Consider the following 231550-nt stretch of genomic DNA (forward strand, 5'->3'; position numbering starts at 1 on the left):
AAATAACAGTATTTAGTTGCCCTTAGAGTATTACAGTTTATCCTAATGTTCATTAAGAGTCTCTCTTGCTAGAGGCAGCATGGTATAGGAATAAGCATGTTCCTGGGGGTGGAGTAGCTCCTGGAAGTATGTGGTTGGTGGGGAGAACATTATTTGGCTTTTATTATCAGCTCTGTCACTAATTAGTAATGTTATTTAAGCTGAGTCATTTAACCTCTCATTTCCATCTAGGAACGGGAGAGAGTACCTTCTATCCAAAGAATAGAGATCCACCAAAGCAGAAACCCAGTCAAAATCACTTACCACACACATCAACAGCCTGTTTCTTTCAAAGTTCATGGATGGGACTTAGATGGCACATATGATCCACAATCTAATGAATCACTTAAGAGTTTTTAAAACTCTTAAGAATTAATGATTGCATGTGTAGAATGGTATGATCTCTTAATGTTGGGTTAATTTCTTTTTTTCCGTTAATTAAAAAAAAAAAAAAAGAGAAGGGATAATTGGAGATGAAGGGATACAGACTGTACAACGGGACTGGATATAAAAACTCAGAAATGGACAGCACAATACTACCCAATTGTAATGCAATTATGTTAAAACACTGAATGAAGCTGCATGTGAGGTATAGGTTTTTTGTTTTTGTTTTTTTTGTTTTTTTTTCTTTCTATTATTGTTTTAATTCTTATTCTGTTGTCTTTTTATTTCTTTTTCTAAATCGATGCAAATGTACTAAGAAATGATGAATATGCAACTATGTGATGTTATTAAGAATTACTGATTGTACATGTAGATTGGAATGATTTCTAATTGTTTTGTTAATTCTTTTTTTAATTAATAAAAAAAAAATTAAAAAAAAAAAAATAAGCTGGTAGAAAATGAGAGATTTCTCGATCAAAATAAAATCACTCTCAAAATTCAAATTTGTATTCAATAAAGTCAAATGAATGGGCTAGTCACATATGTTGTGAAACCTTCTTTTGATAATTCAGAAAAAACCTAGTTGAAAAAACACATGTAAATCAGTAATCAACTATTTTGAAAGTAGTTGCTTATTTTTTTTATTTTAAAGCTTTTCTTATTGTATAGTATAACATATTTACAAAGCAAAGAAATAAAAAAGCAATAGTTTTCAAAGCACTCCTCAAAAAGCAGTCAAAACACAGATCCCAGAGTTTGTCATGGCCTACCACACGATCCTCTCATATTTTTCCTTCTAGCTGCCCCAGAATATAGGAGGCTAGAGGGCTTAAATATTTTTTATTATCACAATCAACTTTTTTTGTGAACAATAACATATATACAAAAAAGCTGTAACACAGTACCACAGTTAGCTGTAGAACTTTGACATGGGTTACAATTTCACAATTTTAGGTTTTTACTTCTAGTTGCTCTAAAATACTGGAGACTAAATATATCAATTTAATGATTCACCATTCATATTCCTTTGTTAAGTCCTATCTTCTATGTATAATTCCACCATCACCTTTGATCTTTCCATACCTCTCAATGGGGTTGTTTGGGCCATTCTAAATTTTTGATATCGGAAGGGTCTGTCACCAATATGGGGTAGGGAGATGGAACTATCCAATGTTCCGGAGAGGCTGGGCTAGGCACCAGGACTTATCTAGACCAGGGACCCATCTGGAGGTCGTAGGTTTCTGGCAAGTTACTCTAGTGCCTGGAACCCTTGTAGAATCTTATACATTGTCCTAGGTGTTCTTTAGGATTGGCTGGAATGGCCCTGGTTGGGGGTTGGCAGGTTATGATATGTAGCAGGCAGGTCGACCTGAAGCTTGTATAACGGCAACCTCCAGTGTACCCTCTCAACTCTATTTGAACTCTGCCACTGACACTTTACTAATTATACTTCTTTTCCTCCATTTGGTCAGGATGGAATTGTTGATTCCATGGTGCCAGGTCTGGATTCACCCCTGGGAATCCTCTCCCACGTCTCCAGGGAGACTTTCACCCCTGGATGTCATGTCCCATGTGGTGGGGAGGGCAATGATTTCACTTCCACAGTTGGGTTTAGTGAGATTGAGGCTACATCAGAGCAACAACAGAGGTCCTCCAGAAGTAACTCTTAGGCATGCCTATAGGTAGTCTAAGCTTCTATGCTACCTACACAAGCTTCACAAGAGTAAGCCTCATGATGGAGGGCATGGCCTATTGATTTGGGTGTTCCTAAAGGTTGACACAGTATCAGGGGATTCCCTGATGGATTAATATTTCCATAGTTGGGCCATGGTAGCTCAGCAGGCAGCATTCTTGCCGGCCATGCCAAAGACCCGGGTTCGATTCCTGGTGCCTGCCCATGCAAAAAAAAAAAAAAAAAAAAAGTATATATATATATATATATCCAGTCTTTTTCTCCTCCCTCAAGGGTCTTTGCCAATACTTTTTGATAATCTGGTTAATATACTCTAAGATGTTTGAGGCATTACAATAATCCATACAGGATTATAAGACCTCTTTCTCATTCTGTGCTCTCTGTGTTTCAGTTGTTCAAATGAGCTAAACAGATAGGTTGAATTAGATTATGCACTACAGAAAATTTCAGTTCCAGACCAAAGAAACGTTTCTTCCGTTGGTCTCAAAGAGTATGTGTAGTTCTAAAATATAGACACTGAATTACCCCTATGCTCTGAATTGCTTTAACCCCAACTTGTTCGGCTTCGTTCTTATCTCTAAATATCAGGTTATATATATAAAACAGCCTCTCAAAATCCAGAAATAATAATCACCACTCCAAACTTAATGTGTCTGCTCTAAAACTTTATACTCTAGGCCCGTTTCTTAAAAGCATTTTCTAAAGGTGACCATACCATTGTTGTTTTTTTTTGTTTCTGCCTTACTTTGTCTCAGCAAATGTCCCACATGTTCATTCACATCGTTGCATGGCTCACGACATTGTTCCTTTCTGGAGGTGCACAGCCTTTGTTCATAAGTATACACCATCATTTGCCATTCTACTTCTCTGTCAGCGCATCCTTCAGCTACCTGCCTTCACTGGGCATCATGTAGAGGGCCCAAAGTCCACGGTCTAACAAAATTCTCAATTTTAGATAATTTCATTGTTCTCAAGAGACAGAAAACAAATGGACATACCCTCACCAAATAGGAGATCTAAACCTCCTCTGAACTCTTTCTTGTCCCTCACCCAATTATTTTCCTCTGCTGTTGCTGCGGTAGTACTGATGGTTTCCTTTTGAACATAGCTCATAGCATGCAATAGCAGTTTTCCCCCTGTACCCTGGACTTAAACACTCTTTATACAAGAATTATATCTTTGGAGTAATTCGTATAAGAACTCATTCATATTTCTAGTGTGAGTCAGTGGGACACATAGGTCTATACAACACCTTTCAATCTTGTTCATCTTCAATATGGTAATATTACTTATAGACCCACTAGAGAATCACCTTTGCTCCTATCTATTCCCTAACATTAGAGTTCAATCTCATTAGCTAATGGTTCTCTATCTTCTATGAATCTCTTAAGTCTTCTGTATTCTGTATTATAAGTTTCTGATTTTACCTTTATGCTGGTCATAAAAGGGGGATCATACAGTATCTGCCCTTTGCATTTGGCTAATTTCGCTCATCATTATGTCCTCAAGGCTCATCCATCCTGTCACGTGCTTCAGGACGTCATTTATTCTTACTGTTACATAATATTCCATCATATGTATATGCCACATTTTGTTGATCCACTCACCTGTTGATGGGCTTTTGATTTGTTTCTATCTTTTGGAGACTGTGAATAATGCTGCTATGAACATTGGTGTGTGAATGACTGTGTCACTGCTTTCAGCTCTTCTGGGTATATACCAAGTAGTGCTATTGCTGGGTCACAGGGCAGCTCGATATTTAGTTTCCTAAGGAACCGCCAAACAGTCTTCCATAGTGGCTGCGCCATTTACATTCCCACCAGCAGTGCATAAGTGCCCCAGTTTCTCCACATCCTCTCCAACATTTATAATTTCCTGATTGTTTAATAGCAGCCATGCTTATGGGTGTGAGGTGGTATCTCATTATAGTCCCGATCTGCATTTCCCTTATAGCCAGTGAAAATGAGCACCTCTTCATGTGCTTTTGAGCCATCTGCTCTTCAGAAAAATGCCTATTCATATCTTTTGCCCAGTTTGTAATTGGATTGTTCTTTTGTTGTTGAGTTGTATACACAGGAAATCAAAGCTTTGTCTGATATGTGATTTCCAAATATTTTCTCCCATTGGGTTGGCCACTTTTTCACTTTTTGACAGTGTTTTGAGGTGTAGAAGCATTTGATTTTGAGGAGTTCCCATTTATCTATTTTTTCTTTTGTTGCTTGTGCTTTGGGTGTAAAGTTTAGGAAGCTACCTCCTATTACTAGGTCTTGGAAGATGTGTCCCTACATTTTCTTCTAGAAGCTTTATTGTGCTAGTTCTTATATTTAGCTGTTTGATCCACTTTGAGTTAATTTTTGTATAGGGTATAAGATAGGGGTTCTCTTTCATTCTCTTGGCTATTGATATGCAGTTCTTCCATGCCCAATTATTGAAGATTATTTTGTCCCAGTTCAGAGGATTTGGGGGCCTTGTCAAAAATCAGTGACCATAGATTTGGTGGTCTATTTCTGCACTCTCAATTTGATTCCATTGGTCAATGCTTCTGTCTTTGTGCCAGTACCATGCTGTTTTGAACACTGAGGTTTTATAACAGGTTTTAAGGTCCGAGAGTGTTAATCTACCCACTTCATTCTTTTTTTTAATCTTCCCACTTCGTTCTTCTTTTTTAGGATGCTTTTAGCCATTCGCGGTCTCTTTCCCTTCCAGATAAATTTGTTAGTTAGCTTTTCCAAATCTTCAAAGTACGTTGTTGGAATTTTGATTGGTACTGTATTGAATCTGTAGATCAATTTGGGGAGAATTGACATCTTAACTGTATTTAGCCTTCCTATCCATGAACAGGGAATGTCTTTCCACCTATTTAGAACTCCTTTGATTTCTTTGAGCAATGTTATGTAGTTTTCTGTACACAAGTCCTTTACATTGCTAGTTAAGTTCATTCCTAAGTATCTGATTCTTTTAGTTGCTGTTTTGAATGGAATTTTTTCCTTAATTCACTCCTCAGCTAGTGCATTGCTTGTGTATAGAAATGTTACTGATTTTTGCACATTAATTTTATATTTTGCTACTTTGTTGAATTTATTAGCTCAAGTAACTTTGCTGTAGACTTCTCAGGATCTTTGAATCATATCATCTGCAAATAATGAGTTTTACTTCTTCCTTTCCAATTTGGATGCCTTTTATTTCTTTGTTCTGCCTGACTGCTCTAGCTAGAATGTCTAGCACACTGTTGAATAATAGTGGTGACAATGGGCATCCCTGTCTTGTACCTGATCTTAGGGGGAAGGCTTTCAGTCTCTCTCCATTGAGTACAATGCTGGCTATCGGTTTTTTCAAGTATTCCCTTTATCATATCGAGGTAGCTATCTTTGATTTGTATCTTTTGGAGTGTTTTTATCAGAAAAAGATGCTGAATTTTGTAGAACACTTTTTCGGCATTGAGATGATCATGTTATCTTTCCCTTTTGATTTGTTAATGTGCTGTATTACATTAATTGATTTTCTTGTTTTGAACCATCCTTGCATTTCTGGTATAAATCTCACTTGGTCATGGTGTATAATTCTTTTAATATGTTGTTGGATTCTATTTGCTAATATTTTATTGAGACTTCTTGCACCTAAGTTCATTAGGGAGATTGGCCTGTAGTTTTCCTTTCTTATAGCATCTTTACCCAGTTTTAGTATTAAAATGATATTAGCATCATAAAATGATTTAGGTAGAGTTACTTTTTCCTCCATCTTTTGGAAAAGTTTGGGCAGGACTGGTGTTAGTTCTTTCTGGAATGTTTGATAAAATGCCCCTGTGAAGCCATTTGGCCCTGGGCTTTTCTTTGTAGGAAGATTTCTGATGACTGATTGAATCTCTTTACTTGTGATTGGTTTGTTGAGATCTTCTATTTCTTCCTGAGTCAGTATAGATTGTTTGTGTGTCTCCAGGAATTTGCCCATTTCATCCACATTGTCTAGTTTATTGGTGTATAGTTGTTCACAGTATAACCTTATGATTTCTTTTATTTCTTCAGAGTCTGTGGTAATGCACCCCTTTTCATTTCTGATTTTATTTGCATCCTCTCTCTTTTTTTGTCAGTCTTGCTAGTGGCCCATCAGTTTTATTGATTTTCTCAAAGAACCAAGTTTTGGTTTTATTGGGATTCTTTCTATTGTTCTTTTGTTCTCCCATTCATTTATCTCTGGTTTAATCTTGTTATTTCTCTTCTCCTATTTGCTTTGGGATTAGTTTGTTGTTCTTTCTCAAGTTCCTCCAGGTTTGCTGTTAAGACCTCAATTTTTGCTCTTTGTTTTTTAATATAGGCAATTAAAGCAATAAATTTACCTCTCAGCACAGCCTTTGCCACATCCCATAAGTTCTGATAAGTTGTATTCTCATTTTCATTCATCTCCAGATAGCTGCTGATTTCTCTAGCAATTTCTTCTTTGACCCACTGGTTGTTTAAGAATGTGTTATTTAATCTCGTTATATTTGCAAATGTTCTCATTCTTTGGTGGTTATTGAGATCCAGCTTCATCCCATTGTGATCAGAGAAAGTGCTTTGAATAATTTCAATAGTTTTAAATTTATAAAGACCTGTTTTGTGCTCCAGCATATGATCTATCAGAAGAATGTTCAATGAACACTAGAGAAGAATGTATAACCTGTGCTCTGGGGTGCAATGACCTATATATGTCTGTTAGGTCTAATTCACTGATTAAGTTATTTAGCTTCTCTATTTCCTTGTTGATCTTCTGTCTGGTTGTTCTATCCATAGAGGAGAGTGGTGTATTGAAGTCTCCTACTATTATTGTTGAAATATCTATCAGTCCCTTCAGTTTTGCCAATGTCTTTCTCATGTACTTTGGAGCTCCTTGATTGGGAACATAAACATTTATGATTGTTATATCTTCTTGGTGAATTGACCCTTTAATTAGTATATAGTGTCCTTCTTTGTCTCTTATGGTATCTTTACATTTAAAGACTATTTTGTCCAATATTAGCATAGCTACTCCTGCTTTCTTTTGGTTACAACTTGCATGGAAGATCTTTTTCCATCCTTTCACTTTCAAGCTTTTGTATCTTTGTGTCTAAGATGAGTCTCTTGTAAGCAGCACATAGCTGGATTATATTTCTTAATCCATTCTGCCAATCTGTATCTTTTAATTGGTAAGTTTAGTCCATTAACATTCAAAGTTATTATAGAAAAGGTGTTATCTTTTTAATTTTATTTGTCAGATCTATAAATTCTTTTCCTCTTACTCTTTGTATTCTTCAAATCACCCTTTGAAGGTGAATTTGGTACTCTTCAATTCTGTGCCCTTCCTCCAGACCAGACCTCCCTCTCCTATCTTTTTTTTTTCAGTTGGCAGAACTTCCTTTTAGTATTTCTTATAAGGCCAGTCTCTTGTTGACAAATTCTTTTAGGACTTCTTTGACAGTGAAAGCTTTAATCTCTCCCTCAATTTTAAAGGACAATTTGGCTGGGTACAGAATTTTTGGCTGGAAGTCTTTCTCTTTCAGGATCTTGAATATATCATACCACCGCCTCCTTGCCTCCGGGGTGCTAGTTGAACACAGTCTTGATTGCCCTTGTATGTAGTATTGTTTTTCTCTTGCTGCTTTCAGGATTTTCTGCTTCTCTTCAACATTTGACAGACTGATTAGTATGTGCCTTGGGGAAGGCCTATTTGGATTTATTCTGTTTGGAGTTCTCTGGGTTTCTTTGACTTGTGTATTTATGTCCTTTACGAGGGTTGGGAAGTTTTCCCCCGTTATATCCTCAACTACTTTTCTTAGCCCTGTACTCCTCTCTTCTCCTTCTGGGACACCAATGTTTCTTATATTTGTGCGCTTTGTTTTGACTATCATTTACCTGAGTTCCCATTCAATTTTTCCCATCTTTTTTGCCATTTGTTGTTTTGAGTCTTTGAGGTCAGTTATTCCTGTCCTCTATTACTTATTCTTTCTTCTGTCTCTTCAAATCTGGTGTTGTGTGCTTCTAGTATGTTTTTTATTTGGTCAACCAAGTCTTTAATCTCGTGATATCTGCTATTTTTCTATTTATTCTTTCAAATTCCTCTTTGTGCTCTTCTACTGTCTTCCTGATCTCCTTTATGTCACTTGCTATCCCACTTATTTTATTAAGTAGAGTTGTAAAAACATCTTTGATTAGTTGTTCCAATGTCTGTGTCTCCTCAGGTGTTTTAATGTGGTCATTAGGCAGGGCTATATCTGTCTGTATTGTGATATGGTTAGTGATCTTCTGTCTTCATCGCATGTAGATATCTTGATTGATTTACTTTGGGAGCTGATTTCTTTCAGTAGTCTAAGGCCTTGTGATTGAGGGATGGCTGTATAGCAGGAAGTAGGGCACTGGGTGGAGCACTCAGTAAGGTGATTTGTTTCAGGGCAGGTGTGGGCGTAGGTTGGGGATGTAACGCTGGTGCTTGTGAATGTGGGCGACCAACAGCCAGGGACAATGTAGCTGTGCAGGTGGACTGGTCTGGGGGATGTAATTCTGGTATGTGCTGGTCTATGGCACAGGGCCCTTTGCACACATGCGTACAGGTGTGGCAGCAGATCAACATTACACCTTTATGGACTGGGGGCAGATGTGACCTGGCTGTGCAGGTTGGTACTTTCTCGGAGCTGGGAAGTGAGGCTGAGGGCTGTGTGCATGCGCGGTTCTAGGACTGCTGTAATATGCAATTCCCAGAGCTGAATGATGTGATTTGGGGCACGTGCCCCTGTGTGGGCCTGGGAGTGCCATAAATGGATGCGCTGAGCTCAGGGAGGGCAGGGTGAGGCTGTGTGACACTATGGGTGGGGGTGGGGTGGGGATAGCCTAGGTATGGAGGTTAGTACCTGCAACCTTTATACGGTGGTAATAGCCTGCAGGGAACAGGGAGGGGGAGGTAGTGCTTGGGAAGGGTTTAGGAGAGGTGGGTTGGGCTGCACTTGGAGTGGGGGTGTGGGGCAGGTATGTGTGCTGGGGGCTGCTGGGGTGGGGGTGGCTGGAGCATGGGGAATGGGAGTGGGTGAGGGGAGTCAGCTATGTGGGATGTGGGGTGAGTCGCCAGTCATGGGGCTGCGCTGGTATGGGCAGCCTGCCCAAGGGACGCAGCCTGGCTTACTTCCTAGTTCCCTGTACCTGTGTGTGAACTCTCGTGGGCTCCACCATTCCGTGCCTCCAGGCCAGGCTAGGCTCCAGCTTTCTGCCTCTCAGTTCCTTGGCCTCTGCAACCAGGGCTGTCACATGCGGTGCAGAAGGCTCTCCCAGGTCAGCCATACTCCGGAATTGCTGCCTCAGTCACATTCCTGTCCCTTCTCTAACTTTTCCATGGAGCAGGGCTAATCTCAAGCTGCTCTAGTTGGCCATCTTCCCAGAAGTCTCCTAGTTGCTTATTTTTAAAATGCAAACAGACTATTTGGTAATGTCCACAAACTAATGAAAATAATGGTTCACATACATTGTTAACGGAAATATACTATCATTCTTATCCCCAAGATCAAATTCAGTATATCCTATATGTAAAAAAAAAGATACCACCAACCCCTACAACAACAACAAAAAACAAACCATATTGTCAAGCAAAATATTTTTAATTAGTTGGCTGATCATAAATAAATCGACAAAAAAGATTTAACAGAATTACAAAGAGTTTTGTGTTCCTTTTGTGGACTCAATTCATAATGCACATTAGTCAATCTCATTCTCTAACTGTGACAAAAAGAGTTGTCATCCAACAATGCAGCACAGTTTAAGCAATTCATATTCTGTAGTTACATTTTTACATTTTCTTTACAAATGTAGCATTTATGTACATTATATATATTTTTCTATAGTTCATGTACTGAAACTCTACTGTTTTTACAGGGAAAATGTTGAATTCATTTAATGAATACGAATCATTCCTTGTTAAAAAGTAATTCATATAAACAATTAACATGGTGCCACTGCCTTTTGGCATCTCTGGTCAGATTCAAATCCAGAAATGTTTTATTAAATAGAAGAAAAAAGAATTTATCTAATTTTATATTATGACGTATCATTCCACATAGCTACATTTATTTGCCGACTTGCAATGAATAGAACACTGTACTGCTGCACTACGGGAAATGTGTATAAACCAATTCAAACGATACGTGGTGAAATAGCATCATCATAACCACTAACATAGGCTGAAAAGAATCTCAAAATTCTTTCTTTCTCTTTTACCTTTCGCCAAAGTCTCAGTCTGTATTACATTTTGATGATAACAAATGCCTTCCCATTAAATTTCCTTTGTGCCTCTCTGACAGATTATGCTATACCTCAGTTAAAGACCTTTTTCTTCTTATTAATCAATTTATTCCACTTCACTTACAAATCTGTTGCTGAACATGAAGTAAAAACTCATAGTAAGAGAATGCAGCTTCTGTCCGGTCTTCAATCAAATGTTGAAAAAATTCTGTTTTGGCAGGACTCTCATCTCTAGCAAAGAGAAAAATGCATATTATTAAAAAGCTAAGAATTATACATTAAGAAAGTTCTAACACACAGGGACTTAAAGAAAATGCAACACAGAGGGTATTAATTAATTAATAACATTCTACCACAAGAATATATTTTGTTATCATTTAAAGTCTGCTTTGAAGACATGCAATTTTCACAGAGATTGCACAAGAAAAGACAATTTCATTGTTAAGTTACAGAAGTACTTACTTCACCACATGAAGAATTGGGCTTAATGGTCTGCTGTCTCTAAGCCAAGTTATAAAAGATCTGGCTCTTTCTGATGAAAGTGTATCAAGCTCTGGAAGATGTGTCTAGTAAAAGTAATAGAATTAGAAAATTGTTTCCTTTCTCATAGAAATCATGAAATCATGATTCCCACTAACACCAACCAACTGCTAGTACTATATCAGTTCCAAGAGCAACAACCAATAAAAGAAATTTAATCTGTTCGCAAATCTGTTAATATTTGCACAAGTCAATAAAACACAATGATTGGTATGTCACTGGTATACGTGCCTTTATGTTTTTTCTAAAGGATTCAAACGGAAGGAAGCTATGTGTAAGTTTCAAATTCACCTAACAATTACATATTATACCCTAGTCTAATAATAGCTATTCTGAGAGAATTTCATGTTTCCTTTAGTTCTTTAATTTTAAGGAAAAGGAATTTTAAAGAACAATGTGACTGTATAAATCTATTCAGAGCATTTGAGGATTTTTCATTTTTCATTCCACAGTTTTACTGGTCTTAATTACTGCTAACATAGAACACTAAATCCTGATCTTTTCAGTATTGACATTTGGAACAACTTTACTCCCCATTTCTTAGATTTCAAAATCAAAGGCATATAATATCATTGTCAAAATTATTCTTTTCTAATACTAGGATAAATTTTAGTCTTATATTAATATGAGGAGAAACAAAATAAATCCGCTCATAGCTAAATATACACATTTATAAAATCTAGGTATTAAGAGTTCAATAATTAAGAGAGAGAAACAACTTAAGAAATCATTCAGTCATATACCTTGCCTAAAATTACACATAAAATTAGCAGCAGAAGCACACCAAAACTCTTAACTTCCATCTGAAATTTTTATTACATCAAGCTGTTTTACTTTGGGCTGAAAATTAATTCCCTTTCTCCATTCAAGGCTATGACTTCTTTATAAAATCTTGATAGAAGACAGATATCCTTATTATTTAAGTAAAGCTTATCTAAATAATATATCTGAAATATTCTTCAACTGCATCCCACTATTTCAATTACCAAAGGGAAAAAGTAATGAGTGTAAAAGATTTTAGTTTACTTTATAAAGTGGACATTTATATGCTTACGAAGTATAAAGTTTCATTTGCTTGCCCTCTGCTGACTAATGGGTGAAGTTCAATCTGTTAACTACTAATATAGGTAAACAGCTTTCGTGAATCTAAACGAATAGGATATTATTTCAAAACAGTTATCTTAGTACCTCTGTGTGATGATGAGAACTATAGTAAAAAGAAACAAATAGGAAAAGTGGCTATGGAATTTCTGTTACCTTAATCTCTATTATTTCAAGGAAAGCACTAGTGCCATTAATATAATACACTCTGATATGATGCTGGAGAAAATGACCTCTTGTTAGCACTAAAATTAAATATGTCTAAGTTATATATCAAAATCTTTAGCCCTCTCTTTCAAATCAGATAGTGGTGATCTACTTGATAGAGGGGAAATCAAGAACATGGTTACATTTCTTCAAATGTGCTTGCCATAATCCTTTTCTTTATTAATAAGAAATGATAGGTTAGGGTACTGCAATTAAGTGGCTTAAAAGCTGAGTATTATCAGTCTCTTATCTTTAAGCTTGTTCTCTTTCAATATATATTTCTCTGACCTAAAATGGTCACTAGTAAGCAAATACAGTACATTACAAATGATACGCAAGGTTGTTTTTAAAAGACAAAAAAGTATATATATATTTTTCTACACAAAAAAACAAATGCCATATAACAATCACAGTCTATTACTATGTCATAGAGTATGTAATTTTACTTTTGACAGAAACCGCCAAATTACTATCCAAAGAGGGTACACTAGCGTGTATTCCAATGAGTAGAATATAACAATAGTGCCTATTGTCCTACATAATCTGCATTATTTATCTATCTGCAAACTTTAAAATCATTGCAAATCTGGTAAATGACAAAGATGCTATGCTATTATTCTATTTTGTTTTCCTAGTTGATTGAGGCTGAACATCACTTCATATGCCCACCATGTATTTTCCCTCTATGAATCATGTGTTCAAATTCTTTGCCCATTTTCATTTCTTCTTTTTCTGGGCGGAGAAGGGATGATGTATATTGTTTTTACTCATAGATTTAAAAGAGTATTTGTACACTAGAGAAATTAGCCCTTTTTACAGACATATGAATTAGAAATAATTTTCCCATTTTGTTTATGCCTTCTGGCTTTAATCAATTTTTTTAATTTTTATGCTCTCAGATTTTTCCATCATTGATTTATTTCATGCTTATGAAGGTCATTTGCATTTTAACATTAAAAAAAACATACATATTCACAAATGCTCTGATAACTTGCCTGCTTTCCTTTCTTGTTTAAATGTTTGATCTCTTTGAAAGTTATTTTAATTTAAGATAAATCTTGCTTTATTTTTCCCCTAATGACTAATCAGTGTCCCCAAGATATTTTTCTAATATACCATTATTTACACAATAATTTGAGGTGCAATATTTATTATATTCTAATTTTCACAAATTAGATCCATTTCTGGACTCTATTTTCATTCCACTGATCTGTTTTATTGTGCCAATATCATAATGTTTAAATAACTATAATAACTACAGTTTTTTTTTGCATGGGCAGGTACCGACAATCAAACCTAGGTCACCAGCATGGCAGGCAAGAATTCTTCCACTAAGCCACCATCACACTGTCCTAAATAACTATAGTTTTAAAATAAGATTTACTATTTTATTTAGTAGAACTTTTTTCCAATAATGCTTTTCCCGTTTGCTGACATTATTCTCCCTTCTCAGATATTTCCTTATTATCCTTACTTATTGATTCTTAGAGATGAACTCTGGGGTTAACTTGTCAAATTTGAAAAAAAAAACCCTCACAAAAGTCAAACAAACATAAAACACTGAATGAAGCTGAATGTGAGAATGATAGAGGGAGGAGGATTGAGGGCACAAATGAAATCAGAAAGAAAGACAGATGATTAAAGACTGAGATAGTATAATCTAGGAATGCCTAGAGTGTATAATGATAGTGACTAAATGTACAAATTTAAAAAATGTTTTTGCATGAGGTAAAAAAAAAGTCAAATAACAGACTATGATAGGAATTACATGAATTTATATTCATTTCAAGAGAACTGTCATATTTACAATATCTGAAAATAAGGTAGGTCTCTTCCATTAATTAAATACACAGAACTGCTTTCAGAATCATACTTCTCTAGTAGTGATTAGCACAAGTCCAGTAAAGGCCAACTGAAAAAATTATGTTTATTATAAGCAAAATAATTTAATTCAAAAGTTAAAAGTTGTTGTAAAGTAGTTTGGCAGTTCATCAAAGAGTTGAGGATAGACTTTGCATATGACCCAAAAGTTTTACTCCCAGGTATAGGACCAAGAGAAATAAAAACACATGTTCAAATGGTAGCCCATGACAAACTCTGGGATCTGTTCTGTAACTACTTGGTGAAGTGTGTTTTGAAAATTATTGCTCTTTTTTCTTTGCTTTGTATATGTTATATTATACAATAAAAAAGTTAAGAAAATTTATATGTAAATGGATAGGGACATGCATGGTGAATGCGCAGTGGATGGAATATGTATTCAAATTTCAAGACTCACATAATAAAGATTTACAACTTAAAAAAAGAAAAAAGATACATGTTCATATAAGAACTTTTACAGAAACATTCATAAGAGCAGTGTTTATACTAGCCAAGAAGTGGAAACAAACCAAATGTTCATCAACTAATGAATGGATAAACAAAATGTGGTATATCCACACAATGGAATATTATTCAGCTAGAAAAAGAAATGAAGCATTGATAAATGCTACAAAATGGATGAATCTTGAAAACATTATCCTGAGTCAAAGAAATGTATAGGAGAAATCCAGAATAGGCAATAATACTACAGAGACAGAAAGTAGATTACTGATTGCTACAAGATGGGGGAAGGTAGAACTGAGAATGACTGCTAACAAGTAGAGTTTCATTTTGGGTTGATGGAAATGTTCTGGAATTATATAGTGGTGATGGCTGAACAATATTGTGGATATTGGTGTCCTAAAAACCACTGGATTGTACACTTTAAAACAGCGAATTTCATATGAATTTTCTCTCAACAAAAACATTAAAATCCACTTACCATTTTCTGTGGTATTGATACAAAATTAGGGTAGCCAAGGACATCCTCTATGAAGTTATTGTCACAGCATTTTCCAATCCAAATGTAAAAAACCTAAAAACAAAAAACGACAAAATATTTAAACTCCTTAATCAGTCTAAGAAAACCCACTATAGCTAATGTTCTCAATGTTAATATACAAAAAAGTGTAAAGTATGCTATGTCAAATAAAGTAGGAATCAACACAGAAGTAAAAAGGAAACTGACATAATCAGTACACTGTCAAAATTTACATCCAGGATTCTAGAGTGGTTCATGTCTTCTTTTCTTAAATCTTAAGGCTTCACATAAAATTTTACTTTTTCCTATACTCTTTTCCCAACGGGAGTGTAATTCTTTAATCAGGATAACTGACTCACTAAATTTTCTGTCCACTATTTCAATTACTGTCCCTGTATTTTAACTCATGGGTTTCCTCCTGCTCTGTTGCTATTCAAATCCTTTTCCTACTCATAAAGGTATTATTTGTAACTCTTTTGGCCATTCTGACATCCTTCACCGCCTCTGCCCAGTGGCTTGTAAACTCCTATCATTTATGGATACTAATGCTTTCTGGCAATGCACGATGTATGTTGAAGTAGATAAACTTTTGAGGTCCCTTTGAATTCTATGATTTTAGATAGTAAAGTTCTTAATGACAGGAATTATCTCTTTACCTTTGCATTAAGTACACAAAATCCATGATAAAAAAAAAATTCATTAATCTATGATTATAAAATGATGCCCAATTGGAAAAGTCTAAAATAAACTGACTTTGTGTTCCAGTTACCAATTTATTGACTCTCATCTCCTAATCTGCCTTTTAAGCTCTGTGATAAGAGAGCTGGACCCTGTGTTTCTCCTTTGCCAGCTAACAGTGTTAAATTTTATCAGTGGAGAGTGCTTACAGAGCCACAGTCCATAAGGAAAGCACCTTCTCTTGTCAACTTTTCTGCAGACAATTTTTGAAGAGGTGGCTGAGGTACAACCCTGTCATTAACATGTATTGCACCCTGAAAAGAGAAAAGATAGAATGTGAATGAACTTCTGCTGCTATCATTACCGTTTGGAAGATAATGACCACAAGATCTTTTTGAAATGCTGAAAGTGATACCTAACAATTTTCCAGAATGCAAAAGATTATTAATATATTACTACCTTGATGTCGAATCAAGACACTCAAATATATTCAAATAAAAAAAGTAACCACATCATGAATATTTAAAAAGAACTGTCAGATTCACCTTTTGGGGCCAGGATATGTTAAAAGTTTGACTGCTAAATCTTATATACAACAAGCTATATTTTCATATTTCTCTGATAGCATAATGCAAAAAAGAGTCTAAAAAGTATAGTTTTAACACAAGGAAAAAGAGAAGGTACTATACATTTGCATATTCAAATTACAGTCTGATCACATCATAAACAGTAAATATCTATAAAATATAAATGGAAATGTCTACTCTACAACTTAGCTTTGTAATAAATATTATAAGCAACCCAAAAGATGAATTCCTTTCCATTTAAAACTGTTTTTCAAGACTCTATAACTACAGATTGTATATGATAGTCCCACCATCCAATCAGATCCATAGCTAATGTCTTTAATATATTACACTACTATAGGGAAAAAAGGATGGACAATTTTATTGAAAATATAGTACCATCTTAGCTATAGAATCAAAATATTCAAATGTATTCAAATTTAAAAATTATAAATGCAGTAAAGCAAGTCATACCTCATCTGTCAATCTGTCTATCCTGTATAAGTTGGGATGAATCATTTTCATTAGATGAACAAGTGGCTGAGACTTAATCTGACACATTGCATACACACGATCATCCAGGCGTGTGCTTGTACCAGTTCTAAAGGCTTTCTACAAGATAAAGAAAATACAGTTTTTCAACTAAAACAAAAATATAGTGAAAAAATATTTTAGGGAGGGCGACAGTGGCTCAGCAGGCAGAGTTCTCGCCTGCCATGCTGGAGACCCGGTTTCAATTTCCAGTGCCTCCCTATGGAAAAAATTTTTTTTAAATATATACCATTAATCACAGCATGGCCCTCAAAGTCAGACATACCTGGATTAATTCCCAGTTCTGAGATTCAGTAAGTACTTACTGAATTCAGTAAGTATGTAAGTATGCTCAGTAAGACACTGAGCAAATTACTTAGTTTTTCTAAGTGATGTTCATTAAAAAACAAGGAAAATAATGCCTTTTTAAGATGTTGTCAAGATTAAATAAGATGGAATGTATATGACACCACTTATGGTGCCTGAGACTATAAGACGTCCAATAAATATTAGATCTTTTCTTTAGAGTCTCTTTCAGGAAATACATATTAAGGGTGCTAAAAGCACACCATTATTCAAATTTTTCACATGTATCAAACAAAAGGTTTTACAAGAGTCATCATGTATCTCTGTACTTCATTTTCCACTGATCTTTTCTTATCATTAAAAATTCTTCAAATGGTACATTGTATAACCCTATAGTTAAGTATTTAAAAAAATCTAAAAATTACATTTTCCTTCAGCTATCTGAGAGTTAAAAAAAAAAAAAAACCCAAAAACTTTATTAAATAGTGCTTAGAGAACTACCTGTTTGAGGAGCGCCAAAACATAGAGAGGAAATAACTTCAGGGAATTGGGTGCTATCAATGCAGAGTGCTGTAAATTTGAGACTGTTGAACCATATGCAGATAATGAATCCACCACGGCATTCACTAAGGCATCTCTAGCATCTGACAGACTTGATGAAACCGACCGATCCACAGCTGAAAAGCAACCAAAAGACATTTAACCATTAGACAATTAACCATTTTTGTAAATACAAAAAATTTCAATGCATTATTTAGGAAACAAAAATTTGTTTGTTTTTTTTTTTGGAGAGAAAAATACATTTCACCTTCTTTCTCATTTTGAAGTGTTTGCTGATTATATATGTTTTCTTAACTAAATCTGTCAATTATAGTACGTCTAGAACTTTTGGGACTTTTTTTTAATCTCTCAAATCTAAAAACAGTGAGTATTGTTATTAGAGAATGTATATCATCCATCTACTTCTGGAAAACTCCTGGTGATGTTATTACTCAAACTGAAGTAACAGGTATAAATTAACATTTTTTCTACATAACTGATATAAGTTCCTCAATCTGAGGTTCCTCTTCTGATACTTTAAAACCTTCTTTGTCAAATCATTCCCAGATTAAAATAAATAAAAAGGCAAACTGAGTATAGGTTTTCACTAAAATTTGAGAGCGTGAGAGATCAGTGTGAAACTTATTTAAGTATATATTTCCTAAAATAGAATTTATATATATGCTTGATTTAAAAAAATAAAACTGTATTGAAGTACAGTTGTGGTGTAACTGACTTGAAATCTATATAAAATTAGACTTAAAATTTGGGTAAACAGTTCTCCCCAAAATAAGTAACAATGGTTGTTATTCTAGAGGACTACATAGGAAATAGCAAAGCTCATTTCATGTTTTAATTAATCTAAAAGACAAATTCATTTAAAAGCAAAACAAAATTAAAAATTCCATATTGTTTTAATTCCCCAAAAGATTTTTAAAATTTGTATACAGTAAAATGAACTCTTGGTTTCTAGTTCCATGGTGGCTATGTGTTACATGCATAGCAATGTAGTTGCTACCACAATCAAAATACAGAAAGTTCTATCACTCAAAAAAAAAAAAATTCCCTTGTGCCACACACTTTGGGTAAAACCCTTGTTCAGCCCTCAAACCCTGACACTGATCTATTTTCTATCCCTACAATTTTTCCCTTTCCAGAATGTCATATAAATAGAATCATATGTATTTATTTAGTCTTCTGGGTCTAGTTTCTTGCACTTAGCATAATGCCTTTGAGAGTCAACCAAGTTTGTATATGTATCAACAATTGATTCCTTTTTATTGCTGAGTTGGTTCATACATTCAGCAGTTGAAGGACATTTAGGTTGCTACTAGTTTTTAGTGATTATGATCTCTGAAAGATTTTTAAACTAAAGAATTAACAAGAAATATTAAATCCAATTCATACACTGCAGCAAAGGAAAACATAAAACATACATTTTAAATAAGGGATTTCTAAGGGAAAAATTCACCCTAAGACTCACTTCTTAGAATAGAAAAATACATTTCACCTGTTCTTTTTTACTTACCCATGTTTGCTAGAAGGCAAATGGCTGCTTGCACATCGACTCCTGCATAAACATCTGCTAATGAACTTACCACTGGCAAACATAGTGTATGCACTCTAATTCTCCGCTCACCTAAACAAAATGATAAATAAAATTACATTGCAAAATACATTAGACGAAGAAAAGAGTAAAATGAACAGGTCAAAATTTTATTCACTTTATTGTTTTGACCAGGTTAACAGGATTTTGAGCTATAACAACAAAATTTTAAAACGTACAGCTTTAAAAAAAAATTAAACTCTCTCTCAATCTGGAGAGACCATGACCATATATTTTGTTTCTTATTGAACATTTGGTGTTTTTAGAAATGTTACTGATTCCAAATTATATCCAATAGAGTAAAATATCATAAAATTTAGACCATCTAATAACAAATGTGGACTTCAATAACTATGCAGAATTTTTTATTTTGATGGGCAAGAAATAATGCTAAGGATGGTACAGCTGGATTTAATATAAGTTGTTTACCAGAAAAATTTGCTCCCAGGAAAATAAGTTTCCCCCAAATCAAAAAGATATTATTTTATTATTTACAGATTCACAATGAGAGCCAAAACAAGCTAACAAAAAACCCACAAAGAAAGAAAAATAAAAGAACATATATTTGATTAACTTCATTACTTTGCAAATTCCATTACTTCTCCTCACTCCACTAAAGAGCAACTGAAAGGAGGGGAGAATTACTGCTGCAAGCCATATTTAATTTCTGTTAACATTACCTTTGCTTGATGTATATAACAGGGCTGTCTGAAAGCACACTAAGGAAGTATCTGTTAAACTTTCTTCAATTGACAGCTGTACTGCAAACCCAGCATCAGGATTGATGTTGGCAAGGGACAACAAATCAGTGGAACGAACAAAGAAGTTTCCATGAAAGGTGTGCATTGAAAGGCCTGTGAAAGAGAAAACTTGATTACAAAAGATGAAGTAACAGTAGCATCTTAACCTCAGGCTAATGGGTACCTTCTAAAGTAAAAGATGTCTCTGATTTGAATCAAAAGTAACCCGACTGGGAGTACTTACTGGAAGTAGGGTTAGAGTTAAGGGTAAAGATACTAAAACACTAATTTTAAAAAACAGTGCAAGCTGTAGGTAAGTGAGACTACATATTTAACTTGTATTGGTAAGTAGCTAATCTCACCAATCTTGTCTAATCATATGTGATCTGGAGTCAGACATATAACAAATGCACAAAATTAAGCAAATGAAGGTTACTGTAAAACTCATTTGAGTTTTTAAAACAAAAGAATCACTTATGCATTCACCTAAACTGAAGAAATGCAACTTGAAGACCATTTAAATTATACAGAGGCAAATTTTATTTGATAATTCTAATTTAAAATCTTCCATATTCTCCTAATTCTCTTTCTAAAATTACTCTGAAAATAGGATTTCTTTCCAGATCTTCCTGAATTCCTAAAGCAAAACATTACATTTGCTCCTAATTTAAGTTATATAAAAGATTGGGCAATACTTCAATAATTACAAAAGAGTATGGCTAACTGGATCAAAGAGCAAATCCTCATGATGAACATTTATCATCATAGGTAGTCAAAATATGAATGTTCATTAATTTTGACATAAGTAAATAAGGTAAAGCACACTTTTTAATTTCATACCTTTAGTACATCTTATTCTCATAACAGCTTCAAATCCAATTTTTCTTGTGAGATATCGTTTTAGGTCTTTTTGTAACTTTTCTGCTTGTGAAGGATTGTGGGTATAGTGGAAAGACGGGTAATAATAGATGCACCCTGCAGAATACTTGGACATGCAAGCTTGAGAGAGAAAGTTTTAAAAGTATTAGCTACAGAAACAATAATCGCCTTTTACTTCATATAGTAGTATAGATCCTATTCCTATGAAGAAATCTAAGTCATAATGAGAAAACCTAAGCTGTCAGAATAAGATAAAATATGTAAATCTGAGAAAACAGAAACATTTATAAAATATAACTTATATGGTAAAGTTTACTTTTGAGCAAAATTTGAAGGGAATCTTTTTGCAGAAACAAAATAGTAATAGCATTTTATGTTAGTACAGTGCTTAAAAGTTTACTAATAATTTTCACAGATATTTATTTAATTCACATGCCTTTTCCCTAAAATATAGAGAACTTTGAAGATTTTTATTTAATTATTAAAAACATTTATGTAAACAGATAAAAAAATGCTATTTCCTTACCTAAGGAAGCAAGATCAGAATACTGTGAACTTAAAAGGAACAAATCCACTGCAGTCTGCTGCCCTGAGCAATCTAAAGCAAGTTTCTTATAAAAATCAGTTGCAGGGCCAAGATGTTGTATAACCTAAATCAAAAGATCACAAAGTAAAAGTCAGAAACCTTTAATTATATACATATTTCTATCTGTTTCTAATAATAATTAGGAAGAAGATATCTTCTGTTCTCCTGACAGACTAATGAGTTTTAAAAATGACAACCCAGTTGGTACACAAATCTAATAATAATAATAATAATAATAATACCACCTAACATAAAACTGTTATTAGGTGCTACATTGCTCGACATGATTTATATATATGTATCAACTAATTTAATACTCATAGTAATCCATATCTCCTAGGAGTTTTAAAATCTCCATTCTACAGATGAGGAGAAACTGAGGCACAGAAGAATTACGTAACATTCTTAATTCTGAGCAGTCTGGCTCCAGAGTGAGTGTGGTTAACCATGATTATATACTGCTTCATAACATTACGAGAGGGTAACAGATTAAGGAAGGTTTTTCCTAATGATGAGGAAACTTGAGCTGAGAAGGTGCACTGTTGTCTGAAAGATGCACAAATTACAGAACCAGACTCCAAATTCTTAATCACTAATGCTATATCATATAACAAAATGGTTTAACTCTCAATTATATTGTATGAGGATTATATTAGAGTTTACTCAGATATGAAAGAATATGTAAACCAGAAGTAATTTTTAAGTTTTGAGTCCCAGCCAGGTAGAGAATACTAGTGAAAATTAAAATTAGAAAAAAAAATTATATCAAGGAATTCAGAACATATTTAACAGCTTACTCTGTTCAAAACACCTCAGATTACAAAAGAAACTATAATGGAACAAAGAGCTGAATACTAGCTGCACTTGTTTAATGAGTTTTAAAAAATAATTGCCCTAATTTACTTTAAAACTAGTTTCCTTTTCAAAAGGAATTAAAAAATACAATTTTTATAAAAACTGATAGATGGTGTCATTTTTCTCTAGCAAAGTGGTAAAAAACAAAAAAAGCAACAATACTTAACGGTGCTGGAGGATGAGAGTCTCTAAGAGTGCAAGTTGATAAAAAACAAAACTAAACAAAGTAAAACACATTAATAACTTAAAGTTTATGCCCTTTGACCCAGTAATTTCAATTCTAGGAATGTGTTCCATGGACAAACTGAAGATTTATGAGACCATAAAATCTGTTTAATTTACACTCATAACTAATTTTAACGGTATTTTCTCAAACATAATTGGAGGCAAACAGAACCCATGTACAAAACAACAACCAACTGACTGACTTATTGTTTGAAAAAGGGGATAAAAATACCCTGACCAAACCTTCAAGTAAGACCCAAGTGATGTTCAGCTTCACATTCTTTTTTCAAATAGTGAAAATCATAGATACAACTTAACTATTCAATGACCAAATACACTTGATTAAATACAGCACTTTTATATTTACTCAAGGACACTAGTTTTTAGAGAATTTTTAGGGACATAAGAAAATTTTGCTCACAATACATTCTTCAATGAAAAAAGGGAGATTAAAAAAGTGTATAAATATATGATGCCCAATTACGCTTATCTTTGTGTTTGCACAATTAAATACTAGTATCTTGACCATGAGATTACTGATGATTTATATTTTCTCTACTTTTCAAGTTTTATACAATGATCTGTATTACCTTTGTAATTACAAAGTTTGTAAGAATAACATTTAAAAATGTTTACATAGCATGCAATTTTGCTTATCTTAGACACACAGGTATTTATAAGGATATTGTTATGGACATATTAAATTATAAGATCTCAGATTTAGCAAATATTGTTACTTGTGTAATAGAAAGGAGCCCGGGAGCCAGGAATTCAAGTCGCATTTTTACCAATAAAATAGTTATTTAACTTTTGGCAAGACATTTTAACCAGTTTCCTGGTTAAACTATAAAACGAAAGGGTTAGAATAAATGATTTCTAAGTTTCAAAGACTTGCAAACAAAGTAATAAAAAGTACATACTTTGGATGATTAAATGGTATGTGAACATATAGTATATATCAACAAAAAATGTAAAAAAAAGGCACTGCAAACTCAAAAACAAAAAGGTGATTTGAGTCAAACTATCTTATCAGCTTTTAGAAACTATTAATTAAATAGAAAAGTAGAATGATGAACAAATAATTACAGCATCTATAGAGGTAGAAAATACTACCTTGAATATAAGGGGGAAAGTAAATACAAAATAAATACCTTTGTACTCGATCTCTGATTAGGATCTTCTCTGGACTGCAGAAGTCCTGCACCCAAGGAAGGTAACTGTGTCTGAAATACAGACACACGGCCACCTGTTGGAGACATTAATTTAAAGGCAGCCTGAAGCGCAGGACCAAGGGCACTGTGTGTTTCTCTCGTATGGATGAACATATTTGGTAATGCATTCAATAAGTCTTTTATAAGCTGGGAAAACAAAGATTAAAAATTGAATTACTGAGAAGGTAAGGCAATATTTTTCTTTAAAACATTCCAGAGTATAGTACATGCACCTGCAGATCATTTTGGGGGATTATGAAATGATCAGTCAATAGATATGCTACTTATGTTGTCTTTTGTTTGCATTAAGAATTACAATATTAATATGCCAAGTAAACTAACATTAAACATTTTAGTAGGCAATGAAATAACAGCAATATTTTGATACTTTAGAAAAAAATCAATCTCACCTCTTTACTTTCATACAGATTCACAAGTAAGCTATCCGGTGTAGGCAGGAAAACCTCTATGGGAAAATATATATTTTAATCAACAAAACAATTCAAAAGAGTGTAATAAGTTAGAAAATCTTAGTTCCTATCAGGTCACACATGTAATGCATATACATATATATATATATACTCTCTTAATATTACAGATACATATGTGTGTGTGTATGTGTGCGTCTGTGTGCGTACAGGTACAAACAGGAATAAAAATTTAGAATCACAAATTTTCTAGGACAGTTATTTAAAAATGAATATGAGAGTATACAAATGATCCTTATGGTATATGACAATATGTATACTACAATAAAGTAGGCCCAATTTCAAAGTCTGTGGGTAGAAAGATTTTTACTTTGCTCTATGCTTACCATCTATGTCAGACACAATCAACATTTGAGGTTGTGATAATCCTTCTTGTAAATTGTAGAAATGAATAGTGCTATCAAAAGTCATAAATCCTATTCTAGTTCGTGAATCTCCAGGGAGCCTAAAGATAAAAATGATGATTTTAAGTTCCAAGTGCTTAATAATATATTTATTTAAAAAAACAATGAAATAATAAACCAAGCTTAAGGATAACTAAACATGTTTTTTTTTTATAGGGGGTAGAAAATTATTCCTACCAAAACCAACATATAATAGAGAAAAACACAGATGAAGCATTCCATTTTCAGATGAAACAGCTGACAAGTTTAAAATTTATTCTTCAGAAAACTGAACTTATTTCAGTATTTAAATAAGAATTAACCAAAATTAAAAATTAAGTGATTAAAGAAACAATTAGAGATTTCTTGCTAACTTTGCTTTGAAACACACTTTCCAAATGAAAAGTTACTCATATTTTCAATTCCAATATTTAAATAATAGTATAAATTGTCTGGGCCTTTAAAGGGAAGAACATCAAATGAGGACTTTCTGAGAAAAATTTTGATATAATGCAAATCAGATTTTAATTTGTAAAATTTAAATAAAAAACATTTAAGAACATCAAAAAATATCACCTATTGCCAATCTTTTAAAATTGTCTAGTGCCAGAACTGTTTTAAAAAATCAGTGCCTCAGAATAGAAGAATAAAATATTTCATTTCATTGATAACAATGAGATGACGAAAAGTTGTCCTTAATAACGTCCCTTATTAACGACAAGATGAATGCTTCACATTTTATGAGTACAAATTTGAGTACCACCAACTATATTAACTTCAGCTACATAACTTATTTTTTTTTTTAATGCCTATAAAATGAACATTGTAGGATGCAAAAATAGAGTAAGTACCAAAGTTTAGGCACTGTGACTGGGCTGCTCTGACTGGCAGCTCAGATTAGGCTGCTCCAAAATTCCCCAAGCTAGGTCACAAAGCACCTTGGAGAACAGAATGCAACAAGTTACATGGATATTCAGCTTACCAATAAAGGTCAAGATTTATATTGTTTCCACAGATTATTTCTCATTTCTTTGAGATTTCTAAGGCCACTGAGTATAGGGGCATTTATTATTGGCAGAGTAGAGACCACTGGCCTTCTCTAAACTCAAACTACACAGGATTGAACTAGAGTTGCTATGGCATCAAATTCTTCTTTCTTAAAGATATTTCCAGAGCCCTTTACAAAAACATGTCATTTATTGTTGCTATCCTATCATCACCTTTATATTTTTAACTTTGCTAATGCTTTTATCTCCTGTTGTATTCAAATATAAACATTTATAAAAAAACATTTTCCATTCTCAATTTTGTCCTTTTGGTTTTGTGTTCTTTGCAAATGGTTACTCATGTTTGTGTAACTTTCAGAGTGGCTCCTCTTGTGAGGCAAGCTAACTCCTGACAATCTCAAAAACCACTTCTCTGCAGAGTGGCTTTCCATTGACACTGCTAATGCTTCTGCAGTTAGTAGTTGTGACTAAAATAAGGGCAAATACTTCAACTAAGGATAAAAATATGAAAACTATATCACTAAAAGAAACTAAAAGCAAATCATCCATTATCTCTGAATGTTTTATATATCTTGAACATCTTAATGTTAGTTTTATTCATAGCCTAACATAAGCGATATGTAGATTATGGTGAATACAACTAGCATTCAATAGAGCAAGACTCTCAAACTCAAATGGGAGATGAGGGAGAACCTTCCAGAATCACCTGGAGTACTTCTGATAATCTACCGATACATAACCATCTCCACAGCTCTACATATCTCTACACATGCCAAGAACCACTGTAGTAACGAACCACTCTTTTTTTTAAATTGTATTGTTATAAAATATATAAAACATAAAAATGCTGTTTTAATCATTTAGGTGTACAATTCAGTAGTGTTAACCATTCTTACTGACAATCTTAAGTCATATCTTTTGAGGGTGTTGGAGTAAAAAAAGAAATGTACAAACAACTTCATTTTCCAGAGATATGGAAGGTTCATTTTTAAAACTAGTTAAGAACTTCCTTCGTGACTAAAATTGGTAGACACAAAGACAGGAATTAGATCCAGGTTTAAGCAAACCATCTACCCATCTGATACGCTATTTCCATTTCCACACTAGAGCTCATTACTAATGCGCCAAAATGAAAAGCTCCCTTCCTGTCTTCCTGAAATACTCAAGACCAAACTAATTTCTTTCTTCCCATTAAAACTAGTTTATATGAAAAAAATTCCTTGCTCAAGCATAAATTACAGTTAGATTTCTAATCCAGATTCTGATGCTTGAGTGACTGTGTCCAAGTCAAGCTTTTTGGGCCCCAGTAGCCAGATCTGCCAAATCAGAGGGATAGTTAGGGGTAATCTAAGTGTCATACTAAATAGTAAAACATAGTATTTTATGATTCCGATACCAAGACATTAATGATAAAATATTCCAAGTAGCAGGATCCTTATTATATAGCAGATAGGAAGTACTCTTTTGGTTGAAAGATCAATATAATCAATTAATCAAAACCAATCCCGTAGCTTGCTAATAAACACTTCACATTTATAAACTGTATACATACACACACATATTATGAGTAAAAAAAATACCTACTTGTCTAGATTTTCTAATAGTGACTGGCATAAAATTGTCAAATATCCAGCTTCCACTGCATTATAAGACACATCTAAAACAAACAAGTAAACTGCGGGCTGAGGAGGACGAAGCTGAAAGGAATAAAAATAATGTAGTTTATTTAGTAGACATAATTTTTTTAGTATGTTCTATTTGTTCTTTTTATGTCTAGTAGTTAATATTATAATTAGATATTTACTGAGTATATAAAAAATACAGAAGTAGGGTTGATGTTTTGTAAGATCTTACATGCTAGTGAAAATGGCACTCCTTTCTTTAACTTTTTTCCTTGTTAAACTGGTTGCGGACTACACCTGGTGTGCTGGTTTGAAAGATGTGTGTCCCCTAGAAAAGTCATGTTTTAATCCAAATCCCATTTTGTAAAGGCAGCCGTTTCTTCTAATCCCTATTCAGCACTGTATGTTTGAAACTGTAATTAGATCATCTCCTGGGGAGGTGATGTAATCAAGAGTGGTTATTAAACTGGATTAGGTGATGACATGTCTCCACCCAGTCGGGTGGGTCCGATTAGTTTCTGAGGTCCTATAAAAGAGGAAACATTTTGGAGACAAGAGATTCAGAGAGAGCAGAGCAGAACAACATAGCCACGAGAAGCAGAGTCCACCAGCCAGTGACCTCTGGAGATGAAGAAGGAAAATGCCTCCCAGGGAGCTTCGTGAAACAGGAAGCCAGGAGAAGCTAGCAGATGATGTTGTGTTCTCCGTGTGCCCTTCCAGATGAAAGAGGAACCCTGACCATGTTTACTATGTGCCTTTCCAGATGAGAGAGAAACTCTGACTGTGTTCACCATGTGCCCTCCCACTTAAGAGAAAAACCCTGAACTTCATCAGCCTTCTTGAACCAAGGTATCTTTCCCTGGATGCCTTAAATTGGAAATTTCTACAGACTTGTTTTAATTGGGACATTTTCTCAGCCTTAGAACTGTAAACTAGCAACTTATTAAATTCCCCTTTTTAAGAGCCATTCTGTTTCTGGTATATTGCATTCTGGCAGCTAGCAAACTAGAACACATGGTAAGACAGTTATTATACAGTAATAGTTAAATAAGTAGACTAAATGTTTGTCTCATAAAGACTGGTGACTAAAGTATCTTTTAAGCAAAAATTAGGCTTGCTGATCATGTAGTACTGTGAGCTCTATATCCCTTCCCTACTCTCGGAAACATTTTTTTTTCCTATTTATATATTTTTAAACAAATTTTAAATCTGACAATCTGCCATGAGTACCAACTATTGGGTCAAGTACCCAAATCAAAAGGGCAACAAATTACAGATGCTAATTCTAATCACACAACATTACTAACATTTATTGGTGATATTATACATTCTTCTAGGATATCCAAATAATCTTTAGAAAAAGTTTTCTATTTAAGTATAAACTTTGAGCATAATTTATTTTTTAAAATTCATACTATAGATAACTTCAAAATATGGACAAGAATTCACTTAACAACAAATTAAAATGACCATTACAATTGTATCCATGACTAATTTTCACACTGACTAGTTACCATGTAATCTGAAGAAGCAATGAATTCCACAGTTGAATTCTGGACTTCTGGTCGTTTATGAGGTTCTCCATAAGATCGGGTTAGGGGGTTATACATAAATTCTTCAGGAACTACATGAAAATTAGGAATGCAGAACAAATTTAATAACACAATTTGTAGCTAAACATATATACATATATACCTAAAAATACAAAACCCTACCATCAACATTTATATGAGGTTTACCAAGAATTCTGTGTACACATAATGGTAAAAATAAACCCCTAAAGTCTTCTTTGAAAAACAGATCAGAAAGTTAAAAAAATTATTTTCTGAAATCAGGTGAGAAACAAGGACATAGGCAACCTTGCTTCTTAGGCTTGAGTCCTACTTATTATATTACATCGCATGGACAAAAATCAGACAGAGAAAAGCATATTTGAAAGCATTTATAATTTGGGTACCTAAGAAATGAGTAAAGGGGATGAGAGAGACAAATAAATGAATCAAATAAACAAATAGAAGATAATCCTAACTTGTCAGGGACAAGCATAATTAGCTTACATGACCTCACCTGGGTGATCATCACTGCTTTTTTTTTTTACTTTGCCCTTCTTTTCACTCTCTTCATTGTCAGTTAACCCATGACCAGCCAAAATGAAGTGTTCCTAGCCTATATTATCTCCATTAAAAAAAGTTGCTTTTAAAGTAATAAGGAGAGAAATCAGGTAATAATAAAAATGCCAGAAAATGTTTAAAATAATATTAAAACACAAAATTTAAGAATCTGAAACTCACCATCATTAACTCTATAGCACAAATTGCATTTCCATCTACGTTGATCAATGAAGGATACAAAAGGGTTGATATATGTTCGACAAGATCGGCACCTCACAATGGTATTTGACGTTATCACTGGTAATTGCTAGGAAGTAAAATAAAGATGTTGAAGCACAAAAAAGCATCCCAGACAAAACACAACACACAAGCCTCTGCTCCACATACAGAACAGAAACGTTTTTTGTGTGGTTTGCAATGAAAGCATTTAATAATATCCAGTGATAGCAGCTAAAATAAAATTTTCCCCCTCTCTTATCACAAACCATCAGATACTACTAAAATAGTCAAACTAAATACAATAAAAGTTACTGTGGACAAGAAAAGCCTGGTTGATCAAGAAAATATAAATCAGAGCTCACCTGCTAGATTCAAAAATTAACAGTGAGAAAGAAAAAGATACCATTATATAGTATAAACTGTTTTCGACTTGATTAGACCGTACCCATTTCTAGACCCTCAGGTACCACTCATTAGATGGTCCGAACCATACTGAGGGAAATTGAGGCAGAAAGAAACCAAACAGAATGTAACTTGAAATAAATATATATATATATATTTTATGCATAGTTTGGAAAAAGAGCCTTATATTCAATATGGACAATTTAGAAAGTCTGAAAAAACATTAAGAAATCACATCTCATATTATTCTATCTCCCCTGAGTTAAATCCCTATTAATATTTTAGTATTTTTCCTTTTGGCTTTTAACTGTCCACACATAAATATGCATTTATTTGTGTTTAATTTTTTTGACCTATACTATTTTTATTACACAAGTAACTACTTATCATTTGTGAAAATTCAGGAACTACAGTTAAGTGAAAAGGAGAAAATGAAAAATTAACCTCAATTCTACATCCCAGAGGAAGCCACTGTTAACAGTGTAGCATATATACTTCCAGAGTGTATCATGTATAGAATCTTTATTTAGAGAAAAACTCTCACCTATTTATATGGGAAATTAAATACCTTGGTTGAGAGATAAAAGTTGTAATAATATTGTAGATGATCAAATAGTATTTACTGAGTGAAAAAATTCATATTACTTCTCACATAGTTTAATTATTTTATTTTCTGTTTGCTTTGCTATTCTCTATATATCCTAGTAGGAAAGTAAGCTCTATGAAAAAGTTGATTGACCTTCATATTCTCAGCATCTAGCTTGCTAGGTAAGTTGATAAATATTTGTTGGATGAATGAGAGTTAAAGGAACTCAGTAGTAATAGGAGGGGTAGAAAACCACAGTAATAAAAATGTGTGAAGGGAATTGCAACTTATCAAGTACAAATAAAATGTACCTGGATAAAATAATCTCTGATTATTTATTTTAAATTAATTTAATTAATTTAAACAAATTTTATTTATTTATAAATGTATATATTATTTATTTTAAAAATTAAGTAGACCAAATGTTTTCCTCATAAAGACTGGTGACTAAAGTATCTTTTAAGAAAAAATTATGCTTGCTAATTATGTAGTACTGTGGATACTGTACTTCCATGAAATTCAAAGCACTTCCATGAAATACCAAAAAGATATGCAAAAGTTTAACAAACTATACAGTAAGCTAAACAGACCATGAAAAAAAAACAGGAAGAAATGTTTTAATTCAACAGATTTGAACAGTTTGGACCTTCCCTATTAATAAAAAGGTTATTTGTTTAATACAACAAGAAACAATTATATAGTTTTCCTGCCTGATTGGACATCACTATTGGTGTTTATTTTATGTTTAGTAAAGGACTCTTAAGTTTATCTATTATCCAATGGGCTTTCTAACTTCCAAAACTGCTAATCTTTCAAAATCACATCTTGTGCAATTTTTTCTACTGTACCCAAGGGAATCAGTCCCCAAACTGTGCTCACTTCCTAAGTACATCATAGAATTTGATAAATTACATATATTAATTATCCTGTATTGTGATTTTGTTTTTACATCTCTGTCCCTTGATAGGTAAGAACTTCTTGGGATGAAAGTTGTGTCTCTATTATCAGTGCTTGCTTCAGTGCTCAGAAAATGTTCGCTAAATAAATGATTATTTCTAACTTTAAATAAAAGGAAGATGAAAGAAAATTCAAATAAAACATGCGATCTAAGTACCTTACACGTAACTACATAAGTTAGCACCCACAAAAATTTTAAAATGTGTTACTTTACCGTTAGGTCTCTGAAGGGATGTAGCAATAATCCTAAAGGAAGTTTAGCTTTATTCAGTAAAGCTTGTGTCTGTGGAATACTTGTCAAAGTACAACGAAAAGAACTGCAAAAAAAAAAACAATATGGGGTATCATTAGCTATCAGAAAAGAAAATACTGAAGTAAATATGAGTTGTAGGTATTAAGAACACTTAAGGGCATAAGTGAAAATCATTCAGGTATGTATTTTACCCTAACCAGGAAGATCCTATTTACTTAAATAGGAATATATGCCACATATGTCAAAAGACCTAAATTAAGGACTCAACACTTTCATGGCAAAAAAATATAATACATTCAGGAAAACATATACTTTTTAATATATGTATGAATAGGAAGAAAAAAGCATTAATGAAAAGGGAGTAGAAAATACGAGTGATCTGTCATACCTTACTGCCCCTTTTTCACCTATTGAACTCCTACTTTTAATATGAGGCTCATCAAAGTCATTGTTTCTTTATTTATACTTATCAAGTATAAATAAAATGTACCTGGATAAAAAAATCTGATTATTTATTTTAAATTAATTTAAATAAGTTTACATTTATTTATGTAATAAGTTTATTTATTTATGAAATAAATTACAGGAAGAAAGAATGATTTCTTCCTCTATGCTACTATCAATTACAGCCTGACTTGCTTTAGTTGGTTGGGTACCGTGTTTGTCTTCTCCACTTGAAACCAGAGGTCATACTGTCTTCAGGTCACCTTAGCACTGTTCCTCTCACAGAGAAAGTGCTCATAGTTTTTGTATTAAGTTTGAAATTAAGGTCAGTACACAAAGAATCAACAAAGGACCAGCCAAAAAGGTAAGGAGAAGTGTCACAGAAACCAGAAAAGGAATTTTAAGAAGAGTGGTTAATATTAAGGGGACATATTCAGATTCTATGCAATTATAAAAAAAAAATACGGTAATAAGGAATTTCCTGTCAACTTCTGAGAATTTCTGTAGAGTACTGGGCACTGAAATTTTATCCCAGAGGGCAGTGATTGGGCACTAAAGAAGTGAAAGTAGTAAGAACAAAACCACTGCTACTATAACCACTATCATCATCTACTGAGCATTTACTATGTATACTGGTATCTTATAATAAAATACACGGCACATTTTCTATTCTCTTGCACCCCATATCCAATCCAATAATAAAACCTGCTGGCTCTACCTCTAGAATCCAACCATTTTTTACTACCTTCATCACTCCCACTATTACCTCTTACTCAGACTACTGCATTGGCTTCTAAATTGGTGCTTTAATATTCTGTACATAACTCCTTACATGGTTGCCATAATGGTCTTAAAACATGTTACTCCTCTGTTCAAGCCTTTACCATCACCCTCAAAGTAACTTGAGACCCTTTACAATAGCCTATAAGGCCTGACACAACACAGCCCTTGCCTATAGCTCTGAACTCATCTCCTACGACTCTTTCCCTCATTTTGCTCTATTTTCTTCAAGCTTGTTATTGTTCGTTGAACACACCAAGCTTGTTTTGCTTCAGAACCTCTGACTCTGCTGTTCACGCAGCTCAGTACACTTTTCCCAGTCACATGACTTGCTCTCACTTTACATTCAAATCTCTACTCAAATAGGAAAATCTGTACTGATAATTAAAAATAATTAGTCTCTACCCTCTTTACCATTTCCAACTCTGATTTATTTTTCTTCTTAGTAATATTCCGCTATTACATTAAATATTTATTGGTTTGACTGTTCATAGAATGTCTCCCTAATAAAATACATATTTCATGAGATCAGAGACTTCGTTTTGTTTACTGCTCTATCCCCAATAGCTAGAATGGGTGCCCAGCACTTAATTTAGAAGGCATTCAGCAAATATTTATTTAATGAACGGTTTATCTTATATGTTGGCACTATTATTTGTTTTACAGTTAACAATACGCAGACTTTGAGAGTTTAATTAAATTACATATAGTCTCACAGCTACATATTAGTGGAAGCATGATAAAAACGTACAAGTGTCCAACTTTAAAGCTTGTAATCCTGCTTACTTTGCTTTGTTATTCTGATTTCACAAAAATGGCATAACTGGGTAGAAGCATACATGCCATTGCCCTACCAACAGGATCTCATTTATGTAAATAAATATACTATATTCATCTATCAAGGGGATGTACTTTCCAAGTATACGCTGCTATCAGGTCAGTAAGTCATACCTTGTGGTATGACCTGATAGCAGCGTATACTTGGAAAGACGGGTAGCTGTTTTCAACCTATAATTCATGATGTCTATAGTTTTATGGAAATGATCCAGTGCTTTAGTACTGATGGGGGTAGTGACAGATGTGTAGAAAAAGAGGGTGAACCCTTAAAATGGTGCCATTTTCTGTCTTCTTTATGAGATTTTGGTTAAAAAAAAAAAAGACCATAGTTTCTTTTAAAAAAAAAAAGACTGGAAAATTATTGCCTGAAGGAAAGGAAAATCCTGGCTCTAAAGAGGAATACAAACTCTTCTAATACAAGGAAGTGACCGTGTTGTTCTGTGAGTCAAAGGTTACTCTGAGAAGAGGTTCCAGGAACAGGAATCTAAAACGCATCTGGGCCCAGAGGAATAGCCTGTTCTTAGGGGACAGAAATAAAGAAAATGGTCAAGAACATATATTGTGAAGGCAATCTGAGGTAAGTACAAGAGCTTTCCCACTCAGCGGGTCACCAGATGCAGCTAGTAGCTAAACTTTTCCATGAGGCAAGGAAATACTCAATAAAGGAAATCACAAATCTAAATCCAGGATGGATAAATAGGCCTGGGGGTTAATGGTCCTCACATTTTATATTGGGTGAAAAAAAAATTTTCAGAGATTTAACCATTTATCTAAACCTACTTTTAGGATTATGTAAGTGAGGTTTGTGTCCTTGTCAAACAAAGACTAAAGGTGGGAATATAATTTTAAAGATTCTACATTATTTAAAAGACACCAGAAGTTATTACCGGTGAAAAGTGAGGAAAAATTTATGAAAAGAAAAATACAGTTGGATTTGTGATACAGAAACCCTCCATTCAAACAAAAAGATCTTTCCTTGAATTACTTGGTGGGACAATGGGATTGTATGGAGGTAGAGATCTGGACAGAAACAAATTACTTAAATTGAATTTTACATCTAGAATTTCTATATAAATTAGAAAAGTTCTCATTAACAAAGTTTCAAGTCAGGGAATTAATACCATTCTACTTTTAACATTTGTGAAAGTCATACAATTTAAAGTGTATTACTTAGGAAAGACTATAAAATAAATACCTACTCTGGGCTACAGTTTAATTTTCTGAGGTCCAAATTCAAGTTAGGTACAGGAGCCCAAACAGGAGTCATTGGTAAAATATTCCTTTCCTGAGTGAGGTTTACAGGTCTCAGGCTTTCTGGTTGTGGAGAACTCTGAAGACTCAATCCTCCTAGACTGGAGGACAGCTGGTTCATACCAGGATACTGCTGAGAGAGCATTCCAAAAAAAAAAAAAGCAAAACAAAAAAAGAACATTATAACAAACATAAATAAAATTTCTTATATTATATATAGGATTTCAACATATGGGAAAAAGCAAGAAGAAAATTTAAATCTTGGTAGAACAACAATATGGGAGTTCAATTTAAATCTCATTATCAAGCTTAAGCCTCAAAACAAAATTTTAGCAACAATGCTTTTGAACATCAAGAATTTGGTTTCCCTGAAATTCAGTTCATATCAGAAAAGGAGTGTAAATGCGTAACTGAGTTTTTTCAATTAGCAATTTCAAGAATAATGAGAAAATGTCCAATGAGTTTTACTCTGCTTATTTTTTCCAGCGTTCCTATTTTATATTTTAGTATTATTATGAATTCATGGCTTTCTGGAAACTCAAAATGATTTAATGAATTACAATCACTATTTTCACGCCTAAACTACCCAATCTCTGGTCAGTAGATGCCCCTGTGAGCTGGCTCTGCTGTCCTTTAAATATGACCCTATTAGCCTTTGTTGGGGCTTCCTTGCTTTCTGGCATAACATTGTTGTACTCTTCCTGATGTAGATCCAGATTTTATCCAAAAAGGAAACTTGGCTCCTTTTACATAGGAATGGTAAATAAAAGACCATAAACACTACGACTTGCCACTGTATCTGTCACTACTTTTAGATTTTTATACTGGGTAGCAATAGAAAATATACACTTTTAAATAAAGGTGAAAAATAATGAGTTTGTGTTGCTATTTCCAATTCAAACTTCAAATTGACAGCAATTAAACTTAACTTCTTTGATTTTAGACTAGTATCTCCCGTCTTTTGCTGAAAACCATGGTTTCTAATGTTAACAGCAATACTCTGTAGGTTTTTTACTGTTGTTTGTTTTTTTAAAGTAGACTCAATATTTGTCTGGAGGGCATCAGGAGAGAGGAAGACACAGGCTGGAGTATATGAGGAAAGTACTGTGGTCACAGGGAACTTTTAAAAATTGTTGTATATTACATTATGCATTAATTATATGTGATTATATATATGTAAAACATAAATATATGCCATTTTAACCATTTTTAAGCATACATTTCAGTGGTTTTAATTACTTTAATAATACTGGGTACCGTCGCCACCTTCCATTACCAAAACTTTTTCATAACCCAAAACAGAAACTATTTATTTACCTTGTAAGCAATAACTCTTTATTCTCCCCTCTTTCCCCAACCCCTCGTAACCTAAATTTACTCTGTCTCGGTGAACTGCTTTATTCTAGGTATTTCACACGTGGAATCATACAATATTTGTCCTTTTGTGTCTGACAATGCTTTCAAGGTTCATTCATGTTTCAGCATGTATCAGAACTTAATTCCTTTTTATTGCTGAATAGTATTTCATTGTATGGATATATCACATTTTGCTTATCTACTCATCTGTCAGTGGACACTTGGATTGTTTCTGCCTTTGGTTATTGTGACTTATGCTACTGTGAATTCACATTGGTGTACAGGTATCTGAGTGCCTGCTTTCAAATCTTTGGGGTATATAACCTAAAAAGTAGAACTGACAACTTTTATGATATTTTGTTTAACTTTCTGAGGAATTACCAAACTGTTTTTCAGTACAGCAGCTGTACCATTTTACATCCCACTAGCGACATGTGAGGGTTTCAATTTCTCCACATCCTTGCCAACACTTGTTATTTTCCATTTTAAAAATAACTTTAATCCTAGTAGGTGAAGTGATATCTTATTGCAGTTTATTTGCATTTCCCAAATGGCTAATGATGCTGAGTACTTTACATGTGCTTGTTGGCCATTTGTGTATCTTCTTTGGAAAAATGCCCATTCATGTCTATGGCCCATTTTTAAATTGAGTTGCTTGTTTTTATTGTTGAGTCACAGAAGATCTTTATACATTTTGGATACTGAACACTTATCATGTATATAAGATTTGAAATTATTTTTTCTCATTCTATAGGCTGTCTTTATACTTTCTTGATAATATACTTGAAACACAAAAGTTTTTAACTTTGATAAAGTCAAATTTATCTATTTTTTTCTTCTTCTGTTTGTGTTTATGGGGTCACATCTAAGAATCCATTGCCTAATAGAAGATCCTGAAGCTTTTCCCCTAGGTTTTCTTCTAAGAGTTTGATTATTTTATCTTATAATTAGGTAACTATTCTATTTTGAGTTAATTTTTGTATATAATATATGGTTGGGTCCAATTTAATTCTTTTCATGTGGATATTCAATTTTCCCAGCATCCAAGAGACTATTCTTTCCCCATTGTATGTACTTGGCAAACTTGTCAAAGTCAAATGCGATACATATGTGGGTTTATATACAAAGTCTCAATTTTGGTTTATATACAAAGTCTCAATTTTATTCCATTGGTCGCTGTCTTTATTCCAGAATCACACTAATTTATTACCGTAGCTTTGTATTAAGTTTTGAAATTGGGAAGTGTGAGTCCTCCAATTTTGCAGTTCTTTTCTTCTTAGATTATATTTCACTGTGAGTATGCAAAATATTTTGTTAATATTAAATAAACAATTCTGTATTCTGTTTCAGGATGTAGCCAACTTGACAAACAGGTTCCTCTGTTTTTATTTGTTTTTAATTTTTAGGTATTGCTTTTATCTTTTTGACTTAATAATGTATTTATTTTTAGTAAACATAACACTTACATAATTCTAATGTCAAAACTTTAAAAGTACATTTAGAGATAGCTCACTTCACTCCAGATTCCTCTATGTAGAGTTAACCATTTTTATTAGCTTTTGGTCCTTCATTATTTCTATTTACAAATATAAACTAATATAGGCAGTATTTTAAATATGGCCTTTTTTCTCCCATTAAAAAAATGTCCTGGAGAGAAATCTGTATTTATATATAGAGATCTTCATTCCTTTTCTACCTAATACTCCATTATGTAGATGTATTGAAGAATTCCAGTTAATAAATGTAAAAGGAGTGGGAAATTCAGGAAAGTCACTATTTTACAGACCATATTGAAGTAAATGATTCAGGTAACACTCATCAACAGATGATAAAGCCACAAAGTGAAAGCTTAATAAGGAACTTCAAAATAAAGGGATCACCATCTGAACCCACTAGTCAATGTGACTAGAACCACTAAAAGTGAGACAATCATATAGTATTATGAAGTACTCAGCACCAAAATATACCATATTCTAGCCTAAGCAAAAAAATAAATGAAGTAATAAGCCTGAATATAAATATAACTCAAGTCATTAGATCAAATTTCCAGTCCATAGAAAACATAATAGAAGAACAAGTTAAATGATAACTCAAGGAAGCAATTACCCAAACTCAGAATGGTGGGATATTCTATAGCACAACTGATTCAGTTTCTCAACAAATACAAATCATGAAAAAGGGCAGGGGGGTTAAATTAAAAGGGAATTAAGAGACATAAGCAAATGAAATTAGTAGACCATATTTGGATCCTGATTTGAACAAACCAACTGTCAAAGGCATTTCTGAAAGCATCAGAGAAATGTGAACATATTGAAATTTTTTTTTTACATAGGCAGGCACCAGAAATCGAACCTGGTTCTCGGGCATGGCAGGTGAGAACTATGCCACTGAGCCATGGTTGCTCGCCCTAGACTGAATTTTAAAGATCTTTAGAAATTATTATTCATTTTGCTGGATAATGTTTTGTGGTTATGTAAGAAATTTCTGTCAGAGACTAACTTAAAATCCTAAGCAGAGGCGTGCATGTATAGTTCAGTGGGAGAATGCTCACCTTTCATGCGGAAGACCAGGGTTCGATTCTCGGACCATGCACCACCCCATCCCCCCAAAAAGAAAAGCAAAATCCTAAACAAGAAGGGGAAATGGTATATGAAACAAGTATGGCAAAATGTGAGCAGTAGTTGAAGCTGATAATGTTAAGGGAAAAAAACTGTACAACAACATTCTCTGAGTTTTCAGTAGAACTGTACATAGACTGAATGTACTGTATGGATCAATAGCAGTATGTAATAGAAAGATCCCAAGTAGAACCATGTTCGTAAGAATTTAGGATATAAATGAAGGTGGAACATTTCATTAGTGAGAAAAGATCAATTATTTAATAAATGGCTTGAACTATGGGCTAACCATTTCTGTGGAAAATGAGATTTCTGATTTACATTATATACCAAAATAAAACTTTGATTGACTAAAGATACAAAATTGAAAAGACAACTGAAAAACACACAGCTGTAATATTTTCCTAATCTCAGATTTGGGAAGACCTTTTAAAGGATACAAACAAAGGTAAAACCAACAAATAAATGATAAAGTGATCACATAAAACTTAAATATTCCTCCAATGTTCAAAAAATAACACCAAAATTAAAAATCAATGCCAACCTGGGGAAAATTTGTTACATTAGGCAAAAAGTTAATATACTTACTACAGATAGCTTTTACAAATCAGAAACAAAATAAAAATCAACACCTTAACAAAAAATGGTAAAAGGATATAAACAGAGATTTCAGTAAAGAAACACAGATTATTAATAATTATGGAAAAAATAAAATGCCATTATTTTTGCCTATAAAAGTCATAAAGATTTTCAGAAGAATGATTCTTGCTGTTCTTCACAATATGGACACTTTTGCTGGGAGTATGCATTGGTATACTATTTCCCCATACCTGATCAATTACTGCCTGCTTGATCTCTCTACTTGGATGTCTACTGGACATTTTACTCTAACATGGCCAACTGAATTCCCATTCCCAGACCTGTTTCATCCTCTGTCTACCTAGTTGCTCTACCAGAATTATCCTTGATGCCCTCCACATTTATCCAACACCAAGTCAAAATCTCTTATCCATTTGCTTTTCAGTACGTCCACTGACAGAGCCTTAGTACAGGCACAATCATCTATTTCTTGGATTATGGCGAACCTTCAAGTTGTCTTCCTGCTTCCATTTTTGTCTTTTCAAATACCGGCATCTCTAATTCATTCTTTCCACAGCAGCTGAAACGATCCTCTGAACATGTAAATGAGATATCATTTCTAATACATAAAATCTCCAATTTCTTCTCTTAGCACTTGGGGTAAAATCCAAACTTTTGACTATGGTCCTTGCCTAGCTCTCTGATCTCGGCCCTATTATTTTTCCCACTGTTAAGTGAATTTTAGCCACATTTTATTCCTGGAACATGTTGAAACTGCTCCTGCACTACATCTTTGCACTTACGTTCCCTCAGTCTGAAATGTTCTACATCTAGATTTTTCATGCCTGGCTTTTTCTTGTCATTCAAATGTTAATTCAAATATAACTTCTACAATGAGAGCTTCCCTGATTCTACATTCCATATCTCTCACCCCAGCAATTTCTTCACCTTACCTAATTTCCTTCATAACAACACTTTTAACTATTTGAAAATATCACATGAATTCACTTATTGTCCTGTGGACCCTGCCTTCTCACAAAAATTTAAGCTTCCTGAGAACAGGAACTTTCTTTTGTTCACTCAGCCTCTTGTATCCTCAGTGCCCAGAACAGTGCTGGTTCACAGTATGAACACAGTGAACACAGTACATACATACTGAATGAGTAAGTAGAAAGGAATTCAAAAGCCTTACAAATTGGGTGCTTTGATTCAGTAATTCTACTTGTGACATTTCATCTAAGGAGATAAGACAAATGAACAAAGGTACATACATATACAGGGATGTTGATCCTTTTATAACCAATCATGGTAAACTGGTTGAAACACCATATAACTTCCAAACTGATAAAGAAATATATAGTAATTTGGGAAGACTTTCTCACATACTGTTAAAGGAATAAAAAAATTTCCAAAACAATAACCAAATGTATCAATTTCTTTTGTTCGTTTAAACAAGTCATTTGGATGAGCAGCTTCTTTACTTTTTCCCTCTGAAGCACAGAGAGAAGCCTGGAAAGATAATCTCAAGTGTTGCTTTGGTCATAACCTCATTGTGGGAATATGGGTTGATACTTTTTTCTTTTTGATATTCTGCATTTTCTATAATTGACGATGCTCCAAGTTTGTTTGTTTTAAAGCTATACAGTATGTATATCTGTGTTTTCATTTTCAGACATCAGCTTTTTCCTATTATGTAAACCTCAAAAAACAAAATTTTAAGTCCCCTCAACAACCATTAGACTTCCCATTACTTAATAAAGATCATCCAAAATTAATGAATACAAAGAAACCCTCATGCGGGATTAAACTAAGTGTTTAATAAGATTTTAACTAAGTGTTAATTAAGATTTAAAAGCATTTCAATTTTATTATAGAAGGCTGCTTAAAAACAGCTCTTGATAATGTAAATCTTATATGAAAATTCATAAACTTTTTTGCATGTGCAAATATGTGAGAAATCAAATACAGGTCTTAGCTATGTGCTTATATTGCTCACTGCCCCTGGTGCATTAGTGTTCAAAACACTACTTTAAATTCAGATTAGACAAAAACAAATCACTGCTTTGTAATCCTCCTTCGAGGGATATATATCAAACCTAACTTTGATTTACTACTGCAAATGTCCCTACTAGTTAGAGAAAATAAAATGCTTAATTCTGGACTGCAAGGTTTTTTGCATTCTTATTCAAGATGAACTACTGCATCCTCTGATCTTGGACAGGTGAGCTTATTTATCTGGGTCCCAATTTCCTCAGTAATAAAAGGAAAGAAACTGACAGTCTAATACAAAAATTTAGAATTCCAATATTCACAAGGATATAAGTAACTGGAACTCTCAGACACACTGCTAGGGGGAGGTACAAATTGGAGTATCTACTTTGGAAAACCATTTGACAATAACAGCTGAAGATGAACATATGGAAAGCCAAGGACCCAGCAATTCCACTCCAACATGTATACATTCACTAAAATATGTATACAGAATGTTCACAGTAGCACTATTCATAGCTGTCCAAAAATGGAAATGTACCCAAATGTCCATCAATAGAACCAACCAGTATATTCACATAATGGAGTACTGTCTAACAATGAGAATGAATGAACTACAACACACTAAGCATAAAGTTGAGCAAAAGAGTCCAGACACAAGAGTGCATACAGTATAGTTCCACTTACATAAAGATTATAAACAGGCAACACTCATCCATTGTATTAGAAATCAGGATAGCGGTTACTCTTGTTTGGGTGGTTAGTGACTAGAAGAGGTATGAGACAGGCTTCTGGCTGCTAATTAAATGAGTGGGTATAATTTGTAGAAATCTATCAAGTTGTATGCTGCTAATTAGCATGTTTTTAAATAATATTTATATATTATTTATTAATACATTACACATAATAAAATGTTAAAAAATATGAAAAGGTGGGAGTGGATGAACTCATAGTGTGCTTCTAATTATTTTGGTTTTATGTTACATATTTTAACTGTGGTTAATAACCTACATTATTGTTTAGTTTGTCACTGTCTTCTTTATCCAAACTCCTCTGGATCCTTGCTTTAGGTCTAGGGTATAAACAGGACGGTGATGGCAGAAGAATAAAATAAGGTTACATAAAAAACCTAGCCTACTGAATATTAATTTTTGCTTTTATTCCCAAAGACAAGTTCTTAATTTTTCCAAAACAATCTCTTAAATCAAATGGGAAAAGAACAATCCTTGCAGTTTTTCTATGTTAGGGATCAGCAAACTTCTTCTGTAAAGGCTCAGAGAGTAAACATTTTAAAGCTTTGAAATCCACATGGTCTCTTTCGCAATTACTCAACGACATCATTATCGTACAAAAGCACCTATAGACAATACATGAAAGAATGGGCGCAGCTGTATTCCAATAAAACTTTGTTTTCAAAAACAGACGCATGCCAGATCTGGCACAAGGACTGCAGCTTGTGAACCTCAGTCTTACGTCATTATGGAAGACCACATACTATTTTAAAACAAAATTTGTGTTTTCTCCTTGACCAACTAGATTACAAATATTCTTTCTTTGAACTTGATTTTCTTCTCATTAAAATGCAGAAATAAATCCTACTATGACCTCAAATGGGAATTTACCTAAAGTATAAAAAGAGCCAGAAAAGATTAACTTACAGTGTTTTGTCTCGACCAGTGGAGTCATTAAGAACATGACAGGCAGGGAATCTATACGAACCAACCACATTATTCCAGTGTTGTTTTCTTCCTCCCCCCATAACTCCAACAGTAAATTCCAGAAACAAATGACTCTCTTATTTCCCTCCAGTTTTCATTTTTAGCCCACTATAAGATGAAATTTCTTTAAGGATTGTCTAATGGGACTATATTTTCTTATATTTTATTTTCTCTCAGTAAATATCAACTTAAAATATTGTTCTCTTGGGAGGGCCATGCTGGCTCAGCAGGCAGAATTCTTGCCTGCCATGCTGGAGACCTGGGTTCAATTCCTGGTGCCTGCCATGTTAAAGAAAAAAAAAAAAGAAAAAAAAAATATATACACATATAGTTCTCTATTATTAAACTGATAGAGTAATGAGACAGTTCATTACTAGTAGCTGATCATGTACTCAGGAGAATTTATGTGTGTGGAGGCTTGCACCACAGTTATACATCATAGAGATTTCTTCAAGTTAAAGATTGGGACAAAAATTCCAAACCACATTTACACCATGTTATTTCTGAGTAGAAAGTACAAGGAAGAAAATAAAAATCACTCCTAATATGCTGACCCACATTAATCTTTTTAAAAATTTGGTATCTGTATTTTATTTTCTATTTCTCTGCATGTGAATAAAAAATTATATTTATGTTTGATCCAGGCTTACCTTTATTTGTACCTATGATCTATCTGAATTAACAGGAATTTGTTAGAATTGATAATAGCTCGCAATTTTTCAAAATGCAATTTCTTTTACACAGCTGAATACATACTTGAGCATACTGTTGGAATCCAGAATACGCTGGGTTATGGGGCTGTACTCCAGAATTAAGTGGTGGTGTAGCATTCTGATAACCAGGTTGAAGAGCTGGATAACCATAGCCAAAAGGTTTAGCCACTTTTGCAGGCTGAGGAGCAGCAGGAACAGGAGCTGGAGCAGGAGCTGGAGCTGGAGCAGGATCAGGCTCAGGGACAGGGTCAGGGGCAGGACTGCTGGCTGATGAAGAAAGCATATCTAACAAAAGGAAAAACAAAATGCTGACAACTGATAACCAGGATTCAACGAATATTGACTCCTTGGGTGAGGCACATCCCCTTTTACTTTTTCAAGTTTTTATTAATAAAAATTTTTAAACACACAACAGTAGAGAGAATAGAATAATGAACCCCCACATAACTATCATTCAGCTTCAATAATTATCATATTGCTAATCTTGTTTTACATGTTGTTTCTCCCCACACCCCTTTTGTTTACAGGAGCATTTATAAGAAAGTCCCATATATAGTATGATTTCATTGACAAATAATTCAGTTGATATTTCTAACAAATAAGAACTTTAAATACACATATATATATATTTATATGTATGTGAGTGTAGGTAAGACAGCTTTTCTTTTATTTTCTTAGCAGGAATAGGGCTAAGAAGCAGAAATCAAAGCAAAGCAGTACAATAAAAAGAGTGTCAACTACTCATTTCTCTAACTTGTCTTTTTTTTTTTTTTTTTTTTTTTTTTTTTTAAAGACAGAGAGAAGGAAGGAAGGATAGAAGGAAGGAAGGAAGGAAGAAAGGGAAACATTTTCTTGTTTTTTTTATTGTATTCTGTTTCTCCGTTTTTGTTACATGGGTTGGGGCCGGGAATCGAACCGAGGTCCTCCGGCATAGCAGGCAAGCACCTTGCCCGCTGAGCCACCGCGGCCCGCCCTCTAACTTGTCTTTTATCTGATCTTGCCAGGACTTGAAAATGTCAGTAGAGGGGATATGCGCACCGCCTCCTAGAAGCCTGCATTGTTTGGCAGAGGCAAAACTGTGAGTTAAGTACAAAAGATAATACCTAGACCTGTGTCCAGCTCTTAAAACAATGTCTGGTATAGTCATGCAAACTAAAATTCTTGAGTAAAAGAATGTTCTTTTATTTAAATTTAAAACAAAAACTAATATTAGATTAAAATTGTGAAAAAAATGTACAAAATTGAAACTTCACAAGAACAAAAAAAAAACTGTAAAAATTACACATAGCCATATATAATATGATTAATATTTTGGTATACTGACTTCTAGTCTTATTTAAAGTAAAATCTATAATGTATGTACTTTTTAAAACTTACTTCTTTCATATAAAAATACCATAATACACCAGCAACAAGACTGCAAATGTATGTTCTTAAAAGCATCTGGCTTAACACAATTTATCTTTTTTAAGTTCCTTGAGGAATCACATCTTTCTACTGACTTCAGTGGCTTTAATTTCTCAAGACACATTCTCCTATACATTCTGCTATCTATCATCTTGCACTGTTTAGTCAAGTGTCAGACTTTAGTGATCTGGAAACCTCCCAGACTTTTAAAAGTAAAAGAACAAGAGTTTCAATTCAGTGCAATAATGTTTAAAAGTTTGTCCATCTCATGGTGATGGGAACATACAACAGTAATTCACAAAATAAATTAAAAATTGGGGTTACAAACATGGAGGGCTACATCTTCTCCCTTTCCTCAGAAAAGGGATAACATTTCATATGCCTCTATAGTTCTAAGCTTTATTCTAAAATCTGATACAGCATAAATCTTCAATAATTGTTTGCTTATTGAACAAAACTTATTATTCATTTAATGTTATTACTATACACATTAATACCTTTCCTTAATTTTGGTCAAGTATAAGTGGCTAGAAAATTTGCCTAAACTCACTAAAATAGTAAGTACAGTAATAAGATTAAAAATTGTTGAAAAGAGACTAACAAACCAAGGTCTGACTCCAAAGCCATGACTTTTCAAGACTGGATAATTTCACTTTAGGTAAGTGTAGAGCTCATGAAAAGACTAAGGTTTTCCACTGACACAGTATAGGGACAGTGAGATAGTATATTTTGTTCAGTATAGCACACTCCAACTTCAATTAAGCTCCATCCTATTTTTACTGTAACTATTAGCACACTAAAAAAAAAAAATAAAGAAAAAGGCAAAATTACTTGTTCCATTAGGTCTAAAGTTTTGAGTCATTAAAAAAAGATAGAAGATGTGGTGTCAGTGACAGGATTGGAGAATAATGAAAATCACAGTACAAGATATTTTAATGAAATAACTATTAATTATAAAAGCTAGTTCTGTACTTTTTTCTCTTTTAACATTATCCATTACTACTATTCCCTTAAATAAAAACTAAAATAAACTGTTTCCAGACATGGCTGATGCCTCCAAAACCTATCCTCCAAATTGGCTAATGTATTTTTCTGGTGGAGGCAGCAAGGAGCTAGAGGAGAAATTGAGTCAAAAAAATATTTATTTATATTAAAAAGCTAGTTGCAAGAAATTCAAGGACTTAAGCATAACAAGAGAAAGAGGAAGTTTATTTAAACAGTAATAAAAAAAGGAGAAAGAAGAGGAGAATTATTCTCTATCAATTTCTTTAAGAAAAAGGAAAAAAGATACAGCAATATAGCAAAAAATCAGGCCTCCGAGAAACAGTATTCAGAGTGGTTATAAGACACTTAACATTATTAAATAAAGACTAAGAAATATTAAGAAAATGTCCCTTTTTTTCTGATGAATTTATAGCTTGTTACACAAATGCCAAGTGCTAATAGTAGGGTAAAAAGTTTATATAAAAAATAGAGATACTATTAATTACATATTTTCATAATTGGCAGTAATCGATGGTTATAAATTTTTAAATGAATGAATTTGAAAAACAAACACAAAGTAATAAATTACCTGGATAGCTGCCTCCTTCTAGGGCATCATAACTGTTGGGCATTGGAGAGGCGCTGCTCGTGGTAGAAGAACTGTCAACACCTAAAAGAAAACCATAATATTTACTAAGATTAAATGACAATGTATCTTAGAGCTTCCTTTTACAATTTTGAAACAAAGATGCTTTGCCAAATTAGGAAAATTCCTGACCTGAGTAAAAGAATAAAAATGACTGATGTTCAAAGATATCTGAAAACTCACATATGATTTCTATTAGTAAGAATAGGAATGCTAGTTGGAAGAATACGGAGCTGATAAGGGGAATAAAATTCCACTTAAATATATGTAATGGTACCTTAGCAAAGAATAGATATCAAACTATTAAAAGTACTTGAAACCACAAATATACATTTTAGATTATTGTATCTAACATATTTCAATGTTAGACTTTAAGATATTTCCATTTGAATGACTTTCATAAATTATAATACAGCACAGCTTATGAAACATTCAAAACAAGGAGTTAATAGCTTGGGTCACTACCTAAGGTATCACTAAGCTTTTCTGTGGCTTAGTTTATTCCATAGATATTCAACAGATGAATAAAGTGAGGAATAGAAAGTACTACCTGCCATATTATATAAGGCAATATAAATGAAAAACACTAATAAATATGTGGTAGAATGCTTATTAGAATTTAAATCATGTGTTCATTTAAAACCTACAGGATTAATATGAAAGTTCAGTGATTTATGACAAAATTTGGCAACACGTCACCTAGATAACAGAACATATGTTTCATTCATTCACTTCATCATTCTATGTTGAGTCACAATCATTTTAATTATATATGCTAGACTGTATGAATAAAACTGAAAATGCACAAGGTCCCTCTTTTATTTTACAAGTCTTAGTTTTTTTCATGATCACACAAAATTCAATGTTAGGGAGATCTTCCCTGGATCATGACACCAATACTATAATTGGGGTTTAAACTACATTTTAGGTTAATTTTCAACTGTGATATATAAAGAAAAGGTGTACATAGTATCTTTCACTGAATAATTTTGGGTACCAATGAAAATTAGTTACACTGATTTAGGGCATAATAACTAAAAGCTATACACACAGGAATATTCCATTTTCAGCAAATAACAAGACTTGGAGACAAAGAACTGTACTAACATTAAACTCTGTCGCTGAATTTTCTCTTCTACAAAATGAGAACAGAAAAAAATGCCCTATGTATGCCTTTGATGTTCTTATGAGGCTTAAATGAGAGTGTATATGAAGCAACTTGTTCAGTATGAGGGCTATAAAAATAAATAGGGAAATACTAATATTTACTAAGTGCATTCATGCAACAAATAGAAAACTGGCTGCTTGTACATGCCCTTACACTTAATATGGAAAGTTTGCTATTATTTGTTGAGGATTTTTGCATGTATATTCATAAGAAATACTGGTCTGTAATTTTCTTTTCTTGTGATATCTTTATCTGGCTTTGGTATGAGGTGATGCTGGCTTTGTAGAATATGAATAAGTAGAATGCTCCACCCTTTTAAATTTTTTTGAAGAGTCTGAGCAAAACTGGAGTTAAGTCTTCTTAGAATGAAGCCATTTGGTCCCGGACATTTTTCTGTTGGGAGGTTTTCGATGACTAATTCACTCTCTTTGCTAGTAATTGTTTTGGTGAGATCTTCTATTTCTTCTTGAGTCAATGTAGGTAGTTTGTGTGTTTCTAAAAATTTGGCCATTTTATCTAGATTATCTCATCTATTAGCACACAGTCGTTCATAGTATAAAATGAACATAGTATATTTTATTCATAGTAATAATCATAGTCCTTTTTCTTTTAGCAGAGTTGGTCTCCTTTTCATTTCTGATTTTTGTTACTTGCATCCTCTTTTTGTGTCAGTCTAGCTAAAGGTTTGCCAATTTTATTGATCTCTCTCTCTCTCTCTCTTTTTTTTTTTTTTACATGGGCAGGCACCAGAGACCCAAGAACACAGGTCTCCATCATGGCAGGTGAGAATTCTTCATTGAGCCACAATCACATCACCCCAATCTTATTAATCTTTTGAAAGAACCAACTTTCAGTTTTGTTGATTCTCTCCATTTAATTTTGTTCATTTTCTATTTCATTTATCTCCACACTAATCTATGCTATTTCCTCCCTTCTCTTTGCTTTCGGTTTGCTCTTCTTTTTCTAGTTATTTGTTCTGACATTAGGTTTCTGACTTGAACTCTTCTTTTTAATGTAAACATTGGAGCTATAAATTTACCACTCAGCTCTGTATTTGCTGCATCCCATAAGTTTTGGTGTGTTGTATTTCCATTGTCATTCACCTGAAGATATTTCCTAATTACATTTTTGATTTCCTGTTATGTTGCTTAAATTTCAACATTAACGTTTGTGAATTTTCCATTTCTCCCTTTGCTATTGATTTCTAGCCTCATTCAGTTGTGGATGGAGAATATATTTCAATTCCAATATTTCTGAATACATTGAATCTTGTTTTCTGACTTAGCATATGGTCTATCCTGGAGAATGATCCATGTATGCTTGAGAAGAGTGTATATTTTTTTGCTGTTGGATTATGTGTTCTGTATGTCTGTTAGGTGTAGTTCAAATCTTGTATTTCCTTACTGACCTTCTGAGGAGATTTTCTATCCATTACTGAAACTAGCATATCAAAAGTCTCCTACTATTAATTAATGTAAAACCATCAATTTCTTCCTTCAAATCTGCCAGTATTTGCTGCAAAATATATTTTATAATTATTAGATCTTCTTGTTGAATTGTTCCCTTTATCAGTACATAATGACTGTCTTTGTCCCTCATAACTGTTTTTGACTTAAAGTCTATTTTATTAGATATATGTATTACTACCCCAGCCCTCTTTTGGTTAATACTTGCATGGTATATTTTCTCTATCCCTTCACTTTCAACCTTCTTATATCTCTTATTTTAAGGTAAGTCTCTTGCAGACAGCATATACTTTGGCCATGATTTATTTTATCCTTCCTGCCAATCTCTGCCTTGTGACTGGAGAGTTTAATTCATTTACATTTAAAGTCACTACTGAAAATGTAGACCTGTCTTCTGTAGTTGCAATTTAGTAATGCAATGTTGCTATTTAGCCTTTGTATGTATTATTAATTTTGCCCCTTTTTCTCCCTCAATTCTTCTATTAATGCTTACTTTTATACTTATTTGATTTTTTGTGTTGTACCATATTGAGAGCCTCTTCCTTTTTAGCTGGATATATTTTTTCACCTATTTTCCTTGTGGTTACAATGGGGTTAAAATTTAACATCCTACATAAATAGTAATCATATTTGGAATGATACCAAGTTGACTTCAATACATGTTCATATATTTTTCCTAAACCTGTTCCCCTAACTTTTATTTTTGTACTTGTTACCATTTGTATCTTTTACAGTATTTGTCCCAAATCATAGATTCATCATTTTCACACATTTGCATTTTAGCATCTGGAGGACATAAAGAAGTGGAGCTACAGATCAAAAACAATATACTACAATAATATTGGCATTTATAATTACCCAAATGGTATGTTTACTGCAGGTCTTTATTTCTTTATGCTGCTTTGAACCACTGTGAGTGTCCTTTCCTTTTGGGCTGAAGAACTCCCTTTAGCATTGCTTATAAGAGAGGTTTACTAGTGATAAACTCCTTTTATTTTTATTTAGCTGGGAATGTCTTAATCTCTCCCTTAATTTTTAAAGAAAGTCTTACCAAATATAAAATTCTTGGTTGGCAGTTGTTTTCTTTCAGTACTTTATGTATTTCAACCTGTTGCCTTTTTGTCTCCATGGTTTCTGATGAGAAATCAGCACTCAGTCTCATTGGGACTCCCTTGTAGGTACACACCACTTTTCTCGTGCAGCTTTTAGCATTTTCTCCTTGTTCTTTGCATTTAATAATGTGATCAATATATGATGCGGTGTATTTTTCTTCATGTGTATCCTGTTTGTTGTTCTCTTGGCCTCTTGGATGCGCATAACTATACCCTTTGCTAAGTCTGGGAAACTGTCATTATTTATTTGACTATTCCTTCCTCCCCTTTTCCTATTTCTTCTCCTTCTGGAACTCCCACAAGGCATATACTGGCACACCTGATGGTGTACTAGAGGTGTCTTAGGCTATTTTCATTTCTTTTTTCTTTCTGCTTATCAGCCTGACTCATATCAAGTACCTTGTCTTCAAGATCACCGATTCTTCTACTAGTACCAATATACTCTTGAAAAACTTGCCTAGGTATTTTTAATTTCAGTTGTGTTCTTCAGCTCCAGTAGTTCTGTTTCGTTCCTTTTAAAAATTTCTATTGCTTTACTAAGATTCTCATATTGTTCATTTATTGTTTTCCTAATAACCCTTTAGTTCTCTGTTTTTTCCCTCATCTCCCTGAATATTTTTAGGAACATTTTTTAAAATACTTTGTTTAGTGTGTCCATATTCTCATCTTCTTTGTTTGTGGTTTCTGGATTTTTATTCTCTTCCTTTGGATGGGTCATTATTTCCTGTATCTTTGTCTTGTATTCTTGATGCACACTGTACATTTTAACATTTCAAAATGTTAACTCTGAGATTTATTCCCTGAGATATCTGGTTTTCTTTTTTTTTTTTTTTTGTAAACCAGATGATGTTAAGACAAGGATTTTTTTTGAGCATCAGCCTTCCTATCAGGAAGGTCTGCCCAAGGTGAATGCAGTGTGTAGGGTTTTCCCTGTCTTTCCGCCTGTGTCTTTTCCTGGGCTTCTGTTTGTTACTTGTTTTGGAGTTCCTCTGTTTACAGGAGTTTAATTGTACCCCTGTTTCCCAGTAGGCAGACCTCCCTCTCCTAGGTGCTTGAAGCCAACAGGTTTTGTCTGAGACTACCAGCCTTGATAATTTTTATACTCCTTTCATTGTCTCAAGCTGCTTTTGCATGGAGAGCAGATTCTGGGAGGAGGGGCATGCCAGAGAGGACCTTCCCAAGTTAATCTTTTCAAGCCAAAACAAGGCCAGGGAAATAAACACAGGGCACAGACAGCTCCAAAGTGTTCTAGAAAGGGGATAAAGAGGGGTGCCAAGAGCTTCCTCCATGGCTCCCAAAAGCTGATCATTCTTGGCTTGCCAAGCAAATGCAGCCCTTCAACTAACTGTCCTCCACACCTCTGAAAAAGTGTGGAATTTTAAAATTTCCTCTGCCCTGGCCTTTTTCTAGGGCAGGTTGAAACAATGGCTGCCCTCAGAGCTGGTCCCCTAGCAATATACATTTGCTAATCAAAAGTCATGATCAATGATTTGCCATGCCCATCCCTAGTCTTAGAAAGAAGACTGTTATGTCACTTTCTGTCACTGAGCTAGCCAGGGGCTGGGCCCCATGGATGCCTGCCACAAGAGTGGGAGATGGGCATCCATACCTACCACATGGGGAGAGCAATTTACTGTCCTTTATTGTACTTTATGACCCTCTTCCTTCTGCTCTTCCCTGGATGTTGTGGTATTCTTCTGGCCTCCAAGGTTTAAAAATAGTTGTTTCAGCGTGTTTAATAGTTGTTTGGTAAAAGAACTGAATCCTGGTGCTGGCTACTCTACCCTCTTCAGCATTTTTCTTTTTATTCCTTATATTTATAAATTTATAACTAAAGAAGAATGCTGATACTCAAGATCAAAAGTTATGAAGTATGTATATCATTAAAAAACAATATATCAAAGTCCAAACATCTGGTTCGGCATCTGGGGACGCTTATAGCTCTCACTGACCAGCCCAGCTTCTTTCAAAATGTCTACCGTTCATGAAATTCTGTGCAAACTCAGCTTGGAGGGTGATCACTCTACACCCCCAAGTACATCTGGGTGGGTCAAAGCATATACCAATTTTGATACTGAATACAAGAACAAAGGTGTGGATGAGGTCACCATCATCAACATCTTGACCAACTGCAGCAATGAAAACAGAAAGGACATTGCCTAAGCTTACCAGAGGATCAAAAAAAAGGAACTTCCATCAGCACTGAAGTCAGATCTGGTCACCTGGAGTAGGTAATTTTGGGCCTATTGAAAATACCTGCTCAGTATGATGCTTCTGAGCTCAAAGCCTCCAGGAAGGGTCTGGGAACTGATGAGATCATCTCCTCAAGGGCCAACCAGGAGCTGGAGGAAATTAAGAGTCTACAAGGAGATATTCAAGACTGACCTGGAGAAGGACATTGTTTCCAACACATCTGGTAACTTCCACAAACTGATGGTTGCCCTCGCAAAGGGTAAACGAGCAGAGGACGGCTCTGTCATTGATTATGAACTGACTGACCAAGATGCCCAGGATCTCTCTGATGCTGGAATGAAGTGGAAAGGAACTGATATTCCCAAGTGGATCAGCGTCATGACTGAGCAGAGCGTGTGCCTCCTCCAGAAAGTTTTTGAAAGATACAAGAGCGACAGCCCTTATGACATGCTGGAGGGCATCAAGAAGGGGTCAAAGGCGACCTGGAAAATGCCTTTCTGAACCTGATCCAGCGTATTCAGAACAAGTGCCTGTATTCTGCTGATCGGCTGTATGATGCCATGAAGGGCAAGGGGATGCGTAACAAGGTCCTGATTAGGATCATGGTCTCTCACAGTGAAATGGACATACTGAAAATTAGGTCTGAATCAAGAGAAAGCACAGCAAGTCCCTGCAGTATTACATCCAGCAAGACACCGAGGACGACTCCCAGAAAGCACTGCTGTACCTGTATGGGGGCGTGACTGAAGCCTGAGACGGCACAAGCACCTAGATGCGGTGCTCCCTATGCTTCTAGCTAACAGTTCTAGAAAATCAGCTTGTGACTAACAGTCCCTTGTGCTCTTCCCAGTAAGGAGGACATCAGCGTTGTTCTCCCTCTACCTTATTTTAGTTGCCTAAGCACTGCCTGGCTTTCCTGTCGAGTCTCTCCTTTTAGCCAAAGAAATGAACATTCCAAGGAGTTGGAAGTAAAATCTATGATGCGAAACAGACTGTTGTGTATTGTGTCATAAACAGATGAATAAACTGAATTTTTACTTTAGAAACAAACAAACAAAAATCCAAAATCCTTGGGGTGCAAGGGTAGTTTAATGGTAGAATTCTCACCTGCCATGCAGGAGACCTGGGTTTGATTCCTGGCCTATGCACTTCCACCCTCCAAAAAATTCAACAAATGGTGCTGCAATAACAGGACAGTCACATGGAAAAAGAATGAAATGTGACCCCCACTATACAGCATATAAAAAAAGAAATACAAACATCCATGAATGGATGAATAGCAAAACAAAATGCAGTATAGCCACTCAAGGGAATATTATTCAACCATGAAAAAAGAATGAAATACTTGCTACAACATGGATGAACTCCTAATCATTACACTCAGTGAAAGAAGACAGACACAAAAGGCCAAATACTGTTATGATTACATTTATATAAAAATATCCAGAATAGGTAAATCCACAGGGACAGAACTCAGATTGATGGCTGCTAGACACTGGAGAAAGAGGGGGTAATGGGAGTGACTCCCTAATGGGCATGGGGTTTTCTTTTGGGATAATGAAGATGTTTTTTAAAATGTTTTGGAACTAGACAGAAGCGGTACTTGCAAAATTCTGTGAATGTACTAAATCCCACTAAATTGTTCAGTTTAAAATGATTAATTTTGTTATATGAATTTGACTTCAAATTACTATAAAATACATCAAAGCAACAATAAAAGTTACAAATCCAAAGCAACCACTAATAATAAAAAAAAGTTTTAAACTTTGCTAAAACATACTGTTCAGGTTAATATATTCTAATTTGATCATGTTATCACTGTCAACACAAATCAGAATGTGATTTTTAAGAACTGGTTATGTTATGAAATCATAAGTTGATATTCAGCATATACATAAAAAAATACCTACACTAATTCATCCAGCATTTAGAGAATAAGGTCTAAATACCTTCCATTGCTGTTCAGAAAACTTCATAGTTGGACTTCAACTTGTGTTTTTCTCCCACATCTCTCACCTGTCCTGTACTGTGCTCCTTCTTTTACCTATGATGTGGCTATACCAAACTTCTCACTCTTTACCCAGTATACTATCTTTTCTTGTGTTTATGCATTGCATGTGTTGGTCCTTTAACCTAGATTTCCTTCCGCCACATGGCAAATTCCTACTAATCCTTCAAATTTTAAGTCCTCTGTGAAAACTTTCCTATATGTCCAAGGAAATAATTTCCTCTCCTGTTTAGGAACATTTTCTCAACCCTGAATTACTTCACTTTTCAAGGTGTGTTGTATCTAATTTCCCTATTATATTATGAGTATTTGGAGGACAGAAATTCTACTTCTGTATTGATCTTTGAGTCCATGATACCAAGAAAATGCTATTTTAGGCATACAATCTGAGAGGTGATAGTGCTTTCGGTATACAAGCTGGCTTCAGTTGAATGAACAGCTTTAGTACTTGTCCCCATTATTCAACCATAGATAGCTCCAGCTTGACTCAATCACTTCACATTGCAATTAATGATAATATTCTGAGACCAAATGGGGGATGAGTATGAATAGAGAATCTAGTGAAGGATTTTCCCTCATTCTTTTACTGGCTCCATATCAAAACTTGAGAGAAAAAAAGGAGGTTGGGGGAGAAGAGCCAGCGCTGAAATCTGAGGAAGAAAGGAGGATAGACCAAAAGAAACCTGTTTATAGCAAATTTTCTTCTCTATATAACTAGTTGAAGAGAGCGGCTAAAGTCACTTCTAACACCAATAAACATTCTTTCTTGGTAACCATTTATTTTTTATGTCTCCCCTTCTTACATCCCTCCCTTTATTAAAGATTTCATACAATGAATACATGACAAAATCATTATAAGATTAGTTGGACTGACAACATTGACCTACTGTTATTCATAAATTGAAAAAAGTTTAGAATATAGCTGAAGCCTGAGACTTGATTTTTCTAGCAAAGAAGATACACTAAACACTTGACTGGGAAACCAGGTAATCCTGTGCAATAAAAACTGCAAGTCAATAGAATCAGAAGACAAACTGCTTGGATTATAATTCTAGTTCTATTATTTATCAGCCTGTAACCTTGGGAAAATTATTTCATTTCTCTGAGCCTTAGCTTTCCTCAGGTGTAAACTGACAACAGCCTAATATTCTGTAGGTCAGAATATTACTGTAAAAATTAAATGAGTTAATACATGTAAAGCATTGGTAATACTTTGGCATATAGTAAGTGCTCAATAAGGCTTAGATATTATTATTGTAATTATTACTATAGCTATTATTTATTATGAACCAACCAAATATAAGGCAATGTGTAAGAGATTAAGTAATTTTATTTAATGTTTCCCACTCTCTAAGGTTTTACAGAGAAGGAGACAGAGTCTCAGAAAGGATAGGCTATCCAAAATTACATACTTCCTAAGTGGTATGAACCCAGCATATCTGAGCCAAAACTCATTACACCATTAATTATGCGTCAATATGAACTTCATCAGTTTGAGCTGATTTACATTTGTAGTCTGAAGGCAAGGGTGTTGGATACAATAACCTCTCAAACTCTTTTTAATCGAAATCATGTTTAAGAAAGATAGGTTTCAAAGGGAGAGATGTTTATTTGGTGCAAAATTTATACTTTGGGTAGCACATTACCTAATTTAACTTGCATGGTCAGTTTAGTTGAACACCGTAAGTACATGGAATCTTGAATAGGGCATGAGATTTTGATGGTTTGTCCAGGTTAGTATGATGCTCCACTATATCCCAGAGTAATTTGGGCAGTGAATAAAGAACTATTTGCAAAGCCCCCTTGGAGGACTGGGGAGAAACGAGACAATACTCAATTTCACCATTTGGAGAACTTCTGATATTCTCACAAGCAGTGCGGACATTAAAATCAATATGCTAAGCCCTCAATCTTGGGGTTCGCCCCTTTGAAACTTATTCCTGCAAAGGATAGGCTAAGTCTACTTAAAATTAGGCCTAAGAGTTACCCCCAGAGAACCTCTTTTGTTGCTCAGATGTGGCCTCTTTCTCTAAGCCAACTCAGCAGGTGAACTCACTATCCTACCCCCTACATGGGACATGACTCCCAAGGGTGTTAATCTCCCTGGAAACAGAGGACGGAACTCCTGGGATGAGCAGGGACCTGGATCAAGGGATTGAGAAAGTCTTCTTGACTAAAAGGGGGAAGAGAGAAATGAGACAAAGTTCCAGTGGCTGAGAGATTTCAAACAGAGTTGAGAGGTTATCCTGAAGTTATTCTTACTCATATACAGACATCTCTTTTTAGTTTATGCTGTATTGGAGTGGGTGGAGGGAACCACCCGAAATTGTTGAGCTGTGTTCCAGTAGCCTTGATTCTTGTAGACAACTGTATAAAGATATAACTTCTATAATGTGATTGTGTGATTGTGAAAACCTTGTGTCTGTTGCTCCTTTTATTCAGGGTATGGACAGATGAGTAAAAATATATATATATGGATAAAAAATAAATAAATAGGAGGGATAAGGGGTAAAATAAACTGGGTAGATGGAAATACTAATGGTTAATGAGAGGAAGGGGTAAGGGGTATCAAATGTATGAATTTTTTCTTTTTATTTCTTTTTCTGGAGTTATGCAAATGTTCTAAAAATGATCATGGTGATGAATACAAAACTTTGTGATGATATTGTGAGCCACTGATTGTACACCATATATGGACTGTATATTTGTGAAGATTTGTCAATAAAAATATTTAAAAGAAAGAAAGAGAGAGAGAGAAAGAAAGAAAGATGGGTCTCAGTAACATCCACAGGTGATTTTCTCCAAACTCCCTGAACATCAAAATTAATATAGTTCCTTCTTTTTTATTTTTAAATCAAGCTTACAAATGGGGCAATTATTAAATAATTTGTTTTTAAATTGATTATTTGGAACTCAGTATATACTTTTTCAGAGAAATAATGAATAAACTGGTACATGTTATCCCAAGTTGGTTTATAGGTATTTATAAAATCCATAATTCATATTATGAATTAACTACTACTCATTTGCAATGGAAGTAGGAAAAAATGCTTTTATAAATATGTAGCATTTCAGTTAAGTGACCTGGTGGTAGCCTAGACATCTACTCACAATTTGAACACTATTTCTAGTTAAAGTACATTTGAATTATAACCATGGTCATGGGTGCCAAACCTCCTTCCATTCTAGCTCCAACACTGTCACTCCTTGTGCTGTACAGAAAGGTGGAGATTCCAGCTATAGCAATTATACATAGAGGATGTGTTGCAAGACGGATGTTAGATAACAGGTATTACCTGCAAAGACGTTACCCCATTTGCTTTTTCTTTCTTTCTTTTTTTTCCATGGGCAGGTACCAGGAATCAAGCCTGGGTCTCTGGCATGGCAGGCAAGAACTCTACCACTGAGCCACTGTGGCCCACCCCTATTTTCTTTTTAATGGATATAAATACCCAAAACTTTCAAACGAATTATTTTCTTAATGGCAGGACTCTGTTATCCTTCCTATACAACCTCCACAGACCCAAGACATGCATTAAATTTATAAAATAACAGCATGACAAATAAAAGGGAAAGATGGGTTTGAACCCTTTTAAGAATTCTCTTTGGAAGTTAGAACTAAGCAGGTTAATACAACACTGTCTTGTTATCTACAGGAACAGACTTAACTTTTCTAAGGTCAAAATACAACATTACTTTTTAAAATATCCAAACAACTTATAAATATATCATTATCTTGGATGTGGTACCAGGCTGTTGTGAAAAATCAAACAAAAATTGACCAGCACCTTAAAAATATGAAAAATCAAAAAGCTTTTTCCAACATCACTCCCAAAATACAGCTTCAGACTGTCACATTACCACAGGCATGGGAGAAAGGCTTCCATTGCCCTCTAGCCTCTTTCCAATCTAAAAATTCCCTAGAGATAGGGCTATTTGGAGTAGCTATAGCAGGTGACAGAACTTTACCTGACAGTATCTTCCAGGGACTATGGTTGAACACACCTTGAAGTGGGAATTAATCTTTGTTTTTTTCCCTCCACTTTATTTCACGTCTCAATTTTTATTTCACTTTCACTCCCATTTTCAAGTTAGTACTCCAAACAATACAAGCATTATGGTATTTATCTGAAGTACTGCACCTAACTCTAACAAAATGTCTAATTCTAACACTCACCACTGAAGGAGTGAATACTTGTGATTTAATAAGATTAAACAGAAGAGAAGAATTTAAGATACAGTCATTTATGGGGACCTGATAGACTGGATAGTTGCACAAGTTTTATTAAGTTTTATGTTTTTTACAACAATTCTGAACTTTTAGATGCTTCAAGCAAAAGACTGTCCTACTACACAATCATATTTTAGTTTTCACATGAGTAAGTAAAATTTTTAAAAATTTTAAATAATGAAATTTTAATAAGGAAGCTTATTGGTAGCCTATAATTAAAAATATCATTAGGTGGTTGGATACACAATTAGAATTAAAATCAAAGTTTTTTCAAAAAGTTTAAAAAACATATTTTTACACTTATTGCTAGACAGACTTACTTGTCAAGTAAGTCATAGCTTTAATAAATGAAAAGTTAAAATAAGTGAATAGCTACTTGATAGTTCCTCTAAAACTATGTAGAGGATTAGTACTAATTTTTAAACCTGATATCACTGCTCAATAAATATTTTTGAAATTGGAGAACAATCCCACATAAAGTAAAGATACAAAAGTCTTAAGCATATAGGCAATGAATACCTGCAAAATGTTTAAAAAAAGAGAGTTCCAAATACCTACTTTGCAGAGATACTTATAAGTAATCCCTGTACCGATTTGAGGCAGTCACTTTCTTTTACCTTTTTATATATGAAAAAGTTATTGTAACTCAGCAAGTTTAAAACAATAAAAATAAAATCCATTTTAAAGCTAGGTTTTCTTTCCATTCTTTTTCATTCCCTTTACTTTGTCATTTTCATTTGCAGTCAATAAAAATATGATTTATTTTTACAAACTGAATCAATAACATGAAGATTCTAGTAAAAATGTCAGTTGGACAGTCTTATTACTTTGCTGTATAGTCAAAAGGGCACAGAGGAATACAACATGTAAGTAATACTGTGGTGACTATTATCATGTATGCTTTACCTCCTGTTTCACATCCTAAATGATGATTTTCTCCTCCTAATTACGATTAACACTGGAGGGGATGAAGAATAGAAAATATAAAAGTTGTAGCCTTTTTAAAATCATAAACTTTGTGAACTTATCTCTTTTACTTCACTGTATAACCTATGATAACCTGAGATCAACAACACATATAAAACTAAAGATTTTGTGGACAGGGTAAAAAGCAATAAACCTAGCTATTTTTGAAAGAAGAGAATAGGAGTAATTTAGCATTTGGGATCAAATTTTGTATGTGAAATTGGATTCTATAGAGGAAATCATTATATATGGCAAAGGGAGCCATGCTAGAGTATATATACCTGTTGTTTTCTACTAAGTTAAAATGTGGTAAAATGATCTGGACAGAAAAATTTGGGTGATATAATTCTTTCTGCTGGCCATGAAAAAAGCATAAAGGTTAATTTTCATTTCAGTACTCTTTCTAATGTTTAAAGGATAGTTTTATCGTACAATGAAATTATGTATGTTTAACTGTATAGCTAAATTATCCACATGTTAAAGATATCAAATAGAATGAAGAAGGCACATTTTAGCAAGGAACTTAAAATAAAGCAAATTTATGAATTTCACATTATAGGAAGAAAATGATTCACCACATTAGAAATTATTTTTTCACAATACAATTAATAAACATTTGGGAAATTTGGGGAACATAAATAAGGTTCTCTCCCTTTACTTGCCAGCTTATTAAATTGGAGAGCTCAGGAAAAAAGATTAAATTTGTAGAACAGTACTGAAAATATTCCCACTTACTAATTAGAGGCAAGATGGTTAGTACTACAAAATTCCCAAAAATTTCCTTAGGAAACCAAATTAGTCTGAAAATGGAAGGTACTAAAAGAACAGGTGAATAAGTTACCTACAAATAATGAAAGATCAGAGCTCTTTTCTTGGGAGGAGACATCCTCCCTGTAAGTTCCCCTATCCCATGCAGCAATCATCTGTGATTTCATCAGCTAACAAATATTACTAACTGAATACCTACTAAGTGCCAAACATGGTTCTAATTACTGGAGCACCGGAAATAGAACTGATCCTTAAAAGAGTAAATAATTTTAATCACAGCAAAACAAAACTGATTAAGCAGCAATGCTGCAGCTCTCTACTGAAGTTAATAGTAAGTCATAAGACTTCATCATGACATTAGCCCTGAATGAAGAAAAAGACATGTACAACATATATGATCAATTATTTTACCAGCACCTTACTGCCATTAAATACACCACTTTCAATTTAGATATTTAAAACTTAGGTGACTAGTAGCTAACTTAAATTCATTAAGAATGGAGAACCGAAGAAAGTATTTTTATGTGCACTTTTAAATTAACTGCATTAGTATTTATCTCTATAATGCAATTAGGAAATATTTTTGAAATATAAAAAAAATAAAGCTACACAATGCCTATGCCTTAGAAATTTTTCTTTTTCCTTTTGACACAGGAATAGTATCACCATTAATCAAAACAGAAACAAATCAAAGATTTGTTTTCTTTGGGCTCATTTTTCTTCTAATTCATAGTGTGTTTCTCTCACTAGGAGTTGAAGATTCCTTCCTTTTCCTACTTTTCTGCAGACAAATAGACCTGAACTTGAATCCCCACTCAGCCATTTAGTAGTCGTGTGATTTTTAACAAGTGTTACTTAACCTATTTGGGCCACAGGTATCTATAAAATGGAAGCGATTATGTCTGACATGCACGTTGTTGTGAAGGTTAAATTGACATAAGGATGCAATCTTAATATTAGTAATGACAGCTAACCTCTTTCAGTACTTACCATTTGCCAGGTACCACTCTTAAGCTCTTACAAAGAAAACTGTCCATCCTCAAAACAACCATTTGAAATTGTTACTATTATTATTCCTATATTACAGATTTGTAAATTGAGCCTCAATGAGTTTAAGAAACTTGCCTAAGGTCACAAAGTTATTAAGTGACAAAGTTAGAATTTGAATCTAGAAAAAGTGACACAAAAGCCAAAAAAAATATTAGCTCTTTAGTGCTGGGACTGGAATAAAGTCATTCCTCAAAATGTAAGGTTTTATAAAAGTCTAAATGTTAAGTGTCCAAGAACTCAAGGCATTTTTAATCTGTAATATATTTATGAAAAAAAAAATCTGTTAAATAAGACAAGGAGAAAGGCAAAAAGCCCATAAAAGCTAAATCTTTTTGATCTCTCAATTTTTTTCCAATTTAAGCAAATGGAATTTTCAACAATTTCACCTATTTATAAGCAGGACAAAAACAGAAGTAATTTATCCCAATAAAAACACCATACAAGGGTGGGCCATGGTGGCTCAGCAGGCAGAGATCTTGCCTGTCATGCTGGAGACCCGGGTTAGATTCCCAGTGCCTACCCGTGCAAAAAAAAAAACACAAAAAACTACTATACAAAATGACATACGTTTGAAATCTGCAAACTAAGGCCCATGAGACAGAAGAGTGAGATGTGCCTAGGATCTGAATAATATATACATTAAAAAAAACATTTAGGACCTAGGAGCAACGACCTATCAATAACAATAAGTACACACTACAATCAGATATTCACTACTAGAATAACCAGGGATCCTTAGAGAAATGACTAATTCTAGGATTGTAATAGGATATGTACAAGATGAATTAGGAACATCATTTTGCAGTCCTAAAGTATCTAAAAGCAAATGTTCAAAAGCTCACGGGACATTTTAAAACGATACCAGGACCAATTTGAAGGAGTTGCCACTGGCCTAGTCCAGGACAAGATGACATCAAAATAAATGATGACAGTAATGAAACATAACCCATGGGATAAAATAAGAATTCATGAGTTAATATGGCGCTAAAGAAATCACTGGAGAAGGGAAAGCTCCTCCTTACAATAAAATATCGAGTCATAAAAGGAATATTGGAGTTAAAAAATCATCAATGAATGCTAAAATTAATGGGTAAAAAGTCTGGTAAAGGACAGAACATTTTCATATTCTCAAAGAATCTCTCCACAAATTACTTATAAATTTTAAAAGGGGAAAACAGTAAGTTTACAGTGGAGAAATTTGGCAGATATCACCTTAAGCATATGATCAAAGTTAATACCAATATTGGAACAAACTGACACTGTACCTGGAATATGATACACTAAGAACACAAGATTACTTCAGTGTTAATCCTGCCAGAAATGCATTATCTGAATCTAATCATGAGAAAACATCAAATAAAGCCAAACTGAGGGACATTCTACAAAATAACCGACCTATCCCCTTCAAAAATGTCAAAGTCAAGACAAAGAAAGACTAGAGAATTGTTCCAGATTAAATGAGTCTAAAGAAACACACCAGCTAAATGTAATGCATGATCCTGGGTCATATTCTGGACCAGGAAAATAGCTGTAATAGTTCTTAATAAAACAATTGTTGAGATTTGAATCAGACTGTTTAACAGATTTACTATATCAATATTCAATTTCCTGATCACTATATTGTCCTTATTCTTAGGAAATATACACTGACGTATTTAGTGGTAAAACTCATGATGTTTCCAACTTAATTTCAAATAGTATAGAAAAAATACATATATAGATTAAGAAAATTATAAAGCAAGTGAGGTAAAAATGGTTTATCTGGATAAAGGATATATAGGAGGTTCGTTTACTCTTATAACTTTTCTATAAATTTGAAATTATATTAAAACTAAAAGTTACAAAAATTTTCAGAACGAAAGGTATTTACATAAGAACAATTATATCTCATCTAGCACCTTCTTCTCCCTCCAGGCTTCTCAAATCATGCATAAGGATTTAAATATGAAAACATACACAGTTAATAGAAACTTTGGTTACATGGATTGTTTGTAGAGGGAATCCTTCCACTCAGTGATAAAGATAACAGGACATTCATGGTCACATACAGTAACTATCATCACTTATTGATTCAGTCTTAAACCACTAGAATTAATACAGGAACTAAACTGCTTATTTTTCTCCAATATACTATCTATCAAAGGCAGAAAAAGATATTACTTAGGTTGTAACAGACAACCAGATACACAAATTCTTCAACTAGCAAGATATGAACTACTACTTCATGAAGCAGGAATGTAACTACAAATTCTGAGCCTTCTAAGTTTATGACATGAAAGGCACAAATCACGTCATAGAAACACTGTTCTATTCCTCTATCACTATTATAAAATCTATGTTTTGATTAGACTAAAGTAGCATGCAAAGCAGAAAATCTTCCTAAAAAGGTGCTAGAGCAATCATCAATTCAGCCCAAGGCTTCAGTCAGGACTCATTCTTTTGCATATAACACGAAGGAAATGTATTTCTGAAACAGAAAGCACTCTTCCGTCATGAAAGATGCGTTCCATTATTTATGAAATGGTAAAGATGTCCAAAGGAGAATAACAAACAAATGAAACACTTCTTTTCAAGTGACCCAACCTTCTAAAACCCAAATCAATTAAGTTCATTGTGCTAAATCTATAAAGACACTTTTTTAAAAGACTAAGACTTTGAAAATGAAAACTTGAGTAGGAAAAGATCAAGAGCTGATGTAAAGCTAAAGCAGACCTGCTTCCTCATCCTCCTCCTCCTCTTCCTCATCATCGGAAGTTGATGACAAGGGAGTTGGTGCAGAGCTAGCTTGATTATTAACATATTCACCAAACTGCATGCCTGTAAAGTGGAAAGCACAAACACAAGAGTCAAACCAACAGGAAAGACGAGAAATAAAATTTTGACATTGCATTAAAAGTGAGAAAGAATTCTGACATTCCAAAGAACATCCCAGCATGCATATTAATATTAGCAAATGTATAATTAAAACTGGAACAGTTAGAGAATCTCTGCCAAGCAGTTTAGTAAAAGCAGCTTTATTATGAACTAACAGGTTTAAGTGTGAAAAACGTACCAAGTGGTACACAAATTATATTTAGGAAACTGCAGTGATATTCTCTGAACATTTTTCTACGCTCTACACATGTTACCTTCTTTGACCTTAGGGCCTTTGTGGTATACTTCCATTGGGACTGGGCATTCTTGGTGGTCAGTGATCATTTCTACCGAACTTAATTTGTACAGCATACAACACACATACAGATACTTGGTACCTTCCTTCTGCTAATGCCACCTTGATGGTAACTCAGGTCCCATAACGGAAAAAGAATGACAGTTAAAGAAAAGAACTGTATTCAACATAGTTCTCTGTACACAGTAGATGCTCAAAAAGAAAAAAAAAAAGAGAGACATTAACTATGGCTCTTCAAATATGATAAATACAAAAAACTGAATTTTCTGAGAGAGTATGTTATTTCAGCTTTCACCTATTGCCTGATGTGTGTCTGAAGAAGGTAAATGGGACTTGCTCTCTTGCAGGATAAGCCAATTGAGGGTAGATCTTTGGAAAATGCACAACTGGTAAACTGTATAATACTTTCCTTAAAAAAAAAGATGTTTTCATTATTTAATTAATCTGGCAAAATCAAGATTAAAAAATAAAAATTCACAAGGGTCATAAATGGAAAGTAAATTTTAATTAAAAATGAAAACATTTTATTAAGCAAAATAAACATCCTTATAAGAAAAAATCTTATAGTTCTACTTTGAAAAAAAGAAAAAAAAAATCCCAATAACATAGTAGAGATTTTCAAGAGCATTTCATAATATTGGAAGGACTATGAAGCCTGTCTCATCAAAATTGCATGGTAGTACTCTGATGCTCTCTTTCTGTTTTTCAGGTGACCTTTTAAATTAACACTAATAAATATAATTTATCTCTATAGTAAGAAAAAAGTATGGGAGAACATAATTTGAGCATAGAAGAAACAAAAATTAAACCGTAGATTAGTGAAGGTTTGAACTTCCCACCATGACTAAAGGAGTCAAGGAAAAATACACCAGCTTTGCTAAAACATTATTTAACATAGATAAAACAGCAGCTATCACAAATTCATCTAAGAAAGTAAAAATCACTGTAAAATAAATTCAGGCAATACAAAAAAATTTATATCTTGAAAGACTAAATTCAGAGAGGCATGTTCCTCTATAACAGCCTAGTTAAAATGAAAGTGTGACTAATTTAGAGCTTAAGTAAAATTATATTAAGAAGTTTATGATTAAATATAGGTTGACAGAAAAAGGTTTTATGGGAAAGGAACTCTTCTTCAACTTAAGGACTCCTTAAAAAGTGAAGTACTTTCTCAACATACAATTAGCATTGCATTTTAAATGTATACATATGTATATACAATAAGAAGAAACAAAAAGAGATTCCAGAGATTAGAGTTATGGCTAGAAAGAGGCTGAGAGCCACATCATTCCCTCTAAGAAATGCGAATGGTGAGAGTTTGAAAGACTACTCTTTCTTCATATCCTTCAGATAACATATAGCAGAATATGATAAACTCTCCCAGCTTATACTCTGGAGGTCACTCTCATATAAGCTTCAGTTAGACATTGGTACCTATCATAACTTGCTAAAACCCCAACCAAAACCATTACAGTCAATCCTAAAGAACACCTAGGGCAATATATAAGATCCTACAAAGGTTCTACGCATTAGGGTAACTTTCCAGAAATCTACAACCTCCAGATAGGTCCCTGGATCAGTTAAGTCCTGAAACCTAAAGGGGCCAGCCTCTCAGAACATCTGTAGTTCCATCTTCCTACCCCATGTTACTGACAGCCCCTTCCAACATGAAAAAGAATGACCATAGCTCAAATATCCCTAAAGGGTGGGGGAAAGATCAAAGATGATGGTGGAGTTATACAGAGAAGGTAGGGTTTAACAAATGAGTATGACTGCTGAATCATTATACTGACATTTCTTTTAGTCTCCAGTATCTCAGAATAGCTAGAAGTAAAAGCTTAAAATTGTGGAATTGTAAGCCATACCAAACTCTGAAATCCATTCTACAACTAATTGTTGCATTGTGCTTTGAAATTTATTATTTTTTTGTATGTATGTTATTTCTCGCAAAAAAGAAAGAAAAAAGTTGATTGTGAAGATAAAAAATATGTATTCTTTCTAGCTTCCAGTGTTCTAAAGCAGCCAGAAGGAAAACTCTGAGATGATGGTATGGCAGCCCATGACAAACTCTGGGATCTGTCCTGTAATTACTTGTTGAAGAATGCTTTGAAAATTATTGCTATTTTCTATCTTTGCTTTGTAAATATGTTAAATTACACAGTGTAAAAAGTTTAAAAAAATAGGAAAACAACAACAACAAAAAAAACCCAGCCTAAAATCCACTGTAGAAATGCACATGGAGTAACTCCTATCACCACTACAAAATGGAGACGGAATGCTATATCCTAATTTATTCTGTCTTAACAAAGCTTTCAAATATGAATCACTTAAATCAAGAAGCAAGAAACTCTTCACAGAAAATAATTTATCATCATAAGAACTCTGTCATTTACAGGGCCCCAATATTTTAAAAAAGACGTTCAGTTTAATTCCTAGTATTACAGTACCTTCAGGCAAAATTCTAGATGACAATATCCTTGGGGATGCTCAATAAAAGGTATCTTCACTGTTCCCTAGATACAGCTACATTGGTAATAAACACAACTAGTCTTTAGGGAACAAATCCCTTGTGAAGGTTAGCTTTTTTAAATTCAAGAGAGTTCAGACTTTTGAGAACTGTAATCTTTCCTGGGCTTCAAACTAGGTACATATATAGAAGACTTTCCAGGGGTTCCCATACAAAAGGGTTTTTAAGGCAATTTCCAGATCTTCAACTTTCATGAGTATTCTATTTTCTAAAACTCATCAACCTAAGAAAACACCTGTGTTAATAACAACCTTTCCCTCATTTTACAAAGGAAACAACATAACCTTTAACTTATTCTAAATCTTACTACGACACACTACCCAAAGGTGCCTTCCACCCGAACAAAAAATACAAAAACAAAAAAAACTTAGGTGCCAAACAAAGGGGAAAGTCCTATTTCTTTAAATGATTAATCAAGACAACTTAACTCTATAGGCCTTTCTTTTTTCTTGCTAATCTATGTTTCAGCTAAAGTTGTGGAAAATAGAATTGACTCTCATTGGAATATTCTTAATTCTGAAATGTTGAAAAGTAAGGTGGTGGGAGTATGGATAAATTTACTTCATCATTTTGCTTTTATGAAGACCCTAACCATTCCATCAAAGAAGCCATTTATTTTGCAAGAAAGTCCCATAAGAACAATGCACAAACAGTAAGAAATTTTGAAAAGAAAAGCTGTATGATATAACAGATAAAAGTGGGGATTGTAGGTTTAACTCAAAGTTCTACATTTAACTTTCTTCGTTTATGTCATCCGTAAAATGGGAATAATAGCTACCTCAAATGGTTGCTGTACCAAGTGATTAATATATTCTAAATACCTAGAATGGTGCCTATATATAAAGGTTAGTTATTTATTACTGTTGAACTCTAAAACACGGGTGTTTGTGTTTAAAATTTAAAACAATTTTCAGCTATTCTTAATACTCATCCCTGGGGTGGGTGCTTAGTAAGAAAAAAAGGACTTTCCAGTCTTAGCAATGCTAATTCTTTTTAAAACAAACAGAATATTTTTTGGACTGCCAATGCTTTTCTAGATACATTGGATAACACTCATAGATAAAAATTCTACATACTATCAGACTGTGTGTGAGATGCTGAATAAAGTACTTACAACCTATTTTATCATATCATGAAATATTTATAATAATTAGTCAATCCTACTTTATATATACTATAAAATATTTAATACTTTCTACCTCCTATTAACAAAAATACATTTGCTAGCAGTGGACTTACCTATTAGTACTTAGGCATATATATTTTTCCTTGTTAATTAAATAAATAGGAAAACTTTTATCATGGTGTCTGATTCTGATTTTATGCTTGATTCTTACTTAAATATAAAAAAAAGTACTAAATACCAGAATTCAATACATGTAGTATATATAATGTTTACTGTAGGAATCTGATGCATTTCAAGATAATGTGAGCTTCATAAATAGTATAATATTAGGTACACATTACATAGCTTTACTTCAAATTAAGTAATAACAATTAGTATATTGACTCATTGGCCAGATTTTTTTTAACCTATTATAATAATGAACGAATTATAGCTATGACCTTTAAGTTTAACTGCTTTTAATAATGTGCCTTACAAGATGTATGCTATAATTTATTTCTAATTGCTTGAACTGAAAAATTAGTCAGACTTTTTTTCTGACCAAATGTGAAATCTTGCCCCCTGGTTTGAAAATAACTACTTCCTCTGACAAATAGGTTCAACAGAGATAATACAGAATAAAATTACCTAAACGGTGGCTTGAAGTTTTTGATAAAAATAAAAGGATGTGATGATTATACTGGTAAAGGTATCATAAAATTAACAATAGTTTGAACAACCTGATAAGGTAAAATGAACACTGGGTTTGGAGGCAGAAGTTCAGTACCTTCTTGGCACATTTCCTAGAGAGTTTCTATGACTCTGGGTAAGACACCTAACCTAACTTATCTAAGCTCAATTTCCTCATTTATAAAAGGAAGATGAGATATATATATATGCCTGCCTCACGTAATGATCAGGTGAGATGATAAATGTTCAAGTATTTGTAAATCATAAACTGCTAATAATAAAGTGATGTTACCGACTAGCTAGAACCCGGAAAACATTAAAAGCTGGAAAATAAATCTAATAAGCAACAACAAAAATTTCTGACATATAAAATTAAAGGTCTTTAAATACACACACACACACACATACAACAACAATACTTGCGTAAAACTCTTCCATTACCATTCTTATAAATTTTATCTGAACAGTTTCTCAACATTTATATCTATGGAAATATAAACTAGGAATAAAATTAACCTAATCATATCTCATCCTAAAAATAAATCATAATCCCAGATCTACAAAGCAATGAGATGAGAGGGAAATGAGTCCATTCAGCTTACTGAAAGATGCACTTCCAATAAAAATGTACTTTCCATATAAATAATAGCAAAATTCATTACATATGTATGTTGTCTTGGCCAACTGTATACTAATAATAACTGTAATGATAACTTCAACCAAAAGGAAAAAATATTAATGCTTAGAAATGTATGGTCATAGAAAATAAAACAAATTTAACATTTTCAAATTATTTGGTGCTGTGGCAGAGAATTATGTTAGTGTGATAAACGGTTTCTAGTTTAAGAACATGTTATATTATTACTTACATTCAGAGAGTAGGGATAGGTCTTCAAGAAAAAAAAAAAGGCAAAACATAAACTTTCCAAATGTTAAAGAAGGCCTTATTTGTCATTTAAAAAAAGGGTGATGGCTGGGGTATAATTCCACTGGATACATTTGAAAAATAAACGCTACATCCTTGTTTTAAAAGTAAACATATGTAATATGTTGAAAAATATAACTGTAACTATTTAAACTTTTGATGAAAAATTTTGGTTGGCAATCTAAAAAATGTCCAAGGAATTATACAGTTTTTTCAAATGTATTTTAAGGGACTCAAAGCAAAAAACTTGAAGCTTCCCATTTACAAAGTACCAGTAAAAAATGCCAAGTTTTCAGAGAACAACTAAGAGAGGGTATACCTACAGGGAGATGAAAAAAAGACTGATCTTTTTGATGCATTAATCGCATTAATATTTTAGTAGTCCTATCATATGCTTTGCAAGTTGTACACAGCACAGCTCCAAGAGGCATCATTCTCATAAACTACAGCTTGAACGATCATATATGATAACTCTGACACATAAACATTTGTTTTATGTACTCCAGATCTATTCAAAGGCAAGGGGGCCACTAAGAACCAAACTCCTTCTTAAGAAACAGGAACAATAACAGCTACAATTCAAATATTTCCAATATTATCTTTTCTGGTATTTCCACAAGGAGCTTATCTTTGGTAAATCTAGACTTTATTCTAGCCAACAACAACAAGAAAAATACAGTGTCATTTTTATACAAAGAGCACAAGATTGTAAGGTTTGAGCTAAAAATCTCACTATGGTTAAAATGGGAAATTTTAGGTTATATATATATATATGCTTCTAGACTGAAAAATTCTTAAACCATAGAACTGTACAACACAGTGAATCCTAATATAAACTAGGGACTTCAGTCAATTATAAAATGATGATAATATTGTTTCATTAATTGTAAAAAAAGCACCACACTAATGAAAAGTGTTAACAGGGAAAACTGTGTGTGGGGACATATGGGAACTTGGTACTTTCTGCATGATTTTTCTGTGGTAAACTAACTCAAATATTTAAAAAATCTTTCTATATTCTACATATTAACTTGTGATCTTGGGTGAGTTACTTAATTATAGTGAACCTCAATGTTCTCAGCTGTAAAATCTGTAAAATATCTCCCTCATAGGATCAATATGGGGATTAAGTGAGATAATGAATATAATCTGGCATATTGTAAATGCTAATAAATGGCAGCTTCTTCTGTTTTCAAAATCTATTTTATTAGTAAGATTTTAGTGGGAAGGTAGTTTAGGAAATGATATTTATAATAAGACGGTAGGATGGTATTTAAAGCAAGAAGTCAAAAACAAAATGTGACAGGAAGAAAGAAATTAGGAGGGACAATGTAAAGAAAAATTAAAAGAAGCAAGCTATTTAAGAAATGGAAGGCAGTCATGGATATAGAAGAAAGACAGGAAAAGATACCATTCATTTAGTCAGGGCTTCGACCTACCCTTAAATTTCTTGTATTCATGATAAACAATACTGTCCTACCAACCCTTCACTTTGAAAGCAAATATTTATAAGGAACTAGATTCTATTCCCACTAAATTCACTGACATATTAGAAATCACTGTGCATTCCCTGGTGTGCAGTTGATTTTTCTATAAAACCAAATAAGGGAACTTAAAATATATAAAAATATATAATGTGATCAACAGATAGAAAGGCCTCTGTTAACAAAATAAAATTTACAACAAATATATCAGGCTAATAATTTATGGTGTTTTTTCCTTTTCTGACTATAAGAACACATGAGAAGGAGTTCATACTTAAGATTGGGAGCTGTCACTACATAATAGTACCTAAATATTATTTATGATTGCTCTGGAAAAAAACCTGATGATTCCTAAAAACAGTACTGACCAAATGAAAAAATGCAGTAGCTTAACATAGTATAGTAGATTAATCAATAGTTTATGGATTTTAGCCAGGCAAAAATAACCAAGAATACCACCAAAAGAAAAGTCAACACATTGGGAAACAGAGTCAAAACAACATATCTTTGATTATTTGTCATTTATTTAACACATGAAGAGCTTTAAAAAACAAATACACTATATAGATGTCAATGTTGCAAGAGTATAGGTAACAATTTTGTTCTCATCCCTACCCATCCCCCATATTTGGTCAAAGACTACTTTCTATTAATATTAACTACAAACCCAGTAAACATCTAACAAAGGATATGGCAATCCACTAAAGGAGGAAATTTGGGTTGTTTTATTTTATAACAAAATAAACTGATCTTTAAAACACAGGAAATAAATATCCCATGATAGAGGTTTGAATTAATAAATACACTGATGCAACAGATTAGCCTTAAATGACTAATAAGACTATGCAGATTTATGAAGACTGGCTATGTACAGTTATATATCTTATAATCTAATGTAAAAGCAAAATACACAATGGTATCTAAACTATGGTTGCAAGTATGTAAAATACAGTCATAAACAGAGATTGGAAGTTAATATAAAAAGGAAAACAAGTATGTTTGGATTGGGATTATAAATGACATTTTTCCTATTTCATAATTATGGCTATACAGTTTGACTTAAATTTTTGGTTATTTGAATATATAGTAAAGTGAATTTCTCAAATACCTTTGTGTTGCATAAGCTCTGATGGCTGTTTAACTGAGGCCACAGGCTCAGCTGGGTGATGTGTAGCAGGAGACATTCTTGTTGACACAGCTCCTGACAAAACAGTGGATACTACTGGGCTGGAGTTGGGAGGCTGAACATTTTGCATAACAGGACAGGCTAAGGATTCTGCAACAGAATACAAGAAACTATTTCAACTACACCAACAAACTTTAGCTATATTAAAAGAGAGTTGCTAAGGAAAATATTTTATTTGAAGTTCTTGAAGAAATTTTAGTAATACCAATTCACATTGAGCTAACATATTTAGAAAATGAGGTGGTTTATAAAAATGACTTTTCAAAAACTGAAAACAATTCACTCATAATGACAACTTTCCTAATATTTTCATGAACTCTCTTACCTTCTTCAACACATGAAACCAAAACAGTTTTTCAGTTAATAACTGATCATCACTACTATTAAAATCAATTATTATATTATTCAACAGTGTCTGAGGTAAGAAGATGAATACAGGTCATTTGTTTCTGCAATGATGTGGTCCCTAGATTCCATAAATATATCTCGAATCAGCTCAGATCACATTTTGCATTGTAAACTGTCATTTGACATTTGCTATTTCACACATGAAGTAACCCTGACTATACAGCAAGTTGACCTTCTGGAATAAGGTTCTGTGATAAGGTTCTGGGCTTCTGTGATAGTTCATAAGGTTAACTCCAGGGAGAGAAAGCTTCCCCAAAGTTGAACTACTGAATAAATAGTAGGATATAAAAACAAAAAAAAATAAAATTAGATCAGAGTAAAAATAATCTTAAAAAATAAATAAAATTGGATCAGAGTAACACACATCATAATTTACCTATTTACTGCAAAACAATATCCAGCATACATATGCTTGAAAAATGGTTCAACTTTCAGTAGACCAAGATGGTGGAGTGAGATGTTCTAGGGATCAATTCTCGTCAGCATATTTCAGCAACTAGCAAAAACTGGCAGAGCTACTTTTCTCAGAGCACCAGAAAGACTTAAAGTTTGCAGAAATAGAGAGTACATCAAGTAAAGAAAAGACAAATTAATCAATAGTTTATGGATTGATAAACATCATGGTACCATAACTGGCTCCCCACATACTCTCACTGGTTAGGTATGGAGCCAGCTTGTGCTCTCAATACAGGTCCCTGGTCCTATGAGGGAGAAGAGTAGCCCCTATGAGCACACTGGTGTACATATATGTCTGTGCCAATCTATCTGGTAGCATTCAGAAAAACAAAACCAGAACACTTGTCTCTGGCTCATCATCCCAGAGCTTTCCCAATACCCAGAAGTAGCTTGTGTGCAAACAGCTAATCAGTGTAAGGCCCAGTACAAAACAATCAAATTGTACTTGTCTAGGACAAAGGAGTATGGCTATAAGATACACAACACGGCAACCGAGAACGGGCAGGAAAGACTATTTCATAGGGAGAAGAGGGAAATTTTAGATCCCTGTAAACACAGGAATTCCTAAGCCTAAGAGAAGATGAATGTTCAGAAAATACTGAAGAGGACCCTATACTTTGACTTTGGCTGTTCCCCAGATTCACTGGTAGGAGAGCTAAGTTCTAAAGGAGAGGATCAGTCAACACAGAGAAAATTTGCAAAGACTGTGAAAGGTGTTTCTGCATTTGTTTGTTTTTAGTTTCTGACAATCAAGGAAAACTATTGAATCAATAGTTGGATACCAACATAAAGAAGTGAAAGGTTAGGGACTGAATTTCAGAGCTAACAAATTAAAATTCTAAAAAGCATAGTGTAAAACAAAATATTACAAGGATGGCAGTTTGGAGGGTGTTATGTTCTCCAGAAAAGGCCACGTTCTTTTAATCCATTAAAAGATTAAGTGAACCTGTGGGAAATTTGGTGAGGCAAAATAAGTTACAAACAAAAGAGAAAATACCGTATGATCTCATTTAGAAAATACTGGGGCCTCGACTGTAAGCTCTTAGAGCAGTCACATTTAGTGCAGAGTGGTAACATTTCTGGATATTGTTTTATACATGTATAACCTGGCATTTAGAGATAAGAATGAAGCCAATCTGGTCAGGATTAAGATAATTCAGAATACAGGGGTAAGAAAGACATTGCCTATATTTTAGAACGTCACCTACTCTGAGACAAAGGAAGAAAGTTTTATTATGCCCAGAACCTAGGTTTTCTGTAGCACATAATCTAACTCAACCTGTCTGGAAAGATCATTTAAACAATCCAAACAAAGAAAGCCCAGAATAAGAACGAGAGCCTTTAATTCTGTATAACAATGCAATGCCTGGATAAATCCCAGCGTACATTAAGCAGATAATCAAAAAGTATTGACAATGTCCCTTGAGAGATGGGAGAAAAATTACGGAACTATTAAACTTTATCACCAGGGAAACCCCAGATATGGTGCCAAGAATTAGGGACATCCAAATCAACAGGCCAAGCCCTTAATCTTACGGCTTGCTCCTTGGCTATAGGTATGCCTCAGAGTCACCTCTGGAGGACTTCTTGTTGCTAAATGTGGCTTCTCTCTAAGTCCAACTCTGCAAGTGAAACCATTACCCTCTCCCCTATGTGGGACCTGACATCCAGGGATGAAAGTCTCCCTGGTGGCATGGGAGATGACCCCCAGGGATGAGTCTGGCCCTGGCACCATGGGATCAACAATGCAATCCTGACAAAAAGGGAGAAAAGAAGCGTAACAAATAAGGTATCAGTGGCTAGAGTAGTTCAGAGTAGAGAGGCTACGCTGGAAGTACTCTTATATATGCTTCAGTTTGACAGTGGTACCTATCATAACTTGCCAAACCCTAACCAAAACCATTCGAGCCAATCCTAAAGAACACCTAGGGCAATAGATAAGATTCTACAAAGGTTCTATGTACTAGGGTAACTCCCCAAAACCTATAACCGCCAGGTGGGTCCCCGGACCAGATAAGTCCTGAAATACAGAGGGGTCAATCCTTCCAGAACATCAACTAGTTCCATCTCCCTATCCCATATTATAGACAGCTCCTTCCAACAGGAAAAAGTCAGGATGGGTATAGCCCAAATATCCCTAAAAAGCGGGAGAAAGATCAAAGATGACAGTGGAGTTACACAGAGAAGGTCAAGTTTAACAAGTGTGTATGAATGCTAAACCATTGTACTGATATTTCTTTTAGCCTCCAGTACCGCAGGACAGCTGGAAATAAAAACTTAAAATTGTGGAATTCTAACCCATACCAAACTCTGAAATCTATTCTACTATTTCTATTTCAAAGTTCTGTGCTTTGAAATTTATTGCTTTTATGTATATATGTTCTTTAAAGAGGAGGAGTATAACAGAGAAGATAGGATTTAACAAATGAGTATGACTGTTGAATTATCATACTGATATTTCTGTTGGTCTCCAGTTTCTTGGAGCAGCTAGAGGAAAAAACGAAAAATCATAGAACTGTAATCCATATGAAACTTTAAAATCTGTTCTACAACTGGTTGTTAAATATACTTGGAAATTTATTGCTTTTTTGCATATGTTATATTTCACAATAAAAAAACATTAAAAAAAAAGCATAGTGGACAACAAAAAATTACAAGTATGGTAGCTTAGAGTCTGTTATGTACCCCAAAAAGCCCATACTCTTTTTTTATTTTTTATTTTTTTTATTAATTAACAGAAAAAAAAGAAAATAACCCAACATTTAGAAATCATACCATTCTACATATGCATCCAGTAATTCTTAACATCATCACATAGATGCATGATCGTTTCTTAGTACATTTGCATCGGTTTAGAAGTACTAGCAATACAACAGAAAAAGATATAGAATGTTAATATAGAGAAAAAAAATAAAAGTAATAATAACAGTAAAAAAAAAAACAAAAAACAAAAACCTATAGCTCAGATGCAGCTTCTTTCAGTGTTTTAACATGATTATTTTACAATTAGGTATTATTGTGCTGTCCATTTTTGAGTTTTTGTATCTAATCCTGTTGCACAGTCTGTATCCCTTCAGCTCCAATTACCCATTATCTTACCCTGTTTCTAACTCCTGCTGGACTCTGTTACCAATGACATATTCCAAGTTTATTCTCGAATGTCGGTTCACATCAGTGGGCCCGTACACTATTTGTCTTTTAGTTTTTGGCTAGACTCACTCAGCATAATGCTCTCTAGGTCCATCCATGTTATTACATGCTTCATAAGTTTATCCTGTCATAAAGCTGCATAATATTCCATCGTATGTATATAACACAGTTTGTTTAGCCACTCTTCTGTTGATGGACATTTTGGCTGTTTCCATCTCTTTGCAATTGTAAATAACGCTGCTATAAACATTGGTGTGCAAATGTCCGTTTGCGTTTTGCCCTTAAGACCTTTGAGTAGATTCCCAGCAATGGTATTACTGGGTCGTATGGCAATTCTATATTCAGCTTTTTGAGGAACCACCAAACTGCATTCCACAGTGGTTGCACCATTTGACATTCCCACCAACAGTGGATAAGTGTGCCTCTTTCTCCGCATCCTCTCCAGCACTTGTCATTTCCTGTTTTGTTGATAATGGCCATTCTGGTGGGTGTGAGATGATATCTCATTGTGGTTTTGATTTGCATTTCTCTAATGGCCAGGGACATTGAGCATCTCTTCATGTGCCTTTTGACCATTTGTATTTCCTCTTCTGATAGGTGTCTGTTCAAGTCTTTTTCCCATTTTGTAATTGGGTTGGCTGTCTTTTTGTTGTGAGTTGAACAATCTATTTATAAATTCTGTATACTAGACCTTTATCTGATATGTCAATTCCAAATATTGTCTCCCATTGTGAAGGCTGTCTTTCTACTTTCTTGATGAAGTTCTTTGATGCACAAGTGTTTAATTTTGAGGAGCTCCCATTTATTTCTTTCCTTCTTCAGTGCTCTTGCTTTAGGTTTAAGGTCCATAAAACCGCTTCCAATTGTAAGTTTCATAAGATATCCCCTACATTTTCCTCTAACTGTTTTATGGTCTTAGACCTAATGTTTAGATCTTTGATCCATTTTGAGTTAACTTTTCTATAGGGTGAGAGATATAGGTCTTCTTTCATTCTTTTGCATATGGATATCCAGTTCTCTAGGCACCATTTATTGAAGAGACTGTTCTGTCCCAGGTGAGTTGGCTTGACTGCCTTATCAAAGATCAAATGTCCATAAATGAGAGGGTCTATATCTGAGCACTCTATTCGATTCCATTGGTCGATATATCTATCTTTATGCCAATACCATGCTGTTTTGACCACTGTGGCTTCATAATATGCCTTAAAGTCCGGCAGAGTGAGACCTCCAGCTTCGTTATTTTTCCTCAAGATACTTTTAGCAATTCGGGGCACCCTGGCCTTCCAGATAAATTTGCTTATTGGTTTTTCTATTTCTGAAAAATAAGTTGTTGGGATTTTGATTGGTATTGCATTGAATCTGTAAATCAATTTACGTAGGATTGACATCTTAACTATATTTAGTCTTCCAATCCATGAACACGGTATGCCCTTCCATCTGTTTAGGTCTTCTGTGATTTCTTTTAACAGTTTTTTGTAGTTTTCTTTATATATGTTTTTTGTCGCTTTAGTTAAATTTATTCCTAGGTATTTCATTCTTTTAGTTGCAATTGTAAATGGGATTTGTTTCTTGATTTCCCCCTCAGCTTGTTCATTACTAGTGTGTAGAAATGCTACAGATTTTTGAATGTTGATCTTGTAACCTGCTACTTTGCTGTACTCATTTATTAACTCTAGTAGTTTTGTTCTGGATTTTTCCGGGTTTTCAACGTATAATATATCGTCTGCAAACAGTGATAGTTTTACTTCTCCCTTTCCAATTTTGATGCCTTGTATTTCTTTTTCTTGTCTAATTGCTCTGGCTAGAACTTCCAACACGATGTTGAATAATAGTGGTGATAATGGACACCACTTGTCCATTGTCTTGTTCCTGATCTTAGGGGGAAAGTTTTCAATTTTTCCCCATTGAGGATGATATTAGCTGTGGGTTTTTCATATATTCCCTCTATTATTTTAAGGAAGTTCCCTTGTATTCCTATCTTTTAAAGTGTTTTCAACAGGAAAGGATGCTGAATCTTGTCAAATGCCTTCTCTGCATCAATTGAGATGATCATGTGATTTTTCTGCTTTGATTTGTTGATAAGGTGTATTACATTAATTGATTTTCTTATGTTGAACCATCCTTGCATACCTGGGATGAATCCTACTTGGTCATGATGTATAATTCTTTTAATGTGTTGTTGGATTCGATTTGCTAGAATTTTGTTGAGGATTTTTTTTTTTTTTTTTTTTTTTTTTTTTTAAAGGAAGGAAAGACAGAGAAGGAAGGAAGGATAGAAGGGAGGAAGAACGGGAAACATTTTTAAACATTTTCTTGTTTTATTATATTTTGTTTGTTTTGCTTGTTTTTTACATGGGCTGGGGCCGGGAATCGAACCGGGGTCCTCCGGCACGGCAGGCAAGCACTCTTGTCCGCTGAGCCACCGCGGCCCGCCCCTGTTGAGGATTTTTGCATCTATATTCATTAGAGAGATTGGTCTGTAGTTTTCTTTTTTTGTAATATCTTTGCCTGGTTTTGGTATGAGGGTGATGTTGGCTTCATAGAATGAATTAGGTAGCTTTCCCTCCGCTTCGATTTTTTTGAAGAGTTTGAGGAGAGTTGGTACTAATTCTTCCTGGAATGTTTGATAAAATTCACATGTGAAGCCATCTGGTCCTGGACTTTTCTTTTTTGGAAGCTTTTGAATGACTGATTCAATTGCTTTACTTGTGATTGGTTTGTTGAGGTCATCTATGTCTTCTTGAGTCAAAGTTGGTTGTTCATGTCTTTCCAGGAACCCGTCCATTTCATCTAAATTGTTGTATTTATTAGCGTAAACTTGTTCATAGTATCCTGTTATTACCTTCTTTATTTCTGTGAGGTCAGTAGTTATGTCTCCTCTTCCATTTCTGATCTTATTTATTTGCATCCTCTCTCTTCTTTTTTTGGTCAATCTTGCTAAGGGCCCATCAATCTTATTGATTTTCTCATAGAACCAACTTCTGGTCTTATTGATTTTCTCTATTGTTTTCATGTTTTCAATTTCATTTATTTCTGTTCTAATCTTTGTTATTTCTTTCCTTTTGCTTGCTTTGGGATTAGTTTGCTTTTCTTTCTCCAGTTCTTCCAAGTGGACAGTTAATTCCTGCATTTTTGCCTTTTCTTCTTTTCTGATATAGGCATTTAGGGCAATAAATTTCCCTCTTAGCACTGCCTTTGCTGCGTCCCATAAGTTTTGATATGTTGTATTTTTATTTTCATTCGCCTCGAGATATTTACTAATTCCTCTTGCAATTTCTTCTTTGACCCACTTGTTCTTTAAGAGTGTGTTGTTGAGCCTCCACGTATTTGTGAATTTTCTGGCACTCCACCTATTATTGATTTCCAACTTCATTTCTTTATGATCCGAGAAAGTGCTGTGTATAATTTCAATCTTTTTAAATTTGTAAAGACTTGCTTTGTGACCCAGCATATGGTGTATCTTTGAGAATGATCCATGAGCACTTGAGAGAAAGGTGTATCTTGCTGTTGTGGGATGTAATGTCCTATAAATGTCTGTTAAGTTTAGCTCATTAATAGTAATATTCAGAGTCTCTATTTCTTTATTGATCCTCTGTCTAGATGTTCTGTTCATTGATGAGAGTGGTGAATTGAAGTCTCCAACTATTATGGTATATGAGTCTATTTCCCTTTTCAGTGTTTACAGTGTATTCCTCATGTATTTTGGGGCATACTGGTTCGGTGCATAAATATTTATGATTGTTATGCCTTCTTGTTTAACTGTTCCTTTTATTAGTAGATAGTGTCCTTCCTTGTCTCTTTTAACTGTTTTACACGTGAAGTCTAATTTGTGGGATATTAGTATAGCTACTCCTGCTCTTTTCTCGTTGTTATTTGCATGAAATATCTTTTCCCAACCTTTCACTTTCAACCTATGTTTATCTTTGGGTCCAAGATGTGTTTCCTGTAGACAGCATATAGAAGGATCCTGTTTTTTAATCCATTCTGCCAGTCTATGCCTTTTTATTGGGGAATTCAGTCCATTCACATTTAGTGTTATTACTGTTTGGATAATATTTTCCTCTAACATTTTGCCTTTTGTATTATATATATATCATATCTGATTTTCCTTCTTTCTACACTCTTCTCCATACCTCTCTCTTCTGTCTAGTGCTCCCTTTAGTATTTCTTGCAGAGCTGGTCTCTTGGTCACAAATTCTCTCAGTGACTTTTTGTCTGAGAATGTTTTAATTTCTCCCTCATTTTGATGAGCAATTTTGCTGGATATAGAATTCTTGGTTGGCAGTTTTTCTCTTTTAGTAATTTAAATATATCATCCCACTGTCTTCTAGCTTCCATGGTTTCTGCTGAGAAATCTACACATAGTCTTATTGGGTTTCCCTTGTATGTGATGGATTGTTTTTCTCTTGCTGCTTTCAAGATCCTCTCTTTCTCTTTGACCTCTGACATTCTAACTAGTAAGTGTCTTGGAGAACACCTATTTGGGTCTAATCTCTTTGGGGTGCGCTGCACTTCTTGGATCTGTAATTTTAGGTCTTTCATAAGAGTTGGGAAATTTTCAGTGATAATTTCTTCCATTAGTTTTTCTCCTCCTTTTCCCTTCTCTTCTCCTCCTGGGACACCCACAACACGTATATTTGTGCAGTTCATATTGTCCTTGAGTTCCCTGATACCCTGTTCAAATTTTTCCATTCTTTTCCCGATAGTTTCTGTTTCTTTTTGGAATTCAGATGTTCCATCCTCCAAATCACTAATTCTATCTTCTGTCTCTTTAAATCTATCATTGTAGGTATCCATTGTTTTTTCCATGTTTTCTACTTTGTCCTTCACTTCCATAAGTTCTGTGATTTGTTTTTTCAGTTTTTCTATTTCTTCTTTTTGTTCTGCCCATGTCTTCTTCATGTCCTGCCTCAATTTATCGATTTCGTTTTTGAAGAGGTTTTCCTTTTCTGTTCATATATTCAGCATTAGTTGTCTCAGCTCCTGTATCTCATTTGAACTATTGGTTTGTTCCTTTGACTGGGCCATATTTTCAATCTTCTGAGCGTGGTCCGTTATCTTCTGCTGGCGTCTGGGCATTTAGTCAGATTTCCCTGGGTGTTGGACCCAACAGTTTGGAGGATTTTTCTGTGAAATCTCTGGGTTCTGTTTTTCTTTTCGTGCCCAGTAGGTGGCGCTCGTGGCACACGTTTGTTTCACGTGTTTGGAAGGCATTCCCAGCGGTCACCGTTCTCCGAGGCCTGGGGATTTCCGATCCAATTTTCTCAGTTGGTAGGGGAGGCTGCGCGTGGTGGGGGCACCAGCCGCCGCGGCTTGAGGGGACACTGTGGCTCCTTTATTAGTGCCCCTATTGGTGCTTGGTTGGACCCAGTCCCTGCGACTGTCGGAAATTCCCTCCTCTCCCTGGAGGGGTGTCGGTCGCCGGTCGCTGTGGTCAAGGGAACTCACCACCGGACCAAGAAGCCGCCCACGGGGGAGGGGCGTCGGTCGCCGGCCGCTGCGGCCTGGGGAACTCGCCACCGGACCAGGAAGCCGCCCGTGGGGGAGGGGCGCCGGTTGCCGGCCACCGTGGCTTGGGTAGCCCTCTGATCTGAGACTCGTAGCCGGTCCAGGAAGCCGTCCGCCAAAGAGTGGCGCCGGCCGCCGCGGCTTGGGAAACTTGCCTCTCCGAGACTCTCAGCCGGCCCGGGAAGGAGGGAGGGAGGAGCTCCGGCCGCCAGCTGCCGCGGCTCGGGGGACTGCGCGCCACTCGGGGATCTCACCGCAGCAGAGTCTCGCAGTCAGTCTAAGCAGTAAAGACTGGGGTACGCTGTGTGTCCATTCCCTCCTGTGGCCCTGGGAGCTGTTCTGCACTGTTTCTGTTCACCTAGTAGTTGCTCTGGAGGAGAAACTAAGACGCGCGTACCTAACTAAGCCACCATCTTGGCCCCGCCTCCTAGTTCCCCATACTGTTTTAATCCATTCCTCTGGATGCAGACCTATTATGAGTAGGACCTTTTGATTAGATTATTTCCACCGAGATGTAACTCACCCCATTCAAAGAGAGTCTTAATCTGCTCGCTAGAGTCCTTTATGAGAACAAAACACACATACAAGCTGAGATGAAAATCTGAGAAGCACAAAGAAAAGGAAACAGAAACTGAAAAAAGAGGCCACAGACAGAGAGGCCAGAGGCTAAAGCAACAAAACCCAGAGGAAAGGACCAGCAGATGTTGCCATATGCCTGGAAACATGACACAGAAGTCCAGATTTCCAGCAGTCTTTTTTCAGAGGAGATAACATTCTGATGATGCCTATGGACATTTTCACAACCTTAAACTGTAAATATATAAGTTAATAAATCCCCATTGTTAAAAGCCATTCCACTTTTCTTATATTGTATTCTGGTAGCTTTAGCAAACCAAAATATAAGGTAAACAAACAAACAGGAAATGAAGGCCCATTGAAGGAACAAGAAAAACACAAGAAACTATCTCCAAAGAAAATAGTACACTGGACATTCCAAAGACAGTTTTAAAATGTTCTTAAATACACTCAAAGAATTAAAGGTAAACATGGAAAAAGAAGTAAAGAATATCAGGAAAATAATATATATACAAAATGAGAATTCAAATTTAAAAAAAGAAGTCATAAAAAGGAGCCAGACAGAAATGCCACAGATCTTTATTGTCATTAAATTCACCATAACTGAGGACTTTCGGAGAAGATGGCGGCTTTGTAAGACATGTGGGTCTTAGTTCCTCCTCCAGAACAGCTACTAGGGAAGGAGAAACGGTACAGAACAGCTCCCGGAGCCACGACAGAGACCAAGAAGACAGCATACCCCATTCTGGAACTGTTGACTGGCTGGGAGAACCCGCTGTGGTGAGATCACCGAGGGGCACAAGCTTCCCTGGGCTGGGGAGGCAGACGGCCAGAGTTCCTTTCTCCCTTCTTCCCGGGATGGCTGGGAGAATTGGACAGGCAATCCCCTCAAGTCGTGGCGGCTGGCAACCCCCCCCAATACGCGGCCACCCGTACCATCTGGGAGAATTGGATCGGAGATCCCCCAAGACGCGGAGACCAGCAACCGGGGTCCGTTCCAAACACGTGGCTTCCCGGTCCGGCTGGGAATGGTGGATAGGCACTCCCCCAAGCCGCGGCGGCCGGCGCCTCCCCCGCCATGTTTGGTGCCCCAGGCCGGCTGGGAAATTTGGACAGACGCTCCCCTAAACCACGGAGGCCGGCGCCCCTCCACGACGCGCGGATTCCCGGGCCGGCTGGGAGATTCGGATTGGCACTCCCCCAAGCCGCTTCGGCTGGCGACCCTCCCCTACAGCGAGAGTTTTCCAAAGTTAAAGGAGCCACATCATCTTTTGCTGGTGGGACCCGCAGACAGATGAGTGCCACCTACTGGACAGGATAAGAAAAACAGGGCGCAGAGATTTCACAGAAAAATCTTTCAACCTACTGGGTCCCAACCTAGGGAAATCTGATTAAATGCCCAGACGCCAGCAGAAGATAACGGATCACGCTCGGAAAATTGAAGACATGACCCAGTCAAAGGAACAAACCAATAGTTCAAATGAGATACAGGAGCTGAGACAACTAATGGTGAATATACGAACAGAAATGGAAAACCTCTTCAAAAACGAAATCGATAAATTGAGGCAGGACATGAAGAAGACATGGGCAGAACAAAAAGAAGAAATAGAAAAACTGAAAAAACAAATCACAGAACTTATGGGAGTGAAGGACAAAGTAGAAAAGATGGAAAAAACAATGGATACCTACAATGATTGATTTAAAGAGACAGAAGGTAGAATTAGTGATTTGGAGGATGGAACATCTGAATTCCAAAAAGAAAGAGAAACTATAGGGAAAAGAATGGAAAAATTTGAAGAGGGGATCAGGGAACTGAATGACAATATGAAGCACACAAATATACGTGTTCTGGGTGTCCCAGAAGGAGAAGAGAAGGGAAAAGGAGGAGAAAAACTAATGGAAGAAATTATCACTGAAAATTTCCCAACTCTTATGAAAGACCTAAAATTACAGATCCAAGAAGTGCAGCTCACCCCAAAGAGAATAGACCCAAATAGGCGTTCTCCAAGATACTTACTAGTTAGAATGTCAGAGGTCAAAGAGAAAGAGAGGATCTTGAAAGCAGTAAGAGAAAAACAATCCATCACATACAAGGGAAACCCAATAAGACTATGTGTAGATTTCTCAGCAGAAACCATGGAAGCTAGAAGACAGTGGGATGATATATTTAAATTACTAAAAGAGAAAAACTGCCAACCAAGAATTCTATATCCAGCAAAACTGCACATCAAAATGAGGGAGAAATTAAAACATTCTCAGACAAAAAGTCACTGAGAGAATTTGTGACCAAGAGACCAGCTCTGCAAGAAATACTAAAGGGAGCACTAGACAGAAGAGAGAGGTATGGAGAAGAGTGTAGAAAGAAGGAAAATCAGATATGATATATATATAATACAAAAGGCAAAATGTTAGAGGAAAATATTATCCAAACAGTAATAACACTAAATGTGAATGGACTGAATTCCCCAATAAAAAGGCATAGACTGGCAGAATGGATTAAAAAACAGGATCCTTCTATATGCTGTCTACAGGAAACACATCTTGGACCCAAAGATAAACATAGGTTGAAAGTGAAAGGTTGGGAAAAGATATTTCATGCAAATAACAACGAGAAAAGAGCAGGAGTAGCTATACTAATATCCCACAAATTAGACTTCACGTGTAAAACAGTTAAAAGAGACAAGGAAGGACACTATCTACTAATAAAAGGAACAATTAAACAAGAAGACATAACAATCATAAATATTTATGCACTGAACCAGAATGCCACAAAATACATGAGGAATACAGTACAAACGCTGAAAAGGGAAATAGACACATATACCATAATAGTTGGAGACTTCAATTCACCACTCTCATCAATGGACAGAACATCTAGACAGAGGATCAATAAAGAAATAGAGAATCTGAATATTACTATAAACCAGCTAGACTTAACAGACATTTATAGGACATTACATCCCACAACAGCAGGATACACCTTTCTCTCAAGTGCTCATGGATCATTCTGAAAGATAGACCATATGTTGGGTCACAAAGCAAGTCTTAACAAATTTAAAAAGGTTGAAATCATACACAACACTTTCTCAGATCATAAAGGAATGAAGTTGGAAATCAATAATAGGTGAAGTGCCAGAAAAGTCACAAATACGTGGAGGCCGAACAACACACTCTTAAACGAGTGGGTCAAGGAAGAAATTGTAAGAGAAATTAGTAAATATCTCGAGGCGAATGAAAACGAAAACACAACATATCAAAAGCTATGGGACGCAGCAAAGGCAGTGCTAAGAGGGAAATTTATTGCCCTAAATGCCTATATCAGAAAACAAGAAAAGGTAAAAATGCAGGAATTAACTGTCCACTTGGAAGAACTTGAGAAAGAACAGCAAACTAATCCCAAAGCAAGCAAAAGGAAAGAAATAACAAAGATTAGAGCACAAATAAATGAAATTGAAAACATGAAAACAATAGAGAAAATCAATAAGACCAGAAGTTGGTTCTATGAGAAAATCAATAAGATTGATGGGCCCTTAGCAAGACTGAGAAAAAGAAGAAGAGAGAGGATGCAAATAAATAAGATCAGAAATGGAAGAGGAGACATAACCACTGACCTCACAGAAATAAAGGAGGTAATAACAGGATACTATGAACAACTTTTCGCTAATAAATACAACAATTTAGATGAAATGGACGGGTTCCTGGAAAGACATGAACAACCAACTTTGACTCAAGAAGACATAGATGACCTCAACAAACCAATCACAAGTACAGAAATTGAATCAGTCATTCAAAAGCTTCCTAAAAAGAAAAGTCCAGGACCAGATGGCTTCACATGTGAATTTTATCAAACATTCCAGGAAGAATTAGTACCAACTCTCCTCAAACTCTTCAAAAAAATCGAAGCGGAGGGAAAGCTACCTAATTCATTCTATGAAGCCAACATCACCCTCATACCAAAACCAGGCAAAGATATTACAAAAAAAGAAAACTACAGACCAATCTCTCTAATGAATATAGATGCAAAAATCCTCAACAAAATTCTAGCAAATCGAATCCAACAACACATTAAAAGAATTATACATCATGACCAAGTAGGATTCATCCCAGGTATGCAAGGATGGTTCAACATAAGAAAATCAATTAATGTAATACACCTTATCAACAAATCAAAGCAGAAAAATCACATGATCATCTCAATTGATGCAGAGAAGGCATTTGACAAGATTCAGCATCCTTTCCTGTTGAAAACACTTTAAAAGATAGGAATACAAGGGAACTTCCTTAAAATAATAGAGGGAATATATGAAAAACCCACAGCTAATATCATCCTCAATGGGGAAAAATTGAAAACTTTCCCCCTAAGATCAGGAACAAGACAAGGATGTCCATTATCACCACTATTATTCAACATCGTGTTGGAAGTTCTAGCCAGAGCAATTAGACAAGAAAAAGAAATACAAGGCATCAAAATTGGAAAGGGAGAAGTAAAACTATCACTGTTTGCAGACGATATGATATTATACGTTGAAAACCCGGAAAAATCCAGAACAAAACTACTAGAGTTAATAAATGAGTACAGCAAAGTAGCAGGTTACAAGATCAACATTCAAAAATCTGTAGCATTTCTACACACTAGTAATGAACAAGCTGAGGGGGAAATCAAGAAACGAATCCCATTTACAATTGCAACTAAAAGAATGAAATACCTAGGAATAAATTTAACTAAAGCGACAAAAAACATATATAAAGAAAACTACAAAAAACTGTTAAAAGAAATCACAGAAGACCTAAACAGATGGAAGGGCATACCGTGTTCATGGATTGGAAGACTAAATATAGTTAAGATGTCAATCCTACGTAAATTGATTTACAGATTCAATGCAATACCAATCAAAATCCCAACAACTTATTTTTCAGAAATAGAAAAACCAATAAGCAAATTTATCTGGAAGGCCAGGGTGCCCCGAATTGCTAAAAGTATCTTGAGGAAAAATAACGAAGCTGGAGGTCTCACTCTGCCGGACTTTAAGGCATATTATGAAGCCACAGTGGTCAAAACAGCATGGTATTGGCATAAAGATAGATATATCGACCAATGGAATCGAATAGAGTGCTCAGATATAGACCCTCTCATCTATGGACATTTGATCTTTGATAAGGCAGTCAAGCCAACTCACCTGGGACAGAGCAGTCTCTTCAATAAATGGTGCCTAGAGAACTGGATATCCATATGCAAAAGAATGAAAGAAGACCTATATCTCACACCCTATACAAAAGTTAACTCAAAATGAATTAAAGATCTAAACATTAGGTCTAAGACCATAAAACAATTAGAGGAAAATGTAGGGAGATATCTTATGAAACTTACAATTGGAAGCGGTTTTATGGACCTTAAACCTAAAGCAAGAGCACTATAGAAAGAAATAAATAAATGGGAGCTCCTCAAAATTAAACACTATTGTGCATCAAAGAACTTCATCAAGAAAGTAAAAAGACAGCCTACACAATGGGAGACAATATTTGGAAACGACATATCAGATAAAGGTCTAGTATCCAGAATTTATAAAGAGATTGTTCAACTCAACAACAAAAAGACAGCCAACCCAATTACAAAATGGGAAAAAGACTTGAACAGACACCTCTCAGAAGAGGAAATACAAATGGCCAAAAGGCACATGAAGAGATGTTCAATGTCCCTGGCCATTAGAGAAATGCAAATCAAAACCACAATGAGATATCATCTCATACCCACCAGAATGGCCATTATCAACAAAACAGGAAATGACAAGTGCTGGAGAGGATGCGGACAAAGAGGCACACTTATCCACTGTTGGTGGGAATGTCAAATGGTGCAACCACTGTGGAAGGCAGTTTGGCGGTTCCTCAAAAAGCTGAATATAGAATTGCCATACGACCCAGCAATAGCATTGCTAGGTATCTACTCAAAAGACTTAAGGGCAAAGACACAAATGGATATTTGCACACCAATGTTTATAGCAGAATTATTTACAATTGCAAAGAGATGGAAACAGCCAAAATGTCCATCAACAGACGAGTGGCTAAACAAACTGTGTTATATACATACGATGGAATATTATGCAGCTTTAAGACAGAATAAACTTATGAAGCAGTAATAACATGGATGCACCTAGAGAACATTACGCTGAGTGAGTCTAGCCAAAAACTAAAGGATAAATACTGTATGGTCCCACGGATGTGAATCGAAATTCGAGAATAAACTTGGAATATGTCATTGGTAAAAGAGACCATCAGGAGTTAGAAACAGGGTAAGATAATGGGTAATTGGAGCTGAAGGGATACAGAGTGTGCAACAGGACTAGATACAAAAACTCAAAAATGGACAGCACAATAATAACTAATTGTAACGTAATTATGTTAAAACACTGAATGAAGCTGCATCTGAGCTATAGTTTTTTGTTTGTTTGTCTTTTTTTATTATTTTTTTCTCTATATTAACATTCTATATCTTTTTCTGTTGTTTGCTAGTTCTTTTCCTAAATCGATGCAAATGTACTAAGAAATGATGATCATGCATCTATGTGATGATGTTAAGAATTACTGATTGCATATGTAGAATGGAATGATTTCTAAATGTTGTGTTAATTTCTTTTTTTTCTTTAATTAATAAAAAAAAATCACAATAACTGAGTAAAAAATTCCCTAGAGGGGTTCAACGTCAGATGGAAGATGGCAAAAGAATCAGTAAACTTGAAGATAAGGCAATTGAAAGTATTCAGGCAGAGGAACCAAAAGAAAAAAGAATGCAGAAAAGTAAACAGAGCTTAAGGACCTATGGGACACCATCAAGAGTACTAACACATTATACAAATCTCAGAAGGAAAAGAAAGAGAGAAAGGGGCAGAGGAATATTCTAAGAAATAAGGTCAGAAAGTTCCCAAATTTAATGACAAACATGAATATACATATCTGAGAACCCCTTTTGTTGCTCAGATATGGCCTCTCTCTCCCAGCCAACACAACAAGCAAACTCATTGTCCTCCCCGTCTCTATGTGGGACATGTCTCCCAGGGGTGTGGACCTTCCTGGCAATGTGGGACAGAAATCCTAGAATGATCTGGGACTCAGCATCAAGGGATTGAGAAAACCCTCTTGACCAAAAGGGGGAAGAGCAAAATGAGACAAAATAAACTGTCAATGGTTAACAGATTACAAACAGAGTCAAGAGGTTATCCTGGAGGTTATTCTTACAGATTAAATAGATATCACCTTGTAGTTAGGATGTAATGGAGAGGCTGGAGGGAAGTTCCTGAAAATGTAGAGCTGTGTTCGAGTAGCCATATTTCTTGAGATGATTGTATAATGATAAAGCTTTTACAATGTGACTATGTGATTGTGAAAACCTTGTGTCTGATGCTCCTTTTACCTTACTGACAGACGAGTAAAATATACAGAATAAAAATAAATAATAGGGGGAACAAATGTTAAAATAAATTTAGTAGAGTTAGATGCTAGTGATTGATCAATGAAAGGGAGGGGGTAAGGGGTATGGTGTGTATGAAATTTTTTCTGCTTTCTTTTTATTTCTTTTGCTGAATTGAAACAAATGTTCTACGAAATGATCAAGATGATGAATATACAACTATGTGATATTGTGAATTATTGATTATATATGTAGAACAGAATGATCATGCTTGTGTTTGTTATATTTTTAAAAAATTAATCAATAAAAAAATTAATCAGTATGTAAGTGTACATAACAAAGCTGAGTGTATGGTTGAAAGAGGAAGCTAGGGTTGTGTATGTCAGAAGGAAAGCTAGAGAATAAAAACTGAGACTGTATAACATAGAGAAAGCTAGAGTGAACAATGAAGATAGTTAAACTAAACAAATACAAGAAAGTTCTTATATGAATTAGAACATATTTCATATACAAGGCGTTAATAATATAGTGTTATATGAAAAAATATATAATTAATACAACATAAGGTCTATAGCTAACGATAACATGTTCTTTCATTAACTGTAACTAAGGCATTATACCATAGGTAAATGTCAGTAATAGGGGGATAGAAGGGATATGGATTTTTTTTTCCAGAAGAAATGAGAAGGTTCTTATGTTGACTGTGGTGATGAATGCACAACTATGTTATTATACCAAGAGCCATTCTTGCACTCTTAGGATGGACTGTATGATGTATAAATAAAATGGTTTAAATAAAAAAATAAATAAAATCATTCAGTGTAATTCACCAAATACCAGAATAAAGGGATAAAACATGATTACAGTAATAGATTTTGAATATAGGAAGGAAATGATGGCAGCTTCTACCTAACTGCCAGCAAGGAAATGAGGCCCTCAGTTCAAGAGACTTACTAAAAGTGAATCCTGCCAAGAACCATGTGAATTAGGTAAAAGAGGATCCTTCCCCATTAAGTCTTCAGATAAAGCTACAGCCTCAAAAATGAGATGTCCAGATTCCTGATCCACAGAAATTGTTAGATAATAAATGTTTGTTTTAAGCTAGTAAGGGTAATTTGTTGTACAACAACAGACATCTAATATCCCACTCTCAACATACTAGAAATAGAAAATAAGTACTTTAACTTGATTAAAAAACAATGAAGGTATCCAAGGAAAGCCTACTGCTCACAGTATGCTCAAAAATCCATTCTTTCCACTTACATTCAATATTATACTGGAGGTCATAGCTAGTGTAATGAGATAAGAAAAGAAGCAGAGGAAATCCAGATAGGAAAAGAAGAAGTAAAACTGTATTTGTTCAGCTGCAGTGTACATGATCATGTGCATAGAAAATTCTTAAGAATTTCTATGTGTAGATTAAGAATCTACAAAAAGCTACACAAGACAACTAGAGAGAATTTAACAAGATCTCCTAAAACAATGTTAATATTCAAAATACCAACCATATTTTTATTACCTGGTAACAAATGATTGGAAACAAAAATTAAAAGAGTAATACCACCAAAACACAAGAACTGTATAGGGAAATATTTAATAAAAAATGTCTACACAGGAAGAACGCATGCTGAGGGAGTCAATCTTCCATAAGCACCAATAAATGAATGAATTTGCATTTTAATTATGGATATAGTTTCTGTGTTTTAGCATTTCAATTAGATTATTATTAGGTAAGGTGATCTACCTCTAACACTGGAAACAACAAATCATAGCTTACAGAAATTAATAAGTGGAAAGATTTTAAATGTTCATGAAATAGAAGATCCAATACTACTGAAATATCAATTCTCCACTAAATTCCTCAATAGATCTGGTGTAATCTGTCCTAGTTGGCAAGCTGCCAGTATGCAATATACCAGAAATGGAACTTTTAAAAAGGGGGAATGTTGCAAGTTTATATGTTCTAAGGCTGTGAAAATGTCCAAAATAAAGCAAGGGTATAGAAATGGCCAATCTAAGGCATTCAGGTAACAATATCTTGGTTCAAGAAGGCCGATGATGTTCAGGGTTTTTCTCTCAACTAGACAGGCACATGGCAAACATGGTGACGTCTGCTAGCTTTCTTTTCAAGGCTTCCTGTTTCATGAAGCTCCCCTGGAGGCGTTTTCTGCCTTCATCTCCAAAGGTCTCTGGCTGTGTGGGCTCTTGTGGCTCCTCAGCTTTCTTCAAAATGGTTCCCTCTTCAAGGACTCCAGTAAGCAACCTTACTTTGAATGGGTGGAGACACATCTCCATGAAACCACCTAAACAAAAGTTACCACCCACAATAGGGTGAATCACATCTCCATGGATATTCAAAAAGCTCCCACTCAGCAATATTAAATGAGGATTAAAGGACATGGCTTTTCTGGGGTATACCACAAATTCAAACTAGCACACAATCTCAATCAAAATCCAAGGAGGCTTTTTTTTGGTAGCAATTGAAAAGTGAAATATAAAATTTCTATTTAAGTGCAAAGTACACAGAAATGCCAAAAACAATTTTGAAAGAGCACAGAGTTCAAAGACAACTTCAAGACTTAGGGTCACCAAGATGACTGAGTGAGATATTCTAGGGTTCTGTCCCATGATAGAATTTTTTGAACAACACACAAAAACTGGTAGAATCATCTGTCTTAGAACTTGGAAAATAGTAATAGGCTGCAGTAACTGTGCAATTGTCAAATCAAGAAAATGGCAACTTAAAAATCATAGAAAACTGGATTGTCTTTACTGGCCCTTCCCCCAAGCCCCTTCCTGGTTCAGTGCAGAATCAGCCCATGTTCCCAGTACAAGTCTAGTGCCCTAGTTCCAGAAAAGTCAGAATAACTCTTATGGGCATATTATGGGGGAGGGGGTAAATATATATATCTGTACCAATACTTCTGGAAGCTGTCTGAAGGACTGATCCAAGAAGCTCATCCAGGACTTACTCTGGATATAAAAGTAGCTCTCAGGGCAGGTAAAATATTGTAAGAAAACAATCACACCACAGATGCCTAGGGCAAAAGATTACAGGCTTAAGATATACAACAAAGCAAGTAGCCTGGGAGGAGACATTGCAAATGTGCAAATATCCTGGTGGAAGAGGGCATATGGAGTTTCCAGGTAAACAGAAGAATTCTAAAGCTCCCTTCCCCTTGCCCTTAATACAAGCTTAAAGAGGCAACACTTCCAGGACTAAATCAGAGTGTTAACAGTTAATGTATTAACATTAAACTACTAAAATGTTTCATGTGCAAAAAACATGCAATGAGTCAGGAAATGATCCACTCAAAGGAAAAACATAATGTATCAGAAATCATCTGGGAGGAAGCCCAGAATTTAGGGATATGAGACAAAGACTTTAAATAAATGGCCTTAAATAGGCTAAATGAGCTATAGAAAACTTTGACAAAACAACTAAAGGAAATCATGGAAAACAATACATGAACAAATTAAGAATTCAAAGAGATAAAAACCACAAAAAGGAAGCAGAAAGAGTATCAAAGCTGAAAAGCACAACAATTTAAAATAAAAGTTTTCCTAGAAGGATTCAACAACAGATCAGAGCCAGCAAGGAAAGATTCATGAACTCAAAAATTTAATACAGTTGAAATTATACAGTGTGAGAAGCAGAAATAAAAAAGAATAAAGTGAACAGACTCTAAAATAGATAAAAATAAATATATAATACATACATTCTGGTCATCCCCGAAAGAGAAGTTTGAGAGAAAAGGGCAGAAAAAATGTTTGAAGAAATAATGGCTGAAAAGTTCCCCAATTTAAAGAAAAACATGAATATAAACATCCAAGAAGCTCTATGAATTCCAAACAGGATACATCCAAAGAGCTCTACACCAGACACATTGTACCCAAACTGCTGAATGCCAAAGACAAAGACGATCCTGAAAGAAGCAAGAAAGAAGTAACAAATCATGTACGAGAATATATCAATAAGATTAAGTGCTGATTTCTCATCAGTAACTCTAGAGACAAGAAAGTACTGAATGGCATATTTAAAGTACTGAAAGGAAAAAAACTGCAAACCAAGAATTCTATATTCAGTAAAACTGTTCTTTAAAAATGAGGGTGAGATGAAGGTATTTGTAGATGAACAAGAGCTGAGGGGATTCTACAACACTAGATCTGACCTATGGGAAACAGTTGAATGAAGAAATAAAGATCTCTGGTTTAGGTAACTACATGGGTAAATATAAAGCCACTATGATGATATTTTGGGTTTCTAACTCCACTTTTTAATTCTTTCAGGTTCTAAAATGCAAATGTATAAAAAGTTGTGCTAAATCTATGGTTTGGGACACACAATGTGTAAAGACAATCTCTGATTAAACAACATAAAAGAGGGGAGGGACACTGTGATAATATAATTAGGGATAAATATGAGCAAGGATGCAAAGGACTGGTAGATGGCAGACTACTAAACATTGCTGAAAGAAATTAAAGACATAAATAAATGGAAGTTCATTCCCTGTTCATGGTCTGTATTATTCTATTTTGTATATTGTTATCTTTCATCAGATTTGGGAAACTTGGGGCCATCACTTCTTTAAATATTTTTTCTGGTCCTTTTTCCCTCCTCTCTGCTTCTTCTGGCTCTCTTATAATACGTATATTGGTATGCCTGATGGTGCCCTGTAAGTCTTTTAGGCTCTGCTCACTTTTTTTCATATTGTTTTCTGTCAGTTCCTCAGCCTGAATAATTTCAATTGTCTCATCTTCGAGTTCACTGATTCTTTCTTTTACAAGCTCCAATTGGATATTGTACTCCTCTAGGGAATTTTTATTTCGGTCATTTTGGACTTCAACTCCAACATTTCTGGTTTGTTTCCTTTTTGTAACTTTTATCTGTTTTGAAGTTCTCATTTTGTTCATATACTGTTTTTCTAGTTTTCTTTAGCTCTTTGTCTAGGTTTTCCTTTAGTTCATTGACTCTACTTAAGATAATTCATCTAAAATCTTTGATTAGTAATTCTAAAAACTGGGCTTCCTTCAGGACAGTTCTGTTGAGTTCTTTTTTTTTCTGTAACTGGGCCACACTTTCCCATCTCATATATTTTGTTATTTTTTTGTTGTTGTTGAGAACTACACTTTTGAGTACTAACTATGTTGTGGTCACTCTGGAAATCTGGTTCTACCACACCTCAGTCTGCCAGAAGAAGAAAAAAAGAAAGACAGAAAAAGAGAAAAAAAGGGGGGAGGAGAGAAAGAAAAAAATAAAAGAGCTCACAAACAATCAAAACACCCACAAAATGTTTTTTAAAAAGTGCACTGTCTTTCCAAGTCTCTCAGTATTTGCCAATGAGAAGCTGGAACTGCTTCAACAGAGGCCCAAACCAAGGTGAGGCATTAGTCTTACCAAGAAATAACTTCACACAAAAAAGATAACAATAAAAATTTAAAAAATGAAATAACACCAATCAAAACATTCTGATGGATTCTAGTGGTAACCAGAACCCTTACTGCCTAGACTTAAAATAAGCTTCTGGGATGGTCCCTCAGGAATCTGCCAGATCAAAACAAACAAACAAACAGGAAAGAGAAAGAGAGAAAACCAACCCCCCCCCCCCCCCACACACACACACACACAAGTTGCAATGGTTCTTTATATCCCAGTGCATGCTGGTGGGAGGCAGTATGGTAGTTTGGAACTGTATGTACCCCAAAAATCACGTTCTTAAGGTTAATTTATTCCTGTGCATGTAGAACCATTATAAGTGGGATGAGGTACTTAAGGTGTGACCCACCTCATTCAGGGTGGGTCTTAATTCTCTTACTGGAGTACTTTATAAGAGAATGAAATTTAGATAGCAAGAAAGCCATGGAAACAACAAGCTAAAAGCGATGAAAATGTGGAGAGAAGGGAGAGACCAGCAGACACCACTATGTGTCTTGCCATGTGACAGAGTAATCATTTGATGATGCCTTCATTTGGACATTTTCATGCCCCAAAGCTTGGAAGCTAATAAATTTCCATTGTTTAAAAGCCCACCCATTATATATCTGCTTTCAGTAGCTTGACAAACTAAAACAGGAAGGAAGCCTTCCACTGCCCAGATGATCCATGGATCCCCCAGACCAACCTCTACCTCCTACCCCACCTTTTGGAGGACAGGATTTCCTTTGTTCCATCCAGATACTCCCATCATCTGGTCTGTATTTCCATAGCTTCCACAGTATCCACAGGTTCTGCCAGGAGAGGAGTGATGGAGGCTGCTATCACCAGAACTGATTTTACTTACAAGAACTGAGTTCTCAGCAGTGTCTCCATTCATCATGCATTCCCACGGTTTTCTAAATGTCCAATCAGGTTCTAGGGCTACCACTAGTTGAGTCCCATTTCTTTTTCCAGCTCTTTCATTTTTCTGGTAGAGGGAACAATCTGTAAAACTTCTTACTCTACCATTTTATATTCTTTTTGCTTTTAAATAGTTTACCACACATGTAAGTATCTCTAAACAGTACATTTGCCTATTTTTATGCTTTATAACAATGGCAGTCTAAATGTATTCTTCTATCATTTCCTATGTTACATTTCTAGGATTCATTCCTGTCAATGAGTGCAACTTTATTTCATCATTTTCATTGCTGTTTGGTATTTCATTGGAAGAATATAACTTTTTCATCTTTTCTACTATTAGTGGACTCTTGGGTTGTTTCCAGCATTTTGCTTTCACAGTGCTGTTATGAATATTTGTAAATATGTCCTTGGTGCAGATGTGCAAGTTTCTTTAGGTCAGAGTTTCTCAACAGATGTGCCAAGGTTCAAATGGGTACAGGTTTGCAGCAAGGGATACCGAATCTCCTTAGCCCTGTGGGAAATGATGTCTTTAGCCTAGAGCAGCCTAGTTCCTTTAGCCCAGCAACCTATACAATCATTATCATTTCCTTTAAGTGGTGTACACCTAAAACAGGTTGGGAAATGGCTCTAGGGCCTTCCTATTCAAAGTGTTAGTCTACAGACTAGCAGTACCCCTGTAGCAACTTGTTAGAAATGTAGGTTGTTAGGGCAGACCATACCAGACCTGGTGAATCAGAATCTGCATTTTAACAAGTTCCAAGGTGACTTACAAACATAAAGTTTGAGAAAGATTCTCTAGGGTATAGAGAAGTAGCAGAAGTGTTTTAGAGTGTGGTTTTCTTCAATTTTGCAAATATCAATTTTTCCTAAAATATTGAACCTCCTGCCAACAGTGTCTAAGAGTTTTGTGTTACTTCACTTCTTTGCCATCCCTGGTATTATCAGAGTTTAAGATTTTTATAAAACTGTTTAAGGATATAAAAAAGTATCGCATTCTAGTATTAACTTGTACTTTCCTGATTATTAATGTGGTTGAAGATATTTTCATTTAAACATCTGTGAAATGCCTGTTTAGGCATTTTTCCCTTGTGTTATTAGTTTTTTCCCTATTAATTTATGTATGTTATTTACATATTCCAGATATACATTGTGCCACTTCGAGGATATTATGTACCCCAGAAAAGCTGTGTTTTTTAATCCTCATTCAATATTGCTGGGTGGGATCTTTTTTATTGTATCTGTGGAGATGTGACCCACCGAATTATGGGTGGTAACTTCTGAGTAGGTGGTTTCCATGGAGATATGTCTCCACCCATTCAAGGTGGGGTTGCTTACTGGAGCTCTTTAAGAAGGAATCATTTTGGAAAAACCTTTAGAGCCCACAGAACCCACACATCCAGAGACCTTTGGAGATGCATAAAGAAAACACCGCCCAGGGAAGACACTGGAGAAGCCTGGAGAGAATGCTAGCAGACATCCTCATATGCCTTTACAGCTGAGGGAGAAATCCTGAATGTCAATGGCCTTTTTGACTCAAGGTATCTTTCCCTGGATGTCTCAGTTTGGACATTTTTACAGACTTGCCTTAATTTGGACATTTTTGTCTTATAACTATAAACTTGCAACTTACTAAATTCTCCTTTAAAGAACCATGCCATTTCTGGTATATTGCATTCTGGCAGCTTTTACAAAATAAAACATATACTGAAAATACTTTTTCCTCCCAGTTCACAGCTTGCCTTTTTGATGAAGAGAAATTCTTAATTATAAAGTAGTCAGGTTTATCACTCTTGTACTTTATGGCTAGGATTGTGTTGCCTTTAAGAAATCCCTCTGTATTCCAGGGTTCCAAAGATGTTTCCCCTAATTTCTTAAAAAATTTTAGCCTTTTCGTATTTAAATATTTATTTTACCTGCAAGATATTTGGTACATGGAAAATGCATCCTCCAAATTGTAGCTAAAATATCACTTCCTCAGGAAAAACTACCTTAATCTTCATTACAAACAGGGCAAACACACCTAGAGTATCCTCTCCAAGTACCACATGTATCTCTTCTTCATAATACTGAAGTAATAATAGCAATTTTGAATTCACTTGTGTTTATTTGGATAATGCTTGCTTCAAGAAGTGGACTGCAAACTTCATGAGGGATTTACGTTAGAGGGATTTACATTACAGGCATACCTCATTTTATTGCACTTCACATAATTGCATGTTTTACAAGTGAAGGTTTGCAGAAGCCCTACATCAAGCTAGTCTATCAGAGCCATTTTTCCAACAGCATGTGCTCGTGTCATGTGTCTGTCACATTTTAATTACGGCATTACATTATTTTTTTAGACATAATTCTAGTGTACACTTCATAGACTACAGTATAGTGTAAACATAACTTTTATATGTACTGGGAAACCTAAAAATTCTTGTGATTTGCTTTAATGCAGTGGTCTGGAACTGAACCTGCAATATCTATGAGGTGTGCCTTAGGCATATCATCACCCAGAAATAAGAGATGTAATAATAACTCATTAGTGACCATTCATATCTACTGTCATGTATACAGTAGACAATTATACAAGGATATCGTTGATTATTAATTTAAACAAGTAGATTTTACATGCATCTTTTTAATAAAACTGTACATAGTAAACAGCATTACTCAGACACCACTATTTTTTAATATGGTATCAATACATTATTTTTACTAAGCAAGAACTATTCAAAATAATAATTTTTTTCTGGCAAAATTCCAAATCTTGCAAAAGGATTTATTTTCGAATATTTAAAATTATGTGCTTTTCAAAACAAAGGGATAATTAAAAAAATATATTAAGAAAATGATTTAAATGACTCCACAGTGGTCCAGTACTCATCTTGCTACCACAGATGCTACTATTTTCTCCCAGTCATGCACTCAACCAACCTCACCTTGAACTAAAAAAGAATTTCTGTACTATGAGAGGTCTACCTACAGTGATATTTAAGAAATTTTAAACGACCTAACAAAACGACTGTTTTTAAACATTAGTCAAATTTCACCCAGAGTTAACAACCAAACAGCACTCAAAAGCAAGCATACTACAGGCATATTTTTAAATAGAATAATAAAAAATTCTAGTGTTGAACTACAATATATTAACATGCTTCCTAAAACAAAGAGGCAAATGAGATGACATTTAAAAGACCCTTTTATGGTATGTTCCTAAATATTAACACATCAACTGCCTAAAAATAACAGTGTGCATTTATCAATTTACTAAACTCGCTTAATTCCAGATTATGAATTAATATGGAATTAAGGTTTGGTTCTCCAACCCTTTACAAATTACTTAAGGACATAGAGCTATATCCGAAAATAAAGCTGATGTAATAACCAAGTAATAAAAAAATACAATGATTCTTATCAATTACTCAAAGATTGAATTTCATATAAAACTATGCTTTACACTGAAAAATAACTCTCATATAACATACAAGATAATTTAAGAATGTCCAAAGAAATGCTAAATTGCTTGTCTTTCCAGAATATTAAAGCCAATATTTCTGCGGTAGTTTGAAGCTATATGTATCTTAGAAAAACATGTTCTTAAATCTAATCCATTCCTGTGGGTGTGAACCCAGTATAAGCAAGACATTTCCATGAGGTAATTTCAGTTAAGATGGACCAACCCAAACAGGACGATACTAATCCTATTATTGGACTTTTTATAAACGGAATGAAATTCAAAGAGAAAGGCACAGGAAACAAGAAGCTGAATATGAATGGAAACTGGAAGAGAAGGGGAGACCAGGAGAGGCAGTGGTATGCCTTACCAGGTGACAAGCTAAAGAGAAGAACTGCAGGCAGCCAGCCGAAGAATGCAGCACTCTTCGGGAAGATAGCACTACCTTGATGAGGCCTTGATTTGGACTTTTTCCCAGTCTCAAACTGTGAGCAAATAAATTCCCATTGCTTAACCTGACCCATTTCAGGGTATTTGCTTGAGCAGACAAGGAAATAAAACAATTCTCTTGATTCCTAAATCTTGTACTGAGGTGTCTCAAGGCCTGCAATAAACTCAGAATTCCAAGGGATATTTTAAATTTTCATGAGAAATACAGTGATAGCTGTCAAAGACCACCTCTGAACTATTATTACTAAGTTGTATGGACCTAACTACTTATAAAAGTTGTTAGGCACTACTTTTAGTCTAGGGGCACCATGAAAAAAATACTGAGATACATCAACTGAGAAAGTTTGGGAACTTTAGAATACTTAACTTTTAAGTAGGGCTTAAAAGTAATATCTTTATTTCTTTTAAAATGGTGAAAACCAATTACCATATTAATTTAAGATTATTTAATTTGTCAACCTCTGAAACTACAATTAAAAAGTAATTTATCAATCCATTGTAGGTTGAATTGTGTCTCAAAAATATATGTTAAAGTCCTAATCCCCATTAACTGTGAATGAGCTCTTATTTTGAAACAAGATCTATGCTGATATAATCAAGTTAAGACGAGTCATACTAGATTAGGGTGGGCCCTAAAACCAATATGACTGGTGATATATTACAAGTCACGTCCATGGAAATTTGGACAAGGAGATGGAGACATATGGGGAAAATGGTTATGCAAAAATGGAGGCTTCCAGAAGCCAAGGAACTCTTGGGGCCACCAGAAGCTGAAAAAGTAAGGAGGAAACCTTCTTTCCTAGAGCCTTCTTTGGGAGCATGGCCTTAACACACCTTCATTTCAGACTCTAGCCTCCAGAACTGTGAGACACTAAATTTCTCCTGTTTTAAGCCAACCAGTTTCTAGCAATTTGTTATAGAAGCCTGAGGAAATAAATACACAAACCAAAGGCAAAAAGTTAAATCATAATCTTTTTCTTCTAAATGCCAATTTTCCTATATACTTAACAAGAAGTTCTAATACAGAACTAGAATGTAAAGGATGGAAATACATGTCACTTCTCTATCAAAAGAATCAATTCCTATAATTACACAAATAGAAGGTAATTTTATAATTACTCTCACTTGTATTAAAAATTTTTTTTTAATGATAAGCTCTTTCCAATTAAGTGTCCTGTTCAGTAGTCAAATGACCTCATTTATCCCCTGTCCTACATCTCAGTATAAATTGGTTCCAATCCAGGATCCCATTTGCATCTCAAATATAAGATAGGAATTGCCTGTATGTCCTCTTTTTTGTCACGGAAGTTTACAAAATGTTAAATCAAAGGTACCTTAAGAAAGCTGATCTCTAAAAGATTAGTTGAAAGAAGAGAGAAAAAAATCACGATTTCTAGGAAACAGTGGGCCCTGGTTCTGAAAGGGTACACTAGACAGACACAGGAAAAACTGAACTCCAGGCTAAACTCTGTCTTTAACATTAATGCCCATAAGCAACCAACCTGGGAAGAATTACAGGTGAAACAGCTCTGAATAGTAAGCATCACTTCAGATTAAGTTAGAAATACAGATTCCCAAGACTACCCCTGGAGATTTTAGCTCAGATTTTATCTGAGGCTGAAAAATCAAAATCTTGTGCAACTGACTGATTCTGGTGCCTAGACAAATTGGGAACTGTGACACTTTGTTGAGTCACTCAAGAACCAGTCAATACAAACTACCTTCTTTCTAGACTGCCTCTACTATGAAAACTACAAAGTTAAGCATTCATTTTCCAGTCTACCATGAAGCTAAGGGTGGCCTTTTAAAATAGCTACCTAACAGTAAATATCATCGTTAAGTAATGATACTTAAAAGGAAGTCTGTGAATGCCATCACTCTATCCCCTTTTCTCTCCCTTCCTCCTGCTTTTAAATCTAACTTGATGCTTACAGGTAGAAGTTACCTTATTTCTACAAACCAACATGCTAAGGATAGTAGAATGGAAAGAAAGAAAAATACTAAAGACATCTGGAACCACTGCATCCACCCAGACTTCTCGTTAAGTGAGAAAAACACCCTCTTTTTTGCTTAAACTACTAGTTGCTTATAGCTGAAAGCATTTCTAAATGGTGAGTGATCAAGGAGATGACCCCAAATGTACGGTTCAGATCCAATATTCTCAAGTTCTAATTTAAAATAATTTAATTGTCCAGGGAAGGGTACCACTACACAGCATCCTTGAGACATAACTATTTAGACCATGACATACAATTTAAAGGCATCATTATAATGCCCCTCCCATTTTTAAAAACTAATTTCTATTCTTTATACACATTTTCAGAGAAAATCTGTTAAGTTCAAGTTTAAAGTTGAATTAAAATTAACACAGCCTACTAAGATCTCCACATTAAAAATACAACATACTTGACATACATTTGAAGTAATAAATTTAAACACATCTTGGTTTAGAAAGATCAGAAAGACTACATGTATCTTCCTAAACCTTTCCCATTCTTCACAGTATCTTACTAATTTGGGAATGAGAAAACATTAGCTTTAATATGTTGGATACATATTTTCTGTGAAAGTCATTAACAGGGGCTAACTGAGGGAAACCTTGTGGTGTTGTAGGCTATCACCTTTCCTACATAGTAAGTGAGGCTCTGACTGGGAAAATAACTCTGTCCAAGGGTGAATTAATGTAAAAGTTAACGTAGAGATCAACAAAGCAATCCCCATACAGATCCTTCAATTTCATACTATATCTAACTCACATTAAAGACAACTATAAACAGAGGCATAAAACACATCAATAAATATTGACTGAGATCCCAATCAAGGCAAAGAAACAGGTTAGACAAGGCAGATGATGGGGTAGCTAGTTGTAAATAGGTTGGAGGGAAAGATTCAGACAGAGTGCAAAATACTACAATAAAGTAAATAAAACTGCAAAGGTGAGCTAATTTACACTTTTCCTATTAGGCAGAGATTTAAACCTTCATGTAAATAGTAACTAACAGGAAATGTACAAATTTTCAACCAGGCTTGGTTGAATTTTTCATTCAACCTACCAGTATTTGTTGGATTGTTGCTGGCTGTCACCAGGGATCCGGTGTGGTTTTGGACAGGATTGTCTTGGGTTGACAGCAGGCCTGGAGCTGACCAAGACAGAGTATTGTATCCTGAAAGACTCTGCTGCTGGTGGTGATGTTGTGATGGTGGAGGTGGAAGTGGCGATGGATGGCTGATAGCTGTGTTTTGACCAGAAAATGAATGATCTTTAATTGGTCTGACAGTCGAAGCATTCTGAGATGTAAACATTTGCCCATATGGATCACCAGCAGGCAGAGAGGGATATGAAACACTAGCTTGTGCAGCATTAGAAATAGTTGACATAGCATAATGAGCACAAGTAGAGGGAAATCCCTGAGAAGCAACAGAAGAGTACATGGCTGGACTATTGTAGTGATTCACAAAAGAGGAGTATGGCTGGGAGGCACTGGTATGCAAATGGGATGCTGAAGATGCAGCACCTTGGAAAGATTCCGGAGCGGATCCCATATTATGAGAGGCAGGAGGAGGAACCCTGCCGTACATTTGCTGTGCTCCTGGTTGTTGGTTCACTGTGCTAGTAGTCACCACATTCTGTGTTGGTACTGTATAGAGACCAGAGTAGTAATCATCGTGCTGGCTATCTAATGACAATGAGGTCATTTTCCCAGGTCCTTTAGGGTAATGTCCTGAGGGAGCAATATAGTTTTGAGGATGAAATCCATACCCAGATGGGACCTGCATTTGATTCTGTGCTGGACCTGAAAAAGAAAGAACAAACATACAGTGATTAGTTAGGAGATAACTAAAAAATATGTTGTAACTAAATGGCCATAAAAGAAACACCACACCTCTCTCCAGCCAACACAACAAGCAAACTCACCACCCTCCCCCTACGTGGGAAATGACTCCCAGGGGTGTGGACTTTCCTGGCAACGTGGGACAGAAATCCTAGAATGAGCTGAGACTCAGCATCAAGGGACTGAGAAAACCCTGAGACTTAGCATCAAGGGATTGAGAAAACCTTCTCGACCAAAAGGGGGAAGAGTGAAATTAGACAAAATAAAGCATCAATGGCTGAGAGATTCCAAACAGGGTCGGGAGGTTATCCTGGAGGTTATTCTCACGCATTAAATAGATATCCCCTTGTTAGTCAAGATGTAACGGAGAGGCTGGAGGGAACCGTCTGAAAATGTAGAGCTGTGTTCCATCTTGAAGATGACTATATAATGATAGAGCTTTCACAATGTGACTGTGTGACTGTGAAAACCTTGTTTCTCTGCTCCTTTTATCTACCTTATCAACAGATGAGTAAAACATATGGAATAAAAATAAATAATAGGGGGAACAAATGTTAAAATAAATTTAGTCTGAAATGCTAGTGATTAATGAAAGGGAGGGGTAAGGGGTATGGTATGTGTAAATTTTTTTTCTGTTTTCTTTTTATTTCTTTTTCTGAATTGATGCAAATGTCCCAAGAAATGATGATGATGATGAATATGCAACTATGTGATGATATTGTGAATTACTGATTATATATGTAGAACGGAATGATCAAAAGTTAAGAATGTTTGCGTTTGGTGTTTTTTTGGTATTTTTAAAAAAATTTAAAAATTAATAAAAAAATAAATAAAATTAAAAAATACAAAAAAAAAAAAAAACTTGAGAAAGAACTGGCAAAAAAGAAATACCACAGAGGGGATAAAACAGAATCATGGAGTAACTTTTAAGCATAGTTCCCATCTAAATGTTGACCCCATTAATTTTCTTTATAATCCCAACTTGCTACAAAAGATACATACCATTATAGACCCACGGGGGTAGCTAGCCTCCAAAATAGTCTCAAATGATCCCCACCTCTTAGTAGTCCCTCTTGTGTAGTTCCCTTCCACAATGTACTAATGTTCTGTGTGACTGCCAGCATATGACAAAGGTGATGGTATATTACTTCCAAGATCAGGTTATAAAAGACTGTGGCAACAGTCTTGGACTCAGACTTTCTCTCTTTCTCCCAGATCACTCAATCTGGGGGAAGCAAAGTGCCCTGTTGTACAGAGCTCTATGGAGAAGCTCATATGGTGATTAACTGAACTCTATGTCAACAGCCAGCAAAAAACTGAGGCCTGCCAACAACCTGAAAGCAGATCCTACAAGGCCAGTCAGGTCTTGAGATGACTATAGCTCTGGATCCAAGCTTGCCTATACTCTCATAAGAGACCCTAAGCCAGAACCACCCAGCTAGGCTGCTCCCAAATTCCTCCTCAGAAACTGTGAGATAAATATTTATTTTTAACTTACTAAGTTTTGAGGTATTTTATTATATAGTAATAGAAAACTAATATGCTCACATAGAAGAAAATCAGTTTTTTATTAGTTTTTTTAATGTGATAAGATAACAATGTACTATTGTAAATAATAATAATAATAATAATAAAACAAAAAATCCAAACAGCAAAGAACATAAAGTAAGTCCCTCTAACTCCCTGGTAGCTGAGCTCGAACTTCCCAGATATAACCACAGTCAATGCTTTCCTGTGCATCCCTTGTACGCAGACCTATATACATGTAATGCATATATAAGCTTATACATAAAAAAACAAACAAACCCAAAAAACCCAAGCAAGATGATACTACAGTTCTTCTACTGACTGTTTTTTAACTTATATTCTGGATATCATTATGTTTCTATAAGTATATGTCTATGCATCATATGCAAATGTATAAATTCTCATCTTAAAAAAAAACTATGTAATACTTCACTGACTACACCTATCTTGATGACTATTTCAGGGGGTGAATTAACATATTTATAAAGTTAACCTCTGTGACGAATCTGTAGGATAAGTTCCTAGAAGTGAAACAGGTTCAAAGGTTTGTGCTTTTGACCATTATTATCAAATAGCTCTCCAGAAAGATCTATCAATGTCTACCCTTCATTAATGATGCTTAAAAATGCCTCATCTTTCCAACATTACTACACAGTTTAATCTTTATTGAACTGATAAGTGAGAAAATTACAGTATTTAACTTTGATGCTGAACTTTTTCAAATGTTTATTAGCCATTGGTGTCTTTCTCAATTACATGCTTTTTTTCCTAGAGAGTTGTACTTTCCTTAATGATGAATAAATATTCTTATATACTAAGAAAATTAGCCCTATTTTATAATTATGCTTTGCAAATATTTTCCACAGACTATTATTTGTCTTTTGACTTTATTCATGCTGTTTTTTGCTATAGTTTCTTGATCATTATGTAGTAAAATCTTTCTCTTATGCTTGATAGATTTTTGAGTCATATTTAGGTTTCCCATTTCAAGGATATAAAACTATTTACTCATATTTTCTTCTAATCATTTATGCTTCCATTTTATATATTTATCTTTGATCATTACAGAATATGTCTTTATTATTAAATATTAAAATTAACATCAATCTTAATATTAATTTTATCACTACAAATATTAATAACATACTATGTACCACTCACTGCTTTAAATACATATGTTAACTTCTTAAATCTTCCTCTAAATCCTTTGAAATAAATGATCTGTTGCCCCTGGCTACACTAATACCTAGCTTTACTTTTTTAATTCATCAAACAGCCAATCGCCCAAACCACAGGATTCTAGTCTTAGTTTCAATTACCTTGCTTTGGATTTGAGGCAAATGTCAAAGAACCTACTGTCTAGTTTTCTAAAGGAAACAGCATCTGTGCCATACCTCAAATGATAAGAAAAAAAAAAATTCATAAGCAGCTTCAAGTTCATTGACACAAGTATACAAAAGTAACTGCCACTCCATTTCCTGCCATAACAATGTATAAATGTATTTCTCTATAAAAGAAATATGAACTAAGTATATATTTCCTTGCTGTGTTTTCAATTTCTATTAAATAATGTAGTGGAATCTTATATTTTTTGTGTCAGGTAAATACATATTCTATGACAGATACAATGACAACTCACACAAGCTGTAAGAGAAAATACTACCAACACTTCTATAATTCCAATGGATATACAGAGAACTGAAACTCAAATAACACTTTTTTATTAAATGTTATAATTCACTTTTCCAACAGGATAATATTTTATGACAAGGTAATAGCTCAACTGAAAGAATTTATTTACTTATAGAAAAGTATGCTTATCAGGAATCCTTCATTAATAAAACAAAAATGCAAACATTCTCCTCTTCCTTATTAAAATGCATAAAAAGATAGATTTGTTACCCTTCATTAAAGTCTCAGAAAAATCTAAACTGATAAAATTTATCAATCGAGAAAACAGCCAAGTCAGACTTGGATAAACCTATTTAAATATCTTTTCACTTAATGATTAATTTAGCTTATCCATGCTATGTGATCTGAAGACAGGGAAATAAGCATCATTATATCCAAGCTACAGAAATGTCATTCTTCCAAAAATAACAAAAACACTGTATGTGCTGAAAATTATCAGAGGTGAATTACCCACCAGAGGTAGCTATTTATTTCCCTGTCCATCAAGGAAAACAAAAATACTTTCTTAGGGACGGGGGAAAGAACACCTAATTACATGTCAATGTTTATTGTTTCTTATGCTATCCTCATGTATGAAAAAGTACCTGAAAAGAATGAAAAGTAATCAAAGAATGATAAACCAGGGTCCCTTCGAAAGCAAAACGTTTCAAATATTTTAAATCATTATTTAAAAAGCCTGTACTAAAAATAGTAACAGTAAACATAAGGATTGGTTTAGGTAGAAAGAAAATGCCACCTAGAACAAGATAAGAATATGAAAATTAATATTAAAGTATCATTTCTTCTGCTTATGCCAAAAACTGAACCTGGCAAATATTATAAATACATAATTTAAGCATACCCATCTTTTTTTTTTTTTTACAGTCTGTAGAGCAAATTATGGGTATCTTATTAGTGTTACCATTTTTACTTACCTATATTTCCCAAAAAATTCCTCAATAACTGGCAGTTTTAAAATATTGTCCACAAATTCTCTGATACTCCTCTGATTAAAGGATGGGGCTTATGTCCCCTTGCCTTGAAAATGAACAGGCTTATAACAGCCTTCCAAAAAAGCTGTTTTCCAAAAAGGAATGCAAAAGTGAAGTTGTGTGACTTACAAGGCTCTGTCATAGACAATTCAGCTTCTGTCTTATTTGATGGAACACTTGCAGGTGAAGCCCTGAGCAGTTTGCAAGAAATCCAATTATCCCAAGGTTACCAATCCGCAATGAAGCTAAACTACATGGAGAGTTCACATGTAGGCACTCTGGTCAAAAGTCCTAGTCTTTCAGTTCTCCAAGCCAAGGTGCCAGATACATGAGAAACTGAGACTTCCAGATCATTTTGATCTCTAGCCACTGAGTCATTGCCAATCTTTGAATCTTCCCAACCAAAGCTTTAGACATCACACAGCAGAAATAAGCCATCCCCATTGTGTCCTGTCTGAATTCCTGATGCACAGAATCTGTGAGCATAAAAAAAAAATGATTCCTTTAAACCACTAAACTTTGGGGCAATTCATTATGTTGCAATAGCAATTGGAACAGCAACTAGTTAACTATTTTTAAAAATTTACAACCCAGATTCTACCTGAAATGCATGCATCCTTACTTAACATAAAAATGCATTATATTTTTAAAAATCTAGTCACAGTTTGTTACAAAAAATATTATTTTCAAATATGTGAAACATACTATATGTGCCTTTAAGTATATATTTATGTATGTATACACAAACAGATACAAATAATGCACTAAGTTGTCTTTTTATATTTGAGAAATAGTTTGCTCCTAGAATATAATATTTATTTGAGGACTGTATACCTTAACTGAAATATGGGGAAAAAAACAGAAAAGAATGAAAAAAAAAAAAGGCTGAAAACCAGGTCTATCATGAGATGTGAAAACAACTGAAATCATAAACGTGCTACACACCTGCACTATCCATTCAATATGGCAGCCACTAGCCACCTGCGGCGACTGAGCACTTGAAATGCGCATAGCTAGTCCAAACAGAAGTGCTGTAAGCATAAAATATAAAACAGATTTCAAAGAAATGGAATGAAAACAGAATCAGTAATTTTTAATACTAATACATGTTGAAATACAAATGTTTGAAAATATTGGGGCAATTAGGTAAGTTAAAATTATTTCCACTTATCTATTTTTTTATGTGATTACTAGAAAATTTAAAATTACATATGTGGTTTACATTCTATTTCTACAGAACAGCACTGCTATAGACATACCACCACCAAGAGAAAAGGGGAATTAATGGCAGTATACAGAGAACGCTTTCATTCTAGGCATGGAAAAATGGATAGACAGATAGATAGATAGGGCATTGGTAGAAATAATAATTACAAAAACATTTCAAAATACTGCTGAGTTTCATTAATGCTACTGATTTCTAAAATCAGGCTTCCTAGCATAATTTAGATGCAGATTTTTCTTTGCTTTCCTGAACTTTTTAGTTCTTCACTTCTAAATCTGTGGAATGACAGTCTAGGAAGAGTGGATTTTTAAAGGAAAAAAAAAAAAGACTGAATTTTCTTGCCGATTTTAGCATATACAGGCTGGATTTTTTTTTTTTAACAGCCATTTCCCCAAAGGAATGTGTCTTGCTTATTGATATTTGCTATGTTTTATTCATTGGAATAGTTCTTATTTTCTATGTGTTTCAAAAGCCTGTGAGAAATACAGAATTTGATAAACTTTTTGGAAGTAGGAAAGCCCCCGATTTTTTATTCTTTGAGTCATGCCTACCTTTGCTATGGAGAAACTGCCTCTGGAAAAACTATGACAGTTTTGATTCTTGCTAGTGTGATTTAAAACTTAACAAAAGGTGTTAAGAGTTTTCTGATATATGATCACAAAACAATTGTAAAGACTACTGTTTTTACCATTGAAATTTAAATTGTGATAGAGGTTTTAAATGTCTAGGGTGCTACTGCTGCTTTTCTTGAAATGCTAAATTTTTTAAAGTAGTTTTTTCATGTTTAATTTCAAAATTTATGAAAAAAACAACAAAACAGCCAAAATCCGAGAAACAAATAGCCAGAGTAAAACTGTTGTGCCTTATATTTTTCTTTGATTTTTGTCTTGGCAACTATTTAAAGAAAAATAATTTTTTAAAAAAAATCTAGATTTGTTCTACCACATTCAGAGTATATGGAGAATTTAGGGTCCCTCTTTTTATCTCATATGACTTCCGTTAACATTTTCTATGTCTTATTCTGAAACTGAGTTTCAAACTAGAATGCCTTTGAGGCCATATGCTTTCATAGAGGTCCTTTGACTTACATAATACAACATTTGTAATAACTTTTATTTCGGTAATATTCAGATTCCGAACCATAGCCCATAAGAAGGAATGTGATTTTAATATTGGTCTTTGTTGATGTGCTCAAGTGTCTGCTATTTTTTTTCCCATTAAATCATAGCCATATGGTAAAATTTCTATTTTATTATGGTTCTCTTTTACTGATGGACATGCTGTGGGTGTTTCTTGGAATGGCCAATTTCTATTAAAATAGTTTTGGAAGAAAAATTTTTAAAAAGGCACTCACTCCTGCGGTATTCTTCTTGAAAATTCACAGCTCTGCCTAATTATGAGAAAACATTAGCAAAACCAAAGTGAAGGTCATTTTAGAAATGCCCACCTAGTACTCCTCAACTGTAAAGGTCATGAAAAACAAGAAAAAGCTAAGTAACTGTCACAAAGCAGAGAAGACTAAGAAGACAAAACTATTGCAATATGGTATCCTGGATAAGATCCTTGAAACAGAAAAAGATACCAGCAGGTACACCGGTAAAGTAAAAATAAATCTTTTTTTTTTTTAAAAAAAAAATAAATTAATTGTATTTCACAAATATTAATTTCTTAGTTTTGATAAATTTACTGTGACTCTGTAAGATGATAACATTAGTGGAAGCTGAGTGAAGGATATATGGGAACACTGTACTATCCTGAAGCTCTTCTGTAAATCAAAAATTACTTCAAAGTAAAATGTTCTTATAATATCAGTAAAAAGAAGTGCTGATAATGACCTAATAAATTGACCGTATAACACAATGTTTCAGAAAAATAACTACACTAAATATAAATAACAGATGATTCTCTGTTGGAGACTGAATTAGGTACTCATTAAACAGTTTTAATCCATCTTCCTGTGGGTGTGAAGCCACTTGTAAATAGGACCTCTGAAGATGCTATTATCAGTTAAGGTGTGGACTCATTTGTGAATGGTATCTTCAAAGAACCTACTAGGTATGGCCAAATTGAATTAACATGTGTCTTATTCTAATTTCCTGAAGTCTTATGAAGAGAAGTCAGAGAAAGCCACAGGAGAAACCCAAGACAGAACTCACCATGTGAAGGACAACTAGCATCACCAAAACACTACCAAACTAGGAGAAAGCATGCCCTTGCCAACAAGATGATTTAAGACTCCTGGCCTTCAAGACTATGACAGACTACAGGTTTCTATAAGACAACACACTGAATGGTTATTTGTCATAAAAGGTCTGGCAAACTAAGACATTTTCCTAAAGTGCAAATCTGATAATGCTACTCCTTGATTAAAGACTTCTAATGGTTTTCTTGTCATAAGGAAAAAGTTCAAATTCTTTAACATGGCCTATAAGACTGTGATAGGTCAAATAACCATCCTCTCCACAAAGAGGTCCATGCCCTAATCCCAGGACCTGTGAATGCATTACATTACACGGCAAAGTAGAAGAATTAAGGTAGCAGATGGAACTGTTACTGATCAGCTGGCCTTAAAATAGAGAAGATACCCCAGATTATCTGAGTCAGTCCAATGTAATCACAAGGGTCCTTAAAAGTAGAAGAGGGAGACAGAAGTGTGAGAGGGAAAAGTGACTAGAGAAAAAAACTCAAAAAGGTGCAATGTTGCTGGCTTAGAAGATGGAGAAAGAGGACCATGAGCCAAGGATTGTGGGCTGCCTCCAGAAGTTAAAACAAATATGTATTCACCCCTAGAGCCTTCAGAAGAGAAGCCAGCCCTGCCAACACTTTAATTTTAGCCCAGTGAGACATACGTTGGACTTGTAATCACAGATAATAAACTGGTGTTTATTTAAGCCACTAGTACCACCAGTATGTGATAATTTATTATGGCAGTAAATAGAAAACTAATACAAAGTGTTAGTTCTGATCTGACCCATGTTACCTCTCTGGCTTCATCACTCACTACTCCTTCACACAAGATTTTGAACAGGTATATCTTAGTACATCCTTCACACGAGTTGGTAAATCTGACTAAGAAATAAAGTTTAATTTTGCTACAACTAAGGATGACTGGTATTACGGTAAAGTCAAATGGAATGTTGAGTTCCGACTTGGTGACAGGCAGTACAACTTGCTACCAAGTAAGACTGTATGTTAGAAAGTAAAACTATCCTTTTTCACAGGTGACATGATCCTTTATATAGAAAAACCCAAAGAACCCACAAAAAATGTCAATAGAACTACTAAATGAATTCAGCAAAGTTGCAGGGTACAAGATAAACATCCAAAATTTAATTGGGTTTCTATACACCAGTAATGAATAATCAGGTAAATCAAGAAAACAATTCCATTTACAATAGAATCTAAAGGAATAAAATACCTAGGAACTAATTTAACCAAGAAGGTGAAAGATGTGTACACTGAAAACTACAAAACACTTCTGAAAAAAAAGATGAAGGAATGAATAAATGGAAAGACATCTTATGTTCATGGATCGTAAGATAGAGTATTGTTATGATGTCCGTAATACCTAAAGCAATCTACAAATTCAATGCAATCCACACAAGAACTCCAGCGCAATCCAGTACAACTCAGCTCAGAGCTCAGAGCCTAGAGCCCAGAACCAACAGAGACCTAGATATTTGGAGATGCAGAAAGGAATCACCCTGCGAAAAGCTGTTTAAACCCAGGAGCTGAGAGGGAAGCCCAGCAAATGTTGCCATGTGACAGCGAAAGCTAAAGTTCTTCTTTTCCACTGAAGAACTGTAAATTTGTAACTAAATAAATCCCTTTTATAAATGGCAGTCCACTTCTAGTATATCTCAGCAGCCTTAGCAAACTAACACTATAAAATTCTTATAACAAAACACAGGGAAATATCATCAGAACTTTGTATCAGGCAATGGAGTCTCAGATTTTATACCAAAAACATGAACAACAACACAAAAATGAATTTCTTCAAAATTAAAAACTTTTTTGTATCAAATCACGTTATCAAGAAAGTGAAAAGATAACCTACAGAATGGAAGAAAAGATTTAGAAATCAAATTTCTTTCTCATCCCCACACCTAACTCTCACTATTGTTCAGCTCTTAGCTCAGTTCTTCTTCTAGAACACATTCTCTAGCCTTCCAAAATGAATATTAAATGACCTGCCTAATGTTGCATCCATAGTATCTTGGAACCCAGTGATAATACTTTTCACATGGAACTGTAATTGTCTAATTATAAACTCTATAAGTAAAGAAATTGGGTCTATTTTGCTCTCAGTTCCATTTATCACTAAAGTTTATTAGCATAGTGCCTGGCTCATGGAAACCATTGCTATATTATAAAACAATGGAGATGAGTAGGAATCACTGAATAATCTGATATTAGGCATTTTCCTTGTCACAACGTATCAACGAGGAACACTAATACTTAAAAATAAAGAACACAAAACTTTATGAGCTTTCACTATGTAAAGTAACTTATATGCAAATTCAAAGATAAACATATAAGTTTGAATTTTTTCCTTTCATATGTTACCCTTTTTACTCTGTAGTGGTTCAAATATGTGAACAGTATTCAAAAGGAAATGAAGAACCTACTGTAGTTCATTCTATCTCCTACGTTTTAATAACGGTACTTAAAAAAAATCTTATCAGATGACATAGTTTCCTGGTTGCTAAGACAAATACCATACAAGGGGTTGGCGTCACAGCACAATTTATTGGCTAGAAGTACAAATTTGAGGCACCAGCAAGGCAACGCTTTCTCCTTTAAGACTGTGGCATTCTGGGGCTGGCTGTCAATGATCCTTGGGTCCTTGGCTATTCTGTGCCATGGCAATGCATATGGTAATGCCCTCCCTTTCTCTTCTGGGTTCAAATGACTTCCAGCTTCTTTAACTCCACATGGCTTTCTTTTCACAAAGCCTCCAGTAGAAGGATTAACATCATTCAGCTGGGCCACACCTTTAACTAAAAATAAAGTTTTCAATAGGTCCTATTTACAATGGGTCCATTCACCCACAGGAATGGATTAAGATTAGGAATATCTTCTTCCTTGGATACATAATTCAAACTACCATAGCCTGCCCTCTAGATCCCCAAAAGATATGTTCTTCCTATATGCAAAATATACTGATTCCATCACAACATCCCAAAAGCCTTAAGTCATTTCATAAAAAAGCTAAGTCCAAAATCTGGTAAAAGTCAGTTATGGATGTGGTCTGTTTTGGGGAAAAATACCCCTCTATCTGTAGACCTGTAAAACCCAGACAAAAAGTTATCTGTGTCCAATATATAATGGCAGCACAGACATAGGATGGATATTCCCACTACAGAAGGAAGGAAAACAGAGGTCATGGGTCCCAAGCAAGTCCAAAACCTAACAAGGCAAACTTAATCAGATTTCAAGGTCTGTGAATCATTTCCAGATTGATGCTTTGTCTTTAGGGCCTGCTGCAGTGACAGTCCACCCTTTCCAAGGCTTGCACAGAGGCCATACTCTCCCTGAACACTGGGTATAGAGACCAGATCTCCAAGTCTCTGGAAGGTGACCAGCTCTCTGCAAATGCCAAGCACAGACCCCACAATTTCTGAGCGTTGGGCTCATAGCACTCTTCCTAATACTGGCCTACCTCCTCCAAGTACCAGGGCAGATGGCATTCCCCATCCTAGTACAGGGGTGGACCCACACTTTCCACACATGAATGACCCTACCCTCTTGGCCCTAAGAGATCTTTTTAGTCCAACCTCTGCTTCCATAGTTCTGCCCTTGAAGGTATGTTGGGGCTGTTTTTCCTTCAATTTGTTTCTTTTCTGTCCCATTTAGTCCAGGTTGAGAGTGCTTCTAGTCATACAAATTTTGCAAAAACTTTGTCTGCTTTGTATATAGTTCAAGGAGGCCCAAACCATTAATAAAAACTTTTCACAGATCCTTCTTGGATGACTGCATTTCCAATCCTGACTTCCACTAAAATGACCAACTAGAAAAAAGTTCAGGCAAATCTCTCTAGCAAAAGATTGTTCACTTAAACTTTGACATGGAGCCCTGTCCTCTGGGGATTCACTTCTGTGTTAGTTAGATTCAGTTGTCAACTTGGCCAGGTGAGCATGTCTAGTCTTGTTGCTGCGGACATAAGCCAATGGTACGTGAACCTCATCTGTTGCCAATTACATCTGCAGTCGGCTAGGAGGCGTGTCTGCTGCAATGAATGACGTTTGACTTAATTGGCTGGTGCTTAAATGAGAGAGCTCAACGTAGCACAGCCTAAGCAGCTCGGCATTCCTCATCTCAGCACTAGCAGCTCAGCCCAGGCCTTTGGAGATGCAGAAAGAAGTCACCCCGGGGAAAGTTGCTGGAACCCAGGGGCCTGGAGAGAAGACCAGCAGAGACCATCTTGTGCCTTCCACGTAAGAAAGAATCTCAGTGGAAAGTTAGATGCCTTTCCTCTGAAGAACCAACAAAATAAATCCCATTTTATTAAAAGCCAATCTGTCTCTGGTGTGTTGCATTCCAGCAGCTAGCAAACTAGAACAACTTCCAAGAAGCTCAGGGAGGTCCCCAATAGAGCTGCCTCTGGCCCTAGTCTCAGTGTACAATATCTGGATAGGCTGAGAATATTTAAAACCTTCAATTTCTGGTTTCTTTATGCTTAAGAGTTTAACTCTCAGCTTACCTCTTTTCTCTCACATTTTACTATAAGCTGCAAGGAGAAAGCAGGTTGCTCCATCCACACCACTTAGAAAGCCCCTCAGCTAAATATACAAATTCTGCCTTTCACCTGACATTAGAACACAAGTTTATCAAGCTGTGTGCCACTTTATAACAAAGATTGCTTTTCCTCCAGTTTCATTAACACATTCATCATTTTCTTCTAAGGCCTCAAAAGAAATACCATTAACATACATATTTCTACAACAGTCTCTTCAAAACAATTCAGGCTTTTTCTATCAACCAACCCACAATTCTTTCAGTCTCTACCCATTATCCAATCCCAAAGCCATTTTTAAGTATTTGTAATAATGCCTCACTTTCTGGTATCAAAAACTGTCCTAGTTTCCCAGCTGTTAGGACAAATACAACACATTGGGTTAGCCTGATAAAGGGAATTTATTGGCTCACAGTTCTTAGGCTAAGAGAAGTCCAAAACTGAGGCATCACCAAAGTGATGCTTTTTCCCTTAAGATGGTGGTGTTTAGGGACTGGATGCTGGTGACCCTTGTGTTCTGGGCTTTTCTGTCACATGGCAACACACATGGTGATAATCTCTCCTTTCTATTACAGGTGATGACTGTCTGATGACTCTAAACTTCTTCATCTCCAAATGGCTTTCTCTTCATGAAGGTTCCAGTAATAAGATTAAGGCCCAACCTCATTCAGTCGGCTGCACCTTAACTAAAAATAGCATCTTCAAAGGATTCTATTAACAATGGATTCATACCTACAAGAATGGATTAAGAGTAAGAACATGCCCCACCCAACCTGGGGGCAAATAATTCAACCCACCATACTAGGTGCGTTAGTTTCCTACTCCTACTGTAACAACTTAGCACAAACATATTGACTTAAAACAACACCAATTTATTCTCTTACACTCTGGAGGTCAGAAGTTTGTTTTACTTGTCTAAAATCAAGGTGTCAACAGTAAGTCTAGTTCATTTTAGAGGCTCTGAGGGAAAAATCCATTTCTTCGACTTTTTCAATTTCTAGGGGCCACCTATATTCTTTGGCTTGTGTCCCCTTCCTCCATGTTCGAAGCACATTACTTCAATATAAGCTTCTATTGTAACAGTAGCCTAAACTTCTGTTATATTGTTTTATGCCCTGACTCTGACTCTCCACCTGGCTAATCCAGAATAATCTCCCTATCTCAGGATCCTTAATTTAATCACACCTGCAAAGTTCTTTTAAACATATAAGGCAACATTCACAGCTTCCAGGGATTAGCATTTGGACATATTTCAGGGCCTTTATTCTGCCTACTACACTAGGTGTCAATGGCAGGTTTTCACACAACTATACCATGAACTCCATTTGACTGAAAGCAACTTGAAAATACCACCGATTTTAAGATATACTCCTTCAGAGATAAAAAGGTAAAAAAAAAAAAAAGGTGCCTTAGAACCAATGAAATTAATTACTGTATCTAGGAAATAGCCTGTAACACACTGTCTTACAAATAAACATCAACAAATCATCACTGAAAACAGAAAAATTCTGTTACATGTAACTTCTAAAAGAATTCTACATTCCTAGCTTCAAGTAAGATATGTTTGACTAAAAGAGGGACTATGATTGCTCAAACACGCTAATCTACCCTTGGTACCAATCTGCCATGAGAAATAAAGATTTTTAACAAGTCGTCTGTATACCTTTCCAAAGGAGCTGTTTAGCTGGTCAGTCTGATTGTCACTGTCAAGTACCAGCTACATACAGCCTTTGATTTTTTATAAGTATCATATGCCCCCCTCAGCAAAATATATTATCACAAGATCCATCCAAAGGATACACCCACTTCAGTGATAAATCCTTTCAAAGGAGAACTGATTCTTTTCCCGCTTTAAACAAATCTGACATGAAAATCAAAATTTACAAAACAAATATTTTATAGAACATTTAGTCACTTTACAAAAAAAATGTAATCATAGGATCCTTTACATAAATAAATTTACTTAGGGCACATGAAATATAATTTGGTTTGGAAAATTTCAAAGCTTTCTGTTTTCCTTTATCTCACTCTCACACTCCTCTAATTCATGACCAATGCAACCACAGTATTTAAAAAAAATACTCCTTAACACACAATCCTCAGTCGCTCCCTATCTCTCCAAATAAAGTCTAAACTTCTTAGGCTAATTTACAAGAACTTCTATAAACAGCCCTAACATATCTTTGGAAACTATTCTTTTATGAGTGCCCACTCAAAGTACACTTTTTATTCCTTGTCTTTGATTCATGAGTTCTTACCTGCCCATTCAAAGTCTACCCATTATTTCAGATCTAGCTGAAGCTTTACTTCAGCTCTTTCTTAATTTTCCCCTATTCAACCAAAAAGAAACTTTCTCTTTTCAGAACTCTTAATACCTTTCTCAGAGAACTTACCAAAGAAATATGTATTCATTGCCTACATTCCTTTTCTCCTTTACTAGAGTGCAGAAAGCACTCATGTTTGCACACATTCCCCCCAGAGTACCTGTCACTATACAAACAGGAGCTAAGCATGATACCTGCTAAGAACTGCGAATTAAATTCATACACAAATGTCAGGATTACATATCTAGTGTGTAAAATAAGGTTCATGTATTTTAAGATCAAAATAGGTGGTGTAGGAGATAATGGTAGGAACAAAGTTCTTAAGATATAGGGAATGGAATTCTGTACCCAAATAATCTAGATTCATCTGAAATAGGGCAAGGATAATAAGCAGGAATGTTGATAGATTTGGTGATGGTAAGAGTAATCATAAATTCTCTTCAGACTGCTTTTTAATTTCTTTGAAAGTAAGGTCATTGGTGGAAAGGTAAAGAGAGGGCAAGGATGTTGAGGCATGAGGAAAAAGAACAAGATGTGAAAGAGCAGGGAAATACAGAAGACTGCTAATTGGTGTGTAGGGCCCACTTGAGAGCTATCACAAACGTAAAGTAAAGGAAAACCTCAAGGAAAATAAACAAACCATCAAAATAGGATTACTCCAACATATACAACCATTTCATAGAGGGAAAAAACATTAAAAAGGTTACTGACCATGGTATAAATGTACAAGGCTGACAAATAAGTAATAATAAAAATATAGCAAAACACAAAATACAGCAGGACACACAAAAAAGGTTAGAAAAGTTACAATTTCCACTACAACACAATTATAGTTGAGAAAGGGAAAAAAATTCAAAAAGAGAAAGAACAAAAAAATAGCAGAATGTCTCTAATGCTATAAATCCTAAATTTTCCACAAGATAACATGATCATTTTCACATAACAGAGAACCATCATTTTTACTATCAAGAGTATTTGTTCCATTTTTTTCCTAAATTGAGTTTCAATGCTTTTTTTTAAAAGTCTTCATTATCTTAACAAGAACATCACAGTTAGCAAAATACAAGCTCCTCTACTCTACTGAGATAAACTCATACTAACTTGGAGAGGCAGAATTGGGATCCAAGAATGTAATTCATTCATTAATGAAGTACTAGGAAGCAGGTCTACTTTTCTAATCCCTCTCCCTACATTCCCTTGCTTCCCCCCAATTCCTCTTACAAGTGGCTTTCTACACGCAATTCTAGAAAACTGGAAACCAATTAAATCCATCTTCCAGCAAGCTGAAGTAGACAGTCTATTACAGGAAATCGTTCATGTATGGATTTATAGAAGGGAAGACTGGGCAGTATAAGAAAAATATTAAAGAGACTAAAATAGTGATTGAACCTTAAATGCAATGGGTGGGGGTGGGGGTAGGGGGCAAGGGGAAGGAATGGAGCAGCTTGTACAGAGATTCCTGTCAGTGGCCAGTCTTCAAAAGCAATAATGAATGCAACACAAGTTCTTTACTCATGGAGCACCTACTATGTGTTGCCACAGGGAATATCTTGAAGAAAACCAATGCTGTCTCTCATCAGAGAGAACTTATAGCCTGAAGGCAATAGAATGAAAGGGTCTCTCACTTGCTAAGCACCTACTTGTGCAAAGTACTTTAAAAATATTACTCCATTTAATGTAATCCTCCAATAATCCTATAATAAAAGTACTATTATCCCCTACAAGTTCAGAGTTGCTTAATTTTCTCCACCAAACCTAGTCTGTATCAAAACCTGCATCTTTTTTACTAGCCCACACCTTTGGGATGATTATGAGTGTACCCAGCCTATAGAAAACAGTGGCTTCCCCAGGACTGAATAATAACGTGAAATGCTCTAATATACAGAGCTGACTGTGAAGATGCCCTCATTTCTAGGAAAGTCAGTGAAAACTGGCACAAAATCTGTTCTATTTCAATGCCTATATCATAAATACATCAAGGTTTACAGACGAATTAGAAATACGCTGTTAGCTGAAACAGTATAATCAGCGGCAATGAATGTGGTTTACAAAAATTATTACCATGTACTCTCAGAAACCTGAGGTGAGGGAGATGGGGGAGAAGAATGAAAAGATACTGCAAATATCTGAAGCAATGCTTACAGCAATAAAAAACCATATACAAAAATTAAAGCAAAATTGATCATGGACTTTAATATAAGACTCTTACGAGACCACATCGGAGCAAAGCTTCATGAACTGGGACTTGGCAATGGATGACACCAAAAGCACAAACAAAAGAAAAATAGAAATATCAGACTTCATCAAAATTAAAATTTTTGTTTATCAAAGGACATTATCAAAAAAAGTAAAAAGACAACCTACAGAATGGGAGAAAATAGTTGCAAATCATGTATCTGAAAAGAGCTTAATATCCAGAATATATAAAGAACTTCTACAATTGAACAACAAAAAAATAAACAACTAGATTAAAAAATGGGCAAAGGACTTGAACAGATGTTTTCTCAAAGAGGATACATAACTGGCCAATAAGCATATGAAAAGATAATATCATTAGCTGCTAGGGAAATGCAAACCAAAATATGAGATACCACTTCACACCACAAGGATTGTGTCATGGTCAGGTTCATGTGTCAACTTGGCCAGAAGGTGGTACCTGTTTGTCCAGCTGGGCAAGTGCTGGCCTGTCTTTTGTATGAGGACATTTCATAGAATTAAATCATGATCACATTGGCTACATTCATAGTTGATTCCATTTGTAATCAGCCAAAGGGAATGTCTTCTTTAATAAGTGATGCTTAATCTATTCACTGGAAGCCTTTTAAGGAGAATTCAGAAGAGACAGGTTCTCTTCCTGCTTCGGCTGGCAAGCCTCTCCTGTGGAGTTCATCCATACCCTCTATCAGAATCATCAGCTTCACAGCCTGCCCTGCAGATTCTGGACTCTACATTCCCACAGTTATGTGAGACATTTATAAATTTTATATTTACGAATATTTTCTGTTGGTTCTGTTTCTCTAGAGAATCCTAATTAATACAGATGGCTACTATTTAAAAAAATGGAAAATAAGTGTTAGAGAGGTTGCAAAAAACTGGAACTCTAAGGGTACGCTGGTGGAAGGTAAAATGGCGGAGCCACGGTGGAAAGCAATATGGCAGTTCTTCAAAAAGTAAATACAGAATTACCACATGACCTGGCAATTTAAGGCTTAGGTATATATCTAAAGAAAGTAAGAACAGGGTTTTAAAGAGATATTTGTACACCAGTGTTCACAGCAGAACTATTCACAATGGACAAAAGGTAGAAACAACCCAAGCGTTCATCAACAAGTGTTCATTAATAAAATGTATAAACAAAATGTGATACATATATACAATGGAATATCACGCAGCTATGAGAAGGAGTGATGTTCTGAGAATACTGCAGCACGGAACAACCTTGAAAACATTACACTCAGTGAAATAAGCAGGACATATAAGGACAAATATAGCATGACGTCACTTACATGCAATATCTAGAAATAGCAAATTTGAAGACAGAGGTTACCAGGGGATGGAGGAAGAGAGGGAGAGTTTTTGCTTGGTGGGTTTAGAATGTTTATAAATAAAAATTCATTTTTACAAAACACTTTTAAAAGATAACTTTCCTCTCCCCTATATGGGACATGACAACCAGGAGTGTGAGTCTCCCTGGCAATGCGGGACATAACTCCCAGGGATGAGCCTGACCCTGGCACTGTGGGATTGACAATGTCTTCTTGACCAAAAGGAGGAAAAGAAATGTAACAAAATAAGGTATCAGTGGATAAGGTGGTTCAAATAGAGTCGAGAGACTATTCTGGAGGCTACTCTAATACAAGCTTCAGCTAGATACTGCTAATTGCCATGGTTTGCCAAACTTAACCAACAATATTCCTATTAATCCTAAGGAATACAAAGGCTCTATCTGAAATCCTACAAAAATGCATGCACTAAGTTTATTCTTCAGAAACCTAAAACCTTCAGGTGATTCTGGGCCAAATAAGTCCTTAAACCCTAAGGCCCCAGCATCTTCAAAAACATCAACTGGCTTTATCCCCCTACCTCATATTGTTGATACCCCTTTTTCAACATAAAGAAAGTTAGAATGGGCATAACCCAAATAAGTAAAGATCGGAAGAAGGAGCAAAGGAGAAGGAGGAGTTATAACAGAGAAGTTAGGATTTAACAAATGAGTATGACTACTGAATCATTACATTGATGTATCTTTTTAGTCTCCAGTGTCTTGGAGCAGCTAAAAAGAAAAACCTGAAATTGTGGAATTGAAATCTATACTAAACTTCGAAGTCTGTTCTGTAACAAGTTGTTAAAATGTACTCTGAAATTTATTGATTTTTTTTTGAATATGTCATATTTCACAATAAAAAAAGATCCCTTTAAATTCAAGTCAACTGGGAACAATTTTGGAGTTACACCATCATTACAAGGCTATCCAATCAATTCTCTTTTGTCTGAGAACAGCTTTGGAAGGAATTTCAAAAGGCACAATAAAAGCAAAAGTTGAAAAATATTCAACAAATATTTCATATGCAAACACAAATAAATTTAAAAGTTCCTTCTGCTGCTCAATGTAAACCTCAAGTGCAGAAATACAATTCTGAGGAAGGAAATCTAGGAGAAAGATTTCACAGACTCAAATAAGTCATTTTCAAATAACTGGGAAAAAGCGTAACAGCAATTAAAATTAGAAAACAAGTAAAGGTGCTAATGAAGTCTCAAATTTTCTGCCTCTATTCCCTTCCTTACTCAAACATGTCAAAGTCCCTAAAAACAAACTTCTTAGAGTATGCTAAAAGAAAGAGATCTAGACTCAGAAATAAGGGGACTGAATCGGACTTTATTTAACAAATGTTTAATGAATACTTATAACTTGCCAGGCATTGTTCTGGACCCTGAATACCACAGTGAACAAGAGACAAAGCAGCAACCCTCAAGAAGCTGACATTGGAACTGGTGAAAAACCAAGCCACTTAACCTTTCTGAATCTTGATTTCATCTGTAAAATCAGGCAACTGGACTTGATGATTTTCAGACTGTGCTCCAAAATTAACTGGGCCTCTACCTCTATTTTAACCTTAACTATTCTGCTTTTTTTCCTGATTTACCCAGCAGGGCTCTATATACATTTTTTTTGGAAAAACAAATCTGATTTTTAAAAAATTTCGTGACCAAAGAACTAAGTGATCTCTAAGGTACCATTCCAGTTTTACAATTCTGTCATCTGTAATGTTTCATACTCATGGTTCTGACCTATTTCTTTTTCACCATGTCTGGAATTCCAGAGATAGATTAAAAGGCAACCTAGCTTACACAGGACTAAAGAATAAAGCAGAAACCCAAATCACTGCTTTAATCTTTAGCTACAGATGTAGCCAATACTGTGTAGCAAAAATCAGTTTTTCTAAAATTAGCAAATGAAAAAAAAGAGACTTTATCTTGTTTCTTTTTCGCTACTTAAACCACTTCTCTCCACAAAAACAACAAAACTGTCTGTAGTTCTTTATCTTTATTTCCAAATTTCTTACCATAACATTTAAGGCCTGAGACCTGGCCCCTTTTCATTCTTCCTTTCCACTTCAATGCCTTGGCTTTCCCTACCCAGCACCTTCTGTGCCTCTTCACTGCTTGCAGTTTCTAAACATGCCTTGCAATCTTACTTTTCCAGATTCAGGCAGTAATCAGTGCTTAGAGATGGATTTCTCTCCCATCCCAACTAGTTAAATCCCTCAAGGCCAAAACCAACTTAAATGTCAACAAAATGCAGGTCAGGTTGGAAGAAAGGATTCTATCACTCTTATCCATCACTTGAGTACCCAACATATAAGCATGCAGTAAATGTTGCTGAAATGAACTGATTATATACTGCAACTTTAAAGGAAAGTAATGAAACAGTAGAAATCAAGCATCATCTCTATTTGATTTTAAAATGCGTGACTTGATCTGTTCTTAAAGATTTAATGTCCTCATTATACAACTGGCTAAGCAAATATTCTAATGTTCCTTGAACAGTCACAAAATTTATAAGGCCAAAATAAATATTTGAAATTATAAAAACTGTTCAGCAAGACAAATCATACTCAGATAATCAAGGAAAGACCACAATCCTTGAATCACTGTTAACATGGGTTTACAATGGAATAAAAGACTTGGGATCTCTACTGACAGAGTGTTTGATTTCTTCACACACAGAACTGTTTTAAAAACAAAGCATGTAAAACTGACAAGAATGGCTGATCCAAAGAATATAAAGGCTAGGCCATCACCTTTGATTTATGAACAAATTCGACCACTGAGTCTCAGAATAAATGATAAACTTCATGCATGAAAAATATCAGATGTAAAACTTAGATGCTGCCCTAAGTCTTGTAAATTTTTATTAGTAAATAAGATAAAATAGGCCAGTCAGACGACAACCATTTACAGAGTACCAGTGGTTTTACTATCTTACACAGGGCATCCATATTTTTCTAAGGCATTCGGTTAACTACTTTTCAGAGTTCTCATCTGATATACTACCAAGTCTGTAACGAGAGCACCCTTCCCCCCACCTACCGCCACCCCGGTTTGCTCAGATCCATGAGCATTCCAAATCGCAAGATTAGGGAATGGATATCCCAGAGATGATCATTTTTCAGCCGAAACTCCTCCATACTAAAAGCCTCCGACCTCAGCATGAAAAGCGGCTTTCACAGTTGCACTGGTTGCTTGCCGGCGTGGAGGCCTTGACTCAAAGAAAGGCCAACTCGGGCACATTGTTGTATTTTCTGAAACTGAAACTGGGAAAAACACCCAGATCTAAAAGTATTCGTTTAAATCCTTTTGACACCTGCTCTCTTTCAAGCAAACTGCAAACCCTTAAGCAGCAGCCCCAACAACAGTGACACACCTTGAGGCCGAATTGGGTCAGGGTTACAGTTACACGTACGTTGCATATTTACAACCTTTTGTCTACAAACTTGAGCGCTAACTTAGTTCCCTCGAGGGCAGCGTGCTCGCTAGGCAAAAAATCAAAGCAATTTCCCTAAGACAGGAAGAATGCGATCCATCCTGCTCAAAGCGCACACCAGAGCACGCACCCTGCAGTCCCAGCTCCTCTCCTGCTCTCTCAGCAGAGGGGTCGCCCGGGGGTAACCTTCCAGCGAGCAAGCTGCAGAACAGGGATTTTACGCGGTTTGTCGGCTCGGCGGGTTCTACCGCTCGTACTCTCCGCCACACTTTCGGGCCTGGAGTCACATTACATAAACATCCCCGGCCCGGGTTTCCCAGGAGGGTCCCCGCCCCCAGGCCCAGGGCGCCCCTCCCCTCGCGCGCCCCGCACCGCCCCTCCCCCGCATCCGCCGGGGCCCGCCGTCTCCGCACCGCGCCCGCCGGGCCGCCCGGGCCCACCGCCCCGCCCCGATCTGGCCGCGCAGGCCGCCCCGCTGGCGCTAGGCCCCGCCGGCCGCCTCGGCCGCCCGTCTCACCGTTCTGTTGGTACGTTGCTGGGCCAGGGCCCGCGGGCGCGGCGACTCCTGCGGCAGCGACTCCGCCGAGCTTGGGCAGGATCCGGCCAGCGCCCGGGTGAGAGGACCCGGCGGGGGCCGACATGACGGCGCTGCTGGCGGCGGCGGCGGCGGCTCCGCTTGGGGGAGGTAGGCGGAGGGAAGGGAAGGCGGGGCCGGAGAGGCGAGAGGAAGAGGAAGGAACGCGCCTGGCGTCACCGAGGGAGTGACCCGGGACAGGGGCTGGGTGCGGGCGCTCGCCGGCGGCGGCCGCGGGAATCCTGGCCCGCCCCGCGCCGTCCCGCGCCGTCCCGCGCCCCTCGCCCCCCGCCTCCCGCTTCGGATCGCCCCCCGCACGCGTGGGCCTGGCGCCGCCGCAGCGCCCCCTGCAGCCCGGAGCAGGGAGGGTCCAGGCCCCAAGCGGGCCCGGGTCTGCAGCCGCTGTGCGTGTCCCCGCGTCGGCTGCCCCTTCCCGGGAGGGGCCGAAGTCCCTTTGGGGCGGGAAGAATGCTTCTTAAAAAGGAGAGGGTATCCGGTGTCCCGCTCCCACCTGGGGCAGAGGCTGGTACAGCCACGGGGGACCGAGGGGCGCGGCACTGCTGGGAGGGGGATTCGAGGACTGTGGGTGAGGTACGGAACCCTGGACAGCCGCGGCCCGGACTCACCCGCACACCCTTCATCCCTCTCTCGAACAGCAATGTTCCTTTGTGTTTTTGTTTTTAATCTAGAATTTTGTTTTCCTTAATATTAATTCCAACAGAAATACGGTACTCAGAGTCTCTAGGGAGTATGCAATTCCTCAGCAAAGGAAAACATTTCCCTTGTAAAAAAAAGCATGAACCTCAGTAAGAATTGCACTATTCAGAACTTCTTCAGGGACTTGGGTATCTGTGGAAGGGGCCTGGGAAAATGGAGTAGGAGAAAGCTAGAAGACTGTCTTCCTCGAGACTTTTGCAAGGGTTGGCCCGTCATGTTGATGCTCAGAGGAGGAGCTCTAGCACCCAGAATTCAGCTCACTTTGTCTACATCAGTGATTTCTTTGAATCTCCCTGGCCAGTCCCAGCGTGTTAACTGGCAAACCCTGGACTATTACTCAAGCGGTTTTTACATCCTGAAATCCTGATTCTGCTCCCGTCACTCTGTATTGGAAATGAAATTGCTCAGAAATATTGAATTCAGAATGACATCTGGCGTGATGTGATTTCTGGAGCGATAAAGAATCTAATTAACTGAAATATTTTACAAAGCCTAAAGTGTATTGTAGTTCTGGAATAATGCAAAGCTTTCGTTGTTGCCGTGAATTAATGATACTTGGTGCTTCGATGTACCAAATGAACTACACATAGGATTTCAGTAGTTGGGTTTGTACCTTTGAATTCAAGGATTTTCAACAATACCTCATGCTCCAGATACACAGAAGAGGCAAATATTTTTCCTCAGAATTTCCAGCTTTTCCCCACACCCCTCTCCCCACATGAGCAGTGGTTCACACTACTTCATCAAAGAGATTGCACAGTTACAGATTCCAGCACTTCCTAGGAGTGTTTTGAAAAAATGGCTTAGAAGAAAAAAAGCTTAGGTTAAGGGAAAACATTATGGGGGTAAGGAACATATTACGCAATCGTCTTTCTGCCCCTGGAACATAGCCTGTTGGGTGTAAGATGTCCTTCCTTCTTTTTTTTTTTTCTTTTCTTTTTTTTTTTATGTCATCAGAATCTGGGAATGAACCATATGATGTCCATTTTAATCAGAAGTATATGGCATGAAGGTGAACGTTTTCTCTTTGGAGAGAATTGGGACCCAGGAACTGGAATAATAGATCTTCCCCACTGCTTCTCCTTGTCTACACCTCACCATAGTATTTTTCTAGTATATTTATAAGAATATTTTGCATTAGAGTAGCTATAACCTCCATGAAAATGTTATATTCATTCTATTGCTTTAAGTTTCATCACTGCTGTCTTGAAGAAAAGGATGAAGGACTGATTGAATTACTATGTACTGTGTGCTAGGTATGGTGCTAGATACTTTAGATACACTTTTCATTTAATCCTTACAAAGTCCCTGTGGAATATTTTTATCCCCATTTTATGCATGAGGAAACTAAGGTTTATAGAGTGTAGATAATCTTAGTAAAAATCATGATCCTTTAATTCCCAGAACCAGAGATCAAACCAAGGTTTTATTTAGCTCCAAAACTTTTGCTCTTTTCACAGCTATGAGTCAATTTACATCTTTTATAAAGCTGTGCTAATTATGATTTACTATTTTGCTTCTCGAAGGATTTTCAATTTTACATATTTAAAATTTGTTCCAGTTTTCTTTAGAATAATGGATTTCAAAGTATTAGGCCCCACCGGAGATTTGCAGAATCTGAAATTGTAGAGATAGAGGCCTGAAATCTGTTTTAAAAGCCATCCAGGTGATTCTGAAGCTCACTAAAGTTTGAGAACAGTTACTTTTTAATAGCGAAGTTAGGCTGAATTGGTTCATTCTTTTTATTTTTGGGATATGATGGCCTTTTCCTTCAAGACAGCTCTCCAATCTTTGAACCCTTTAAAGTGATATTTTATAAATCTGCAGTTACAGTGCTGCAAATGCCAAATAGAATAGTTCCTGTGACAACTCTGACTGATTGCCTGAAGTACAGTGTTGAGGCAGACACTGAGGCCAAGTCTGTGTTCAGTGGGAGTGTTGTAACTGAAATTAATCTCTGTCACATATGCAGAAAAGAAATTTTTGATGAATGTCAAATTGTGATATATGTGTCCCTACTTGTCATCCTTAACTTGGGACTCATTCTCCATAGCAGCAGTTACAGGACCCTGGAGAAACTAAACACCTAGCTCTCTCTCCTGAAATTATGGCCCAATTCTTTCTCAAGGATAGCCTGTCTTCCCATCTTCTGCTGCCAGGTTTTTTTGTTCTAGTTTTCAAATCACATTTGAACTTTGTAGAACACCTTTTGTCTTTCAGTGTTTATCTTCATTTGCCAGGACTGCTGTAACAAATAGTTTGGCATAAACAGCAGGAATGTATTGCCTCACTGTTTTGGAGGTTACACATCCAACATAAAGGAATTGGCAGGGCTTATTTTGTGTAGTGTTCCAGCACCTCTCCTTGTGTCTGCCCTTCTGGTCCTCTGGTTTCCACTCACTTCTGACTTCTCTTCCATGTCCAGTTTCTTTTGCATTTAAATACTTCTGCCATATTGGATGAAAGCCTGCCCTCCTTGCATTTGGCTACGCCTTAATAATAGCATCTTTAAAGGGCCTGTTTACAAATAGTTCACATCATAGGACCAGAGTTTAGGACTTGAACATGTCCTTTGTGGGGGATGTTTTCTTTTATTGATTTTTCTACAGGCTTGCTGTACTATTTTTTCTCCTATTCTTTGTGAATCAGTTTCTTCTTTTCATTATGGCATTACAATTTGAGTTCTGCCACTCATATATGAAAAAATACTTTCACTGATCTTTATATTATTTGATCACAAGAATACTTCACTTATGTTGATGTCACTTATCTATCATTTAAGCCTCAACTGTCTAGGACACAGATAAGATTCTAAAAGAAAAAAGCTTGTGATTATTGGGAAAATAATTGCTGCATAGTCAACCTATGCACAAAAGCAAATGCCCTTACAGGAAATTCTTTCAAGTTCTTACTTAGAATCTTTGGCTATTATTTTAATCACATTGTACTTTCTAAAAGATTTATTTATTAGTTATGTAGCCTATGGCTGACTGGGAAAAATGAATCACAAGAGATGGGAAGGAAAATCTGTTAATATAGGCATGTTCAGAGCAGCAGTCGGTTTTAGTTAACAGAATAAGTACAAGAAAAGTAAGAAAACTGGAAAAAGGAAAGAAAAATGCACAGCAGTCTGAGGTAATTAGTTAAACTGAACAACACTATGTATTCTACTGGGTATATGATAAACAAACCCCACAAGTGTCTGCCATCTGAGAATTTATAATCTGGTATCCTGAATGGAATGGAATGAAGGGAACTATAATTTACTGAACATCTAATTGATAGCTTGATATAGTTTGATAGCTTTCTAGGATATTACTATATACCAGGCCCGAGATAGATATTCATTGCTTTGGCCATCCGTTACAAAGAACATTTGTGCTCTGCATGCTATTTCAGAAGACAGGGGGGATATACAACCCATTTTTAGAACTTTGGAAACTCTCACAAAAGAAACAGTTTAGATTCCAAATCTTTACTTTTAATACGTTCCAGTATTTACAAGTCCAGAGTAGATAGAGTTTACACTCATAGGCCATAAAACACCAAACAGATAGGTAAACCAGTCCTTTGAAGCTTTAAAACTTGGAATATTAGACAAGATACCATTTATGGGAGCTTATTTGAGCAGTTTAAAATTCATGCATTGAGCGGCATCCAAACTGCACTAGGAAAGGAGATCCACAACCAAAAGTGGTTTATCACCAGGTATTGCTTTTCTACAGTACTGTAGGGTATTTTCTAGTGTTCCATTTTCTCTGGAATCCCCTGCAAGTCACTGTTTGCCTTCTGGAAAATACTTTCTTGGAAAGGGGTTCCTCCTGGCAATGCCCAATGCTGATGGCTGTTTATTTTACCTAACTAGGCTAAGCTTGCTCTTCTCCTTTTTGCTGATAGAAGTTTTGAAGTGGTACGTTCAATAGGCACATGAATCCTTTTAGGACCTTGTTAAAAATGCCGATTCTGATTCAGTAGGTCTGGGATAGCCTGAGAATCTGCATCTCTCGCAAGCTCCCAGTGATGCTGAGGCTGCTGGTCAGTAGACCACACTTTGAACAGGAAGATTCTGAAAGGGCATCATCTCATTTATAAAATCCATTGAGGAAGGTGTTTCAGGTGGTAAAGCTGCTGGGATGCAATATACCAGAAATGGATTGGCTTTTACAAAGGGGATTTATTAGTTTAAAAAATTTACAGTTCTAAGGCCATGAAAATGTCCCAATTACAGCATCAACGGTACGATACCTTGTCTGAAGAAAGGCTGCTGACATCTGGTTCCTCTGTCAGATAGCTGGCATCTGCTCATCCTTTGCTCCTGGGTTTAGTTGTTTTCAACTCCTGGTTCCAGAGTCTTCCTTTCTGAGGTTCTGTGGTCCTCTCTTACCATCTTTTGGCTTTTCTCTCTGTAAACTTTCTCTTGGCTTTTTCTGTCCTTTATCCTCTCATAAAGGACTCTAGTAAAAAGGATTAAGACCCATCTTGAATGGGGTGGGTCACATCTAATTGAAATAACCTAAACAAAAGGTCCCACCGGCAGCAAGTCTGCCCCCACAGGGATGGATTAAAAGAACATGGCCTTTTTCTGGGATACATAACAGCTTCAAACCAGCACAGAAGGATATGCCCCTTCTTGATGCTCCTATAGGAACACCTTAGTAGCTGCAGTGTGTTCACACCCACTGCCATTCATGTTGATTATGTACAGATTAAAATGGGCTTATGTTTTCCTAGTGTTCTACGGCAGCATGCTTTCTTAGGCCTTTCGGATACCAAACAATCTCCTAGTCTTCTGAATTTAAATTTGTTTAATGGGTGCCTGATGTTGACACTGGTCTTCTTGCCAGACATTCAACAGTGTTTCCGTTTTGTCAATTACTTTTCCTCTTCCTGATTATTGTATGTTGTATAAAAACTGGCATTTTTGCAGATGGCATGATTCACTGTTTGCCCTTCACAATTTTTCCCACTTTCAAATGGTTTATCACTGTATATTTGTCTTTTTCTTATGAGTTTCTGTTTTAAAATCTCTGCTCATTATCTTCTTCAAATCATTCTTCATACAAGTATCTTAAAAATTCTGACTGCTCTCCCACTGGCATAAATGTTGGGGATAATATCTGTAAACAGATTTGTTTACAGATTTGTTTAAAAAACCTAAACACATAATAGGCCCAAAATAATAATAATAATAAGATCTGGATCAGAGCTTCCCAACCAATGTGCCAGGGCACACCAAGGAACTGGGATGCATTAAATGTGCTAAGATAGTTTCCCTCAGACCTGGGGACAGCTGAAGGGATCCTGGACAGTGCTCAGAACTAGTTTCCTCTGGCTTTAAGAACCCTCCTCCATTTACCCCATAAAAATTCACTTGTTTTCTAGCTGAGCCATGATGTGAAAAGGGCTTGGAAGTGCTACCCTAGACTAAAATCACTCTCCACAATCTTCAGTGTCATCTGCTAGAAGTAGGCAGTGTTGATACACTTTTTCTCCAGGCAGGAGATTTATTTTTGAAAATTTGTAAGTAAAAGATCATAAGAAGTAGGGTATCTGTATTGCAGAAGATTTGGTTAAAATAAACTTTTACTTGTGGAAGTATAAAATTTAATCACACAGAAAAACAATTCTCTCTTTGAAAAATGCCAGATAAGAGACATGTTAAATGTAGTAATTCAATTAAAGAGCCCAAACTTTTTAAAGAAGAGTATTGACACCTAGAATACTGCTATAATGGCAAGGCATTTTAGAAAGTTATTATTTGAGAAATGTTAAGGAATTGGGGAATTTGGACTAAAGAAGAGAGGGCCATGGGAAAGTGGTAAATTTCCAAAATGCTGGAAAGTTGTCTACAAAACAGTAGCTTAGTCCATTGCTTCAAGCAGCAGAACAAGGACAGAGAAGTCCGAGTGTATCACTAAGGAAGCGAGAGCTGCATCACAGGATATGTTCAACCGTAGCACGCAAGCACTTCTACTGGGAACACTGGAAAAGGTGTTCCCATTTGGGAGGGAAAGTTTGGCTACATGTTCTCTAAGTTTTCTCTCAGTTCCAGGCTCCAAAACCTGTAATTCTAATTGCCATTTTGATTTCATTTTGTTTGAGATTTTCAGTAATTACAAACACTTGTATTAGTACCTTTGAAATTTTAAAGAGTATATTTAATTTTTCTTCAGTATAATATAAATGTCCTTCCTGTGCATCCTTCCTTTCTTCTATATAATATTCAAGGATTGAAGTACATTTTCTTTATTTTGTTGAATCACAATCTTTTTCAGAAAGATTTTTTTTTTACATTAGCTTTCTTCTTCACAAATGAGATTAGAAATCAAATATCAGGGGTGCAAGGATAGTTCAGTGGTAGAATTCTCACCTGCTATGAGGGAGATGTGGGTTCGATTCCCAGCCCATGCACTTCCCGAACAAGCAAACAAAAAAACCAAATAAACAAAAATTCAACAAATGATGCTGCAATAAGGGGGTACTCACATGGAAAAAGAATGAAATGTGACCCCTACGATACAGCATCCAAAAAAAAAAAAAAAAAAAAAGGAAGAAAAAAAATCAAATAGAGTCCTGTATGAAGCTGCTATGAAATGGACCAAAACATGTCCTCATCATACTCTAGCAAACTTAGGTAATATTATAAGATTTGAGCTACAGAAAACTCATGATGGTAGAAGGTTATTTTAAACAGAAATTCTTCCCATGAGATTTTCTTCTTTTAAGTCTAAAAAAGTGGGGAATTTTATACCCCAGAAATTCTCCATGAGAAAACTTCTCATGAGAAAATAATTCAGAAAGACAAAAATATACATTTTAGGACATGCGGCATGCATCTTGCCAAGAAGAGAAGTGGGAGGCCTTTAGCTATTCTCTAGGTGTGGCTGGGGGGCAGGGGCCACAAGAACTCATGGTTTCTCACTTACACCATGTGGGAAAAAAGTAATGAACAGAGTAGACACAAAACTGTGAGAGAGCAGCATGAAAGGACTGGTGGATGCAAAGAGGAATCCACTTAGCAAAATAAAGTAAAAATTTGAGGCAAAAATGATAATCGTTGCCATTTTTGAATGTGCCTGACGTTCTTTAGTTACTTTATGATTTCAAAAAAAAAGTATACATTTAAAAAAATCATTCTGTAGATGAGAAATTTGAAACTCAAATTAAGAAACTCCCCCAAGGTCACATGTTATTATAATACCCCATAATTCAGTTAAGTGGGTTGAGAAATGGAGGCAGTCATCAAAGAAGAAAAGAAGTTAGCCTGAAAGACTTGGGAATCAGGGTGCTCATGGGCACAGGATATGGGAGCTGATGTCTCTTAACAAGATTCTCTCTTGCATGCTTAGTTGGATATGGAAAAGTGTAAGAGATTTCAAGCATGCTGAGGAAAGCTGCTTTCCATTCCTCCTTCAGCCAAGCAGCTGTAAGCAGATTACTGAGAACCTTTTAGAAATAGCTTACAAAAGTACCCAGGAATATTTTGTTTCATTAAAAAGAACCATAAAATGCAATCTAGTTAGATTACTAAAATATACTTGTCAGTTACCCGTCATTTACAATTTTGAGCCAATATCTTTTTGTGTGTGTGTGTGTAATATAGCATATATGCAAAGCAAAGAAAGAAAACAGCAATCGTTTCCAAAGCACTCTTGAACAAGTAGTTACAGAACAGATCCCAGCGTCTGTCGTGGACTACCAACCATCATCTCAGATTTTCCTTCTAGCTGTTCCAGAACGTTGGAGGCTAGAACAAATAAATATTTTTGTATCATCACACTCGACTTTTTTTTTCTTTTGTAAAAAATAACATATACAAAAAAGCGATATGATTTCAAAGCACATTGCGACAATTAGTTGCAGAGAAGATTTCAGAGTTTGGTATGGGTTACAATTCAACAGTTTTAGGTTTTTACTTCTAGCTGCTCTAAGATCCTGGAGACTAAAAGAAATATCAATATAATTATTCAGTAATCATACTCATTTGTTAAACCTTACCTTCTCTATATAACTCCACCACCATCTTTGATCTCTCTTCCACTCTTTAGGGATATTTGGGCTATGCCAATTCTAATGTTTTCATGTCAGGAGGGGCTGTCAATAATATGGGGTAGGGAGATGGAACTATCTGATGTTCTGGAGAGACTGGCCCCTCTAGGTTTCAGGACTTATTTGGTCCAGGGACCCATCTGGAGGCTGTAGGTTTCTGGAAAGTTAACCTAGTTCATGGAACCTTTGTAGAATCTTATATATTGCCTTAGGTTTCCTTAGGATTGGCTGGAATGGTTTTGGTTGGGATTTGGCAGGTTATGATAAGTAGCAATGTCTAACTGAATCTTCCATAAGAGTGACCTCCAGAGTAGCTGCTCGACTCCATCTGAACTCTCTCGGCCACTGATACCATATTTGTTACAGTCATTCCCCCTTTTGGTCAGGATGGCATTGTTGATCCCATGGTGTCAGGGCCAGACTCATCCCTGGGAGTCATCTCCCATGCTGCCAGGAAGACTTTCACCCCTGGATGTCATGTCCCATGTAGTGGGAAGGGCAATTATTTCATTTACAGAATTGGGCTTAGAGAGTGTGAAGCCACATCTAAGCAACAAAAGAGGTCCTTCAGAAGTAACTCTTAGGCATACCTATAGGTAGGCTAAGCTTCTCCGCTACAGACACAAGTTTCACAAGAGCAAACCTCAAGACCAAGGGCTTGGCTTATTGATTTGGGTGTCTCTAATGCTTGACACAGAATCAGGGATTTTGCTGGTGGTAAAGTTTAATAGTTTCATATTTTTTCTCCCATCTCTCAAGGAACTTTCCCAATACTTTTTTGATTATCCGCTTAATATATTCTAAGATGTATCCAGGCGTTATGTTAAGCTGTACAGGATTAAAGGCCCTCATTCTTATTCTGGACTCCATGTGTTTGGTTGTTTAAATGAGCTATCCAGACAGGTTGAGTTAGATTATGTGCTACAGAAAATTTAGGTTTTGAGCAAAATTTACCTTTCTTCCTTTGGTCTCAAAGAGTAGGTGAGGTTGTAAAATATAGACAGTGTCTTCCTTACCCTTGTGTTCTGCATTACCTTAACCTGACTTGATCGACTTTGTTCTTATCTCTAAATACCAGGTTATACATATATAAAACAGTCTCTCAAAATTTAGAAATGATAATTACCACTCTGAACTCAAAGCGACTGCTATAAGATCTTACAATCTAGGCCCCTGTTTTCTTATAAGCATTTTCTAAAGGAGACCATACAATAGTTGCTTTTTTGTTTCTGGCTTATTTTGCCTCATCAAATGTCCTGTAGATTCATTCACAATGTTACATGCCTCACAACTTCATTCCTTTTTGCAGCAGCACAATATATGATCTTATGTACACACCATCATTTGCCAATCCACTTCTTAGTCAGTGCATCCTTCAGCCACCTGCATTCATTAGGCATCGTGTATAATGCCCAAAGTCCACAGCCCATCAGCACTTTCAATTTTAGGTAATTTCATTGTTCCCAAGAGAAAGATAACCAATAAACACCTCACCAAATAGGAAATCTAAACCTCCCCTTAACTCTTGTCTGTGGTGTTGCTTGGTACTGCTGATGTTTTTCTATTAAACATAGCCCATAGCAGGCAATAGCAGTTTGCCAATCTCTTTTTGAGTCTCTGAAATGCGACAGTCCCCTTCCGCTTAGCAATTAGTTTTATAAAACAGAACAGAAAGCCTCAACCTCCCTTCTGCCTTCACTCATTTTTCTTGTCCGTGGTGGATATCAGTGAGCTTCCAGTGCCATCTGGCGGACCCTATGTGATGTACACACTTGAGGCAACTGCATTGAGAGGTGTATGATTAATGAGGAGTGTTTGGCATTCAGGAAATTAATATGAAAGGAATACATGGGAGCATAAACACTAAATGGATGAAAGTTGATTTCAAGGCAACTAAAGAGGGTAACACTTTTTAAGTGGTAGATTATAGACTAGGATCATATGGAACCACAGTAATTAAAATGTTCTTTCACCAATTCTGATGGAATCCTTCAACTCCACACTCCAAACATAAAAAGCTTCATAAACAATTCCAGTGCCATAGACCAATATAGATAAAGCTGTTTGTCTAAGGGGCAGAAGTTCTATATCTATTTCCATTTCTATTTCTGTAATTCCACTTCTCCTACACCTATAATTAAAGAGTTAAGATCTATTCCTTTCTGATAAGATTGTCCTATTTGTAAATGGGACATCTTATAGGTATAACACATCCTTAAAGTGTTTGGGGAAAGTATGTGGCAGAGGAAAAGCAGTCAGTTGTGCTGGTCACCGGGGAATTCAGCACACCACATTTCAGCACGTGGTCAGGTTTCACCATGTGGTTAGGTCGGGCCATGAGACCAGTTCTGGTCAATGAATTATGAGTTAAGATTTTTAACATTCATATGATTCTGAGCAAGTAGTTAACACTTGAAAACAAGGCAGCAGAATGTATCATAATTTTTAGTAATTTTTATAGGTTAATTTCTTGTGTCATTTCTCCATTAGTGAAACAAATGACCCAGTAAATATACAGCCTGGTCAGTGTCATCCTCTCCTACAATAAATATATAAGTGGCATGAGATATGATAAAATATAATGATTTTGTTTCTTTTAACTTTTTTATTGTATAATATAACTTATATACAAAGCAAAGAAAGAAAAAAGCAATAAGTTTCAAAACACTCTTCAACAAGTAGTTACAGAACAGATCCCAGAGTTTGTCATGGGCAACCATTCCATCATCTCAGATTTTTCCTTTTAGCTGCTCCTGAACATTGGAGGCTAGAAGAAAAATATATATTTTTTAATCATCACAGTTGACTTTTTTTTCTTTTTTGTAAAAAATAACATATATACAAAAAAAGCAATAAATTTCAAAGCACATTGCAACAATTAGTTGTAGAACAGAATTCAGGGTTTGGTATGGGTTACAATTCCACAATTTTAAGTTTTTACTTCTAAGATACTGGAGACTAGAAGAAATGTCCGTATAATGATTCAGCAATCATACTTACTTGTTAAACCCTACCTTCTCTGTATAACTCCACCATCACCATTGATCTTTCTCCCACTGTTTAGGGATACTTTGGCTATGCCCATTCTAACTCTTTCTTGTTGAAAGGGGCTGTTGATAATATGGGATAGGGGAATGGAACTACTTGATGTTCTGAAGAGACAGACCCCTCTAGGTTTCAGGTCTTATCTGGTCCAGGGACCCATCTGAAGGATACATCAGTTACCCTAGTGGATGAAACCTTTGTAGAATCTTATATATTGCCCTAGGTGTTCCTGAGGATTGGCTGGAATGGTTTTGGTTGGGGTTTGGGAGGTTATGATAGGTAGCAATGTCTAACTGAATCTTGCATAAGAGTGACCTCCAGAGTAGCCTCTTGACTCTATTTGAACTCTCTCAGCCACTGATATCATATTTTTTGCACTTCCTTTCCCCTTTTTGGTAGGATGGCATTGTTGATCCCTGGGAATCATCTCCCACACTGCCAGGGAGACTTTCACCCCGGGATGTCATGTCCCATGTAGTGGGGAGGGCAATTATTTCACTTACAGAATTGGGCTTAGAGAGTGTGAAGCCACATCTGAGCAACAAAAGAGGTCCTTCAGAAGTAACTCTTAGGTATACCTATAGGTAGGCTAAGCTTCTCCACTACATACATTAGCTTCACAAGAGCAAACCTCAAGATCAAGGGCTTGGCCTATTGATTTCGGTGTCTCTGATGTTTGACACAGTATCAGGGAATTCCCTGATGGTAAAATTTAATAGTTTCATATTTTTTCTCCCATTCCTCAAGGGACTTTGTTAATACTTTTTGATTATCTGCTTAATATACTCTGGGGTTTATCCGGTGAATTTAATTTTTAACACTTACTGGAACATATTTAGCCTAATAAATAAGTGCTGCCTTTAAAAAGTCAGTTTAAATAATGAAATGCTTATTTCATCAATGTGGTGCTCAAAACACTCCAGAAATCGAAAGCCTTTGCTTTCTGGCTATCCTGGACCAATTGAAAAGGCACTACAAAACAAGGCGGGAGTTGCATAAGGAGTCATTACCGCGTGAGTGGTGGTATCTGGTTTGATTAGAGAGATGTTCTAGGCCCTTTGTATCTACCAAGTCACATCAAACTTGACCCTCTCCTACCTGCATTGGATTGTTGACTATTGAAATTTAGGACTAACCCTACAGTTAGTTCTGTAGGCTCCCTCCCAGACTTGGTTTCCTGCCTATAAGCTCTGACCTGGGTGGCTCAGTGTGGTGGATAATTTACTAGATTATTTCTGTCTAGTACCGTTTAATATCCTTTTCTCTTTACCTCTAATTCCTCCCCTGTCTATAGCTGCAGGGATAGCTTTTAGCCATGTTTCCGATTTGTGACCATACAGTTGATTGGACTAGGAGCAGGCACTTGACTCAGACTCGGTAAATCAGAGTCCCTTCACTCTCAATTTGGGTTTGAGAATAAAATAATCCAATCTCAGTTTGGAATCTCTTTTGAATGGGAGAACTGTAAATTCAGGGGCTTTAGGGAGCTATCCTCAGCCTTAGGGAATTCTTATCAACAGCATTTCCCTTCTTGCTATCAAGGAAGAAAAGGAAGGGAAGGTTGAAGGATTGAATGAAAGTCCACAGTGAGTAGGAGGACTGAAGCAGAGAGGATGTGCAGAGAGGAATGAAACAGAACCCTCCTATCAGCGTGTAAGGACCTATTCCAGCCCATTCCAGAGATTCAGCTGCAAGCCTACCCTGTATTCTTAGAGTAAAAAACTCTCCTCTTTTCTCTCTAAGCTAATTTGATAGAGTTCTGTTTCTTGCAGTCAAATGAGTTTAAACCAATACCCTAAGGTTCTTGCATGCCTCCTAGCAAAGTTATGGAAGGAAGTTAGTCAACCACAAAATCAGTTTATCTACATTATCACCTTTTATGAATTTGTTGACATTTAATATAGTAGCTATATAGCAAATGTTTACTATGTGCATTATATAGTGTTTGTTAGTCAAGGAACGCAAAAATTGGTTAAAGCTTATAGCTTCTTTGGGAGGGGAACCAACATATAGAACTAGTAATAGGTAATAAATTATGTGAAGGGTAGGTGAAGTGCTTTGCAACAGAGAAATTAGGAACATGGAGATAAGACTCTTTTTTTAGGTTGTGTTTTTTGTTTGTTTGTTTGCTTTTACCAATTTTTGAAATGCTGATGACATTCTGGGAAGTAAATTATGGTGGGAGATAAAATACTGAACATCATAATCCCTTACAAGTAAGCACAAATGTATATGGAAGCCCGAGAACCACCTAACTGTGTGATGAGGGGACTTGAGAAGGCATCCAAAAGACAAAATATTTAGGTTGATATTGAAAGATCTAAAGACTAAATAAAATCCAATGAAGAGGGGCTAGAAGAATATAATTTAAGTAAAGGAAACAGCAAATACAGAAGACTGGTATTGAGACAGTTCTCTCAGCAACATTAGATGTGCAACTGTCAGATTTTATTACTTTTCACTCTTGTTTTTCCTCCAGCCTATCTGGTTCCTTCTCAGTCTTCTTGCTACTGGATTATCTTATCTTCCCTTTCCTTCTCTTCTCTTTCCTCTCTCTCTCTTGCTTGGATTAATCCATTTATGTGGTTTTAAGTAACAAAGCTAATCAGTGGTCGGTGATTCCTGTTGACCAGTTGAGACCCGTACCCTCCAACAACTTTCTTTGCCACCCAGTGGTGAGCTCCTCCCATCAATCAGCTGGAACTTGCATCTTCCAGCAAGTTCCACTGTCACCAACAGGGTGAATGTTACTGTAGCAGTCACACTTCTAAGAAATCTGGATCTCAGCCTTGGTAGGAGAGATGCCTTTCTAATTTTCTAAATTTCCTTCCTTGTTCACTCTCCATTGACCCTAGAGGTAGTAGCTTCTTTCTGCAGTTGTTATTTCTATACCCCTTAAAGTCCTCTTTTATCCCTTTTAGTAGCTAACCATATTTTATTGTTTAACAGTTCTTTATATTAAATATTTCAATTCACAGAACTGGAACAGTTTTGGTCTTCTGAATGGATCCTAGCTTATAAAGTAAGAGAGAGGAAGGATTCAAGAATAGAAAGCACAGAAAGTATAAGCCACGAATTAAAAATTAAATAATTTAACTTTATGAAAATTAATATCTTCTGTTGGTGTGAAAGACACCATTAAGAAAATGAAAAGTTAAGGCAGCCCAGTAGAAAATATTTGCAGCACATTTTCTGACAAAGGACTTGTATACAGAATAAATAAAGAACTCTTTTCTTACCTTTATTTTATGTTTATTTTTTAAAAATTTATTTATTAATTTAAAAAATTAAGAAACCAAATAAACTATCAACTTATATAATCAGTAATTCACAATATCATCACATAGTTGCATATTCATCATTTCTTAGAACATTTGCATTAATTCAGAAAAAGAAATAAAAAGACAATAGAAAAAGAAATAAAATGAACACAGGAAAGAACAAAAAAAAAGATTATACCTACCATACCCCTTACCCCTCACTTTCATTAATCACTAGCATTTCAAACTAAATTTATTTTAGCATTTGTTCCCCCTATTATTTATTTTTATTCCATATGTTTTACTCATTTGTTGACAGGGTAGATAAAAGGAAAAATAAAGAACTCTTACATCTCAAAAATAAGAAGACAAATGATCCAATTAAAAATGGGTAAAAGATCTGAGTAGACCCTTCGAACAGTAAATGCATGAGTGGCCAATATAAGAAAAGATGCTCAGCACCATTTAGTAATGAGCAAAATGTCATTTAAATCACAATGAGATATCCTTTTAATACCCAACAAAATAATCCAGTTAATAAGATTGATAATTCCAAATATTGGTAAGGATGTGGAACAACAGATATTCTCATGATGCTAGTGGGAATTTAAAATAATAAAACCACTTTGGATAATATGGTGCTTATAAACTTAAACATACTTGTATCATAATACCCACCAAACTCACATCTAGGGTATTTACCCAAGAGATATGAAAATATGGTCCATGTAAAGACTTGAACACAAATATTCAGATCAACTCTATAATAGTCCAAATCTGGAAACAACTCAGATGGCCACTGTGGTAGTTAGGTTCAGGTGTCAACTTGGCCAGGTGATGGTGACTAGTTCTGTTGCTGTGGATTTGAATCATTAGCTTGTGAAACTCATCTATTTCTGATTACATCTGCAGTCTCTAAGGGGAGTGCCTTCCTCAATGAGTGATGTTGAATTTAATTCATTGAAAGCTTTAAAGAGAGAGCTCAATGCAGCACAGCACGGCAGCTTAGCATACCTCATCTAAGCACTTGCAGCTCTGCCCAGACCTTTGGAGATGCAGAAAGGAATCACCCTGGGAAAAACTGTTGGAACCCAGAAGCCTGGAGAGAAGGCCAGCAGAGATCGCCCTGTGCCTTCCCATGTTGAGAACCTCAGATGAATGTAAGCTGCCTTTACTTTAAAGAACTACATGTTTTTAACTAAATCCCCTTTTATTAAAAGCCATTCAGTCTCTGGTGTGTTGCATTCTGGCAGCTTTGGCAGACTAGAACAGCCATCAACAAGTGAGTGGATAAATAAATTGTGACATATCCATACTGTGGACTATTGCTAAGCTATAAAAAAGGAAGGAATTATTGAACATGTATGAATCTCAGAAAGTTATGCCTAGCAAAATAAACTCAAGAAGGTAGGAACTGTATGGTTCCATTTACATAGAATTCTGGAGCAAGCAAAACTGAAGGTAAAAAGATGGAGTATAAAGTGGCACAAGGGAACTGTTCGGGGTGATGGAAATGTTCTATGTCATGATTTTGGTGGGGATTTCATGGGTCTATATATTTGTCAAACCTCATTGAATTGTAATCTTAAAACGGGTTCATGTTATTGTATGTAGATTATTTCTCAGTATGGTTTTTTATTAAATCAAAGAATATGCCATAATCTTCACATTTCACCTAAGTGTTAATAAAAATCTTTAAATGAAAAAAAGTTTTTGACATATATTTGAGAATGTAAAGTACTGGAATCACTATCACTGTCTGTTTAGATAAAATTAGTGAATGTTTATATACAAGTTCTTATAAAATTCCACTTGAACATATATTTACTTTATATCTTGGCCTCATAAGGTCAAATTTGTATGTACAATGCTTTACTAAAAAGGCCAAATAACTTTCCAACATGGAAAGTTTTGTCTTAATAGTTCCAAGGCTTTTGATTTGTAACCTTGAGATTATGAATACCTATCATAAGAAACTACATTTGTTAAAATATTTTTTTTTCTAAAAACCTGTTTGTTCACTTGGAGTTGTAAACTGTGTCTTCTCAACCAATTTGTGACTGTTAACATGTTTACCAAAACCTTCCTGATCTGGTTTTAATTAACTGAGCCAGTAAAACACTGAGTAGAACTTTTTAAAAGAATAAGCATATCTAAACATATTTCTCCTTGTTAAAAATATTTAAACTAGTTATATTTTTAAAAAACACTCAGAGATTACCTTTTTTTGTCTTGTCTATAGTCTTATTGTATTTATATTCATTCTTTTTTTAAACTTTTAAAATTGTATAGTATAACACATATACAAAGCAAATAAATTAAAAAAGCAATAGTTTTCAAAGCACTCTTCAACAAATAGTTACAGGACAGATCCTAGAGTTTGTCATGGGCTACCATACAATCCTCTCAGAGTTTTCCTTCTAGCTGCTCCAGAATATAGGAGGGTAGAAGGCTTAAATTTTTTTTTATCACCAAAATCGACTTTTGTCCTTTCTTTTTTTGTGAAAAATAACATGTATACAAAACAATAAATTTCAAAGCACAGCACCACAATTAGTTGTAGAACATATTTCAGAGTTTAACATGGGTTACAATTCCACAATTTTAGGCTTTTACTTCTAGCTGCTCTAAGATATTGGAGACTGTTGTAGTTTGCTAGCTGCTGGAATGCAATATACCAGAAACAGAATGGCTTTTAAAAGGGGGAATTTAATAAGTTGCTAGTTTATAGTTCTAAGGCTCAGAAAATGTCCAATTAAAGTAAGTCTATAGAAATGTCCAATCAAAGGCATCCAGGAAAAGATACCTTGGTTCAAGAAGGCCGATGAAGTTCAGGGTCTCTCTCAAGTGAGAAGGCACATGGCCAGCAGGAAAGGCATGTGGTGAACACTGCATCATCTGCTAGCTTTCTCTCCTGCTTCCCTTCATGAAGCTCCCCGGAAGGCATTTTTCTTCTTCATTTTCAAAGGTCGCTGGCTGGTGGACTTTGCTTCTCGTGGCTATGTCATTCTGTTCTGTTGTCTCTGAATTGCCCTCTCCAAAATGTTTCCTCTTTTATAGGACTCCAGAAACTTATCAAGATCCACCCAAATGGGTGGAGACATGTCGTCACCTAATCCAGTTTAACAACCGCTCTTGATTGAGTCACATCTCCAGGGAGATTATCTAATTGCAGATTCAAACATACAGTACTGAATAGGAATTAGAAGAAACGGCTGCCTTTACAAAATGGGATTAGGATTAAAACATGGTTTTTCGATGGTGCGTACATCCTTTCAAACCAGCATGGAGACTAAAAGATATCAATTTAATGACTCAGCAATCATATTCATTTGTTAAATCCTGCCTTCACTGTATAACTACACCATCACCTTTGACATTTTCATCCCTCTCTTTAGGGGTGTTTGGGCCATGGCCATTCCAACTTTCTCATGTTGGAAGGGTCTATCACCAATATGGGGTAGGGAGATGAAAATATCATGTTCTGGAGAGTCTGGGCCCACTAGGTTTTAGGACCCATCTGGTCCAGGGGCACATCTGAAGGTTGTAGGCCTCTGCAAAGTTACTCTAGTGCATGGAACCCTTGAGAAATCTTATCTATTGCCCTAGGTGTTCTTTAGGATTGGCTGGAATGGTCCTGGTTGGGATTTGGCATGTTATACGATATGTAGCAATGTCTAACCGAAGCTTGCATAAGAGCAACCTCCAGAGTAACCTCTCGATTCTATTTGAAATTCTCTGCCACTGATACTTATTACAATAGTAACTAATAAGACAATAGTTTTGTTGTATTTATGTTTATTCTTAAAAAGCAGATTTTTCATTTTAGTTGTTGTCTTGGTTAGGGACAGGTGTCAACTTGGCCAAGTTGTGGTACCTGTTCATCTGATTGGGCAAGCGCTGGCCTGTCTGTTGCAATGAGGACATTTCATAGGATTAGGTCATGATCACGTCAGCTACATCCACAGCTGATTCCATTTGTATCAGCCAAAGGGGAGTGTCTTCTGCAATTAGTGATGCTAAATCCAATCATGGGAAGCCTTTTAAGGAGGACTCAGAGGAGACAGGTTCCATTCCTGCTTTGGCTGGTGAGCCTCTCCTGTGGAGTTCATCCAGGCCATCCATTGGAGTCATCAGCTTCGCAGCCTGCCCTGTGGATTTTGGACTCTGCATTCCTACAGTCACGTGAGACACTTTCATAAATTTTATATTTGCAAGTGTTCCCTGTTGATTCTGTTTCTCTAGAGAACCCTAACTAATACAGTTGTTTTAAAATTAAAAATATGGAATCATACTGCATGGGGCTTACTTTCCTCAGTATGTGTTGGGGATTAAATTATGTACTCAGAAAACCATGTTCTTAATCTTAATGCATTCCTGTGGATGTGAATCTATTGAATAGATCCTTCTGATTAGGTTTTTTTAAAGTGTGGCCAACTGAATCATGATCCTATTAACTAGAGGAAAAGGCCTCAGAGAGAAAACTATGGGGAACAGCTAGAAGCTGGAAGTCAGTGGAACTCAGAAGAGAAAGAAGTAGCTACCATGTGCATTTCCATGTTATGGAAAAGCCAGGGAACCCCAGAGATTGCCAGCCAGGCAGAAGATACTGACCCTAGGAGGAAGCAAGCCTTCTAGCCTCTGAGACCATGAGCCAATAAATTCCTGTTGCTTTGCCAACATACTGTCTGGTATTTGTTTTAACAACTGGGAACTAAAACACTATATTTCTAAAATTTATCCATATTGATACATGTCATTACAGTTCATGTGTTTTTACTGTATGATATTGTACTGTATGTGAAAGTACATTAGTTTTTTCATCCCTTCTCTCCTTGATGAACATATTAATTGTCTGCAGATTTTTTTGCTACTATAAATAGTTTTTCACACATATGCTGTTGCAATCTACAAAATACCCTCACAATAACAATCAGACCAGTACCGGCTTGACCAGACAACTGGACACTATAACTTAGCCAAGCTGATGCATGAAGTTAGCCATCACGAGGCCCCTCCTTTTCTGTCACTGAGATAGTCCTTGCTGAAATTCCATCCTCCTTTTCTTGTTAGGTCAGTCTCATTGTATTTCCAACATCTGGTATGGTTTAGCGGGACTCTTGCCTGGAAATAGAAATCCTTTCCAGGCCATGATATAAATTTCTAATAAAAGCAAATGAATGAATATGTAGCAAGAAACATTTCACAAGGAAGTTGCCCTGGAAGTAGTTTGTTGTAGTAAAAAAAAAAAAAGGTAAAAAAGGACATTTGCCTGTTATTTAATCCCAGTAGCCTGATCACTACTGCCCCATCAGGACTTTCCATCCCATTGTGCGGTTTGCTGTTCCAGGGCTCAGCGGGCTGTGTGGACCACAGCACGGACATTGGCACTTGTTATCCAGCAAGTGCAAACAGCTGGGTTTCTTGCAGTTCATCCAGTGCCAAGATATTATTCCTCAGAAGACTTTTTAACTGCTTTTGCAGTTAGTAACATCAGTGACTGGGAAATCAAACATTTTATCTAGTGGTTTGTTAACATAATGCTATTTTCCAGATGTTCTTTAGGGCTTTTCTCAGGTGTTGATTTGTGGTGGCGTTGATATTTTCTTTCTATAGCATTTTATGATTTTGAGCAGTGACATTTAATTTAGTTTTGGGGAATGTCTTTTCCAAATTCTTTGTTTCAGATGACACACAGTTATTTTGTGTCTTGTGTTAATCCCTCAAACCATAAGACTTGTCCTAATTGTGGACATGACCAGACAAAAGAAGCTTTTGAAAAACTGCTACACCAGACTTTCACTTCTATCAGAGCCTTCAGATACACTAATAGATTATAAATCCATGAAATTTTAGTGTCAAATGGGATTATTTACTCTGATCCCCATTTTATTCACAAAACATGAGTGGAACTCAAAGACGTTAAGTGATTTTTGCCCTGGGCTACACAGCTAGTTACTAGTAAAAGCAGAACTAGGATTCCTAGACACAAGGGAGAGAACACTTTTTTTTCCCATGCTTCTCAGCTGTAGGCGTGTGAATTGACTTGCCCTCATTAGCCAAAGGATTCATTCAATTGGCAAAGAAGTCTCTTGACAGCATTTTGAAGAGGCATGACAAATTCCTGCTTCTAGTTTACAGGAATCATCCCTCTTGCCCAGTGCCTCCTCTGTCTGTATGGCCCACTGCCAGCCCTCTCTTCTTACAGGATTAGAAGACTCCCCATGCAAAGCCACTTTGCCAGGAGCTGTTTCCATGTCTCCACTCTCCAATCCCTTTCTCCCCACAAGCTCTCTCCTACCACACAAATCCACCAGGGACTTTTGAAGCTTTGCATAGTCTGTTTCTCTATCCATACTGAAAGAGAGAGGGAGAGAATCAAGTTTGGTATGCTGTGAAACAGAAAAGTTTCGAGTTTGACAGCAGTTTATAAATAACTCAGGGTAGATGTTGCCGACAATGCAAAGTATATATGGGAAACACCGTTTTTAAAAATGTATTCTTTGAAAATGAAAGATGATAGTATTCAGACCAAACCCCCAAAAGCTTTACAGAAATTCTCATAAAACAGTAGGTAGGCTTACATTACATTACCCAAATTTTAAACTCTGGATCTGGCCCGAAAACATCACCTGCTTTAGGTCTTCAGATAGACACGTAAGAGCTGTAGAATAATACAATTGACCAGCAAAACACTTGAAGATTTGGTTGTAATCTATAGACTGTCAACTTGGGAGTAACTGGTAAAGTAATTTGTGGTTTATTTTTGTCTGTTTTAATTGATGATATTCCTCTGCAGCTAGGTTTACAAGAGAAATTGAAGCACAGCTGCTGCATTGTAAATCCACAAAGTGAAATGAACAGTGTCCAGTGGATAACAATAAGGGCCCCAGAATAGCTCCTCTAGCAATCCTTGTTGTTTCCTTTGCTGGAAACCTTTTCTTGTGTGTTCAATGATGATTCATGCAAATACAGCGTTGAGGGCATGGGACGTTGTGGCAGAAAGGAGGCCATAGCATGTCCTCGGGAATTGAACCAAAGGAGTCAACAGGAGTAAATAAGGCCTAGAATATGAACTTCAAAATCTGAATCAAAACTCATCCCGATGGGAGTGCAAGGGTAGTTCAGTGGTAGAAGTCACGCCTGCCATGTGGGAGACCCGGGTTCAGTTCCCAGCCTGTGCACTTCCCAGACAAACAAACAAAAACAGCAAAACAAACAAACAAACAAACAAATTCAACAAATGGTGCTTGCAATAAGAGGATACTCACATGGAAAAAGAATGAAATGTGACTTCCGCCATACAGCATACAAAAAAAAAAAATCCCGAACACACCTGATTAATCCTATTTGATTATGTTATGTCTTTTATTATTTGTCATCCTTTCTGCATCAAAGTATTTAGATTTGTTGATACCATGGTCCTTTAACAACTACCAATCCAGAGCACATTTAGGGTTAGTAGACTGCAACTGTCCAGTCTGGCATCACCACTAAAGTACTTCTCTCCCCCTGCCAGGTGAGGCCAGACTTCATGTTTGCAAGGACTTACTGCCCTGAAATGGCTCACTTATCAGCTCTATCCCCTCCACATTCCATTCTCTTGCTTTTAGGCTTTCAATGTTGATGGCTTCTGTTGTCTGGTCCTCACTCTTCTCTTTCAGCATTAGGTTTAATATAGCCTCTCTTGGCTTTTGAGTTTGCTTTTCCTGCCAGCCACATTTACATCTGTCCTCTTTGACTTGAAGCATTCATGGAGAGTCTGAGGACAGCAGTGCCCTTCCAAGCTTGGCTTCACCCTCAGAATTTACCAAATCATATCTTGCCCCATGGGGCAGCCTTGCCACTGGCCTGTCCTGTTTCCATGGATGAAGCCCCGACACTGTTTAAGAAGTGATGATATTGAGTAGCATATTTGAAAAGATATTTTCTATTCAAGATGGTTGAAATAAAGAGCTTGGGTGTTTCAAGAGGGAATAAAAAGGTAGGTAAACTCACTTATTCAGATTATTCAGCTATACAAAAAAAATCATCCCGCAAGTGTTCAATAGGAATACAATTTGATGCTATCAACATGTTACTTTATTAAAATGTTCTGTATTCATTTGGTACATATTTTCTCTACCTATTAAACTTAGTTTCTTGAGGGCAGAGACTGAGCTTTTATTCCTCATATTTTCCTGGCCGAATAGGCACACAATTTTTTTCACAAATGATGAACTAACAAATCGCAAAGGAGGGTCTACGTGTCAGGAAGTGTTAGCTATTGATTTATGTACAAATCTCACAACCCATGTAGAAGACAATTCCTGTGGATTGTAGACCTGGTAAATCTCACCGTGTGCACATTATTCCCTCCACCTCTGACCTCAACCCCCAAACACTGACATTTTCATTCAGGTGAAATTCCATTAAAATAAGTATCCATTAATAACTTTATCAAGAGAAGCAACAAAAGGGTCTTCAGTCCATGAAAAACTGATGTGTGTGTGTGTGTGTGTGTGTGTGTGTGTGTGTGTGTGTGTGTGTGGTGGAGGGTTTGTGGCACAAGGCTGTGGAAAAATGAGACTGACAATATCAAGGAAATATAATGTTTAGCCTAAGGGGATCTGTGGGAAGAGGGGTGCTGCTGACAGCTATTTACCGATTTCTGCTTGCATTACTTAGTGACTTCGGAAGGAATATAGGTGGGACCTTAGCCATAGTTTACCTCTCTCTCTCTCCAGCACCCTGTTCTCATTATCTCTATTCTAGCTCAAATCTTCATCGTCTCAGGCCTGGATTATTCTTAACACCTTCCTAATTTATTTTTTTGCCTCTCGTTCGTTCTCCTGCCTCTAATCCATCAGATACGTCGTTGTCAGAGGAAATCTAGCTAGCGCACAGAGCTGATTGTGTCCATTCCTTAGTCATGAGATTTCACTCACTCATTTACGTAAAGTATCTCTATTCCTTGGTTTGGCATTCATGTTAATCCCCAATCTATCTCTAATCTATCTTTCCTGCTGATCTCTCCATACTCACTTCTGCACATCATCTTCCAGCTAAAGGGGAGCACTCACTGCTCCTCCCAAATCTCCCCAAGCACTTCCGCCTCTAGTCTTTTCCTTGGCTGACTATCTCATGTATTTAAATCTTTCTCATCTCTCAAAGCCCCGTTTAAAAGCAGCTCTATGAAAGAAATCTTTCCCGCAACTCCCTGCAGAAGTGTCATCTGCCACCTCCTTTCCCCCCCTCATATCGTGTTTTTATATTTCTTGCGATACCTACCACCTTTTACGTTTTGTCATTCTTATATGTGTACCTGAACTGAACGGTTGAGTGATGTTAACTCAGCCAAGGTTTTAATCCTAGCTTTTAGCATTTATGTGAACTTGGTAATTAACCTTCTCTTAAGTCTTAGATTCTTCATTGGTAAAACGCTGAAGTTAGGGCGGCTACAGTGGCTCAGCGGCAGTTCTTGCCTGCCATGCCGGAGACCGGATTCGATTCCCGGTGCCTGCCCATGTGGGGAAAAAAAAGAAAAAGAAAAAAAAGTTTAAAATTCTGAAGGTAATCATTCCTGCCTCATAGATTTTTTTGTGAAGAGTAAATCAAATTTAATGAATATAACACATTAGCCCTAGTACTAGCACATAATAAAGGCTCAAAAATTACACATTATTGTTATTATTTTATTGTCTTAATTTCCCTTCTAGACTCCAAAACAAGCCGATTTCATACTTTGAAAAATAGATTCTTTCTGATAAGCACAAAATGTCCGCTAGGTGTCGCTGTTGCACACTAAATTAACCAAAAAGGGGCAAAGAAATACAAAGTAATAATTCGCTCCACAAATTAATCACCATGGTTGTGTAAGCAGTTATTATTGGGAAGACATGCCAGAAAATAAATGGTACTTAACCCATCTCCATATATTTATGAAATTGCCATTTTAAATTTTCGTTACATATATGGAAAGAAAAATATCTTAGGAAAAAAGCTTAAAAGTCAATACTTTTATTTTTTGTTAAAACAACCAAAAGGAATATATAAAAACAGGAACTTTAGGGAATTAAAAAATTCAAAGATAAAGTGTTCTTTATCTTTGAACCTGTTCTCACAGGTTCTAGAGTGTGCTATGCTTTTAACAACATTGGAAAGCTGTTGGTTACCATATCAATTATTCATCTGGGAATTTGGGAAATTCTGTAGCAGTCAAACCAAGTCTTAAAAGAAAGAGAAAGCCTTCCTTTTGATTCTGGTTCAAAATTCAACCCCTATTCATTTTATTTCCAGGCTTATAGACTAGAAATAGTTGCCAAAATGTCAAGCATAAACTGTAAATTTTATGAGCCATACTTTCATTTACCTTTAAGGACTGAGGCATTGAAAGTGCTTTGAAGTCGTTGGTTACCACGATACTCAAGACTCAAGTTCCAGCAGACTAGGACGCAATCGGCTCTTGCTTCCTACGAGTTCAGTCATTGCAGTTGTTGCATGAAAGCAAAGTGCAGCGATGTGGAATATTTCTCCTCTAATGTTAGTTTCCATTCTATGCAGCCTGTGGGAAGTGGAATTACCCAACGTGTAGACTCCGCACCTTTTTTCGTACTCGGCAAGAAAACCGCAATGCTGCACTGCTACTTCCCTCTTATGGAACAAATTTGCAAGGTCTGTGGCAGTGATTCATAGTTCAGGAAAGACACACCTTCCAACAGCAAAGATGAAGAAAGAAGGATATTATATGTTTAGTCTTTGCTATTTTTACCCTTCTGGTTTTCAGTTAAATTGTGACTTACAATCGTTTGGTTTTGATGACCCATTAATTTTCCAAACAGAAGCTCCATTTGAGTCAAAGACTCCTTTTTTCTTACTTAAAAGAAAATGGACCTATATGGTCTCATACTTGCCCGGTGATGTTCTGTCATTTTGCTCATGCTGAACGTCTATCTGGTAGATCTGGACACACACGGAATAGAAATTTAGAGTTTCAAATGAATAGGTGAATAATGGTTAGTGTTTTCATTCGAAATGAACAAATGAAAAGACAAACTACATTTTTTTTCCCCCTCGCCCTAGTTTATAATATGCAGTAAAAATTATTATTATACTTAGGACGCATTTTTAAGAATGAAGCTGACGTTTATGGTTCTAAAATATTCAAATCTTCTGGTTATGTCATATGGCAGGACCTCGTGCTATATAAAAACGTTTATTTATTTATGCATATATTTCATTGGTATCTGCCTCTTCCACTGGACTACAAATGTCACAAGGACTGTTTTCTGTAAAAAATGTGTATACAAAAAGGTGCTTAAAATTTTTGTAGGATGAATTAGAAAATGACTATATATAGATATTGCTGAATTAAACATATTAAATTACAGCCAGTATTGTTTGGTTATGTCCTGCAGATTCAAGCTTAGTTTAAACATGTTTTGTGAACTGGTGAGTCAGCTAGAATTCCTGAGACTGAGTGCCAAAGTCCTTTGGTAGTAGAAGCATTTAAGATGCTAAGGAACTTACCATTTTGGTTATTTCCTGGATTTTCCAGGTCCTTAATACCTCTTTCAAAAAATAGTTGTCAGCACCTTGCTTCTTGACTCTGCTATTTGATAACAATAAACTGAATACTCGGATAACAAACTCTGTGGTTTCATCCCTCACTTCCAGTCACACTAGATATGCCAGGTAGTATAACACCAAGTGATTTAATTAATGCCAATAAGTACTTATTATACACTTTCTTGTGCTAGGCTCTTAATGTTCTATGCACGCCATAACATTTTACTCCCCGATAATGCTGATCTCTCTACCATGAATGCTTTTCCCTTCCTTCTTCACTTGTGTAACTACTACTCATTCTTTAAAACTCATGTCAGCCAACACCTGCTCCCTAATGTGTTTCCTGAACCACCAGTCATGGTGTGCATAAAGCCATGGCTTTACTACAGAACTTAATACATTTTATTTACATTCTCTGCTTATGTTTCCATATCCCCCACAAGGCTGTGAGCTCCTCAAAGAAAAGCGACTGAAAGGAATATGAAGAGAACTACCTTCTATTTCCATTAGCACATAAACTGATCTACCTGTATCTGTACCCAAATATTATTTCTTATCTCTTATTACCATGGACAGACTGCCACTGATTCCATCTACAAAGGGGGCTGAATCCCATCTCCTTTTGCCTATTCAATGACTTTTGTTCCTGTAATTTCCCTTCCCATTCCCAGCCTTGCATCATCAGTTTCTCGCTCTAATTGAATTACTCTCCCCCGTATACAAATATGTTGTTATAGTTCTGAACTGAAAACAAAACAAAAACAAACTCACTGACTCTCTACTTCTCCTTCAGATATCATCCCTTTTCTTCTGCTTCTTAAGAACAAAACTCCTTAAAAGAGTTTTCTACACTCAGTGCCCCATTTTCTCACTCCTCATTTTTCCTTATGCTCATGCAATCAGTTTTTTACCCCTACCACTCATCTAAAACCTCTCTTGTCAAGGTTACCAGAGACCTCTGTTTTGGCAAATTCAGTGATTTCTTTTTATTAGAGAAGTTGTGTGTTTACAGAACAATCATGAATAAAGTACAGGATTCTCATATACCACCCACCACCAACGCTTGCATTGGTGTGGAAAATTTGTTACAATTGGTGACAACACTTTTTTTAAACATAATTCTACTATTTTTTAACGTAGTTACATTTGCCACAATTGATGAGACATTATTAAAGTAGTGCTATAACTATTGTCAATAGTTTGTGTATAGGTATTTTTCCCCATATTCCTGAACTATTATTATTAGTTTTAATGCATGTCTTTATTTTATTGCTCATCTACCCAACACTGGCTAAAAGGAGAGTCTGTCGTAAAGTTTTTACAGTCACATGGTCACATGATAAAAGCTATATAGTGATACAATCATTATCGAAGATCAAGGCTACTGGATTACAATTCAGCAATTTTGGGTATTTCCTTCTGGCTATTCCAATACACTAGACGCTAAAAAGAAACATCCACATAAAGATTCAGTAGTCATAATCATTTGCTAAGTCCTAATTTCTCAGTTACACCTCCTCCCTCTCATTTGATCTTTCTCTCAGTCTTCAGGGATATCTGGCCAATGACCATTTTAAATTCTTTGTGCTGGAAAGGGGTATTCATGTTATGAGGTAGAGGAATGCAACTGGTTTATGTTCTGTGAGAGACTGGTTTTGGGGGCTTATCAAGTATAAGAACATCTAAAGGGCTTAAGTTTCTGAAAAAAAAAAAAACTTACTAAGGAAAACATTTAAGAGTCTTAGATAGAGCCCAGAGTTTTCTTTAGAGTTTTCAGAAATACAGTTGGTTGGGGCTTGGCATACTGTGGCTATTTGTAGTATCTGGGTGAATTTAGTATAAGAGTAACCTCAGAATGACCTCTTGATTCTATTTGAGATCTCTTAACCACTGAAACCTTATGTTACATTTCTCCTCTCCTTTTTGGTCAAGAAAACATTGTCAATCCCATGATGCCAGGGCCAGGCTCATCCCTAGGAGTCATGTCCCACGTTGCCAGAAATACTTACACCCCTGGGAGTCATGTCCCATATATAGGGGAGAGTAGTGAGTTTATTTGCAGAATTGGTGTAGGGAGAGAGGCCACATCTGAGCAACAAAAGAGGTTCTCTGGGGGTGACTCTTAGGCATAATTATAAATAAACTTAGGTTCACCGTTGCAGAAATAAGTTCCATAAGGGCAGGCCTCAAGATCAAGGGCTTGGCTTATTAAATTGAGAGTTCCTAATGCTTAAGAGAATATTAGGAATTCCCTAGGTTGAGAAGTGTAATAGTTCCACATTTTTTTCTCCAGTACCTCAAGGGACTTTTTAAATACATTTTTATTCTCTGCCTAAGATACTCTGGAATGTATCAGGGTCAGTGATTAAACTTTTTTCAGTGATTAATTTTTATTCCTCAGCTTACTTGTGGTTTAATTTCCTTACTTCATTTATGTGTTTTCCTTTGTATTTGACATAGTTTCTCACTCCTTCCTCAAGATTCATTGATATTGTCACATGAACCAGAACCTCATTCTTTTTTATGGTTGAATAATATTCCATTATTATATATAACACATTTTGTTTATCCATTCATCAGTTGATGGACATTTAGCATTACTTTCATCTTTTGGCAATTGTGAATAATGCAGCTGTGACCATCAGTGTGCTAATATCTGTTTGAGTCCTGATTTCTGTTCTTTGGGGTATGTACCAAGAAGTGGGATTACTAGGTCATATGGTAATGGTGGTTTTATACTTGGCCTTCTGGGAACCACTAAACCGTTTTCCACAGCATTCACACCATTTTACATTTCCACCAGCAGTGAATGAGTGTTCCTATTTCTCCACACCCTCTTCAACACTTATATTCCAATTTCTTAATAGCAGCTAATCCTAATGGGTGTGAAATGATATCTCATTGTGGTTTTGATTGTGGTTTTGATTTGCATTTCCCTGGTGGCTAATGATGTTGAACATCTTTTCATGTACTTTCTGGCCATTTGTATGTCTTCTTTGGAGAGATATCTATTTTTTTTGTCTAATGTTTTCTAAACGCGAGGCTCTATTTAAAATAATGGCAAACAAAAATGAACATACAGAAAAGTTTCTATCCTCATGGAATTTATTTCCCTTTTCTTTTGTTGGACACTTATCCTTTTTCTGACTTCTAAATGAGGTAGGGATCTAAGACTTGGTCCTTAAATCTCTTCTGTTCTCCTTCAGTGATCTCATTTAGTTCCATGGCTTTGAAGATATCAAGATGATAGATTCAAATTTATATTCACAATCTTGATCACTTCCCTGAATTCTAATCTCATATACCTTACTATTTACTCAACATTATCACTTGAAGTCTGTAGTGGGCTGAATGATGGACTCCAAAAAGATATGCCTACATTTTAATTCCTGGAACCTGAGAATATCACCTTATTTGGAAAAAATGGGCTCTGCAGATGTAATTAATCTATTGATATGAGGAGATTTTCCTGGATTATCCGGGTGGACTCCTAATGATGAATATCCTTATAAGAGACACACAGAGGAGAAGACAGGCACAGAGGAGAAGTCTATGTAAAGACAGAAGTGGAGCTTAGCAGCTACAAGCTAAGCAATGCCCAAGAATAACAAGAGCCACCCAAAACTGGAAGAGGCAAGGAATGGATTCTTCTCTGTAGGCTTTGGAGGGTGTGTGGCCCTGCTGGTACCTTGATTTTTGCCTTTGGCCTCCAGAACTGCAAGAGAATAAATTTCTGTTGTTTCAAGATCCCAAGTTTATAGTAATTTGTTACAGCAGTTGCAGGAAACTAAACAATGTCTAATAGGCATCACAAAGGTAATATCCAAAGTAGGAGTTTTTGTTCTGTGTGGTCCCCTTGCTCCCAGTGTGCCTCTCCTACAATAGCGCCTTTTAAATTTGTCATCCTAGTAAATATGCTACCCTTCACGACTTTGAAGATTTTATTCCATTGATTTAAAATATATATTTTTATTGAGAAATCTTCATATACTTATGGTCCATCCATACTATACAACCAAAAGCTCACAATATCATCATGTAGTTGTGTATTCATCACCATGATCATTTTTAGAACATTTGCATCATTCCAGAAAAAGAAATAAAAAGAAAAAAGAAAAATACTCATTCATCACATATACCTTACCCCTCCCTCTCATTGACCACTAGTATTTCATTCTACCCATTTTTTTTTTTTACCCTTTATCCTCCCTATTATTTATTTATCTATTTTTTAATCCTTGTTTTTTTACTCATCTGTCCATGCCCTGGAAAAAAGGAGCATCAGACACAAGGTTTTCACAATCACATGGTTCCATTGTAAAATTATATTTTTATATCATTATACAACCATCTTCAAGAATCAAGGCTACTGGAACACAGCTCAACAGTTTCAGGTACTTCCCTCTAGCCACTCTAATACATCATAAACTAAAAAGGGGATATCTACATAATGCAGAGGAATAACCTCCAGGATAACCTCTCCACTCTGTATGAAATCTCTAAGTCACTGAAAACTCATTTTGTCTCATTTCTCTCTTCACCCTTTTGGTCAAGAAGTCTTTCTCGGTCCCATGATGCTGGGTCCTGGTTCATCCCGGGAGTTCTGTCCCATGTTGCCAGGGGAATTTACACCCTTGGGAGTCATGTCCCACATAGGGGAAGAACAGTGGTCTCATCTGCTGAGTTGGCTTAAAGGAGAAGCAACACCAAGCAATAAAAGAAGTTCTCTGGGATGACTATTAGGCATAATTATAAGTAGGTTTAGCTTCTCCTTTGCAGGAATAAGTTTCATAGCATCGAATCCCAGGATCAAGTGCTCAGCCTATTGAATTGGTGGTCCCCACTGCTTGAGAGAATACCAGGAATTCCCCAAATGGGGAAGTTGAATATTTCCTCCTTTCTCCCCAGTCCCCCAAGGGGGCTTTGCAAGTACTTTTTTATTCTCTATTCAGATTACTCTGGGATATATCAGGGCATCACACTAACCTGTACAAACCACCAGGATCTCATGTCCTACTCAAGATTCCATGTAATTATGGTGTTCAAATAAACTGATCATACAGGTTAAATTAGATAATTGCTACCCAAAATATAACTTTTGCACCAAGTAAACATCTCCTCTTTTGGTCTCACACAGAAGTGTAAAGTTTTAAAATATGGACCATATTATCCTTTACCCTGTATTCTGATTTACCTTAGACTTACCCAAATCAGTTTCACTCCTATATCTAGTTGAAATCTGATCACTTTTTCAACTTTATAAATAGTTGCTGTATGGGGTAATGCTGACTTTAATAGCTTCCGTGCTCTAATTCCGAGTCTTAGGTGTCACATGCATACCCGAAATTTCAGGGAACAGCCAGGTTATACTCAAATAGCTCAGAATCTCAGAATTTAGAAATATCAGTTACAGCTCCTGAATATATGCAACTGCTGTAAGAATTTATAATCTAGGACCCTTTGCAATAGACCCCAACCTGATAATCCATGCTCTCAACTTCAATTCTCTGTGTTTATACGTTATATTTAGTCCATATGAGTGAGGCATGATAATATTTGTCTTTTTGCTTCTGCCATTTCATTCAACATACTGTCCTTAAGGTTCATTCACCTAACTGCATGCCTCACAACTTCATTTCTTCTTGCTGTTGCTCAGTGATCCATCATATATATACACCACAGTTCCCCTTTACTTCCCTCAGTCGTACCCTTAAGCCATGTCCATTCATTGTGAATCGTGAACATACCACCATAAACACCAGTGTGCAAATGTCCATTTACATCCCCACTCTCGGTTTCTCCAGATATATATATATACCTAGCCATGGGGTTTCAGGATCACATGGCAACCCCACCCCTAGCCTCCTGTGGAACCACCACACTGCCCTCTGGAGTCTCTCTACCAACAGTGAATAGGTACACCTCTTTCTTTACATTTTCTCTAGCCCTTGTGTCTCTCTGTTCATTTTTAAACGGTTTTATTCACATACCATACAATCCAACCTAAGTAAATAGGCATGTCTTTGCCACCATAATCTATATGAAGACATTTCCTTTTCTCCTGCAAAGAACAAAGAATTCCTACCCTTCTCCCAAACCCCACTCTTATTAACAATTAGTTTTGGTATAATGCCTTTCTTACATTCAGTGGAAGCATATTACAATGTTATTGTTGATCATAGACCCTAGCTGGCATTGATTGTACTTTTTCCTGTATCCCATCACGTTTTCAACACCTTGCAATGCTGACATTTGTTTGTTATATATAAACAATGTTTATATATTGTTTTTATATTTGTACATTTACATGAAAAAATGTTTTTATATTTGTACATTTAATCGTCATCACTGTCCACTCTAGCACTCTAAAATATACCGTCTCAGTCTTTATCCTCATATTTCCTTCTGATTTCATATGTGGCCCCAGTATCAAATTTCCCTCAACCAAAATGGCCAAAAGGCACATGAAGAGATGCTCAATGTCCCTGGCCATTAGAGAAATGCAAATCAAAACCACAATGAGATATCATCTCACACCCACCAGAATGGCCATTACCAACAAAACAAAAAATCACAAGTGCTGGAGAGGATGTGGAGAAAAAGGCACACTTATCCACTGTTGGTAGGAATGTCAAATGGTGCAACCACTGTGGAAGGCAGTTTGGCGGTTCCTCAAAAAGCTGAATATAGAATTGCCATACCACCCAGCAATACCATTGCTAGGTATCTACTCAGAGGACTTAAGGGCAAAGACACAAACAGACATTTGCACACCAATGTTTATAGCAGCATTATTTACAATTGCAAAGAGATGGAAACAGCCAAAATTTCCATCAACAGACGAGTGGCTAAACAAACTGTGGTATATACATATGATGGAATATTATGCAGCTTTAAGACAGAATAAACTTATGAAGCATGTAATAACATGGATGGACCTAGAGAACATTATGCTGAGTGAGACTAGCCAAAAACTAAAGGACAAATACTGTATGGTCCCACTGATGTGAACCAACATTCGAGAATGAACTTGGAATATGTCATTGGTAACAGAGACCATCAGGAGTTAGAAATAGGGTAAGATAATGGGTAATTGGAGCTGAAGGGATACAGACTGTGCAACAGGACTGAATACAAAAACTCAAAAATGAACAGCACAATACTACCTAATTGTAATGTAATTATGTTAAAACACTGACTGAAGCTGCATCTGAGCTATAATTTTTTGTTTGTTTGTTTGTTTTTGTTTTTTTATATATTTTTTTATTTTTTATTTTTATTTTTTTCTCTATATTATCATTTTACTTCTTTTTCTGTTGTCTTGCTATTTCTCCTTCTAAATCGATGCAAATGTACTAAGAAATGATGATCATACATCTATGTGATGATATTAAGAATCACTGATTGCATATGTAGAATGGAATGATTTCTAAATGTTATTAGTTAATTTTTTAATAAAAAAAAATTTCCCTCAACCATACTCACATTCAGTTTTATTCAGTGTACTTATATTATTGTGCTGCTATCAGATAGCATTGTGCTACAGGCAGTCCTGTTGTACAATCTGTATTCTTTCAGCACCAATTCCCCAATCTGTACCCTATTTCTACCTCCTGATAACCTCTATTCTTAACTTTAACTCTCAAAGTTCACTCATTAATGTTAGTTCATATTTGTGAGACCACACAGTAATTGCCCTTTTGTTTCTGGGTCATTTCACTCAGCATAATGTCCTCAAGTTTCATCCATGTAGTTACATGCTTCATGACTTTATTCTGTCTTACAGCTGTGTAGTAGTCCATTGTATATATATACCACAGTTTATTTAGCTACTTGTTCATTGATGGACATTTGGGCTGTTTGGCAATCATAATAATGTGGCTGTAAACATTGGTGTGCAAATGTCCCTTTGTGTCCTTGTCTTCAGTTCCTCTGAATATATACCTAGAAATGGGGTTGCTAGATCATATGGCAATTCTATGCTTAGCTTCCCGAGGACCCGCCAAACTGCCTTCCACAGCGGTTATACCATTTTACATTCCCACCAACAATGAATAAGTGTGCCTCTTTCTCCACATCCTCTCCAGCACTTGTTTTTTTGTTTTTTGATAATGGCCACTCTGGTGGGTGTGAGATGGTATCTCATTGTGGTTTTGATTTGTATTTCCCTAATAGCCAGTGAAGTTGAGCATCTTTTCATGTACCGTTTAGCCATTTGTATTTCTTCTTCTGAAAAGTGTCTGTTCATGTCTTTTGCCCATTTTTTAATTAGGTTATTTGTCTTTTTTGTTGTTGAGTTGAAGAATCTCTTTATATATTCTGGATACTAAGCCCTTATCTGATGGTTTTCAAATATTGCCTCCCATTGCGTAGGTTGCCTTTTTTAGTTCCCTGATAAACTTCTGATGTACAAAAGTGTTTAAGTTTGAGGATATCTCATTTGTTTACTCCTTTGTTTCATTGCTATAGATTTGGGTATAAGGTCTAGGAAACCACCTCCTGTATACAAGATGTATAAGATAGTTCCCTACATTTTCTTCTAAAAGTTTTATGGTTTTAACTCTAATGTTTAGGTCTTTGATTCATTTTGAGTTCGTTTTTGTGTATGTGTGAGATATGGATCCTCTTTCATTCTTTTGCATATGTAAATCCAGTTCTCCAACACCATTTATTGAAGAGGCTGGCTGTGTCCCAGGTTGTTTAGCTTGATTGCCTTATCAAAGATCAATTGTTCATAGATGAGAGGGTCTATTTCTGAACACTCAATTAGATTCCATTGGTCAATATGTCTATCTTTATGCCAGTACCATGCTGTTTTGACCACTGTAGCTTTGTAATATGCTTTTAAAGTCAGGTAGTGTGAGACCTCCCACTTCATTTTTCTTTCCCAAGATATTTTTAGCTATTCAGGGCACCCTGCCCTTCCAAATAAATTTGGTTATTGGTTTTCTATTTCTGTAAACTAAGTTGTTTGGATTTTAATTGGTATTGCATTGAATCTATAAATCAATTTAGGTAGAATTTCATCTTAACATCAAATTGTACACTTTAAATATGTACAGTTTATTGCATATCATTTGTATCTCAACAAAATTGTTACAAACTTTACAAGCCCAGAATTGGGAGGGAAAACAAAGGAGCTACAATACACAGAGAAACTCTCCCATTCACACATGTAACTTTGGCAAAAGTCAACAGTATGTACCCAGCAAGGGAAAAAGAAAGGGGAGGATGCTGTCAAGGGGTTTCCCTAACCTTTTACCTGCCTGACTTTGAGAATCAGCTTTTAGTGAGGAATCTCATTTGGTGACTGGTCCAAGTTGGAAGGTCCCTGAGCCCTCCCTGCTGGGGCCACTATCTGGATTTTGTGGTCAAAGACCACCATGAGGAGACATCATGTGTTAGGATTTTCCACTTACATACAGGCAAATCTGGCTTTATGAAAACCTTCATGAAAACCTCAACCCTCTATGATCAAGCTCCAGGGACCTATAATTCTTTCCCACAGCAGGGACCCTTGAATCTGGAACTCTACAAATTTTGTTGTAGAAGAACTACAATTAGCTCAAATAAGTAAATTTATACTAGCCATAATCCCATCATATGCAAATAGAATTGTTAGCATTTTATTGTGGTCCATACACTGAAGGACTATGCAACTTTATAGAAAAGAAGGAAAGACAATTAGATTCCTACCTAGCAATACCTAAAGCACTCCTCAAATTTCAGTTAGGAGAAATAAGAAACTTATATAATGTATAATATCTCATTTTTTTTAAAGCATAGATGAATGGATGCACAGATTAATGGATAGTTACCTGGACTGATAACAAATTGCAAAGAATGGAATGAGGGAAGGAGAAGAAAGACCTTAGAAAGAGAACTTTCATTTTCATTCACATACATTTATTTTGCTTCTGTTTTTTTTAATTTTTTACATCACATATGTGTTATTCAAAATTTTCAAAAAAAGGCAAATGAAAACTGAAAAAATACTATTAACTCATAGGCGAAAGGCTAATTTCCTTAATATAAAAGTTCCAAAAAAGTGAGCAAAGGATATTAACAGGTAGCTCATAAAATAAGAAAGTATAACTGGACTAGGAAAAGATTCTCAACCTCACTCATACTAAGAGAAATTTAAATTAAAATAGTGACACTATTTTTCCACCCATGAATTGGCAAAGATCCAAAAATTTGGGAAAATAGGTACTTTCCCCACAAATTAGGGATATGGATTGACATAACTGCTTAAAAAGAATAATTTGAGAATATGATTTAATTGCTACATCCTTCAACCCAACAATTCTACCTTTAGACATTTTTTTCTATATACTTGCATAAATGCTCAATGACCTATGTTCAAGGTTACTTATTGAAGCTTTGTTTGTAACAGTTGAAGATTGGCAGCAGCCACAGGAGATTGATTAAATAATTACCGTTTGACTGTTAGAGTACTGTGCATCCATAAAAAAGCATGAGAAAGCTCTTTATATGTAGAAATGGAATTCTCTCCTCTGAAGTGAAAGAAGCAGAGGGCGGAACAATGTCTATAGTTTGCTACTTTGGGATTAAAAATAAGTCTCTAAATGTAATTTAAAACAACTTACCTAGAATGCTTGGAAGGACACACAAAAAAACTGGTAACAAAGGTTGCCTCTGGGGAGTGGCTGGAAAAAAAGGATTAGGAGTAAGTCTTTTTTCTACCTATCTTTTATAAGACTTGACTTGTGAATTATTTGAATATATTTCCAACATTTTTTTAAAGACCTTGATTACTGCCCCAGTTTTAGCTCACAAACATATCTGTTAGGGCCTTCGGTTCTCTGCTCCTCCTCTCCCTCTTCTTCCTCCTCCTTCTCTTCTTCCAGTTCCTGTTCTTTTATTCCTTTCCCCAGCATTTAAAAAAAAATGTATTTTTCAACCCAACATTTCTGGGTGTTTTGCAGCAGAAAGTTTTTCAGATTGCATAGTACATAATAATCATGTAAATTGAAACCCTTATTATTTTTAAATATATTTCTTGAATTGGAAGCTGAGTAAACAGGTCTGAAGAATATGCACTTTGGAAGCCTAGTGCCAAATTTACATTTTCACCTGCAGTTAATGGAAGTGTCCCTTTGCTCGAATCTCCTCATCACTTGTACTATCTACCATTTTTTAAAATGCCTTTTTAGTGGGCTAAACTCATATCTCATTATTTCGATTTGCACTTTTAAAATTTTAAATGAGTTTGAACATTTTTTCACAGTATATTTATATATAAGTTGTTATATATAAATTTTGTATATAATTTTATATTTAATTTTATTATTTATATTATATATAATTATATATATTTTATATATGTAAAATTTTTATATATAAATTTTTTCACATTTTTAATTACACAAGTAATATATGGATTGCATTCAAGTGATTGATAAATGATTCAAATGAAATAGAAATATAAAAACAGATGCATTATATGGCAGTTATGAATAATGCTGCTAAGAACATTAGTGCACAAATATTTGTTTGACTCTCTGCTGTCAATTCTTTTTGGTATATACCTAGAAATGGGATTGCCAGGTCATGTGGTAATTCTATACTTACCTTCAACTTCAAACTGTCTTCTACAGTGGCTGCACCATTTTACATTCCCACCAACAATGAAGGAGTGTTCCTATTTCTCTACATCCTCTCCAATACTCATTTTCCTTTTTAAAACAATAGTAGCTTTTCAGGTGAGTTGTGAAATGGTGTCTCATTGTGAATTTGATTTGCATTTCCAAAAGGCTGATGATTTTGAGCATCTTTTCATGTGATTTTAGGCCTTTTTTATCTTCTTTGGAGAAATGTCTATTCATGTTGTTTTAGTTTCCTAGGTGGCTTAAAGCAATATACCATGAAATGGTTTTAAGTTTAAACAAGGGGGATTCATAAGCTTAAAACTTTATGGTTTGAAGACCATGAAAATGTCCAAATCAAGGTGTCATCAAGGTGATGCTTTCTCCTGAAGACCAGCTGCTGACGACCCTTGGCTTCTCTGCCACAGGGCAAGGCATATGGCGGTGTCCGCTGATCTCTCTCTTCTCTTCCAGGGTTCATTACTTTTGGCTTCTTGCTTCTGTGGCTTTCTCTTTGTCTGAATTTCATTCTCTGATAAAGGACTCCAGTAAGAGAATTAAGAATCATTCTCAATGAAGTGGGGGACACCTTAACTGAAGTAGTTGTAAAAGGTCCTTCTTACAATGGGTAAGAAGGACCCACAGGAATTCTTACCCACAGAAATGGGTTAAATTTAAGAAATGTCTTTCTAGGGTGCATGCAGCTTCAAGGCACCACACAGGTCTTTTGACCATTTTAAACTTGGATTGTCAAATTCAAGGATTTCTTTATACATTTTGGATATTAAACCCTTATCAGACATGTGGTTTCCAAATATTTTCTCCCATTCTGTAGGTTGCCTCTTTACCTTCAGGATGAAATCCTTTGATCCACAAAAGTTTTAAATTTTGATGAAGTCCTATTTATCTATTTTTCCTTTTATTGCTTATGTTTTTGGTGTAAAGTTTAAGAAACCACTTTTAAGGTCCTAAGGATGCTTCCCTATGTTTCTTTCTAGAAGTTTTATAGTTTTGGCTCTTATATTTAGGCCTTTGATCCATTTTCAGTTAATTTTTGCATATGGTCTGATGGAGAGGTCCACCTTCATTCATTTGCATATAGAATCCGAGTTTTTCCAGCACTGTTTATGCAGACTATTCTTTCCCAATCTAGTGGACTTAGCGCTCTTGTCAAAAATCAATTGACAATAGATGTGAAGTTTGATTTCTGAACTCTTAATTTGATTCCGTTGATCTATATGTCTGTCCTTGTGTCAGTACTATGCTGTTTTTTTTTCTTCTGATTTTCAACAGTGAAGAGTTTTATTACATGTAGCATTAGGTAATTTTTAAAAAATTTTTTAAACATAACATACAAACATGAACATTCTTACCATATGATCATTCCATTCTTAGTATATAAACAATAACTCACAGTATCATCACATAGTTGTATATTCATCTCCACGATCACCTCTCAGAACATTTGCATCAATCCAGAAAAAGAAATAATAAAAAAGAAAAAAATTCATACATACCATACCCCCTCCCCCCTCCCCGATCACTAGCATTTCAATCTACTACATTTATTTTAACATTTGTTCCCATTTTTTTAGGTAATATTTTTTAAAGTCAATAAATTTTTATTTAAGGTATTCCACATGTTAAGCTTCATTTCTCTGCTCATCAGAATCACCTTAGTCCCTCTGAAGCTTGAGCCAAGATTTATCTTCAAAATACCCTTTCAAAAGGAATCCCAGCTGTTGTCAGTCAGCCTTGTCACAATTCTTTTAGTTGTCCTTCTTTTCATCTCCACTCAGGTATGAACATACCAATATATGAGAAATTCCCAACTTCAGAATCGGAATTGGTAGATCTGCAAGGTTCTCAATCTCAGACAACCTCTTAGCATGAGTATGTATCTTATTCACTCTTAAAGGTTACCACACCTGAAGTAGAGACCTGTGGGATATACCCATACTAAAAGTCAAAAAAGTTAACTATTCTTTCATACCTTCTTCAATGCTTTGTCTTGTAATTTCTTCCCACAGATTTAACAAACAGCTCTGTGAGTAAAGCAAAACCACATAGTTATTCTTTGAGGTGTTTTCAGTGATGTGGGTCTACAGAAAAAACCGATCAAGAGAGATCTTAATTACCATGCTGTCTTGATTTCTGTAGCTTTGTAATAAGTTTTAAAATTGGGAAGTGTGAGTCCTCCCCCTTCATTCTTTTTCAGGTTGGTTTTGGTTATTAAGGGCCCCTTATCCTTCCATTTCTGCAAAGAATGCTATTGGAATTTTGATTGGGATTGCATTGAATCTGTCTACTGCTTTATGGTAGAATTAACATCTTAATATTCAGTCTGCCAATCTATGAATATGGAATATCTTTCTATTTATTTAGGTCTTTGATTTTTTTAGCAATGTATTTTTAGTTTTCTGTATTTACATCTTTGGTTAAATTTATTCGTAGATTTATCATTCTTTTAGTTACTATTGTAAATGACATTTTTCTTTATTTCCCCTTCAGTTGATAGAAGCACTACTGATTTTTGCATGTTGATCTTGTACTCTGTCACTTTGTTGAATTTGTTTATTAACTTTAGCAGCTTTGTTGTGCATTTTTTGGAATTTTATATATATAAGAACTTGTCTCTGAAAATAGTGCAATGACCTTTTCAAATTGAATGACTTATATTTTTCTTACCTAACTGTTCTGATTAAAACTTCCAGTACAATTTTGAATAACAGTGGTTTCAGTGGGCATGCCTGTCTTTTTTTCCTAATCTTAGAAAGAAAGCTTTCTTTGTGGAAAGTTTTTTGATTACCAATTGGATCTCTTTACTTGTTCTTTGTCTGTTGAGCTCTTTTATTTGTTCTTGAGTTAGTGTAAGTAGTTTACATTTCTAGGAATTTGTCCGTTTCATCTAGGTTATCTAATTTGTTGAAGTATAGTTATTTATAGCATCTTTTTGTGATATTTTTTATTTCTGTGGGGTCTGTCTAATGTCCCACGTTTTCATTTCTGGTTTCAGTTATTTATATCCTCTCTCTTTTATTCTTTGTCTGTCTAGTAGGTTTGTAGATTTTATTAATCTTTTCAAAAAACCAACTTTTGGTGTCCTTGATTCTCTCTGTTTTTTATTCTGTATTTCTATCCATTAATAAAAGTGGCATATCGAAGTCTGCTCCTACTAATGTAGACCCATCTATTTCTCCCTTCAATCTGTCAATATTTGCATCATATGTGGGGGCTCTGCCATTAAATGCATATATATATTTACAATTGTTATGTTTTCTTTTCGAATTGACCCCTTTACCAGCATACAGTGACCTTTTTGTCCCTCATAATGGTTTTTGACTTACAGTATAATTTATCTGATATTTGTATAACCATCACAGCTCCCTTTTGTTTACTATTTACATGGTATATTTTTTCTATCCTCTCACTTTCAGCCCATTTGTGTCTCTTAATTTAAGATGAGTCTCCTGTAACTCCATATGGCTGTCACACTTCTATCCTTTCTGCTAATCTTTGCCTTTCGACTGGAGGGTTTAATCCCAGTGACATGCATGGGAACTACTGATAATGCTAGCTTTCCTTCTGTTCTTTTGCTACATGGTCTTTGTAAGCCTTATACCATTTTTGTCCCTCAATTCTTCCATTAATGACTACCTCTATTTTCATATTTATTTGCTTTCTTTCTATTGTACCCCTTTGAGTCCCTTCTCGTTTCTTTCTTTATATATTTCTCATATTTTTTTCTGGTTACTGTAAGTTTAAAATTTAACAAACTGAATCTATAACAATCACTTTTGATTTGACACTCACTTAACCCAATGGCATATACATACACTGTTTCTATACCCATCTGTTCCCTCACCTTTTTGTTGTAGTTCTTGCAAATTATATCTTAATATATTTTATTTCCCAAAGCAGAGATTTATCATTACTTTATATGCATTTGCACTTTAGATGCTGTAAGAAGTAAAAGTGGAATTGCACACCAGGAAGTACAATACAATAATACTGGAATTTATAATTATCCATATGGTTACCTTTACCTGAGATCTATTTTTCTATGCTGCTTTGATCCACTGTATAGTGTCCTATCTTTTCAGTCTGAAGAACTCCCTTTCGCCTTGCCTTTAAATCTGATTCAGCGGTGTTAAATTCCTTTTGTTTGTCTGGGAATGTCTTAATCTCTGCCTCATTTTAAAAATAAAGTCTGGTTAGATATAAAATTATTGGTTGGTGTGGCAGTTTGAATCAGTTGTGTACCCCAGTTAATGCCATATCCTTTAATCTTTACTCAGTAATGCTGAGTGGAATCTTTTTTATTGTTTCCATGGCGATATGACCCACTCAATTGTGGGTGGTAACTTTTGATTAGATGGTCTCCATAGAGCTGTTTCAAGGTAGGGTTGCTTACAGGAGCCCTTTAAGAGGAAACCATTTTGGAAAAAGCCCTAAAGCCCACATAGCCAGAGACGTTTGGAGATGAAGAAGGAAAATGCCCTCAGGGGAGCTTCATGAAACAAGATGCCAAACCAGGAGAGAAAACTAGCAGACTTCGCCATGTGTCCTTCCAGCTGTGCGAGAAACCCCGAACTTCTTTGGCCTCTCTTGAGTGAAGATAACCTCTTGTTGGTGCCTTGATTTGGACATTTTCATAGCCTTGCCTTCATTTAGACATTTTCATGGCCTTAGAACTGTAAATTTGCTACTTAATAAATTCCCCTTTTGAAAGCACTTCTGTTTCTGGTGTATCTCCTTCTGGCAACTTGCAAACTAGAACAGTTGGTAATTGTTTTCTTTCAGCACTTTCAATATTTCTTCCTCTTGCCTTCTTGTGTCCATGGTTTCTCATAAACAGTTGGCACTTAATCTTATTGGGGCTCCCGCATATATAACATGTTGATTTTTTCTGGCATCTTTCGGAACTCTCCTTGTCTTTGGGCTTTCAGAGCTTGACTACTGTGTGCCCAGATATAATTTCCCTGGAGTTTATCTTGTTTAGGGTTTGTTGGGTTCTTGAATGTACATATTTGTGTCTTTCATTACATTTTGGAAGTTTTCTACCTTTATTTGTTTGAATACTCCTTCTGCCCTATTTTTTCTTTCTTCTCGTTCTGGGGCTCCTATAATACCTCGATTGGTATGTTTGACGGTGTCTCACAGGTCTCTTAGGTTCTGTTACTATTTTACGTTTCTTTTTCTTGCTGCTACTTAGGTTGAATTTTTTTCAATTGTCTTGTCCTTGAGTTTACTGATTCTTTCTTCTGCTAGCTCCAATTTGTTGTTGAAAACCTCTAGAAAATTTTTCATTTCAGTTGTAGTCTTTAAGTGCAATATTTCTATTTGGTTCCTTTTAAAAGTTTCTTTCTCTTTGTTGAGATTCTCATATTGCTTATTCATTATTTTCCTGACATCCTTTCATTCTTTCTCTATGTCTTCCTTTATTTCTTTGAACATATTGAGGATTCTTTAAAGTCTTTATCTGCTATGTCCAATGTCTGGTCTTCTTCATTTATGGTTTCTGGATTTATATCTTTTTCCTTTGGATGGGCCATCATTTCCTGTTTCTTTGTTTTACTTATAAGCTTTTGTTGCAAAATGTTCATTTTAATATTTTAAAGTGTTAACTCTAAATTTTAGTCCCTGTGCTGCCTCTTCCTTAAGTGTGGCTCCAGCTAGGGATATGACAGAGATTTCCTTGAGTGTCAGAAGCTAACAAAACAAACAGGCCAATGCAAAAACAAAAACTTCCTTTCACAGTCTTTGAAAATTGGCTCTGCATTGGCTTCTCCTCTCCTTCAGAGTTTCACCTGCCTATGAAGATCAAGCCCGAGACAAATGTGAACTGCAGGGTTCTCGCCTGTCTTTTCTGAACCTGTGTCTTGTCTTTGGCTTGCCTTTGTTTATGGGTTTAGGAGTTCCCTTGTTTACAGGAATATAAATACTCCTTCTATTCCCTGTGAAATAGACTTTTCCCCTCTCCATATTGCTTTATTGTAAGACTTAAAGTAGGTAATCCCTTGTTCAAGGCTGTTTAATTGTTTCTGATACTGCTTTAGCTGTTTGCAAGCTGTTCCTGCCTAAAGGGCAAGTTCTGGGAGGGCAAGGCCAAGATGAATGTCCAGGTTCAATCCTTCAGGTTGCCAATTTACATATAGGCACTGTATTATGCTCCAGAGGCTGCTCTGCTCCCTCTGGAACAGGGTTAGGGATCCACAGTGGGAGTGTGGGCTGGCCACACACTGTGCTGAGTAGGGAGTGAGGCAGAAGCCAGCAAGTGTGCCAGGAACTTCTCTGACTGCTTTCAAAACCACGTTTTCTTGATTCAGCATTCATCCAGTTACTGCAACACTTTTACTGTTTTCCAGAGATTGAAGGAAGATAGCTCTGTCAGCTTTTGCTGATTTTTAAAAGGTTCTGTGGGGAAATAGTACCTGGAGTATCCTATGCTGCCATGTTGCTCAACTGGCTAAAGTTAATAAAATTTTAAAGCAACCATTTACTAAAAATCTACTCATTTCTCTATTGATTTAAAAAGCACTTATCAAATTCCAGTTCCCTATATATTCTTGGATATGTGTCTGGATTTAGAGTATTTCATTCACCTATCGTTCTAGTATTTGGTTGGAATACATTGTTTAGTTATTGTTGCTTTTATTTCCCCCTTTTCTATTCCATATTTTCATTTGCTAAAGCTGCCAGAATGCAACACACCAGAGATGGATAAGCTTTTTTTTTTTGATGGATAAGCTTTTAATAAGGGGAATTATTTAGTTACAAATCTATAGTTCTTCAGAGGAAAGGCAGCTGGCTTTCCTCTGTCACATGGGAAGGCCCTCCCGGTTTCTGGGTCCCAGTGGCTTTCAGAGTTATTCCTTTCTGCATTTCCAAACGTCTGGGTCTAAGCTCCAAGTGCTGAGATGAGGTATGCTGAGCTGCTTAGGCCGTGCTGTTTTTTTTTTTTTTTTTTTTAAACATGGGCAGGCACCGGGAATCGAACCCGAGTCCTCTGGCATAGCAGGCAAGCATTCTTGCCTGCTGAGCCACCGTGGCCCACCCGGCTGTGCTGTTTTGAGCACTCTTCTGACTTCTCTCTTTTAAGCCTCCAGCTAATTAAATTAAATGTCATTCATTGCAGAAGGCACTCCCCTTAGCCAACTGCAGATGCAATCAGCCATAGATGAATTTCACATTCTGATGATTTAAGTCCACAGCAACAGAACTGTGCACCATCACCTGGCCAAATTGACACCTGACCCTAACTACTACATATGGTATATAAATTTGGAATTGAAGTTTTGAAGGAATTGCACTATGTGCACAAGTGAATTTGAGAGAATTGGTATTTTACATTAAGCATTCTCATCTAAGAACAAAGTAGTTAACTCCATTTATTTAGGACTTCATATTCCCCAGTAAAATTTTGTATTTTTATTCATGTCAGCACTACAAACATATTTCTTGTTAATTTTATTCCAAGGTATTTGGAATTTACAGCCCCTTCCACAGTGATTAGATTACATTATTGTGTTCTTTTGCTTTTGGGTCATATTATATCACTCCGCATTTCTGCAGCTCCCAGGAGTAGTACCCCTGGTTTTAGAATAGTTGACATGAGCTTTGAGTGCCATGTATCTGATGTATATTATTTATTCTTTTTATGCTTTAATGCACCCACCTCTTATTCTCCTTTTATGGCCTGTAGATAGTTTACAGAAACCCACTATTAAACCAAGAACCAGATTCTTCAGTGGTTCTCCTTTATTTAGGTAAAAAGCTAATGTTTTAGTGCCACCCTGTAGAAAGCACACCACTTGTGCTTCTAATCACAAATATCTGTTTGGATATTTGATTCTAGACACTTCCTTCTTTCCTCACAGGGCTTAAAAACACCCTGGGCCTCCTGAACAACTCGAGAAAAGTGTCAATTGCTTATTTCCATTTGAACCCAAATAGTATTCCTATATTTATTAAGTATATATATGATATCATAGATCAAATAAAAGACCCTGGTTCTGAATCAGAAAATTTTATATATATAAAAAAAAGAAAATAATAACCCTTTTCTATTGAGAGCTCTCAATGCTGTGCACTTTCAAAGTGTTTTATTAGATTTATTTCATTCGATCCTAACCATAACTTTAGGAATCAGGTGCTATTAAAATCCTTGTTTTACAGATGTGGAAACTGAGGCCTAAAGAGGTTAAGTAAGTTGCTAAGTAACTGTGATTTAAGAGCTCCCATGTTAAATACCATGCCATACTGTTTTCCAAAAGAGACATCTAATTGTCTAACACAAGGGGATGGAAAAGAAAGAAGAGAAATGAAAATCATGTTTGCATTGGCTGTCTATAAATAAGAGGCAAAAACTAATTTTTATTGTTATCCACATAGAAACAATACAGTAAAATTATGTTCAGAGTTTGATTTATAAAGATGATTCAGGGAAACATCTTGATTTTGAGTTGCTTTTGAGAAAAACAGTAAGGCTATTTCATATTTTCAAAATCAAACACAATTTTCCATTTCTTTTTTGTGTAAACAAACCATAATGAAATAAGATGAAAATTCAAATGAATAAAGACTAAGATTTCTGTGAAAACCTCATGATACAGAACTTACTCAAATTAAGAATATCTACAAGTATTAATTTTTTTAACATGGGCAGGCATTGGGATACAAGAATTAATTTTAAGGTATTTCTTATATACTAGAATAGCCTATATAATGATTTGAAATATTACTCTGGGAAAGAAAGATGAGCTTTAACATAGTTAACTTTTAAACTATGAAATTTAACTACATAGTTAAACAGCCAGTGTGGAACATGGGAAAAACTGGTGATGGCCATCAACCCATATTGATCTGCATTCCTGAACAATTGATTTGACTATGCCTTAACTTGCATAGATTCCACATGTGCTTTTGCAGTAAAAAATTCCACAATCTCATGGTTTTGCTCTGAGGACTGTTCTATAATGGGTTGTCTACAATATAACAGTGTGTGTACTGCATGCTTTCTTTTTAAACTTACGTACACATTAAAGTTATCCATCTTAGGTCTCAAAACTTTTGTTATTTTCTCAGGATCAGAAAATCTAGGTTTTTCTAGGTCAAATTGTATTTTACTGCCTTCGAGATTTTTTTTATCGCCAGACTTTTTTTTTTTCCAGTTAGTATAAAACATTTACATAGGACACAATTCTTTAAGAAAAATGTGAAAGTTCTTTCTAGAGGTAGAAGTCATTTAATACTTTTTTCACAAAATTATCCTCAAGATAATTCAAGATATCCTTAGAGAATGTTTTAAAAATTTCCTGAATTTGGTTTGTACAAAGACATTTGCAGCAACAGATAAATAAAATGAATAAAACATTTTAGGCAATTTTAAAATAGCCTCAATTTTAAAATAAGTAAAACAAAACCCACTAGTGAGTGAAATGCAGAGGTTAGAGCTGAAATTTTCATGATTATTACTCTACTTTGATCACATTTATATGATGGGATGTTAGGGTGAAATTACTGGTATCTCATAGAGATATAGATAGTAAGTAAAATAAAATAGCCACCTGCATTAAGCATTGCTGAGAAAAACCCATTTCAGAGAAAGGATTTTCCAGAAGAAAAAAACAGATCTTCTGAGGATTTCTAAGAAAAGGGAACAATGGAATGCACCTTACATGACTACAGATAAGCAATACCTGGTGAAAAAACAGTTTCAGCCCAGGAGAAATAGCTTATCAGAATGGACATACCATACTAGTCATTGTTTATCTATTTCCCACTTTGTAAGAAAAAGTCTAAAATTAGTATCAGCCATTCAGAACATATCCTCACTTGCTTCTGCATTGCCCTATATCAGCTCCCCTTTCCAATTCCTTGTGGAGCTCCGTATCACTTTTGGTTTGGCACTGTCCAATTCAAAAATCATTTGTTGCTCAGGTAGACTTTAACAAAAAATTTAAAATACTGCAGTGTATCTTTGACAACGTCAACATCTCAATAAGTTTAATAGATTTCTTTTGGTTACGTGACAAAGATCCAACTCAAATGTGTTTAAATATGAAGCTGAATTTAATTGCTTGCTGAACCTGAGAAATGATTGAACAAACAAAACTGGGGTCTGGGCCTCAAGAACAGGTGGAACCAGGACTGCATGTACTGCCAGCATCTCTGTCTCTTTCTTTGCAAGTCAGCTTCCTTCTCTTTCGCTGTAGACCAGCTTCTTCCAAATGGCAGAAGCACAGTCACTGACAACTCCCTAAATTTTCCAGCTTTAACCACTGTACCAGACACTATCTTAGCCCTGGCTATATCCCCTCAGCCAACCCTGAGGTCCCCTGCAGTTGAAGAATAGTTCCTTATGTGCCCCAGGTTCATACCTCAAACTTCCGCATCTTTCTACCTGAGGATCTGCTTTTGGGGGAACTCAAAACAATCATCAAAGAGGAACTGTTTTGGGCTCTCTCTGTGATCCTGTGCAAAAGTCCTAGGGAAGTTCCTAGACTGGTCCATCTTGAATCAAGTGCCTTCAAATCAACCATAGCACAGAGGCCGGGTCATGCAAGGGCATGGTAGCTATCATATAGCTAGAATAGGGGATAAAGTGTTATTGGAACATATGGATGTAATTGGTGTATCAGAGATGAATTCTTCAAACTCAATTTTTCTTTAGAATAATAATATTATTCAAAGGTGACCTCCAGCCAAAACTTCTATACAATGACTGGATATTTACTATATCACAGAAATTTGTATCTGAATGAGCTAGAGATTATTTAGTACATTTTACAGAACAAGAAATTCAGATTTAGGAAATCTGACCTTGAGAGTTTAAGAAATTTGACTACGATAGTCAGTGGAAAGTCAAGATTAGCTACCCATCACCCAGATTCCTGGCTCAATGTTCTTTTCTATTCTGCCCCAAGTGACCCAAACTATGCTAAGGTATTGGTGGGTGTTTCAGTTTGCTGAAGCTGCTAGAATGCAATATACCAAAAATGAGTTGTTTTTTTATCAAATGGGGATTTATTAGGTTACAAATTACAATTCTAAGGCCATGAAAATATCCAAATTAAGGCATCCAGAGAAAGAAACCTTGATTCTGAAGAAAGGCTGATGGCATCAAGGGTTCCTCTATCACATAGAAAGGCATGTGGTGATATCTGCAGGTCCTTCTCTCCAAAATGTCTCCGGCCTCTGTATGTCCTTCCCTTGGGGCATTTCTGTCTCTGAGCTCTCTCCAAAATGTCACTGCCTTTTTATCCTCTCATAAAAGACTCCAGTAAAGGCAATTAAGACCCACCTTGAATTGAGTAGGTTACACCTCCTTGAAACAACCTAATCAAAAGATCCCACTCAACTTTTTGGGTCAGTTCCCACAGAAATGGATTAGAAGAACATGGTTTTTCTGGGGCACATAACGGTTTCAAACCAGCATGGTGGGTTATCTGATTTTCAATGTATTTGATAGATCTCATTATCAAACAAGTGAAACTTTGTCAGGAAAGTTCTCTCTTTAAGGGCTACTACCTAAAAAAGCATTACTAAAATTAAACAAATACTCTACATCTCAAAACACTGATTCCACTAACAGAAATATCTCCATAGCTAAGTGAGCAGCTATTTTCCTACATTAATTTCTGATATTTAGGTTTTCCTGTTTTAGCTACTGTTCTCTCTTTTTTTGTATGCTGTATGGTGGGGTCACATTTCATTATTTTTCCATTTGTCAGTATCCCATTATTGCAGCACCATTTGTTGAATTTTTTGTTTGTTTTTACTGGTTTCGTTTGCTTGTTTCTGGGAGGTGCATGGGCAGGAAATTGAACCCGGGTCTCCCACACGGCAGGTGAGAATTCTACCATTGAACTACCCTCACACCCCCCATATTGTTCTTAGTATGATAAGGAGCTCTCCACTTATAAGGAAAGTGCTCCAATGGAATGCAGGCCCATTCCTCTCATAAGCGAAAGTACAAGTGGAATACACAGCTCTCCCTTCAATGGGCGAAGTGGTTGAAAAGCTCTGTGGCATAATGGAAAGTGCACAGGCTTTAGAAGAGTCAAATGTGGCTTTAAATTTTGTATCAGTGAATACAAGGAGTGTAGCTTGGACAAGTAGCTTTTCTGAGCTTCAGATTCCTCATTGGTATAAAAGGAGTAATAATGTTAATTATTGACTATCTCTGGTGCTGATGAGAACCTACTTTACAGGATAACAGATAATATATGAATAATGTCTGACAAGGTATAAGTGCTCCATCAATGGTAGTGATTGTTTTCAATTAGGTAATTGCTGCAAATCTTGTCCAGATCTTGTTGGACGCATCATGGCAGGATGAGAAAGTGATCGTACCACCTAGTGCTAAAAATAGTTCAACAGCCCACACAACCAGCCTTTTACACTTTCCACCAGGTTTGGAGCTAGAACTGCATTAGTATTACCCTCCTCTGTCCCACCAAGCCGAACCAAACCAACACACACACACACACAAATGAAATAACTTCTTTTACTCTTTGAAACTGCCCCAATTTTAATTTTCTTCAGTTTTCACTGGAAAAACAATGCTTGGGGATGAGAGGAAAGTCTCTTCATAGCAAAACTTGTTCTCTACTTTCCGTGGGGTGCAACTGTTGTATTTATGCATCCTGCTCCTTTCTTCATTGAAAATGTAACCTATGAAGCTAGGCATAGTAAACAGATTTCTTGAGATTTAAAATAATCTGTTTTTTTTGTTTTTCTACTAGTTTTCTCATCTTGAAAGCAAATGGGTAATAAAAATTTTATAGTCTTTCATAGGAATAGTTCTTCCTGGATTAAAGTTCATAATGTCAAGTTAGGCATGAATTACAAAGCTCTAGAAATGGGACCTGTCATAGAGACTGCAACTCAATCAGGTGACAACAATACTGCAAATGTGAAGCTCTGGTGCAGCCTGAACAAGGTGCTCGACCTTCCAGTCTGATGAGAACCCTTCCGGTTCTCCCTTCCCATTAAACAGAAAGCTATCCATCAAGTCAGCAATTATGTGTATAAATCAGCTGCTTTTGGCGCTAACGTTTTTCTTGGGAAACTGTTTGAAAAACAAATTTCCTGGTACCTGAAGACCATGGAACTGTAACTTGGGACAAACAGGGGAGGCCACCAGTCCATTTCCAGTTGAAGCTGGCATTCCCTCTATAGTCTCTCTAGAGACGTAGTTCCTCTGCTTCTCACCTAGAGATGGCCAGCCGGCCTCTGTTTTTCATTCAAAAATGATAAGATAAGTCATTCTAAGGAAAAAAGTGAATTTCTATATTTTGGACTTCCCAGTCCTTTCCACTTCACTTTAATCATTGTCCTCCAAGAACAGAAAATATGAGATTAAAGTGAACCAAAACACCGTCTTAAAAAAATATGCGGTACGTGATTGAAAGATAGAACACATGGCTTTTTTCTCCTCTTGTTTTTGCCTTAATTTTTATTTACCCTAATGGCAAATGCATATATGTACATGTATACATACAGCTACATATATGTCAGCATAAAGTATATATATACAGCATTGTATTTCCACAATTCCTAGTTCATCTACTTATCTACACTTCATTTCAGATTACCTCAAATTATTTTTTAAAATATTAAATGTGGTGGTGAGACTGCCTGGGTAATGAGGCCTGGCCATTTTACAAACAGCAGTTATGCACTAGACACAACAGCATCTCTAGTGTTCCAGGTGTGATCTGGGGTCTCCAGCAGGGAGCTCTCAACCATGAGCTGCAGTGAGGTTCACTGCCCTCGTGTCTTTATTTCAGCAGATGAAGGGAAATCTATAACAGTTGAAAACAGAACCAACTATGATAAAAAAAAAAAAAGCACAAGTAGACTTTTGTGGTATGTTGCAAGCTTTATTTCTTGGTTGTCTTATGTGGTAGCAAATTTTCTTTTCTGCTTGCCTTTTAATCTGTCCCTCGAGAGACCCTTTGATTATCAGTCCTGGACTTATATTGAGCCTTCCAGCCAAAGCCTACCACACATGTTGGGCTGCAGTTTCCGCCAGTGCCTCATTTTACGCAGGGATGGTGTGTGAGGCAGAGGAATGATTGTGGCGAGCCAGGAAGGAACAGCTGTGTGTCACATAGTAAACTGGGACGGCTGCAGATCAAGGCCAAGTGGGAACACATGGCCGGCAGCAGGGACAGAGCAGAGCTGCTGAAAATTAAATCCTTCCTCCCAGTTCCTGACCCTATCAAATCACAACACAGGGCTTATTCTTGCGAAGCTACAGTTCCAAATTTGTATTTTACTCCACAGATTTGCTTCTGATTTTACTCATGGTAACCAAAGGAAGGCCTAAAAAAGCAGAGAGAGCAATATTTCAGGAGTTTGAATGCAAAAAGTCTCCACTGAAACCTCATTTTTGCTAGTAGGCACTCACCACAATTCATTCAATTCAATTGTGTTTTCCACAGCTTGGGTCTCCTGGTGCCTGTCTTTAGAATGAATGATCTTAGGCCATCTATTAGCGGGTATTGAGCCTACCTTATAGAGTTACTGTTTATTATATACCGGTGGGTCATAAAAATGAAAGATTAAGGTCACTGTATGTTTGCTTGCTGTTGGAGATGACATTGAAAAAACAAACTTGGTGGCTGTGGAGATGAAATGTTTAGTGGTCCCTGAGCACCAGTGCCACCAGGGTCACCTGTTTACTGACTTTCAGGGCTCAAGGAGCTGTAGCAATTAATACTTGCTTAGGGTAGTTCACCTACTGAGCAGTGCGATTCTACTTACCACCCAAGCTTTACTGATGATCCTTTATCTGCCAAATACTTTACCAGGTACTTTGGAGAATTAGAAAGGAAGTAGAAGATACAGTCCTCTCTTCTTGGAGAATTTACAATTAATGAGAGAACTAGAGAAAACACAAGCTAGCAAGTAGATAATTACAAATATACCATACTAAACAAAACACAAATCTGCTCTGTTCTTTATAGTGTACTGAGTATCCTTAATAATGGATGGGGTATATTCCTTTTCCAAGGTCACTAGTAACATACTATTGGGTGTTCAAGACAGGAAAGTTTTCTTAGTATCTTTTCTCTCTCATCTTAACAGTAGATAGTCTATACAGCATTATATTTCCACAATTCCTAGTTCATAAAGTATGTGATGCAGGTTTGACTGAGAAGTAGAGTAATGCTTCAAGTATTAGAAGTGGTGCTTGAATTTGACAAAGTAGCTAGTTCCACCATGCAGTGAACATGCTCTACTTTAGAACCCAATGGCCAGAATCACAGGTATGGGATTCTGAGGAGAAATGTTGTGATTCCATGGATTCAAGCTAGGCTTGTCAATTTAGTTAATTCATTAAGGAAAATGTATTGAATTTCAACTACCCTCCCAACGCTGTGCTAGATGTTGGGGACTTAAGGATAAATAACAAAGAGGCCGTTCTCTCAATGGGCTTATACTGTGGGTATACATGAGGGGAAAAGTCTGGGTGCAATGCAAGTAAGTAGAAAATTGAACTAGGGTATAGAAAATGCCATAATGACTTTTATTTTCTGGTTTTGGATTTTGTAGTGGGGTACAGGAAGTTGGTAGCTGTACTGCTCTTGAACTTTCTGGGGGAGGAGGACTGTGAGTGTGATGGCTCTGTTACTAGGTATGGTTGTTGAGAGCCAAAGAATCAGGGAATGCAATGGAGTTGTGCTTTCTCCTGGAATTCTGAACTTCTGAGGACAGTGAGATCATCAGGCATGACCATTAGGTGGAAGGTCTAAAATAACCACTGCTGAGGCCTGCCCATATCCTGTCTGCTTGCCATCGTAGTACGCTACCATGGCTGACTTCTGAAGGCCTGAAGGTTTTCTCTGGCAGCCTGGGCAGGCTGGATATGCCAGACAATGAATGCCCCCTTGCCTGTTCCCCAGTCCCACCAGTAACAGATGGGAATTAGTATATAAATATCTGTTTCTTCTCTCCTCTGGTGGGGTAACTCTGAGACCTGATGCACAGGGTTCTACAGAGTGAGTAATCTGTTACCCAGAGTGATGACTGGCTTGAAAACACCTCTTTATTGGCTGTTTTTCCTTCCCTGTCTCATTTTTCCACTGTCCTACTGGGATCACACCCAGATAAACTGCTTGCTCTTAAAACCTTGTCTCAGGATCTGCTCTGGGGAGACCCAAATGGTCTTTGCAAACAATTGTTCACCTATATCCTGGCTGAAAACTAACTCTGCTGAGATGCTGGTAATTGGTGGAAGTTTTTAGGTGATCCTAGATTGTAGTAAAGTTAGTCTATATTAACCCATCCCCCTACCCCCTTATTCAACCAACTTATTTTTTCTTTCCTCTGCTGGACCCAAATATTCTGCAGATGAGTGTCTGTAGATGAATGTTCATGTTTTGAGGGCTTGCCCACAGACTCCTGCTGAGCAAAGCAGATTTCAAAAAATTTTACACGCAACTGGCCAAGACCTTATCATATAATCTTGTCTTCTAGGCTACTAATATAAATAGATCTGGAGTGGGCCAGCTTATGAGTTGGGCTTAATGATTCACTCATAAAACACAAATTGGGAATCAACTATGTCTCAAGCACTATACTAGGCACTCTGTAAAAAGCAGTGAACAAGGTAGATCTAAACTGGTTTGCTATTAGGAGTTTGAGTGCAGAGCTTATAGAGATGGCAAGCAGCAAATGGTGGCAGAAACTGGGAAGAATACACTGGATATAGCACACAGAAGGAAGGCGGTATTAGAAGCCATGGAAGGGAGAGAAGCTATGAGAAGATAGGTGAGGCCATGTAGTAGTGAAAAGAGAAGCTAAGAGATGCAGAAGCAGCAAGGAGAGTGGCAAAATCACGGCAATATCAGAATTCTGGAACTGGAACCCCACACATCTGTTGATGAGACAGCAGCAAGGCAACATGGCTGTAAAACCTGCATGGGATTCCAGAAGAATGCCTGGGTCCCCAACTCCATCCCTCCCTCTGAGAGCTGGTGCTGCTATAGGTGGTGATTTCTGTGTCTTTGGGGTTTGAGACCCAGCTTCCTATTTCCTGTTTTGTTTTACAGCAAACCTTCAATAATTAAACAAAACTGTGAGTGAATACTTTTCATTTTAAAGCTGATTAACACAGGTCTTAAAGATGTGATCATGGAATCCAGTTCTCTCTTTTGACAGATAAGGAAACTGAGGCTCAAAGAAGCAGTGATTTTTCTGTTGAAGTGAAATGTTGACTCCAAAATTCATAGCATTTCAGATTTGTCAAACACTAGCAACCTCAATTGTTGGGAAGAGACTTAAAATAAGGTAGAAGCAATGTAAACTTGCCTTATATAGAGCTTCCAAATATTATTAAGCTCATGAAAATTCTGTATGTCCTTATCAGTGCCATCCTCAAATCTTCCTATTTATGTTTTCTTTTCTTTTTTTTCTTGAACAACTCCCCATCTCCTTAAACTAGTAGGATAAGCATCACCTGGGAGTTTGTTAGAAATGTAAATTCTGGGTCCCACCTCAAAGCCTACCAAATCAGGAACCTCTGGACACCCAGCAATATGTTTTATTTATGTATTTATTTTTTGCATGGGCTGGCACCAGGAATTGAACCTGGGTCTCCAGCATGGCAGGCGAGAATTCTGCTACTGAGCCTCCAGAGCTGCAATGTTTTAATAAGCCTACCAGGTTATTCAAATGATATGCTAAAGCTTAGGAATGACAGCTTTAAGCTTAAAAGGAAAAAAAAAAATCTAAATCCACTAACAGAAAAATTCAGTGTTCCTGTAGATTCCCGTGAAAAAGTTTTTAAAAGAAGAGACAGTATGTTCTTTTGAAAATTAATCCCTCTGATGCTACTTAGGCCTATTTTTGCTATTATTGATGATGATCGTGTATATGTATGTGTGTGTGTATTTCAAATCCAGTGGTGCATGAGTTAAGTGTTTAAAAGCCAGCTCTGCAGAAAAAAATAAAAAGACCTAATGTATAGCCTTTGCCAATATCTGTGGCATGAATGCTCCCACCATGGCTGATTTTCAAGTACTGACATAGCATGACATTTAAGAATCAAGCCTTATAATTAAATGTTTGCTGAGTTAATTGTGACAGAGTAAACTAAGAATACAGGTTCAGAATTTTATATCTTGGGTAAAGAACATTTAGTTTAGATGATAATTTTAATTAACATCTGTTACCACTCTTCCTAGATATTAGTGATATTCACAAAAGTAACAAGAAAAGAAAAATTAAATTAGGCTTATATTTACTTAGAGTACACTCTTTAAGATAATACTATAAATTACATACTGGGACAAATCAGGCTGTTTAAATACAAACCATTTTCAACATAGCCCTTTATGGTAATAAAATACATTGCAAATCAATTTTATTGTTCCTCTCTGCACCCTCTAGAGGTAATAGATATGATTTCCCTATTTTTACAGATGAAGAAAACGAAGCACAAAGAGATCTTCAAACTTTCACACAGTATATTAATAGAAAAACTGGGACTGGGACTTGAGTCCTGGAATTTCCCAGCTGTAGTTTACTAGTTCATGTTTTCAGAAATGTGGATAATTTAAAATGAGATTTTAATTGGCCTTTGATGCTTTCCATTGGCCCAATGTACCAGACCCGAGGCTCATGATGATGCTTGCAGCGTGCCTTTCCTTGTCAGCCTGACCTGCCCAAAGTGCCTACTGAGAGAGTCCCTTGGACAATCATGTTTTCTACCATATTCCTCAAATCCTCCATCCCTCAAACCACTGTAGCAGGATTAAAAGTGGCCAATCAATAGGTTGGCCATTGGCCTAAATAAAGCAGGACAATTGCTCCTTCTCTCTAGAATTTGAAATAACAAAGGCTGGGAGTTAACTGTCATGACATGAAAATATATTGGAAAGGTCCCAAGGTGGAGTGTATAGGCTAAAGTTATGAGGTAGCAGAAATTACTAGTAAAGAGAAAGTTTGACTTGGAGATCAGATAAGGAAGCAAATAGGTAGAGAAAGGAAAATAAATGTTTCTGAAAAAAAATTCACATCTTGGGAAAAGGGCAATGCAACAAATGGGAGAGGGGGAGAGATGGAAAGAGCAGCCAGCGCCTAAGGCTGCCAGGTGACGGGCAGCTTTCCAGCTTCTGTCCGTGTATATGTGCTAGTTGTGCTGCATGTGACAGGAACTCTGCGTTAGTAACTTAGCCCAAAGGGACTTTGTAGCCCTCATACATGAAGTCTGGAGGCAGGCGGTTCAGAGAAGTAGCCCCACAACCTCAACTTACGAGGCTCCTCTAGTTTTCTGCGTCTCTATCCTTCCGTATGTGGTTTTTATCCTCACTTTTCCATTTCATAGTCTCCAGCCTCACATCCATTCCCATGCCAGAAGAAGAAGAAAATGATAAAGAGAAATGGGTCCTCCACAAATACACGGACATCAGGAATACAAAACGTACCCAGAAGACTTTTACTTTTGTCTCATTGACCTGAACCATGACATGGACTCTTGGCAGCAAGAAGGGTATGGAATGCAGTTGTTCGTAATGTAGCATACTGGTGCCCAGGACAAAACTGGGAGTCCAATTAAGAAGGAAGAAAGGGAGACTTGGGTAAGCAATTAGCAGTGTCTGCCACTGCAGCCTTATACTTAGACCCCCTCTGCTTGGTTAACTTGTGTGACTCTTAGTTCTTGAACCAAATTAGCACGAACATGGAGTTAAGAGGTTCTTGGCTAGTCCAGAAGAATGCATTTTGGTTATCAGCAGCCATAACTCCACTGCCTCCCACTTTAAGTAAATATAGCTGTACTGTTCAGAAGCATGCTATCTTATTTGAAAGTACTTAGAAAAAAATATTAAGTGCTAATAAGAAATGTGAATTTGTTAAAAAGTCATGCCAAACTAACTGTATGACATTAAAAATGTTTTTTTATTGAATTAGACAGAAAATGTAGGGAAATGCTGTATATCTGGAGTATCTTGGTTTTAGCAAGGGATTTATAAACTCTCTTGTCATTGCAAAACAATAAATGGGGAAATTTGACTGGGAAGTAAAGTTGTTTGAATATAAACCTAGTTAAACATATTTACACAGTGTGTTGACAAATAGATTGTTAACTTGACACTTAAGAAGTCTTTAGAGGTGACCCAATAGACTCTGCCCTTGACTTTGTCCTATTCAACATTTCAGGTGGTGATGAGGAAGAAAAGAGAGAAGTTCACTAACCCTAACTTGGTGGCAAGGTGTAGGGCTCTTAGGAACTAATAGCTTGGGTGTGGTTAATCCGTCCCCCTTTGCCCTTTCCCCATTCATTCTAGGCACTTGGGAGTACTGCAGACCTTCCAAACCTGATGCGGTCCCCAGCCCTGGACTGTCCCACCCTGCTATTCTCCTTCTCCGTGTGCTTCAGGTTGGGGTGAGGATCAGGGTCGAGCTGGGTCAGAGTCCATCCTGGCGTCTTCATGTTGAAATCTCCCAGGAAACTCACAATTCTTCTTTTCCAAGATTGATATCTGGGGACTGTCACTCACTGGGTCCACCAAGGAGCCAGAGCAGATGCTTGAGGGACAGATGCAGATACTGGGAGGCTCTAGATTTAGGGTACAGGGATGTAGCAAGAAGGGGGCTGATGTCTCTGTGAACCAAGGTTTCTTTTCCAAGTTGCAGAAAATCCCCACTCTGAATACAATCTCACAGACAACATCTGTGAGAACTTCCAGTGTGATTGTGATTTTCACCAGCCATGTTCAGCTGCATTAGCTTGGGGTCAAAAGGATTAACTGATGACCAAACAGACCCTTAATACTGGCATCCAACCATACAAACATGCCTGGTTAACTAGGATTCTTCATTGTTGGATTCTGCTGACTGACGAGTTCACACATTCTCTCACTCTGAATCCTTAACACTTCCTCCCTTATCCTCTCAGTTGATGCTCTTGAGTTCTGCTTACTGAAGGTCAGAAAAGGACTTCTCCGCCTTCCTCCTATTCTCATCTACCCACCCTTCACCATCTGCACCCACATATACTACCGTCTTGCTTACATCATTTACCTAAAACACATACCTCTATGAACCTGAATCCAGCCCTCTTGCTTCCACAGAGACATTGTTCCACCAGTGTTCCCCTTCTCCTAGAACATGAATTGTTCCCTCTCTGTTCTCGAATTCCCACCAGTACTGGAGCATGCTACAATTATTCTGTGAATTATGCAAGCCCTGTGTGACTTGGAGAATTGTTCCTCTTGCTCCTTTTCTGTGGTTCTTTCCCTGACCTTGGAGGATTTCTTCCTCACAGACATGTGCTACTGAGTCAATCCTCAGTTGAAGTCCCTCTCAAAGGGTCCCTTGCAGATCTCCAATGTTTTTTCTCAGTGCAGCTCTCTCCTCTCAGGTATCCTGCTCTGTGAATTCTTATACTGCCTCACTGTATCTTCAACTCTGTCTCTTCACTCAGGAAGAACTCTGAGTTCTTTTGGTTTGCCCCTCCCTATGTTGGGACCAGGATACTCCCTCCAGGGACATGCTGGGCAATCACAGGGTAGGTCTCATTTGTTTTCCTTCTCCCTCCATTCATTGTCTAGTGCTACCAGTTCTCTAATATCTGAAAAACATTGTTTTGTATATATCCTTCAGCATTTAAGGTGGGAAGTTAATCCATTCTGTAGTAGATCATCATAGTTGGAATTGGAGGCCCTCCATTCTCTCCCCTTCTATGTTTTTTTTTTTTTTTGCGATTTTAAAAATTGAGCTATAATTCACACAGCATGAAACTCACCATTTAAAAGTGTGCAAGTGAGTGGTTTTTAGTATAGTCATAATGATGTGGTGTTATCACCACTATCTAATTCCAGAACATTTCCATCACCTCCAAAAGAAACTCTATACTTGTTTTAAGTCCCTCCCAATTGTCTCCTCCCATCATCTCTTGGCAACCACTAATCTACTCTCTATGCATTTGCCTAGTCTGGACATTTAATATAAATGGAATCATAAAATATGTGACCTTTTGTGTCTGGCTTATTTTACTTAGTGTAATATTTTAAGGTTCATCCATGTTGTATCAGAATTTCATTCCTTCTTATGGCTGAATAATATCCCGTTGTATATATACACCACATTTTGTTTATCCATTCATCTGTTGATGGGTACTTGGGTTGTTTCTGCATTTTGGCTGTAGTGAATAATACTGCTGTGAGCATTCATATACACTTGTTGTGTGAACGTGTGCTTTTTGGTTCTCTTGGGTATAATAGGAATAGAATTACTGTGTCATATGGCCAGCTTGTGTTTAACTTTTTGAGGAATTATCAAAGCATTTCCATAGCAACTGCACCATTTTACATTCCTACTAACAATGTATGGGTGAGGGTTCCTATTTTTCTAGGTCCTTGATGACTTTATTTTTCTTTTTAAATAGCAATCCACAAAGGTATTTCGTTGTGGGTTTTTTTTGCATGGGGAAGCATCAGGAATCAAACCCAGGTCTCTGGCATGGCTGGTGAGAACTCTGCCTGCTAAGCCACCATGGGCCACCCCATTGTGGTTTTGATTCATATTTCCCTAATGATGAATGTTGTGCTTACTGGCCATTTGTATATCTTCTTTGGAGAAATGTCTATTTGATGCTTTGTTCAACTTTTAATTAGATTGTATCTTATTTATTTATTTATTTATTTATTTATTTATTTATTTATTTATTTTACATGGGCAGGCACTGGGAAGTGAACCCATGTCTCTGGCATGGCAGGCGAGAACTCTGCCTGCTGAGCCACCATAGCCTGCCCAGGATTGTCTTTTTATTGTTGAACTGTAAGGGTTCTTTATATATTCTGGCTACTATCCTTCTCAGATATATAATTTAAAACTATTTTTCCATTCTTTGCACTGTCTTTTAATTTTCTTTTTTTTAAAATATTTTTATTATCAAACCTTAACAAACATACAAACATTCTTGACATACAAACATTCTATACATGGTGTGCAATCAATGGTTCACAGTATCATCAATAGTTGTGTATTCATCACTATGATGATTTTTCTAAACATTTGCATCACTCTGAAAAAGAAATTAAAAAAAAAAGAAAAAACTCATACATACCATGCTCCTTACTCTTCCCTCTCACTGACCACTGCTCAATTTATTATTTCAATCTACTCAATTTATTTTAACCTTTGTTCCACCTATTATTTGTTTATTTTTTATCCATATTTTTTTACTCATCTGTTCACATACTAGATAAAAGGAGCATCAGACACAAGGTTTTCACAATCACATAGTCACATTATAAAAGCTTTATCATTAGACAATCATCTTCAAGAAACATGGCTACAGGAACACAGCTCTACAGTTTCAGGTACTTCCCTCTAGCCACTCCAGTGCATCATAAACTTAAATGGGGATGTTTATATAATGCATAAGAATAACCTCCAGGATAACCTCTCAACTTTGTTTGAAATCTCTCAGCCATTGACACTTTATTTTGCCTCATTTCTCTCTTCCCCCTTTTGGTCAAGAAGATTTTCTCAATCCCGTAATGCTGAGTCCTGGCTCATCCCAGGATTTCTGTCCCATGTATCCAGGGAGATTTACACCCCTGGGAGTTATGTCCCAGGGAGGGGAAGGGCAGTGAGTTCACTTGCTATGTCAGCTTAGAGAGAGGCCACATCTGAGTAACAAAAGAAGTTCTCTGGGAATGACTCTTAGGCCTAATTATAAGTAGGCTTAGCCTAGCCTTTGCAAGAATAAGTTTCATAAGAGTGAAACCCAAGATTGAGGTGTTGGCCTATTGATTTGGTTGTCCTGACTGCTTGCAAGAATATCGGAAATTCTCCAAATGGAGAAGCTGAATATTTTCCTCTTTCTCCCCATTTCCTCAAGGGGACTTAGTAAATATTTCTTGATTCACTGTCCAGATCACTCTGGGATTTATTCGGGTATCACACTAATCTGGACAAACCATCAAAACCTCATGCCCTAGTCAAGATTCCATGTACTTAAGGTGTTCAACTGAACTAACCACACAAGTTAAATTAGGAAATGCACTAGGCAAAATATAAATTTTGCACCAAATAAACATCTCTCCCCTTAGTCTCACACAGAAGTTAGAATTTTAAAATCTGCTTGATACCATCCTTTACCCAGTCTTCTAATACATCTTAGTCCCATCTGATCAGCTTCATTCATATCTCTACTCAACACCTGATCACTATTTCAACCTTTTAAACAGTTCCTGTATGGAGTACTGCTGACTTTCATAACTTCAGAGCTCTAACTCTGAGTCTCAGGGGTCACATAAATACCTGAAGTTTCTGAGAAAGACCATGTTATATACAAACAGCTCGGTATCTGAGAATTTAGAATGAATAGTTACACCTCCTGAATATATGTGGCTGCTGTAAGAGCTTATAATCTAGGACATTTCCAATATACCCCAACCTGATATCCCATACTCTCAACTTTAGTTCACCGAATTTTTATATTATAGTTAGTCCATATGATTGAGGCATGATGATATTTGTATTTTTGTTCCTGACATTTCGTTCTACATTCAGCTCTTAAGTTTCATTCATCTAGTATGTCTCACAACTTCATTCCTTATTGTGGCCGCTCAGTAGCCCATTGTAGGTATACACCATAGTTTCCCCTTCCATTCCTCATTCCTTGTACCTTTAGGCGACCTCCATTCATTGTGGATCACCAGTGTGCAAATGTCCATTTTTGTCCCCACACTCAACTCTTCCAGGAATATACTGAGGAGCGGAGTTTCAGGATCATGTGGTAAACCAACTAGCCTCTTGTGGAACCACCACACTGCCCACCAAGGGGCTGCACATCTCATTTCCCTACCAACAGTGAATAGGTACATCTCTTTCTCCACATTTTCTCTAGCACTTGTTTCTCTGTGTTCATTTTTAAATAGTTTTAGTCACACATCATACAATCCAGCTTAAGTGTATAGACATGCCTTCACCACCATACTCTATCTGAAGATATTTCCTTTTCTTCCACGAGGAATCCATACCCCTTTCCCAATACCTGCTGCCTGTTGACATTTAGTTTTGGCATAATGCCTTTGTTACATTCTTTGGAAGTATATGTTATATATACTATATACTATAGTCAGTGTTGCCACCGACTATAGACCTTAGCTTGCATTGATTGTACTTTTCCCCATATACTATCTATTTTCAACACCCTGCAATACTGCCACTCTTTTGTTCCTCCTTATGCAAAAACATTTTTAATTTGTACATTTAATCACCATCATTGTATACTCTAGGCATTCCTAAATTATACCATCTCAGTCTTTAACGTCTATTGTTCCTTCTGGTTTCATATGTGCCCCCAGCCCTTCTCCATCTATCATTCTCACATTCAGCTTTTTTCACTATACTTATATTATTATGCAACAATCAGATAGTATTGTGCTATCCATTTCTGAATTTTTATAATCTGTCCTGTTTCACAATCTGTATTTCTTCAGGACCAATTACCCAATCTCTACCCTATTTCTATTGCCTCTGTTCTTAACTGAAATTCACTCATTAATGTTAGCTCATACAAGTGAGACCATACAGTATTTGTCTTTTATTTATGGCTAATTTCACTCAGCATAATGTCTTCAAGATCCTTCCATGTTTTTACATGCTTCATGACATTTTTATGTCTTGTAGCTACATAACATTCCATCATATATAAATACTACAGCTTGTTTAACCACTCATCCATTGATGGACATTTGGGCTGTTTCCATTTCTTGGGAATAATAAGAAGTACTGCCATAAATACTGTATGGTGTGTACTGGTTTAAAAGGATGTATTCCCCCTAGAAAAGCCATGTTTTAATCAAAATGTCATTTTGTAAAGATAGAATAATCTCTATTCAATACTGTATGTTTGAAACTGTAATCAGACCATCTCCCTGGATGATGATTCAGTCAAGAGTGGTTGTTAAGCTGGATTAGGTGACAACACATCTCCACCCATTTGGGTGGGTCTTGATTGTTTTATTGGAGTCCTATAGAAGAGGAAATGTTTTGGAGAATGAGAGAGCAGAGAATGCTGCAGCACCACGAAGCAGAGTCCACCAGCCAGAGACCTTTGGAGATGAAGAAGGAAAATGCCTCCCGGGGAGCTTCATGAAACCAGAAGCCAGGAGAGAAGGTAGCAGATGACACCGTGTTTGCCATGTGCCCTTCCAGCCGAGAAAGAAGCCTTGACTGTGTTCGCCATGTGCCTTCTCACTTGAGAGAGAAGCCCTGAACTTCATCGGCCTTCTTGAACCAAGGTATCTTTCCCTGGATGGATGCCTTAGATTGGACATTTCTATAGACTTGTTTTAATTGGGACATTTTCTTGGCCTTAGTAAACTAGCAATTCATTAAATTCCCCCTTTTAAAAGCCATTCTGTTTCTGGTATATTGCATTCCGGCAGCTAGCAAACTAAAACAGTGTGCAAATGTCCATTTGTGTCCTTACCCTCATGTCCTCTGAATAAATATCTAGCAATGGGATTGTTGGACCATATGGCTATTTTATACTTAGCTTCCTGAGGAACTGCCAAACTGCTTTCCACAGTGATGCACCATTTTACATTCCTACCAAAAGTGTGCCTCTTTCTCCACATCCTCTCCAGCACTTGTTATTTTCTGTTTTTTTTTTTTTTTTTTTTTTGATAATGGCCATTCTAGTGAATGTGAGTGATATCTCATTGTGGTTTTGATTTCCATTTCCCTAGTAGCCAGTGAAGTTGAACATCTTTTCATGTGCCATTTAGCCATTTGTATTTTCTTTTCCTCGAAGTGTCTTTTCATGTCTTTTTGCCTATTTTTTAATTGAGTACTTTGTCTTTTTGTTGTTGAGTTGAAGAATCTCTTTATATTTTCTGGACACTAAATCTTTAACTGATATGTGGTTTCCAAATATTGTCTTCCATTGCATAAGCTGCCTTTTTACTTTCTTGACAAAGTTCTTTGATGCACAAAAGTGTTTAATTTTGAGGAGTTCCCATTTATCTATTTCTTCAATGCTCGTGCTTTGGGTGTTAGGTCTAGGAAACCACCTCCTATTATAAGATTTATAAGATATTTCCCTACATTTTCTTCTACACATTTTATGGTCTTAGTTCTAATGTTTAGGTCTTTGATCCATTTTGAGTTACTTTTTGTATAAGGTGTGAGATATGGATCCTCTTTCATACTTTTGCACCATTTCTTGAAAAGGCTGCTCTGTCCCAGGTGAACTGGCTTGACCGCCTTATCAAAGATCAATTGTCCATAGATGACAGGATCTATATCTGAGCACTCTATTCAATTCTTTTGTCAGTATATCTTTCTTTATGCCGGTATTGACCTCAGAACCTTTGCGATATGCCTTAAAGTCAGGTAGTGTGAGACTTAACACTTTATTTTTCTTTTTCAAGATATTTTTGCTATTTGGGGCACTCTGCCCTTCCAAATAAATTTGATTATTGGTTTTTCTATTTCTGCAAAGTACGTTTTTGGGATTTTAATTGAATCTATAAATCAATTTAGGTAGAATTGACATCTTAACTATATTTAGTCTTCCAATCTATAAACACAGTATGCTGTTCCATTTATTTAGGTCTTCCTTGATTTCTTTTGGTAATTTCTTGTAGTTTTCTGTGTATAGGTCTTTTGTATTCTCAGTTAAATTTATTCCTAAATGCTTTACTCTTTTGATTGCAATTGTAAATGAATTTTTTTTCTTGATTTCCTCCAGATTATTCATTACTAGTGTATAGAAACGCTACTTGTTTTGGGTGGTGTTGATCTTGTATGCTTTCCCTTTGCTGTACTCATTTATTAGGTCTGGTAGCTTTGCTGTGGATTTTTTGATGTATAGTATCATATCATTTGCAAACAGTGAGCATTTTACTTCTTCCTTTCCAATTTTGTTGCCTTGTATTTCTTTTTCTTCTCTAATTGTTCTGGCTAGAACTTCCAGCACAATGTTGAATAACGGTGGTGCCAGTGGATATTCTTGTCTTGTTCCTGATCTTCAGGGTAAAGCTTTCAGTCTTTCCCCCATTGAGGATGATGTTGGCTGTGGGTTTTTCATATATTCCCTTTATCATGTTGAGGAAGTTTCCTTTTATTCCTATCCTTTGAAGTGTTTTCTTCAAGAAAGGACGTTGAATTTTGTCAAATGCCTTTTCTTCATCAATCAAGATGATCATATGGTTTTTCTGCCTTATTTATTTATTTTTATTAATTAACGGAAAAAAAGAAATTAACCCAACATTTAGAAATCATACCATTCTACATATGCAATCAGTAATTCTTAACATCATCACATAGATGCATGATCATCATTTCTTAGTACATTTGCATCGGTTTAGAAGAACTAGCAATATAACTGAAAAAGATATAGAATGTTAATGTAGAGAAAAAAAATAAAAGTAATAATAATAGTAAAAAAAAAAACCTATAGCTCAGATGCAGCTTCATTCAGTGTTTTAACATGATTACTTTACAATTAGGTATTATTGTGCTGTCCATTTTTTAGTTTTTGTATCTAGTCCTGTTGCACAGTCTGTATCCCTTCAGCTCCAATTACCCATTATCTTACCCTGTTTCTAACTCCTGCTGGACTCTGTTATAATGACATATTCCAAGTTTATTCTCGAATGTCGGTTCACATCAGTGGGACCATACAGTATTTGTCCTTTAGTTTTTGGCTAGACTCACTCAGCATAATGTTCTCTAGGTCCATCCATGTTATTACATGCTTCATAAGTTTATCCTGTCTTAAAGCTGCATAATATTCCATCATATGTATATACCACAGTTTGTTTAGCCACTCGTCTGTTGATGGACATTTTGGCTGTTTCCATCTCTTTGCAATTGTAAATAACGCTGCTATAAACATTGGTGTGCAAATGTCCGTTTGTGTCTTTGCCCTTAAGTCCTTTGAGTAGATACCCAGCAATGGTATTGCTGGGTCATATGGCAATTCTATATTCAGTTTTTTGAGGAACCGCCAAACTGCCTTCCACAGTGGTTGCACCATTTGACATTCCCACCAACAGTGGATAAGTGTGCCTCTTTCTCCGCATCCTCTCCAGCACTTGTCATTTTCTGTTTTGTTGATAATGGCCATTCTGGTGGGTGTGAGAAGATATCTCATTGTGTTTTTTTTTGTGTGTGTTTATTTTTTTAACATTTTTTTTATTAATTAAAAAAAGAAAAGAAATTAACACAACATTTAGAAATCATTCCATTCTACATATGCACTCAGTAATTCTTAGTATCATCACATAGGTGTATGATCATCATTTCTTAGTACATTTGCATCGATTTAGGAAAAGAACTAGCAAAACAGCAGAAAAAGATATAGAATGTTAATATAGAGAAGAAAATTACAATAATAATAATAATAAATATATATATAAAAAGGAAAAAGAAAAAAACAAAAACAAAAGATACAAACAAACAAACAAACAAAAAACTATAGTTCAGGTGCAACAGGACTAGATACAAAAACTCAAAAATGGACAGCACAATAATACCTCATTGTGGTTTTGATTTGCCTTTCTCTAATGGCCAGGGACATTGAGCATCTCTTCATGTGCCTTTTGGCCATTTGAATTTCCTCTTCTGATAGGTGTCTGTTCAAGTCTTTTTCCCATTTTGTAATTGGGTTGGCTGTCTTTTTGTTGTTGAGTTGAACAATCTCTTTATAAATTCTGGACACTACACCTTTATCTGATATGTCATTTCCAAATATTGTCTCCCATTGTGTAGGCTGTCTTTCTACTTTCTTGATGAAGTTCTTTGATGCACAAAAGTGTTTAATTTTGAGGAGCTCCCATTTATTTATTTCCTTCTTCAGTGCTCTTGCTTTAGGTTTAAGGTCCATAAAACCGCCTCGAATTGTAAGTTTCATAAGATATCTCCCTACATTTTCCTCTAACTGTTTTATGGTTTTAGACCTAATGTTTAGATCTTTGATCCATTTTGAGTTAACTTTTGTATAGGGTGTGAGATAATGGGTCTTCTTTCATTCTTTTGCATATGGATATCCAGTTCTCTAGGTACCATTTATTGAAGAGACTGTTCTGTCCCAGGTGAGTTGGCTTGACTGCCTTATCAAAGATCAAATGTCCATAGATGAGAGGGTCTATATCTGAGCACTCTATTCGATTCCATTGGTCGATATATCTATCTTTATGCCAATACCATGCTGTTTTGACCACTGTGGCTTCATAATATGCCTTAAAGTCAGGCAGCTTGAGACCTCCAGCTTCGTTTTTTTTCCTCAAGATGTTTTTAGCAATTCGGGGCACCCTGCCCTTCCAGATAAATTTGCTTATTGGTTTTTCCATTTCTGAAAAATAAGTTGTTGGGATTTTGATTGGTATTGCATTGAATCTGTAAATCAATTTAGGTAGGATTGACATCTTAACTATATTTAGTCTTCCAATCCATGAACACGGTATGCCCTTCCATCTATTTAGGTCTTCTGTGATTTCTTTTAACAGTTTTTTGTAGTTTTCTTTATATATGTTTTTTGTCTCTTTAGTTAAATTTATTCCTAGGTATTTCATTCTTTTAGTTGCAATTGTAAATGGGATTCGTTTCTTGATTTCCCCCTCAGCTTGTTCATTACTAGTGTATAGAAATGCTACAGATTTTTTAATGTTGATCTTGTAATCTGCTACTTTGCTGTACTCATTTATTAGCTCTAGTAGTTTTGTTGTGGATTTTTCCAGGTTTTCGACGTATAGTATCATATCGTCTGCAAACAGTGATAGTTTTACTTCTTCCTTTCCAATTTTGATGCCTTGTATTTCTTTTTCTTGTCTAATTGCTCTGGCTAGAACCTCCAACACAATGTTGAATAATAGTGGTGATAGTGGATATCCTTGTCTTGTTCCTGATCCTAGGGGCACAGTTTTCAATTTTTCCCCATTGAGGATGATATTAGCTGTGGGTTTTTCATATATTCCCTCTATCATTTTAAGGAAGTTCCCTTGTATTCCTGTCTTTTGAAGTGTTTTCAACAGGAAAGGATGTTGAATGTTGTCAAATGCCTTCTCTGCATCAATTGAGATGATCATGTGATTTTTCTGCTTTGATTTGTTGATATGGTGTATTACATTAATTGATTTTCTTATGTTGAACCGTCCTTACATACCTGGGATGAATCCTACTAGGTCATGATGTATAATTCTTTTAATGTGTTGTTGGATATGATTTGCTAGAATTTTGTTGAGGATTTTTGCATCTATATTCATTAGAGAGATTGGTCTGTAGTTTTCTTTTTTTGTAATATCTTTGCCTGGTTTAGGTATGAGGGTGATGTTGGCTTCATAGAATGAATTAGGTAGTTTTCCCTCCACTTCGATTTTTTTGAAGAGTTTGAGGAGAGTTGGTACTAATTCTTTCTGGAATGTTTGATAGAATTCACATGTGAAGCCGTCTGGCCCTGGACTTTTCTTTTTAGGAAGCTTTTGAATGACTGATTCAATTCCTTTACTTGTGATTGGTTTGTTGAGGTCATCTATGTCTTCTTGAGTCAAAGTTGGTTGTTCATGTCTTTCCAGGAACCCGTCCATTTCATCTAAATTGTTGTATTTATTAGCGTAAAGTTGTTCATAGTATCCTGTTATTACCTCCTTTATTTCTGTGAGGTCAGTAGTTATGTCTCCTCTTCCATTTCTGATCTTATTTATTTGCATCCTCTCTCTTCTTCTTTTTGTCGATCTTGCTAAGGGCCCATCAATCTTATTGATTTTCTCATAGAACCAACTTCTGGTCTTATTGATTTTCTCTATTGTTTTCATGTTTTCAATTTCATTTATTCTGCTCTAATCTTTGTTATTTCTTTCCTTTTGCTTGCTTTGGGATTAGTTTGCTGTTCTTTCTCCAGTTCTTCCAAGTGGACAGTTAATTCCTGCATTTTTGCCTTTTCTTCTTTTCTGATATAGGCATTTAGGGCAATATATTTCCCTCTTAGCACTGCCTTTGCTGCCTCCCATAAGTTTTGATATGTTGTGTTTTCATTTTCATTCGCCTCGAGGTATTTACTAATTTCTCTTGCAATTTCTTCTTTGACCCACTTGTTGTTTAAGAGTGTGTTGTTGAGCCTCCACGTATTTGTGAATTTTCTGACACTCCGCCTATTATTGATTTCCAGCTTCATTCCTTTATGATCCGAGAAAGTGTTGTGTATGATTTCAATCTTTTTAAATTTGTTAAGACTTGCTTTGTGACCCAGCATATGGTCTATCTTTGAGAATGATCCATGAGCACTTGAGAAAAAGGTGTATCCTGCTGTTGTGGGATGTAATGTCCTATAAATGTCTGTTAAGTCTAGCTCATTTATAGTAATATTCAAATTCTCTTTCTTTATTGATCCTCTGTCTAGATGTTCTGTCCATTGATGAGAGTGGGGAATTGAAGTCTCCAACTATTATGGTATATGAGTCTATTTCCCTTTTCAGTGTTTGCAGTGTATCCCTCACGTATTTTGGGGCATTCTGTTTCGGTGCGTAAATATTTATGATTGTTATGTCTTCTTGTTTAATTGTTCCTTTTATTAGTATATAGTGTCCTTCTTTGTCTCTTTTAACTGTTTTACATTTGAAGTCTAATTTGTTGGATATTAGTATAGCCACTCCTGCTCTTTTCTGGTCGTTATGTGCATGAAATATCTTTTCCCAACCTTTCACTTTCAACCTATGTTTATCTTTGGGTCTAAGATGTGTTTCCTGTAGACAGCATATAGAAGGATCCTGTTTTTTAATCCATTCTGCCAGTCTATGCCTTTTTATTGTGGAATTCAGTCCATTAACATTTAGTGTTATTACTGTTTGGATAATATTTTCCTCTAACATTTTGCGTTTTGTATTATATATATCATATCTGATTTTCCTTCTTTCTACACTCTTCTCCATACCTCTCTCTTCTGTCTTTTCGTATCTGAATCTAGTGCTCCCTTTAGTATTTCTTGCAGAGCTGGTCTCTTGGTCACAAATTCTCTCAGTGACTTTTTGTCTGAGAATGTTTTAATTTCTCCCTCATTTTTGAAGGACAATTTTCCTGGATATAGGAGTCTTGGTTGGCAGTTTTTCTCTTTTAGTAATTTAAATATATCATCCCACTGTATTCTAGCTTCCATGGTTTCTGCTGAGAAATCTACACATAGTCTTATTGGGTTTCCCTTGTATGTGATGGATTGTTTTTCTCTTGCTGCTTTCAAGATCCTCTCTTTCTCTTTGACCTCTGACATTCTAACTAGTAAGTGTCTTGGAAAACGCCTATTTGGGTCTAATCTCTTTGGGGTGCACTGCACTTCTTGGATCTGTAATTTTAGGTCTTTCATAAGAGTTGGGAAATTTTCAGTGATAATTTCTTCCATTAGTTTTTCTCCTCCTTTTCCCTTCTCTTCTCCTTCTGGGACACCCACAACACGTATATTTGTGCGGTTCATATTGTCCTTGAGTTCCCTGATACCCTGTTCCAATTTTTCCATTCTTTTCCCGATAGTTTCTGTTTCTTTTTGGAATTCAGATGTTCCATCCTCCAAATCACTAATTCTATCTTCTGTCTCTTTAAATCTATCATTGTAGGTATCCATTATTTTTTCCATCTTTTCTGCTTTATCCTTCACTTCCATAAGTTCTGTGATTTGTTTTTTCAGTTTTTCTATTTCTTCTTTTTGTTCAGCCCATGTCTTCTTCATGTCCTCCCTCAGTTTATCATTTTCGTTTTTGAAGAGGTTTTCCATTTCTGTTCATACATTCAGCATTAGTTGTCTCAGCTCCTGTCTCATTTTAACTATTGGTTTGTACCTTTGACTGGACCATATTTTCAATCTTCTGAGCGTGGTCCATTATCTTCTGCTGGCATCTGGGCATTTAGTCGGATTTCCCTGTGTGTTGGACCGAACAGGTTGTAAGATTTTTCTGTGAAATCTCTGGGTTCTGTTTTTCTTTTCGTGCCCAGTAGGTGACGCTCGTGGCACACGTTTGTCTCACGTGTTTGGAAGGGATCCCCCCGGTCGCCGTTCTCTGCGGCCTGGGGATTTCCGATCCAATTCTCTCAGTTGGTCCGGGGTGTTGTGCATGGTGGGGGCGCCAGCCGCTGCGGCTTGAGGGGACCCTGTGGCTCCTTTATTAATGCCCCTATTGGTGTTTGGTTGGACCCAGTCCCTGCCACTCTCGGAAATTCCCTCCTCTCCCTGGAGAGGTGCCGGTTGCCAGCCGCCGTGGCCTGGGGAACTCGCCACCCGACCAGGAAGCCACCCGTGGGGGAGGGGCACCGGTTGCCGGCCACCGCGGCCTGGGGAACTCGCCACCGGACCAGGAAGCCACCCATGGGAGAGGGCCGCCGGTCGCCGGCTGCTGCGACCTGGGGAACTCGCCACCGGACCAGGAAGCTGCCCGCGGGGGAGGGGCGCTGGTTGCCGGCCACCGTGGCTTGGGTAGCCCTCTAATCCAAGACTTGTAGCTGGTCCAGGAAGCCGCCCGCAAAAGAGGGGTGCCGGCTGCAGCGGCTTGGGAAACTTGCCTCTCTGAGACTCTCAGCTGGCCCGGGAAGGAGGGATGGAGGAGCTCCGGCTGCCAGTTGCCGCAGCTCGGGGAGCTGCGCCCCGCTTGGGGATCTTACTGCAGCAGATTCTCGCAGTCAGTCTAGCCAGTCAAGACTGGGGTACGCTGTGTGTCCATTCCCTGCCGTGGCCCTGGGAGCTGTTCTGCACTGTTTCTGTTCACCTAGTAGTTGCTCTGGAGGAGGAACCAAGACGCGCGCACCTTACTAAGCCACCATCATGGTCCTGCCCCCCTTATTTTTTGATATGGTGTATTGCATTAATTATTTTCTTATGTTGAACCATCTTGCATACCTGGAATAAATCTCACTTGGTCATGGTATATAATTCTTCTAGTGTACTGCTGGATTCTATTTGCAAGAATTTTGTTGAAAATTTTTGCATCTATATTCATTAGAAAGATTGGTCTGTAACTTTCTTTTCTTATAGTAACTTTGTCTGGCTTTGGTATGAGAGTGATGCTGACTTTGTAGAATGAGATAGGTAGGCTTCCCTCTTCTCCAGTTTTTTGAAGAGTTTGAGCAGCATTGGTAATAATTCTTGAATGCTTGGTAGAATTCACATGTGATGCCATCTGGTCCTGGACTCTTTTTGGGGGGGTGCTCCTCAGTGACTGATTCAATCTCTTTACATGTGGCTTGTTTGGTGAGGTTGCCTATTTATTCTTGAGTCTATGATGCTGTTCATGCCTTTCTAGGAAGTTGTCCATTTCATCTACGTTGTCTAGTTTCTTTGCCTAAAGTTGTTCATAGTATCCTCTCATTACCTTCTTTAGTTCTGTAGGGTCAGTGGTTATGGCCCCTCTTCCATTTCTGATTTTATTTATTTGCATTATCTCGCTTTTTCTTTTTGTCAGCCTTGCAAAGTGTGCATTATTTTTATTGATTTTCTTAAAGGACCAACTTTGAGTTTTGTTGATTTTCTCGATTGTTTTCATGTTCTCAATTTCATTTATTTCTGCTCTAATCTTCGTTATTTCTTTCCTTTTGCTTGATTTAGAGTTAGTTTGCTGTCCTTTCTCTAGTTCTTCCAAGTAAACAGTTATTCCTTAGTTTTCATTTTTTCTTCTTTTTTGGTATAGGCATTTAAGGTAATAAATTTCCCTCTAGCACTGCCTTTGCTGCATCCTAAAATTTTGATATATTGTGTTTTCATTTTAATTTACCTCAGGATATTTACTGACTTCTCTTGTCATTTCTTCCTTGACCGACTGGTTGTTTAGCCTCCATATATTTGTGAATTTTCTGACCCTCTGCCTGTTATTGATTACCAACTTCATTCCTTTATTATCTGATTATGTTTGTATTATTTCAATTTTTAAAAATTTATTGAGATTTGCTTTGTGACCCAGCATATGGTCTATCCTTGAGAATGATCCGTGTGCACTTGAGAAAAAGGTATGTCTTATTGTTGTGGGGATAGCTATATATATCTGTGAAGTCTAGTTAACTTATTGTATTATTCACGTTCTCTGTTCTTTTATTTATCCTCTGTCTAGATGTTCTATCCATTGATGAAAGCAGGGAATTGAAGTCTCCAACTATTATGGTAGATGTGTCTATTTCTCCCTTCACTGTTTTCAGTGTTTGCCTCACGTATTTTGGAGCACTTTGGCTTAGTGCATAAATATTTATGATCATTATGTCTTGTTTTTGAGTTGTTCCTTTTATTAATACATAGTGTCTTTATTTGTCTCTTTTAATTGTTTTACATTTGAAGTCTAATTTGTCAGATATTAGACTTTTCTGATTATTGTTTCCAGCCTCTCACTTTCAGCCTATTTTTGTTCTTAGGTCTAAAATGAGTCTCCTGTAGACAGCATGTAGATGGGTCCTGTTTTTAAGTCCATTCTGCCTGTGTCTTTTGATTGAGGAGTTTAATCCATTAACATTTAGTATTATTATGTAAAGGCAATGCTTTCTTTGACCATTTTGCCTTTTGGATTTTATATACCATATCTATTTTTTTTCTCTTTTTATGTTTACTGATTATCTTCATTTCTACACTCTTCTCCACACCTCTCTCTCCTCCCTTTTCCTATCTGTCTGTAATGTTCCCTTTAATATCTCTTGCATAGATGGTCTCTTGGTCACAAATTCTTTCTCAGTGGTTGTCTGAAAATGTTTTAATTTTCCCCTCATGTTTGAAGGACAATTTTGCTGGATATAGAATTCTTGGTTGGCAGTTTTTCTCTTTTAGAATCCTAAATATATCATACCACTGGCTTCTCACCTCCATGGTTTCTGCAGAAATCCACACATACTCTTATTGGGCTTCCCTTGGATATGATGGATTGCTTTACTCTTGCTACTTTCAAAATTCTCTCTTTCTCTTTGACATCTGACAGTCTGATTAGTAAGTATCTTAGAGTATGTCTACTTGGATCTATTCTGTTTGGGGTATGCTGCACTTCTTGGATCTGAATTTTATGTCTTTCATAAGAGATGGGAAATTTTCAGTGATAATTTCCTCTCTTAGTCTTTCTCCTCCTTTTCCCTTCTCTCTTCTTTCTGGGATACCCATGACATATATTCATGTGCGTCATGTTGTCATTCAATTCCCTGAGGACATGACCCTATTTTTCCATTCTTTTCCCTTTTTTTATTGGATTCTGGATGTCCAGTCCTCTAGTTCACTCATCCTTTCTTCTGCCTCTTCAAATCTCTCATTGTAGGTTTCCATTGTTTTTTTCATCTCTTCTACTGTGCCTTTCATTCCCATAAGTTCTGTGATTTGTTTTTCCATACTTCTGATTTCTTCTTTTTTTTTCACTCAATGCCTTCTTTATATCCTCCCTCAACTCATTGATTTGATTTTAATGAGATTTTCCATGTCTGTTCAAACATCCTGAATTAGTTTTTTCAACTCCTACATCTCATTTGAATTGTTGGTTCATTTCTTTGACTGGGCCATAGCTTCAATTTTCCTAATATGACTCATTATTTTTTGCTGGCATCTAGGCATTTGGTTTCCTTAAGTAGTTTATTCTGGAGATTGTTTTCACTCTTTTACCTAGGATTTTCTTGCTGGATGGCTTTGTTCTCTATCTGTTCTTTGACATTCAGTTCAGCTTATTCTAGACCTCTAGCATAGGTTCTGTTTAACTGATCAGAATTTTTCAGTTTTTTTTTTTTTCTGTTTTTGTCCCTACCTTTTGGAGACTTTTTTTAGGAGGCTCTACTCAGATATTATAGATCCCAGTCAGATTTTCCCAGACCATACTGACCTCCTCTCAGGAGGAAAGTGTGGCCTACATCAATTTTCCCTGAGGGTGAAACCTAGCAGCTGACAGGCTTTCCTATGAAATCTCTAGACTCTATGTTTTTCCTATCCTGCCCAGTATGTGGTGCTTGTCTGCATGTGGCTCACCACCAGTGGAAAGTGATGTGGTACCTTTAACTTCAGCAGATTTTCCCTGCTGGGAGCATGATGGAGACAGAGGTTAGGTTGTAGGTTGGTATTAATTGCTTCAGTTTTCCAGACTCTGCTGTTGAAATTCCTTGAGGGAGGGATTACACCTATCTGGGCCCCACCCCTGTCCTGGGGAAGGCACAGCCTCCAGGGAATTAACTCCTTTCACCTGACAAGTCACTTCATCTCTCAGACAAGCTTAATTCCTCCCTTGTGTGGGGTAGTTGGATCCTGAGAAGCCTTGCAGTTCTATCTAATGAGCTGTTTAGTAGAAACAAAGCAAAAAAAAATCCTGTTCAGAGCAGGATCCCGGTTCCTCAGGTTTGTTAATCAAGAGCTTAAGTTGGTAAATTGCTCTATCTCTCTCCAGGATCTATGTGCCCCCCCCCCTTTTAGGTTCCAGTCCTTTTCTAGTATTTTGTGCTATCCAACTCAAAAAACCCTCTATTTTTGGATGCATGGGTGGTTCAATGGTAGAATGCTTGCCTTCCACTCAGGATACCCAAGTTTGATTCCTGGGCCATGCACCCAAAAAAGAAAAACAAACAAACAAAAACTCTGGTTTTTTTTTTTTCCCCATCAGCTTTGCCCCTCTCTGCTGGGGCAAAAACTCGTAGTACCTTTAGTTCTTATTCCAGGTTTATGTGAGCTGGGGTTGTATTGTCAGTAATCAGAATTTGTTAATTAATTCTGTAATTGGAGCTTGCTTGAGCTAAGCCCTTGTTGCTAGTAAAGTCTGTTTTCTTTCTTCTCAGGGAACCAGGCTGCTGTGCTTATGGGGGAGAAACACTGGCCTCCACAGCTTAGGGAACTTACAGTTCTGTGTGGGATCGCAGCTGGTCCAGCTTGTGCAGACTGGTGTATGCTGTGTGTCTGGTCACTGATATTCCCCCAGCAGTTGTTCTGTACTGTTCCTGGCTATTTACTAGCTGCCCTGGAGGATGCACTAAATTCCATACCTCACTAAGCCTCTGTCATGGTCAGGTTCATATGTCAACTTGGCCAAGTGGTGGTACCTGTTTGTCTGGTTGAGCAAGGGCTGGTCTGTCTGTTGTGATGAGGACATTTCATAGAATTAAATCATGATCATGTCAGCTATATCCACAGCTGATTCCATTTTTAATCAGGCAAAGGGGAGTGTCTTCTGCAATGAGTGATTCTTAATCTAATCACTGGAAGCCTTTTAAGGAGGATTCAGGAGAGACAGGTTCTCTTCCTGCTTTGGCTGGCGAGCCTCTCCTGTGGAGTTTGTCCAGACCTTCCATCGGAATCGTTGGCTTCACAGTCTGCCCTGTGGATTATGGACTCTGCATTCCTGTGGTCACATGAGACACTTTTATAAATTTTATATTTGCGAGTGTTCCCTGTTGATTCTGTTTCTTTAGAGAACACTAATACAGCCCCCATCTTGCCCCTCTATCTCCCATCTTTTAATTTTCTTGATAGTGTCCTTTGAGGCATAATTTTTTTTCATTTTATGAAGCCTAATTTATCTATTTTTTTTCTTTTTTTTTGCTCATGCTTTTAGTGTGATATCTTAAAAACCATTGTTTATTCTATGGTCATAAAGATTTGCACCCATGTTTCTGTTATGGGTTGAATTGTGTTTCCCAAAGACATTTTAAGTCCTAACTCTGATGTGCTGATTTGGAATTGTTGGGTACTCCAGAAAAAGCCATTTTCTTTAATCCTGATTCAATATTGTAGGATGGGATCTTTTTGACTAAGTTCTTTCCATGGAGATGTGTCTACACCCATTTAAGGTGGTTTGTTTACTGGAATCCTATAAGAGGGAGCCATTTTTGAAAAAGCTGTAGAGCTCACATGATGTGCTGGTTTCAATTTATTATGTGTCCCAGAAAAGCCATGTCCTTTAATCCTCATTCAATATTGCTGGATGGGATCTTTCTGATTTTATTCCATGGAGGTGTGACCCACCCATTATGGGTGGTAACTTTGGATATGGTGGTGTTCATGGAGAAAAACCATTCAAGGTAGGGATGCTTACTGGAGCCCTTTAAGAGGGAACCATTCTGGAAAAAGCTTTAGAGCCACCAGAACCGACAGAGCTAACAGAACATATGGAGCTCCAGGGAAGCTGTTGAAGAAGTCTGGAGAAAAAGCAAGCAGATGTTTCTATGTGCCTTTACAACTGAGAGAGAAACCCTGAACCCCACTGACCTTCTTGAACCAAGGTATCTTTCTCTGGATGTCTTAATTTGGATATTTTTATACCTTACATTAATTTGGACATTTTCATGGCCTTAGAACTGTAAACTTCCAACTTAATAAGTTACCCTTTTTAAAAGCCATTCATTTCTAGTATATCACATTTTGGAAACTTGCAAACTAGAATGCACAGATAGAGACATTTGGAGATGCAGAAAGAAACTGCCCTTGGGGAAGCCATTTGAAAAGAGATGCCAGGAGAGAAAACTAGCAGACTTCACCTTGTGCCTTCCCAGCTGACAGAAAAAATCCAAATGTCATCAGCCCTTTCTTGAGTCAAGGTGTCTTTCTCTGGATGCATTAGTTTGGACATTTTTATGTCCTTGGTACTGTAAACTTGTAATTTAATAAATTCTCTTTATAAAAGCCACTCATTTCTGGTATATTGCATTTCCAATAGATTAACAAACTAAAACACCCTGGTTCTGTTAATATGACCTTATCAAAAGATAAGATCTTTGATGATGTTCTTAGTTAAATAAGGCCAACTGGATTAGGATGGACCCTAATATAATATGACTGGTATCTTTATAAGAAGAGGAGAGGAGACACAGAGACACAACTGAGAATGCCAGTAAGATGGATACAAGAAAGGAGGTCATATGGAGATATAGGCAGAGATGCATCTACAAGGCTTGGAATGCCAAAGATTGCTGGCAAAATCCAGAAGCTAGAAGAGTAGAGGAAAGATTCTCCTCTACAGGTTTTGGCTGGAGCATGGCTTGGCTGAGACTTTGAATTTGGACTTTGAACCTCCAGAACTATGAGGCAATAAATTTCTGTTATTTTAAGACATCCAGTTTGTGGTACTTTGTTACAGCAGTTCTAAGAAACTAAGAATTTTAATCTAAGAAGTTTTATAGTTTTAGATCTTACATTTGGGTCTTCAGTCCATTTTGAATAAATTCTTTTATATGATATGAGGTAAGGGCCTACCTTTATTCTTTTGCATATGGATATTTAGCTCTCCCAGCACCATTTGTTGAGAAAACTATTCTCTCCCTATGAATGGTCTTGGCACACTTCTCAAAAATTAATTGACCAGTCTTCCAGGAAGATGGCTGACTAGAGCAGCTTGAGATTAGCCCTGCTCCATGGAAAAGTTAGAGAAGGGACAAAAGGGCAACTGAGGCAGCAATTTGGGAGTGCGGCTGACCTGGGAAAATCTCTGCACCACATGTGGCAGCCCTGGTTGCAGAGGCCGAGGAACTGAGAGGCAGATGGCTGGAGGCTGGTGTGGAGGCGCTGAGTGGCAGAGCCCACAGGAGTTCACAATGGATACACAGGATTAGGAAGTAAGCTGGGTTGCGTTCCTTGGGCAGGCTACCCTCACCAGCACAGCCCCGTGACCGGTGACACACCAAGCACCTGAACCCCCTGACCCGCTCCCATTCCCCGTGCTCCAAGTGCGCCCACCTCACCAGCCCCCAGTACATGTAAATACCCCCCAAACCCACCCCAAATGCAGCCCATCCCATCTCTCCTACATGCCTCCCAAGCACTACATCCCCCACCCTGTTCCGTGCAGGCTATTACTAGCGCATAAAGATTGCAGGCACTAACTTCCATACCTAGGCCACCCATGCACTGCGCCGACCCCCCTCCCCCATAGTGGCACACAGCTTCACTCTGCCTTTCCTGAGTTCAGCACATACCTTTACAGCACTCCTTGGCCCACACATGCACACAGGTTCCCAGTCAAGTCATTCAGCTCTGGGAACTGCACATTACAGCAGTCTAAGAATCGCACATGCACACAGCCCTCAACCTCACTTCCCAGCTCTGAGAAAATGCCAACCTGCGCAGCTGGTTCACATCTGCTCCCAATCCACAACGGCATAACACCAACCTACTGCCACAGTCTACACATGCACACAAAGGGCCCTGTGCCTTAGATCACTGTACACCAGAGTTATGTCTCCCAGACTGCTGCACCTGGACAGCTATATCCTCCCTGGCCACTGGGTGCCATGTTCATAAGCACCAGCATAACATCCCCAATCTGTGCCCACGCCTGCCCTGAAACAAATCAGCATACTGAATGGTCCACCCCATGCTCTGCTCCCTGCTCTACAGCCACCTGCAAACACAAAGCCTTACACTACTGAAAGAAATCAACTCCCAAAGTAAAGTAAATCAATCAAGGTATCTACATACAATGAAGACAGCAGACGATCACTAAGCATATCAATGCAGACAAATATAGCCCTGCCTAATGACCAGATAAAACACCTGAGGAGACACAGACATTGGAACAACTAATCAAAAATGTTCATACAACTCCACTTAATAAAATAAGCAGGATAGCAAATGACATAAAGGAGATCAGGAAGACAGTAGGAGAGCACGAAGAGGAATTTGAAAGAATTAATAAAAAAATAGCAGAAATAACAGAAATTAAAGACTCTGCTGACCAAATAAAAAGCATACTAGAGGCACACAACACCAGATTTGAAGAGACAGAAGAAGAGTAAATGATTTAGAGGACAGGATAATTGACTTTGAAGACTCAAAACAGCAAATGGCAAAAAAGATGGGAAAAATTGAATGGGAACTCAGGGAAATGATAGACAAAACAAAGTGCACAAATATAAGAATCACTGGTGTCCCAGAAGGAGAAGAGAGGAGTAAAGAGCTAGGAAAAGTAGTTGAGGATATAATGGGGAAAAACTTCCCAACCCTCATAAAGTACATAAATATACAAATCAAAGAAACCCAAAGAACTCCAAACAGAATAAATCCAAATAGGCCTTCCCCAAGGCACATACTAATCAGTCTGTCAAATGTTGAAGAGAAGCAGAAAATCCTGAAAGCAGCAAGAGAAAAGCAATCTACCACATACAAGGTAAATCAAATAAGACTGAATTCAGACTACTCAACTAGCACCCTGGAGGTGAGAAGGCAGTGATATGATATATTCAAGATCCAGAAAGAGAAAGACTTCCAGCCAAGAATTCTGTACCCAGCCAAATTGTCCTTTAAAATTGAGGGAGAGATGAAAGCTTCCACAAACAAAGATGCTCTGAAAGAATTTGTCAGCAAGAGATCGGCCCTATAAGAAATAGTAAAAGAAGTTCCGCCAGCTGGAAAAAAAAAAAAAGATAGGAGAGGGAGGTCTAGAGGAGGGCACAGAATTGAAGAGTACCACTAACAGTAATTTAAAGAATGCAAAGAGAAAAGGGGGAAAGAATATATAGATCTGACAAATATAATAAAAAAAGATAACACCTTTTCTGTAATAACTTTGAATGTTAATGGACTAAACTTACCAGTTAAAAGATAAAGATTGGCAGAATGGATTAAGAAACATAATCCAGCTATATGCTGCTTACAAGAGACTCATCTTAGACACAAGGATACAAATGATTGAAAGTGAATGGATGGTAAAAGATCTTCCATGCAAGTTGTAACCAAAAGAAAGCAGGAGTAGCTATACTAATATCAGACAAAATAGTCTTTAAATATAAAGACATCCTAAGAGACAAAGAAGTACACTATATACTAATTAAAGGTTCAGTTCACCAAGAAGATATATCAATCATAAATGTTTATGCTCCCAATCAAGGAGCTCCAAAGTACATGAGACAGACATTGGCAAAACTGGAGAGAGTGATAGATGTTTCAACAATAATAGGAGACTTCAAAACACCACTCTCCTCTATAGATAGAACAACAAAACAGAAGATCAACAAGGAAGTATAGAAATTAAATAACTTGATCAATGAATTAGACCTAACAAGTATATATATAGGTCATTGCACCCCAAAGCAGAAGGTTATAAGTTCTTCTCTACTGCTCATGGAACATTCTCCAGGATAGAGCATATGCTGCAGCACAAAACAGGACTTTATAAATTTAAAAATGTTGAAATTATTCAAAGCACTCTCTCTAATCACAATGGGATAAAGCTGGATCTCAATAACCATCAAAGAATGAGAACATTCACAAATATATGGAGGTTAAATAACACACTCTTAAACACCAGTGGGTCAAAGAAGAAATTGCTAGAGAAATCAGCAGCTATCTGGAGATGAATGAAAATGAGAACACAACTTATCAGAACTTATGGGATGTGGCAAAAGCAGTGCTGAGAAGGAAATTTATTGCCTTAAATGCCTATATTAAAAAACAAGAAAAAGAAAAGATTGAGGACTTAACAGCAAACCTGGAGGAACTTGAGAATGAACAGCAAACTAACCCCAAAGCAAATAGAAGAAGAGAAATAACAAAGATTGAAGCAGAGATAAATGAATGGGAGAACAAAAGAGCAATAGAAAGAATCAGTAAAACCAAAAGTTGGTTCTTTGAGAATATCAATAAAATTGATGGGCCACAAGCAAGACTGACAAAGAATAAAAGGGAGAGGATGCAAACAAGCAAAATCAGAAATAAGAAGGGATGCGTTACAACAGACCCTGAAGGAATAAAAGAAACCATAGAGGATACTATAAACAACTATATGCCAACAAACTAGTCAACTTGGATGAAATGGACAAATTCCTGGAGATGCAAAAACAAGCTACATTGACTCAGGAAGAAATAGAAGATCTCAATAGACCAATCACAAGTAAAGAGATTCAATCAGTCATCAAAAATCTTCCTACAAAGAAAAGCCCAAGCCCAAGAGAGTGACATCTATCACTCTCTCCAGTTTTGCCAATGTCTGTCTCATGTATTTTGGAGCTCCTTGATTGGGAGCATAAACATTTATGATTGATATATCTTCTTGGTGAACTGAACCTTTAATTAGTATATAGTGTACTTCTTTGTCTCTTAGGATGTCTTTATATTTAAAGACTATTTTGTCTGATATTAGTATAGCTACTCCTGCTTTCTTTTGGTTACAACTTGCATGGAAGATCTTTTACCATCCCTTCACTTTCAATCATTTGTATCCTTGTGTCTAAGATGAGTCTCTTGTAAGCAGCATATAGCTGGATTATGTTTCTTAATCCATTCTGCCAATCTTTATCTTTTAACTGGTAAGTTTAGTCCATTAACATTCAAAGTTATTACAGAAAAGGTGTTATCTTTTTTTATTTTATTTGTCAGATTCTTCACAGGAGAATTTTATCAAGTATTCCAGAAAGAAGTAAGACCAATCTGGCTCACACTTTTTAAAAAATTGATGAAAAAGGAACTCAACCTAACTCATTTTATAAAGCTAATATCATTTTAATACCAAACCAGGTAAAGATGCTATAAGAAAGGAAAGCTACAGGCCAATCTCCCTAATGAACATAGATGCAAAAGTTCTCAGTAAAATATCAACAAATCGAATCCAACAATGCATTAAAAGAATTATACACCATGAACAAGTGGAGTTTATACCAGGAGGTAAGGATTTTTCAACACAAAAAAATCAAATAATGTAATACAGCATATTAACAAATCAAAAGGGGAAAATCACATGATCATCTTAAGTGATGCTGAAAAAGCATTTGACAAAATTCAGCATCCTTTTCTGATAAAAACACTCCAAGAGATAAGAATCAAAAGTAACTACCTCAGGGGGAAGTGCCAAGATGGTGGCTTAGCAAGGTGTGTGATTTAGTTTGTTTGTCCTCCAGAACAGCTACTAAATAACCAGTAACAGTACAGAACAGCTCCTGAGGCCACGTCAGTGGCTGGACACACAGCGTACCCCAGTCTGGACCAGATGGACCGGCTACGAGCTCCCCCAGAACTGAGAGTTCCTCAAGTTGTGGTGGCTGCCACCCCTCCCTCACAGGTTGCTTCCCAGAGGGGAAAGGAGAGAGACTTTACCAGAGCAGGGGCTGAGCCCAGCCAAACACCAATTGTGGAATTAATAAACAAATTCTGACAACTAAAAATAGGCCCCCCAACTCAGGTGAAACTGGTCAAAACAGAGGTCTCTCATTTTTGCCCTGGTGCCGAGGGGGCAGGGCTGACAGAAAAAGAAAAAAAAAGAAACAGAGGTTTTTGTGGCTATGTTTCTATGGAGGTTTGACTGACTTTGGATACAGTGGCAGGGCTCCTCAGACTGCAACTGTCGCAGGCATAGGTAGAAACAAGCTCGTTTCAGGGCTTTTCTTGAGCCTGTGCCTTCCCCAGGGGAGGGGCGAGGCCCAACTCAGGTAGAATTCTTCCCTCAGGGAATTCAGACACCAGAGCTTGGTAATTTGAAGCCATTAAAACCAGCCTAGAACCTCTCCTCTGTCTCCACCATGCCCCCCACAGGGAGAGTTTGCCAAAGTTAAGGGTACCACATTTATCGTATGCCAGTGGGACCTGCAGGCAGACAAGAGCCACATACTGTACAGGATAAGAAAAACAGAGTCCAGAGACTTCACAGGAAAGTCTTTCAACATGTTGGGTCTCACCCTCAGGGAAAACTGAGACAGGTGACTCTTTCCTCCTGACAGGAGGCCAGTTTGTCTGGGAAAATCCAGCTAGGGTCTATAATACCTAAGTAGACCCTCCTAAGGGTGGGAGGGAAAGGCACCCTACAGGTAGGGCAAGAAACAAGAAAACAAGAACTGAAAAATTCTCCTCTATTAAACAAAACCTAAGCTAGTGGTCCAGAAAAAGCTGAAATGAAAGTCAAAGAACAGATAGACAGCAAATTCATCCAGCAAGAAAATCCTAGATAAAAGAAGTGAAAACAATCTCCAGAATAAACTAAGTAATTAAATGCCTATGCACTGGCAAAAAATAACAAATCACACTAGGAAAATTGAAGACATGGCCCAAATCATCAATTCGAATGAGATGCAGGAGTTGAAACAATTAATTCAGAATATACGAACAGACATGGAAAATCTCATCAAAAATCAAATCACTCAATTGAAGGAGGATATAAAGAAGGCGAGGAATGAACAAAAAGAAGAAATCGAAAGTCTGAAAAATCAAATCACAGAATGAAAGGCATAGTAGAAGAGATGAAAAAAACAATGGAAACCTACAATGTTAGATTTTGAAGGGCAGGAGATAGGATTAGTGAACTGCAGGACAGAACATATGTAATCCGACAGGCAAAAGAAAATATAGGGAAAAATATGGAAAAATATGAGCAGGGACTCAGGGAATTGAATAACAATATAAAGTGCATGAATATACGTGTTGCGGGTGTCCCAGAAGGAGAACAGAAGGGAAAAGGAAGAGAAACACTAATGGAGGAAATTATCACTGAAAATTTCCCAACTCTTATGCCATGAAAGAGTTAAAATTACAGATCCAAGAAGTGCAGCAAACCCCAAAGAAAATAGATCCAAATAGACGTACTCCAAGACACTTAGTAATCAGAATGTCAGAGGTCAAAGAGAAACAGAGAATCTTGAAAGCAGCAAGAGAAAAGCAATCCATCACATACAAGGGAAGCCCAATAAGACTATGCATAGATTTCTCAACAAAAACCGTGGAGGCGAGAAGACAGTGGGATGATATATTTAGATCACTAAAAGAGAAAACTACCAACAAAAAATTCTATATCCAGCAAAATTGTCCTTCAAAATGAGGGAGAAATTAAAACATTTCAGACAAAAAAATCACTGGGAGAATTTGTGACCAAGAGACCAGCTCTGGAAGAAATACTAAAGGGAGCACTAGAGACAGGTACTAAAAGATAGGACAGAGAGGTGGGAGAACAGTGTAGAAATGAAGACTACAAGTAAAGGTAAAAAGAAGGAAAATTAGATATGACATATAAAATCCCAAAGGCAAAATGGTAGAAGAAAGTACTACCCATACAGTAATAACACTAAATGTTAATGGATTAAACTCCCCAATCAAAAGACATAGACTGGCAGAATGGATTAAAAAACAGGACCCAGGGCAGGCCACGGTGGCTCAGCAGGCAAGAATGCTTGCCTGCCATGCCAGAGGACCCGGGTTCGATTCCTGGTGCCTGCCCATGTAAAAAAAAAAAAAAAAAACAGGACCCATCTACATGCTGTCTACAGGAAACACATCTTAGATTCAAGGATAAACATAGGTTGAAAGTGAAAGTTTGGGAAAAGGTATTTTATGCAAATAACAAACAGAAAAGAGCAGGAGTAGCTACACTAATATCCAACAAATTAGATTTCAAGTGTAAAACAGTTAAAAGAGACAAAGAAGGACACTATGTGTTAATAAAAGGAGCAATTCAACAAGAAGACATAACAGTCATAAATGTTTATGCACTGAGCCAGAATGCTCCAAAATACATGCAGAAAACACTGAAAAGAGAAATAGGCACATCTACTATAATAGTTGGAGACTTCAATTCCATACTCTCATCAATGGACAGAACATTTAGACAGAGGATCAATAAAGAAATTGTATTTGAATAATACAATAAATGTGCTAGACTTAACAGACATTTATAGAACATTACACCCCACAACAGCAGAATACACCTTTTTCTCAAGTGCTCGTGGATCATTCTCAAGGATAGACCATATGCTGGGTCACAAAGCAAATCTCAATAAACTTAAAAAGATTGAAATCATACAAAACACTTTCTCAGATCATAAAGGAATTAAGTTGGAAATAAATAATAGGCAGAGTGCCAGAAAATTCACAAATATTTGGAGGTTCACCAACACCCTCTTAAACAACCAGTGGGTCAAGGAATAAATTAGAAGAGAAATCAGTAAATATCTCAAGGCAAACTGAAATGAAAACACAACATATCAAAACTAATGGGATACAGGAAAGGCAGTGCTAAGAAGGAAATTATTGCCCTAAATACCTATATCAAAAAAACAAGAAAGGGCAAAAATCGAGAAATTAAGTGTCCATTTGGAAGAAGTAGAGAGAGAACAGCAAACTAACCCCAAAACAAGCAAAAGGAAAGGAATAATGAAGATTAGAGCAGAAATAAGTGAAATTGAGAACATAAAAACAATTGAGAAAATCAACAAAACCAGAAGCTGGTTCTATGAGAAAATCAATAAGATTGATGGACCCTTAGCAAGATTGACAAAACGAAGAAGAGAGAGGATGCAAATAAATAATATCAGAAATGGAAGAAGAGACATAACCACTGACACCACAGAAATAAAGGAAGTAATGATAGGATACTATGAACAACTTTATGCTAATAAATGCAACAATATAGATGAAATGGATAACTTTCTAGAAAGGCATGAACAACCAACTTTGACTCAAGAAGAAATAGACAACCTCAAAAAACCAATCACAAGTAAAGAAACTGAATCAGTCATTAAGAAGCTCCCCAGAAAGTCCAGGACCAGATGGCTTCACTTGTTAATTCTACCAAACATTCCAGAAAGAATTAGTACCAATACTGCTCAAACTCTTCAAAGAAATTGAAGAGAAGGGAAAGCTACCTAACTCATTCTATGAAACCAACATCACCCTTATACCATGCCAGACAAAGATACTACAAAAAAAGAAAACTACAGACCAATCTCTCTAATGAATATAGATGCAAAAATGCTCAACCAAATTCTAGCAAATCAAATCCAGCAATGCATTAAAAGAATTATACATCATGACCAAGTAGGGTTCATCCCAGGTATGCAAGGATGGTTCCACATAAGAAAATTAATTAATGTAATACACCATATCAACAAATCAAAGCAGAAAACCCACATGATCATCTTGATTTATGCAGAAAAGGCATTGGGAAAAATTCAACATCCTTTCCTGTTGAAAACACTTAAAGGATAGAATAGAAGGGAACTTCCTCAAAATGATAAAGGGAATATATGAAAAACCCACAGCTAACAACATCCTCAATGGAGAAAAATGAGAACTTCCCCATAAGATCAGGAACACGACAAGGATGTCCACTATCACCACTGTTATTCAACATTGTGTTGGAAGTTCTAGCCAGAGCATTTAGACAAGAAAAAGAAATACAAGGCATCAAAATTGGAAAAGAAGAAGTAAAACTATCACTGTTTGCAGATGGTATGATACTGTATGTCAAAAATCCTGAAAAATCCACAGCAAAAATACTAGAGCTAATAAATGAGTACAGCGAAGTGGCAGGTTACAAGATCAACACTCAAAAATCTGTTGTGTTTCTATGCACTAGTAATGAACAATCTAAGGGGGAAATTAAGAAAAAAATTCCACTTACTATTGCAACCAAAAGAATGAAATATTTAGGAATAAATTTAACTAAAGAGACAAAAGACCTATACAAAGAAAACTACAAGAAATTGTCAAAAGAAATCACAGAAGACCTAAATAAATGGAAAGGCATACTGTGTTCATGGATTGGAAGACTAAATATAGTTAAGATGTCAATTCTACTTAAATTGATTTACAGATTCAATGCAATACCAATTAAAATTCCAAAAACTTACTTTTCAGAAATAGAAAAACCAATAACCAAATTTATCTGGAAGGGCAGGGTGCCCGGAATAGCTAAAAGTATCCTGAGAAAAAAAAATGAAATTGAAAGTCTCACACTACCTGACTTTACGGTGTATTATGAAGCTACAGTGGTCAAAACAGCATGGTACTGGCATAAAGATAGATATATTGACCAATGGAATGGAATAGAGTATTCAGATAGACCCTCTCATCTATGGACAATTGATCTTTGATAAGGTAGTCACGCCAACTCACCTGGGACAGAACAGTCTCTTCAATAAATGGTGCCTAGAGAACTGGATATCTATATGCAAAAGAATGAAAGAGGACCCATATCTCACACCCTATACAAAAGTTAACTCAAAATGAATAAAAAACCTAAACATTAGATCTAAGACCATAAAACTGTTAGAAGAAAATGTAGGGAAATATCTTATAAATCTTATACCAGGAGGCAGTATTCTAGACTTTACACCCAAAGCAAGAACATTTAAGACACAGATAAATAAATGGGAACTCCTCAAAATTAAACACTTTTGTACATCAAAGAACTTCGTCAAGAAAGTAAAAAGACAGCCTACACAATGGGAGACAATATTTGGAAGCGACATATCAGATAAAGGTCTAGTTTCAGAATTTATAAAGAGATTTTTTAACTCAACAACAAAAACCAGCCAACCCAATTATAAAATGGGCAAAAGACTTGAACAGACACTTCTCAGAAGAGGAAATACAAATGGCCAAAAGGGACATGAAGAGATGATCAACTTCCCTGGCTATTAGAGAAATGCAAAGCAAAACCACAATGAGATATCATCTCACACTCACCAAAATGGTCATTATCGATAAAACAGAAAACGACAAGTGCTGGAGAGGATGTGGAGAAAGAGGCTTACTTATCCACTGTTGGTGGGGATGTCAAATGGTACAACCGCTGTAGAAGGCAGTTTGTTGGTTCCTCAAAAAGCTAAATACAGAATTGTCATATGACCCAGAAATACCATTGCTAGGTATCTACCCAGAGGACATGAGGGCCAGGACACAAACGGACATTTGCATACCAATGTTTATAGAGTCTTATTTACAACTGCAAAGACATGAAAATAGCCAAAATGTCCATCAACAGAAGAGTGGCTAAGCAAACTGTGGTATGTACATATGATGGAATATTATGCAGCTGTAAGACAGAATAAAATTATGAAGTATGTAACAACATGGATGGACCTTAAGGACATTATGCTGAGTGAGATTAGCCAGAAACAAAAGGACAAATACTGTATGGTCTCACTGATATGAACTGACATTAGTGAATAAACTTGGAGAATTTCGTTGATAACAGAGACCATCAGGAGATAGAAATAAGGTAAGAAATTGGGTAATTGGAGCTGAAGGGATACAAACTGTGCAAGAGAACCTAATGTAAAAACTCAGAAATGGACAGCACAATACTACCTAACTGTAATACAATTATGTTAAAACACTGAATGAAGCTGAATGTGAGAAAGATAGAGGGAGGAGGGCTGGGGACACAAATGAAATCAGAAAGAAAGATAGACGATAAAGACCGAGATGGTATAATCTAGGAATGCCTAGAGTGTATAATGATAGTGACTAAATGTACAAATTTTAAAAATGTTTTGCATGAGGAAGAACAAAGGAATGTCATTACTGCAGAGTGCTGAAAATAGATGGTAATTAATATTTTAAAATTTCAACTTATGTGTGAGACTAAAGCAAAAAAATGTTTATCTGGTACAATATTTATATTTTGACTAGTGCATTTTCTAATATAACTTATGTAGACGTCTTAATTGAGCACCATAAGTACATGAAACCTTGAGTAGGACATGAGATTTTGTGGGTTTGTCCAGAGTGATGCCCCGATAAATCCAAGAGTGATTTGAACAGTGAATAAAAAAGTATTTGCAAAATCACCTTCAGGGAATGGTAAGAAAGGGGGAAAATTCAACTTCCCCAGGTTGAATTCTTGATATTCTCACAAGCAGTGTGGACAACAAAAGTTATAGGCTGAGCCCCAGTCTTGGGTTTTGTTTATATGAAATTAACCCCAAAAAGGATAGGTCAAACCTGCTTAAAATTAGGCCTAAGAGTCACCCCCAAGAGAACCTTTGTAGTTGCTCAGATGTGGCCTCTCTCTCCAGCCAACACAATGAGCAAACTTGCCACCCTCCCTTTTCTACGTGGGACATGACTACCAGGGATGTGGACCCTCCTGGCAACGTGGGACAGAAATCCTAGAACGAGCTGAGACTCAGCATCAATGGATTGGAAAAAAACCCTAGAATGAACTGAGACTCTGCGTCAAGAGATTGAGAAAACCTTCTCGACCAAAAGGGGAAAGAGTGAAATGAGACAAAATAAAGTGTCAGTGGCTGAGAGATTCCAAACAGAATGAGAGGTTACCTTGGAGGTTATTCTCATGCATTAAGTGGATATCACCTTGTTAGTCAAGATGTAATGGAGAGGCTAGAGGGAACTGCCTGAAAATGTAGAACTGTGTTCCGGTAGCCATGTTTTTTGAAGATGATTGTATAATGATATAGCTTTCACAATGTGACTGTGTGAGTGTGAAAACCTTGTGTCTTATGCTCCTTTTATCTACATTGTCAACAGACGAGTAGAACATATGGAATAAAAATAAATAATAGGGTGAACAAATGTTAAAATAAATTTAGTTTGAAATGCTAGTGGTCAATGAAAGGGAAGGGTAAGGGGTATGGCATGTATAAATTTTTTTTCTGTTTTCTTTTTATTTCTTTTTCTGGATTGATGCAAATGTTCCAAGAAATGATCATGATAATGAATATGAAACTACGTTATAATATTGTGAATTACTGATTATATATGTAGAATGGAATGATCAAAAGTTAAGAATGTTTGCATTTTCCTTTGGTGTTTTTTTTTGATATTTAAAAAAAAAAGTAACTACCTTGTTATGATAAAGGGAATATGTAAAAAACCAATAGCTAGCATTGTACTCGATGGAGACAGACTGAAAGCCTTCCCCCTAAGATCAGGAAAAAGACAAGGATGCCTACTGTCACCACTATTATTCAACATTGTGCTATAAGTTCTAGCTAGAGCAATCAGGCAGAACAAAGAAATAAAAGCCATACAAATTGTAAAGAAAGAAGTAAAACTCTTATTTGCAGAGGATATGATCCTGTATTTGGAAGATCCTGAGAAATCTACAGCAAAGTTACTTGAGCTAATAAACAAATTCAGCAAGCTAGTGATATATAAAATTAATGTGCAAAAATCAGTAACATTTCTATACACAAGCCATGAGCTAGCTGAGGAGTCAATTAAGGAAAAAAATTCATTCAATGTAGCAACTAAAAGAATCAAATATTTAGGAATGTGCTTAACTAGGGATGTAAAGAACTTGTACATGGAAAAATATATAACATTGCTAAAAGAAATCAAAGGAGACCTAAACAGGTGGAAAGACATTCTCTGCTCATGGATAGGAAGGCAAAATATAGTTAAGATGTCAGTTCTCCCCAAATTGATCTACAGATTCAACACAGTACCAATCAAAATTCCAACAACTTACTTTGAAGATTTGGAAAAGCTAACTACCAAATTCATCTGGAAGAGAAAGAGACCCCAAATAGCTAAAAGCATCCTAAAAAAGAAGAACAATGTGGGAGGATTGACATTCCCTGGCTTTAAAACTTATTATAAAGCCACAGTAGTCAAAACAGCATGATACTGGCACAAAGACAGAAGCATTGCCCAGTGGAATCAAATCAAGAGTGCAGAAATAGACCACCAAATCTGTGGTCAACTGATTTTTGACAAGGTCCCCAAATCCTCTGAACTGGGACAAAATAGTCTTTTCAATAATTGGGCCTGGAAGAACTGGATATCAACAGTCAAGAGAATGAAAGAGGTCTCATATCTTACATCCTACCAATAATTAACTCAAAGTGGATCAAACAGCTAAATATAAGAACTAGCACCATGAAACTTCTAGAAGAAAATGTAGGGAAACATCTTCAAGACATAGTGATAGGAAGTGGCTTCCTAAACTTTACACCCAAAGCACAAGCAACAAAAGAAAAAACAGATAATTGGGAACTCCTCAAAATCAAATGCTTCTTCACTGCAAAAGACTTTGTCAAAAAGGTAAGAGGCAGCCAACTGAATGAGAGAAAATATTTGGAAATTACATATCAGACAAAGGTTTGATTTCCTGTATATACAAAGAAATCATACAACTCAACAACAAAAGAATGAACAATCCATTTATAAAATGGGCTAATTTTCTGAAGAGCAAATAAAGATGGCTCAAAAGCACATAAAGAGGTGCTCATTGTCGCTGACTATAAGGGAAATGCAGATTAAGACTACAATGAGATACCACCTCACACCTGTAAGAATGGCTGCTATTAAACAATCAGGAAACTATAAATGTTGGTGAGGATGTGAAGTAACTGGGACATTTATGCAGTGCTGGAGGGAATCTATAATGTGCAACCACTATGGAAGACTGTTTGATGGTTCCTTAGTGTCATGGTCAGGTTTATGTGTCAACTTGGCCAAGTGGTGGTACCTATTTGTCTGGTTGGGCAAGTGCTAACCTGTCTGTTGCTATGAGGACACTTCATAGAATTAAATCATGAGCATGTCAGCTGCATCCACAGCTGATTCCATTTGCAGTCAGCCAAGGGGATTGTCTTCTGCAATGAGTGATGCTTAATCTAATCACTGGAAGGCTTTTAAGGATTCAGAAGAAACAGACTCCTTTTCCTGCTTTGGCTGGTGAGCCTCTCCTGTGGAATTTGTCCAGACCCTCCATCAGAGTCATCAGTTTCACAGGCTGCCCTACAGATTTTGGACTGTACATTCCATGCTTACATGAGACACTTTTATAAATTTTATATTTATGAATATTTCCTGTTGCTTCTGCTTCTCTAGAGAAGCCTAATACAACTTGGTACCAGGAGTGGTTCTTAAGAAACAGAATCTTAAAAATGGGTTTTTATGAATGGTTTTCTACTCTGACTGGACTCAGAGACACTAAGGACTCTGGATTCCCATAATTAGAATGACATTGCCAGTCCATGGAGTGAGTTGGCAAAAGAGATAGTCAAAATATCACCATTTGATTCTCCTAATGCTTAGCTTGTATGAAGCCAGGCTCTGGGGGATAATGTTTTTGACACCTTTACAGAGTTTTGTGGAAATAGGAGGCATAGAGATGTTGGCTGATTGTTGTTAGATACACTGGATACATTAATGAGTGAAAGGAATGGGTTTAAGACTTCAAACAAGAAGCTTATGTGGCGTCTGATAGATGTAGATGTTTCCGTGAGTGTCCTGAAGGAAAGTCTTATTTCCTGTAGCCATAGACTTGAGATCTCTGAAAATTAGACTCAGATCTTATTGTTAGAGTATCTGCTTTACAATGTAAACTGAAATCTCAATCTTACATGGTGTCTGCTGTTAAAGTGAGGGTATTGATTGGAAAGGAGCGGGACCCAGAAAAATGGGATGGCAACATATGGATTGGTAATGATGTTGGTGGTGAGGTTGAAACCCTAGTCATGCTGAGTCTTCTCTAGATTACCCTGTAATAGTCTTCCCTGAAGACAGAGCCACCCATCTCCAGCCTGCCTTGAGGAGTTGGCCACCCAACCTCCTCCTGAAGGGATTAGCCCTAGAGTGATTAATCCTGTTTCACCAGATGAAACTGCAAATGAATGCCCTGAAACAAATGGCTTGGAAGATATTTCTAATTCTTTTCATGACCCACCTTCACCACCCTTCATTTCTTCCAGACCTATAACTAGACTGAAGTCCCAACAGGCCCCTAAAAGTGAGGTACAAAGTATTATACATGAGGAGGTATGTTATACTCCAAAAGAACTGTGTGAGTTTTCCAATTTATATAGACAGAAATCAGGGGAATATGTGTGGCAATGGATTTTAAGGTGGGATAATGGTGGGAGGAATACAAGGGTGGATCAGACTGAATTTATTGATATGGGCCCACTTAGCAGAGATTCTGCATTCAAAGTTATAGCTCGAGGGGTTAGAAAAGGCATGAACAGTTTGAATGGTTGGTTGAAATATGGATCAAAAGGTTGCTGACATTACCTGAGGTTGAAATGCTAGAGCTTCCTAGTATAATGTAGATGAGGGGATCCAGAGGCTTAGAGAGATTGGGATGTTAGAGTGGATTTATCGTGCAAAGCCTGCTCTTACACCCCAGGAATGTCTGGAGGATGCACCTTTTACCAGAACAGTGAGAAATAAATTTGTGATACTAGCACCATCATCTCTGAAGAATTCTGTACTTACACTTCTCTGTAGGTCAGATATTATCATGGGCACTGCTATCACTGAGCTGGAATCCTTAAACACAATCGGGATGACCGGATCCCAAGTTGGCAGAAGCCAGGTGGCAGCACTTAACTGCCAAAGACAGGGTGGATGTGGCTATTATAATAGACAGCAAATTCAAAGCAGTAGTCAAAATAATCTGACTCTCAGAGATTTGTGGCATTGGCTAGTAAATCATGGGGTACCTAGAAATACAATAGATGGGCAGTCTACTAAATTCTTGTTTGAGCTGTATAAACCAAAAAGTGAACAGAAGTCTAACCTGAATTACAAAAACAGAGTCATGGCCTCTTAATCAATTTCCAGACTTGAGACAGTTTACAGGCCCTTGAATGAAGGGGAGGCCAGGTCCCTTTGGGGGAGAACTCTGTTACACTACCACAAATTTATATTGTTACTCTTTCTCCGAGCCTTCCCTAAGGAGAACAATGCCCTTTTACCAGGGTAACTGTGCATTGGGGAAAAGGAAATGATCAGATATACTGGGGATTATTAGACACTGGTTCAAAAGTGAAATTAATTCCAGGGGACCCAAAACATCACTCGTGTCCACCAGTCAGAGTAGGGGCTTATGGAGGCCAGGTGATCAATGTAGTTTTAGCTCACATCCATCTCACAGTGGGTCCAATGGGCCCCCGGACCCACTGTAGTTATTTCCCCAGTTCCGGAATGTATAATTGGAATAGACATATTGAGCAACTGGCAGAATCCCCATGTTGGCTCTCTAACTCATGGAGTGAGGGCCGTTATGGTGGGAAAGGCCAAGTGGAAGCCAGTAGAACTGCCCCTACCTACCAAAATAGTAAATCAGAAGCAAACCAGATTCCTGGAGGGATTGCAGAGATTACTGCCACTCTTAAGGACTGGAAGAATGCAGGGGTGGTGGTTACCACCATGTCCCCCTTCAACTCTACTATTTGGCCTGTGCAGAAAACAGATGGGTCTTGGAGGATGACAGGGGATTATCATAAGCTCAACCAGGTGGTACCTCTAATTGCAGTTGCTGTTCTGAATGTGGTTGAGCAAATCAATACATTATCCGATACCTGGTATGCAGCTATTGATCTGACAGGTGCTTTTTTTCACAATAGCTGTTAGTAAGGACCACCAGAAAGAGTTTACTTTCAACTGGCAAAGTCAGCAATATACTTTCACTGTCCTATCTCAGGGGTATATCAACTCTTCAGCCCTATGTCATAATCTTGTCCACAGGGACCTTGATCATTTCTCCTTCCCACAAGATATCATACTGGTCCATTATATTGATGATATCATGTTGAGTGGAGCTAGTGAGCAAAAACGAGCAATTACTCTAGACTTACTGGTAAGGCATTTGCATGTCAGAGGATGGGAGATAAATCTAACAAAAATACAAGGGCCTTCCACCTCAGTGAAATTTCTAGGTGTCCAGTGGTGTGGGGCATGTCGAGATATCCCTTTTAAGGTGCAGGATAAGTTGCTGCATCTGGCCCATCCTACAACCAAAAAAGAGGCAAAATGCCTAGTTGGTCTCTTTGGATTTTGGTGACAACATGTTCCTCATTTGGATGTGCTACTCTGGCCCACTTGTTTTGTGACCAGAAAAGCTGCTAATTTTGATTGGAGACCTGAACAAAGGAGGCTCTGCGACAGGTCCAATCTGCTGTACAAGCTGCTCTGCCACTTTGACCTTATGATCCAGCAGATCCAATGGTGCTGGAAGTGTCAGTGGAAAATAGTGATACTGTTTGGAGCCTTTGGCAGGCTCCTATAGGAGAATCACAACACAGACCCTTAGGATTTGGGGGTAAAGGCTTACCATCTGCTGCAGGTAACTACTCTCCTTTTGAGAAACAACTTTTGGCCTGCTACTGGGCCTTAGTAGAGACTGAACACTTAACCTTGGGCCACCAAGTTACCATGAGATCTGAGTTGCCTGTCATGAGCTGGGTGTTGTCTGACTGACCAAGCCATAAAGTTGAACATGTGAAGCAGCACTCTGTCATAAAATGGAAATGGTATATATGAGATAGGGCCAGTGCAGGTCCTGAAGGCACAAGTAAGTTACATGAATAAGTGGCACAAATGCTCATGGTCTCCACTCCTGCCATATTGCCTTCTCTTTCCCAGACCAGAGCTATGGCCTCTTGGGGAGTTCTTTCAGTGAATTGACCGAGGAAGAGAAAACTTGGGCCTGGTTTACAGATGGTTCAGCACCATATGCAGGTACCACCCGAAAGTGGACTGCTGCAGCCCTACAACCCCTTTCTGGGGTGTCCTTGAAGGACAGTGGTGAAGGGAATCCTCCCAGTGGGCAGAACTTTGAGCAATGAACCTGATTGTTCATTTAGCTTGGAAGGAGAACTGGCCAGAGGTGTGTTTGCATACTGACTCTTGGGCTGTTGCTAATGGTTTGGCTGGATGGTCAGGAACTTGGCAAGACCATAATTAGAAAATTGGTGACAAAGAGATCTGGGGAAGAAGTATGTGGATAGACCTTTCTGAGTGAGCTAAAAAAATGAAATATTTGTGACCCATGTGAATGTACACCAGAGGGTGACTTCAGGAGAGGAAGCTTTTAATAATCAAGTGGATAAGATGACCTGTTCTATGGATACAAGTCATCCTCTTTCCCCAGTAACTCCTGTCATTGCCCAATGGGCTCATGAACAAAGTGCTCATGGTGGTAGGGATGAAAGTTATGCATGGGCTCCGCAACATGGACTTCCACTCACCAAGGCTGACTTGGCTACAGCCACTGCTGAGTGCCCAATCTGCCAACAGCAGAGACCCACACTCAGCCCCCAATATGGTACCATTCCTCGAGGTGACCAACCGGCTACATGGTGGCAGGTTGATTACATTGGACCACTCCCTTCATGGAAGGGGCAGCGATGTGTTCTAACTGGAATAGACGCATACTGTGGATATGGGTTTGCTTTCCCTGCATGCAGTGCTTCTGCCAAAACTACCATCTGTGGGCTTACAGAATGCCTTGTCTATTGTCATGGTATTCCACACAGCATTGCTTCTCATCAAGGAAAACAGTTCACAGCAAATGAAGTGTGGGAATGGGCATATGCTCATGGAATTCTCTGGTCCTACCACGTTCCCCATCATCCAGAAGCAGCTAGGTTGATAGAACATTGGAATGGCCTTTTGAAAACTCAATTATGGTGTCAACTAGGAGGCAATACCTTGAAGGCCTGGGGCAATGTTGTCCAGGAGGCTGTGTATACTCTGAGTCAGGATCCACTGTATAGTGCTGTTTTTCCAGGATCCATGGGCCCAGGAATCAGGGGGTGGAAATTGGAGGGGCACCACTCACTATTACCGCTAGTGATCCACTAGGAAAATTTTTGCTTCCTATTCCTGCAACCCTGAGATCTGCTAGTCTACAGGTTTTGGCTCCATAAGGGGGAGTTCTTTCACCAGGAGAAACAATAATGATTCCATTGAACTGGAACCTAAGACAGCCACCTGGTCACTTTGGGCTACTCATGCCCCTGGATCAACAAGCCAAGAAGGGGATTACATTATTGTCTGGGGGTGATTGACCCTGTCTATCAGGGGAAATAGGACTGCAACTACACAATGGAGGTAAAGAAGGGTTTTCTTGGAATAATAGGAGATTCCCTAGGGAGTCTTTTAGTACTACCATGCCCTGTGATTAAAATCAATGGAAAACTGCAACCCAATCCAGGCAGGACTACCAATGGCTCTAAAACTTCAGGAATGAAGGTTTGGGTCACCCCAGCAGGCAAAGAACTACGGCCAGCTGAAGTTCTTACTGAGGGTAATGGGAAAATGAAATGGGTACTGGAAGAAGGTAGTGATAAATATGAACTATGGGGCGGGCCACGGTGGCTCAGCAGGCAAAAATACTGGCCTGCCATGCCAGAGGACCTGGGTTTGATTCCCGGTGCCTGCCCATGTTAAAAAAAAAAAAAAAGAAAGAAAGAAAATGAGCTATGACCATGTGATCAGTTACAGAAGTGAAGACTGTAATGCTGTTTTGCTCATGTTTTATTATTTAAGTTATGAAATATCAAGTTTAAGAATGATTATTACCCAAGGACTTGTACCCAATTCTGGAGAGATTTAATGTGATTCCAATTATATGCAGGACAGTTGAGTATTGTTAGGTGAAAGAAAAAATGTGCGTTTTATTGTTTTTTATTTAGAAATTAGGTATGATTTAAGGTGATGTGTATAGCTGCCAAGTTGACAAGGAGTGGACTGTCATGGTAAGGTTCAAGTGTCAACTTTGTCAAGTGGTGGTACCTGTTTGTCTGGTTGGGCAAGTGCTGGCCTATCTATTGCTATGAGGACATTTCATAGAATTAAATCATGATCATGTTGGCTGCATCCACAGCTGAATCCTTTTGTAATCAGCCAAGGGGAGTATCTTCTGCAAGGACTGATTCTTAATCTAATCACTGAAGACTTTTAAGGAGGATTCAGAAGAGACAGGCTCCTCTTTCTGCTTCAGTCATCAAACCTCTCCTGTGAAATTCGTCCAGACCCTTCATTGAAATTGTCAGCTTCCCAGCCTTCCCTACAGATTTTGGACTCTATGTTCCACGGTTACATGAGACACTTTTATAAATTTTATTTTACAAATATTTTCTGTTGATTCTGTTTCTCTAGAGAAATCTAATTAAGACACTTAGGTAACTAAATTTTGAGCTGCCCTTTGACCCAGCAATAGCACTACTTGGTATATACCCAGAGGAGCTGAAAGCAATGACACAAACAGACATTTGAACACCAATGTTCATAGCAGCATTATTCACAATTGCCAAAAGATGGAAACAAACCAAATGCCCATCAACAGATGAGTGGATCAATTAAATGTGGTCTATACATATGATAGAATGTAATGCAGCAATGAGATGAAATGATGTCCTGAAGCACATGACAAGATGGATAAACCTTGTGGACATAATGCTGAGTGAAATTAGTGAGACACAAAAGGACAGATACTGTATGATTCCACTTTTATGGCCAGCATAACTGAATTATCAGGGACTTATAATAGAGAATACAGAGGACTTAGAGATACATAGAAGCTAGAGATGGGTGAACCCTTAACTAATGAAGTTGAATTCCAATGTAAGGGGAAAGAGAAGCAAAGGTGATTCTCCAGCAGGTCTAGAAGTAATATTACCATATTGAAGATGAACAAGATTGAAAGGGGTTGTATAGGCCTACGTGTCCCACTGACTCACATTAGAAATATGAATGAATTCTTGTAAGAATTACTTCAAAGATATGATTCTTGTATAAAGCGTGTTTAATTCCAGGATACAGGGGGAAAACTGCTATTGCATGCTATGAGCTAGTTCAAAAGGAAACCATCAGCAATACCACAGCAACAGCAGAGGTAAATAATGGGGTGAGGGACAAGAGTTAAGAGGAGGTTAAGTCTCCTCTTTGCTGGGGGGGTGTTGATTGGTTTTCTGACTCTTGGGAACAATGAAATTATTTAAAATTGAGAATGTTGATGAACTGTGGACTTTGGGCCCTCTCCATGATGCCCGATGAATGCAGGTGGCTGAAGGATGCACAGATGGAGAAGTAAAATGGTAAATGATGGTGTATACTTATGAATGAAGGCTGTGCTGCTGCAAAAAAGATCATTGTTGTGAGGCATGCAATGATGTGAATGAACATATAGGATATTTGGTGGGACAAAATAAGCCAGAAACAAAAAAACAAGAATGATATGGTCACCTTTTTATAAGAACAGGGGCCTAGATTGTAAGCTTTTAGAGCAGACACATTAAGTTCGAGGTGGTGATTATTATTTCCAGATTTTGAGAGGCTGTTATATATATATAACCTGATATTTAGAGATAAGAACAAAGTCGATCAGGTTGGAGTTAAAGTAATTCAGAACATAGACGTAAGGAAGACCGTGTCTATATTTTAGAGCCATAAATACTCTTTGGACCAACTTTGTTCTTTTCAAGAATGTTTTGGCTATTTGGGGTCCCTTGCATTTATTTGGTCTGGAACTGATATTTTCTGCAATGTGTAATCTAATTCAAAGTATCTGTTTAGCTCATTTGAACAATCGAAACACAGAGAGCACAGAAGGAGAAAGAGGTCCTTTAATCCTGTTAGATTGTAATGCCTGGAAACATCCTAGGTATATTTATCAGATAATCAAAAAGTATTGGCAAAATTCCCTGAGGGAGGGAAGAAAGGCTATGGAACTATTAAACCTTACCATCAGGGAATCTCTTGATATTGTGTCAAACTTTAGGAACACCCAAATCAATAGGCTGTGCCCTTGATCATGAAACTGAATCTTGTAAAGCTTATGTAGGTAGCATAGAAACTTAGACTACCTATAGGCATGCCTAGAAGTTACTTCTGGAGGACCTCTGTTGTTGCTCAAATATGGCCTTAGTCTCTCTAAGCCCAACTCTGCAAGTGAAGTCATTGCCCTCCCCCCTATGCAGGACATGACATCCAGGGGTGAAAGTCTCTCTGGCAATGTGGGAGATGACACCCAAGGGTGAATCCAGACCTGGCACCATGGGATCAACAATTCCATCCTGACCAAATGGAGGAAAAGAAGAGTAATTAACAGTGTCAGTGGCAGAGAGAGTTCAAATAGTGTCGAGAGGCTACTCTGGTGGTAGCTCTTATGCAAGCTTCAGGTTGGTCTTGCTACCTATCATAACCTGCTAACCCCAACCAGGACCATTCCAGTCAATCCTAAAAGACACCTAGGGCAATTCAGAAGATTCTATAAGGGTTCTAGGCACTAGAGTAACTTTCCAGAAACCTACAACCTCCAGATGGGTTCCTGGTCCAGATAAGTCCTGAAACCTAGCCCAGCCTCTCCAGAACATCAGATAATTCCATCTGCCTACCCCATATTAGAGACAGACCCTTCAAATATCAAAAATTTAGAATTGCCATAGCCCAAACAACCCTGATGAGAAGTATGGAAAGATCAAAGGTGATGGTGGAATTATACATAGAAGATAGGACTTAACAAATGAATATGAATGCTGAATCTTTAAATTGATGCCTCTTTTAGTCTCCAGTATTTTAGAGCAGCTAGAAGTAAAAACCTAAAATTGTGAAACCGTGATCCATGTCAAACTCTGAAATATGTCCTACAGCTAATTGTGGTGCTTGAAAACTTATAGCTTTTTTATATATATGTTATTGTTTACAAAAAAAGAAGGGGGAAAAAAGTCGATTGTGATGATAAAAAAGTATTTAAGCCTGCTAGCCTCCTATATTCTGTAACAGCTAGAAAGAAATAGAAGAGGTTCATATGGTAGCCCATGACAAACTCTGGGACCTATCCTGTAACCACTTTTTGAAGAGTGCTTTGAAAACTATTGCTTTTTTATTTCTTTGCTTTGTATATATGTTATACTATACAATAAAAAAGTTAAAAAAAATCAATTGACCATAGATTTATGACTTTATTTATGGACTCTCAATTATACTCTATTGATCTATATTTCTATCCTTTTGACTGTACCACATTGTCTTGATGACTTGCTTTTTAGTAAAAGTTTTGAAATTGGAAAGTGTTAGCCCTCCAACTTTGTTCTTTTCAAGAATGTGTTGGCTATTTGGGGTCCCTTGCATTCTTATATAAATTTTAGGATCAGCTAGTCCATTTCTCCAAAATATAAAGGCAGTTGAATTCTGTTTAAGACTTAGTTAAATTTGTTGATTAATTTGGGAAACATTGCCGTCTTAACAATATTCTGACCTATAGTTCATACCACTTATTTCGGTTTTTAATTTCTTTCAAGAACATTTTGTGGTTTGTAGTATCTTGCATTTTTTGGTTAAATTTACTCCTAGGAATTTTTTTAATGACATTGTTTTCTTAATTTTCATTTTTATGTTGTTCATTGCTAGTGTATTGTTCTAGTTTGCTAGCTGCCGGAATGCAATATACCAGAAATAGAATGGCTTTTAAAGAGGGGAATTTAATTAGTTGCTAGTTTACAGTTCTAAGGCTGAGAAAATGTCCCAATTAAAACAAGTCTATAGAAATGTCCAATCATAGGGATCCAGGGAAAGATACCTTGGTTCAAGAAGGCCGACAAAGTTCAGGGTTTCTCTCTCAAGTGAGAAGGCACATGGCGAACACAGTCAGGGCTTCTCTCTCGGCTGGAAGGGCACATGGCCAATACGGCATCATCTGCTAGCTTTCTCTTCTGGCTTCTGGTTTCATGAAGCTCCCCGGGAGGCGTTTTCCTTCTCCATCTCCAAAGGTCACTTTCAACTTTTTTGTTGAAAGTTTTTCTCCACTTCTTGTGACTATGTCATTCTGCTCTCTCTGAATCTCTTATTCCCCTTTTATAGGACTCCAATAAACCAATCAAGATCCACCCAAATGGGTGGCAACATGTCATCCCCTAATCTCGTTTAACAACCACTCTTGACTATATCACATCAACCAGGGAGATGATCTCACTACAATTTCAAATATACAGTATTGAATAGGGATTATTCTACCTTTATGAAATGGGATTTATATCAAAACATGGCTTTTCTTAGGGGGCATACTTCCTTTCAAACCAGCACATGTATAGAAATAGTTGATTTTTAAATGTTGATCTTGTATCCTACAACTTTGCTGAATTCCTTTATTAACTCTATGGTTTTTCCTTTGAGGATTCTTTAGGGTTTTCTCTACATGAGATCTTGCCATTTGCAAATGGAGAGTTTTTTACTTCTTTCTTTGTAACCTGGATGCCTTTTATTCATTTTTATTGCCTATTTGCCCAGGCTAGAACTGCTAGTACAATGTTAAATAGAAATAGCAAGAGTGAGATCCTTGTTTTGTTCCTGATCTTAGGAGGAGAGCATTCAGTCCTTCACCGTTAATTTTGATGTTAGCCATAAGAATTTTATAGGTGCCATTTATCAGGTTGGGGAACTTCTCTTCTAATCCTAGTTTGTTGAGCGTTTTTATTATGGCAGGATGTTGAAGTTTGTCAAATGCTTTTTCTCCATCTGTTGAGATGATCATGTGGTTTTGGCCCTTTATTCCATTAATATGCTATCTTACACTGATTAATTTTCATATGTTGAACATACCTGTGTTCCTAATATAAATCTTACTTGGCTCTGGTGTATGATTCTTTTCTTATATGCTGCTTGATGATAGATTTTTGTTGAAAGTTTTTCCATTTATATTCATGAAAGACATTGATCTTTTTCTTTTCTTGTGATAGCTCTAACTTTGGTATCAGAGTAGTGTGGCTCACACGCTAAGTTAAGTAGTATTCCCACCTCTTCTATTTTTTGGAGGAGTTTGAAAAAGATTGGTATTAATTATTTTTTTAAATGATTGTTAGAGTGCGCTAGTGCAGCCATATGGCCCTGACTTTTCTTTGTTGAAAGTTTTTTGATTATTGATTCAATTTCTTTATTTGTTATAAGTCAATTCAGATATCCTATTTCTTGTTGAGTCAGTTGTGGTAGTTTATGTTTTTCTAGGAATTTTTCCATTTCATTTAGGTTCCCTACTTGTTGACATACAATTGTTCATTATATATATATATCCAATCTCAGTCTTTCTTACTCTTATTTCAGTAAGGCCTTTGCCCCATCACTTCCTCTGAAAGTCTCTTGTCAGGGTTATCACTGATATCTAGGTTGTTAAATTCTATGCTAAGTCTTAATTTTACTTAACTTATCAGAACATGATCTTCCACTTGAT

At 36.5% G+C, this 231550-nt stretch overlaps 1 protein-coding gene, 1 long non-coding RNA gene, 1 other non-coding gene and 1 pseudogene across 11 annotated transcripts; 1 reads left to right on the forward strand and 3 right to left on the reverse strand.

Annotated features, from left to right (window-relative positions):
- Positions 1-9691: 9691 nt before the first annotated feature.
- On the reverse strand, positions 9692-126985 carry SEC24B (SEC24 homolog B, COPII component). Of its 9 annotated transcripts, none has more exons than XM_077142574.1 (24): positions 126704-126861; positions 103947-104687; positions 73084-73251; positions 64788-64892; positions 47057-47137; positions 44120-44361; positions 35052-35233; positions 31753-31855; positions 29555-29681; positions 28778-28887; positions 27226-27338; positions 24578-24696; positions 24174-24229; positions 23704-23910; positions 21413-21536; positions 20848-21006; positions 19948-20121; positions 19190-19300; positions 17623-17798; positions 16759-16896; positions 15928-16032; positions 15002-15094; positions 10813-10916; positions 9692-10581 (listed from the first exon to the last, which is right to left on the reverse strand). In XM_077142574.1, the coding sequence occupies exons 1-24, from the start codon at positions 126825-126827 to the stop codon at positions 10467-10469; spliced, it is 3777 nt and encodes a 1258-aa protein (XP_076998689.1). In that variant the 5' UTR covers positions 126828-126861; the 3' UTR covers positions 9692-10466. The 9 variants fall into 9 exon arrangements, with proteins under 9 accessions (XP_076998689.1, XP_076998688.1, XP_076998692.1 ...); XM_077142573.1 differs by having other exon boundaries at positions 35052-35236; XM_077142577.1 differs by lacking the exon at positions 126704-126861 and adding an exon at positions 109862-109947 and having other exon boundaries at positions 35052-35236.
- Positions 52816-53806, forward strand: LOC143668501 (annexin A2 pseudogene; annotated as a pseudogene).
- A 22919-nt stretch (positions 126986-149904) lies between the features above and the next one.
- LOC143668044 (uncharacterized) lies at positions 149905-169289 on the reverse strand. The gene is made up of 6 exons (XR_013168261.1): positions 169034-169289; positions 166981-167089; positions 163989-164048; positions 152613-152772; positions 152183-152521; positions 149905-151330 (listed from the first exon to the last, which is right to left on the reverse strand). It is a non-coding gene; the product is annotated as an uncharacterized LOC143668044 (long non-coding RNA).
- On the reverse strand, positions 166992-167122 carry LOC143668622 (small nucleolar RNA SNORA18). Its single transcript, XR_013168489.1, has one exon. It is a non-coding gene; the product is annotated as a small nucleolar RNA SNORA18 (small nucleolar RNA).
- Positions 169290-231550: the final 62261 nt, after the last annotated feature.

The sequence above is a fragment of the Tamandua tetradactyla genome, chromosome 24 (genome assembly GCF_023851605.1).
Source record: "Tamandua tetradactyla isolate mTamTet1 chromosome 24, mTamTet1.pri, whole genome shotgun sequence".
Lineage (NCBI taxonomy): Eukaryota > Metazoa > Chordata > Mammalia > Pilosa > Myrmecophagidae > Tamandua > Tamandua tetradactyla.

Excerpts from the sequence above, each read along its gene's own strand:
- SEC24B (XM_077142573.1), bottom strand. The coding sequence starts at position 126,827 with ATGTCGGCCCCCGCCGGGTCCTCTCACCCGGGCGCTGGCCGGATCCTG. Across the intron at positions 64,893-73,083 it reads AGAGCTTATGCAACACAAAG|GCATGCAGTTTGGTGAATAT; the intron begins GTATTTGAGAAA and ends TCCACTTTACAG. Across the intron at positions 10,582-10,812 it reads CCAATTCTTCATGTGGTGAA|AGATGAGAGTCCTGCCAAAA; the intron begins GTAAGTACTTCT and ends TCTCTTTGCTAG.